At 41.2% G+C, this 242,096-nt stretch overlaps 6 protein-coding genes and 2 long non-coding RNA genes across 19 annotated transcripts; 4 read left to right on the top strand and 4 right to left on the bottom strand.

Annotated features, from left to right (window-relative positions):
- Window positions 1-66,787: 66,787 nt before the first annotated feature.
- Window positions 66,788-95,434, bottom strand: GPAT3 (glycerol-3-phosphate acyltransferase 3). The gene is made up of 13 exons (XM_073340555.1): window positions 95,332-95,434; window positions 93,634-93,938; window positions 82,745-82,817; window positions 79,912-80,182; window positions 78,360-78,434; window positions 76,850-76,939; window positions 76,052-76,145; window positions 73,484-73,599; window positions 70,932-70,987; window positions 70,306-70,391; window positions 69,624-69,752; window positions 68,759-68,838; window positions 66,788-67,930 (listed from the first exon to the last, which is right to left on the bottom strand). Exons 2-13 carry the CDS (start codon window positions 93,775-93,777, stop codon window positions 67,804-67,806), a joined length of 1,341 nt encoding a protein of 446 aa, XP_073196656.1. The 5' UTR covers window positions 93,778-93,938; window positions 95,332-95,434; the 3' UTR covers window positions 66,788-67,803.
- A 13,231-nt stretch (window positions 95,435-108,665) lies between these two features.
- Window positions 108,666-131,712, top strand: ABRAXAS1 (abraxas 1, BRCA1 A complex subunit). 2 transcript variants are annotated; one of them, XM_073340547.2, is made up of 9 exons: window positions 108,666-108,835; window positions 112,653-112,743; window positions 114,481-114,517; window positions 117,075-117,141; window positions 118,091-118,284; window positions 122,578-122,697; window positions 126,505-126,589; window positions 129,377-129,488; window positions 130,188-131,712. In XM_073340547.2, the coding sequence occupies exons 1-9, from the start codon at window positions 108,749-108,751 to the stop codon at window positions 130,616-130,618; spliced, it is 1,224 nt and encodes a 407-aa protein (XP_073196648.1). In that variant the 5' UTR covers window positions 108,666-108,748; the 3' UTR covers window positions 130,619-131,712. The 2 variants fall into 2 exon arrangements, with proteins under 2 accessions (XP_073196648.1, XP_073196649.1); XM_073340548.1 differs by having other exon boundaries at window positions 108,755-108,835; window positions 112,657-112,743.
- On the bottom strand, window positions 131,529-137,852 carry MRPS18C (mitochondrial ribosomal protein S18C). 3 transcript variants are annotated; one of them, XM_073340551.2, is made up of 6 exons: window positions 137,461-137,743; window positions 136,728-136,786; window positions 133,320-133,466; window positions 132,150-132,207; window positions 131,734-131,793; window positions 131,529-131,651 (listed from the first exon to the last, which is right to left on the bottom strand). In XM_073340551.2, the coding sequence occupies exons 1-6, from the start codon at window positions 137,549-137,551 to the stop codon at window positions 131,575-131,577; spliced, it is 492 nt and encodes a 163-aa protein (XP_073196652.1). In that variant the 5' UTR covers window positions 137,552-137,743; the 3' UTR covers window positions 131,529-131,574. The 3 variants fall into 3 exon arrangements, with proteins under 3 accessions (XP_073196652.1, XP_073196654.1, XP_073196653.1); XM_073340553.2 differs by having other exon boundaries at window positions 133,320-133,403; window positions 137,461-137,624; XM_073340552.2 differs by lacking the exon at window positions 131,734-131,793 and having other exon boundaries at window positions 137,461-137,852.
- On the top strand, window positions 137,754-172,194 carry HELQ (helicase, POLQ like). 6 transcript variants are annotated; one of them, XM_073340538.1, is made up of 19 exons: window positions 138,071-138,156; window positions 138,584-138,661; window positions 142,362-143,118; window positions 144,545-144,723; window positions 145,466-145,666; window positions 147,413-147,485; window positions 152,249-152,346; window positions 153,607-153,705; window positions 154,683-154,828; window positions 155,938-156,177; window positions 158,963-159,104; window positions 159,522-159,626; window positions 160,256-160,478; window positions 162,336-162,493; window positions 165,178-165,276; window positions 165,883-166,056; window positions 166,553-166,666; window positions 169,782-169,916; window positions 171,982-172,194. In XM_073340538.1, the coding sequence occupies exons 3-19, from the start codon at window positions 142,386-142,388 to the stop codon at window positions 172,081-172,083; spliced, it is 3,021 nt and encodes a 1,006-aa protein (XP_073196639.1). In that variant the 5' UTR covers window positions 138,071-138,156; window positions 138,584-138,661; window positions 142,362-142,385; the 3' UTR covers window positions 172,084-172,194. The 6 variants fall into 6 exon arrangements, with proteins under 6 accessions (XP_073196642.1, XP_073196638.1, XP_073196643.1 ...); XM_073340541.1 differs by lacking the exon at window positions 138,584-138,661 and having other exon boundaries at window positions 137,754-138,156; window positions 142,362-142,755; XM_073340537.1 differs by lacking the exon at window positions 138,584-138,661 and having other exon boundaries at window positions 137,754-138,156.
- LOC140910194 (uncharacterized) lies at window positions 161,106-165,864 on the bottom strand. Its single transcript, XR_012158452.1, has 3 exons — window positions 165,849-165,864; window positions 163,202-163,428; window positions 161,106-162,530 (listed from the first exon to the last, which is right to left on the bottom strand). It is a non-coding gene; the product is annotated as an uncharacterized LOC140910194 (long non-coding RNA).
- An 8,692-nt stretch (window positions 172,195-180,886) lies between the features above and the next one.
- HPSE (heparanase) lies at window positions 180,887-204,005 on the top strand. Of its 2 annotated transcripts, none has more exons than XM_073340546.1 (12): window positions 180,887-181,085; window positions 184,212-184,357; window positions 186,398-186,523; window positions 187,168-187,341; window positions 189,530-189,701; window positions 190,747-190,794; window positions 194,094-194,187; window positions 194,853-194,959; window positions 196,394-196,508; window positions 199,863-199,981; window positions 200,975-201,121; window positions 202,061-204,005. In XM_073340546.1, the coding sequence occupies exons 1-12, from the start codon at window positions 180,931-180,933 to the stop codon at window positions 202,218-202,220; spliced, it is 1,563 nt and encodes a 520-aa protein (XP_073196647.1). In that variant the 5' UTR covers window positions 180,887-180,930; the 3' UTR covers window positions 202,221-204,005. The 2 variants fall into 2 exon arrangements, with proteins under 2 accessions (XP_073196647.1, XP_073196646.1); XM_073340545.1 differs by having other exon boundaries at window positions 180,887-181,103.
- On the bottom strand, window positions 182,220-217,310 carry LOC140910192 (uncharacterized). 2 transcript variants are annotated; one of them, XR_012158450.1, is made up of 3 exons: window positions 210,989-217,310; window positions 197,883-199,184; window positions 182,220-184,536 (listed from the first exon to the last, which is right to left on the bottom strand). It is a non-coding gene; the product is annotated as an uncharacterized LOC140910192 (long non-coding RNA). The 2 variants fall into 2 exon arrangements; XR_012158449.1 differs by lacking the exon at window positions 182,220-184,536 and having other exon boundaries at window positions 195,421-199,184.
- COQ2 (coenzyme Q2, polyprenyltransferase) lies at window positions 216,191-240,848 on the top strand. Of its 2 annotated transcripts, none has more exons than XM_073340550.1 (7): window positions 216,191-216,682; window positions 219,792-219,958; window positions 222,298-222,419; window positions 223,676-223,761; window positions 226,074-226,207; window positions 226,726-226,914; window positions 240,737-240,848. In XM_073340550.1, the coding sequence occupies exons 1-7, from the start codon at window positions 216,424-216,426 to the stop codon at window positions 240,749-240,751; spliced, it is 972 nt and encodes a 323-aa protein (XP_073196651.1). In that variant the 5' UTR covers window positions 216,191-216,423; the 3' UTR covers window positions 240,752-240,848. The 2 variants fall into 2 exon arrangements, with proteins under 2 accessions (XP_073196651.1, XP_073196650.1); XM_073340549.2 differs by lacking the exon at window positions 240,737-240,848 and adding an exon at window positions 229,248-229,779 and having other exon boundaries at window positions 216,193-216,682.
- The last annotated feature ends 1,248 nt before the right edge of the window (window positions 240,849-242,096 follow it).

Here is a 242,096-nt window from a genome sequence, read left to right as displayed (position 1 = left end):
CTAATGAAAATTTAGATTTAACCCAATATGTGGTAGCTTTAGAGAATTCCCAAAGGAAATGCTATGAACCTGATTCTCTTTTAGTTTTCACCTTAGGTAGGCATTTACAGCTGTGAAATGGGAGTATAAAACACTACCCAATCAGAATGGTAGTTGTTACTCTCTCTCTGCACTAGTACAAAAAACTACACAAGATGCAAAGCAGTGGAAAAATCAGGTCCATGAGTGTATCCTAGTTTGGAACAGTCAAGGAGCTAAGATCTTGCAACCCTTCCTCATAAAATCAATGGGACTATGCACAGGAGTAAGAATTATCCATGATAGCATAGGCTGGCAAGGTTGGTCCTCCTTTTTTTGAGATTCTTGATTGTGTACAAGATTTTATAGAGTTGCTATTAAAGAGAAGCTTGTCTCCTCTTTAGAAATCTGTAAATCCTATTCCAAACTGAAATCAATGCATAAACCATTGATCATAATGATGACATTTGGATATAATACTCCATATTCCTGTACCTACTATTTAAATATTTTGGGGAGAAGATAGGGGTTGGGGGGTGGGGACAGTTTAAGTGCAACAACAACAGCAAAAAAGAAATATTTGGGGTCTGATTCTCATTTACAATAAAGCCTAGTCAGGTTTTTTTTAGCAGAATAACTGTTTTGGTTATAGAGTAACAGCCGTGTTAGTCTGTATTCGCAAAAAGAAAAGGAGGACTTGTGGCACCTTAGAGACTAACCAATTTATTAGAGCATAAGCTTTCGTGAGCTACAGCTCACTTCTTGAGCTGTAGCTCACGAAAGCTTATGCTCTAATAAATTGGTTAGTCTCTAAGGTGCCACAAGTCCTCCTTTTCTTTTTGTTTTGGTTATGGATGTGATTTTTTTCACTGAAATGGTTAAAACTGGTACAACCTCTAGTGTGGACACAGCCATGCAGGTAGAAAGGTGACTTATTCAACAAAAAAACTTCAAAAACAGACTCCAAAGAGAAACTGCAGAACTGGAATTAATTTGCAAACTGGACACCATCAAACTAGGCCTGAATAAATACTGGGAGTGGATGGGTCATTACACAAACTAAAAACTATTTCCCCATGCTAATTTTCCCCCCTACTGTTACTCACACCGTCTTGTCAACTGTTTGAAATGGGCCATCCTGATTACCACTATAAAAATGATTTTTCCTCCTGCTGATAATAGCCCACTTTAATTGATATGACTCATTAGAGTTGGTAAGGCAACCCCCATCTTTTCATGTTCTTTGTGTATATATATATATATATATCTTCCTACTGTATTTTCCACTCCATGCATCTGATGAAGTGGGTTTTAGCCCATGAAAGTTTATGCCCAAATAAATTTGTTCATCTCTAAGGTGCAACAAGTACTCCTGGTTCTTTCTGCTGATACAGACTAACACGGCCACCACTCTGAAACCTATACCCATATAAATCATCTTTGTACTGATATAACACCATCCTCCAGAGTCCACAGAAGGAGGGTTGTTCCACTTTAAATATACAATTGTAGGTAAAGTGATGCAACTTTCTAGCATAGACAAGGCCTAAAGCTTAAATTAAATTAAATTTAAGATCTGGCTTAAATTACATTGCATTCACTTTAAGGCCCCTTTAGACTGCAACAGTGGTATAAAGGGGCCTTTGTGTAAATGAGAATCAGAATAATAAAAAAGATATTCATCTTGTACCTTGTGCTGTTACTGATACCTGTACAAAGAAGGTGCCAAAGCTACCAGATTGGAATGATAGCACTTGACACCCTTTTTACACAGGTGTAAATTACTACACACAAGGTGTCAGGCAGTAGAGAATCAGACTCCACGTGTATCTGGATTTGTCTTGGGCAACTTAGCACTGAATCCTTGCTATTTAAAAAAATAAATTCTGAACACTTGGGACAGAAATTGCTGTCTTTGTTCAGCCAGAAGCAGAATTTGCCCACATGGATTTGACTTCAGGATTAGAGCTGAAATTTAAGCAGGAAAATATAGTGACTTTTAAAAAAAATATGATTAATCTAAGCATTTACTATATAATAAATTGTTTGCTAAAACTCTAAACTCTAAATAAAGCCTTTAATGATTTTACTGTTAATTCAATCATTCCAGAGTTCTTGATGTTAATTAATTGTTGTTGGAATAATTAGACAATAGCTTCCCTTTTATAATGGGTATAAAATTCTGAAATACAAGTTGAAGATATCTCATATCTTTAATAGTTATTCCTTAACCTTTAAGACTTTTTTTTCTGTGTGGTCAATGAAGCTAATGTGATCTCATTGCTTTTACATATTGGACATTATTTGAGATATTATTTATTAGGTTAATATCATTTGTGTTCTAACTTCTTCCCCACATGCTCCTCCTCTTCCAGGCCTCAACCATGCAAAGTCATGTGTACTGTGAGTAATGAATGGAATTACTCATAATGGATAAATTTAAGCATATGTGTAAGTTTTTGTAGGACCAGGGCCTACCCTTGAAAACTGAGAACTGCTCTTCTTTTTTCTAAATAAAAGTGATTTTTTCTACTTTCCTTAGTTTGTTGGTAGGCAGTGTTGCCTAATAGCTTGAGCGCTGGACATGTGTTCTAGTATCAGTGCAATCACTGACCCGATGGCTGACCTAAGTCAAGTAATTTCTCCTTCTGGACAATGGGGATAGTGATGTTTGCCTTCTTTGTAAAGTACTTTACGATCTACTGATGAATAGTGCTGTATAAGAAGTTATTATTATTACTGAATCAATAAAAATGAAATCATTTGATAATTTAAATTTCTTTTCACCATTTTTGGTTTTTGTGTATACTATACACTCACTCAGCTTATACTGTGTAACTAGACTGGTTACTTTCTAATTGTCAGGCACCAACACAACATGTTACTGTTCCTTTTCAGAATGCTGCAGGGCAACTTTAAAATTAAAAGAATATATTTTTCATTCTTTTTAAAAATAAATGATTAAAACATTTCTGCTTACATTGTTTTTCCTCCAGCCCTCCCCCCACTAAATTTTAGGCATACATTTAGTTGGTACTGTCCAATAATAGGATAATGGAAACTATTTGCAGGAAAACAGGTGCACACCTTTATTCCCCACGGCAATACAATGCTTTCTATGAACTTTATAGAGGGTCACAATGGGAGGAAAAAGGTGAGAGTTTTGCTTTAAAAAAAATCAGGACATCCCTACCCCAAGGTGGGGATATTTGACATGTACAGAAATATTCCATGATATTCGTGAACATTATTTAACGTACTTCTGAGTGCTGAGCTTCAGTCTATTGACGAAGCAGGTTCGGGCCTGATCCAGTGTCCCATAAAGTCAGTGGAAAAACTTCATTGACTTCAGTGGGCATTAGATCAATGCCACATTTAATTTTTTTCTAGGAGATCATGCACTGGACCGGGACTCAGAAAACCTGGCTTCAATTCTTGGCTCTGCCACTACTTTGTTGGGTGACCACGTGCAAGTCACTTACCAATGTGTAAAGTGGGGATAATGCTACTGACCTCCTTTGTAAAGCACTTTGGAATCTATGGATGAAAAGTGCTATATAAGAGGTAGATATTACTATTGTCCATCAAGAACAATAAAATAGACAACAACAGAAAGATCTCAAACATTTCAGAACAAACCATATATTGTCCAATGTTTTTAAACCCAGGTACTTAGGCTATGGTGTAGAATTCTACATGTGAGCACTCAACTTAGCATTTAGGTTACAAAACTGCCAACCAGAGGATCCAAATGCAGAATCTGGATATTATTATTATTTGCTTTACCATAGTGCCAAGGGTCCTTAGTCATAGACCAGTTCCCCCAAAAGATGGTTCCTTCTCCAAGCCCCCACATTTGAAACTAAATTCCCAGAGCCTGAGTTTTCAGGCCTCTCAGTACTGCCTAGAAGTGCTGAAAAACAAGATGGTTGCATCATTCCATAATTTGGCCAAATTAGAAAGTTACATGCTAGGCTTGAGCCTCCACTGCCTGGTAATTTATGGAAACATTAATACTGCAATTCATTACAAATTAATACAAGAGCGGGTATAAGATGATACTATGCTGACTTGGTAGCATTTCATACCCAGCTTTGCATTCGTTTTTCCCCAGGAGTAAACAGCTACAGAAAACAGTGAAAAATGAAGTGTGAGAGGGAGAAGTGATAGCTTAGGACAGGAAAGGGCAGGATGATGGGGGTAAAGCATTTGGCGATATCAGCCTGGAGCTAAACCTGACTGGCCCACCTCTGGCTGAGGAATGAGAGAAACTGAGCTTCTTGGACCATCTTTTTAGGACCCACAAAGTTTCCTTTCATTGGCAGAGCAGGAAAGAAACCACTTACAGTCTCTTTTAAACAAAAAAGGGACAGACTTCCTCCACATACAAATTCATCTGCCTCAGAATATTCTCTGTACTGTGATTAGTAATAATAACTGTAGACCCAAAGTATTTCCCACTCATCAATGTTCACTTCATCTCCACTTATCAATGAAAACAGAAAGTCAGGAGATTCCAGTGGCCCAAAGCTACCATACTATTGATGAGGCAATGAGAAGCACCGTCCTTTATTATAAGCTGGCTAGACTTGCTTTACTGACTACAGAAAGTGACATCCTCTGCTACTTAAGTATCATTAGATGGACAGTATCACATGGCTGAGATCAATATGGATCACAAGATGTAAATGAGGATGATATAGAGGAAGCTCTCTTTAGTAAATGAAGATGTGTGTCTGGGGTGGACAATACGCTGCAGTTTAAATGGGGAGCTTCTAAATGTTTCAATAAGTGAATTTTCACAGGCCATTGTGTCTCAGTAAAGTATTTAGCTTGTTTTGCGGCATGGCACATTAATGAAGACTAGGCAGAGTCTCAACATTTTAATGCTATGGTTTTAGATCTCAGAACACCATACGGCAACGGTCATTAAAAACTGGTGGCCAGATCCTCAGCGGATTATTGTTAGATATATTACAGTAGCACCTAGACATTCTGGTTGATATTGGGGCCCCCTTGTGGTAGGTGATATACAAACACATAGTATGAGACCGTCTCTGATTCAAAGAGAATACCATCTAAATAGGTAAGACAAAGGTGGGAGAGGAAATAGAGGTACAAAGAGGTGAAGTGACTTACCCAAGGTCACAACAGCCAATGGCAGAGGCAGGAACAAAATCCTGGTCCCTTTAATCAAGCAACTAGCTTTGGATATTTACCTCCTGCAAATATTAGATTTATTACAGTGTTTCCCATTCTAAGCATGGAGACTACAGTGTTAAATGTAAATACCACATTGTGGTAAATGTCTATCTTTAATGGCACCCCCTGTATTTCACCATGCTTTTATTTTAAAAATTGCCTTCCATACATCCTTCCACATCTGTGATGTTGTTTTAAGCACCTACAATGTCCACAAGGCAAAGATAAGATGATCTGTATATGACAGGCAGTGATCTAACCTTGTCTAGTTCTGTCACAGTGAACTTTGCACACCCATTTGCTCACATACTTCTCAGGCTATAAGATCCTTGGGGCAAAGAATGTTTCTAACTGTTGCATTTATACACCACCTAGCACACAATGGGGCCTGCCTATGATTGGGGTCTCTGGCTGATAGTGTAATATAAAGGTCAAGTAATAATTAGACCATAATGGTTTCTTCCCGAAAAGAAAAGAAAAGAAAAGAAAAGAAAAGGAATAAAAGGAAGAGAAGATACACATTAAACGCAAAGTGATGTGGCTGCCAGGAACTGTAATTTAATAGTTTATTCATTCTTCTCAGGCAGATCACTAGATGACTGTAGATGGAGAGACATCCTGACCCCTTTATGGAACTGTGGCTCTAAGAAATAGGTAAGCCAAAACTCTTCCTCCACAAAGAAAGTTTATTAAAAACAACTGGTGGGAATGGAAGGTCCCAGCTTAGGTACAAATTTCAGAAGAGAAAGAAATTTAAAAGATGCTCAGTAGCTAGAGTTGTCTATTTAACTGTTTGATACAAGGAAGTTCAGAAGCTGTTCTGAGGATACACTATGCTACGGCTATCATAGGCATCGTGATAAACGTGTTTTCCAATATAGTGACCAGACTGTTAGCACATTTTTTGCTGAACTTTATGGAGATACTTCGCCTTCTACATAATTAAGTTTCCAGTAAAGCTTAGACATGTTTCAGCTTCCAACAGGAATCTACAAACCATTTTCATAAATTCTCCAGAGTTTCTTTTATGTACATGCTGCAGAATGCTGTTGATTATCAACTTTATACAGTACCACTGGGTTCACGAACAATTTGCTTAACTTATTTTTGTGTGTGTTCCTGTAAATGAGGATGTGAGAAATGTTGCAAGTCATTGAGGCTTAATGACATATTAACAACTGCCTGTGAAACAAGCACTTAAACCACTATTCAAATGATTTAGACTGAGAATGGTAAAAATTTGAAGTAGCATATTTTTATCCCTCTGATCTATGAGTCTTCTAAACATGTTGGTTTTGTATCATATCCTAGAACCCCTCCAATCACACATAGTTGTTAAATGTGCTGAATCCTCCTGTATGGTCTACACCTATCTATTGTTTTTCTTTCAGAAAATTTCTACAGTTTGAAGAAACGCTATCCAAACTGTTACTGGAAAAAAACTGGGAAACTGTGACATGTTTATTCATTACTGAAATATATTGATTCTACCATGTTTTTGAGAAACAGAATTGGGAAAATGTAAAAATACCCATTCTAAATAGAAATAGTTGGCATGTACTGTCTGATCTGTATAATAGAATAATAGCTAGCTCTTACACATTGGTTTTCATCAATGGATCACAAAGTGAGCTTTCCAAAGGAGGTCTGTATCATTAACCCCATTTTACAGATGGAGAAACTGAGGCACAGAGGGAGAAACTGAGGCACAGGTGGGGGAAATGACTTGCCCAGAGTAAGCCAGCAGGCCAGTGACAGAGCTAGGAATAGAACTCTGGTCTCCCAAGGCCATCCCAGTGCTGTACCTCCTAGACCACACTGCATATATCCACTAGTCATGGGCTGTATGTAATGTATACTGTATACTGTACCATACACAAGCTACAAGTGCAGAAAAACATCATCATGTCTTCTATGTGATCCATGCACACAGCCAATGTCTTTGTGATTTCAACTGTGTTTTTGCACAGGACACAGGTCCATAGGTGTGCACCATTCCGCAGTTTTATTGCATCCTTATAAGAAGGCAGATGGTTGAGCCAGACAACTACCCTATGCTTTCATAGAGCAGGGTTCTATTGTATTGCAGCACCTTGCCTGCTTACCAGAACATAACAGTCATGCAAACCCTTACAATCCAAAACAGTTTGCAAACCAAATCAAAGGTGATAGGTCTCATTTTAGGCTTATAAGCTTTGACAGTAGAGACAAGGAGGGTGAAGTAATATCTTTGATTGGACCAACCTGTGTTGGTGAGAAAGATCATCTTTCAAGCTACACAGCTCTTCCTTAGGTCTGGAAAAGGAACTTAAAGTGTCACAGCTAAATACAAGATTGAACAGATAGTTTAGCATAAGTAATTATCACATATTCTAACGGACCATTCAAAGTGAAGTGGCCCATTTGGCAGTATCTTTTTATAAGATGCCTTCAGGAGCTACTTGGCCTTATTCTGCTTCCAGTTACACTCTGCTATAGTTGCTTTGGTATACATGAATCCAAAATTTCACGCAATAGCCTTTGATGGCATCTTTTGAAAGGTGCCTGTTCTTTTCTTTTAGGCAGTCAAGCTGCTGAAATAGACAGGAACCCTGCTCTGTGGCCTTGTTCACTATTGCTACTAGCAGTTTGGCACTACCATGGAGACTTAGTATACATGGGATGTTGATTACCACCAGCATTTTAAGCACTGAACATTACTCAGAGAGGAACTAAATGACAGGGCTTAAAATGCTGGCCTACTGTGGCCATCCATCTATATTAGAGGTCTGAGCACTGCTACCACAAACTTGGGAGTTCAGGATCCTTGAAGATTTCAACAACCTCGCCAGCTATAAGAATGGAACAGAAATGCAGAGATGAAGTCAACCAGCATGGACAGGTATAACTGAGCCAAATTTAGCCTATACATTTTTTGAGCAAACATACACACACTCCCCACTCCATTCCCCCATAAATCAAAATTAATTAAATTAGTGATTACAGTATTCTTCAAAAGATCAAAGTATACAGTAGAAATGAGATGGAAAAACACATAAGAGAATAAAACATCTTTTGGATTTGTGACCCTAACAAAAACAACAGTGATAACCTAGGGAAAAGGGATGAAAAATAATCCAGATGCATTTGTTTTTCTACAGGTTTCTTATAGCCTTGTTTCAAAAGAGGTTCATCATATTCCAGCAGCGATGACTTTGACTGCTTTAATTCAGAGGTATGTGTCCAGGGGCTAAGGCCTCCTTGTCATTGATACACTTGAGTGGCAGGCATGGATCTTCCCTGTCAAAATATCCAAGTGGCTAAGTAATGACTAGTGTCACTTGAGTGGAAAAAACTAGACGTACTGTCAATAGAATGGGTGTCAGGAGCACATTGTTACTCATCCTAATCACAGTAATTGTACACAGGGACAGCCGGGGAAGAAAAGGAAATGAATGCCTATCTGCTGGCAACAATGCAGCTTCATTTAACCTTAACAGAACCAGGCACTGATATCATTTCTCCCTGGCACTCTCTGCGATTCTGGTGTCAAAACAGCTTCTCATTTGCAATGTATGACAATTTTCTCACATCTAAAAAGACACTGCCACAAGTCAATAGACTATAAATTGCACTTGGAATGGGATCATCTTAACTAAAGCCAGCCTGTTTTCCCCAGGAGGCCTCTGGCTGCTCCCCCTCCTTTTAATAATTTGTATGTTTAGGTGTTTGGTCAATTTACTCTACACTTGTAATGTCTTATAGCCAAGACCATCAATCAGATTCAGTGTGACAAAAATATCCTGCTACAATATTACAGGTTATTAAAGGGATGATGGGAAAAAGCTGCATGCATTTACTGGGCCCCTTTTTTCTCATCTCAGGCAAGCTGTCACAGACCTAAGCTAGTGATTCATCTTCTCCTCACTATCAACAGGTAGCTGCTGAGAGTGGATTTTGATTATCTGCCTTCATAGATCTCTTCCCCCTGCGTTCTTTACCCCCATCCATACATTTGTTTTCCCCTTCTTGAAAACTGCATGTCTAACCTGATATTTTAAAAGCCACGTGGGCAATTAGCACACAGCTTCCAACCAGGGCCTTGAAGGTTTCTGGGAAAGTTCAGATTTTGTTAAATTAAAAAGTCAGCTTTATGAATTAGCCTACAAGAACAAATAGCCCTCTGTTTCCTGGGGAAGTTTGATTTGCACTGCCAGGCATTTTGCATAAAGCTCTGAAATAATGTAGGTAAGTGCTGATGAGATGGCACTGTTGCAGCTACCCTGAAACAGGACCACTTCAGCTGATCTGATTTTAGAGGGGATATTAAGTCAGATTGTAAAAATGAAAATTCATTAGGATTGATTTCACTTTCTTTGGGATTCAAGTTAAGGGTGGGGGGCTGATAGAATGGTTTCCCAGGTTGTTATGTGTGCTCTCCCAGGATGTCTATTTATGACATTGCACATTTTTTCATTGCATCCAGAGCAATGCGTCAAATCCAGAATTGAAAAAGAAAGAGAAAGCTCTTATTCAAAGAGAAAGATCTGAAATAAAAGTAATAAGCACAAGGAACAAAGTTGGCCCAGATCCTATGCTGGGAATCATATGGGTGACTAGCTGTGTCAATGGGGTCCTGCCTGGATGAAGCAATCTGCCTACATGGAGCATAATGCAGAATGGGGCCTCTTTGTACAAATGTTCTGTTTCCATGTTTGGGAAAGTCACTCTAAATAATAACTACATTCCACTTTTATTATTAGTGTTATTTTAAACTGATGGCCTAGTTCTAAACTCATAACAGTTCATGCTTTTTATTTTAAAATACATATGCATGTTTGAAACTGAATGGTACTGCTGCTCATCCATATGGCATCAGTGGCAAACTTGACACATGGTGAATCTTTCTAGGAAAAGCAGGTATTTATTTTTCCCACCATGTGTGTGAAGTGGTCATGAATGGGAACAGCTGTACATCCCAACCATGTTTTGAATTATGTATATGTGCCACTGCACTGTTGAAGCTGTGTAGTATAAATCTGTTAAACACATTTTGGATGACAAATATCAAAATACATTTTATATATTTGAGTGATAGATACAGAACTAGATTTTACCACCATTGTTCATGGTGTGTGTACTTTACTTCTTTAATAGTACCATCAAAATCAATAGGCCCACTTACAGAGCAAGGTACCATGGAGCATGAAGAAAAATGATAGCTATAGAATTTCTTTCCAGCAAGTCACTGAATCATAGAAATTAGAGATGGAACAGACCTTCCAGTATTAGGTCATCTAATTCCAGTGCAGGACTGATTCTTCACAGAAACTATGTAAAGGGCTCTTCATTCATGAGATACATTTTAGGTCAGTACATAGGAAGCATTTTCATTCACTTGATCTGTTCTTTTATATGGGAATGATTTCTTTTGTACTTTAGCCCTGGGTACATGAAAGTTTATTCTTTTAAATGGCTTCTTAATTTACCCTTCATTTAAGAGGTCTTCATGCACAAAAAGCATCCCTTTGCACAGATCTATCCTAGCCTTTCAAGAGAGCTTCACTGTAATAAAGTATTAGCAATAGTACAATGCAATACCGTAATAATGCCCAGGATGAAAAGAAAGCCAAAAGCTGTGTCGGAGCAATGACAGCACCTGAGATGGTAGCACATTGTGTTCATCAGTGCTGTAGGTTACAAGGGACAGGCAGACTGCTGAGCCTGTGTGGAGTCCCAGTGACTTCAATGCATCTTGAGGTGTGCACAGCAGTTCACCCATACATTGCAAATTGTAGGATTAAAGCCTAAAGTACAAAAGATATTGAAGAGCAAATCACAAGTTCAGCAGTTTCTTGGTTATGCACTGTAACCACCCATATAAAATGCTGCTTCCGGGGGTGTAGAAGTCCCATGGTAACGGGGCAGGAGAAAAGTTCATGACTGGTGGAGTTTGTCAAAAATTCTGATAGTTCATACAGGTTTTAGGTAAGCATTTATGCCCATTTGCTTATCTCAAGCTTTGAAACTTTGAATGTTCTCCACTCACTGCTTGACAGACCCAAGAAAACTTTAAGGTCTCATTGAAGACCTATGTTCCTGATAGAGTTTTTGGAGAGTTGAATCCAGGAGGAAGATGGAGGTGGAGGGATTTTTATTGAGTTTGTACTCTAAGTAGTTAGTAAGTTATCACTTTTAGATATGCATTGATAATGCTGGCCTACCACCTACCATGTGCTGCTTCTTTGATTACATTAGCAAATATTAGATTTGCAATCAAGTTAGAAAAATGTGGTGAAAGAAAAAGTCAAAAACTAGTAAAGAAGTCTGATATATTACTCAGTGGTATCCCACTCTTACCTACCATACTTACTGAAAGAATCATAGAATCAATCATAGAATATCAGGGTTGGAAGGGACCTCAGGAGGTCATCTAGTCCAACCCCCTGCTCACAGCAGGACCAATCCCCAATTAAATCATCCCAGCCAGGGCTTTGTCAAGCCTGACCTTAAAAACTTCTAAGGAAGGAGATTCTACCACCTCTCTAGGTAACACATTCCAGTGTTTCACCACCCTCCTAGTGAAAAAGTTTTTCCTAATATCCAACCTAAACCTCCCCCACTGCAACTTGAGACCATTACTCCTTGTCCTGTCCTCTTCTACCACTGCGAATAGTCTAGAACCATCCTCTGTGGAATCACCTCTCAGGTAGTTGAAAGCAGCTATCAAATCCCCCCTCATTCTTCTCTTCTGCAGACTAAACAATCCCAGTTCCCTCAGCCTCTCCTCATAAGTCATGTGTTCCAGACCCCTAATCATTTTTGTTGCCCTTCGCTGGACTCTCTCCAATTTATCCACATCCTTCTTGTAGTGTGGGGCCCAAAACTGGACACAGTACTCCAGATGAGGCCTCACCAATGTCAAATAGAGGGGAACGATCACGTCCCTCGATCTGCTCGCTATGCCCCTACTTATACATCCCAAAATGCCATTGGCCTTCTTGGCAACAAGGGCACACTGCTGACTCATATCCAGCTTCTCGTCCACTGTCACCCCTAGGTCCTTTTCCGCAGAACTTCTGCCTAGCCATTCGGTCCCTAGTCTGTGGCTGTGCATTGGGTTCTTCCGTACTAAGTGCAGAAAGTAGGTTATTTCCCTCATGCAATACCCAGAGTGCACCATCAGAAACTGGACCATAACAATCACATGACATGGAAAGAACACTGGTAAGGAAGGCGTTGGGGGTGGGGTTGTTACTGAATGGGGCTGTGACTTGGGACCTTGAGCAAAAGATCCTCTAATCCACCAAGAGAAGCACAGTGACATCATAAGGTCATAGTACCATGACATTTGTCAGACCATCATAATGCCACTGCCCAAGATAGTGACATTGCATTGGCGCAAAGCTACATCGGGAGATGGTCCATTGTCACAATCATCTTTAGTTAAACAGGAAGGTAAATCTGTTAAATTGCAGGTATCAACCATTCAGTGAGGGAAACTTGACAAAGGATTGAAGCAGATTAAAAAACATCATTTCATGGTGTCATAGTCCTTTCAATACCAGGTTGCTCTTCTATAGGTGCTTACATTACTGAAATTCCTGCGTATTCCAACAGATAGGGCACTAGACTGGAATTCAGGAGGCCTGGGTACAATTCCTGGCTCAGCTACAGACGTCCTCTGTGACCTTGAGCAAGTCACACTTAAGATACCCTTAGACTCACTTCCCCACTACCAGACCTTACAGGGGTGTTGGAAGGATTGTGAGGTTTTCAGATACTATGATGTGGGCCATCTAATTAGATAAATAGAAAGCTAAAAAAGTGTATATGCAATGAGATGGAACATTGTCATTGAGGAGGAAAGATATTAAAGAGTTAATATCTATGGGTATGCAAATTATACTAAAACCTTTCTCTGGATTCAAATGTGAAACCTCAAAGGAAAGATAGAGAAGAAAAATATCTGCAATGTGGAGACCACAGAGCTGGTTTCCTCCATTCTCCTGACCTCTTTGTAGGAAATGAGACCTGGGCACTCTTTAGTAGAATGTTTCTTTAGAGTTGTTCTGGGATTCCACTGGATCCATGTGGATTCCGTCATGTGAGTGGATCTGGGCAGGCTGGTCATTTATAATCTCATACAGCTCCATATGGTGGCAGAAATGTTGTACTGAAGTCACAAATTGGGCTAAGTCAGGCAAATCTTTATCAGTTGCTATAACTTATTTGTTCTATGCCCTTTCATGGGTGGGTGGTGTTGGTAGCATTTTATTTCCTATAAAAGGACGCTATAAAGGCTACTGCATTGATGCTACTCATTAACCACCTTTTTATTTGCTATAGAGGTGTCAGCCATGAAAACAGACACCAAAAGCACATGCAGAAAAAGAAAAAAATAGGGAAAAGTCTGAAGCCAAAAAGAGTCACCAGAGTTGGCCTGAAGAGCCATACACAGGTAGTTTAGGCCAGGGTCAGTTCAGGCTAGAGTTCCCTAACTAAGCTGGGCACTTTGAAGGGCTAATTCTTCCATGAATTGATACTATCTGGAACCTATGCAATATTACATATATGTAAAATAAAACAGAACCCCTGATTTTCCCCTGCTCTTCATGCCATCACTGAATAAAGCCAGTCTATAACCTACTGTTCTATCTCTCATAGCCATACAGTGATACAACCAAAGAGCAAAATCCTACCCTCTGTTGCAAGGACACATGAAGGTGAAAGAGAGTCCCTAAACACATCTGTGTAGAAGCATGGCATGAATCCAGCCCAGCATTTCCTTAAGCATTAATTGCCCTCATAGTCTAATATACCCACCAGCCCTCTACGACCTCAAGGTCCTCTGCATATACTGTCATCATCAGGCAGTAGAGCGAAGTGCACATTGCTCTGTCTAAAGGAGCAGTATCATGCTCAGCAGAGCTTTTTCTGGTCCAGTCTGCCCTGTATTGGCAGAATGACTTTGGAATCCACAATATCACTTCCATTCTGCTGTCCCCACCTGAGAAAGAGCAAGACTGTGCCCAAAGTGTGAAATTTGTACACAGGTCCCTGTCCTTCATATCAGGTATACAGGGTATCTCAATCTCCCTCCTCATACTACCCACCCAGACAAAAGCATCCATCAAGTAATTAATACATTAGGTCTGGAGCTGTTGGGGGCTCTTTTCCATATCTCTTTTTCTGAATTCAGGATCATCATCATTATACAAAAATGTTTGGGCTTGGCCTGGTGCCCAGGGTATGAATATTTTTTAAAGGTGTAATTTTAAGTGTGGTTAGTTTCTGTATTCTATTTATTAACAGAAAAGGTCACATTGGCTTTGCTTTGCAAGCCACTAAAGAGATTGATGCATCTGAGATCCTTAACACAAATTAATGTAGACCTTAAAGACAACCCTGAACTTTACCCTTTTCGCTTTTCCCTCGGTAAAATTGTTTTCGATAATTTAGACATCCTTAGCGAAGGGCTGCAGAACTATTAGAGATTCATAGTAATTCATGGTTAAAGACTACAAAAAGGGTAATTTGCTAAATTTCATTTTTTGGGGGGGAAGAGGAGAGGGGTAATGTCACCACCATTTATGTGCAAAAAAGAATATATAAATAAGATCTATATGGACTGGGTTCTACCTGGTCCTTACACACTCTGTACCATAGCAGAAAAGAGAGCAAAGTCCGTATAAGGACTTGGCAGAACTGTAGTCAGAGCATAGGGGAGTGCAGGAATTGATTTCTAGTCACCCTATCCCTTGGGGATCCCCTGCACCTCAAAAGTGATTGCCATGGATCTGCACCTCCATATGCCAATCAGCAGAGATGGCTGGCCACTTGCGGAGGGAGTATATGCTGTGTTGTTTAAATGGATGTCACTCTTTATGTGCTTCCCTGCACTCACTGGGGAGCACTGGGAGCTCCTCTGACACTTCCCTTGGGGCAGTATGGCTCAACACTGTCTCCAACACAGGGCTTTGCTAAAATGCCATGATTTAGACCAACGATTCTCAGCCATTCTTATTCCAGGATTCCTGTCCAATCTAGCTGAGATGCACCCTGGACCCATCTTTCATTTGGAGAATCAGAAGGACAGAGTGGTCATGACCCCAGCTTGAGAACCACTGATCTAACCTTTGATCATTAAATTATCATTACTGGTTGCTAATGGAAGAAATGTTGGGTTTTGTAATAATTATTTAAAACCATCACACAGTACCTGGCAATGCAAAATATCACAGAAGACATCAGTCTACATCTATCAAACTGCATCACCGTGATATCAGAGTGCCTGAGACAATTACTTAAATTCCAACACTCACTAAACTCTTTACCTCTAAGGTCATTTCCCTACTCTTCCCCCTCCTCTCTCTCCCGCCCCCCCCCGCCCCTCCCCCCGGCCCCGGATGGGGTTTATTACTGTTTTTATTATAATGATGGGAAAGATACTGTTAAAGGATAGGTCTTACATTTTGTTCTGAAAGCAGTGTTTGATATGTGGTGTTCTCTCATGTGTCAAGTTGGGGAGTGGTTCCACAGACATAGATCAGCTACTAAGAAGGCAGGGTCTTCTCTTCCCACCAGACATACTTCCATTCTCCTGAGATACTCAACCATCATAGTCAGGGATCTACTAAATTCGTGGCCATGAAAATTGCATCATGGACTATGAAATCTGGACTCCCCCATGAAATCTGGTCTCCGGCCCAGGTCTGAAGGCAGAGCAGAGAGCGGCGGTGGCTGCCCCAGGGCCCAGTTCCAAAGGCAGCACCACCCACTAGCAGCAGTGGAGAAGTAATGGTGGCAATACCGCAACCCCCTGATAGGCTTGTGATCCCCTTATAGGTCTGGGCCCCTAGTTTGAGAAACATTGCAGAGAAATCACACATTTTTTGTGGGTTGGTCACCACATAAACATCTGCAAAATTTACTATTTATGCCATGACCAACCCACAAAAAACACCTAATCATAGTAAGTCTTGGTCTTCAGCGAAGAGAATGTACTGTCTGGCCAAAGACACTGACAGCTTTGAAGATTAAAATCATTTAAGCCAGTATTCCCATGAATAGACTGGGGTACTGTTGAGGGTGAAGGCATGCTATTGTACAGATATAGGGCCTGATTTTTCAGAAGGCCTGACACCTAACAGCTCCTATTGTTTTGAATGGGAGCAGCTGGGTGCTGAATCCTTTAGAAAGTCTGTCCAGTAGAACCTGCTTTTCAATCCAGCCTGAACCAGGGCCTGCAGTTATTTATGTATGCGATTAATGTTTTTTAAATGTTTGACTGCACCCACCAGACAGTTAGCACAATGGTATTAATTGTGAGTGCAAAAGGGGAGGCTGGATTTTAGACAACTGGTCCACAATACCCAATATTTGAGGAGGCACATGAAATTGCAGCCCTAAAGCCACAAGCAGTTTAGTTAATTTAGTAGTATCTAATCTAGCAGAATTTTGACATTGTGTGAGTTACAACAGTGCATGTAGTAGGATGTTTTGATCTCTGCATACAAAAACCATTTTTTTATACTGAACTTTGAACACATTGTAGCCTGTGGAGAGATGGCCCAGGAAACAGATAGAATATTAAATACCCAGTTATGTGTTTCCCTAAGGAGCATACTGCTAATGTTATACATCACAACAACATTGCTTGAATGGTTTATTAATGGCAGCAAAACAGAGTGAATGCGACATATAATGATAATAACAATAAAGGTTATTTATATGATGCCTATCCACCACAGTTCTCTAGAGGCCTCACAAAAATACACTTAAAATGCTAGCACTGCAGTATTAAAATGTGTCCAAAGCTTCAGCAGATAAAAAGGATTTGACATTTAGGATATGACCTACTGATTGGCAGTGCCTTGTATAGTTCATTTAAATTTTATATTATAGAGAGAGATTCAAAAGTAACTGGTGGTTTTGGTTGCCTCAGTTTTTGGATGTCCAATTTGAGACACCTGAAAGAGGCCTAATTTTCAGAAAGTGCTGAGCACCCACCCTTAGGCCCTTATAAAAACTCTTAAGTTGGGCAACCAGCCAACCAAGGCACCCAAGAGAACTAGCTCTTCTGGAACTCCTCAAAGAGAATCTCTCTTCCCAACTCTTACGCATCTACTCCCCAATCCTCACTCTCACAAACCTGATAAAATAAAATAGATTAGCAGATGCTGACCTCAATGTAAGATGGAAACAGGCAATTCCCAGAACATGAGGCATGTCCAAAGTGGGCAGTACTCTCAAAGATTCATTTCTCAGAGTTTCTTTTCTATGATATTTTCTCCCCACCAGTTAGAGACATAGAATGAATGCTATCTCTGGTGGAAATCATTGTATGGGTGGGGGAGCTGGAAAGTAGGGGATGGGGAATTTGAGTTATTGCATTTAGAGTCAGTATTCATCTCTGGGGTAATTCTAGCATTTTAAATCTGGCCATAACTCTATCACTCATTCTTTAGAATCAAGCCACATTGCTATCAGCTACAATACCAAACCAAGATTCCAGTGTTGTACTGGTCAAATGGATACAGTTGACAATATATAAGTGCACAGTGATATCCTATTATACTTTGTGAAAAACAAAAACATACCATAACCCAGAGATTTCTGACCACACCTTTGAAAGGTTTATTAAGAAATACTAAAGAGAGTTTGAGCAATACCCCATTTGCCTGCTGAAAACACTTCAGTACGGACACTTTTAAGGCATTACAGCATGAATAAAAAAAGCATAAATTGATCTTTCAGCTTGGAACTTCTCAGGCTGAACACTCTAAATTAAGAATTAAAACATTCCATGTTACTCTTGCCTCATGGTCCCCTACCATTTCCAAAAACTATAAGATGAAAATAAATAAGCAATAACAACCTGGGAGAGCATGCACTGTGAAACCCAGAGTATTACTGTGCTCAAAAAATGGCTATTTTAAAAAACTACACACATCCATGAATAATTTTATAAAGTAACTATTTTATTAGCACAACACCACAGTTTGGGTGATGGATGGTGTCTATGTACATGGGTGTGTATAAAGAAACTGACAAGTTTGACTTAATACTGCCATGGTAAATATAAAGCTGAATGAGATAATATTTCTTTTATTGGATTAATTTCTGTTGTTGAGAGACAAATTTGAGCTTACACAGGACCTGAAGAAGAGCTCTGTGTGAGCTTGAAAGCTTGTTTCTCTCACCAACAGAAGTTGGCCAATAAAAGATATTTCCTCACCGACCTTGTCTCTCTAATATCCTGGAACCAACAGAGCTACATCACCACTTCATACAGTAAGTTTAGCCTATTAGCATACATATAGTTTAGTTAAATATATTTACATTTTATATTTTGTTATTGAAAAATTCTAGCTTAACTAAAGAAAAGGGTTTTAGAATCTATGAAAGGTGATTTGGGGGTGAGATCCCTGCCTGATGGTAAATCAGCATAGCTTCATTGAAGTCAAAACAGCTACACTATTTTGCACCTGCCAAATTTGTCTGTAACAGGCATATAAATAAATTACAGTAAAGCCTTCACTAATCCTGTCTCACTACACAATAAGCTCTCAGTATCCCTGTCCATACAATGAGCATGACATTTTTCTTTCAGTGTGCACAATGGAAGTATTTTCATTATCAAAGAATCCAGGGGGGAGGGGAGTTCTTGTCTTTGCGTGAAGCACCATTCTTTTCTGTGCATTATATAAAATAATAATGAATGTGAAAGGATCGCTAAACTCCAAATCAATCATGAGCTTTTGATGTTATTACTAACTACACACACTCCATTCTTGTGGTTTATGGTATCATCAGAACCCCTTCATTGATTTATACCCTGGTGATCTAGTTGTCTCTATTCATTATCCCATATTTAATTAATATATGCCTCAGAAGGAGTTGTCAAAAGACAAAGTTAATTATAGCTGTGAAAAAATCTAACTGAAATCAGATGGGTCATATTTTAGTTCAGTGACAGCTCCTACAAAAGAACATTTTAAATTTTTTTCCACTTTTCCTGTTTCTGAGTAAACATTGTTTAATTTTCCACAATGAAATATTATAGAACATCAGCCTGTTTTATTGACAAGACACTTTAGATTATAGACTGTTTTCTTAGAGAATTAATATTTTATTGAATGTTCACAGGCATTGAAGTACATTACAGGTCTGTTCCCAAAAGATGCTGAAACCAGTGGGAGCACATTACCTTTCTCATCTAGCAGAAACTGACATTTATTAGAAGAGGGTGAATACTATAAAAAAGTTGTGTGCGAATGTGTTTGAAATTTTAATCAAATTTACTCCAACTGCAGTCACAACCTTTTTGTGCTTCCCTTCGATGTTCAAACAAATTATTTTACTGGCAGGAATCTTGTCAGAAACAAGAAACTTTAAGTAAATGCTGAAGAATATTCACATGAAGGGAATATTTGAACTCATTATCCTATATATTTGCACTGGAAACTTGTTTAAGAGTGAAGTTTGACTCATCCAATCAGGGAACAGAAACACACCATGTGATGTATGCATGCAATCAAAGCTAACCAATACAACCTGACTTTTGAATACTGAATATTTGTAACCACCTGCTCACAATCTGCAGGCCAACAATTTGCAAAAATCATTCAATTAATCATTTTGAATTACAAATACTTTTGAGAAAATCATGAACTGCTCCCAATTTGTGAACAGAAAAAGAGGCTAAATACATCAGATGAATTATTCATTATATATTAACCACCTACCTCTATTAGTTAAGGAATATCAATATCACAGTTGTGGAATATCCAGGAAATGAATACGGGTAAATATGTATATCACGCAGTTGCATATTCTTCATATGTCAATATGTTAACATGGAAGAACTATTTTAGAAGTGGTTTTGGACGTTCTTAACCTTTTTTATTAGGAGTCTGTGCTTGTATCCCTCTGTTTGTATATCTTACGGTATGTCTACACACAAAAAACCCCACAGCAGCAAGGGATCAGCAAAGAAAGCTACCTTATTGAGGTAAGAACATGCAGGGATGAAGTGAGACACGCTAAAAGTCAAGTAGAGTTGGACCTTGCAAAGGGAATTAAAACCAATAGTAAAAGGTTCTATAGCCATATAAATAAGAAGAAAACAAAGAAAGAAGAAGTGGGACCGCTAAACACTGAGGATGGAGTGGAGGTTAAGGATAATCTAGGCATGGCCCAATATCTAAACAAATACTTTGCTTCAGTCTTTAATAAGGCTAAAGAGGATCTTAGGGATAATGGTAGTATGACAAATGGGAATGAGGATATGGAGGTAGATATTACCATAGCTGAGGTAGAAGCCAAACTCAAACAGCTTAATGGGACTAAATCGGGGGCCCAGATAATCTTCATCCAAGAATATTAAAGGAATTGGCACCCGAATTTTTAATGAATCTGTAAACTCAGGAGTTGTACCGTATGATTGGAGAATTGCTAACATAGTTCCTATTTTTAAGAAAGGGAAAAAAAGTGATCTGGGTAACTACAGGCCTGTTAGTTTGACATCTGTAGTATGCAAGGTCTTGGAAAAAATTTTGAAGGAGAAAGTAGTTAAGGACATTGAAGTCAATAGTAAATTGGACAAAATACAACATGGTTTTACATAAGATAGATCGTGCCAAACCAACCTGATCTCCTTCTTTGAGAAAGTAACAGATTTTTTAGACAAAGGAAATGCAGTGGATCTAATTTACCTAGATTTCAGTAAGGTGTTTGATACCATGCCACATGAGGAATTATTAGTTAAATTGGAAAAGATGGGGATCAATATGAAAATTGAAAGGTGGATAAGGAAGTGGTTAAAAGGGGAGACTACAACGGGTCCTACTGTCAGGCTGGAGGGAGGTCACCAGTGGAGTTCCTCAAGGATCAGTTTTGGGACCAATCTTATTTAATCTTTTTATTACTGACCTTGGTACAAAAAGTGGGAGTGTTCTAATAAAGTTTGCGGATGATACAAAGCTGGGAGGTATTGCCAATTTAGAGAAGGACCGGGATATCATACAGGACGATCTGGATGACCTTGTAAACTGGAGTAATAGTAATAGGATGAAATTTAATAGTGAGAAGTGTAAGGTTATGCATTTAGGGATTAACAACAAGAATTTTAGTTATAAGCTGGGGACGCATCAATTAGAAGTAACGGAGGAGGAAAAGGACCTTGGGGTATTGGTTGATCATAAGATGACTATGAGCCACCAATGTGATATGGCTGTGAAAAAAGCTAATGCGGTCTTGGGATGCATCAGGAGAGGTATTTCCAGTAGGGATAAGGAGGTTTTAGTACCGTTATACAAGGCACTGGTGAGACCTCACCTGGAATACAGTGTGCAGTTCTGGTCTCCCATGTTTAAGAAGGATGAATTCAAACTGGAACAGGTACAGAGAAGGGCTACTAGGATGATCCGAGGAATGGAAAACTTGTCTTATGAAAGGAGACTCAAGGAGCATGGCTTGTTTAGCCTAACTAAAAGAAGGTTGAGGGGAGATATGATTGCTCTCTATAAATATATCAGAGGGATAAATACTGGAGAGGGAGAGGAATTATTTAAGCTCAGTACCAATGTGGACATAAGAACAAATGGATATAAACTGGTCGTTGGGAACTTTAGACTTGAAATAAGACAAAGGTTTCTAACCATCAGAGGTGTGAACTTTTGGAATAGCCTTCCAAGGGAAGCAGTGGGGGCAAAAGATCTATCTGGCTTTAAGATTAAACTCGATAAGTTTATGGAGGAGATGGTATGATGGGATAACATGATTTTGGTAATTAACTGATCTTTAAATATTCATGGTAAATAGGCCTAATGGCCTGTGATGGGATGTTAGATGGGGTGGGATCTGAGTTACCAAGGAAAGAATTTTCTGTAGTATCTGGCTGGTGAATCTTGCCCATATGCTCAGGGTTTAGCTGATCGCCATATTTGGGGTCGGGAAGGAATTTTCCTCCAGGGCAGATTGGAAGAGGCCCTGGAGGTTTTTCGCCTTCCTCTGTAGCATGGGACACGGGTCACTTGCTGGAGGAGTCTCTGCTCCTTGAAGTCTTTAAACCACGATTTGAGGACTTCAATAGCTCAGACATAGGTTTTTCGCAAGAGTGGGTGCGTGAGATTCTCTGGCCTGCATTGTGCAGGAGGTCAGACTAGATGATCATAATGGTCCCTTCTGACCTTAGTATCTATGAATCTATAAGTCTCAGAGCCTAGGTCAATTAACTCAGGTTCATGTTATGGGGCTAAAAATAGCCAAGTAGACATTCAGGCTCAGGTTGGAGCCCAGGCTCTGAGAAAGGGTCTCACTGCCTGGGCTCCACCCCAAGCCCAAATGTCTACGTGCCTATTTTTAGCCCCGTAGCATGAGCCTGAATTAATTGACCAAAGCTCTGAGACTCTCTGTCATGGATTGTTTTTTTTTATATTTTGTTTTTATTTTGTTTTGTTTTTTTGCTGTGTAGACATACCCTCAGTTATCATGGGTCCCATGGTACAGGGATCAGAGGATTATGAAAATTATCACTAATAAACTTAAAATATATCTAAAATATAGCTGTCCTACACAGGAAAATGCCTTGATTTTAAAATCCATTCTATAGATACTCTTCAGTTATACAGGGTTTTATTGTATGTAATATATAGCAAGAACCCTTCATGGAAATTGCCTGGGATTTACCATTTATGGAAGACACATTATGGGGCCTAAATAAATTGGCAGCATCTCTTTAAAACACAGTTCTCAGGATAGGGTGTTCTGTGTGTTTACCTATGATACACTGGCTGTATTATAAAATATCTTGCTAACAGACATCTATGGTAAGAATGGTATTGCTGCAAAACATTCTGGATCATAAACCTAAGAAGCCAAACTCTCTTCTCAGTTATTTTCATAAAAACTCCCATCCTGCCTATTATATTCCTTGAGATCTATATTTCTTTTACATCAGAAGAACCTGAAATATAAAGTGTGATTTAAGGCAGCAGCTTTTCCTCGAGATTCCTCAAGGTCCTGATCCCAAACAGCATATACATAGACGGAGACTTACACCTGTGTGGAACCCCATTCACTCCAATGCCCTCCTGTATGCTGTTGCATGATTGGGGCCTATGACATCAGCATCCATCATATTAATGCCACAAAAGTATGTCTGACTGAAAAGCATCCATGAACCAATGGTGTTTCTGTGGCTTAATTTTTGGGGGATGAGATGACAATCAGAATTAGCCAGTGGGATGGGGAATTGCATCACTCCGCATGCCCACTACAGGAAGCTTGCATTTTTAAAACACTATAAATGCATTGATAAAACAAGTTAAGCCATGTTTTCAACCCAGAGTTAGAAATACTTTATGTCAGAGCTAGATACATTGCAAACACAACCACTGCATTCTGCCCCTGGAAAAGACTGTTAATGGTGACCTGCAAAGCAAAATGATACGCCATCAGTATGTTCTAAATATTCTCACTAAACAGGCTATTAGAAGCATTAAGCACAGAAAACCAACATTTTCTAAAATAGGTACCTAAAGTTAGGCTCTTTTGTCCATATTTAAGCATCTAAATAAAGACCTGATCTAGCAAAGCACATAAGCACATACTTAAATCAGGAAAGTCGTTCCATTGAAGTCGCTAAGGCTAATTTCCTGCTTTAAAAGTTGATCACACATTAAGTGTGTCGCTGGATTTTTTAAAAAAAAACTTAACCTTGGCAGAAATATTTTCTATGTCTTGTAAGCTCTACAGCTGGCTCCATTTTGCTACAACATTCCAGAATGCATCATTATGGGACATCTGAGTTACCAGCAAATTCCAAAGGAGGTGGTTTATAGGGATTCCGATGAATATATAATAGGGACATCAAATTTTTTTGTGGCAACTTATCCAGCAAATTTAGAGCTATCATTTTGGTTCACAAATCATTTGGGAACAGACTTTGAACAATTATAAATAGTAAATAAACTAGTAAAAATCAATGAACAGTTTACGCAAGCCAATTTCAGCCAATAGGCTGTTCACTTACTTTTCATTTTGACAACTCATGGTGTATAACTGAACATCTAAATCACATTGCATTCTTTCCACTTCCTGTTTGGATAACTTAAAATATTTCAAAACAGGAGAATCATGAATAATGAATAAGAAATACTGCATAGCAAGTAATGAAAACTCTTAGGAACTAGAGATGGCCAAAAAATTTCTAGTGAAACGTTTTTAATGGGTTTTTTTTTCCAATTAAACTGAAATTTTCATGGAAAATGTTTTCAACAAATTTTGGGGTTTCCTAACAGCCAAAGAAAGAATCACTTTCTGCCACAGGAATCAATTACACACATTTGAAGATATCAGAGTTCCTTTTTTTAAAAACATTGGATTACGAAATACCTATGGGCCCAATGGACCCTTCACATTTCCTGCCCCCATCCTTTTTCACTCCCTTCTTCTTTTCCTCCTACTTTCATATTTCCCCTCCCTGGCTTGTCTATGTTTACCCCACCCCCCCATTAGCTGTCAAATCTTGATTTATTTTATGTTATAGTATATTAAATATGTAAAAATTATTGTTGTACATGTATTTATCTATCATTGCTGTTATGTGATGGTAATTATAAGTTTAGAATGTTCGTTTTTGTTCTACTTTCTTTTTATATTGTGATGTAATGGTTAGGTTGAAAAGCAAAAAAATCAGTATAAACTTTCATTAAAATTGGGGGTGGGGGTGAGCACCAAAAATCTGAAAAGTGAAATATTTTAGGCCAAAACCATTTTAGGAATGAAAGTGTTCAGATTTTCAGCAAAACCTGGGTTACTGGGTTATATTGGTAAATTAAACACAATCTGCTTTAAATTATATCTCAGATGGGATAATACAGTAACACCCTCTTGGACACTCACTCTGAAACCTGTAAATTTAGAGTTAGTGCATAGTGTAGTCTGCAAAACTACCTCAAATGTCTAATATTGCATGTATCAAGGTACAGCATTGAGGTATCATAGTGATGGGCATGGTGTAAGGAATAGAATAGAATATATCCAAACTTCTTCTAAAACTGGTACAATATAAATAAATTTAAAAAATTTAGATTAGGCTCTCAGAATGTACCACTGCTGTAGATCACCACTGTCTTCATGAATTTACATGGGAGTCTAATAAGTAAATACTTCTTCCCTTGTATTGTAGGAATGGAAGGGGGGAAAAAAAGGTTGAGGAGTGCCTTGTTGGGAGTATATACAAACTAAATCAAAGGTATTGTTCAAAATTTACAGCAGGTCATCCCTTCTTTTTTCCTATTTCTTTTCAATATCGAATGAAGGGCTGACCAGCAAGGTCAAACTTTCCTTATTAATGAGGCATTGCTGGAGCTTTGTCTCATTAGGGCACTCAGAACTGTGCATTTACTGCAATTTGCAGCACTTAATAGAGAGAGGTCAGAGTGGGTCACGTTCAATTTCCACTTGGCAGAGGAAGGAAAAATGGAAGCAATTCATTTGCACAAATTTGAATAATTCTTCTCAGTCTCCTTTTCTTTATCTACGTATAGATAATTCCTGCATCTTCGCTCACAATCATTTCAGAACTGCCAACAGTAGGGTTTATATGAAGGCTGTAATGGAGCTGACAGATTCTATGAATCCAGGTGTCAAAATAAAGCCATTCACCCCCCTTCCCTCACAACAGGGAATAGGAGCTGCCTCTAGTGAGCTCTTAAACTTATCATAAATGTATCAAGATTGCTGTGGGCCATGAAACAGCTGTAGACAATTAATCTTTCCACAATTCTTCGGCATAAGAATTGCTTTCCCCGCAAAGTAACATCTGCCGTGCTGAGGTGATTATTCATGGGCAATGGGCGCCACCATAGTTTTATGCATAGAGCCATCAGTGGCAATGAAGCAAAATTTATAGTTTTCCCTGGTTCAGTAAAAATAACATTTCAGCTGCATTAAAACATCATCCATCAGCATTGTCCCAGAGCACAGGGCCCCATCTCATCCGGAGAAATTAAAAAGTATTCATTTTAATGCTAACTTGTGAAGCTTGCAGTGACATTGCCTTTCTTTTTTTTCTTCTTTTTTTTTGCGTGCTAGCAATATTGTGGGGGAGGATGGAAGGAAAAGGTTATGTGGTGCAGTGAAGCTGAGGATTAAATGTGCTACTAGATAGTAATGATATCCCAATTACTGGGCTGCTGGTTCTTATTTATTCATAACCCTTGCATGCTTAATCAAAAATCCTTGAATCAAATTGAACAACTAAAGAGGGAAAGTTATTTCACAGAGGCAATGTAATTCTTCAGTTTCAACAGAAAGTACAAAATGAATTTGGAGGCAAATCACCACTTTTACAAGTGGGGTGGGTTTAGTATTTTAAATATTAGCCCAAAGGAGTTGGGAAATTTAAGCCGGAAATGTAATGGTTGTAATTTACAGAAGTGTTCCTATTTTAATTTGCAGAGTAAAGCTGATTAATGTCTGCTTTGGCATCATGCTGCCTTGAGAGGAATGTTTAAAAAATGTATTGTGTGAACTGAAAGTGGTTTGTGATGCTAATACATTAAGGCATAGATTCTGATATCTTTACTCATGTTGTTCAGCACTTTATTCCATGAATTGTTCTACTGAAGGCTATGGGACTGCTTGGTGACTAAGGTGTTCCTTAAATTTTCATATTCCTATTCACATTAAGTTTTTATTTAGGGGGAAAAATTGATTATCAGGGCCTTGACTATGGTGACTCAGCACCCATGAATTTGCAAAGTGCCTTTGCTGTTAAGCCTTCAAGAATCAAAAATGGTCTCTGCATCTCATCCATTGAACTTGCTGAAATTAAAGATGGACCTGAGCTGCAAATTTTGGATCTGGAACCTAGAGTTCAGATATTCCAAGATTCAAAAGTATTAGAGATTGGAGCCAGAGTCTTGAATCAGGACAAATATCTATTAACTATTTTGGGTAGCAGGGAGAAGTATGTGAGAGTGGGACAGGATAAAAAGAGGTTTCAGAATCCAAAATCAAATCTGGATCCAAATTTCCCTGTGTCACTGTTGGGCCAAACCCTGCATTCAAACACTTTGAGCTTTGAGGTTTTAAATCTGGATATTTTGTGGCTGGGGTTTCTCCACACTTTGGGGTGCAGTAATGTGTATACCTAGTGGCCAACAGAAAAAATTCAATCTGGAGCATACTTCAGATTGCATATCCTTCCAAAAGTTAAGCAGTACCCAGATCCAGGGTCTTATTGTAATTGATGCACTGTCATAGCAGAGGTGGTGGACTGGATGGACTAGTAGGATTTTTCATTTCTACTTTCCATGATTCAGAATACTGACTGTGTATAAAAACCTCCTTCAGCCTCAAGAGATCCCAAAACCATTAGAACTGCACAATGTGTATATCAAAACATCATTATTAATTAGTATTATTACAGTAGCACCTAGAAGCTAGGGCCCCGTTGTGCTAGTCACTGTACATAACTGTACACTGTATAGAACAAAAAGATGGTCCCTACTTAAATCTAAGATTAAGACAAGATGAGACACAACAGGTGGATCGGGGAGACAGTGTTGCCTAATGGCTAGAGCAGTGGAGTAGGACTCAAGAGACCTAGGTTCTATTCTTGGCTCTGCTGATGACCATGCACAGGTCACAGCATGACAGCTATAAGCAGCAGTCTCAGCCTACCAGCTGCCTATCAAGGGTCTTGTCAGCATCGTGCCATAGGTGGATTTAAAATAAATCTTACTGCTTATTTTTTTTTGTTTGTGGTCAAAACATTTGCCGATCACCTCAGATGGATTTGCATCAAATACCTGACTTTATTAAAATGCAAAGGCCCAGGCTATCCCCTCTGCTTACAGGTAAAGAAAGGATAAGAACAGAGGAAAAGCCACCTAAATGGTTCAAAGTCTTTTAGAAGAAAGGGAACCAATGAAGCATTCCACCTGATCCTATGGAAGCTCCTCTTTGTCAGCACCTTGCATTTGGGCTCCATAGGTTTGGGGGTATGAGGCAGCTATGGCCAGCATACATAGCATCATTCCCAGAAAATCAATGGAGAAATAAGCACAGGAATTAACACTGATTCAGTCTTCATTCATGCCAGAAGGTGGGAGTTTCAACAGCACCAAGCATTGGCATAACTCAATTCTCATTGAAATCAATAGCACTGAGCGTTTTTGAAAAATCCCCCCAGAGGGTTTGCTGCTCAGTGCTGTCAAACCCTTTAGAAGAGTGGAGGGGGCTGGACAGCTTAAGTGAGGTACTGACAGTGTGTAGTCGAGAGGCAAAGAAGTTGCATTGCCAGCAGAAATGTGGGGTCTTGGTAGCAGCAGCGGGGGACCAGCCTTCTTTACCAATGCCCAGCTCTCTGCAGATGCCCTAAGATCTCTAGCATTTCCCAGTGCCTCTCAGAGGCCATGTCTCTTGCCTATCCTGTGGAGAGAGAAAGTTTGTCCGCATGATTCCTCAAAGGCAATGAGAGCAACCTCAGAGCTTGCTGAATGCCTTTTGCCCTCAGACTTTTAAAGTTGGACTATTTTTAAGCCGTACAATTACCCTTTCCAAGAAATGTTAGGATGAAACATTTAACCATGTTATTGATTTTCTAAAATAATAATATTACAATGACTAATCAGAAGTCCACTGAAGCCAGCCCATTATTGTATACAATGGCCAAATTAACTTGGCTTTTCAAATTTGGAAGGTCTTGCTCACCTTGAAGATGCATGGGTTTTACTTGTGTCTGTCCCAGGCTGAGCACTTTAAGTTAAACACAAATGGCATTTTATTATTTAAGACCTACAGGACTCAATCAAGATCATGAAAGGCCCATTATAAATAACTAGTAGGAAGCAATTCCTGCCCAGATGAGTTAACATTCAAAAATAGACAAGCCAAAGGCTAGCAAAAAGAAAGTATTATTATTGCCATTTTACAGATGGCGAATGAAGAGATTACAAAGTACTTGCCCATGGTGAAACAGGACATCTATAGCAGAGCTGGGAATTGACCATGGATCTCCTAAGTCTCTTATCCAGTCTCTTAACCACCTCACCATTCTTATTCTTCCTCTTCCTGCACAGATAGCTCCTATCACCCCAACCTGCAATTTCTTAGCAGTACAACCTGAGCTCAGTTAAACATTCTAAGGAGATGAAAGCATTGTGTGCGATTTTTCCCACTCAGCCATTTTCCTCCATCCTGCCAATAGTGTCTCAAGAAAAGGATTGTCAATGACAATGAACTACGCGTTATTGCAACCTTGAAAACTCAGCCAAGAGCACCTGCTCATTCATTTTCTAGCAGTGAGAAAATATGAAGTGCTTACATTTAAAGGAAAGGAGGATCAAGTTAAATCTTTTCTCCCATTCTAGCTATAAGACTGAACACCTTTTTATATACAGTTATTTACTGTAACTTTACTTCATTAGTGTAAAAGACATTATTTCATTTTAAATGTTAGGGGTCTTTTACAATAGGAGACTTGGAAAAAATAGATGGCTGCTTTTTCAAACGCATTAAACCCTTATCTCTATTTGACTTAAAAAAATTGTGAAGCACAAATTATCCAGAGCTTAGCACTCTGAGTCTCTTCCCACGCCTTTAGAGTCAACAGTTATGGTGCTAAAGTTTAATCAATCCCATAAAATGTTACTCAGAAAGTGACCCCGGTGTTATGGCTGAAGTACATCTCCTACATTAAAAAGCACTTTCATTGCAGCCAAACCGGTGTTATTGAAAGAGAGAGCTAATAGGTATCTAGATGAGGATGGGAAAGGGAGGTGGATGGGCAGCAGGGAAAAGAAAGAGAGAGGAGGGAGGGGGAAAAAATCCCATTTTCAAGTGGTTCCCCAAGGAGCTCAGTGTGCATAGATGAATGACCAGGTTGAATAAAAAAAGCTCTTTTGACAATTTCAAGCTGAGGACTCCATGAATTTCATAAGTAAAGCCAGATGCAATTTTCCCATTCAGCACAGGAGGATTATAGCAAACAGTACAGGCAGTAATGCCATTGTAAAGAGATTACAGTGCACTGCTGATTCACTGACACAAAACTTATATTAAGATACAGTTAAGGTTGTAAATGGATATTGATTTAATTATAACTTTCAGAACATCATCTTTGTTAGAAAAAATATTCAAGTAATTCATAATTAATATCCATAAACATCCTTAATGTTGATCACTAATCTCTGCCTTATCATTCACCTATCTCACAATGCAATATCTATGTCATATAAAGGTATTACAGACATGTGGTACATTTTAATTCATATATGCTTTGGTTTGATAATAGGGCTCTTTGACTCATATTGTAGTGATTAATCCAAGACACGCCAGTTTCTGAGCTATATAGAGAGAGGTAAAAACAAGACATTGGTACTTCTTGTTATGATTGTAGAGAATGAAGGTTTGTGTTTTAGTTGGTTGCCCTTATGTGATGAACAGGAAAGTAGCTGTAGACTCATATCTAGAATATGATAAAATCATATAACTTTTTAAAGCACAAACCCAAGCTTTCAATCATTATTTTTGTAAATACAGCTTGCACAGCAATAATGTTTGTTATTTACTTGATATCTATTTACAGCCTTAACAATATCTTCATAAAGTCTGTCTAGGAATTTCTTTAAGAATATATCTAAAAAACTCATGAAAATTTGGTGTCGATTTTTATATTTCTTGGGGATTAAGCATCTATTATGCTCTAATTTCAGATGTTTATACATGTTATTCAATTTTTTAAAGGACATAATTGTATTCAAATCAAATAGCTTATGGGCAAAATTTGTAATTATTTGTACCTAAGAGGTTCTGGTGACGGCACCTAAACACTTCTCGCTGAATCAATAAAGCTTAATTCATTGAACCAGAACTGTTCAACTCAGAGAATTTACAAACTGCACAGACTGTGCTGATAGATTTTGTAACCTTCTTGTACTGGAATATTTCACATGGCAGAGCTTAAAAACATCATGCATGCAGTCATACACAATCAAAGCTTACAAACTCCATCAGAGTTTGTTTTGATGAAGTTTATGAGCAATAGGACAAGTTGGACAAAGTTAGCCACAACTTCAGCTAAGCGGACACAGTCCACTAAGACCTGAGAGACCATTTTAGCACTTTGAAATTACTAAAATTAGCAGTTGACCTTACCAGAAATAGTCCTATTAATTTGATCGTATGCAAGATGAATTAATAAAACAAATGTGAAGAGTCCACAGCACACCATTTTTGAGATATGCCTTTACAAAAATGATTAAAAGACTCAAAAGGTGAAATACGTCATTTTTCAAAACCCTATATCTCGAAACTACCTTATTGGATTAACATCTCTCTCCTCTCCCCCATCAAACTCTCCTCAGCCTACAGATCACTCATGAGATATTTCAAAATACATTTCTAAGGAAGCAAAGGGAAAAGGGTGGGCAAAATTAGACACAGTGCAAAATTAGTTATTAACCTATATATGGAGCTGCTTTTTCAATATCATAATGTCAACAAAGTCTCATGTTTCTAACCCACAGGAATAATAATTGCTATTCTTTTATTACAGTATAACCTAGAGGCCCACACTGGAGACTGGGTCCCCACTGTATTAGGCACTGTACATTTACATAGTATTCTGCCCTGAAGAATTTATCAGCCAAATAGACAAGACAGACAATGGATGAGAGAAAAGGAATATTTTTATTCCCATTTTACAGATGGGGAGTTTAGGAGCCTGACTTTCAGAAAAGCAGATCATCTACAGCTCCAGCTAATGAAAGTGGGAGCTATGGGTGCTCAGCACCTTCAGAAAAATCAATTAGGGCTCAGGGTCAGACAGGAAATTTGTGGCAGAACTTGAAATTGAATGTAGTTCTCTAAACCCCAGTCCAGTGTCTTAACTACAAAACCACCCTTCCTCCATTTAGATAGCTGGTGATAAAACACAAATTAAGATTTGATCTTGCCTGGTAGGGAATGCTTCCCACACACTCTGTGAATGAGAACTTAAATCTAGCTTTGAAGACCCAGCTTTCTCCAGTTTGCCTGGGAAGCTCCCAGAAAGCCACTACATTAGAGTCAACTATCTGTAAATAAATAAATCAGCATTTCCAATGCTAATCTTAAAAAGAAAAGGAGTACTTGTGTGGAGACTAACAAATTTGTTTGAGCATAAGCTTTCATGAGCTACAGCTCACTTCATCGGATGTTGATAATGTTGGACAGCTCCCTGTGCCTTCTATATCCTCAGGAACAGCAGGATAGCAAGTAGTCTTTTAGTGCTATTATGTTCAAGAATCTTTTATGATATCCCAAAGGAAACATTCTCCAAACAACTTTGAGTTATTCTGTCTCAAATAAACATATATGTTTATTTCCATGTGGATAATATACAACATACTAGGTACCTACAGTGATTCAAGTAGCAGGAAACTAGTGATTCAGCGGTTTGCTAATTGGACTATGAATGTCACAAACATGATCAGAATTCCAAGAATAAATTACTGAAACCTTTCTCTCATTTCTACATGTTTGTAGTTCTACATTGAGGAGTTTCGAAGAGAACACAGCATGTCATAGTAGAGACTGAAATCAACTGAGTGACTTTGGATTTACAATGAGATCAGAATATGGTCGAGCACCAGCTAGTTGACACTGGAGTTTAAACCAAACCTCACAGTTCAAATCATAATCTGGAATTTGCCAAGTTCTGAGGGCGTTAAGATCTGGCATTTTGGTTCAGATCCATGTCTAGCTCAGTCTCCACGTCTGGAATAATATGAGATTTGTTTATGTATTATGAGTGTTTAATAAATTTAATATTTTAGTCATGAAAAATCATTATGATTTGTTCATTATCTTATTTCCATGTGTTGTTTGCAACCCAAACATTGCAATGTGGTACTGTTCCATAAATAAGACTCATGCTTACAGGGTGTGTGGACAGGGATTGGTCCTCTAACATGTATCTGCCCAGACCAACATTTTTTTTGATGGCTCCACTATGGCTGCTGAGCTAAAGCACTGAATAGGGAGAGGAGTGCGGAGAGGCAGATGCTACCGATGTGTCACTGGCTCATTTTTAGAAGTGAGCCTTTTTGGAATGATTGAACGGATAGGTTTTGTTGTTGTCACTGCAGGGTGATCTGTTTGTTTTGTGGTTTATGCCAAGTTCTAGCAGAAGCTAGGGTTGTTGAAATACCATGAGAAAGGTTGTTCTGGCAGCACTTCTTGCCAAGATCAGAAACTGGGCTGGAAATCTCATGAGAAACCCTGTCTTATTAACTCCAGGGGGTTGGATTTTTCAGAAAAACATGCCAAGAGATTTTCCTGATATTTAGCCCAAACTATCCTTTCTTGTCATTACTCACAGTTACACTCTACTGTTCCTCTTACATAATTCCTCTTTACCCTTGTTGTTTACACCCTTCAAATATTGGTAGACTGTGATGTTCCCTGGGAGTTCTGCTCAAAATGGATAGGGTCAACACTAAATAATTTGCCTCCCACTTTACCTTATATTGCTGCAATTCAATATGGCATTTGATTAAAAAAATAGATAATCTGCAAAATAATCTGTCATCATCAGGTTAATTGGGAGGATAATTACTAGTGACCATGCATATAAATTCTAATGGGATTAAGGTCTGACTACCATGCATTTAAAATGCAGTGCAGTATGAATAAATAATAAGAAATAAGTCTTTGTCATGAAATTTTGATCCAGATTTGCATCCAGATTTTCCCAAATTTGGGAGGTACAAATCTTGGTAAATAATTTGTCATCTCAGTATTTGTTTGGCTCATTTAAATTATGAGCTAAAAATCAGGTCTCTCTCTTTCCTCCCCCTCCCCCACCCAATAACTTATTAGTTAAAAGGATGTGAATTAACTTAGAATGAATGTTCAATTCATATAGTTGAATCATCATCATCATTATTACAGGAAGTACTAATCATTACACAGCCACTAATATCAAACATTCTGCTAGCTCATCTTTAATGAACATGACTCACTTTCATTTCACTTTAACATTCCCAAACCCACATCTCCTCTGTGTCTCCTGATTCTTCTCAGGGGTCGGGGGGAGGACATCTGAGATATCGACATTACTTTGTAAAGATGAAGGTCTACATTTTAAAAAGTGGTTTTCAGTGCCTGAATTTTTGGGTGCCCAGTTTGACATATGTTAAAATTCAAAAGTGCTGAACACTCCCTCCCACTGAAAATCTGGTGCATTTGAGGTGTCTCAGATCAGGCACTCAAAATCACTACACACTTTTAAGAATGTAAGCTCAATTCCCTCACGAGCATGCCCTTCATATTTCCAGTCACGACTTTGGTTTGCTAAATGATCTTATGGCTTTCCCATAGAAGTGTAAGAGGACTGCTGCCCCCTTACTAACATTCAATGGAGGTGTTTTGGTCAGCTAGCTCCCAGTACTAAAAGGAGAAGGGTCTATGGGAAATCAGGACCAATAGGGAGAGGCCAATGCTCCAGGTCAGCCTGAATGACAGGGCGGGCAATGTAATCAGAGAGTCAGGAGGCCAGGGAGGTCCCGTCCTCCATGTGAGCTGGAATTGCCTGGGTCAGACAGAGTGGGGCCGAGCTAAAGAGAAAACAGGGGTGCAAGCTGAGCTGGGGAGCAGAGCTGTGCCAGATCCAGAGAGAGCAGACCCTGCCCTGGGAGCAGAGCTGCAGCAACCAGAGCCAGAGGGGCCAGAAAAGCAGCCCACGAAGCAGGTCAGTGCTAGGAGCAGAGTCACAGAAGGAGCCTGCACAGCAGGCCTGTCCTGGGAGCAGAGCTATAGCAACCAGAGGCAGAGGGGCCAAGGAAGCAGCCCAGGGAGCTGGAGGCAGAGCAGCAGCAGCAGTGCAAAAACAGAGTGGTGGAGCTGGGGCTGGAGCAGTCCAGACCTGGGTGCGGTGAGCAGCTGGGGAGAGCGAGGGGGACCCTGGGCAGCAGGCCCAACACAGGGAGACACCTCAGCCAAGAGGCTCTGCAGTCCAGGCTTGGATCGTAACCCCGACATGGCTGGGCTGTCGCTGGGAAGAAGGGTCCTACCACTTGGAGCCTGAGAGCATGTGGCCACCACAAGAGCAAGTGTCCAACCCACAGCATCCCTGCAGCACAGCCAGGGCCTGAGAAGGCGGCCTGGGACTTACAAGGAACAGACTGAACTGCCCTCATATTCCAGAGACACTGTTTGTGATGTTCCCTGCCACAGAGCGGGTTGATGTGTTTCCTTTAACCTTTCCCATTTTCCTTATTCTTTTTAAAATTAATTGTTGATTAAACAAATTGCATTTGCTTTAAATTGTATGTAATGGTCAGTGGGTCAGAGAAGTGCCCAGTGCAGAGAGAGTATCCCGGAGTGGGGACACCCTAGCCCCTGTCGTAGCAGGGTTGGGGGTCGAGCCCCCCAGGAATCCTGGGCACAGCCTTGTTGGGGTTACGAGGACTCTGCCAGACAGGAGAGTGGAAGGGGAGTCCTCAAGGGCAGGAGGCCACTGGGTAAAGGAAGTGGGAGCGAGGACTGAGATCCTTTCGCGAGCTCACTTCACAGGGGTAGTGCAGAAGCCAGGAAAGTTCCCCACAATTGCGGGACTATTCCCCCGCTTACAAAAGTACAGGGAAGGAGGTGGGGAAGACTGTCCAATACGTATCTGCAAGGGCATTGCACTGACCAAGTGTTTGAAGACAAAAGAGAGTGGGTAACAATTCCAGAAGGCAGCACCACTGCCACGTACTATCCAACATCAAAGACTAGCCCCATTTTACAAATCGCACGTTCAGATATCACAGTTTATAGTGACTAAAAGAATCCACGTTTCACTAATGTCGAGGATCACAAAAATTTTCATTGTGTGGACTACATCTTAAGAAATCTTGGGGACACACATACCCCATCTCACCTATACACAATTACAGGCAGCTGTGTATTTGGTTCTATATGAGTTCTTATACTGCACTCATCACGATAGTACCTGAGCGCCTTCCAGTAGTAGGTTAAGCAATACTATCATGTGTTGTTTGTTCTCTCATCCCCTCCCCAGGGAGAGAAGCTTGTGCAATGCAGTGTCCTGTTTTGGAAGGGTTTTTTTTTTCCATGGGGCGGGGGGAGGGAGGTTGGTTTTCGTTTACAATATATGTGTTGCTATGTGATCATATTAGAGAAGGCAAGGTCAGGGAAAGGTGCCTTGCTTTTGTAGTGGAAGGTGGCAAGTTTGGTCATGGTCCTTAGTCCCTGGGTGAGTTCACTGCACAGTATCAGACCAGCCTGTGAGAAAGTTCTGTTTACATGGAAAAATATATGAGGAAAAGTCAAAGGGGAAGTACCATGAGCGTATTTTAGACCACAGACTGCAGGGAAGTTCATGGAAAGCAGGAAAAGCAAAGTTGATAATGTATAGAGGATGTCAGTTAAATTGTCTAAATGTTCAATTCTAAAAAAAAATAAATCTGTCATTTAAACCAAATCCTACTCACTTTACAATCCTTGGGGTTCTAAAGCCAACCCAACAGTATATACTGGTATTGCACATGGAAAGGACAAGACCTTCACTCAAGACTTTTGAGGAGCTTAGGACTTGGTTTTACGGTTTGGAGATGAAGGGTGTCACTCAATCTCCCCTCTCCAATGGCGAAAGTTCTTGTTTCTAGCCCTGGCAAGCCAGGATATTTTTTAAAAAAATGTAAACAGTTTAAAAACACACACACACAGAAATTCTAGGCACTCTGATAATTAGCCCTAAAACAATATAATTGTATCAGATTTTAAACCCATCACTGATCCAAGATGGAGTATAATACCACTCCGAGCCTCTATGGGTGCATCTACACTGTAAAAAGATTTGCAGCAGCCAGTCTCAGAGCCCAGGTCAATTGACTCTGGCTCACACTTGGGGACTAAGAATAGCAGCTTAGATGTTCCTGAGCAGACTGGAGCCCAGACTCTGAAACCTAGAGTGAGAGGGGTGGGTTTCAGAAGCCAAGCTCCAGCCCAAACAAAAACATCTGTACTGCTATTTTTAGCTCAGTAGCCTGAGGCACAAGCCTGAGTCAGTTGACCCAGGCTCTGAGATTCACGGCCACAGGGTTTGGGGCAGAGGGGGCATTGTAGACACGGCCTGTTGCTTGCCTCATACCTCCCTGTCCCTCTTCTGGCACCTCGCTGTTTGCCTGATACATCTAACTGTGGGAATGGCATGTGGGAAGGGCCAGGGCAGATGAATGAACACTCGTGCAAACTCCTGCTCCTCGGACTACTTCTAGGCAGGGTTTAAAAGGGCAGCACTGAATAAAATGCCAGCTTTCAGGGGCTCACCGACACACAGCACACGTATAGAATGTGTTAGGAGTAGCACACAGAGCACAGGGGAACCTGGTCCTGTATTGCCTAGAGCACAGTTACGCAGCTATCGAGTAATCCCTGCCTTATAACCAGAGAAAGGCTTAGGAGGGGAGCATATAGTTAAGCTAACTTCACTAGCCTATTAACGGTCACAGTTCTAAGCCACTGTGTCCTGAGACACACAGTCTCTGTCCACAGCCTATCCCTGTTTACCCTGTGCTCTTAAGGGTACAGGATAGGGGCCTACAAGAGACCTGCCACTTCCTGTGGTGAAAGTGCTGCTCCAAGGCACCCCCTCCTGACTAGATGTGGCATTGCGTCAAGCCTTTGCCTCAGTTTCCCCTTACCTTCTTACACCCTGTTCCAGCCATAGAACCACCCTGGCCCTCTAGCCAGATCTCTTTGAAGTCCAGCCACTTTCTGAGGCAAAGGCCCAAATGCGTGTCCCAACAAATATCCAAGCTAATAGTTCTTCTGCCCCTCTCGGGCTACACTGAAGTTTTCTGCTTCTTGGCCCCTACTCCCAAGCCCTGCACAGCTTATCTTAAACCACTTCTTCCCAGCAGCTTTTCCTCCACTGCCTCCTCTCCTTTCCTCAGGAATTCTAGAAGCTTCCCTCAAGAATCTCCTTGCTCTTTGTAGGCTCCACATCTGTGTTGTCCCCTCAGGAGCCTAACCTGTTCACCAGGCCTTTTCTCTGAGAGAGAGGAAAACACTCCTCCACTGGGGCCTTTTCTCTCCAACTGCAGGCACCCAGCTGGGCTTTATTTCTAATTAGTCCTGGGCCCCTCCCTCCAGGTGCACCTAGGCTGGTTAATTGGCCTCTGGGGCCCATATTAACCCTTTCACAACCTGTGTGAGGTAAACAGCCCTTCACACTTCCATTTAGTGTGTAGAGGATTCTGCCTAGTACTTAATTTACTTGGTCCACTGTGCACAGCCACTTTGTACTCCCTGATTTGCATGTTGCAAAGATTTACAGGTCATTGACTGAGATAGTCCTGCAAATGTCCAATGCATTAGGGCCAAACTTCATCTCGGTGTAACTCAGTCGAGTTTTACATCAGAGACAAATTTGATCTAGTGTGTTCAAATAGGTTAGAAATAGGAATCGGAGGACCAGTTTGGATAAAACAAGAGGTGATGCGAAATCTGTGAAGGGGTGTTTACCCCACACTTGCCCTGAAAGGGTTAATGCAGACTGAGAAGGGGGCTAATTAACCTGACAGGTCACGGCTGAGGAGAAGCGGATGGCTGAGTAATTCCCTGACTGGGTGAGGGAGCCCAGCAGAAGAGGAATGTGGGAGGCTGGGGCAAGAAGAGGGGCTCCAGGGTCAGGAGGCTGGAAACCTGAGTAAGGCATTGTTAGGTCTGTGGGCCAAGGGGACACTTTGAGAGAGTGCCCCTATGCGGGAGATAAGAAGCCTAGCCCCAAGGGAAAGAAAGCAGGAAAGCCCCAACATGTCCAACGTCCGGCAAAAACAGGAAGAAGGAACACCCTGTCATAGTGAGGTGGAGAATGTGGGCAATAACGGTTGCCCCTGTAGGAGACTGGCCCTGATACGAGCAGAGGTGTGAGAGACAGAAAGACAGTTTAAGACAGCTGCTCCTGATACAAAGAGAGGATGAAAGGCAGAGAGGTCTAGAAGGAAACAGACCTAGGCTGCTGACTAGAAGATCCCTGAGCCAGAACCCAGAGTAGAGAGCAGATCTGGGTTCCCCTGCCAGCCACTGCGGGCATGGCACCATGGGGCAGTGAATGGGAAGACAGCCTAAGATTGCTGAGGAAAGACTTTGAAGGACTTCCACAGAAGGGGGAAACACAGATAGTAAACTGGCCAGAGGGCTGAGTCACAAAGAGGCAGCAGCTCATAGAGTGAAAGAGGGGCTGCAGACCCAGGGAGAGAGGCAGAGAAATGGCATGCCACTGTGAGAAGGGGGCCTGGAGCTGGAAGGAGCTAATCCCCAGAGCAGCCAGGAAGAGGTCCCCTGGCGATGAGTGGCCTTGTGAGAGTGCCCAAAACTTTAACTGATCCCAAAGCAAACATTTGTGAGGTTAAGATGATTTTTTTTAAGTTATCATTTATTTTCATGCCTACCTGGACATCTTATTTCTGATCAGGCATGGAAGCAAATGTGCCAAAATACCATGAGAAAAGTTATTCCTTCTCTTTCTAGCCTGACTTGAAGCAGGAAGAAACAGAAGTCTCAAAAGAAAGCCCATTATTGTGAGATTTCCATCTCCATTTCCCAGAGTCCAGAAACCTGGATAATCATTCACACTTAGACACTTGGCCCAACAGAATTTCTTGACAACTGGGACCAGATTCTGACACCCTCCTTATCTCTTGCTGAGAGTAGCACTTTACTCCACAAATAGTCCCACTGCATTTAGTGTAAGGGTGTTAGATTCAGACTTGCTGTTCTCCAAAACTATATTTTTGTGTACAAAGTACATGTTTAGACTCACATCCTTTTCTCACTCAAACTAAAACTTTATCAGGAGATTTTTCTCCTTCCTGTACACATCTTTTATAATTAAGACTTCCCTTATTTTATTTCCAGCAGAGAGTGAGAGATTTCATTTGTGATTTTAGTTGGTGGGGCAGATAGATAATGAACTGTGGAGGTTTCACCAGACAAAATATCACATCCCTTGAATTTAGCTACCTGACAGAAGACATTAGAGTACAGAAGCTGAGACTGTGCTTAAGCCCAGACATGTATTGTTAAATGTGACATGCTCAATTTATCATTAGTTATGAAGTGAAAACGGATGAATACACATTCAATTTAGTTCAGCTGCTTTCTTCATTTATCACACTCTTTCATCATCCATCATTTCTCCTCCACCCTTTTGATTTGAACAAACAACACACTTTCATAAATTTAATCTAATTAATCATAATTGTAAGGTAATGTTCCCTTAATGAACCATACATTGGGCTTTATAAAGTTTGTTGCAATTTTAATAAAATCTGTTCCAGATAGAATCTACAAATGTTCTCCATGGAGTCGAAACCACCTTATATTTCCCTCCCACTCGTTATTAAGGTTGATGATGATGTATCAGTACGAAGAGTTGCTCAAGCATATTGTTCTTCTTTTATAAAACAACTGTTTCAATAAACTGGAAAGCGTTCATCATTTTATGAGACAAGATACACAGTTAAGAAAAAGTTAATTGAAGTAGAAATAAATTAGAATTTTGACCAAAAAGATTTTTCGCACATTGTTATAAAATATGCAGTAATTGCTATCTACTGAGGGCATCTCGAATGCTGAAGATGGCATAAAGGAGAAGTTGTAATTTAGTGTTGAAACCAGCAACCATTGTTCATAAGTTTTGCTGTGGGCCTTAATTGCTCAAATTCCAATTAAACCAGAAGAGACTCTCATACTTTCTGGAAATATAGTCTGAACAAGAATGGTTAATATGTTTCAAGCATAAGCCCGGGATTCAAAAGATCTTGTTTTTAGTCCTGACTCTGCCAGAGACTTCCTGTGAACACAGACCAGTCATTTGACCTCATTGCCTCAGTTTCCCCATTTTGTCTATGGGGGTCATACTACTACTTTTCGTGCCTTGTTGTGGTTTTGTTAGGCTTAATTAATGTTCATAAAGTGTTTTGGAATGCTGAGGTGGAAAATGCTACAGAAATGTACAGCATTCATGATTATTAATTATTTAAACTTTTTATTTTATTGGTTATCAAAATAAATGAATTGCCGTATTAACAAATCTTATTCATAACCTGTATTTATTATTTTTGAAAGGCCCGTTTGTGTTTGATCAGCCTCTTATGACCTGTGTATTTATTTTGTTCAAGTTTCAAAAATGGTAACAATACATCCTAAAATGTACTTGATCTATCTGTCCTTTTTTTCCACTGAAAGGATTTCCCATACTATATTTCTTGATGACAATGGTGCTGGGGGATTTGTCCTTTTTCCAAAATTGAGCTATCACACATCTGGCTGCTGATAATAAGTGTGTTATTAATGGGTCCTTCCCAAGACAGCAACCTGATTGTTTGTAGAAGTACTGGCAAGTTATACTCCATCCACCCACAATCTTGTTTTCAATTATATTATTTTAAGTGCCATTTAAATAGCTTTACTTCAGTCTGTCTGAACCAGTGGAAAGTTTCAGTCATGGGAACAATCTTTACCATGGTATTTTGCCTTCCCCTTCCTCAGTACAGATTAGAGACAAGATGCAGCAGTATCACAGTAGAACATGCCAGACCTTTGCACCTGACAGAAAGCTTCTATTCCAGAGTTCTCCATGCTGTACTTTGTTAGGTTACTGTTCCATCAGGAGGCTTTACAAAAGAAGGTGGCTCTAAACTTTGTTCCTAAATTTACATTTAGGGGTTGATTTTTTTTCTTCCTCTTTGTAGAATTAATGCCTGATACCTTTTGACACAGTACTAGACAAAATGTGGTTGTGACACTATACCATTTTGCACAAGGTTATAGCTGAACAGCTACAAGTGGCTAACCTCAGCAAGAATCAAGTTGTTTTATATATCACACTGACACTGATAGAATCTAACAATTTACTGCTCAAAAATGTGCTAATATGAGCTAATTACATCTTTAACTTCAAATTTCTCATAGAACTGCTGTTGTTTTTACCACCACTTATTTGTGTTTCAGTGGGTTAATTACAGGAAAGTACACAACTGAGCAGCCAGTGAGGTTGCCCAGAACATACATGAAGTTATGTGGGCTAATGCTATAAGCAGAAAGTAGCACGGGGATGTTAACAATCCATTGTAGTTGGGAGTCAACCTGGGATTTGGTGCAATAAATGCCTTTGTAAACAAGTAACTAGAAGAGACACAGGAGGATCAGTTTATATAGAGACCTTGGTATGGTGTTATTAGGACTTACAATATTTGGCATGGTTGTGGCATATTCCTCTGGAGAGCTGGAATCAAGGCTTGTAGTGGGGAGTGGGGGGAGGAAGAAGAAAGAAAAAAAGAAAATCTCCGACTTCCACAATGCTGTGCAAGGTTGCCTTTCTTCACAAAGTAGATGCCAGGCATTGGATTCTCCGGAACATTTCAAATGTGAGTGCTCTAATTCAGCCCATCACCCCGTATTTCTCGTTCCACTTTTCTGATCACTCTTGTTTTGCCAGTGACAAGCTGTTCCTCTTTAACCATATTGGTGACAATTGCACTACTTGTCCTATGTTTCTCCTTGTGTTGCCGGGTCAGAACAGAGTACTTTCTCTAATGCCCTAGCTGTTACTGCAGTTAGAGTGGCCAAAGCATTGCTATCCATTAACATAAATATAAAATATGACATCAATTAATCATTCATTATCTTTACAGTGCAATAGTTGAAGCTACAGGGTAGGCAGTCCAATAATCCTTACAACCCCCAAGATGCTCATCTGCTCCAAAACTGATTACTGATTTCATTCATTATCTGGAGGATATCTGTGTGTAGAGTCCTCATTTTTAGAGGATATCAGTCTAGTAGAAATGACCATTCTTTGCTACACTGTTCCATCTTAAACCATGGCATTTGGGATTCCCAGAAAATGTATGTTTAGGAAGATTTAAGGCCAGATCCTGCTTTCAATAAATTCAAAGGCAAAACTATCGCAGACTTTATAGGGATCAGAATACAGTAGACAAAAAAAGATTTGATTTTTTTAAAGTGCCCTGCCTGGTGCATGACCTCTAAATTAAGGCAGAAAGGAAAAAATATAAGAATCTCTTTAAATGAGACAATAGACCCTTCATCATTTCAGACATCAGGCAGGAAGTGACAGAGATTTCTAGTGCCCAACTAAAAAGCACACTTGCTAAAAATCTTAACCCTTGCCTCTTTATATTGAGACATCCAATGAATTAGTTTAAGGCGATCTTAAAAGGAGTGAAATTCACTCCTGTGCATAGGGCCTGCCAACAAGAAGGCTAATGCACCACTTGAATCTCAGGGCTGGTGTATATTACAAAGTTAGGTCAGCTTGATTACATTGCTCCCGGCTGTGAAAAATCTCACATCCTGAGTGATGCACTTAGGCCAACCTAAGCCTCGGTGGAGGCATTGCTAGTTCGATGGAAGAATTCTTCCATCAACCTAACTACCGCCTCTCAGAGAGGTAGATTTACTACAGCGCTGGAAAATCCCTTCTGTGTAGCTGCTACTAAGTGTAGTGTAGATGTAGCCTTATACTGTGGGGCTTTCAGCATTTCTCTTGGGATTCTCTCTTAAAGCTCTGCCTCTCTGAGTCCCTCAGTGTTGGCAGGAGTTCTCAAAGCAGCGGGTTTCATAGTTAACCCACTGAGATGAAAAAGGCAATTCACATATCTCAGGGCCATTGTTTTAGGTTCTCTGCAGATTCTGTCACTAAATCGTTTCCACTTGGGTCACTTCTTCAACCCTTCTTACAATCATGAGGACTAGAACCAATGTTTTAAAATGAAAGCTGAGATTTCAATATTATCATGTCATTCCAAGAACCAGAGCCCTAGGCGCATGCTGATATTGCCCGGGCCGTAATCCTGCCCTGACTCTGGGGTAAATTCACTCTTGTGCAGGTTTCAGCTCCAAAGTAGGGCTTAAGTGAAGTAATGTCTACACCAGAAATGCTACAATGGTCCAGTGGCAGGGCCATGGTGCAGACAGTTACTACAAAGAACTTGGGGCCAGTCCAAGGAGTTGTTATAGTAAATGTATTTTATATCCACTTGTGTATTCTTCAATGCAATCATCGAATCAAAAGGTTTCATTCAGGGAAGTCACAGGAAGTCCTTCTAATAGAGGATCATTTCACTATAAAGTGTGGTTGCTTGCATGGGGGAGGCACTTGCTCAGATGTTTCATTTGTTCACTTGCTCATTTCAATTTATGTATTGATCTCTGTTTTACTGGCAACAGCAGAGAGAGTGCATACAGTCAATTCATTAGTATATAATGTAATCGTTGTAATAAGATTCACCACCTTACCAAAACTAACAAATGTCATTACCATATTTTGCTGCAAGCAAAAAATAAGAAGGAAATTTATTGGACGCATTCACTATTACACATCTGCTGAAGCTAACTTTGCTGCATAAGGCCATCATAACCTTGCTTTCAACTCTGCTGAAACAGCTCATAAAACGTGCCTCCATCCTATGGCTTCGTCCACTATCGAGGACAGCACTAGCATTTAATTAAATGAATCACTCCTGAGAAAGCCACAGCAAGGGACAACAACTTTCAGTTACAGCAGCACCGTATCACATGGGTGCGCACACTTACATGATCTGTTGCAGCTTTGTAAAGGGTTTCTCACAGCATTTAATCAACATATTCCAGGGGTAGGCAAATTTTTTGGCCTGAGGGCCACATCTGGGTGTGGAAGTTCCATGCAGGGCCATGAATGTAGGGCTGGGGCAGGAGGTTGGGGTGCAGGAGGGAGTGTGGGGTGTGGGAGGGGGTACGGTGTTCAGGAAGGGGCTCAGGGCAAGGGGTTGGGGCGCAGGAGGAGTGCGGGGTGTACGAGGGGGCTCAGGGCAGGGGGTTGAGGTGCAGGAGGGGTGTGGGGTGCAGCAGGGGGCTCAGGGGAGGGGGTTAGGGGGCTCAGGGCAGGGGGTTGGGGTGCGGGGTGCAGGAGGGGTTTGGGGTGCGGGCTCCAGCCCAGCGCCGCTTACCTTGAGTGGCTCCAGGGTGGCAGTGGCACACAGCAGGGCTAAGGCAGGCGCCCTGCCTGCCCTGGCCCCGCACAGCTCCCAGAAGCAGCCGGCACCATGTCCCTGCGGCCCCTGGGGGAGAGGGAGCAGAGGGCTCCACACACTGCCCTCGCCTGCAGGTACCTCCCCTGAAGTTCCCATTGGCCGCGGTTCCCCGTTCCCATCCAATGGGAGCTGCGGGAGGCGGTGTCTGCAGCCGAGGGCAACACGTGGAGCCCTCTGCCCCCTCTCCCCCAGAGGCCGCAGAGACGTGGTACCAGATGCTTCTGGGAGCGGCACGGGCCCAGGGCAGGCAGGAAGCCTGCCTTAGCCCCATGGTGCCAAGGGAGTGGCAATCCCGCGGGCCGGACCCAAAGCCCTGATGGGCCGGATCTGGCCCGCGGGCCGTAGTTTACCAACCCCTGACATATTCCAATTTCCAAGCCAAATAGATATATCTATTCAACTGCTCTTGCCAAAAGAGAGAGGGAGTGTGGAAGGGATGTTGGTTGGGCTCAAATGAAAAATTAAAGAATCATAAGAATTTTGAAATTTTTAAAGCATTTTTCATTTTTTTTCCCAAAACTGACCCATTTTGGTGTTTTCATTTTTTCTTGGGAGTTTTTTCTTTTAACTGAATAATTTTTCAGTTTTGAAATCAGTTTATTTGCAACTTTGAAAAAAACTCTTACTGGGTGACTAAACTGACCAATCAAAATTGACTATGTGAATGAAAGAAAAAGAAAGCCCGTGACAAAAAAACAACAAAAGGCATCTTTTTTCCTTGAAATTTCCATCAAAACTTTTCCAAAAAAATTTCAAATGCACAATTGTTTTCAACAAAACAAATACTCTAACCCCACTTTTTTAAAAAGGTTATTTTTCAACAAGTTTCAGAGTAACAGCCGTGTTAGTCTGTATTCGCAAAAAGAAAAGGAGTACTTGTGGCACCTTAGAGACTAACCAATTTATTAGAGCATAAGCTTTCGTGAGCTACAGCTCACTTCCTCAGATGCATATCGTGGAAACTGCAGCAGGCTTTATATATACACAGAGAATATGAAACAATACCTACTCCCACCCCACTGTCCTGCTGGTAATAGCTTATCTAAAGTGATCATCAGGTGGGCCATTTCCAGCACAAATCCAGGTTTTCTCACTCTCCACCCCCCCACACAAATTAAAATAAACTCACCCAGTTCCGTCTGGCACTATGCTGAACTTCCTGATGACAGTGTGAGACAAGTTTGAAAATGACTTGCTACACATTGCATTTATAGAAATTATGGAGTAGCCATTCTTCTTCAAATCACATTCTGCAGTGTCCTTGCATAGAACATCAGTGCTGTCAATCGGCAAATCCTGACACCTGACCTCAATTTTTACTCATTCTTTACTCAGATATTATGGTGATGAGGGCAATATAAGAACCTGAATACAATAGGCCAAACACCCATTGACTCCAACTGACCACAATGGGAGTTTGTCTGAGGTAGGATTGATGAAAACCTAAGTAAAGTACTGAAAGATTTAGCCTCCCCAGGACTTGTAGGAGCCGTTTGGCACATCTACTCCCATATGCTACCAATAAATACTATAGATATATGCATAACACATCATATATTGTACATACAGAGAGAGAGAGAGAGAGATTATGGATGATCAAGACATTAGAACAAGCAGGTTCACTAAACTGCTGGCTCAGGGATTAAAGTACAAGATAACAGAGAGGGAGAGAGTGCAGTATACCGTCCTTTGGCTTGGGTAAGCAGGGTTCTCCTTGGCTGGTGCAGTGAGAGCTCCCTCTTCTGTTCCAATCTGCTTTAACCACTGGACCTGCCCCCATAGCATCCCCCTTGTTCTGTCACTTTCTGTTTAAAAGAGAAACTTCACCCTCTTCCACTATTGCCAACCTTTTGCTTTCAAAAAAACATGAGTCAGGCTCCCAAAAATCATGAAACTGTCTTAAAAATCACAAGAGTTTAAAAATTAATAAATCCTGGGTTGGTTGTTTGCCTTCTGGTGCTTGAGCCCTTCACAGTTCACATTTGCAAGTTTTTTCCTTGCAACCATAAGGCCTAGAAATGCCTTATTTTTAAATGAAGGCTGGGATGCTCACATAATCACATGACTGTAGGAGCCGGGAGTTTACAAAAAGACCCACCTTTCCCATGAGAATACCTGCCTTTCCCATCCCACAAAGCCAGTACACATGGGCACAAGGAACTGCACAGTATTTGGCAGGTGCCAGCCTCCATCCCCAATCAACAAGTGGGCAGCTCCTCTATGGCAGTTAGAACAGGTGCAGCAACTTCTTTGCATCCCCGATAAGAGAGTTTGTGGCCACTGTTTCAGCATGATTGTTGACTCAGTGGCCAGGATCAGGGGGAAATCTTCCATAGCCCTTAATCTGATGGGCAAATTTTACCCAAAAAAGGCAAGTAATAATATAGTCTCTACATGGAAACGGTGAGAAGGACTGCAGGGTGTCTGATTAAGAGTAGGTGTGTGAGAAAAATGTATTTATGAGGGGATATAGAAGAGAGTGGGTCCATGTATTTCCTGTAAAATAATGGTGTGTATGTTGCATCCACAGCTCTAAAAAACAGAGCCTCAGTCTAAAAAATAAAATTCAGCTGAACACACTGGGCCAGTAAGAAACAGGCCTGGACCCTGATGATTACTAAATAAGGACATAATTAATTATTTCTTCAACTGAATAGTCCTGAATCCTACCACAAATCAATCAGCTCTTCTAGCCTAAGAAGCTCTGACTCTATTTTAGCTCAATGAAAACAAAATCAATGAAGACCAATTATAGCCCATCTCGTTAGAGTATGCAAATCATGCACCATACAAATGAGCAGCTATTGCCTGCGGGACTGCTGTAGCCAATATCGCCAGTCAGAGATACAAACATGAGCTGGTGCTGGCCTCTAGCTGCATGTGCTGTAAAACGCCAGCTCAGTTTGGATTTATTTAAAGTGGATAAACAAGAAGCAGGTGATACTTTGTCTTTGGAATCACATCTACTCTCAGGAGCAATTGTTCTTGAATTTCATCAGGGGGTGATGCAGTGGCTTGGTCCCTCAAACACATTTCAGGATACAGATTTACCATAGGTATAAAAAATTCTATATGCTAATGTACACATCAGAGAAAACAGAGCAAGCCTGTTGGAACAGCCAAAGCCTCCCTGGCATCGTGCTAGAATCTGGAAAGAGGGCACTTTAAGATGCACAGAATGACATGGCAAGCAAGGGATTTCAGCCAATTACTGCCTAACCAATAGGTCTCAAAATGTAATTGTAAATGGGGAATCATTATTGAGCAGCTGCGTTTCTAGCGGTTCCACAGGGATCTGTTTTTGTTCCCATACTATTTAATATTTTTACTGATGACCTGAAAGAAAACATAAAATCGTCACTGATAAAGTTTGCAAATGACACAAAAATTGGGGGAGTGGTAAATAATTAAGAGGATATGTCACTAATACAGAGTGATCTGGATCGCTTGGTAAATTGGGTGCAAGCAAACTATGCAGTTTAATACAGCTAAATGTAAATGTATACATTTAGTAACAAAGAATGTAGGCCATGGGGAACTCTATCCTGGGAAGCAGTGACTCTCAAAAAGATTTGGGGATCTTGGTAGATAATCAGCTGAACATGAGCTCCCATTATGAAGCTGTGGCCAAATGGGCTAATGTGATCCTGGGATATGCAACCAGGGGAATCTTGAATAGGAATAGAGAGATTATTTGGCACTGGTACTACCACTGCTGGAATGCTGTGTTCAGCTTTGGTGTCTACAATTCGGGAAGGATGCTGAAAAATGGGAGAGAATTTAGAGAAGAGCCACAAGATTGATTAAAGCATTAGAAAACCTGCCTTACAGTGGTAGACTCCAGGAGCTCCATCTATTTATTAATTTGATAACAATCTATAAATACCTACATGAGGAACAAATATTTAATCATTGGCTCTGCAGTCTAGCAGAGAAAGATATAATGGGATTCAATGGCTAGAAGTTGAAGCTAGACTCTTCAGACTGGAAATAAGGAATACATTTGCGACAGTGAGAGTAATTAACAATTGGAACAATTTACCACAGGTCACGGTGGATTCTCCATCACTGACAATTTTTAAAGCAAGATTGGATGATTTTCTAAAAGATCTGCTCTAGGAATTACCTGGGGGCGGGGAAGTTCTCTGGCCTGTGTTATATAGGAGGTCAGACTAGGTGATCACAATGGTCCCATCTAGCCTTGGAATCTATGACACTATATGTGCACATTTTTCAGAGAGGAAGACTGGACTTGTCATTTAGACATTGGTCTGGGACTCAAGAGATCAGGATTCTTGGCTGTACCTCTGTCTTCCTGTGTCACCTTGGGTATGTTACTTAACAAATCCAGAGAAGAGCAACAAAAATGATTAAAGATCTAGAAAACATGACCTATGAGGGAAGATTGAAAAAACTGGGTTTGTTCAGTCTGCAGAAGAGAAGACTGAGAGGGGACATGACAACAATTTTAAAGTACATAAAAAGTTGTTACAAGGAGGAGAGAGAAAAATCGTTCTCCTTAACCTCTGAGGATAGAACAAGAAGCAATGGGCTTAAATTGCAGCAAAGGTGGTTTAGGATGGACATTAGGAAAAACTTCCTAACTGTCAGGGTAGTTAAGCACTGGAACAAATTGCCTGGGGAGGTTATGGAATCTCCATTACTGGAGATTTTTAAGAGCAAGTTAGACAAACACCTGTCAGGGATGGTCTAGATAATACTTACCCCTGCCATGAGCAGGGGACTGGACTAAATGACCTCTCAAGGTCCCTTCCGGTCCTACAATTAGAATCATAGAATCATAGAAGATTAAGGTTGGAAGAGACCTCAGGAGGTCATCTAGTCCAACCCCCTGCTCAAAGCAGGACCAACACCAACTGAATCATCCCAGCCAGGGCTTTGTGAAGCTGGGCCTTAAAAACCTCTAAGGATGGAGATTCCACCACCTCCCTAGGTAACCCATTCCAGTGCTTCACCACCCTCCTAGTGAAATAGTGTTTCCTAATATCCAACATAGACCTCCCCCACTGCAACTTGAGACCGTTGCTCCTTGTTCTGTCATCTGCCATCACTGAGAACAGCCAAGCTCCATCCTCTTTGGAATCCCCCTTCAGGTAGTTGAAGGCTGCTATCAAGTCCCCCCCCCCTCACTCTTCTCTTCTGCAGACTAAACAAGCCCAGTTTCCTCAGCCTCTCCTCGTAAGTCATACGCCCCAGCCCCCTGATCATTTTTGTTGCCCTCCACTGGACTCTCTCCAATTTGTACACATCCTTTCTGTAGTGTGGGGCCCAAAACTGGACGCAATACTCCAGATGTGGCCTCACCAGTGCCAAATAGAGGGAATAGTCACTTCCCTCCATCTGCTAGCAATGCTCCTACTAATACAGCCCAATATGCCGTTTGCCTTCTTGGCAATAAGAGCACACTGTTGACTCATATCCAGCTTCTCGTCCACTGTAACCCCTAGGTCCTTTTCTGCAGAACTGCCGCTTAGCCAGTCAGTCCCCAGCCTGTAGCAGAGCATGGGATTCTTCTGTCCTAAGTGCAGGACTCTGCACTTGTCCTTGTTGAACCTCATCAGATTTCTTTTGGCCCAATCCTCCAAGTTGTCTAAGTCACTCTGGACCCAATCCCTACCCTCCAGCATATCTACTCTCCCCCCCAGCTTAGTATCATCTGCAAACTTGCTGAGGGTACAATCCATCCCATCATCCAGATCATTAATAAAGATGTTGAACAAAACCAGCCCCAGGACTGACCCTTGGGGCACTCCGCTTGATTCTGGCTGCCAACTAGACATCGAGCTGTTGATCACTACCCATTGAGCCGGACAATCTAGCCAGCTTTCTATCCCCCTTATAGTCCATTCATCCAATCCATACTTTTTTAACTTGCTGGCAAGAATACTGTGGGAGACCATATCAAAAGCTTTGCTATGATTCTATATCAGGCCCTGATATGATTCTATATCTATGATTCTACATCTACATCTTTGATCCTCAAAGGTGTTTAAGCACCTAACTCCCACTGATGGTGCTTAAATATCTGTGAGGATTTAGACCTCTGTCTTAGATTTCCATCTGAAAAAGGGGGATAATAGTAATCCTGTTCTCCCACCTTTTGTCTGATTTGTCTATTTAGGCCTTGATAGTGCAATCTGTTGCTTGTGAGTGTACCACTATGTGTGCACAGAGCCCAGCTGGAGTTAGCAAATTGCACAATCGGGACCTTAGACAGCAAGCATTTGGCAGCAAAGTCTGTCTGTTACTATGTGTATGTACAGCATCTAACATAATGGGGTACCCATGTGCCAATATAATAATAACCAAAACCCTGAATCAAAACCCCCTCCAATGTTGGAGTGCTCAAAATCTGGAGTCACCCCCAATTTAATCCTTTATTAATTTTTTTTATTGTGGTTTGTTTTAGAATCTTTTTAATAGGAATTATGCTGTTCTATAATCAGTAATGGAGTGAGGAGGACAAGCTGTTACTGCTTGAAACAGTAAGAATATCTGATAAGTGTATAGTAGCGATGGGACTAAAGCAAAATCCTGGATCCAAATGCACCTAACACACCAGACCCCAGATCCCACTATGAATTTGTAAATGGCCTCTAGTCCATCTTCATAAAGAACTACACAAGCCAGGAAACTTACATTTATCTATTTATGTCTCTGTTGAGCACTTTTCTCTGTGACATCATTAAAAATGCTACACTACAAATAAAGGGCCAGAATATGATACTATTCAAGGTGAATAAGCAGCGCTTAATTTGTGCCAGGGCTGAGCCCCAGCACCTCTAGGTTTGACAGTTCATAACCCTGGCACCTCTGGGCCTGCTGCAGGAATGTAAAAAAATGAATGTAAAAAAATGGCTTGAGCCCTGGTACCTCTTTCATGACAAATTAAGCAGATTAAAGGCTACCGTACTCATGCATAGTCCTATTAAAGTCAATGGGTCTATTTGTGGAGGAAGGTATTGCTCATTGTGGGAGAGATCTTGTCTAGAGAAGTGCATCAGTTAAACTACATAGATCTGATTAGCCTAGTTAAACCAGTACAACCCCAAAATGGAGGCATTTAACTCTTGCTTATATCGATTTATTTTAAATTGATAATTTACAAATGCAAGATAACCAATTTAAGCATGGGATAATCTAGTGTAAGGTCCCAATTCAGCAAACTATTTATATTCACCAAAGCTCTCATGTACCTGCCTAACTTTAAGCACGTGATTAAGTCTCATGCTTACACGCTTTGATGAACTCGGGCCTAAGTATGTCAGTATAAGAAGTTTGCCCTGGTTTAACAACATCAAATTTTAAACAGAGTGAGCTAAACGGTGCCCTTTCCAGAAGAGGAAAGCCTAAGCGTATCACAATCTGTTCCTAAAATTAAAAGTCTGTATCATGATTGACAGGAACCCACTGCATCATTGCTGCAAATCAAGGCCCTGTTCCTGCAATGAGTTCCCACAGGAGGACCTCTTTGCCTGTGCAGAGTTCATTGCAAGATGAAGGCTAAACATATACAGAGAAGTACCAGGTATATAGTATAGACAGACAGATTTAAATAAATACATTAAAATAGTCTAATATCTAGAGCTGAGATTTTCAAAGGCCTCTAAGGAAATTTGGCACACAAATCCTACTGAAATGTAATGGGATTTGGGCACCAAACTTCTTAATACATTTTTGAAAACCCCAGCCTGTTTATTTTTTGGTTTTTGGGTTGTTGTTGTTGTTTGCTGGAATCCCATTGAATTCTTCTTATTTACTATTTATTTGTATTGTGATAGCTCCTACACACCCCCTTCACAGACCACAACCCCAGTGTGCCAGGCATTGTACAAATACAAAACTAAAAGACAGTCCTTTCCCCAAAGACCTTACCATCTAGGTATGTTTTCAGTCTATCTTTCCCTTCATGTTGATTACCAGGATATCTTTCTATACACAAAAGCCATCTCCTTTGTCCTGAGCTTTTTCTTCTCCCCTGATTCATACAATGATGCTGCAGTCTAGCATTTGTGAAATTGCGGTTTCTTACCATGGAAATTAATCTGATTACAACATTACAAATGATGAATAGTGGTACCCTCCATCTGTCAATGAATTGGGTCAAGAAAAATAAGACAAATTTTATTTACATACAGTAACTGAACTCTGGGAAATATTTTCAGGTTTCATTGCAAAAACAGGGGAGTTTGGGTTGTTGAATGTATTTGCATATAAGGAGCTTAAATTGTGAATCATATATAAATCTCATGTTTTACAAGCCCCCCGCTCAATATTGGGTTTTAAAAATATCTGTGGTTTATATTATTTTAAAGCCCAATAATCAATGGTTTAACTGCTGAGCATTTTCTTGCATAGAAAGAAGAATACTATGGCTGAAGAAACTTCTGACTTTGGCTTAAACACTGTTTCACAGAAGTACCAGCATTCTAATTTACCATTACATATGCTAACCATGTTATACATACAATAAAGCATATACAAAACAGTGTTATCTGTGAAAGAAAAACTGGTACTCTGGTTCTGTGAGCTAGATCTCAATTTTTGCACAGTATCTACTCAGAGTTTTCTCTCCCCACCACTCAGCATGATTTTTAACATGTTTCTTTGTACTGCTTTAATTACTGCCAGAGAAACATAAAATTCCTTTTAGGTTTCCATTGTCCTTTCTAACTCCTCCAGTTTTTGTCTGTTTCTGTTTCCTTGGTCATAGTGAGCTCCTTCAAGTGGGCCCATTAATATAGTGGTAATAAAATGAGAGACGTGCCTTGAAAAGATTTGAGAAGTGTAGGTTGGGGGAGGGGGTCTCACCATTATATTTAATCGAATCCTATTTCTTTGTTTTAAATACTTTGTTCGCCCCTATGTCAAAGGCCTGGAAAAACTCTCACATGAAGAGAGATTTAAAAGATTGGGACTGTTCACCTTAGAAAGAAGATGAATAAGAAGGGACATCATAAAATAATGAGTGGCCTAGAGAAGACAGATTGGAAGTGTTTGTTCTTCCTGGCCCATAACACATGAACAAAGTGACATGCAATGAAATTAACTGGTTGGAAGTTCAAAACTGATAAAAATACAGACTTTTTCAATACAATGGATAATTAAACTATGGAACTCATTGCTACAGGAAGTTGTTGAGGTGAAAAAATTAATAAGATTCAAAAGGAGATTGGTTATTTATATGGATATCAAGAATATCCATCATTATCAAAATTAATTACTTCAAATTTTGTTAAAGGAATATTAAACCTCATGTATCAAGTCTTGTACCAATCTCTAACTATTAGAGATCAGGATGAGTTCTAATGTGGGGAACAGATTATTCCACATCTGCCTGCTGCGGGGTTTCTACACCTTCCTCTGAAGCATCTAGTAGTGTCCACTATCAGAGATAGGATATTGAACTACGTGGACCTTGGATCTGATCTAGTATGGAAGTTCCCCTGTTCCTATTGTTCTTTCCTGCTTCAGTAGGCTTTGAGATGGTATAGGTGCCTTGAAGAATAAATGCAACAGTGCTAAAATCGCACATGGCACTGAAGGATCATTGTGTATGAAAGTCCCAACTTCAGGACACTCTTATTATACATTTCATTTATGATCCCTGCCTTGTGCACATGTCCTCATGAGATCCTGAACATTTATCAGTGTGGGGTTTTTTGATTGGTTGGTTCGTTGGGGATTTTTTGTTGGAAATCTGAAAGACATGGTAACCCCAGGATTCAAGTCTGAATTTTGTTTATTACAAAACAAAACAAAAGGTTTTTAGTTAAAAATAAATTCTGCTTTCATACTGTGTAACAATCAGAAGAACATCACAGTGAAACGTTGATGCTTAAAGCTTAAGTTCTATGACCTGTGTTATACAGGAGGTCAAACTAGATGATCATAATGGTTCCTTCTGGTCTTGGAATCTATGAATCTGAGTAGTAAAGGTCTTTCTTTTCTTTTCTTTTTTTTTTTAAGAAAAGAACCAGCATGCAAAGCAGGAGGAGACTTGCAATCTCTCTTCCACTGGGGCCCCATAGTGACAGTGTCATAATGTCATCACTTTTTAGCAAGAATGGCACTGTCTGTGGCTTTCATGAAAAGCCTTTGAGAATAAGAAAATGAAGGCACAACAGGAGATAAAAGTATTACTACTACTTATCAGCTAAAAAAAGAGGAAAATACAGCAAGTAGATATCAGTTACAAAATGGCCACTTAAGGCCTGTAGCTGTTCCCCTTTTCCAAATTTAAAGGGCCTGTCCTAGAAAGGCATATTGGGAAAAAGTTTATTTCAACAAGCAATCCTAGGCTGAGAAGCATTAGTAAGGATCAGGCAGTTACAATGGAAATTGGTTTTGGACGGCTGACTGTGCATCATAAAGCAATATTTTCAAATACAACACAGAGCTTTGACTTACTGTAGAATGAAATTTTTCTCCGCACTGTTTCCTGTTGTGCTCTAGAGTAGAAGTTCATTCAAATAATCCATCAGCTTTTCAAGAAGAGCTGTAAAGGTTAAAGACACATTTGTAAGATTTCAAGAGGAGGGAAAATGAACATGATTGTCCTTTACAAACGTTAGTGATGCATTATAATCACTTCAGTGAGATCCTGAGAAAACTGATCTAAAGACTTCCTGGTTTCCTTGCCAGACTAAGTGGCATCACAGTAATATTAATAACCAAAGGGCTGAAAGGAGTTTAGAACAGGATGGTCTATTAAAACCAGGAAGTCTGTAGCCACTACACAATCTAAATCCTCCAGGTCAGAGACCTACAAGAGACCTGGCTGATCCTCTAGCCAACTGGCTATTGTGGTAGAAGCTGAGTAGCCTATCAGCAACTTCATACTAAGCAGGTGTGGTATGTCAAAGGGAGAATTTTTTCATCCAAACTACTTGTAAAGCCTGTTGCTATAGGGCAGAGAGCAGCATTTGACTTTTTCTGCTGGTGTCAGTCTCAAAAGAAAGGGCAGCTCTCTCAAAATACTAACTTTCAGAAGCAAAAGGAGTGCAGTTTCATTACACAACGGGAATCCTCAGCTTTCCAACTGCTGTGTGCCAGAGGAGTGGAAAGCAGCCAGAGCAGACTCAAGAATTGGGCTGAGTAATTTTACCCCACTGTACAGGACTTTTCTGTATGTTGGCATGTTGTTTCTCCCATGAACAAGGGAGGATTTAAAGCAGTAAAAATTCTGCTTTGTACTTCCTGGTTTGAGAATCTGCCAATCGATTTGACTTGTAAACCAGCTTTTTTTGTTTGTTTGTTTTATTCATATGCACTCTAGGCTGCCTGGTGCTGCTTCTTCATATGACATGGTTTATAACATTGCAATAATGTAAAAATCAATAAATAACATTTGCAACTTTGAAAAAAAAAGGATGTAGGGAGCTCTCAACTTGCCAAGGTCCAGCTGGGAGATGAAATGTCTGATAAAGACCTTAAATGAGGGATATATGAAGTTTAAAATGATGTGGAATTAATTTAACAGAAATAATTTTTATAACGTCAGATTCAGCCTCTGGCATAAATACAGTAATTTACACTAATAAAAGGCAGTAACAGCAGGCCTTAGCTCAGCTAGTTTAGCAGGTGTTAAAGACAGTGACCCTTGTCTACACAAGACTTCTAAAAATTATATTAGGTAGCACATTAGCTAACACATACTAACATCACACCTTTAATCCTAGTCTAAACAAGGCCTTAGTGTCACAATATAGGTTCAAGTCTGTCTAACTTGAACCCATGATCTTCAGGTTTAGTTCAACTGATGTGTATCTTTTGCCAAGATGTGTATCTTTTGCCATTTTTTCAGTCCCACTGGTGCAAGCCACAAAAACTGCAGTCCCTATGATGTTCATATAGCTTCAGGACCAAGAACCAATACACCCACTGAAACCATAATAATAAATCCTAGTTCTTATAGAGCACTTTTCATCAGGAGATCTCAAAGCATTTTACAAAGGGCTCATTGCTTCACAAACTCATTCTGAATTTGGTTTTATTGGAGGATGGTACTACAGTCAGAGCTTGAGTGTGGATGAAAGATTTGATCCTGCTTCTGTTGAAGCTCATGGCAAGTCTTGTATTGACTTCAGTGGGACTAGGATTGGGGCCTGCCTGAAAGACATCAAGAAGGAGGAGAGTGAGCACAAACTAAGCCTCATAACAAAGCACTAGGGTTTTTTCTGTACTTATGGAGGTGAGGGAAAGAGGAGCAAGTAGTGACATTGCTGCATGCTCTTCTGGAAGGTGCTGAGATACCACAGTGCTGAGTGCAATATAAGAAGTTGAATTGACTAGAATACTAGGAGATCTTTCAATCAGCAATAGAATTCAGCAATGAACCCTCCACCCCACAGATCATTAATTATTTTCTGACACAAGTGTTTGGGGCAGTTTTACATGTTTAGTTTTATTCTGCATTGCTCAAGAACCTGGTGAGATTGAAGAACTGTTAATGTTGAAAGCAATTTGATCTCCAGCCAGTTTCTTTCCAAAAATGCCTAAAGATGCAGACAGGTGCCTTGTGGGATTTTCAAAAATGTCATAGCACCTAACTCACATGAGGCACCTATCTGCATCTTAGTTTTGTGCCTCGGTGCTTTTGAAAAAGCCACTAGGCACCTATCTACACATTAAAGTGTCCAAATACCTTTGAAATTCTGACCCTAACTCCAGCCTTAACTTTGACAGTAACTCAGCCAAGACAGATATAGAATAGCTTGGCCTGGATCTACTGAATTTACTGCTGGCTTCTTTGCATATGGCTAACTTGAGGGCTAATTAATACCTGTTGCTAAAGCCTTTTAAATGAGATTCTCTATTTCTCGCTCACTGACACGGTATAGTTCTGATTGTTAAGTGTAAGATGGAAGAGATTTCTGTTGCCAGTAGGAATCCATGATTCTGAATTCCTTTCCTCTCTCTTGAGCACAAACATAGCAATAAGAGCTGTGTGTACAAGTGCGAGTTTGATCATGGCTTGATCATTTGGAGAGGATTAAACCCTGCCCAGGCCGCTGACTTTACTGGGTACAGAAATCAAGTGTAACTGTTGCATGCAGTGGAGCAAAAGAAAACAAATTACAGTACATTTGTACAAGAGCAGTTCTGTGTTAAAGCGATCCCAATATTGGTTTATATGCCATCACGTTCACTTTATACTGTGGTGCTGTCAAGCATCTAGTCTAATGCATTATCTTGGGATGAAGTGAGGATGACACAGTGTTAACCTTCCTATTGTTCTGCTGCCACACAATGAAACAAACTATAGGAGACAGTGCCTGGTTGGTCTATAGGAGAAATCCAGGCAGTATTAAATAAACCACACAATAGGCATCATTATTTATCAAGGGTTGGACCTTATTTTTGAAAGATGTCAGGTTGTATACATGAATGCGTTTATTGAATTGCAAAGGCAATTGGGCATTTCTGAAAACGCTACACAAATATAAAAAGCACAATGAAACCGTATTAAATGGTCTGAGGCCCTGATTCAACCTATCAGTTATTTAAGTCCATTCCTCTTCAGCCAAACACTTACTCATGCAACCAAGTCCCACTGAAGTAGAAAATGTTTAAGCACATGCTTTAGTGTTTTGCTGAATTGGGGCCATAATCAACAGCTGACATGGCCGGTTTGATGCAAACCCAAATGCCATAGAGCCTCTCTTATCTGAAAACCCTATCATAAATTGGGTTATGTCCCCTCATGCACATAAGATATGAATTAGTCCTCTTCTAATATGAACTCCTGTTTATCTATCAAACATTCTCTGTCCCATGTTCCATTCAGATGAAGAAGGTTTTACAGTGTCGTGAAGGTGACTATTTAAAAACTTCCAGTGCAGCGTATTTCACGTTGGATGTATTTGCTAAAAAGTTACAGGTAGTGTGTTTTTTCTTTTCCTTTAATGCTATAATCAACCAAAATGTGCCACTATTTGGAAGACCAGTTAGCCTATTTTTCCACTCGGTGGTCAACAAACATATGGGGTGAAATCCTGCCCTCACTGATTTCAGTGGGAGTTTTCTCAGAGATTTCAAAGGGGTCAGAGATGTCACCCAAGATTCTGTAGAATCTTTGAAAACATCAGGTGCTTAAGACTTAAATAATAGTGCTGAGAAGTCAGGTATGTTATATTTTTCTAAAGCCATCAGTTACAAAAAAGGAACAAGGCAGTAGCCTTTGGAATGGAAATATTATGATCACAAAAAAATTCTGTCACAACCATGTCCACTATGGCCAGTTTTGTTTTGTTTTTAAAGAAAACCATCCCACACAGAATGCAAACCTCTTAAACGTGTTTAAGATATAATATCGGTACATAGCTAACAAGACAGACAGGCCCTCTGCACGGAAGGTTCATCCCTTGAAATTGAATGTTACAGTAAATGAGTGTTACGGTGATTCTCAATCTGTAACCAGGATATAGGCAAGACCTCCCTTCCCATTTAGCTGTATGGGAAGCGACCCCTGACACCTGTTTGCAACCCCAGGTTGAGAACTCCTGATCTGTTAAAAGATCTAAGAAGGCTTTATTTCATTTGAATCACAGCCTATCATTGCAAGAAATGGTATAACCCTTTAAATGTAGAACATAGGCGAGAGAGGGCCACAGGTAAAGTGAAAAACAAATAAGATCCCCGGCATGTGCAATCATCCCTTGGAACAGTAATATAATGTAAATTAAACCATATCAGTGTAATTTTAGCAATGTATTGTGCACATGTTTTAAAAAAATCAATTTTTCTTAAGAGCCAAAGGGTAAGCAGAGGTCGCGTGCACAATCATAGAGCCTAAAAGCCAGATATTATTTTTGAGAGACTGTAATAGCTTGGTGATCAGTTCAAGAAAATCACCGTCATTCAAGATGATGTCTAACATGCACTGGCTTCTCTGTAAAATGAATTTACCTTTTCATTATTATTTACTGAGTAAGCCTGTATTTCATTTGTATGGATTCTATCCAGCAAATAGAAAAAAGAAAAACACAGAAAATCTAATAAAAAGATGGAGACAGTGAACAATCATTGGAGTCTGTATCCTGCCTCTTGAGGTCACATTTTTGCCTTTTTTATTATGTTCATTTAGGGGAAAACAAAAAAAATATTCAAGATGGTATCAGATTGAATCTGATAAAGGTGCAGACGCATTGATCAGAGATGGCAGCGCCAGCCAGCACAACTGTGATAAAACCAGCATGGTAGCTTAAGTCTCTGGGGACAGTTTGCCATTTGAGTCATTCATAATCCCAGTGGCCTGGTACAACCATTTAAACTTGGGTGTAGATGAATCACCCAGGTCTTTGTAGTGTGTTGTGCCCCATATGAAAGGTTTAACCCTTCTCTGACAGGTCACAAGCCTGGATTCCTTCTGTTCTGGACATCAGCAGCGTGGAACTTTAGGCCATGATCCTGCAATGGAGTGAACTGCTGGCAAGGGGACCCTTAACTGCACACCCTATAGAGTCTGTGGGGGATGGAAGAATCGGGTTGAGAGGAGTGAGAGGACTCAAAGTGAAGAACTGGGAGAGGGATGGAGAAGAGTTCAAAAATTAGCACCCAGATCTTTGAATATTTAGCCTAGTGAAGGCTCTAAACCTCTTGAAAATTGTGCACACCCTTTCCCACCCTTGAACTGGGAGCGTGCTGTAGTGTTTGTGGTTGTGATTGGATTTGTAGATAGTCCTGTGAAGAAGTAGGCAAACAAAGCAAAGCCTATCACACCATCTGCCTGCAAAGGAGGTTAACACCACATGTGAGATATTTAAAGGAGGATGGACTTGGTCAGAGACCTCTGTGGATCTGTTGAGTACTGAGGGCAAGAGAAACTGCCTCATTCATAAGTCTAACTACACAGTGACACTTAGACCCTGTCCTAGAGGCTCCTGCAGCACTACTGGATTATTCATAACAAATTTCCAAGGAGAGACTATTGTTTCAAGGATTTCCACAGTTCTCTTTATGCTTACTGAGTAAGCCAACTAGATGGCAATGGCCCAAGTTTATCTAGCAGTTGTCTCAATTTCATATACCTAGGACAAACCACATTAAGGGTCAAACTCTTTTAAATCTGGGACAAATTAATTAAAAAACCCAAAAGACCAATACTTACAGTGCACTATGTTATATGAGAAGCTTTCACGTGACATGAAAATAATTACAGAACCCAATTTGACTGTCACTAAAATAGGAGTATAAAGGCCCTTTGTCCAAAGCAAACTCAAAGCAATCCTCCGTTAGGGTCGTGTGGGGATGGCCTTGTGGTAAAACTATTGGATGGGGATTCAGAAGATAATTAATTTCCTGGCTCTGCCATAGTCTTGTGTGACCTTGTGCAAGTCATTATTTAGTCTCTGTGACTCAGCTCCCTACTTCTAAAGTGGGGATAATAAAAGGGGTGTTGCGAGGATGAAGTCACTAGCATTTGAGAGATGTTTAGGTACAGTGGTGAAAGGGGCTATAGAAGCAGTCAGAATGGAAAAGCTGAAACTTAATGAGAGAAGAAAATACCTCAAATGTATGCGCCTTTAGACATCTAGATTCCAGCTGGGCCCAGAGACAGAAGTGTGAAATGCCGTGCCAGTAGGGAGACCGTCCGTCTCCAGAAAACAAGCATGATGTTGCCTGGGTCTTTCCCCCAATATCCTGCCATCTGTACAAAAATTAATGTTTTATCCTAGTTTCTACTGCCCCTTCTACCAACCCTGCAAAATATCTCCAGCCAGCTCCCCAGACAGTATGAAAAAGAGGAAAGGGGGTTGAGCTAAGGAGAGGAAAAGGAGAAGTTGGGACTTTCTCTCTGTCCTACTTCAAAAACCCTCCTGTTCAGACTTCCCCAATGTAAGTGGTGGGTCCATCACAAGAGATGTCTTATATTTATGCTTTGAATTGGCCATGCTACAGGACAGGCACTTCTCACACTGTTCAGCACCGACATCCCCAACTGTTAAAAATTATGAATCAGGCCCCTATAAGTCATGTGATTAGCTGAAAAATCATGTATTTTAACAAAATAAGTGTGTGGTGCTTGTTTGCCTTCTGGATTGTGAGCCCTTTGGTTTTACTCCACTTCCATGGGGGCTAAAAAAAATTGTTTTAAAATGAGCACTGATATTCAGATGGTCATATGAGTCCAGGAGCTGGGACTGAGGCTTGAAATCCAAATATTGTATAGTTTGAGAGTTGACAGGACTGTTTCAAGCCTGATCAGATGCAGAATCACCTGAGACAGACTATTATTAGTTTGAGGAATGATTATATTGAATGGAAAGTTTCCTCAGAAGACTGAGTAGTTTACTAATAATGAGTTGAGGCATTTTACATTTACTGAAATAACACCTTCCAGAGAGTGCAGAGTCCTTCCTACTAAAACTCCTGCCATTTATAATAAGACCATGCACATTTATCCTGCACAGACCTTTCTAGTAGGTGGTAGACCTGACCCTGACCATTCAACAGATTTTATCCCAATGCTACTACAGCATTAGATTTTGGGCCCATAACCACAGAATAAGGGAGTCTATGCGTTCACATACACATTCTCTCTCTCCGGCCGCCCTTGGTAGTTCTTATAAGAGAAAGAAAAGGAGTTGATGGGTGTAATATCAAGCATTCATTGCAACTCTTACCATATAAAGTGAAAGAAAGAAAGAGAAAGAAGAAATTTAGTTTTAGAAAGGGGTTCTTGTGGGTGCTTCTAGCTCTGCATTATCTGCTTCGTAGTGGTGTCCTGCAGCCTTTCATTCTTGGGTAACAATAAAGAGCTGATTGCCACCTGGTGGCAAATAAGATACACTTATATATTTTCAGTCTTTGGGGGGGCGCTAATTTATATTTTTAATAAGTGTGCTACTCTTGGCAAGTTGTCCATGATCAAGTACATTCCATGGAGGAAGAGAAAGAAAATGATTCAAACAGCAACCAGTTTACCCTAGACACTTTTCATTTTACAAATAACAAAAAGAGACTATTAAATGTACCAGGAGCCCTTGGTTTATCCCACATTCCTTCTGTACAATATTCAGTTAAATTAGACATTAATGGACAAGGTATTTTTCCTTGGGAAAAAATGTTAAGCTCCACACCCACACACAAAAGTCCTACAAAAAAATTTTCAGTAGCTTGTTTTCAGAAGCTCATAATGCAGTTCTGTCCCACTTAATTGGTGTGCTGGCCAAGATGGCAGCCATCACAGACACTTACACATAGGAGCACTGTCATTGACTTCAGCAGGACTACTCACTGACATAAAGCTAGGCAAATTTATGAGAGCAGAAAGGGGCAGGGGTGTAACTAGCCCCATAACCACAACACAAATCTCAGCCAGTTTTTCTCCAGGATTCTTAAATGTAACCTTCCTCTGCTCAGACTACATCAATGCTAAATTTGAACTCTTAGCCTACTTTAAGTTCCCTCTACTGCTACATCTATAACATTTCTTTATTAAATAGAGGTTGTTATCCCACTCCTCTTCCCCACCCACCCCCCAAAAAATTCTACAAATTAAGAATTATTTTCAAGTAGATACCAAGCCAGGAAAATTTCATACATACAAAATTTCCATACAGCAAAAATGTCAGAAAGTTAGGAGCAAGAAGACAGGGGTTCACAAGGGAAGCTTTTATACAACCTTGGAGTGGTTGCTGCTTCTGCTGTCCTTGTAATAACAAAGCTTCAAGTTTACCAAACTGAGTTTTAAGATTCAAAACTGAACATACAAAATGAACTCTGAAATTTGCTCCTTATTGCAGAGCTACTCAAAGCTTTTGTTTTTTAACAGGGATTACCATAGCCTCAGAGATTTTCCTTTCCATCCCTCATCCCCAAGCCAAATCTCATTTATTGCCCCTTTTTTCATATGCACCTAAGCTTTCCAGAATACTTTGCCTTTTGGGCTGATTTTTTTTTTTTTTTTAAATGCTTGGTCTCTGTCCAAAGGTTCTTTTTACCTCAAGAGTTTGAATCAAATTTCTCTGCTGTTTTTGAGTGGAGATACCACATTCCTCCACTCAAAAAGACAAACGCAACTTTTCCCATTGTGTTAATAAAATCTATGAGCCATGTTTATTCCATATCCTAGGATGCACTCAGCCAAGACTTAGGCCTAAATTTTCAAACTTGATTAGTGAGTTTGGGTGCCAATTTAAGACACTTAGGTTTTCAGCTCCTGGATGCTTAGCACTTTCTGAAAAGTCATATCCACTTAAGGTACATCACCTTTGGTCCCTAAAAGTTACTAATCACTTTGGAAGATGGAGGCAATAATCCAGGGGTTGGCAAACTTTGGCCTGAGGGCCACATCTGGGTACGGAAGTTTTATTGTGGGCCATGAATGCTCGCGAAATTGGAGTTAGGGTGAAGAGAGGGGGTGAGGGCTCTGGCTGGGGTGCGGGCTCTTGGGTGGGGCCATAAATTAGGAGTTCAGGGTGGGGGAGGAGGCTCCAGGCTGGGGCAGGGGGTTGGGTGCCGGGGGCTCCGGCTGGGGGTGCGGGCTCTAGGATGGAAGTGGGGATGAGGGATGGGGTGCAGGAGGGTGCTCTGGGTTGGGACTGAGGGGTTTACAGGGCAGGAGGGGGATCAGGGCTGGGTCAGGAGGGGGTTGGGGTGCAGGCTCTAGTTAGTGCTTACCTCAAGCAGCTACCAGAAGCAGCAGCATGTCCCCCGCTCTGGCTCTTATATGGAGGCATGGCCAGACAGCTCTGCATGATGCCCAATCCGCAGGCACTGCCCCTGCAGCTCCCATTGGCCATGGTTCCAGGCCAATGGGAGCTGTGGGGGTCATGCTTGGGGCAGGGGCAGCATGCAGAGCCCCCTGGCTGCCCCTATTTGTAGGAGCTGGATGGGGGACATGCTGCTGCTTCTGGGAGCCATGCAGAGCCACAAATGCCTGACCCTGCTGCCTGGCTGGAGTGGAAGTTCGAGGGGCAGATTAAAACATCTGAAGGGCTGGATGTGGCCCTCAGGCCGTAGTTTGCCCACCCCTGCTATAATCCAATATGCAATTAAGTTGATGGAAGACCTTCAGCGAGTTTCAAATCAGACCCACAAAACTGCTCAGGTCAGTAACATGGCTAACTTCAGTGGAAGGAATTCACCTGAGAGAGGTTCTCTCATGTACCTATAGGTTTAGGCCCATAATTTTCAATTAAAGAATAGCAATTTTCATATTTAGAAGTATACAGGAAATCCCCAGTTTATAATGACCTCTTCAGCATTAAATGGGTTCTCCCATGGCAGAGGGAAGAGGTTTTATTGTTTTTTTTTTCCCCTCTTTTAAATGAGTTAATAGTTTATTACAGGCTCTCATGCTGAGGCTCATTGTTATTTGCATTTAATTGTAAGTTAATTGGTCTAGTGTCTCTGGGGTTCCCTCCTGTTCTAGTTTCAAGTTCAGTGCGCATTGTGTTGAAGCAATTTATTTTCCCTGCATACAAGGGCCACTAAGTCATTTTGTTCTTTTAAATCAAAGGCAAAAAGTGGGCCTATGTTAGCAGAGGTTTGATTAAAATAGTTGGACTCCAGAATTGTAGCATGCCACTATACTCATTTGAGCCAGATCCAACTCTCATTGAGGTCAACCTTGACTTCAGTGATTTATCTCCCACTATTTTCACTGTGTTTTCTGACAGTGCGTTAAGTAGGAACATAGGTGCCTAAATCCTACTGCGGCTCTGGGCCTAAGATATAGCAGGAGCCTCAAATCAGGTATTGCCCCATCTATTGCACTGGCACAGCCCAATTCAGGAAGCATGCTCTGAGCGTACCTAACTCCACACAAAATGGCTAGAGAGAAGGGAATGAGTACCCCCCCAAAAAAAAAAATTCAGTAGACTGTAGGATATTCAGATATGGGACTCTCCTGCTGAAGCTGTTCCACTGTGTATAAATAAGATGCGTTGGGCCACAGAGAGCAATGCTTACTTACACGAGCTGTTAGGACACTCACCTGAGAGGTGGAAAATTCCCTGCTCCCCGTCAGGCGGGGAGGGACAGGGAAGAATTGAACCTGGGGAGTTCCCTAATGAGGGGACTAAAGGGAGGCTTCTTCTGCCATTACCACCCTTGCAAGAAACTGCTTAGGCTCCCGACTCCCATCTGTGGATTCTGTGCAGAGATGGATGCATAATGCCCTAAGAAGGGCAGGGCCTAGGCCACACCCCTCTCTTCAGCATCTGCCATTGACTAGCTTAGGTGCCTCCCCACCTAGCAGGCTGGCTTTTGTGGATCCCTTTTTTAGGCACCTGTTTCTCCCTAGACATTATCTAGGAATCCCGGGTGGCTAGTTCAGAGTTTATGGATCCCACTGGGTGGCTAGGTGTTGCCATGCCCATGTCCCTTTGTGGATCTGAGCCACACTGCAAACCATTGCCCAACAGAAGAGAAACAGAAACCAGAACGAACAAGTTAAAGGAAAAATACCATTACCAGAGAATCATTAGAAATATAGAATTTATTTCCCCATTACAATAAGGCTGCAGTACATGTGCATTCCCAACAGGCCATTTCTTTTACTGCAAATGACACATGAATTCTGTTTTGGTTTGTAATAGATATTGCTAGCCCAGTCAAGTATGAGCGGTGTTGTGGTAGCTGATCCCCACCGATTTTTGTTAAGCTGTTAGCATTATGCAAAAAGAAGAATTTACTGCACTTATAATAAAAATGCATCTACTATAATACAGAGGTATCCATTTTCAGTTATGGAGCTCCCAATCATCTCTTCCCTTTACTGTACCAGTCTGAAGAAGCACAGTAGTTTAGGGAATAGTTCCAGTATGCAGAGATGTTTCTAGAGGAATCTCCTAAATATCTTCTCAGGTATCAGTTTCCATTAGAGGCAATTCTAGGGTGAGAGGCCATCCAAGGTCCTGGTTGTGTTTGAAGAGGATGTTGTTCTGATTGCCCACTTCTCTCCCCACTGTTTAGTGTCTGTCATTCTAGGTTATTCACCACCTCCCTACTTCACATACATAGAAATACAAACCAATGGAGACAAACAGACCTGCATCACTCAAACCGCAAGATTAGTTAAGAACTGTACAACAAAAAAGCCAGCCTACAAGCATGATGAGAGAGAAAGCAGCTGTTCAGGAAACAAATTTGTTTCCAACTTCCGAGTGACTGTAGCAAGTAGAGTTATATGCACACACAGCATCAGACCAGATTCACTGTTTTCACTTCCCTTTCAGAGAGATTCAAGAGAGTCATGTACTGTTTTTTAAAACTGCATTTTTTCTCCCCCTCCACCCCCAGTTTTAAGTCAGGTTCTATTCCATGATACCTGGAGCTGCAATCCAGTGGAATATCATGCTTGCAATAAAAATACATAACAAAATACTGCCCCATTTGTATGTTCTGCCCCATCCACATAAAGGATATCCACACACATTAGAATAGGTTTGGTTTTTCTCAATGAAAAACCCACAGTATTCCTGTCAGAGCTAGTCCTGGGAAGCTTAGTTGGAAAAGCTGGAGTTCAGTTGGATTCTGCTCCCATTGATAGATTTCCTGTTGATCCATTTCTTACTATCATCTTGCTGTAGTTTTTCTGCTGCTGTTCCTTGAAAGTGTCTTTGACTTTGGCCCTTTTCAGACCTCCATCCCTGGAGCACAGAAGACAGAAAGGATGCAGTTAGACTTCAACATTAGGGAAAAAATGAAGTCGGAGTTGAGCCACTAAATGCTTTTGATGATCTAGGCCAAAGCCCTTAAATATATGCACCCATGTAACTTCATCTTGACTTCAGAGACAGTATCGCTTGCGTGAATAGTATCATCATCTGTCCCTTATGTTACATAAATTCCATATCCCATCCTTCTTGGCTCTGTAGAGCACTGAATCCACTTGTGCATTTTGACTGCTCTCATCAGGGCCTCGCTCTGGAGATTTTTCAGCATGATCCACTTATTTTATAGCATTACATGCTCTTGGGGTACCATAAACCCATACTGAGGCAGGATGTTCAATGGATAGGAGCTCTGCAGTCCTAGGTCCTAGTCTCAGCTCTGCTCCTGATCTGCTGCGTCTCTTCACTACAGTAATGTTACCTCTATGTGCCTTAGTTTCTATTTGTCAAATGGGGAAGACTGTATTGTGCTTTGAAACTTTTAGCTGAAACCCACTGTTCAAGAGCTCTGTATTGTCATCATATAAATTATTAAGAAAACCTTCTTTCATATGAAAGTGCCTGAATAGCCAACTTCCTCATTATCTACCATATCCTGGCTAAGACCATTTAAGTTAAAGAACACAAAGGTTGAGGCAGTCAAAGCTGTCTAGGGGATTAACACATCTTCAATTATATAGTGAAGTAGTGTCCAAGTCCCCTAGACAGTTTAGAGAGTCTGAACCACATTCTATAGCCATTAAGACTTAAAAGACACGTATGCAAAAATGTCATATTAAGTGCAAGGAAAATCACATCTCATACCAGGAAAGCTCAGTCAGTCCTCCTTGATGAGCAATGGCTGACTTCACTCTGTTGGCAAACTGGACAGCATCTTCTCCTTCCTACACGGGATGCAAATTAGAGTCAATTTACCTATGTATTTTTATTTATTTAAAAAAAAAAAAAACACACACACACACACACAGCTGTGCTACAAGTCCTACAGATTCTTTAGTTTGTGACCAGAAAACTTTTGCTTTCGGAGCATTAGGCTTTGTCCGGTTTTGTTTGGGGTTTTCGGTTGGGGTTTTTTTGGGGAGGGGGAAGGGTGTGTGTGTGGGGGGGGGTGTCAGAGAGGGAAGTGGAGCAGCTTTGACACATTAAGCTTGTTCTCCGAATGTCTAGTTTTTAGCCTTTTCCTCAAAGGATGTTAGTCCACTCCTCATCAGCAACTTGATACTAAATGGAAGATCACACACTTCCCATGCAAAATTTAAATCACACACTTGCCAGGCAAATCTAGCATACATTTTAGGTCTGTTTTTGAAGTGATGGCAAGATAGAGAAAGTTTCCCTCAGACAGATTGATGACTTAATAATAAACTAATTTTCCAAACAGCGAGTGTTATTCTTAGCAGCACAGCTCATATTAGCATGAGTAATTGTGTAGCCATTGTGCCATCAGCATTTAGTTCCAGAGCAACACTACATGGACAGGGACAGCCTCCTTTTTCAACAGCTAATATACTGCAGATACATTTCATGCTTAAATACACTGGGAAATGCAAAATTTAAAAAGAAGTTGAACAATGCTACTAAGAGCACTGAAGGAGGCTCAATTTAAGATTGATTCTCTAAGCCCTACTTATTTTACATCCTATACAAAATCAACCACATGCAAAAATACCTCTCTGACCATCGGTGGCATGTACCAGACTTTGCACACAATGGCCCAACTCGTCATTATTCGCAACAGGTAGCTCACTATGTCGTATTTGCTGCTGTTCCAGAACGCATCTCCAAACTGAGGGTCATACTACAGAAAGGCAAAAATAGTAAGTTTAAGTAATATAGATCCAAGGTGTAAACACATGTTATGGCATTTAACTCAGAAGGCTGTATAGGAGGACATTAGTAACCATTACACATTGGCCTCCACCCCCAGAGGTGCAGCATGGGGAGATAATGTATATTTTTACAGGGGTGTCAAGTCTAGCCTGGATTACAAGCTTCATTTTCCTATTCCTTCAAATATTGACTTGTTAATTCATGGGCTGGTCAGACCAGCCCCTGCCTAACTTCTCTCCAGTCTTCCACGTTGTAAGGCAAACTCCAATAGAACTCACCAATAGGTTTCCACTTATTTCAAGAGAGCAACTCTAAAGAGACTGAATTACTTTCATTCATGGGTATTCAGTTGTTTGCTTTCCAATGGCCAAGTACACCAGAGGGCCAGTTGCAGAGCATGTGCTTCTACTGGCAACTGTACTGAGACAAACTCTTGTCCATCTCCCACCCACCCACCAAGCAGCCAGACCTTTCTACAGGTAAACAGCAGTGTCTGGAGACATATTGCTATTGTATTTTACCTTGATTGCAACTGGATAGATGGTCCCTCCTATTTCAAAGCTTCCTTTCTTAAACATCATTACTGATGTGTTGTTTATACAAGTGCCTGGACAAAAGAGAAGTCAGAGTGTTTGCAGTCAGAAAACCTTTGTTATGTATTCTAATGGAGTCAGACAGCAGGATTATACCAGTTTGCAAAGCAAGCAGCCACTGGGGAACAGTAAAAAGCACCTCCAACAAGAATGAATTGGACTTTCCAATGTCTGTGCTTTGTCCAGGCCTAAAGATTGGAGGTCAGAGAATGGTGGGGCAGTGCTCCCCTCCCTGTAGTGCTAGAAGAGTAACGTTGAGGTTTGGGGGAAGAGGATGGAGAGGTAGGTAGAAGCAGGGAGGCCATGCATGATACACAACAGGCTCTCTCTGCATCAGAGAAGAAGGATTAAGCCATGTGTGGGAAAAACCCTTTCAGCCTTCTTCCCCTTCATCCCACCATTTCTGGGAGAAGCTGGAGCATCCTGATACTAGATGTTTCCTATTACAAGTTTGGAACAAGATCTGTTTGAGCAATAGGAGTCACAGCAGGACAACCAAGAGTGACATAAGCACTGAGAAGACAACTAAATCCAGTGGAATGAGAGTTTCTTACCTTCTGGAAAAATTAAGATTGGCAGTTTGTTCTTAGCTGCTACATGTTCTCTCAGTCTGTAGAAGCAGAAAGAAGGATGTTTAAGCAATACAGTTTGAAACAGGATTAATGTTTCCAGTCATGTATGTACATTCAACAGAAACCAAAAGCCAATGTTTGATGCAACATATCACTGTGCATCTGTAATTCATAACAGGAATATCATTTGAGCCTAGATTCAGCTCCAAACATCCTTTAATATTTAGTCCTACCCAGTATTTCACCAATTATTCTTACTTCAAAGGGACATCTCCAGCTCTCTTGCGCATGGATCTGAGAGAGAGCGCATGCATGTGTGAGTTCACGTTTAGCCTCTATTAACGCTTCTGATTTTTAAGTGCAATAAGTAGAGCAAGTCAAAATTTGTAGGAAAGAGCCAGCAAGATTCCCCCCCCCCCCCCCGCCATGAAATATCGTGCTTTTGTGGCAAGCTCTAGTAATAAGTAGCTAATATACTGTGATAAGAAGAGGAAAGTTTTCAATAAGGGTGTTTGTGAAGAAGCACTTCTGTTGCAAGATTCACAAGCAATAACTGAGGGGTTAAAAACCAACAACAAGTATTTGAAGGGCTGACGCACTGAGAGGAAATAGTGTTAATGCAAGAGATGAATGGCATAAAGTTCAATTTAAGTTTTAGGCAGTCTATCCGGAAAAAACTTCTTGGCAGTAAGATACTTTAGGCTGTGGCACACTCAAGTGGTGGAAGCCCCACTGATTGCAATACTTAAACAGGCTGAGCAAAATATGCAAGTTTGATAAAAGCTAAATAATCTTGGTTCTAGTTATTTAATCATAGGTCTTCTCCATTTCTGAAATATCTATAATGCCCAAAATTCTCACCCCTTGATCTTGATTGAGTAGACTTTCTGGAATGCCCCTTCAATCTACCATTTTAGAAGCCAGGAAGGTGAAAGACAAGTTTATCCCTTATAAGACTACCCTGAAAATTCTACACAAAAAATTTAGGATGGGATACAGACACCTGGCATTGGAATCCAGCTCCAACCAGCAGGTGCTCCTTTGAATCAACCGGGGCAGAAACTTAGTTTGAAAGTTTTTTTTTGTTTGGAAGGTTATTATGATCAGGATGATTGGATAAAGATTTCATCTTCTGTCTTCTCCTCCCCCCCCCCCCAACCAAAAACAAAAAAACCCTTCCATTATCTTCTGTTAATGAAGTAGTTAGTGAAGGTATGCAAGAAGAGAAAGAAGGATGAGAGAATGATTCTCCCCAGTTAATGAGAGCTTCCCTCCCATGATGGGAGGTCAGCTATACCAGACTCAGATCTCTAAGGAGGAACAACTCCATTCCGGAGTCAGGAGAGCGATGCCCTTTACAACAAACCTGACGCTAGACTACAAACTTCATAGATACTTGAAATATAGCACTACTATTTCTATTGTACTGCGCTAAGGGAAAGTTCTTCTTTGCTACATGACTATACTGTTCTTTGAGGAAATCTTGCCCTTTCCAGGAGGAACTCAGTACTGTAGGTAACTTCATCTAAAACCGGCAAGTCTGTGGTTTTTAGAAGGCTCTAATTTAGAAGACATTTCAGCAAAAGCCACAGGTAATTCTATTTCATGATAAAATTAATATTTTGTGAGAAAAGTTCGGTTCCTACCTCCCAACAGTCCCAGTTTGGGATTTCATATGGCTTTTCCTTGACATTCGTGTGGGAAAACAATTTAGATTATAATTGTGGAAAGAAACAGCAAGACACTTGGGTACCTGCACACCAAGTGACCCTGGCAGCAGAGCTATCAGATTAACTCCACGTCAGAAGTCCTGTGCAGTCGCAACTGGAACATCTTTGTCACTAGAACCTTTTGTCCAAACTATTTTACTATAGGAAGAGATCCCAAGAGTGCTTAATGACTTTTTAAAATTTTTCCCCATTTCTGCAGTATCTCATTCGTTTGCAAGCACACACTTGCATATTCCGTCCCCATCTGTGGGTAACATCCAAGTTCCATTTCTGTTGCTAATTAGATGCAAAGTAATATTCCCAAAGAAAAATAGTGTAGGATTGCTCCCACAACTGTAATTTTTCCATTCACTGCATGCATGTTGCAAACAACTGCAATCCACATCACTCCAGACTATGGTAATACACAATCATAGAAGGAGGTTGAGTCCTGGTATTCCCAGTGTTTCTACAAGGTGTTTAGCATTTAGAACAAGATGGCCAGATATATTCACTGCAGATAAAGTGCTTCTACAGTCTAGCCTTTCACCCTCCAGAAGGGGCAAGATTGTTAGGCCACTGCCTATCATGCTGACCAATGACTTACCGTTTCCTTATTGCCCCCACCCTGCCTGTATGTCTGTCTCTTGTGTAATACTTGGGTTGTAAGCTCTATGGAGTAAGGGCCATCTTTTTGTTCTGTGTTCGTACAATGCGGTTCTGGCCCATGACTAGGGATCCCAGATGCTAGGATTGTTATAGTTAGAATAATGCCATTTTTCACAACTACAGCAGCACTCAGCTGAGTTATTGCCCATTCCTTACCTTTTTGTCACTAGGTGGCGGTCTTTCATTTCTGAGCGTTCAAACCAGACATGGGGACAGGCTTTGACCGTGGATCTCTGAATAAGTCCCATTAGACCCCCGTGAGCCTGGCCAACCTGCAAGCCCAAATGAGAGACTACTATACAAAACTCATGGCAAAATGAAAGTCCATCTGCTTAATGCCTATTTAAAATACAGCTATGTATCTCCCAAACTAGAGCTTTGCAATGTACAGAAAAAGAAATCCAGTAAAAGCATTCATTTCCTAGACACCTAGAAAATACAGTATTGGATAGTTGGTCTTTTAGCACTATTTAAATATTATACAACCACCGTTCAAACCCTGAATATATAGACAGTAAAAAGTAAAGAGGTAACTATTTTGTAAGCATTTACTTTTGTGCATCTTCAGGAAAAAATCACAAAAGACCCTTGAGTCTGCATTTTTCTGACGTGTCAGGTTTCCACTCACCCTCATGAACAGTCTCTGCACACAGCTAGAAATCCCTTTAAGCACGTTCAAACCAATATGGTGGCTACTAAAGGCACTTGAAGTTCTGCTTTTACAAAATAGTTTAGAGTTCGTACTGTCTTGGTCTCTTCATTATTTTGCACTAGGTCATCTCATACATATTAGGGTGAGCATATATCTGAGTACTAACGCATCTAAATTTGGAAAGTTTTACATGCTTTTGCATGCACACCAAGAACTCTGCAAAAACTGCATGAACAGAAAGATGTTACTCATAATGCAATTAGCATCAATACTTAAGAGAAGTCTTCCTCTTTCCATCCCAAACCTTGTCCTCTGCCTTTACTTTTATAACCTCTTGGGCAAAATATTTAGGGTACGTAAGTCTACCAGTGACTTACACAGATTTTAGGTACTGTCACTGAAGTGTTACCATAGGAAAGTTAACATTTACTAAAGATGAAAGTTAGCATTTCATACCATCTTTGTGCCATTACCACATCACAAGCTACATGGAGATGCCCCCATCTTAACCTGTTACTTCTGGGCATTTCACAATCCCAATAATTCAGCTACAAAAGTAGATTTCTATTCTGCATCTCATCCCTAGAGCACTACCTGTAGCCAGGCTCGAATGTCAGTCTTAAGCTGCAGGATGGACAGGCCACCACAAAAGATAGTCCGCTCCTGCCATTATTCGTGGGTGCCTTTTTACAGGCTGGACACACTGGATATATTTACACTGCAATAGAACATCTGCGACTGACTTGGGTTCGCTGGGCTCAGGTTGTGGGTTGTAAAAATTGCAGTATGGACTTGTCGGGCTTGGGCTCCAGGACCCTGAGAGGGTCTTCCCTCAGAACAAGTCTATCGCAGCAGAATGTTACTGGATTTGTTCTTTTGAATGACTAACACCCAGTTTAGTTAGGTCTTGACCCTCACAGCGGGCAGCTTTAGTAACACACACAAGAGCCAACATCCCTCTCCCACAGCCTTCTTCACAGATTCCACGACAACAGCAATAAGATGATCTGCTAGACAGATCAGATGGAAGCAGGAGTTTTACTTGACAAGCCATTCCTTCAGCACTACACCCAAAATACACCTCCAGCACTTGATCACAGGGGCTGAAGGAGGCCTGCTGCTAGGCCCCTTCATGAAAGTCAGAAGTAGTCTTAGTCACTATCAGGAATTAACTCCATTTTATCACTATCTGCTCTATTGTAATGCAGAGTGTCTCAGTCTGCATTTGAAGAGCAAGCCATTGCTGGTCAGGCACCTGTGCTGTCGAGTTATTCCCAGGTGCACTTTATGAACAGTGCATTCACAGCAATTCTACTGGCCACCAACTTTTAACCTTGACACCCGAGACAACCTTGCTCAAGGACCAAACACCCCCTTCCTTACTTACACTGAAAAAAGGATTGAGAGCAGAGGCTCAATTCTAGAGCATTGAGCAATAACTTAGGGTACGTCTACACCACAAATTTTGGCGTCATTGTAGGATGGATAGGCTTTAATCTAGCTAGCACGAGTAACATAGATGCAAAGATGCAGTGGGCATAGGCTCTAGCAGACTAGCAATCTGAGTGTGTAGCCCATTGGGTTTGTACTGGGGCTGCCAGCTTGTACTACCATATCTTCACCACTACGGTTACCTAAATTCATGAGGTTAAAGCTAGTGTAGATATGCCCAATCACACCTTCATCTGCCATGTAGACATACCTGAATCTTAACAATGCAGTGTAAAGAAATGCATTTTTAATAAGTGATCCAACAGATTCCATTTCTGTGACTTCTGCAGTGGTTCAAGATTCTCAGTTACACTTTGGTCTAAAGGGGCCAAGTGCTCATACATGACCTGGCAGAAGCCATGGAGTTTATCTGGGATCTCAGGATGCACGTTTATTCTGGGGAAAATCCTGCGAGAAGTCAGAGATCCTTCCCATATCAGAGGCTGGTGATCCACTGGGTTAGTACATAGCATTTATTCCAGACATCTGAAGTGAGACCCTAGTTTAGGTCACAAACTTTAGCGGCCTCCTCCTGATCGCTACTGTCTAAAACAACATTTAGAGGTTTTCACTTCTCATACCATTGCATAGCATCCATCGTTAGTCAGGATTAAAACATCTATTGGAGATGTGTGGTTGGCAACACATATACCTCCTTTCTGTGGTCTGTTTTCCCTGCAATGACAGGAAGCATCATTCACTTCACTGTACAAAACATAACTATGTTCCCTTTGTTGATTATATCAAGTGTCTCACTAGTTCCTGGGAGACTGCATTTCAGTGGAATAGTAACAGCAGCAGTTACAATAATTTTGTAGGCACCTGCAAGCTACAATATTGTTGTGATTATTTTCTAACCTACAGAAAATTGTTGGTGAACAAATTCTGTCCATTTACAGACTAGACCTGCTGTTAATGTAAACAGTGTTAAATAGCATTTGAACCATGCTTTGAGAATAATTTCTGGTAAGAGATTTAGTTGTCACACTATAAGCAAATAAGCAAACACTGAGCAAACACCTTCATCATTCAGCCACTCTATCTGTGTAGCAGAGTCATGCTAATTCCATACAGACTAATTAAAGTTCATTAAAAGAGGTCCTCGCTTTGAGACATACCACCACCGACATCACCAAAAAACAAATTACCCCCTTTGTCCTATTTGTCTAGAGTTATGTATCCTCTTTACCAGGGCCATCCCTACAGGGGCGTGGGGCCTGGGGCGGAAGTGACAGATTCGTCTTTTCCTGGACTGTCCAATCGCACCAGCCCGTGGGGCCCCACCAAAGCATGGGTGCCAGAGCCATCACCCCGAATCGTCCTACCCAAGGGATGGCTCTGCCCTTTACAGTAGTGGAGTGCAACACAGACTTACTCACTTGTTATGGTATGTGATGGTACCAGACAGAGCTCTGACGAGGATCCGGGAGCACGTCAGGTGAACCAGTTCGCTTAGCCAATCTTTAGCGCTGAAAGACACGTACACTTACACCTCCAAACAGTCTTGCAAGGGAATTATAATAGATGCCGTTTTCCTCAGCCCTTGCAAAGTGTTCCAGTTACAAGGACTAGGCCAAGACTTTACTGCAATAGTATAGTGTGTTTAGGGCAGTGGACTGGGATTCTGGGAACTTCGGTCCTATTCCCAGCTCTGCCACCAACCTGCCGCAACACCCTGGGCAAATCACTTCACCTCCCACTCGGTCTTGTCTATTGAGATAATTCTACTCCAACAAGCCTGCCATCTCAGAGCGTTTATTTTATATACACACACCCCAGCACAAAGGCAGCCCAACCAAGACTGACTCCCCAGAGGTGCTTCCATACTATAAAAAGTGGTGATGCCACTGGTAGAGACAACATACACAGCAGAGACCTCCCAGGCTCCTCTGGATAGCTTGGGGAGAAACCAGAGAGAGGGAGACCAGGGGAACAAGTGAAGGAAGGAGTGTTTAGCTGCTGTTCAGAGTAGCACTGCAGTTTAGAGTGACATTGGGGTTTCATTCTCAGTTATTTCCATACTGAGCATGCTCACTTCAAAGGTAAGGAGAGGGGGTTTTGTTGTTGTTTGCCTCCCTGCAAAGTCAACCTGGACCCTGACAAATCAAGCTGGACTCTGACAAGCATCAGTAATGAGAGGCCCTCCAGGCCAAGATAGATTCTCAGTTACACAGGTGCTATCCCCTTAAAATGGTGGGTTAGCACAAGTGTCACAACTGGAACTTAATTAACAGTTCTGTTGGTGCTGCAAAGGAGTACTAGAATCCAGCTCAAGGCCCAGAGCCAGGCTGGCCCTGCACATCCAAGGGAAATAAGACCACTTTTTCAAGACCGCCTTGATCACTAAAGAGAGAACGGAGAATATGCACAAGAAATATTTCCTTTCCCAGTCACTCTTTGGACTGGAATCACACTTCAGAGTTTCTCCATTGCAGCAAGTATTGTTTCCTTGTTTGTTGCCTCTGCACCTCTCCTTGCCCCACCTGACTTTCCCCATTTTGCCTGTCACGCTTGTCTTTTGCTTTCCCCTTCATCCTCCTCTGCTCCCAGGAACTCTGTTAGTCTCTCCTCTTACCAGCGCAGTACCACGTTTTCACCACCATATCCTTCACTGTTGACATTCTCCGCATACACCAGGAGTGGGCAAACTTTTTGGCCTGAAGTCCACATCAGCGTTCCACAAGCATATGGAGGGCCGGGTAGGGAAGGCTGTACCCCCCCACCCAATTCCCCCTTCAACTTCCTGCCCCCTGACTACCCTCCTCAGAACCCCCGACCTATCCAACCCGCCCACCCAACTCCTTGTCCCCTGACCACCCCCTCCTGGGACCCCAGGACCCCACCCAACCCAAACAGGTTAATTAAGGGGGAAAAAACCCACACACTTACCTGCTATTTGGCAACTGCCCTACAAGGGTGGTTCCCACAATCATTGAAACAATCCCAATGGCAGCCAAGGTAACACTAAAAACGAAAAGGAAGAGACCAGACTGTTTGTCTGCAGCAAGAAGATCCCTATTGGAGGGGAATTACAGTAATTCATGTCACAAAAACATCTAACTAGATGTACTAGAGAACATTAGAATGCTGAAGAGTATCTGATGAATATCTGAGCCCCTACAATAGTTTCAATTTTAAGATGGGGGACGGGAGTAAAAGGAGCAGTGCAAGACTCCACAGCAACGGTTGCAGCGTGATAACTTAAAAAGCCCTGTTTGTCATCGTTTCTTGCAGGACTCAGTTACCTCAAACTGCAGAGTGATCATTTCACATTCGTGCATATGTGACAGAGGCCCAGTGGTGGGTTACTGCTGCGTTTCAGTAACCCACCACTGGGTTACTGGTCAGACCCGACATGCTCACTGCACCTAACACATTGTTGCCATAATCTGTATCGTAAAGGGGTCATGTAATATCATTGGAAAACTCCTCCCTGATCATTAATATTCTTGCACGATATACCTATGTCCGGTAAATCTACAAGTTATACAGATGTGCTGAAAATGTGACTAAAACATGTTTAAACCAGACACCTCAGGGGAAGTCGATAAACAGGGTTTTTCCAGACAAAGGGGCCAACACTTCAAGCCAGGTATGGCCAAGGACAGTGGCCAAGGACAGTGGGCTATTCATTCGTATCTGCGATTGCAAGAAGATCATTTGCATTGTGAAAGTCACAAGCAGGAAAGTGCCAGTGTGGCATCTCCGTGGATGTAACACCCAGCGGGGGAAGGAACTCTATCTGGGGATACCTTTCAGAAGCCGACGACATTTCAAAAGTGTACTGGACTATAAAGAGCAGGGGAGAAAACCCAAAAGTTATCCATGATTATCCAAGATGGCTAAAAGTCTCTGGAAATTGACTATAGGTGAGAAACCTGCTTAGACCAAGAATGTAGCCTTCTGAAATTAAATTTAATTTTAGAAGCGTATTTTTATTTGTGTGTTTGTCACCATTTCTAGCTTTATTTCTTACACTTGGTATGACTTAAGTCTATGCCCTTTTGTTAAGAAACTGGTCTGCCTTTTACCGTAAACGAACTCAGTGCTTTGACTGAAATGGAAGGATTGTCAGCTACAGCTAAGTTAATAAGCTGCTCTCTGTACTATTGCTTTGAAGGAGCAGCAAACTAGATCAGGTTTTGTGGATGCTACAATAAGAGGGGCTGCAGAAAGATGTTCTTGGGGGGAGAATTTGGGGCTGGAAAGGTTGGTGAGTTCCCCTTACAAAGAGTAAGTGGGTGGTGGGAGCCTGGGTGAGACCTCCATGCTTGTAGGCTGGCTGTTGGTGTCAGGGCTGAGAGCTACAGCAGCAGAGCATTCTAGGTGCTTAGAGTTGCAAGAAGTGTTGGCTGAACCCCTTACCGGCCTGGGTGAACCCCAGCGTGTCACCACATACATACATACACATGAAAACCTAGCTTCCCAGCACTTGGCTCACCGAAGAGGCAGCAGAAGACAGTAGCGGATGAGGACCCCGAGGACCCATACTATAGTCAGACGCAGGCTGATGTACTGGAAGTTGACATTAGTCCTTGTAAGGAGGTTCCAAGAGACTAGTTCCTCTGAAGAAAACCTTTGGGTGACTTCATCTTCCACAATAGCTTCAATCCCCTTCTTGGAGAAATAGAACACATCGGAGAGTTCAAAGTCTACTCTGTGCAGGCCCGCGATCTCCTTCTCCATAGTGGTTTCATCTCTCTGTATGATGCCTTAATAACAGAAATGTGAGGAAATCACTAGATAATTGAACAGAGAATGGATTTAAACAGTTGTCCTGTTGTCACAAAGGATTACTTGCTGCTCTGTGCCGCTCAGATAATGACCTAACAATATCAGAGCCACGTATGTTTGACTGCCAGAATAGTGTGTCATAGATTTGCAAATACTATGCAGCAGGTCAGTTCTTCATCACGCCACCCCCAAAACGCAGACACTTATGCAACAAGGCAGACTCTTTCCTTCCTGTCTGCTCTCTCCCTGTGGGTTTCCTAAACCATGGATAGGATGAACATTAGAAACTAATCCACGTGTCCTCACCACAGCTCCAGAGTCACCCCACAGAGAAGATACAGGTGGGTACTCTCATCCTTGCTTCAGTTATTCTGGAAGATACATATGCTTTGTCCCTTAGGACAATAGCAGCTTAGGACTAGATGCAAGCAGTGCTCCACTTGGAAAAGTATAGAACAGAGACCCAATCTCATTTACATTAAGGTCCCTTTACACCACTCTGGCAATACAATAGAGCCTTCCAGTGTAAATTACACTTACTCCAAGACCACTTTGCACTGCCAGAGAAATGTAACTGTGACTTGGGCACAGATTTCTCCTCCCCCAATGCTGCAAACCATATTTAAAGTGTTCATTCTCCACTCCCCAGCATCTTTCCTACCCCTGGCATCTGTTTGCGTTGGACAATTTTGTTCACCACCACCCCAAGATGGTGGTGGCTAAAACCTGAAGAGCTGCTGAAAACAACTCATCTTTGGCCAGACTTGCAGCTAGCCTGCATTTGGCACCAGTTCAGCCCCACCCCTGGTCAGCAGTAGCTCACAAGCCACAATTGTATTCACTTAACTGAGAAAAATCCTGCAGGCAGTTGTACCAACAGTTCCTGTAAGAAAGCAGAGCCCTACCCCCTACTATTTTATTTCATAAGATGATAAAAATTGAACTGCAACATTTGAACTTTGTCCATGTAGTGCAAAGGGAGCCAAGAACAACATAAGGAGTTGTTCAGAGTTGCATTAGAAGTGGCAATATTCATTGCCCAACGTTTTTATTATGGTATAATAATAATCAAACAGACCTGTGCCATTGCTGGGTACCTCTTGGAGATCAGGGACAAAGTGTAAGTGCTGACTAGAGCTGAAGTCCTGCTTACGCAAGATGTTTTGAGGAAATCAGTAGCAGGCGTAGCCACACATGAGCTGTCTACTGATGTGATCTAGTGTTTAACTGAGAGGCAGAATGACCTTGTGGTTGGGACACTGAACCGGGATCAATACCAGAGTTCAGTTCCCAGTTTGGCCAGACTACATGGCCTGGGGCAAGTCACTTGACTTCTGAGCTTCAGGCTCTGTCTACACTACCACTTTTGTCAGTCGGGGTGTGGAAACAAAACAAAAAAACAAAAACAAAACACCATACACCTCCCTGACTGACATCAGTTTCACCAACAAAAGTGCTGGTGTGGACAGCGCTATGTGGGCAGGATTGAGTCTCCTGCCAATGCAGCTAGCGCCACTTGTTGGGGGTGGTTTAATTATGCCTGCAGGTTCCTGCCATCAAAGAGCGGCTACGTGGGAGACCTTATAGCAGCACAGCTGCACCACGAAACCTGTGCTGCTGTAAAGGGCCGTAGCGTAGACATCGCCGCAGATCCCATCTGCGAAGTGCACATAATGCTCACTCCCGCCCTTAGCCTCCCTCTATTAACTAGGTTTTGCCACCCTTCGCACTGAGCAATACCTTACATAAGCAGGCCTACTGAAATAAATGGTGCTATTCTTGGAGTACAGTACTATTCCATGTAAATAATGTTATATTTAGACCCTGCCCTGCAACCGAGTGCAGAGTGACTAAACCATTTAAAGACAGTCACAAGTAAGAGTGGCAGAATCAAACCCTTAGCTCAGGAGTAGCCAGCCTGAGAAGGAGCCAGAATTTACCAGTGTACATTGCCAAAGAGCCACAGCAATATGTCAGCAGCCCCCCAATCAGCTCTCCCCTGCCCCGCAGCACCTCTCGCCCACCAGAAGCCCCGCCCCATCAGCACCTCCCCTTCCCTCCTTGCACCTCCCAATCAGCTGTTTCGTGGCATGCAGGAGGCTGAGGTGGGGAGGGGGGAGAGGCACGGCAGGCTCAGGGGAGGGGATGGAAAGGGGTGGAGTGGGGGCAGGGCCTGTGGCAGAGACAGGGGTTGAGCGGTGAGCACTCCCTGGCCCACTGGAAAGTTGGCGCCTGTAGCTCCAGCCCCGAGTTGGTGCCTACACAAGGAGCTGCATAGTAACTTCTGAAGAGCTGCATGTGGCTCCGGAGCCCCAGGTTGGCCGTCCCTGCCTTAGGCTGCAAGATCCCTGGGGGCAGAGCCTGTATTTTACTAGGTGCCTGACAGTGTCAGCTACAGTGGGTCCCCGATCTTAGGCCTCTGGGCGCTACAATAGTAATTTAAGAAGATTAGTAGCTCCTTATTCCCCCCCATTTTAAAATCTGTTCCTCATTTTCCTCAGGTTAATATTACTGAGACATTCTTCATTCAAAATTCTTACCACCGAAAGCAGAGTTCTTAAGTGCCTTTGCCTGCTCCTGTTTGACTCCTTTCTGGATTCGTATTGTGGCCCACTGTTCAAGAGAAAAAAAGTGTGCATTTAAGAGATAGCATTTGATGTTGTAACATTTGCTCACCATTAAAAGAACTTCCTATAGGGTAAGCGGTACTTCCCTTGAAAGCCATCTGCATTAAGTTCTCTTCACTAGACAGACAAACCATCACACACACCACCTCTGATTTTGTTCCTGTTCTTAAGTGTCTTGGTACAGATAAAATCCTGCCAGCAAGAGTCAGTGGAAAACAGTCGTCCTAGACTCACTCTGCCAACTTTAATAGAACAGAATGCCAGTTCAAAGTCAAGAGTACACATCACCACAGGATTTTTTTAAAAAGGTTTCATTAGTGGTCCTCAGCATCCAAGCAGATCAGAGACCAAGCAGCTATAAGCCATGCCCCAGCTGCCAGAGTCATATTAGGTCAGTAGAACCTCAGCTTAGAGTGGGGGATGTGTGTAGAGGGAATACTCTATTGCTCATGGCTACAGAGATAAGCTAGAGATAAGGGAGTTTGATTTTGTGCGAGTAGACAGTTGGTAACCCTAGTCCCAAGGTTAATGGGAGCTACCACCCCCTTCCTCCCAGTCTTCTTTTCTCAAAACGAAACATGCCCCTTTTTTTAACCTTTCCTCATAGGTCAGGTTTTCTAAGCCTTTTATCATTTGTTGCTCTCCTCTTGACCTTCTCCAGATTGTCCGCATCCTTCTTAAGGTATGGTACCCTACACTGAACACACTTCTCCAGCTGAGGTCTGACCTGTGCTGAATAGAGCGAGATATTCTCTCCCATATCTTACATGGGACACTACTGTTAATACACCCCGGAATGATATTAGCTTTTATTGCAGCTGCACCACACTGTTGACTCATATTCCATTTCTGATCCACTATCATCCCCAAATCCTTTCCAGCAGCATTGCCAGCTAGACAGTTATTCCCTATTTTGTAGTCGTGCATTTGAGGGGGGGTTCCCCTTAAATGTAGTACTTTGCACTTACCTTTATTGAATTTCATCTGGTTGATTCCAGACCAATTCTCCAATTGGTCAAGATCATTTTGAGTTCTAATCTGTCCTGAGTTCTTGCAACCCCACCCATCTTGATGTCATCTGCAAATTTTATAAGCATACTCTCCACTCCAAGTCATTAATTAAGATGTTGACTAGTACCAGTTCCAAGACAGACCCTGTGGGACCCCTTTATATACATACTCCTAGTTTGACAGCAGATAGCTACTCAGAGTATGATCTTTCAATCTGTTGTGCACCTAGTTTATAGGAATTTGATCTGGACCACATTTCTCTAATTGCTTATGACAATATCATGTTGGACTGTGTCAAAAGCTTTACTAAAAATCAAGATACATGACATCTACAGCTTCCCCCCCTTCCACTAGGCCAGTAAACCTGTCAAAGAAAGACCTTAGGTTGGTTTAGCATGATTTGTTCTTGATAAATCCATGGTGGCTATTCCTTATAACCCTATTGTCCTCATGGTTATTAAAAAGTGATGGTTAACAATTTGTTCCAGTATCTTTTCAGGTATCAAAGTTAGGCTGATTGGTCTAATTCCTGAGGTCCTCTCGGTTCCACTTTTTAAAGACAATACTAGATTTGCCCTTCTCCAATCCTCTGTGAGCTCACCTGTCCTCCAAAGATAATTGCTAATGGTTCTGAGATTACTTCAAGAACGAGCTGAAGTACTCTTAGGGTGAATTTTGTCAGGACCTGCCAACTTGTATATATTGAACCTATTTTTTCCCCCTCTATTCTGCAATGTGTTCCTTCCCCCAGTTGTATTAACTGTGACCTGGTCCCAATCAGCCTTTTTATTCAAGTTTGATACAAAAGAGACATTGAACACCTCAGTCTTCTTGATGTCATCAGTTATTAGCTCTTTTTCCCTATTAAGTAGAGAGCCTATACTTTCCTTTGTTTTTCTCTTGCTCCCAATGGAGTTATAGAGCTACATGTTGCTTTAATCCCTTCTCTCAAATAGTTTTAATAGACAGCATTTGTACCTCTGCTGGGATTCCCTCTCCCAGGAAACCGCATGAAGGTATCCAAGATGCTCATGCCATCACATGCAGCTTCTCTTCCCTCACCCCTTCCATCCTATGCCAAGACAAAACTTTTGGGGGCAGGCAGGGCCAGATTAAGTCAGGGACTTTAAGGGCTGCAGCCCAGGGCCACGGCTCAAGCAGGGCCCCACAAAAATAAATCAGGCAGCGATCTCCAACTCTGGGCCGCTAAAAGTCTCACAGTGCAGCGAGGTGCTCAGGCTGCCTGCCTGCCAGCAGGCCATAGCCCCACGTTGCTCCCAGAAGCCGCTGGCTGCTAGCACATCTCTGTAGCCCCTGGCAAGGGGAAGGAGGCGGCGGCAGCTCCACACACTGCCCCCACCCCCAGCACCATCCCTGCAGCTACAGGGGTGTCGCTTGCAGGCATGGGCAGTGCACGGAGTGCATGCTGTCCCCCTCCTCCCAGGGGCCACAGAGATGTGCTAGCAGCTGACCACTTATGGGAGCAGCATGGGGCTACGGCAGGCAAGCAGCCCGCCTGAGCCCTGCTGCGCTGCCAGCCAGAGGCTGCCTATTGTAAGCACCTCCCGGCCAAAGCCTGCACCTCACACCCCCTCCTTCACCCCGACCCCCTGCCCCAGATCAGAATCCCCCTCCCTCTCCCTGTATACTGAGTTGTATACAAACTCCCTCCCAGACCCTGCACCCCAATCCCCTGCCCCCTCCTGCACCGAACTCCCTCCCAGGAAAAAGACTTTTATACAGAGGCCCCACAAAATCTAATAACCCCAGGCCCACAGGAGAGTTAATCCAGCCCTGGGGGCAGGAAATGTCTATTATATCTGTACAGTGCAGAGCAATAGGTCAGACCGGGACCCACTTTTGGCCTCTAGGTATTACCTTTTTCAAATAAATGGCAAAAATATGAATTACAGTAAGTGGCATCCATGATGTAAAGTTCTATCTTTCACTTCTGGTCCAGGCTAGACACACTTTGGTACGTATATTGGGTTTTTTCCCCAGCCAGTTGTCTTAGAGTAGTGATCAGAGATAAGTTTTGATCCCTACCTGTTTTGCATGAGAAAAGATAGGAATCAATAAAGTCACCAATTTAGAGTTTAGATGGAGCAGATGGTGTCTCATTTGGAAGCATTCCTGATAAAGTTTTAATGTTATTGCTGCACTACTTTAGACACAGCTAAATCCATATTAAAGGCAGAATCAAATAGGTCTCAACACAGCAGAAATCAGTAGCAATCCCGAAAACACAGGATATTGAGACATGCATCTGTAGTGTTTGCAACATCACAATGTACAGCAATGCTTTGCAAGAGAGGCAGCGATCTTCAAGGCAAATAAAAATTGAAGTGTAAAGTAAAGTAAAAAAGGTAACATCTACAGCTAAGACATGCTTGTCTGTCCTTCTCAAAGGGTACATTTCATTTGTCATTTTATGCTATTTTAGAGCATAAAATTGCTATAAAATAGCCTGATCTGGGAGCTCCATAGCCACTTTTCCTACACAAAATCTGCTATACCATAGCAGAGTCTGGATTAAAATCAGATTGCAATGTGCTTGGTGGGACACACAAAAAGAAAGGAAATTTCATCATTTTCTTGAATTCATGCCTTGGTAGGAGGAGTATTTACGAGGGGGAGAAACTGCTACCATGTAACACTACCTAGTCACAAACATCAGAACCATGGTTAAAACACTCATTGCAGTCTTTCAGTATAAACTAGACCAAGCCACTTACAGCACATGAACAACGGAGCAAGGTTCTTTACAACAAAAAGCTACCATGTTGTAGCTTGACCTGAGGCACAAGGGGAAATACTCTACCTAGTCACTAGTTTCCAGGAAATGTTTTGTGCAATAGTATTTCTTGAAACATGAGCAATATTGCAAGATTTTGCAAGTTTGATATGGTTTCTGGCATTCTTCCCCCCTCCTCCCCTCTTTCTTGTGCTTGTTTCAAGAAGCTGAGCAAAAAAAAAAAAAAAAGAAAAGAAAAAAAGGCGGGGGAGGGGGGACGGCAGCTAAGCAGGTTTTTTCAGAAATCAGATCTGCTGTCTGCTCTATCCACACAAGCATTGAAACTCTACAAGGCAGCACTTCCCAGCCCCTGACCTGGAAATGTGTAGCCTCAGGTAGCTAATATTTTGGAAGTCATCAACTGTGACACCTAAGGAAGGAAATGTGACAGATACGGCAATTTCCTGCATTAGCCTGGATATACCTTACTGAATCAAGTTAATCCAATTTAGGACTTCATTGTATTAAAAATTAAAATTTATGTACAATCCCACAAGGATACAAAATGTCTCTAGGGAGGAGACCTGACAATGTAATCCCTGGCAAATGCTGCACTTCAAAGAACTACTGTATTTGAAATAATGTGAACTTTTAAACATAAATACAGCCATATGAAGTAAGACCAACGGCCCACATAGCCCCATGTCCAGTCTTAAATAGGTGCTGAAACTAGGGATGCTGCTGCAACCCCCGTCTTAAAGTAGTAAGAAACCCAAAGACATGGTTTCCGCTTTGAGCTCCTCCTGCCTATAAAAATTGTTCCAGCACCACTGCTGTCCTCCACCAGTGGCCAGTGCCAGATACTTCAGAGGGAGTAATCAGGGCAATTTATCAAATTATCCACCCCCTCTCATCCAGTCCCAGCTTCTGGCAGTCAGAGGTTTAGGGACACCCAGAACATGGGGTTGCATCCCTGACCATCTTGGCTAATAGCCATTGATGGAGTTATCCTCCATGAACTTCTCTATCACTGGGTTCAAAAAAAGACCTTTTGGCCTTCATAACATCTCATGTCAATGAGTTCCACGGGTTGACTGTGCATAGTGTGAAAAAGTATTTCCTTATGGATGTTTTAAATTTGCTACCTATTAATTTCATTGGGTGACCAGGGTTCTTGTGGTTTGTGAAGGGATAAATAACTCTTCCTCATTCACTTTCTCTGCACCAGTCATGATTTTATAGACCTCTATCATACCCCACCCCCCCTTAGTTGTCTCTTTTCCAAGTGACCAGTCCTAGCCTTTTTAACCTCTCTTCATATGGAAGTTTTTCCATATCCCTCATCATTTATGCCCTTTTCTGGACTTTTTCCAATTCTAATATAACTTTTTTGAGACGGGGTGACCAGAACCCCATGCAGTATTCAAGGTGTGGGTGTACCACAGATTTACAGTGGCATAATGATATTGTCTGTCTTATTATCGATCCCTTTCCTAATGGTTCCTAACCTTGTTAGCTCTTTTTTTTAATTATTATTATTATTGCTGCTGCACATGGAGGGCATGTTTTCAGAGAACTATTCAAAGAGATGTCAAGATGTCTTTCTTGGTGGTAAAAGCTAATTTAGACCCATTCATTTTGTATGGATAGTTGGGATTTTTTTCCCCAGTGTGCATTACTTGGCATTTATCAAGATTGAATTTCATATGCCATTTTGTTGCCCAGTCACGTAGTTTTGTGAGATCCCTTTGTAAGTCTCCACAGTCTGCTTTGGACTTAGCTAGCCAGAGTAATTTTGTATCAGTTGCAAACTTTGCCACCTCAATGTCCCAGTACAGATTCCACTTGAACAACACTGGTCCCTGTACAGATCCTTTGAGATCCTGCTACTTACCGCTTATCTGTGAAAACTGCCCATTTAGTTCTACCCTTCTATAGCTAGGCTGCTATATACTTTTAGAGCTGTGCCTAAAGCATTAGCCAAACCAGAGCATTCTATTTCAGAAAGGTATTTTTTATTCAGTGCATACCAAACTATCCTTCATACTAATGAAAGTCACATATGCACATTCCTGAGAGAATATATTGTACATCACAAGACAAAGTCAATCTTAGTTGAGAAAGACTTGACAATGCCTTTTGTGAACAAAGGTTCTTCCTGACTTTTGTTACCATTGCCTAAGATCACAGACACTTTAAAAAAAAAATTTAAAAAAAAACCTTTTTAAGCTCAGTTTGACTTTGGCTTTCCTAAGCACTGAGAGATGCTACAAAGCTAGACCACAAATTATTAGAAACAGTTTAGAGGCTTTCCACACAGTGCTATTTGAAACTCTAGCAGAGCAAGCATAGGAAAAGCAGGTCTTGTTGCTTGGTTAAAACTGAGCAAAGAAGCATCTGCAGTTAAAGGACAAGAGCAGTAATTAGAAGCAAAGACCAGTCAAGTTCTCAGAAGTACAGCATTAGAAACATCGGTCCTTGCTTCAGCTATCTGTTCCGCGGTGCCATCCTAGAGGGATGCAGGCAGGTTGTATTTAGACCAGATGTTTCTATGCTACTTTTGTATGCTGGGGGGGAGGGAGGGGGAAGAAAGAGGAAAAGAAGAGGGCAGAAGATGATCTCAAGAACAAAAGAAATGGCTCTTAAAAAGAGAGAGTTTCCCCTGCACTGCAAACAAGGCAGTGTTGTTTAATGCAACAGAATCGGAAAGTGAAGTCAATTAGGGTTTTTTGCATTGGTCGGGGAGGAGGAACAGAAATCCGCTATTAGCCCATGTACCTTTAGTTATACAGTAAGAACAGGCACATTAGGACTTAATAATAATAATAATTTTTTAAAAAAGCAGCTCTATTAGAAGCCCTCACGAGTGAGAGTTATAGGAGATCAAGGGTATTTTCTACATTTAATAAGTTAAAAGGTTTTGAAATTTCAAACAAAGAAAATCCAAATGGAAGACACTTAACTCTGTTTAACAAATTGTTCTATCCTACATAGCTCTGAATTCCTACCTCTCTCTGCTAGAGAGCCGTGCAATGATAAAAAACAAGGAGTTAAAGGCATTTGCGGATGCTGTCCAGCAGAGCTGTGTGAATAATGAATTTTTGGTTTGCTAGCAATTCTCTCTCACACACACACACTTCTGGTCAAATGATACATTTTTGTTTTGACAAAATGGAATGTTTTGTTTTGATATTGACTATTTAAATATTTTCAATAACATGACATTTTAAAATAAAAAGTTGTTTTAAACCAAACATTCAAAATGTTGGGTTTTGAACATACCAAAATATTCCATTTTGTTTTCTTCCTCTTGAGGGGCAGCAATTGTTTCCACTGAAACAGTTTGTCAAAACTGACAGGAGTTCACAAAATGTTTTAGTGCTGAGGAAATAGCAGTTTTGTTTTGTTTTTTAAAAAACAGACGTTTTGGCCAATATTATTCACTAAAACCATGACTAGGGAAGCAAAATGTATTCATTCACCAGTTTTGTTAGCCACATGAAGATTTATATGTTTAAACCAGTTAGATTATACAACCTCCACTCCCTCTTACGCAAATACATAACACATTTTTGTTGTTTGTACCTTACTGGGTTTCCGAGAAAGGAAAGGGTGCAATTTACCTAGAATTTAAGGCCAGAAGGGACCATTGTGACCTAGTCCTGCATGGCACAGGCCACAGAATTTCATGAAGTGCTTCCTGCATCAAACCCATAGCATCTGGTTGAGATTTTTAGAAACAAACCAAAAAAACAACACCTAATCTTTAAAATATTACATGACAAAGAAACAAAAATGACCACATCCCTAGGTAAGTTGTTCTAATGATTATTACAATTAGTCAGTGGAGGATTAATGATTTTGCTGTCCCCCCCACCCCACCTCTGCTCCGCCTCCTCCCCTGAGCGCGCCACCGGGTCCTGCTTCTCCCCGCTCCCTGCCAGTGCTTGTGCACGAAACAGCTTCGCGAAGGAGGGGGAACACAGTGCGCTCAGGAGAGGAGGATTTGGGGAAGGGGACCAATAGGGGCAAGGAGGGGGCAGGGATGGGTGGAGTTGGGGTGGGACCGGGGGCAGAGGCTGAAGGCATAAACCTGCACCGGGGAAGCAGACTCTGGCTGCCTGTGCAAATTTGTTAGCCTAGGCATTAATACGCCGCTGGACTCAGTGTTAAAGGTTTGAGAGTTATTTCTAGTCTGAGTTCCTTTAACTTCAGCTTCTAGCTACTGGTTAGAGTCATGCCTTTGTCTGCTAGACTAGAAGCAGACTCTACTCTAACTCTGTTAGAAGTTGTCCATGATTAAGTCACCTCCAAACTATCTCTTGGATAAATAAATAGATTGAGCTGCTTAGTCTCTCGCTCCAAATCAGGTTTTCCAAATGCAAGATAATTTTTATAGCTCTTTGCTGAACCCCATCTAATTTGTCAACATCCTTTTTAGGATGACACCAGAAATGGACACAGTATTCCAGTAATAATTTCACTAGTGCCATATGCAGAGGTAATGTCTCCCTAGTTTTATTCTATCTTCCCCAGTTTATACATATGAAGATAGCCTTTGCTCATCCCTGGCACAGCATCGCCAGCCCACATTCACCTGCTTATCCCTCATGCACTCCTTAGCACCTCAATGACTTTTCGGTCACTGATTTCCAAGCAGCCATCCCTCATTCCATCAGCACAATGAACATTCTTAGCTCCTAAAAAGGTGTCACCTTACAGCTTTAAACAGATAAAATGTGTATTACTCAAGTAAGGCCAGTTTACCAAGATATTCAGATTGCTCCATACAACTAGTGGGGCATTAAATGGCAGATCAACCTGGGTCATCTCAACAAAAACATTGAATAGCATCGGGCCAAGAACAGATCCCTGTGGGGATGTCCCCTCCACTAGAAATAACTCTTTTGGATCACTCATTTAAAGTATCAGAGGGGTAGCAGTGTTAGTCTGGATCTGTAAAAGCAGCAAAGAGTCCTGTTGCACCTGATAGACTAACAGACGTATTGGAGCATAAGCTTTTGTGGGTGAATACCCACTTTGTCGGATGCATGCATGTCATAAGCAAAGCTTATGCTCCAATACATGTGATAGTCTATAAAGGTGCCACAGGACTCTTTGCCATTTATTTAAAGTTACTCTAAGATCTATCAGACAGTTTTTAAAAAGCCATTTAATAAGTGCTACTTTTTGGCATAGCACTTTAAAAAAAAAAAAAAAGAAGAAAGAAAGAAAAAAGATCAGAACGTTGTGGGATACCAAGTCCTGCTTCCGTAAGGCATCTGAATAGATTATCTCAACCAAACTGGTAACCTCACAGACCACCACCAAGTTTAACAAGATCAATTTTCTATTAAACCCCATGTTGACTGGCATAAACAGAGGCAGCATGATTTCCTGGTTGCTTCCCAGTATGTCCTTCCACGATTTCACCCAGGACCAGTGTCAAGCTAAACAGCTGACTGTTTAACCAGGTAAATCCTGGTTAATTTCTTTTTAAAAAAGGCAGGTACCGCATTAGCGCCTCCTTTCCCTTTGCTCCTCTAGAACGTCACACACATTCCACCTTCAACCTACCCCTAACCAGCACTCTCCTGGAGAAGTAGATTTCCGTAGAGGAGGAAGATGGCAGGGGGAAAGAAGGAGATCAGCTCACATGCCTACCCCACTCAGAAGATGACGGGAAGCTGAATTGTTGCACAAGTTCAGCACTCAAGAAAGCTGTGCATGTGGCCATCATTGCCAGTACGATGAGTATTTATGTGCCAAGTGACTGAAGTATAGCATGGCAGGGACTGCCAGGAATTAACATCACGTGGAATCTGAACAGTGACATCGTACTCAGGTCAAGGGGCCACATCAAATGCAAGGCATTACAAATTAAGCACCTAACCCCACCGAGATTCTCGCCTGACCTGGAGAAAGTGAGGCAAGAGTGTTTTGTTAAGAATAGCCTTGAGAAAGTGCTCCATAGAGCATCAAAACTGGATTTTTCCCTGAGCATCTCCTTGGGTAGCTATCCATTGCATAGGATTGGTTAGACAACCTACTTGTGATGTAGTGCACACATGGACAACGTTCCTGCTTAGCCTGTGCTATCATGGCTTATACTCCACTGTATGTGATATTTGGTCAAAAACTGTGGCAATATGTTAACTTCAATGCTATTCAACAGGAGAAGGTTATTTAGAAAATGCGGGCATTCAACAAGCATAAAGATCAACAAGACTGAGGTAGATACAAGATTCATAGCTGGTCCCCTAAACTATAGCTTATAAGCAGCTTGGTACAGATGACTGTGGTCAGAGGCGTTAAAAAGGAGAGGAAGGCAGAACGCTACTGCACTGTGCAGTGCAAGGTACATTATGTTCTTACCCTTCTCCATCCAAAGACTGGATTTCAGCCTAGAATGTTATTGCATGACGGGGGTTCCAAGGTGTTAACACGTGGGATTTTAGAATAATCACTGGCTGTTCAGGTTTTCACATTCACAGTTTAGTATTATGCTATCACAAGTGTGGATGAGAACACAACAGAACATTTTAGCAAGGAAACGGATTTTTGGTTCAGAAACTGGCATGAAATTATTCTGAATTTGTGCAGTTTCATGATAGTTTCTTTTAAAGCAGGCATTTACCCCTCCACTGTCTATACTTCATGTGGAAGGATCTCCTGTATGCACAGCTTGACTATCAGCTCATTCATTGGACCAATAGAAAGTGAGACAGATTAAATAGCACCAGGGAGCAAAGTTAGTCCTTATTTAGGACTGTAAAGTATGTAGCATTCCCAGGAACTCAGTGTTTTCCAGTCTTGACTAGCCAGCCATTGGCAGATGGCTCATCCAGAGAGAGAACACACCCTCTTGAGTTAGAGAAACTGATTCATGCAAGGAGAAGTGGTTATGCAGAAGTCAGCAGAATTACTGCTGCAGACTAGGAGCTTTTACTGGAAACACCCTTACCACCACCAAAAAACAAAAACCATGTCCAGGTCGCCCCCCCCCCTTGTATTAACTAGTGTATTAACTATACCGTTTTAAAGGTCACCAACTTACCTCCAGGGTTTTTACTAAAATTCTCATGTAGACTTCAGAAATCCCCAGCGACACTCCGAACACCGATGGCAACACGATCAGTGTAATCACCACAGTGAGCCAGACGGACAAGACCTTGGCTGCAGCAGAGATGAGGTCCTCCATGATCGCTAGAACCCCTGCTCCAGAGGGGACCCTCTCCCGCCGCTTCCTGGATCGCTGCTGGCCGCTGAGAGCCAAGCGAGAGATTTGTGTCGTCCGCCCTCTCCTGCTCCGCCCCGTTAACTAATTCCGCTCAAGATCCGGTCAGCAGCTGCAAACCCTCTCTGCAGGGAAAGAACACATGCGAGGGGGGAGAGGGCAGATATGGGACCCGCTGGTGCAAGAAGCCAGAGATGAATAGCATGCAGCTACAGCCTGCGAGGGGAAAATCCAGGTGCAGACCAAGATGAGAGATGGTGGGCTCGGAGATGTGCTCCCCTTGAGTCCCATAAACTTGGAAGGGTTAAAATGGCTAACTGAAAAGGGAACCCAGTTTGCCTGTCGCTCGCTTCCTCTCCCAGGTGTAACGGAGTAGGCTTATGCAGAGCCAAGGTGGATGGGATCATAGCCGTTTCAATTGCGTACGGCTAGAGCACAATGCTTGGGGCACACGTATGCGCCTCTGGTACTGGGGACACATCAAAAAGGAAAGCCCAGAAAAGAGACACCTTGGTGGATCTTCCCCAGAAGGTTTCATTTCCTTTGGCCAGGGTCACGTATTTTGCTTTCAACAGCAGCAGTGAAGAGGGCAAGAGTAAGAGGACACTTTAAAAATAAAATAAAATTAAAAAAAACAACCCACATCATCTTAAAAAAAAAAAAATCTAGCCAGTTTCAAAGAAATCCCCAGCACTTTGAAAGTCATCTCAGATACGACACCTCCCCGTATCTTCCAGTTTTAGTCATATTCTTATTTAACACGAGTTTTTCCTCCCTTCCCCCAGTCCACATAAGTCAACAAAGGAAGTAATTAGACGACATACAATTTTATCAACCGCACGCGTTTTTTAAAAAGGACTTCCCTTATCTCATCTCATATATGACCATTGCAGACAGCATAAAAGGGTTACGTTTCAGTTAAAATGGTTTCTCTGGGATCCCGTCTCTCAGCAGGTATTGGATGCAGGCAAGAAAAGTTTAAACAGCCACAGGAGAGCTACAGGTTTCAGAGTAGCAGCCGGTTTTTGTATCCGCAAAAAGAACAGGAGGACTTGTGGCACCTTAGAGACTAACCAATTTATTTGACCATAAGCTTTCGTGAGCTCTAATAAATTTTGTTAGTCTCTACGGTGCCACAAGTCCTCCTTTTCTTTTTAGTAGAGCTACAGTTTGCTAAGACCAGCAAAAAAGAAGACCAGGTTTATAATGGAGAACATGAGTTGTAAATTCCCTAAAGTCTAGAAGGGGCTCTTGAAAAATAACTGCCCACAATTCAGCCTTCAGCGCGAACAGTAACTTTGTTTAATTTTTCCGTTTAAGAACAAGCCTTTAGGCTACTTTGCCATTGTTCAAGATAGAAGCAAACGTATCGCCCTGAGCAAAACAGGATAGATTTCCTTCGTACAGGTTACTTTAGCTAGGCAATTCACTCAACTCTTAAGTAAACACGGTTTAAACCCTGCTAGTAATTTGTAATCGTCATTACCCAGAGTAGTACAATAACCACTCCCTTCTTACCTGACCCAGGGCTTCCTAAGCAAAGAGCACAAAGAGAAAACATGCTGGGCGAGGGCTGGCACACATATATTTCCTGCTGCAATCAAGAGACAGGAAAAGCTACCAACGTTTGCATACCATAATTCACTTAGCAGAGAGACAGTTTTACCATAAACTTTGTATTACTCCAACCCCCACCCAGCCTGACTTTTCTGTGCAATAGCGTTCTCCCTGGTAGAAAAGAGAAATGCAGTAGGAGGGAGAACAGAGGAAAGGAATAGATTAAGGATAACTGCCTCTATTGGGATAATAATAAAAATAATGATTCACCATAATAATGAATGAATGAATAAATCATAAACACTTTGTGTCTATACAGAGAGCTTTTCATTCCTACAGATCAAAGCACATTATGAAGGTAAGTAAGATAGCATTATTTCCAATTTACAGCTGGGGAAACTGAAACCCAGAAACATTATTAAGTGACATGTTCAAGGATACACAGTGAATCTATGTCTGAGCCCATAACAGAGCCCAGGTATCCTGACTCCAGCCCTGTAGCTGAGGTGGAGCCTGACAAGGCGATTTATTTACCTTGTTGATTGTACACACACCCTGGCAATGCTGATGGAATGGGAGCTACTATGGTTTTTTTTACCAAATCTGGATTTTGCAATTGGAAAAATGCACTTTCTCAAGGCAAAGGCTTAATCAAACATGAAAACTTCTTAGTCCACTTGAATGCAATGGCTGACTAGACTGCAACAAGGAAAAGAGAAGCTGCAGGATTTTGGAGTGGGGGGATTGTTTTTGGTTTTTTTCCTATTTCTACACTTCTGAGACAATCAGGGTCCAAACGCCCCAAAGAGAGAACAGTGGATGTAAACGCAAAAGAATATGCTATTCAATCAACCTGTTGTATACAATATTACTGTGTATAAATATATGTCAAGTTAGATTCATTATGAAAGCGTGTAATATTCTGAACCTGATTATTGTTATGAGATATGTACACAAACTGTGGTTAGGAATTTATGCATTTGTGTATATAAAATTGTGCTCATAATTTGTGCAGCAACATTCAGCTCCACCTCACTACAGAAAGGTGAAAAAATCACCAGAGGAGGCCATCTCACTAACCAGAGGAGATTAGTTCCAAGTACCTAACATTGTACAAGCCAGAAACTATAATGGTGGACCATTAAAGTTAATGAGAAAACACAAACAACTTGAAACTGAAAAGAAACCTCTCCTCCCGGAAAACTAAGAAAGGAGAGGGGGGAAAAGAGAGAGAGAAGGTGGGGGAGACCTTTTAAAAACAGGCTCTTCAGCACCTACGCAAATATCCCTTATCTTGAAGAAAGCTCCTAAACTTGATGTGGTAGATCCACCATACAAAATATTTACTAATTTTGTTATTTCAGTTTATTCATGTGCTCAGTAACATTCCTGACTTATGAATTTGATTATGATATTTATTTTATCGTAACTTCCTTTTTCAGGTGTCATAATTGTTGCTTTAGTGTCATCCTCACAAATTGAAAGAAAGAGGTATTATTTAAAAACCTTTGCAAAAACTTATCCACTTTGCTGTGATAAATGAGTTGTTTCTGAGAGGAGATCAAGATATCATAAACTTCAAGGACTTAGATCTACTCTGAACGATTCATCAAGAACCTTTTTATCAACCTACTTTAATTTACTGCAGGACAAGATCCAAAATTCAAGGATGCTCTGAACGATTCTGAAAAATGAAAAGTACACGTCTGCTGAAATTCAGAATGAAGTAACTGATATTATGAAGAAGATAGTTTTGAAAGATATGTTGAAGATACTGAGAAAAATAGTGAGGTGGTGTCACATTTCAGGCAGAAGAACTTGACAATGGATGCTGTGAATATTGAAAATGTGTCCATTGTTTTACGCTATTCTGTTGATATCAAAGCCAAGGAGAGACTTACTTGAGTAGTCCAACTGCATGGCCTCACTGCTGAAGATCTCACACAACATATTTTGAAAGATTTGGGTCTTGACCTTCAAAATTCTTTATGGGCTTTCTTTGATGGTGCCAAAGTTATGTCAGAGTGCAAAGGAGGTGTACAAATGCTTTTGCAGCAGAAATTAAACAAACAAATACCTTACACACACTGCTTGAGTCACCTATTACATCTGGTGGTTACACACATGTGTGGAAAGAGCTCAGCAGTGGCAGATATGTTCTCAAATTGTAAGTCTATACAATTTTTTTTACAGGCATGAAGTGAGTGTGTTGTACAAAGACAAGCACCTGCAAAGACTCATAGAAACAAGATGGACTGGTCACCTGAAAACCTTGGAAATAATCCTCAATACTTTGGAAGTGATTCAGAGTATTCTGTCAAACATTGTGAATGGATATGGAGACTTGTCCACTATTGGAAGTTAATCATCGAAACAATTCTTGTTCTTAGATGAGGTTATGAGAATGATTTTGAAAGATTTCAGAGTAACAGCCGTGTTAGTCTGTATTCGCAAAAAGAAAAGGAGTAACTTGTGGCACCTTAGAGACTAACCAATTTATTTGAGCATGAGCTTTCGTGAGCTACAGCTCACTTGATCGGATGCATACCGTGGATGAAGTGAGCTGTAGCTCACGAAAGCTCATGCTCAAATAAATTGGTTAGTCTCTAAGGTGCCACAAGTACTCCTTTTCTTTTTGATTTTGAAAGAGTTTGCTTCTCTGAACAATTACCTTCAAAAGGAACTAATGCACCTTGCCAGCAGTGTTGAATTGATTACTGTTGGCTGTGAAGAAAATGGAGGGTGGGGGGAGAAATATGCTTGAAGATTTTTTTCTTGAAGATTTCATCCAAGCACTCTGGTTTGAAACATGCGTCAACAGCATCAACATTAAGATGTGCCACCAAAAGAGCAAAGGTATTGCCCCTAAAATTTCAAGATTACATAGTTACTGAGCACTTACCAGGGTTCCAAAGTGTAAATGAGCACCAGAGGTCCCAAATTTATCATTAATTGTTTGATGAAACCAGTAGTGAATTGCAAAGGAGATTTTCTGAGAACTCCAAGTTATACAAAAGCTTGTCAGCAATCTATTCCACCAGATCGCCAGACTTCTTGAAATTGGAATTACTGTGAGCTTCAGTTGATTTGCTTGGATTAGATATGGAGACAGAGAAAGCTGAAATGGCTGTATTTAAACCACTGATAGATAAGAGAAATTGCAAAGAATTTGAAGAAGTTCTAGGTGCTGCTAGGGAAATAAAGTATGCTTTCCCATATATTTTTGAAATAATGGTCTCTGTTGTTTGGGGCATCAGCTGCAGCTTGTGAGAATTCGTTTTCGTGTTTGAAAAAAAAATTATCACACCGAAGGATGAACATGACCCATGAAAGAAAGAGAAACCTAATTCTCTTGACATATGAAAGTGATTTGACTTCAAAACTGAACCTGGATGTCTCTGTGGAGGAATTCAGATACTGTTATCCAAGAAGACTTCAACTTTAGTTTCATGAATAGTGTTTACATTACATTGCACTTTCATGTTAAGATCTATACTTTTATATTTCTGAATCTTTTAATTTTTTGAATGCTTGAATATTTGAACAAGTATAGAAATATCTATCTTATCTTTTCTTATTTCATGAAAATAAATTGTAAAAGGCTTCTGACTGAGACTGTGTTTTTCACTAAGTACCTGAACTTCTGAAGGCAAGCACAAGTGCGCCTCTTGTCGTGCAGTCTGCTTCCCCATGCCTATGTCCTAGCTATGGGGCTGCCTGATTCCTATCCCTTTGGTCAAACCCAGGAATTGTTAGTTACATACCTAGAACTGGCTCTGCTCAGAGAGCTATCAGGAAATAACCTATCAGGAAATAATCAGGAGAAGAAGGTGAGCTGCTACCTAAGAAATGCAAAGCTTCTGGCAGCACAGCTCTTGGGCTGAGCTTTAGGAACATTTGGGCATTTGGAGAGCTGGAGGGACAAAAAAGGACTGAGGAGTATTAACAATTCTCCCTCTAGTGATATAGTTCCACCAGTGCTAGCAACGTTGGAGTACTTGTGTTAGCAAGAGAGCAGGGACAGCTTTAGCTGAGGTGCACAGGGCCCCCATCTCAGGTCTGACCATCATGACAGAGGAATGGCTGGACCAAACCTGAGATGGGGGCCCGGGGCAAGTTCACCCAGTGCATATTGGTTTATCCAGGCCCGATTTCTGTGGTGCAGTTGCACCCAAGGACTGGCCATGCTGTGTGAAGTCATTCAATAAATCAGAAGATCACTTTAACATGAAGTCTTAGATCATTAATCCAAGTGGTTCCTAGCATCCTAGGATTCAACAAAGACCTGATACGATGAAAAAGACAGAGGCCCAAAGGTATTTAGGCTTCTAACTTTCACTGAACTCAATAAATCAATGGAAGTGAGGAGTCTAAATATCTTCAAGGATCTGAGCAAGAGTATCTGCTCACTTTTTACCAGGCTTTCTGTGTTGTGTCTCACACCCTCTTTTCCTCCCACCCACCACCCTGCTCCTTCACACTTCACCAAAGTTTGTTGGAAACTTTGGTATTTGAAGTACATGCTTCCTTCAAGACTTAAACAGCTCACATTGCTAATTGCTGCCATGAAGTGGGGCTAGCCCAAGTGTACCATGCCCAAAGTCACACCTGATGTCCATGTTAGAACTGGGAATAGAATCCAGATCTCTGATTCTAACGCCTTCACCACAAGATCACATTTCTGTATTAGAAATTCCACATTGCCTTGTGGATATTGGAGTCCAACAATTCAGCTACAGGAAAGTTTATCTGATTTTTATATTTGAATGGTTGCTAATTGTCAAAGGTAGCTTTTGGCAGAGAACTTTCTGTGAGTGTTAGATGGGGAAAAAAGAAATTGTGTGTGGGAAGATTTATTTAATACTAGAAATTCTTTGAGAAAAAATTACACCTGGATTCATTATCATTTTTAAAGTAAAAATTTAAAATACATATCTATAATTAACAAATCCAGGGACACCGAGGACTTCACAGTGGTCTCTATACACACCACAGTGGGTTTGGTGATGTGGAGACTTGTCCGCTACACTCGACAAGACCACCAACTTATTTCTGATGGACTGCCAGGCACCCTTCAAATTGTGATGTGTTCTCCAAATCTGGATTGGTTTCAAACCAGAGGTGTATATGTGGAAGGCTCTGTGCCCCATTTCCAAACCTCTGAATCATACAGGGGCTGAAGTCTACTAATACCTTTGAGATAGAAGAAAAATTCTGATGATCTGTAGATTTCTTTTTAAAAAATTCAGCAGAAAAGAACAACAATTAGTTGCAATAATGCATCACACAGAAATAACATGTTCCTTTTCTATTGTAATGACCTGACTAATGTGTGTACCACTGCCCTTGACATGATGGAATCAGAACTGCTCAAGTGCAAGTCATAACCCCTATAGTGCTAGCAGCTAATGGAGATTCTCCTTTAGCTCAAGTGTCATACACCTTTGTTTTTCAGAATACAAGAAGTACTGCTGCTGTCCCACTTGCAATGTAGTTCCAGTCAACCAAAGCATGATGACAGCCATGAAATTTTTAGATGGCCAAAGATTTTTGTTTTTTCTCCTGGACGTCACATGCTCAAGCATGACAAGCCACTCTGTGTACTTTTAACAGGATAAGTGCATTGTAAGTAAGGTGGTGAAAATACAAACACAAGCTGCTATTTTAGTACCTGGAGGGGTGTCCCTGCCCCTCACCCCCCCCCTCCACTCCTTGATATTTCTTTTAAATGAGCAGATCATAAATATTGAAGTGAAGAGAAATCAATTCTGCTTTTGAATTCCTCTTGGAATCTTCTCTTTCTCCAGGTACAGCAGGGGAAAATATGCCTAGTCATTTGAAAGTGTCCTCATAATTACAGAGCTGCTGGCAAAGCTCTACAATAAATTATGCTAAAGTTCACTCTTAGTGAATAGTTTGCATTCTAATCAAAGAATAACTGGCTGTTAACTACAAAAAAAATTGCTGACTTATAAAGAAACTGCTTTCCTTGCACTATGGCCTTTGTCTTAAAAAAACCCAGCTGTTTTCAACCTGAACACGTGGCAATAAGTCATTTTCAAGCTAGTTCCACCATTTTGCTTTATCCGTCCCCACTGTAGTCTGTGAGGGAATAAGGCACATTTATGTAACCTGTTCTGGATTAATTGCCATTTAGGCTAAGCCTAGCTCGAGTCAGCAAACGTATTTTGCAAACAAGAGGGACTTTCTACTCTGAAACCCTATGGCTAGATCCTCGGCTTGAGTAAATCTACATAGCTCCATTGAAGTTAATCAGGCTATGCTAATTTTCACAAACTGAAGATCTGGCCTCTAAATTAAACAGAGCTGGAATTCTCCACAAAACTTGTGACACTAGCAGCCCAGGTGCCACCTCAAGCCAAGGACCGCATGTCTCAACTGAACACTGACAAATACATAGCTGGAATCAGTCTGGATCCCGTGTGTCAATATTGTTACAATAGCTATTAGGATTAGAAGAATATTTAATGTTTAGACTTTACAGAACGCTTGTGAGCTGATGTATGCATTAATCTGTATCCTATATTGTAAGGTAATATGTGAGTGGTTGTATTGTGAGCCTCTGTGACTGTGTAAATCACCAGACAGGAGAGAAACATTAACTAGTGTGAAGTGCTGATCTCCAACAGAAGGTGCCATGTCCTGGCCAACAAGGAAGGCCCATCAACACCAGACAGATTATTGTGGGATATTAAAGAGAAAAAAAGGCATTGGTTGTTCTACCCTCCCCTGTGAAGATGAGTCACGCAAGTTGATTTCTCTTGTTGGCTGAATTTGCTGCTCAGAGCACAAAGGAAGAGGGCAATATAAACCCCTAACAAGAAGGAAATGGATCTCTATGCTGCTGGGACTCGGGGAGGGCAAGGTTTACTAGGCATAAGCAAGAGATCCCTCGTCCACATGTTCCCTTCCCAACTGCCAAACTATCTCACATGCTCTGTGCCCCGGGGCAACAAGATCCCTGACACTGTCCCCTTCTGCTGCCCCACGAGCTGCTTCTGCTGTAGCCAAGTAATTACATCAAAATAATTGGGGGAGAGAACTCCTGCCTTCTATTCCTACCTCTGTCATTGATTTGTTGTATGATCTTGAGTAAATCCCAAGAATGTTTCTCTGCCTCAATTTCTCCACATGTAACTGGGGATAACCATACTTACCTATCTTACATAGATTTTGTAAGGCTTACATTTATTAATGTTTGCTGACTCAGTCACAAAAGTGGACTAATTAGCGTCTATTTTGTTTATAAATTCACAATAGAGAGTTCAAATCACGTGTAAGAGACTGTTTTTGTGTGTAAAAATGTTCTTTAATTCATTATCTCAATACAAAGTAACACAAGACATGCAACGTATTGTGACAGTGCTATCGGGCCAAATACTAAGGTGCTGAGTACATAAAACTCCCATTGACTTCACCTCTCATGTTTTGGTTTTAATAAATCGATATAAATTATTTTGGCTGTAGTTTTTTCAAGTGTCAGAATAATTCTAGAGATGATGCATGGGGGGGGGGGAATTGCAATTTTTATTGCCAGAGTTAAGGAAATCTTGAACTGACTCAGAAAAAAGATTCATGCAACGGCCCCACTCTTTTATTTTATGGTAAGTTTTTTATATGTTATTGGTTTCTAGTAGGTCAGATCTAATAAAAAGTAGCATTTCATTTGTCTCCAGTCAGTTGGGCCACACAGGTCCAGAATATCAAGCAGTTTAATTCCATGTCAATATCACCTTTTTATTGCAAATAAATGTGGTCTGAAATATTATACTTATCACAATATTTTTTTATCTGCTGCCATTGAAGAATGGCAAGTGGCCAGTAAACCACTCAGTGGAATGCTCCATTCATTCATCTTTTGATTACCTGTAGGCCATACTTTTCCTCTGCTATTGTATTGATTATAATTCACTGTAAAAATTGATATGCTTTATAGAGAGAGTCGTCTGTTTTCAGCTTCACTTTGTATCTTTGAGCTGTACCTGGAATTTTACAGTCTACTGCTCTGCCATCTTTGACCTCTAAACAATATTAAAATTCATGAGTATTAACATTAGCCTTAGTTTTAAAATTCCTTTTTATCTACTATTATTTATTCTTTATATTACAATATTGTCGGCAGGGCCCAACCAAGATCAGGGCCCTATTGTACGAGGCACTGTACAAACACATAGTGAGTTAGTCCCTGCCTCCAAAAACTTACTGTTTCAACAGATAAAGGGTGGGAGGGGCAGAGAGATAAAATGACTTGCCCAAGGTCGCACACAATGGCAGAGACAGGAGCCAGGTGTCTTGGTTCCCAGTCCAGTGTCCTATACAGAGAACCATGTTGCTTCTCTGATCTATCCACAAGGTACAGATGTGGCCCTTATCACCCTAGTATCTGAGTATCTCACAAACATTAATGAACAAAAATATTTCAAAATGAAAAATTTATTGAGAAAAAAACAAAATGTTTCAATATTTTCACATTTTTGTCTTTGTTTCAGAATTTTAGGAAAACACCCACCTGATCTAGTTATTTGTTTGCCGCCCTCAAAAATATGGGGTAAAGTTTTTTTTAAAGGTATTAAAAGAGTAAAAGTAACATTTTCTTTTTTTAAAGGTGTTATTTGACACTTCCTATAGTAACACTTTCACTCTACAGCAATTTTCTGCTCTCCCTCTCTCTCTCTCTCTCTCTCTCTCTCTCTCTCTCACACACACACACACACACACACACTCCGCTCGTCTATGCTTCAAAACTAATCAGCAATGGGGGTGTGTGTGCGAATTTAAAGTGGATTAACTATTCCTGATTAACTTCATGAAAAAGACACCCCCCTGTCCACACGGCACTATGTCGACGGGAGATGCTCTCCCACTGACATAGCGTCTGCCTCTTGTGGAGGTGGAGTAATTATGTCGATGGGTGAGCACTCTCCTGTTGGCACAGCAGATGCCCTAAAACGGCGCAGCTGTGCCGATGTAGCGCAGTAGTGTAGACTTCACTTGCCCTCAGTTCCTATCCTGGGTTGGATGAATCACACTGCATGTGAGGATTGGACCCACCCTCTGACCCATACTGTGGCTTCCATCTGTATAGTTTGCATCAGTGCAAGGGTTAATTTTCAAGCACTACTGCCAGTTACCCAAGATAAAAGGTACTGTGTGTTGTATATCAGAGGACAAAATCAAGACCTTACTGTTAGCTAAAAGATGTAGATCCTTCACTTAGGGGCAACAGAAAAGTAAATGAAACCCAAAGGGCAGGTTTTCAAGAGAGTTCAGACAGTTCCTATTTAAATACCTAATCTTGGGCTTTTTTGAAAATCTGGCCTGATATCTGTAGCATGCTGCAGAGATAGTGCCTTTCTTTATATACCCACCCCACCCCACCCCACTTGGGATCTGACCATTTTGGCTCTTTACTGCACACCAGAACTGGAGGAGAAAATATGCTTCTATGATTTCTTGATCCCAGTCATTAATACAGCCTTTTCTGTGGCATAATCTGTTACTTAACAATGCACATTTCTGTTTGCACTACATATCCTACAGGAAAAGGAAAACATACTGTTGTTCAACAAATGGAGTCACTTTCTCATGGCTTTTACTTAGAAAAAGTAAAAGCTTCTCATATGGATACTAATAAGGTTACAAGCATCTCTCGTATTAATTGTGTAAGTAGAACATGATCACAGTGCTGCCACCTTTTGGTTATATAATAATTTAAAACAACAGATACTGGTTTAATATCTATAGTACAGTACAATAAAAATTAAAGTATGCCGAATGCACCCTCATCTGTATCACTGATAAATGTGGGGTGACTGGTAAGCATAGCCTTAAGCAGCTGTTTGCTGGTATGCCTGTAAAACTAACAAATTAGAAAAGGAGGGGTTAAAACACATCCAAAAAAAGAAGAAAGATCTCTGTGTGTATATAAATATACATACACTTAGACACACACACACACATATATATATAGCCATATGATCTAAAAATCTCTTTACTAAATATTGTACATATGAATATATGTACCTGTGTACAATATTATTTAGTAAAGAGATATTTAGATCATATGGCTAATTTTTATATATTATGTACAATAAATGTAGTATATTATGAGCAGTTTGTTATGTGTTAAGTATCTTTTTATTAAATAATATAAATAATACATACTCTATGGAGTAATTAATAGTAGTTATTATTATTATTAGTTATTTGTTTTGTGGCCACGCCTGGGAGAGCCAGCAATGTCCTAGGACCCCACTGTGTCAAGTGCTCTACAAACAGAACAAAAAATATGTTCTTTGCCCTAAAAAAGCTTACAGTTTAAATAAATAATAATACATAAAGTTTTATACATAAATAACTCAATATGCTATGCTTTCTATAATACATTATTATTTTATTTAATACCAGCTAATAGGGCTAACGTTTCAACTCATAAGTATCTTCCTTATAGCCAAACAAATACATAACTGGGGGTTACTCATTGATGTCAATAATCCATTATCACACATAATAATGACTACCCATTAGTGAAGCAATTATCATATTGCACGGGATCCAACATAGTGTAAGATTAGAAACCAGCCAATACCATGACCTTCATATAGAACACGATTGATTGGCTGTACCAAATGCTGTTCCTGACAACAATTGATCACAATGATCTTCACTCACAAAGGAGGAGTGTACACTAATTGAAGAGCCATAATTAAATAGAATAATAAATCAGGGGGTCGCACCCATGCCACACTTTTTAGTGCACTAGCTGGAGCAGAGCTAGCTCCTGTCTGTCTACCTGTGGTGGGAAGCACCCTCCCAGCTGTTGTGTAGACATAATCTAAACCTCAAGTAAGTGCATGTCAGGCATTGGTCTGAAGCTGCCACCCTCTTCTTCACTTTCCCTGCTACACAGCATTATGCTTGTGATCTGGGATGGTGAGGAGCTCTCCTACCTCTCCACACCCAGTGAAACTTCTTTATGGTCTAAGGTTTTCAAATGAGGGTGCCTAAAGTTAGGCATCTAAACCTATATTCAGCTACATAAATAAACATGGCCTGATTTTCACTTCACTTGGCTTCAGTGGGAACTGTTGGTGTTCAGCACCTCAGAAAATAAAGTCATTTATTTTTAATCAAATAAACACAGAATTAGGAGCCTAATTTTAGGTGCCCTGGCTTGAGAATTTTGACCAAAGTTCCATATGTCCAGGTCATGAATGCAGAAAATGTTGGCCAGATTTTTAAAAAATAATAGTTGCATCAGACAGTGTTTAACTGTATTTTGAAATTTTCGGTAAGAAGATGGATGGTCAGTACTAGCTGACAAATAAGCTGTTTTGAAAATTCCTGTCAGAAATCCATCTGATATATATTGAAATGAAACAAACGTTCCTGTTAAATATACATATGGGGGAGAATCACTCCGTTCAGCTAAACAAAGGGCAGCTCTGTCTGCATCACTATGGATGTCACACCTTGTGCCAGAAACAGCTGATAGCACTTTCCCACCATATAAAATCCCACTTCTTAATGGAGTCTACAGCAATTACATTCACCCTCCTCAGAAGTCTTTCCCTAGGACAGAGTTCTGACTCCTGGAAATAATATTAGCTGAGGAAATAAACTAGCTCAGGGTTAGACAATAACCATTTTGGTTTTATCCTATAATTCCCTCCCCCAATGTTCTTTCAGAAAGAAGAGTTCAGTTTCTTTACTAGTGAGGGTTCTGCATGATCTTTATGACTCTTCAGGGCCCTGATCCTGCAAGCTGATCAATGCAGGACGAACATGACACCCACAGGGATTGCCAGAGGTCAGCAGAGCTCCATTTGAGCACAGGAGGCTGCCTGAGCAGAAGAGCTTGAAGGATTAGAGCTCAAGTGTGCAAGGAATGCAAGGTCTTATTTCCTAATAGTAATAAAATAAGGAAATAGGGGCTGAGGTTGTAATGTTCAGATCTAGCTCTGGCTTAAGTTTAGGCTGGGATTAAGAGCGTAGCCACACTAAGGTGTAACAGTTCTAGTTCAGGACCAGAACCAAATGCTGATGTCCCCCTGAGTTAGGTGCTGTATACATATAAAGTATTATTTATCTGAGAATTTGTTCTAGAAAGTTCATTATTCTCCTGTTAAAAAAAATGTCAGTTGTCCACTCAGAGAGCAGAAACAATGCCTTGTGACTCAGGTAACCAATTACACACCACACATCATTGGTCCAAAATGCCTTTTAAGAGATTTCAACCCAGCATGGTGCAGGTTTCTGAGTGCGCTTGGGGGTGTGCCCCCAGCAGAGGGCTTGTGTGTTGGGTGTGGAGGGGTGCCCCCAGAAGGGGGCTGTGCGCAGAAGTGCTAGAACTAGCGGTGCTGTGGGTGCTTGAAGTGGTTTCCATTATACACAGTGAGTGATTAGTTTGGCTCAATGGCTCTCAGCACCCACACTATACGCATTATTCCAGCACCCCTGGCTGTGTGTGTGGGGATGCCCAAGATCTGCGCCTCTGTGTGTGTGTGTACATGTGCCCCCAGCAGAATGCAGTGTGGGTGTGTACGTGTGCCCCGGGCAGAGTGCTGTGTGTGTACATGTGCCCCTGGCAGAATGCAGTGTGGGTGTGTGTGACCCTGGCAGAGCACTCTGGGTGTGTGTGTACATGTGCCCCCAGCAGAGCACTCTGTGTGTGTGTGTGTGTGTGTGTGTATGCCCCCGGTACAACGCGGTGTGGGTTGCCTGTGTGCCCCCAACAGAGCACTCTTTGTGTGTGTACGTGTGCCCCCAGTAGAACGTGCTGTGGGTGTGCACATGTGCCCCCAGCAAAGCACTCTGTGTGTGTGTGTGTGTGTGTGTACATGTGCCCCTGGCAGAATGCAGTGTGTGTGTGTACGTGTGCCCCGGGCAGAGTGCTGTGTGTGTACATGTGCCCCTGGCAGAATGCAGTGTGTGTATGTGTGACCCTGGCAGAGCACTCTGGGTGTGTGTGTGTACGTGTGCCCCCCGCAGAGCATTGTGTGTGTGTACGTGTGCCCCCCGCAGAGCATTGTGTGGGTGTGTGTGGGTGTACGTGTGCCCCCCGCAGAGCATTGTGTGTGTGTACGTGTGCCCCCCGCAGAGCATTGTGTGGGTGTGTGTGGGTGTACGTGTGCCCCCCGCAGAGCATTGTGTGTGTGTACGTGTGCCCCCCGCAGAGCATTGTGTGGGTGTACGTGTGCCCCCGCAGAGCCCGCTGTGTGTGTGTGTGTGTGTCCCCGCGCGCCAGCCGGCGGGTGCCATTTCCCCTCTGGGCACTAGGGGTCTCTCACGCGCCGGCCCAGCGCTGCCATTGTTGCTCCGGCCCGCGGCCACTCAGGCCCAGGCCGCCGCGGGGAGCATGGAGGGGGAGAGCACCTCGGCCCTGCTCTCCGGCTTCGTCTTTGGCGCCCTCGCCTTCCAGCACCTCAACACCGACTCGGACACTGTGAGCCGCCAGCACCGCCTCGCCCGGGCCCGGGCCCGGGCCCGGCGGGGACAATGGCACCGGGGGGGGGCCCGCGGGCGGGGGCAGGTTTCGCCCCGTGGGGAGCGCCTGGGGCCCGGAGGAGAGGGGAGGCGGGGCCTGGGGGTCGGCCTGGGGGAGGGGGGCGGTTGTTTGAGGTTAAGAAGTAGATTTACATCCACACCCCCCCCCGCTGCCCCTGAGTCTCCCCTGGGCGGGGGAGCCGCCGCTGGGTGTCAGTGGCTTCCCCTGGTTTCACTTTCACTACATGCCTCCCGGCTCCCTCCAGCCCCTCTCCTGCTGGCTACCGTGGAAGCGCCACGGCCCCCTCCCTCTGCGTGTAAATAACGGTGTGTAAAGTGTGCCCCGACCTACTGCCGCCCAGGGCCAGGGCCGTGCCAGAGGGGCAGCAGATCCTTTGGGGATTGATTTCAAGGCACTGTTTTGATTACAAATAAATCACCTCTTGCTGTGTGAAGGGGAAGGGTTTTGCTCCCTGTGTTTCAATGAGGTATCTTGCAACATCACTCTCCTTCTTTTAAAATCTCCCTCACTTCAGATGTCACCACAATTTGAAAGCAGCCCCCCGCTTACGTAGGTGGTGGTAGCAATGATGTGGTTATAATGATAAAAGAGAGGTAGGCTCCGGTCCTGTAAATTGATCAATATGGGCAGACTCTTGTGCCCGTGCACAAGGCTGAAGATCTAACTACATGGATGTGATTGCAGGATCAGGGTTATTTCCAGAAGTGCACCATTTCCCGCCCCCGCCCCCCCGCCCCCCAAAATTACACATTTGTGCTGAAATGTATTTTATTTCTGGGGAGGAAGACACCTGAAATGCTTTTCTGCCCAGGTCTTAGGGAATGTTCTGGGCTCTTGTTTTCGTGCTTGGATAAACTTGATTTGTTTTTAATATCAGAGGTTTTGATTATCTTGGTCCTAAGTGAAGATAAGTGTATTTTGCCTTGTTTAACAAAAAGTTTGGTCCTTGATCCTGCAAGCTCCTTCATGCTGGCAGACCCCTCTCCCCATGTAGATTTCCACTGATCTCAGTGGGGCTCTGCTCAAATCTGGCCATGCAGATCTACAGTAGTTTCAGATCAGGGCATTAGTTTGGAAATGAAGTTATAGCTACTGGAAAATTGCTTACAGGCCTGATGCAATTTATGATTTTAACTACATTTTAAAACTAGAGTCCTAGATGTCAGGATCCACACACACTTTTATCTTGGCAACATACATTTGATCTAGTTTTTAACTTTTTTTAGAAACGAATCTTTTGTATTAAAACCTCTTTTATTGCAACATTAGTGTTTAGAATTTAAGGACACTAATGTCAGGAAGTTGATGTCTTTCAGAACTGTAACTCAGCGACACTGTGTTGTGTGGTGTAAAAGTGGCATTTTCTACTTCTGCATAAAGAAAAGGAGTACTTGTGGCACCTTAGAGACTAACCAATTTATTTGAGCATAAGCTTTCGTGAGCTAAAGCTCACTTCAGTATGTTATAGAATAGTTGTTAAGAGCTGGCCAAAATTTTAGGTCCAAGTCTGACAGGTGGTCATTAAAACTAAGTCCGCATCCCATTCCAACTATTTAAAAAAGGAAGCATAACAGAAGTAAAAAGCAAGCAAGAAAGAATACATAGATCCCCAGATTTTTTTCTGCACTCATATTTGTGCATTTAAAAACAAAATGCCATCCATCCCACACCTTTATAGTTTTTTATTCTTGTGAAATGTTTCCTTTTTTGCTATTTTATCTTTTATTCCTGCTGTCTCTCCTTCCTATATGCTTTTGCTGAACTTAGGGAGAAGTAGCGTAAGCATTTGGGGAGAGTCATTTTGCTCCACCACTTGTGGGCTTTTCTGTTGTGCTTTGACTGCACTATTGTTTGTGGCAGTAGATCATATGGGGAAATGATTGCAGGCCACACAAAATAAAGGACAGTGCTAAAAGTTCAAGATGTTTGCTTTGATAGATTATTTTTGTAAATTTTAGAACTCCTGTCTCCCACAGCTCGTTGTCCAGATGATGGAGTGTAGATTTTTTTTAACATTGTCAATAAAAGCATTATTTCTAGAGCAGTCAAGCGATTAAAAATTAATTGTGATTAATCGCACGATTAAAAAAATTAATTGTGATTAATTGCACGATTAAACAATAATAGAACACCATTTATTTAAATATTTTTGGATGTTTTCTACATTTTCATATATATTGATTTCAGTTACAACACAGAATGCAAAGTGTACAGAGCACACTTTATGTTTATTTTTGCTTAAAAGTATTTGCACTGTAAAATACTATTTCTTTTTTTTCCAATTCACCTAATACAAGTACTGTAGTGCAATATCTTTAACATTAAAGTTGAATTTACAAATCTAGAATTATGTAAAAGAAAAATTGCATTCAAAAATAAAACTTTCCAAAAAATGGAAAACTTTAGAGTCTGCAAGTCCACTCAGTCCTACTTCTTGTTCAGCCAATCGCTCAGACAAACATATGCAGGAGATAATGCTGCCCGCTTCTTGTTTACAATGTCACTTGCAAGTGAGAACAGGCGTTCTCGTGGCACTGTTATAGCAGATGTCGCAAGATATTTACGTACCAGATGCGCTAAAGATTCATATGTCCCTTAATGCTTCAACCACCATTCCAGGGCACATGCATCCATGCTGACGACGGGTTCTGCTCAATAACAGTCCACAGCAATGCAGACCGACGCATGTTCGTTTTCATTATCTGAGTCAGATGCCACCAGCAGAAGGTTGATTTTCTTGTTTGGTGGTTCGAGTTCTGTAGTTTCCGCAGTGGAGTGTTGCTCTTTTAAGACTTCTGAAAGCATGGTCCACACCTCAACCCTCTCAGATTTTGGAAGGCACTTCAGATTCTTAAACCTTGGATCCAGTGCTGTGGCTATCTTTAGAAGTCTCACATTGGTACCTTCTTTGCGTTTTCTTGTGAATCTGCAGTGAAAGTGTTCTTAAAATGAATAACGTGTACTGGGTCATCATCCAAGGCTGCTATAACATGAAATGTATGGCCGAATGTGGGTAAAATAGAGCAGGGGATGTACAATTCTACCCCAAGGAGTTCAGTCACAAATTTAATTAATGCACTGTTTTTTTAACGAATGTCATCAGCATGGTAGCATATCCTCTGGAATGGTGGCCGAAGCATGGACATGCAAATGTTTAGCGTATCTGGCACGTAAATACCTTACAATGCCAGCTACAAAAGTGCCGTGCAAATTCCTGTTCTCACTTTCTGGTGATATTGTAAATAAGAAGAGGGCAGCATTATCTCCTGTAAATGTAAACAAAATTTTGTCTTAGCGATTGGCTGAACAAGAAGTAGGACTGAGTGGGCTTGTAGGCTCTGAAGTTTTACATTGTTTTGTTTTTGAGTCACAGAAAAAAATCTACAGTTGTGAGTTGCACTTTCATGACAAAGAAATTGCACTACAGTACTTGTATGAGGTAAATTGAAAAAAACTATTTCTTTTGTTTATCATTTTTACAGTGCAAATATTTGTAATAAAAATAATATACACTGATTTCATTTACAACACAGAATACAATATATATATGAAAATGTAGAAAAACATCCAAAATATTTAATAAATTTCAATTGGTATTCTGTTGTTTAACAGTGCAATTAAAACTGCGATTAATCACGATTAATTATTTTAATTGTGATTAATTTTTTTAGTTAATCACGTGCATTAACTGTGATTAATCGAGAGCCCTAATTATTTCTAATATGTTTTTCCTCTGTTTGCTCCCCTTACAAAGGAAGGCTTCCTCCTTGGAGAAGTGAAAGGTGAAGCCAAGAACAGCATTACTGACTCTCAGATGGATGATGTTGAAGTTGTTTATACAATTGGTGAGTCTACTCTTGATTTCAGTGGGACAGTGCATATGATTAAGTACCTTACTGAATCTGGGCCTCAGACTGGCAACAAAGACTACTGAATGTTGTCACAATGCTGTATTTAAATGTGGTATTTATCATTTTGTAAGATAATCTTTCATATTTCATCTTCTTTAACGTTTTGAAATTTTTACGAAAATATGAATGTAACAAAATATTTTATCTAATAGTTCTAGATATATGGAAACAAAAGTATGAGTTTATATTTTCTTGAATACATCTTCTGTACCAAGAAGTCACATTAAAAACAGATTCTGCCTCTGACTCCTTCTGTTGCCTTGAGTAAGTCACCTAACCTCTTTTGGACCAAATTCAATCCTGATGAAATCTGGAACGGTTTTGAATTCCATGAAGTTCAGCTCATTTAGACCAGGTTGACTTTGGGTCCTTTTTTCCATTCGTAAAATAGGTATGCTATTTGCTTTTCTCAGAAGGTGCTGTGAGGATTAATTCATTAATACTTAAGTGCCTCGAAGATGAAGCGTGCTTACGTGTCAAAGACTGTTTTATTATCAGAGAGACCAGGTGTGTGAGGTAATCTTTTATTGGAGCAACTTCTGTTGGTGAGAGAGACAAGCTTTTGAGCTTACACAGAGCTCTTCTTCAGGTTTTATTATCAAGCAGGCTTTCAGATATTTCCAACTTGAAGTTTATTTAAAAACAAATTTCTGTGGAGGTATTAAGTGCTGGGAAGTCATCTTATATTTTATATGAACCTTTGAGAAGAAAAAATGAACATAAGAGAAGCTGACCCTGTGAAAAAAATCACTTGAACATAATGTTATAAAAGTGAGTGCTGTTGTAAGACCTAGTACTCCCCTCTGCAATGAGTACTACTGTGGGAGGATTTGGGCAAAGAAGAGGGTTTTGCATTTAGCTCTGAATGTTAAGAGGTTAGTTGTCCTTATTTCTTCTCGTAGTGAGTTCCATATTCTTGATCCAGCTCCTGTGAAGGTTCTGCATCCTATAGTAATGAACCTACCCCAGTGGCCAACAGCTCTAGTGCTTCACTGGAACACAGCTGTAGTCCAAGAGAGACTCTCTCTTACGTAACCAGGATCAATTCCATGCAGGATGTTGAAAACCAGGAGAGTCACTTTGGACTGAATTATGTATTTGAAAACATCTAGATTATTGTGAGCACTATAGAAATAACTTTCATTTATGAAACAACTATATTCTTGCATAAAAGTTTAACTGTAAGAATAATTCTGATGCTGAGTGCAAAACTAGAAAGAACATTACAATTAATTGGTATTAGATATATATTCTTATGCTCAATGGATCTGGGCCTTAACTGAAAAATACAAGGCAGTTTGATTAAGTGTATGTTTTATTTTTACTCTTGTTCTCAAAAAATGAAGAGAACAAAATGGGAAAAACTGGCCATGATTCTTGCTTGGCAAAGCACAAGGGGAAAAAATAGTTTATTGAAAAACACACCTAAACATGTAGATGGTTTCCCTGTAGTCTTGAAAAACCACAGGATTATTTTTAAAGACTTACTATTGTGAGTCTACTATTGTGACCCAGTGTGAGTCAATACTGGAGTTTAGTGTTTGTTTTAAGTTTTAAAGGTCCCTTGATAAAATTTTTACTTCTCAGGAGGGTATGGCTATAAATATAATCTGCAGAAGAATGAGAGTGCTGAGTACGTGGAGCCAGAGTAATATATTGTTTTTCTTTCAGATATACAAAAACATATTCCATGCTATCAGCTTTTCAGGTTAGTATCATTGACTAAACATGTACAAAATTAAATGACGGGTTTCTACATCAGTTAAGCTCACGTCCTATGAATGAAGAAATAACATAGCTAGTGGTGAATGACGTATCAGCTTCTCCAAATGACACAGATACGAAATGCCTATGTATCCATTTGGTACAATATTGTATTAGTTTTAAGTACTTTTTATTAGATGTATACTGTATGCTTATATCTGTGTGCATGTATGAATGTATATACTGTATACCACGCGTGTTATGAACTGTAGAACCACAATCTGCACTGTGCGCACTATGTAATCTTCCTGAGACTCACTCTAACATTAAAAATAGCTTCATTTAAAAACAAAAAGCAACTTCTTCCCACAGGTGTATAATTTCCGCCCAGAATTACACTGGCTCGAGGTAGTAACACTTTAAGGTTGGATATCTTATGACCCATCAGGGATAGAAGTGAAAGCATTAAAGCTTTATACCATAGGAAAGGATGTCAACTTATCAGTGAGCTACACTTCACTTGCTTCTAGTTGTAGAAGATCCTTAGATAACTGGCATTAAATGTGATATATATAAAATCTATTTTAGGTCATTTTTAGCCGTTTTAAAAAGTGTCATTTTTTTTGTTTCTCTATGGCATGTACAGTTGAACTCACAGTAGCAAGGTTCACAGGCAAAGGGATACGAAAAATAGTCCCAATAAAAAAATGTTATAACCCTCAAACACTTAAAATGTTTTATAATAAAAATGATGTGGCCAATACAGAATACATCACAGTGGTAGTATAAAGGTTTTATTGGCATTCATTTGGGATTATTACAGGTATTCATATACCATGATGAATGCTGTAGAAAAATGTAGATGAGCCCACATCACTCAATACACCCAGTCCAAACTCATGTTGCTAAAACCTTCAAGCCATGCCACACCACACCATTACTGACTTTCTGTGGCCATGGTTCAAGAAAGCCCTTAAGCATGTAATAAATCCATCCTTATTCCATTTAAATATTTAAACCTGTGTGTCACATTTTGGGTGCAGTCCCTGTAACCCTGGGTGCCTCACAATGCTTTGCTGTTGTAGCTCCCAACCTGGAATGCTTACGAACAGCCTAATAGCACGCAGGTCACACGCTGAGTGTCTGCATATAGTGATAGCTCTGACCCCAGCAGCCTGTCAGCAACACTCAAGTCACACTCTGGCTTCCACCAGCTATTGTGACCTCAACACACTCCCAGTCACAAATTTTCCCCAAAACATGTGTTCTGCACTATCCAGCCCTCTCCTGGGCGGTTCAGATATTAGAGGTCCATTGGCACTGTAAGGAGTCAATATGCAACAGTTTGTTATTTTAATTGGAGTTACCAAAACAGTTCAGTTTAAACACAACACTAGGTTAGTATTGATTAAAACAGGGATCCGCAACCTTTGGCACGCAGCCCATCAGGGAAATCCACTGGCGGGCTGGAATGATTTGTTTACCTGCAGTGTCCGCAGGTTCGGCCGATTGCAGCTCCCACTGGCTGTGGTTTGAAGTTCCAGGCCAGTGGGGGCTGTGGCAAGTGGCATGGGCTTAGGGATGTGTTGCATCGAGTTTAAGTGAGTACAAGTAAAGTCAGAAATGGTCACAAGAGAAATAAAGATAAAATACTTTCTAGTAGCTAAAACTTAACCAGCTAGCCTTGGTTCAAGGTAAAATCCTTAATTGCTGACCAAATTCTCAGGTCAGGAACTACCCCAAAGTCAAAGGACTGGTTTCTTTGTCGTCTTAGGTGAAAGAGAGAAAGGGAGAGAACCCTTGCTGTGTTTTTGCATCTCACTTTTATAGTCCACTCACCCTTTGAAATGCATTTCCCTGAGGGTTACCCCGAGATAAAGTTGATTCTAGCTGTAAGGATGGAGATATGGTGTCTCATTGTGAAAGAGATTCTATGCTGCTGTTTGCTAAAATGCAGATCCATCTGTTCCTGCCCCCATTCTTTGCCACTTGACAGGTGATTGCCAATCAACTTTGATGATACCTGGCTAGAGGCATCAGCTTGTCCTTTGTTTTTGAGAAACCAGTTTACCCACTCCCCAGAGTTGTCTGGTAAACACATTATAGTAATAATTTCATCTTGTGTTCATAATTGTTAATACGCATTTCATATAAACATTACACAAGAGTATTGATTATCAGTGTGGTGTTAGTTTTTAAATGATACCTCAAAAGGCATATTTTGCACAAAAATTATTACACTAGTGTGTGGGGTCTGAATGTGGGGTGCTTTTGGTCACACTGTTCTTAAATGCTTTGCTAAATTGGGGCCTATATCTGTATTTAGAATGTGAATAACGGATGCCATTATTTCAATATCACTTTCAGACAGGCCTAATTTTTTTTATTATTGTTAGGTGTAAACAAGAAAATCAGGATGTACTGGGAAGGTGTTTCCCACTAGACTTTGTTTTAATAACATTGGATCAGATTGAAATGAGGTGGCTGCTAGATTATTTTAAGAAATATTTACTTTGGAATGTAACCTTTTATTCTCTGATCCTTCTTATGATCTCTTCTAGCTTTTATAACTCTGCAGGTGAACTGAATGAGCCTGAACTGAAGAAAATATTATCAGGTTGCAAAAAGGTATTTTATTTTTAAAAATAATCCATACTCTGGGGTTTTATGCAGGGTATTGTGCTGACTCTGTAATTGCTATGTTGATTCATATTTTAGTTATGTTTCATTCCATAATTTCACTTTAGGTACTTATTCCCTTTTGTTGTCTTTTCAGCCCATGACAAAAGTCTAAACTGTACTGAAATCTCGTCCTCACAAAGCAATCCTTTTTTTTTCTTTTTTATTTAGGGGAATACTTATTCCCTCTTCTGTGCTGCTGTTGGATTTTTTTTCCTCATCTCCCAAGTGAACCATTTAAATGTTGCAATGAGATCATATGGCCTCTTCTGTATTTGGATCAAAGAAGTATTCTTCAGTTCAAACAGTTCACTTGAAACACAGATAGCTGGATTTCAGTTTATTGGAATTTTAGTACATGCATTGGAAGAGTTTGCCCTTTCATTTACTGAATCAGATTGACATCCTCTTGTCTGACTTAAAATACAAATAGTTTATTTTTCATCAAACGCCCTTGCTTCAGAACAGAATACATAAACAGGATGACACTGCAGTCGGATGGGGAGGTGTACTGGTACAGGGCCAAATTTGGAGCAAGCTTAATGGTTTGGGCATAAGCTTTGAAAGCGAACCAGTTTTGATAGATTTATATTCTCAGGACGTGAGGGGTATGAAATGTTTTCAGTAAGGCCTCAACTCAGTAGAACGTATAAGCAGGGGTAGTTCTAATGGAACTACTTGTGTTTAAGTGATTTGCTGAATAGGGATGGTACTACTTGTGTGTTTAAAGTCAAGCCTGTTTGCTGAATCAGGGTCTACGATCTTAAAGAATTCCAATTCAGTTCAGGGCTGACCACTCTTCTGACTTTTTCACATGTGTGTGTGTTTTGTTATATGGTTGTGTAATTCTAGGGAATGGTAACACTGATTAGATAAATCTTTTTTTTTTCCTACCCAGAATGTGATAGGCTGGTACAAATTCAGACGTAATACAGACCAGACAATGACATTTCGAGAGAGACTTCTTCACAGGAATTTACAGTCATACTTATCAAATCAGGGTCTTGTCTTTCTGTTACTAACTTCCAGTGTAACTACAGAAAGTTGTTCCACTTACAGATTGGAACATGCTTTGCACAGACCACAAGAGGGGTAAGTACCACTCGGTTGTTGTTCTCTCTAATTCTAGTAGGACACAGGGATGTATGATAGATATGCTGTGACTTTCCTTATGCTATTCATTTTTCTAGTACTTCTCACCAAAATTACTATTTTTAATGCCAACATTGACTGATTCACTTAGGAAACCTGTTGATTTTCTTCATGAAAACAATCTTCAAGTAAACTAGACAAAGTTAGCAAAACAGATTTAGAAATGATTCTTTATACTGGTAGATCCTCCCCTCTCCCTTGTAATTTGGATGGACGTCTTTCTGTACATTTTTCTCTCTCTAGTTTCTTTCATTTGAACACTCCGACCCCAACCCTTGGTTTTCTCAGCTCCAAGTTTTCCGAGCAGTATTTGCAGCCCAAGATATAATTAAGTGATCTTGTAAGTCTTTATGTTCTGTCATCAGATGTTTTGTTTGTTTTTTTGAGGAGTCTTATAGCAGATGTAGAGAAATCTTTAGCAATGACTGTTCTTAGCCTCTGACAAAGTTCACCTGGCATAGGCAAAGAACAACATATGCCAGTTCCTGTATTGATTTTATCACTCTTAGTTTGTATCAAATTAACCACAAGGCTCTTTAAAGTATTAGCAATTCTTTTTAGACAATCTGGGAACTCAAGTCCTTACCAGAAGCAACCATCTACATTAGAGTGGGTCATAAGTTTTCTGACAGAACATTTTTCCATTGGAAAATGCCAATTAGTTGTTCTGTGGGAATGTGTATATTTTGACAAAATTCTGATGGAAACCAGGCAGGTTTCCGCTGCAACAGAATCCTGCCTGGTCCTGCCATTTTGTCCATCTGACTTGGCAGCCCTGGTTCTCAGGCTCCTGGCTCCTCAGAAGCACCATCTCCTTTGCAGCTTGCCTGGGAGGCTGGCTGGGAGCCCTGGTTCCCAAGCTCATCTGCATCCCTAGTTTCCAGGCTCCCAGGGTTCCCCTGCTCCACGTCAGCTCTCCAGGTGGCCTGCCTCACCTGGAGAACTTGACAGCCAGGAATCCCAGACCAGGCTGCCTGGATCTTGGGGTGCCTTCCTGTCATCAGTCTGGGGGTTTTCCTCCTACCGGCAGCAGGGCTGGTTGACAGGAAAGACAGGCAGCAGTGGCACTGGTATGTTCCCATATTGGGATATTCCCTTCCACAGGAAAGGACATTTTATTCTGATTCAGACCAAAATCTCAAACTCAGTTTCCTGCCGGACAGATACTCTGTTTTCTACCCAGCTCAAATCTGGGGGTTTTGTATCTAGCTTATTCAAGCTGTCATGTCAATGCCTACCAAATTTTTCCTATTACATATTATGTTGAATTTTCCTGTTATCTTTCATTACATTTTGACATCTTATTTCTTGGCACTTTTTATAAATGTTGCAATTTGATACAACAGCAGTACAACAATCTCTCTAAATTGGTCTTATGGCTTCATTCATCAACAACATAAACAGCAGTTTAAGTAAATTCAAAAAGCTGGCTTAATACAGTAGTTCACAAAACTATTTAATTAGTAAATTAACTCAATTTTTTTAAGAAAGCTTGTGTTGGTTTTGTTTATCTATTTGAATTACAAATTGGCCTGTCTCCCCTTTTTTAAAGGTAATTGGCACAGGGTGGAAATTATTTTGGGACTTTTTTGATCTTTTATAATCTATAAAGAGGCTGATTTTTCTTTTTTATCTTTAAAAATATCAGGAACATCAGGTCTTGTCTTTCATATTTTGAGATTTCATTGGAGGCCCCCCAAGGAATGGATTTGGGAGACTTCTTCATCATTAATTAAGAGGCTGGATGTTCAGTCTTTGATGAAGATCTTTTTCCAAATATTAATTTTGGCATTTATTTTAAAACACAAATTCAGAATGCTTAAAATTGAATTAAATAAGAATCACTTCCCCTTTCAGTGAGGTTTCCTTTCTTGATACCTGTGATGTCAGAATCCTACTCACGGCCTTTCAGGAAAAAACAGAGTAGGCAACTTAATTTCCAATGTAAAAAAATATTAAAAATAACAAATAACTTTCAGGCCCCCTTTCTGCATGATAAGAATAGAAAAGAGGAGGAGGCAATTTTCCCCACTTTTATGGGTCATCTTTAACAAACAAAGCTTTGCTACTGTCAATTGTGTTGACCAAACCTTCATTGCAATAAGTGGATGATGTTAAAAGGTGAAGGTAAAAGAAGCATGATCCAGCCAGTTGACAGTAGATCAACCATTTGAACATCACATGAAGTATATGGATCTGAAGGAGAATGGAAGTCACTTATCCCAGAATGAATAAGAAACAAACCATGCTCACACTGGAAATGGTTTACATTTGATTCCTTTGCATCTTTTCCCTGCTAGCGCTTAGAAACAGATTGTCATAACCAATCATCATTCAATTTTTAAGACTCTCTTGCTTGTGTTTAAAGAGTTCCCTTGATTTCTTTGCAAACCAATTGATGCCATACTGTCCTAACCAAAATCCAATTTAAAAAGGTATAAATTAACCTTGAGAGACATTGCCAGGTAGCTTTGTCCTGAAACTTAAGTTTTACAAAACCTAAAATTAAAGGGAGTGCCTCAGTTCTGAATGACAGCTTTTTTTTCTTGCATTGCAAATGACACCTTAAAATATTATACCTGAAAGAAACAAATATTTTGGTTTTTGCTGTTTACGTAGTATGATTTTACATTTCAGCTTGGACAATGAAAGTAGATTAATCAGTTTCTAATCTGTTTCACTTGCAAGGTACGGTATCATAAACTATCTCAGTGCTGCATGTGTGAGTTGCAAATGTTGTAGGTCATGTGTTTAAAAATGATGTCTCCATTTAAATAAATTTAAATAAAAACATCAGTCTTCTAATTACCTAGATTTTGTCTGTGTTCCTGCCTGAGACTAAATGTGGAAGCCTGGTTTTACAAAACCTAGCTTTTGAACCAAATCTAATCTTACACTATATCTCTAATACAAATGTCTTCATGGCTTTTTAACATTTCAGTTGAATACAGTGTGGCTTTTATACAATGAAGGGGAATGTTTAGGTGTAAACAAACACTACAGTTAACACATCAGAACCTAAAAGTAAAAAATGCCTCAAAACTAACTGAAATATTTTGATTCATTGTCCAAAAAATAAGTGTAAATTTAAATAGTACAAATAAGTAAACTAATCTTTAAAAATACCTTTTTCAATAACCAGATTCAAGTAAAAAAACCAGTAAATTACCTAAGGAAACATATGAATTCTCTTTTTGGTAATTTACATACACAAAAACATTTAAAAATAATAACGTAACCTTAAACATGAGAAAACTTGTGGAAATGTGACTTTAACTGGACTTTTGACCCATGTGTTAAATTTGAGATGTCATGACAAAGAGCCAGATCCTGTAAGCTATGTATGCCGTCAGCCGTGGAGAGCCCAACTTCAGTAGGGCTTTACAAAGAATTTCCCCTTGCGGAACAACTTGCAGGGTCAGAGCCAAAATACAGAAACCAATGTCATTTCCAGTATTTAAAACATTGAATAATAGTTCATGATAAACTTATTGTGATGGGGGTAGGGCCATGCTCTCCAATTATAGGCTACGTAATTTTAGCATTTGGGGCCTGCTTCAAAGCCCATTGAAGTCAATGGCAGTCTTTTCGTTGACTACAGTGAGCTTTAGAGAAAACTGAAAGTGAACATCTTCATCAAGTAGGCTTTTTACTCAGAGCAGCTGGTGTCTCCCCCAAGGGGGAAAAATCTATACGAGAGTCACCTAAGAGAGTCTCAGATCTTCTGGGCATGCTTCATTTGTGGCTCAACAAAGTTAGTTTCACTACCTGGTCCACTAAGAAAACTGACCATTTATTCCCACCCTTTGTTTCCTCTTTTAACCAGTTACTGATCCATGAGAGGATCATCCCTCTTATCCCATGACTGCTTATTTTGCTTAAGAGCCTTTGTTGAGGGATCTTGTCAAAGGCTTTCTGAAAGTCTAAGTACACTATATCCATTGGATCACCCTTGTCCACGTTTGTTGACCATCTCAAAGAATTCTAATAGATGGCTTTTGTAAAGAGAGACCATGCCTCACCCATGTTGACTCTTCCTCAACATATTGTGTTTCTCTGTGTCTAATAATTCTCTTCTTTACTATAGTTCCAACCAATTTGTCTGGGACTGAAGTTTATTCCTCTATGAGAATTAATAAAATGGAATTCTGCACCTGTATCATAGTTTTATAATAAAGATTATCTTTCACAGATACACTGATAAATTTTTATGTTCTTGCTTTTTTTAAAAAGTCTTTTTCAGAAAGTTCCTCTAGTAGTTGCCAACTTGGGTATGGCAGAACAGCAAGGTTACAGAACTGTGTCTGGCTCCTGTATTTCTGATGGCTTTGGCAGAGCAGTAATAAAACACAGGTAGGAATGATGTACTTTTTTCATATTTAACTTGTTTCTTCTAATGATATTTTGTATATTTCAAAAACTGACATACTGGGAAGGAACCAGCAGTTTGACACTTTCAGAATCATAAAGAGTGAGAAACAATATTTGTATTAAATTTTACCTACAGTATCTCATCTGATACACCCCAACAGGTAACCTTCATAACTGAAAGGTTTCGTATTAAGTAATATGTGCCAAAGACGATTTGTAGGGTAATTGAACTCTTCTTCTCTAAATGGAAATCAATGACCAGTTCACAATTTTGGGTCTGTGCTTCTTTGTATCCAGATATAGAATGCTTCATAGGTAAAATTCTAACCCATTTAAACCTCTTCAGCAAGTGATGCAACCCTAATTTGCTAGCCAGGTATAACTGTTAGGGACTTATTCCTTCACCCGCTCACTGCCCTGGTCCTTCTCGCATGAACAGAGAGCAACAATACCTGAAGTCCGAAGGTGCAAACAATTCAATGTTTATTGGGGTGAACTTCCAGCAAGCATGATTCAAGTTTCCTTCCTCAGTGTCTCGCAAGAATGATTCCAGTTTCCTTCCCCAGTGTCCCCCTTCCCAGCTCTGACACCACAGAGCCTTGCCTGTGTCCCTGTTCCATTTCCCCGCCTTAGCAAAACATGATTCCAATTCCCCCACCCCCATTCCCTGTTCCCATTCCGCCCCCTTATTTCCTGATTGACAGCAGACTATATAGTAAAACTTGTTCTGCTTAGCCATACCTTAACAAATCGTTTTACTGAAATTTAACTAACCAATTCTAACATATTGTAATATGATTATCTAACCAATTATATCCCACCACCTTAATTAGCTTACACCCAACAAAATTAATTATACAGCAGACAGAAACAATCACAGAACCAGACAGAGATTATATAGACGAACAATAAGGAAATGGGGACTAAAGTGATAGAACAACAAAGAAATGAGGAATTCACACCTCAGGTATTGATAAGTGAGTTCTTGCCAGACAGGTGTCAGAGTAGCAGCCCTGTTAGTCTGTATCCGCAAAAAGAAAAGGAGCACTTGTGGCACCTTAGAGACTAACAAATTTATTTGAGCATAAGCTTTCGTGAGCTACAGCTCATGTTAGTCTCTAAGGTGCCACAAGTACTCCTTTTCTTCTTGCCAGACAGGATGCAATCAAACTAAGTTTCCTTTATATCTTCTAGGCTCTTCCCTTTCTCTGGAGGTGATGGGCATTATCAGGACAGGATTGTATTCCTAACAGCCAAATAGCACCTTATTTCAATGTGACTAGTTTGGAATGTAAGGATTTGACCATACACTTCCCAGCTTTTGGCTGCCTCTGCTGCTTAGCCAAAGGCCTTAGCCTAAGAACAGGGTCTCAGACTGTCACAGTAAGAGAGGGCCCTTACACGGGCAGACAGTGATTTTGATTCTTTCTTTTATACCTATATAACTAGCTAAGTGATGATAATACACCTAAATTCTTAAAGTATAGACCTTTGCAGACAGACCTGAATATCTATATCCTAATAACAATAACAATCACTGAGTAAACTTTTGTTTTGTAATTCATTGCTTTTCCATAACTTTTGGCCAAGCTCAGTTGTCATAACAAATTGAATTGATACTGTCAACTTCAAAATAATGTTGTATACAAAATGTCTTTACCTACATTAATGATAATACCTTAAATTATTTAAATTACCGGTAAATCCAGTTTACTTTGCTGTAATGCTCTTTGTTCTTTGCAGTTCTATAGATTGGCCAATGAAGTTGAAGTCATTTTCATTTAGTTGATTTTTCATATTCTTGGTGCTGCTGGATTTTTGTTTTGAGAACAGTTTATTTAAAAAATAAATCTAAGCAACTGAACCATTTCTAATGGAATTTAAAAAGTCCACGGAAATAATTCTGTTCGGTTTGTAACATCTTGCTTTTACAAAAGCTAAATGTGGGGCCAGATAAGAGTTTTTCCTTTATGATAATATTACTTTGCCCTCTCTCACCTTCTGAGGATCTGACAATGATTATACTTACTAACAAATTAAACATCTTGACACACCTGGAAAGATAACTAGAGACTATTCCAATATCACAGTTGGGGAACAAAGACACAGAAGTTAAATGACTTGCCCAAAGTCACTCACGAGTCTGTAGAAGAGATGGGAATACAACCCATATGTCATGAGCCTGTTTTAATCACTTGCTAGACTGTTCTTACTATGAAATATTCTGTAGCATGGAGACTACATCCTTCACATAGAAGGACACTCTCAAATCTTTCTCTCTAATGTTTGGTTTTGCAACTGGCTGGTGAGATGTTTCATGTAGCAACTTGGCATTGTGCTCCTGTATACCCTAATAGGTCCATCAATGGCTGTTAGCCAGGATGGACAGAGATGGTTTCCCTAACCTCTGTTTGCCAGAAGCTGGGAATGGGTGATGGGATGGATCACTTGGTGATTACCTGTTACGTTCATTCCCTCTTGGGCACCTGGCATTGGCCACTGTCAGAAAACAGGATACTGGGCTAGATGGACCTTTGGTCTGACCCAGTGTGGCCATTTTTATGTTCTACCGTACCCCTACACAAGGGACTCTCAGCAGCTTTCCTCTGGGCACTGCCCCCTGCACTGCTTTATCCCTGCATCTGTTACTCTGCACAGCTTCGTCCTGTGGGCTTTAAAATATAAAAATATATGGAGATATACTTATCTCATAGAGCTGGAAGGGACCTTGAAAGGTCATAGAGCCCAGTCCCTTGCCTTTACAGCAGGACCAAGTACTGTCCCTTATTTTTGCCCCAGATCCTAAATGGCCGCCTCAAGGATTGAACTCACAACCCTGGGTTCAGCAGGCCAATGCTCAAACCACTGAGCTGTTCCTTCCCCTACTTGGCCTATTCCTGAAATAGGTTCAATTCTGACTATTCTCTCCTTCCCCAGTATGTTGTCCCTGACTTCTCCCAGCTCCCTCTCCAGAAGACTGTTCTTGTCTGGCTGCCTGAGACCTTGACCCCATATAAGCAGGGGAGAGAGTGCAGTTGGCTGGAGAAAAGGGGCACACATTCTCCTGGCTTGCAGCCTCTTGCCCCCACACTTAGCTCACTACTGCATGAGAATGAAATGAACAGATCCCTGTTGCTATCAAGCTGCCTCCAGTCCCCCATGCTTCACCTGTCCACATAGAGTGCAGCATTCCTGCTCTGCACATGAAGGGAGCAGCCTCTGTGCGGGAGTCAGTAGGCCCTGCAGCTGCTTCTGTTGGGGACACCCAGAACTGCAGTCCAATCCTAACAGCTAAGGCTACTGTCAGTGGCACAAGCAGCAGCAACTAGAAGCCCTGCGCTACCTGGAAAAAAAAAAAAGGTGTAGAACCACTGGTATGTTCCATGCTGCATGCCTGTGTTTCCCTTAGTCTGAGAACCTCTGCTATAGACCACTGTACAGAGATGTATTTCGGTTATTGACTTGTATATGTTAGCTAATCCTTTTACCACAGATTCTGGATCTGAGGAGAGGATAAAAAAATCACAAAATATCCTTATTTAATAAAAGTGTTAAGAAACAAGTATCTCCCCGTGAAAGGTGTACTGGAGTCCAGAGACCTACAGTTCATAATCAAACACAAAAGTAAAAGCCAAAAGTCCACTACTGCTCCTCATTGAAAATCCATTATGCTTAAGGAATTACAGCTGATGTAGACATCTACGTTAGACTTTAGTGGACAAAAGCATCACTCAGTTCACATGCACAGTTAAATTTAATTCTATAATGGGCTTCTTTTTGTGTCCAAAGGTCAGAATTTTTTTATGAAGATGGATCACTAAAAGAGGTTCACAAGATTAATGAACTGTATGCCACCTTGCAGGAGGAATTGAAGGTAGGTCATTAACTTTCAGAAAAGCACATGTCAGATCGTAGATGTTAAGGTAGCACTGCAAACAAGTCAAATATTCACACTGGAGGTCCTGATTCTCATTTACATTAAGGCAACCTAACATAGCACAAAGAAGCCTTAAAGTGACTGTAAATATAATTTGTTCCCCCTTCAAGGTCCTTTTGTACTGCCAACATAATGTAAAGTGGCATTATTGTACCTGAGAATTAGATCCAAGGTGTCTTGTGCAGAAATATGCAAATATAAGGGAGGTGGAAGAAAGACTTGGTATAAAACAGTTGACATAAGTCATACAAAATCTAGCATTTCCGTTAACTGCTTGGATGATTACAAACAATGACCCAAAACAGTGGAGAACTTGAGTTATTTGCTGGGATCTCAATGCAGGGCTTGAAAAATGTACCTGATACAAAAGATGGACTGTTGCAGAAGAGACAACCAGCTAAATCCTAGGGTAGTACCAAAGAAGTCAAGTCCCTTCCTTCCATCTGCTGAAAAGGGGCAAGGTGCTGTTATTCCAAGTAGGATGCTCTGCCTGAGTCTGCCATGTCAGTCAGTCATACCTGAGGATACTGGCCTTCCTCCTCAGGCAGCTAGAAATTTAGATATCTACAACACCCTCTTTTTTTGTGCGGGGGAGGGGTTCATTGGCTACTGTAAGGGATTGGAATGAGAAGGGTGCCCTCTGCTACTCTGCTCCCAATCTTTTTTAGTTTCTCCTCCCCATAAATATCTATGCCTTCCACACCTGTCTTTCCAAAGGGAATTCTGGATTAAGCAGTAAAACTGGTGGAAACATTAATCTGCCAGGTTACGTAAGTGTTAACATCTCAGAGGAAACAGAGCAGTGAATGAACTGCTTGGAGTGAGACTGAAGGTGACACACCCTTGAAAAGTTCACAAATTAGCATATGGGTCTGCTCCTAAATGCTGGAAATTCTATTTAGGAAACTTTCTGGGCATAATCTATGAATTTCAGTACAACATAGTTTTTTTTTTTAAAGTTTCCAATCCCTGTGGTTGTGAAGATTACATCAAATCCATATTTGAAAAGTTAACTGATAAATTAATTTATTGAGTGGCAGCTCTAGTGTCTTTGATGCAGTTTATATCTTTTCCAATGAGCAAAAGAGCGATAGGTAAGATACTTATGATTTCACGTTACTATTCAATGGAAGCTTACAGCAAGGTTTTCAGACTTTTCCCTAATTCCAGATAAATTTATATCTTGCTTGCTCAAAGATGATCTTTCAGGCACTTAGTCCTAAGGGAAACGGGAGATATCTTAACAGTGCTTTGAAGCCTAATGAAGAAGCACAGTAGTTTTCCATTCCCCACAAGAAAAGTGTGTTCCCAAACAGGGATCACTGGACTGCACTGCAGACTATGAGTCACTCCTACTAGACTATATGGAAGACTTGGGTTTTGGCTACTGTGTTAGAGAAATTATTAAGTTTTTTGTAGCACAACTAGCTTTAGTTAAACTTTGTGTTCAATCTTCTAAGAGGAGTTCCTCAATATGATTATGGTACAAGAAACAAATGTCAGAATTTTTGTATTAAGCACAGACTCATATCAAAGCTTCTATCTGGGCAATACCAAACACAAAATCATGGAAGTCTGGGATTTGTCCAATAACTTTTGCAAATATAAGGAAAGAAAGTTGGCTCCTTATCTGGTAATGAGCCTGCAATCACAGTTTTTAAAATTAATGAGCTCTTGCATTACTTTTTGGAAATTGGTCTTGAGAAAAATAAGTAGATAGTATGGCTATTTGGAAGTAATAAGGATTATAAATACTGTTTTTAAAAACAGGAGAAACTAAATGTGAATCATCTAGAGGTGCTAATTAGTATGCACCTCAGAGTCAGATGGGAACAAGGTAGTTTACTAAGCTGCTGGAAATTTAAAAGTAGTATCATGATTTTAGACATCAGAATGGAAGGGGCTAGGGGAAGAATTTTCTTTTAAATATTGAGAAAGACAACTTTACCATAACTAAAGTCGCATCCAGGGGATAAGTTCCAAGCACAAAAGAAACAACTGAATCTTAAGCACTATATACACAGGATTAGAGAGAAACTTGGCTGTCCTTTTAAATTGAGATGAAAAATGGTTAAAGAAGGAACACCATTCATGTAACTTTTACGGACTTCAGTAAAGCACATGATACAATACCTCACTTTCTTGAAATAGTCATTTGAAGTTACTTGGACAGAAGTACTACCTGTAGGCCTGCGGAGTGCCACAAATCAATGTTAGGTTCATGTTTTTAAAACCAAGTGAATTCAGTTGTTAAAAGTGATGGAACTAGGAGTAGTAACATGAAATTAAACAAAGGAAAACATGGGAAATTTCAAGTGGTATTTTGAGTAACCCTGATGGGAGAAAGTAAACTTGCCTCCAAAGGAAAACAGATGAAGTCCCATTTCTTGAGTTTAAAAGTAGACTGCATAAAATACTAGAATATACTGTAGCAAACCTTCTAGGATTATAGGTGGAATGGACTACAAGATTTTTTAAGTGTTTTCCAGGTAGTTGCTGATTCAGTAATTTTACCGTTCACTATACCCACAATGTTGCTTTGTATGTTTTGTTTAGTAGTATTGGACCTTTTCTTTTTTTAAAAAAAGACATTGTACAATGTGTTAACTTTTTTTTTTTAAGGATGCCTTGAAATTTATCTGGAACACTTAAATAAATAAATCCAATATAAGACTGACTTAATGACTACAATTGAATGTTCAGTAGAATTGACTTCTCTTGCAGAAGATATGTTCTAAAGTAGAGGGCAGCGAACGATCAGTAGAGAAACTCCTAGCAGAAGTGGACCAACTAAAACAAGAAATAAAAAGAAAAAAGGAGCCAACACAAACTTCAGGTAATGCAGAAAGATAATCAAGCCTCTCCATGGAAATATGAGTTATGTGACAAAACTGAACATGTAAAAATACTTAATATAACTAGGAGGAATCCATAAGACATGAAATTTCAGCTCTGCTTATCCCACTAAATTCAGTCTGGTCTAAAAACCCTAAAATATGGAATTAATTCTAGAGTCTACATTAGTGAGTAATCTCTACAGTTGCAATTTTGGAAGTTTGCCACTAGATATTAAACTACATATGAAATGCCACTCATTACTAGCACTTATTATTCTCAGTGTATCAAAAAATAACATTTGCTAGCCACTGAATTTTTTGCAAATGGAGTCTGAAAACAGTTTGGATATTTGTGTTTAGCCACCATCACTTTCTAACTACCAGTCAAAAGAGAAACTTAATACCTTTTCTTGAAAGGAGAAAGTTTGCTAATCATAGTAAGTTAATTTATGTATATGAACATAATTCCAATTTTAATTTCTATAATAGTCCAATTTTAATTTCTATACATTACCAGCATAGACCTCTCTATACAATGTATTGTATAGAGAGGTCTATGCTGGTAATGTATAGAAATTAAAAGGACTATTCTGCACATTAAGCCACTCCAAAACTTTCAAACAAAAAGGCGACTGAACACTAATGATGGGAATACTAGAAAAGGCTAGTTTGAAATTCTTATTTTTTCTATTATTTAGGAGAGAACAAGTGTGTTTCAGATGAACCAAAGGAGAATGTTTTCCTTTGTCAAGCTTTACAAACATTTTTCCCAAATTCTGGACTTCAGACCTGCATTGTTTCCTTAAAAGGCAGGCAGATTTCTAAACACTGCTGTAACACAGACCACAAAATAAATGTCATGGACAAACTGACTCTAATGCAAGAAGACAGTGACTTTCCTGAAGCTGGAACAAGGCACATAACCAAGCGTAAAGCTAGCGTGACCACAGCTGGACGAAAACCATTCAAGAAATCACGCTCATTGCAACTTCACCATAAGTTACTTAAAGGGGACCAAGACAACAGAGACCAAGAAGGAAAGCTTACAATGAGTGGTACTGAAACAGAGGAGGAAACTTTGGAGAAACTTAAAGACACTAATGAATATCCACAATCGCCAACTTTTTAATCCTTTTGGGCCAGGTGTAGGATTTTCCTCAGGGTGACTACTGCTGCACCAAAAAACTGCTGCCAACACATTTACTATGTTCCATCAATTGACAGTAGGGCTAAACTAATGTATTTAAGTATCCTTTTGTAAAAATTTTTACATGTACAACAGTTTTTTAAAATGCAGGTATCTTATTTGGAAAAATATAGAGCAGAGTCCAGATTACATTCCCTCACTCTGCATTCCCTTTCTCTCAGGGCTCACAGTAGGAAGAATAGTAGTAGAGTACAGACATTGAAAACTGAAGAGCTGCTGCAACTGTCAGGGTTGAGATGTGCTGTACCTTGCCTTTTTAAGTGATGATATGTACTTATTGCTAAGCTATTGCTGAAGGAGGCTACCACCACATTTAAGATTTGCTCAGCAGCAGCTGAAATAGACAGTGCCAAAGCAGCTTGGTATCTGGGTCTGCTACAATGTTATGTTAACAGCAAAGGTTGCTCTGTCTTACTCTAATCACTTGCTCTCTTGCATTCTGACCATTTATATCTTGGGTTTTACTTGCAAATTGCTCCTATGATGAGCAAGTTTAACTCCATGTTTTCCCTTACTTCAAACTCAGAAAGGTATGGAGTAGGGTCCTGCTGCATTTTAAAATGAGATTATAATGCAGGAAAACAGCACACAAGTGTTTTGAGACGTTTCCTACAGGTTTTAAGTTCTCTATTGCAAACATGGAGAACTTTCTCTCTTAATGAGTGCTCAGTTCTGTTATTTGTTATAGTGTGTAATATGTCACAACTTCTTTCTGGCAGTTATGTAGAGGAATGCCAAGCATTTTGGGTAAGAGTATAACTGACCGGAGCATCCGTTCTAAAATTGTTAGTATTTTGTTACAGATGTAAAGGTTCTGATAGTAATGAGTATATAAACATTATAAATAACTTTATTGTTTTATGCACAATTTACATAACTTACTCCGGATGCCTGATATCACAAATTTTTGGGTCATTAAGAAATGTTGGATCCTTGTACACAACTGGCATAAATCCTGCAAGAAATTAATACTGGTGTTAAGTGTTTAAATAAAAAAATAATTTTGTCTACAAAAACTAGTTTACAGCTATGCTTACCAATTACATGAGCTCTTTTAATGGCTTTTGAAATCTCTTTCTGTTTCTTCCCACACAAGCCTGTAAAGACAGGTTTTTAGCATCTTATTTCAGGTATCCAAATAATAGATGGAGGTTGGTTATTAGGGATTCCCTTGGGACTTTTTTTTTAAAAAAAACCTTACTAGAAAATAGATAAATCAGATTACAGAAACTATTAGTATGTAGAAAGCGTACAATTCAAATGTTTGAATTCCTAATCATGAAAATACCCAGTTATATCACATTACTCAGTGGTTTCACAGTGGACAGTAATTCTTACCACTATGATGGTTAAATTCAAAATGCTAAATTTTAATATTAGCCTTAAGTCAACACTTGTAATAAGATAAACAAAGATTACTTGTTAAATTGACATTAGACTACAGCTTACATACCTGTTATATGTCTGCCATAAATGCGACCAGTATATGGAGAAACAAACTGGGATAGAAGCTATTGAAGAAGCAAAAAGCTTAATAAATAGTCTTGCAAACCAGTAACTTTAAACACTAATTTTTTTAAAAAAGTGGTATTTCACACTATTGTATGCACCCTATGTTATGGCATAGGACGTTATTTGCCTTAAAGAACTTATCACAAGAATAACTTGCTGGCTTTTAAACCAGAATTTAAAAACCATGTATATTAATGTTCTAAATATGATCACCTTTTCTGTGGAGCTCATCTTACTTCTTTACAAATATTAAGAAATTAATTAGCCCCTCACCTCCTATGGTTACTATCATCTGCACTTTACACATCAGGAACTGAGTCACGCATTAAGGCCAAAAGTATCTACTAGCTTTGGAGGTCCAGTTTGAGAATCCTATGGCATGATTTTTCAGAGTACTCCCATTAATCTCCGTTCCAGTCGTGAGTGCTCAGCACTTCTGAAAGTCAGAGCCCTAAGTGTCTCAAAGAGGCAACAATTTTTCAGCTGTGCCCTTTTGCAAAACTGAAATTTTCCTCAAGAAAGTAAGTTTTTTACATACTAATATTAGCAGCCAAATGAATACTAACTTCCCCTACAAGCTAGTACATTAAGCTCTTCACTCTTCTGAATGTCATGCTTCACCCACACAACCCTGTTGTGAGTGTCTCCTCTAGTAAGGATAGGAGGCCCAAACTATTCTGTACATCAGATTTCATTCTTCTAGTCACTCATAAAGCAAATGATAGTTCAGCTGATCACTGTCCTAACCAACTGCCCCTTGTGGAGAGCCCTACAGCATCAGTCTAGTTTTGCATACCATAAAATCATACCTGTGCCCCAAATACTCCCCCCAGCAGTGCCACTGGAAGCAAGGAAGTGAAATTGACTGTCAATTTAGCTCTGCTTCTGCAGGCGCAGCATTTCCTCCAGCTAGTACAAAGAGAACAAGCTAGTGGGGAGCAGTGCTCACATTCTCCCCCAACTTCATACCCTTCATTTCTAGAATTGAATCCTTCTAGTCCCATTTTCCCCTGGTTCCTCCTGCCTAAATAGCAGCTTCCCCACAAATAAAATTGACCAAACAATTGCCTGAGACAATCACTGCACAAATTCATATGGTAAAGAATCTCACCTGTACATTCTTGTAGTCTACATTTATTCCACACAAGACACATCTTTTAGGAGGATCCTTATAGGGGTTTTCCATTTGAATTGGCTGAAATAAGTAGTAGTTTATTATTCTACTTCTTGATTTCTTTGGAACACAAATAAAAACGTTCTGGAAAATTGAAATGAAGCCTGATTTTAAGACTTAGCAATAGCACATGTCATTAGAAGTGGTTTCATATTGCAAACCCAGACCTTGGCTTCCCAAGCTGCCGTAGGTTAAAAGTAGGGCGTTGATTAATCAAAGTTAACTCATGCCATTAACTCAAAAAAATTAATCGCAATTTAAAAAATTAGTCATGATTAATCGCAGCTTTATTTGCATTGTTAAACAATAGACTACCAATTGAAATTTATTAAATTGGATGTTTTTCTAACCTTTCAAATATATTGATTTCAATTAAACAGAACACAAAGTGTACAGTGCTCACTTTATATTATTTTTAATACAAATATTTGCACTGTAAAAATTAGTTTTTCAGTTCGCCTCATACAAGTGCTGTAGTGCAATCTCTTTATCGTGAAAGTGCAACTTACAAATGTAGATTTTTTTTTGTTACATAACTGCACTCAAAATAAAACAAGGTAAAACTTTAGCGCCTACAAGCCCACTCAGTCCTACTTCTCGTTCAGCCAATTGCTAAGACAAACAAGTTTGTTTATATTTACAGGAGATAACGCTGCCCACTTCTTATTTACAATGTCACCAGAAAGTGAGAACAGGCATTCACATAGGACTTTTGTAGTCAGCATTGCAAGGTATTTACGTGCCAGATATGCTAAACAGCCATGCTTCGGCCACCATTCCAGAGAACATGCTTCCATGCAGATGACGCTTGTTAAAAAAATAATGCATTAATTAAATTTGTGACTGAACTCTCTGGGGGAGGAGAATTGCATGTCTCCAGCTCTATTTTACCCGCATTCTGCCATATATTTCATATTACAGTAGTCTTGGATGATGACTCAGCACATGTTGAAAAGGAGGACTTGTGGCACATTAGAGACTAACAAATTTATTTGAGCATAAGCTTTCATGAGCTACAGCTCACTTCATTGGATGCATTCAGTGGAAAATACAGTGGGGAGATTTATATACACAGAGAATATGAAACAGTGGGTGTAACAAGAGTGATCAGGTAAGGTGACCTATTACCAGTGGGGGGGGAGACGGGGACCTTTTGGAGTTATAATCAAGGTGGGCCATTTTCAGCAGTTAACAGGAACGTCTGAGGAACAGCGGGAGGGGGAGGAATGAACATGGGGAAATAGTTTTACTTTGTGTAATGACCCATCCACTCCCAGTCTCTATTCAAGCCTAAGTTAATTGTATCCAGTTTGCAAATTAATTCCAATTCAGCAGTCTTTCGTTGGAGTCTTTGAAGTTTTTTTGTTGAAGAATTGCCAAACAGACTCTCAGTACGATGTGTATGGTAACACCCATTGTTTCATGTTCTCTGTGTATATAAATCTCCCCACTGTATTTTCCACTGAATGCATCCGATGAAGTGAGCTGTAGCTCATGAAAGCTTATGCTCAAATAAATTGGTTAGTCTCTAAGGTGCCACAAGTCCTCTTTTTCTTTTTGCAGATACAGACTAACATGGCTGCTACTCAAACTCAGCACATGTTGTTCATTTTAAGAACACTTTCACTGCAGATCTGACAAAATGTAAAGAAGGTACTAACGTGACATTTCTAAAGATAGCTACAGCACTCAACCCAAGACTTAAGAATCTGAATCCCCTTCCAGAATCTGAGAGGGACGAGATGTGGAGCATGCTTTCAGAAGTCTTAAAAGAGCAACACTCTGCTGCGGAATCTACAGAACCCGAACCACCAAAAAAGAAAGTGAACCTTCTGCTGGTGGCATCTGACTCAGATGATGAAAATGAACATGCACTGGTCTGCACTGCTTTGGATTGTGATCATGCAGAACCTGTCATCAGCATGGACACATGTCCCCTGGAATGGTGGTTGAAGCATGAAGGGACATGAATCTTTACTACATGTCTTATTTACAAGGTCTTTCTGGTGACATTATAAATAAGAAGTGGGCAGCGTTATCACCCGTAAACGTACACAAACTTGTTTGTCTTAGCAATTGGCTGAACAAGAACTAGGACTGAGTGGACTTATAGGCTCTAAAGTTTTACACTGTTTTATTTTTAAATGCAGTAATTTTTTTGTACATATTTCTATATTTGTAAGATCTTTCATGATAAAGAGATTGTACTACAGTAATGGCATTGGGTTAATTGAAAAATACTTTTTGTTATTTACAATGCAAATATTTGTAATAAAAATAAATATGAAGCGAGCACTGTACACTTTGTATTCTGCGTTTATTGAAATCAATATATTTGAAAATGTAGAAAACATCCAAAATATTTAAATAAATGGTATTCTATTATTGCTTAACAGCACAATAATTCGTGATTAATTTTTTAATCGCTTAATAGCCCCAGTTAAATGTAGAGATACTGATCTTGTCTCGGCACTTTTTTACTTGTATGTATGGACCTCATCATCTTCGTATTGAGCATCTCCCAGATATTAAAAAGATAGAAAATTGTAACTCTTCCCTCCTCCCCACTTTATAAAAGAAATGGCTTTTAGTTGGTTCTATGTAGCACCACCATGACAACTGCTAGAATTCAGTAGGTGGAAGCAGTATGTTTCCTGGTTCCCTTCCTTGCTTGAAGGATGCTCCTCTAGGATTTACATAATGGAGGGATGAATGTGACTATATTAAGGCAAGGGGAGGAGGAGGGGTGGCTGAGTGAGGGGGTGCAGGGACACATGGGGACCAGGGAGATGTGGGGTCTGCATGGGGGAGATGCTAGGGTCTGCATGGGGGAGACTCCCTAACAATCCCCCCACCCCAAAAGCAGACTGTTCCATACTTCTCACACCCACACCCAACAACCCTCCAGGTTCACCTCCAGGCTTCTTCCCAGCAATTACTTCCCTCTTCCTCAGCTCCTCCATTACCCCTGATTCCCCCAAGCCTTTCCACTCCTTCTGAGGGGTGCAGGAAATAATTCATTTAAACTACAATGCAGAAACTTATTACTCGAATTTATATATTAATATGCCTACTAAGGAATCTATTTGTCAAAAAGCATTTCCTGAATCTTTGTTGTTGTCTGTATTGTTACAGACATACTTGTAGACAGGTATTTTGAAATAAATTACTAAAATTGAAACTGGCATGATTATATTATGTTATTTTGACAAATAAAAATATGCAGAACTTTTTATTTTTTGGCACAGAATTCCTCCATGATTAAACTCATACTTTCAAGAGCTATTTTTCTCAGCACTGCAAGCTTAGTCAACTACAAAATATGTCAAGTTAAAGCCTTCTTACCAGATCCTCATTGTGGGACACCTGTTCCTGCTGTGAACTATATCCCCTTCTCCACAACACTGTTGCCAGAACAAAATAAAAGTTACTGTTAAATCACTTTACAAATACTGGCTCAAAACAAAACAAAAAAACAATGTCCTGCCTAAATTGAAAGTTGTGCATCTTCCAAGGGGGAAAGTGGGTCGATTGTAGAAGTTTTTCCACTAAGAGATTAGGCACAGGGTCGGGAGGACCCTTCACTGAACTCTCAACGTCTTCCCCTGCTCTTTGTTTCCCTATTTTAAAATAGTCTTGCAGGTGCGTTCACAGTAACATTTCTGAAGTAGGCAGGAGACCTACTGGCAGCAGGGATCCTGCAAACACCAACCTCTAGCTCCATCAGTGGGCAGGCGAACCCTCCCTCCCCCCCCCCCCCTTGACCAGGGCAGGGGCGGTGACACCCCGAGGCCACCCTCGCACGCCTGCTCCGGGGGACACTCCCCGAGGCTTCAAAGGAGAGACACCCCAGAGCCCACCGGGGCGCGCCCCCCGTCCGCGGCGTTGCCATCCCAGAGGGGTCGGCGCTCTGCGGCCGCGTCACGTGGAGGGTGGAAACTGGGGGCGGGAGAATTGCGCCCGCCCTGCCGAGGCTGCGGCCCGGCCGGCGGAGCCGGGGCTCCCAAGCCGCAGAGAGAGCGCGGACAGCAGCCCAGGTGCTGCACGTACAGGCCCTCCCGCCCCCGAGGCCTCTCACCAGAGCAGGAGGCGCTGGCTCCTTGACCAGCTGCCAGGATCTGCTGGAGCCTCCCCCAACCCCGGGATGAAACCACTAGGGTGGCCGCCATCTCCCTCCCGCCTGGCCCTTCACGGCACCCGTCCTCCTGTCACTACACTGTGGCGCGACCAACAGCGCTTAACGTCCTTTGCCCAACTAGTAAATATGCTACCCAATCAGAGCGCAGCTAGCCACAAGGCAGCCAATGGGAACACGAGCGCCGCGGGATCACTTCGCTCTTCTGTATCTTTTCTTTTTAGTGGTTGGTTAAAGGACGGAAATGACGTTTGGGACTGGGGGGGCAGGTTTCCGGTTGGCTGGCGGTTGGGAAGCAGGAGGCTGTTCCCTTCAGGAGGCCTCGCTCGCGGGCGGCAGAGAGGAGCCTGCCCTCCCCCCACCTGTCTAGCGATGGTGCCGCCGTTGCCCCCCGCGCCCCTGGAGGCGTTTCCCCGCTCCAGAGGCCTGGCGTCGCCGGCCCGGACCTGACCGCTCTGGCCCGGCGCCCGAGGGATGGAGGGGGGCGGCCCCGCGGTGCGCAGGAGGAGCCGGTCTGCCTGTGCCCGCGAAAGGAGCCGGGACCGAAGTCGGTCCCGCGGCGCCTGCTTCCCTCCAGCCCGGAAGAGGCCGAGCTCTGGGGCCGGGGAGGAGCCTCAGCCCGCCCCCGCCAGCCCCGAGGTACGGGGGGAGCAGGCAGGACGCCTGGGTTCCCTCCCTGGCGATAACTCCCCATCTCCCCGTAATGGGAGTGAATGAGACTAAGCGGGTGGGGCCGCTCTGCTCGGGGGAGGGGCACTGCGGCTGTCTCAAGCCCATCGCTCCCCACAGGCCACAGTGTGGGGCAGCTGGCAGGGAGGGGTCAGAGCAACGGTCCCTCTTGCCCAGTGGCCTGTCAGTGGCCCATGCTAGATATTTCAGAGGGAGTTAACTGAACAGGGCAGCTATCAAGAGGCCTCCTCTCATCCAGTCCCATCTTTCGACAGACAGAGGTTTAGGGACAACCAGAGCATTGGGTTGTGTCCCTGACCATCTTGGCTAATAGCCAGCAATAGAGCTGCTCTCCCTGAATTTACCTAATTCTTTTTTTTTTTTTGTTTGAACCCAGTGATTCTTCTGGCCTTTGCAACATCCCCTGGCAACAAGTTCCACAGGTTGACTGTGTGTTTTGTGAAGAAGTACTTAGGTTTGTTTTAAATCAGGGGTTCTCAAACTGGGGTTTGGGACCCCTGAGGGGGTTGTGAGGTTATTACATGGGGGGTTGCGAGCTGTCAACCTCTACCCCAAACCCCACTTTCCCTCCAGCATTTGTAATGGTGTTAAATATGTAAAAAAGTGTTTTTAATTTGTAAGGGGGGGGGTCGTACTCAGAGGCTTACTATGTGAAAAGGATCACCAGTACAAAAGTTTGAGAACCACCGTTTTAAATCATTATTAATTTTATTGGGTGATCCTGGTTCTTATGTTAAGTGAGGGGATTAATAACACTTCGCTATTGATTTCCTTCACACTATTAATGATTTTATAGATCTCTATCATATCCTCTTAATTGCTTCTTTTCTAAGATGACAAGTCCCAGTCTTTTTAATTTCTCCTCCATTGGAAGCTGTTCTACACGACTAATTGTTTTAGTTGCCCTTCTCTGCGTCTTTGATAATGCTACTATATCTTTTTTGAGATGGGGCTACCAGCGTTGCAAATATAATTCAAGGTGTGGGCATACCATAGATTTATATACTGGCATTATGGTATTTTTTGTTTTATTATCTATCTCATTTGTGTCCAGAGAACTGGCCACAATAAGGCCAGTATCCCTTTCTTAAGTGGTAACAACTAGTTTAGACCCCATCATTTTGTACATGGGATTATTTTTTTCAGTGCATGTTACTGTACATCAGTATTAACTATCAGCATTACCTTTTATCTACCATTTTGTCATCCAGTCACCGAATTTAGTGAGATCTCTTTGTAGACTCTTTGCAGTCAGCTTTGGACTTAACTGTCTTGAGTAATTTTGTATCATCTTCAAATTTTGCTACCTTCTTGTTCACCCCCTTATCCAGATCATTTATGAATATGTTGAATAGCCTTGTTCCAAGTACAGATTATTGGGGGACCACACTATTTACCTCTCTCCATTGCTAAAGCTGACCATTTATTCCTACCCTTTGTTTCCTGTCTTTTAACCAGTACATGAGAGGACTATCCCTCTTATCCTGTGTCTGCTTACTTTGCTTAAGAGCCTTTAGTTAGAGACTTTGTCAAAGGTTTTCTGAAAGTCTGAGTATACCATATCCTCTGGATCACCCTTGCCACATGTTTGTGAACAGCCTCAAAGAATTCTAATAGATTGGTGAGGCATGATTTCCCTTTACAAAAGCTGTGTTGACTCTTCCCCCAACATAATATGTTTATCTGTGTGTTTGATAATTCTGTTCTTTACTATGGTTTCAACCAATTTTCCTGATACTGAAGTTAGACTTACTGGCCTGTAATTGCTAGGATTGCCTCTAGAGCCTTTTTTTTTTTTTTTTTTTTTTTTTTTAAATTAGCACTACATTAGCTACCTTCCAGTATTTGGTACAGAGGCTGATTTACATGCCATGGTTAGTAGATTGGCAATTTTACGTTTGTGTTCTTTCAGAACTCTTGGGTGAATACCATCTAGTCCTGGTGATTTAATTTATCAATTTTTTCCAAAACCTCCTGTATTGACATCTCAATCTGGGACAGTTCTTTAGATCTGTCACCTAAAAAGAATGGCTCAGGTTTGGGGATCTCCCTCACGTCCTCTGCAGTGAAGACTGATGCAAAGAATTCATTTAGGTTCTCCACAATGTGGAGACAAAGCCTTTTCTTCCTTGAGTGCTCCTTTAGCATCTTGATCATCCAGTGGACCTACTGACTGTTTGGCAGGCTTCCTGCTTCTGATGTACTGAAAAAAAATGCTGTTAGTTTGTGTCTTTAGCTACTTGTTCTTCAAATTCTTTCTTGGTCTGCCTTATTCTACTTTTACACTTGACTTTCCAGAGCTGTTGACTTCCAATTTTTAAAGGATGCCTGTGATAAATGAAGTGGGGTGCAGCTCATTTTGATGGACACCCAGCCAGCCAGTTAGCTGTAAAATCCCTCTTGGTAGCTGTTCTCTGCTTCCTTCACCTGTAAAGGGTTAACAAGCCCACAGGTAAAAGAAAAGGAGTGGGCACCTGACCAAAAGGGCCAATAGGAAGGCTAGAACTTTTTAAAATGGGAAATAAACTTTCCCATTGTTGTTCTCTGGGCTGCAGGGACAGAGCAGTAATGCTATAAGCAGGAATGATGTGTAATTTTTCATACCTGGTTCAAAACTTATCTTCCATATGTAGAAGGAATCATTTGGGTAAGGAACGTTTAGTTAAATGTGATCAGGTTTATTCTTTATTTTGGCTTGTGGATCTCCTCTGAGCTAACTCCTGATGCTTTTGTTTGCTTATAACTTTTAAGCTGAACCCCCAAGAAAGCTATTTTGGATGCTTAATCTTTGGAGTTTCTTTTAAAATCTAGCAAAAGCCTAAGTTCCAGATGTATTTTCTTTCTTTTTGTTTTTCATAAAAATGTAACTTTTTTAAGAACAGGATTGGATTTTGGTGTCCTAAGAGGTTTGTGCATATGTTGTTTAATTAGCTGGTGGCCACAGCTAATTTTCTTTTTCTTTCTCAGCTCTTCCCCTGAGGGGGGTGAAAGGGTTTGAAGGTACCCCACAGGGAGGAATTCCCAAGTGCTTCTTCCTGGGTACATGTGTGGGTTTTTTGCATTTGGTTGGTGACAGCTTTACCACGCCAAGGTCAGAGAAAAGCTGTAACCTTGGGAGTTTAATACAAGCTTGGAGTGCAAGCATTAATCTTTAGAATCCTTGAGGGCCCCCACTTTCTGCACTCGGAGAGACCGAGTGGGGATTCAGCCTTGACAATGCCTTTTGCCTCTAACCACCTCTTGCACTCTGTTGTTTAGCTATGGTGGCATTTTTTTGGAATTCTGTTTTGGTTTGTTTTTTATTTGGGGTATACATTTCATTTGAGCCTTATTAAGGTGCAGCACTTTTCCAAACCTCTTACCTTTGTAGTCCAGGTTTATGTGCACTTTCTCCTGTCCCCAAACATATGACAGCTCTCTAATAGAGGGCATTAGTGATCCTGTGTTAACTCAAGTTAATTGGCTGATTTATTCAAGGTAACATGCATTTTTGTATGTGCTAATCTAGTTACTTTGTCAGGTATGCAGGTTTATGCTTCACCTTGGTCTGACCCTTACTCACTTCCCCTCCCAGCTTTGTTACTTACCCTTCATTCTGTACCTCATTGCACCTATCTGTAAAACATCTGTCTTTGTAAAGCACTTAAAGATCTTTTATATTGTTTTGGAAAAAATGCTACCAAATGTGACTGAGGACTTGTCTAAATACAAGAGTTGGCTCACTTCAACAATATTAGTACAGATAAAGCACTCCTTGAGTATGAACAGTTGCACTGGTGAACAGGTGGCTGATATCAGTGTTGTTCATTTCTGAATGAGAAGGGGTGGGATAAGCTATGCCAATATAAGGCACCTTCATGCAACTTGTTGATGCTGTGTCATACCAGTATAACTCGCACTGAAATAGTTGTACCAGTATGAAATCTGAGTGTCGACCAAGCCTCAGTGATTTAGGACCACAAGTCACTTTAGTGCTTTTGAAAATCCCAACCATTATCTTTCACAAATAGAATGAAATGCACACTTAAATTACTCATGAAATTGACATTTTGGTTTTGAGTCAGATGTTTCAGATATAAATCTGTCAGCATGTGAGTCAGCCTCCCATTTGGTGTTGAATATTCATAAATATACTCTTTTTTTTTTTTTTGCAGTATAATAATGACAGTGAAGAGGACATGTTTGGTGATTATGACAGCTTTTCTGGAAATGATTCTTTGTTAGCTCAGTTTGATAATATGGAGCAGGAATGTATTCAATCTATTGACTTGACTTCATGTACTAAAAACATGGAAGAAAAAGCTACTGTAGAGCCTGCATTTGGGTATCTTCAATTACAAAATGCCAGAAGCAAGGAACTAATTTTTTCTGCTGCAGGAAACATTATTGGTTTCAAAACTGAAGAAGAGAGTCATTTGAGGACCACAAGTGAACAAGATAACAGGACTCTAGAACCTGGAGACTGTTTTTTAGATGACTTGCCATCTTCACAGCTTCTATATTTTGAGGAAATGAATAATACCTCAGTTGATTCTAGAAAATCATCAGGTACAAAAGAGAGTGCTAATGACATGAATTCTTGCCTTGATAAAATGTTGAATCAGTCGTCTTGTCACCATAATGCAGAGCACACCAAAATAAATAATGAATTGTCCCCAAGCACCACGTCCAACATGAGTAAAAGAAAGAGTCTCAAAGATCACCTCAAAAATACTATGACTGGAAATGCCAAGGCTCAGACTCCACAGGTTTCTAGAACTAAACAGCTCAAAGAAGCTGTTCTGTCTGAAGAAATTTGTGTTGCCAAGAAAACTATTGAAACTTCTTCTGTTGACATTGGCCCTTTTTATGGGTTACCCAGTAAAGTTAGAGATCTCTTAATACAGTTCCGAGGGATTGAAAAACTTTATGGTAATATCCATTAAATTTTTGTTTAAAAAAATCACAGTTGTTTGCTCTTGGGTTACAGTGGATATAATATTTCCAGCAGATTGATGCAACCTTTTCATCATGTACTCGTGGAAACAAAATTTCTGTTTTAAGTTGCTAGACAGTAAGTTTGTTGAGTTGGAATTAGTTAAAATTAACCCATAAATTCTAAGGAAAAATCTTTCAAAGAATGTTGTAGCTGAAAAAGTGGAAAGCAAGGAAACTTAAGGTTACTCTTAATTTTTTTTTAAACATTAAAATATGGAAACTGTAACTCTGTCCCCCATCCACCCTAAGCTTTCGTTGTGTAACCAAACTTTTTTTTGAGGACTTAAAAGCATGAGAAGGTCATCTTAAAACTGTAGTTGAGGCAGGATGTAGGGGAAGAGATGGTTGATATTTACCACTCTTGCTAAGAAATTCTGAATTTATTTTTTTTCATGGTATTTGCATGTGCTTTGTAAAAAGGCTGGAGTTACATTGTTGTAGCTACTTAAAGCTGTATGTTCCTGTGTTTAAGTTTTATGATAAGATTGAATTACCTGATCAACAGAAAATATAGGGGCTAAGAAGTTCTTATCCAAAGGCACCTCAACTTCTGTGGCCCCTAAAGGATAGAAACATTCTTAATTTCTCAGTTTATGGTAGAACTGTCTTCTTTTGGAAATCTGAGATAGGCTTTGCCAACTACTTTGGGGTTGTATTTGTGTCTAGATAATGTCACATTGAGTATTTCTGTTGAGACATGCTGTTGGTTTTGTGACTCTTATTTTCGAAGATGTACAACCTTGCAATGCAAGGTTGTCTACTGGGTTTTAGTGGTGTGCAGGTGATAATACGTGGATGGAATTAAGGTTGTTCGGGTGACCTAATCTGGTAAAATTTTGGTAATGTCAAAATGAAATGGTTCTTTAAGACATCACCAAAATATTACTTTTCAGTGAACCAAAAAATTGTATTTTGCAGACTGGACACTAAATCACAAATAGTTTAAGTTCAACCAAAATTCTATATTTTGGCAAATAAAACTATTCACCAAAAATATTTTGCCCAGCTGCAGCTGGTGGTCATTCCATGAAGCTGTTTTTAATTTCTACCTTCTGAAAGCTGTTTAACCATCTGGGCAATCTGAATGGCAGGCTGTTGCTGTAGATGCTTTAATACCTATATGTAGGATGGAGCCATCTGTATGTGGTATATTAAAATATTTTGTTCTGTGGACACTTTTATAAGAAGGAGGATGGGCAGGCTGGATCATCAGAAATGTTCAGTACTTTATCAGTGAAAGCTGCCTGAGACAATAATCTGCCCATACCCTTTAGTTTTACAGAAAACGTGTATTTTGATCCTGAATCAGCATGCATGTGAGAAGAGAGGTGGCAAAATAATTTTTCTTTCAATTTTACAGAGTGGCAGCACACTTGCTTAACGTTAGAATCTCTGCAACAAAGAAAGAACTTAATATATTCATTGCCAACCAGTGGTGGAAAAACACTTGTAGCTGAAATTTTAATTCTTCAGGAATTACTCTGCAGGCAGAAAGATGTTTTAATGGTTCTACCATATGTGGCTATTGTCCAAGAAAAGGTGTGAAAACAGTATTTTGGTTTTTTGTTTTGTTCTGAAATGAATATTACTTTTTATACATGCACTTTTTTTACCAGTGTTGGAAAATTGACTGTAAATATTTTAAATCCTCTGTTAATCCATAGGAGATTTCTAGTGAATATATTCTTGTGTATCTTGAATAAATATCAGCCTGGAAATGAAAAGTATGTTTCTATTTTCTAGTTCAGTTAAGAGGCTCTCAAACTACTCTTTGTGATGAAATGTACATAGTCTATAGTTAAGGATATCCACTTCAACTGAGTTATGAAAAATTGGATTTGCACCAAGCTGTTGGAATGTTAGTGCCTTGCTTGCAGTGCCGTCTAATCCAAGTCTACTCTAAAATCCATGTTGACATTTAAATAATCTTGCAAAAAAAAACCATAGCTGTCTAATGGAACTAATAAGTGATTTATGGAGGACAGATGAAGTATTTTGTCACTGGTTTGACAAATCTCAACACCTGAAAGGCTTATGTACTAAAATATTTTTGTCGTTAATATGCTTTGATTTCACTTTTTGCAGTAGTCATTTGTTCAAGTAATAGTTCTTATTGTCAGCTGTATTGTTGCATAATGTATACATGAAATAATGTCTTATTTTCTGGCCTTAATCCTGAAATTCCATTAGCATGAGTTAATTGCAAGATCAAAGTCATTAAGTGTGAAAATTAATTTACTCTTCATGTAATTTGTTCTTTTTGCATTTTATTATATTGTAGGTTTGGGCCTTGTCAAGTTTTGGAATAGAGCTAGGCTTCTTGGTTGAAGAATATGCGGGAAGTAAAGGAAGATTTCCTCCAATCAAAAGGAGAATGAAGAAATCACTGTACATTGCTACTATAGAGAAAGGACACAGCCTAGTGAACTCCTTGATTGAAACAGGAAGAGTTGGTGACCTGGGTCTAGTTGTAGTAGATGAGGTTTGTTATAAAACTTGCAACAGGTTACTAATACATATGTTACTATTTTATTTACAAAACAGTTACAAGAAAAATACACCATTTAAAACTGTATATATACTGTACAAATGGGCATATTGTACAGGTACTATATTAGAAAACCATTGCTTAGCAAGCTGGAGAGTATCCAAGATTTGTCTTGAGGGTTATTGCTCATTTGGGATTTGCTCCTTTCTGGTATCTTAATAGAGCAGTGGGCTCTTAATTTGTCTGAGAAATCTTCTTAAAGATGGTTGGCAAATGTTAACTACCTAAAACACAGCCATTTGCAGAATAGGATACAAGGGGCATTCATCCCATACTAGTATAAAACAAACTTTAAATTAATCTTGAACTGGTTACATTGAATGTGTTTTACTGATCCCTTAATTATACACAAAAACATGTTCAGTCTAGCATAAACCATTTTTGATCACATGGTTTTCTGAGAGTCCATTTGTAGCATGAACTAATCTAAGAAGATAAAGGAACAGCACTATTCAGATTTGACAGAGGATATGTCTACTGCACTACAGTGGTACAGCTAAGGCGCTGCAGCTTCTTATGTCGATGAAAGGGTTTTTTCTGTAGATATAATTAATCCACTTCTCCAAAAGTTGGTAGCTAGGTTGATGGAACTATTCTTTCATCGATCTAGCTACGTCTATCGTGAGGGTTAGGATGACCTAATTACAGTGCTCAGGGCACAGCATTTTTCACAACCCTGAGTGATATTGCTAGGACAGTCTAATTTTTAAGTGTAGGCCAGAGTCACAACTCCGTCCCTACTCTGCTCCTGGTATAGTGTAGCTATGTGCTTCCCCTTACTTAAACTAGATTACAAGGTGTCAATCCAGCCCCATGTAACTACCAACAATATTACTCAAGTTGAAGGTGTCCCTTTTTAATAAAATGTTCTGTGACGAAAACATTGAGAATTAACTGCTGCTTTGCCAGTGATTGCTGTACTGTCATTAACTGTTAGCAAAAGGCCTTCACTGCCTTCTAAAGCAGGGGTTCCTAACTTTTTTCTTTCTGAGCGCCCCCCCCCCACACACACGTGGCCCAGCTGTGCCACAGCAGTTGTTTTTCTGCATATAAAAGCAAAAGCCATCGTTAGGGGGGAGCAAGGAGGGCAATTGCCTGGGCCCCATGCCGCAGACGGCATCATGAAGGTAAGTTGCTCATGCTTCGTCTTCCGCCCTGGGTGGTGGTACTTGAGCCTGGCTAGAGTCGTACATGGCAGGGCTTCAGCTTTCAGTCCTGGGTCTAACGCCAGCCATGCTTGTCAAACTCCCTGAAACTTGCTTCTGGCCCCCGCAGCGGCCCCAGACCTCTCGTTGCACAGTTTGATCAAGATAAGAGATGTACAAAATAAATTCTAACTGGGTAGTAATAAAAGATCACTGCACTGAGTGTTTTCTGCCAGGAAGTGCCATCCCTGTGACCGTTGTCATTTAATTTAATGGAAAGCAAACCTTGTTAAACACATACTTTTTTCCGCATTCTCCTAAAAAAATAAATATATATATAATATTTTATAGTGAGATGACATTATTGGAGGAGGCTTTAGAGTCAAAATACACCAAACTTAAAGAGAAATCGGACAAAAGGTTTACCATATTAAAAATATTTGGGATTTGATTTGTATGTTGGTTTGTATTTAGAAATATTGCTAAGTCAGTAACTAATTTACCATGCCTCACTTCTCTTTATTATTCCCCGAAGTTGCACATGCTTGGTGAGGGGAGTCGTGGAGCTACACTGGAAATGATTCTTGCAAAAATTCTCTACACCAGCAGTAAGTAACTCCTGCACCATGACTAGTTAACTTTAAAAATACCATGTAAAGTAACAACTTGTATAACTTGAGAGAGATAATCCAACTTTTAATTTATTTTTTGTTTCACGGTTTCTAAAATATCAGAAACTCCACTGAGTAATAGTGTATTTCACCATGGATCACTGCGGTTATTTTTTACCCCTTTGTAGTGCCTTGCAGGAGTTCATGAAGTGGCCCTGTAGTAGTCCCCTTCCTTCATCTCTGAGAAATTCCAGTTTGGGGTGAACTCTTCCCTCAAGAGTGAAATCTGACCCTTCCTGTTAAATGTTTATATAAAGACCTTAGGGAACACTGTGAAACAGTATCCATTGCATAGGGCGAGTCTTCACGGCACAGTTGGCTTGAGTTATAACTAGTGTTACCCTTAACTTGATTTCCAGCCACATACAAAAATCTGTAGCTTGAGTTAGGTGGTACTATAAGCTCAAGACAGCTGGCCTTTCAGGGTATGTCTACAGTACACCTGGGAACATGCTTCCCAACATGGGTGGACACACACACACACTAGGTCTGCTGGATCTAGTATGCTAAATATAGTAGTGTGGCATGGGTGGCAGCTCAGGCTAACCACCCAAGTACACACCTGGGCAGTCAGGTGGACTTGAACTCGGGTGGCTTGCGCAAGCCACTGCCTATGCTGCTGCAGCTACGCTGCTATTTTTAGCATGCTAGCTGGAGCAGAGCTAGTACATGTCTGTCGATGCTGGGAAACATTGTCCCAGCTACAGCATAGACCAGGGGTCTCAAACATGCGGCTTGTGGGGTTATTCCCTGGGGGCCGCCAAGCTCCCTGCACTCTCTCCCGCACCCCCCGGACTTATTTCCTGTGGCCATCAAGCTCTCCCTCTCCCCCCAGCACGCCGCATCCCTGCTCGTCTGCCTACCTCCAGGCACTTCCCACCTCCAAACAGCTGTTTGGCTGCACTTAACGCTTTCCGGTGGGAGGAACGGGGAGGAGGCGGGGCAGGGACAGGGATTTGGGGAAGGGGTTGGAATAGGGGCAAGGAGGGGGCGGAGTTGGGGTGGGGACTTTGGGGAAAGGGTTGGAATGGGGGTGGGGAAGGGGTGGGGCAGGGGCAGGGCCTCATGGAAGGGGTGGAGTGGGGACCGGGGTAGGGAGGGGGGTGTCAGTGATGTAGCCCTCGGGCTAATGTACTAATCCTCTTGTGGCCCTTGTGGTGATTCGAGTTTGAGATCCCTGGCGTAGACATTCCCTTGCAGGGGGAGGTCGAAGCCTGAATGCTGCTGAAGTTTGAGCTAGTACTTCAGTGGGGATACATCAGCTTGAGTTACAACTCAGCAGCAGCTAATCTAGTCACTTTGCAACTCACTCAGTAACTCGTTGTTTTGAACAATAGTTGCTCAAGTGCAGTTAACTGGTGTGCTAACTCAAGATGACCATACTGTGAAGACACACCCATAGTCACCAGTATGTGGACAACATTAAATTCTTTATTCCTTTTTCATCTAAGATGGTTTTCTAATGTTTGTGATTTCTCAGCTTGTTTTGACTTAAATGGAAGTGATATGTCTGCAACTAATCTGGGAAGGATGGATGCTGCTGTGTCAGGGGATTAATCTAGAACAGTGTTTCATAACTGGTAGGTCATAAGGCCCAAGAGATTCACAAAAGGCAATCGGGGGAATTTGCAAGGTGTTGGTTTATGTTGAGATCAAACTGCCGAATAAAATCTCTCCCGCCACTCCTTTCACACCCTTACCCTTCAATGCCAGCCTCTTGAAACACACAAACAAATAAATTACATGGACTCATAGACTTTAAGGTCAGACGGTACCATCGTAATAATCTAGTCTGACCTCCTGCACATTGCAGGCCACAGAACCTCACACCCCCACTATGTAATAGACCCCCTAACCCTGGCTGAGTTACTGAAATTCTCAAATCATGATTTAAAGATTTCCAAGTTACAGAGAATCCACCATTTACACTAGTTTAAACCTGCAAGTGACCAGTGCCTCATGGTGCAGAGCAAGGTGAAAACTCCCAAGATCTTTGCCCAATCTGATCTGTGGGAAAATTCCTTGCCAGCCCCAAATATTGTGATAAGTTAGACCCTGAGCATGTGGGCAAGACCCAGCAGCCAGACTTCTGGGAAAGAATTCTCTTTAGTAACTCAGAGCCCTCCCCATCTAGTGTCCCCTCACTGGCCATTGGAGATGTAGCAGTTGTCGATCAGCTACATGTCATTGTAGGCAGTCTCATCATACCATCCCCTACATAAACTTACCCAGCTCGGTCTTGAAGCAGATAGGCTTATCATTGTTACATGTTTTATTCTTTTTATATAAATGGAAGAGGGTCACTGATCTAAAAGAATGGAGGTGGGGAGCACCGCCCTTTCACTGTGTGGTTTGTGGCCAGGGGTTGTGGAAGATCTTTTTTTCCCTGAGTACACGGAAAAGGGCATTGTGAGATATTTCTGTTATCTGTCTGTGACTAGCCCAGAGACTCTTCTTGGATGCAAACCTTGCCACAGTATTACCATGTCTTTTGTAATTGTTCCCCTAATGCAATTGTACGCCGGTGGACCTCTGCAGTCTTCATCTGATACAGAATACAGCCACCTGCCTTGTCAGTGAGAAAGGTGGAGAACATTCAGCATGTGCTCTTCAAGTGTGGCACTAAAGGCTACTTGGGTGTTCTGAGTAAAATTCAAGAAATCTAAATATGCATTGTCTGGGACCCAGTTATTTAGAAGACACCACCTTCTCTGCTGTCGTCTAATGATAGTTAAGGCCTTTTGTATCATGACCATCTGCCTAGAAGGTGGCTTTCTAAGGTCAGCAGCAGAACACTCCTAGCTCCAGGGCACCTGCCTTTAAAACTTGCTTCTTGTTACACTGAAGGACTCTTGTTCAGTCCAGGCTTCAATTTGATTGTTGCTTTTTCTTTTTTAATCTGTTTGGTTGTGTGACGGGGTCACCACTCATCACCGCTGGCACCCCCTGTTGGTCACTCCGGGAATTAGCTCTTGACCGCTGTGGGGCGTCCTAAACACATGGTAGTCTGCCCATTGGCTCCGCTCCGCTGTCCTGGGACCTGCGTTGCTCCCTGCTCGGCGGTGTCCTCTGCAGGACACTCTGCATGCACTTCAGGACACTGCCCTCCGGCAGTGCCCACCACTCTGGTCTCACCCCCTTCCGGGGTGGCGTTGTTAACAGCCGTTCTTCCGTTTGTCCCTGCCTCCATGGCCAACCACAGCCCTAGAGTCTAACCCCTTGTCTCAGGGGCAGGTCATGGTCTGTCTCGGCCTCTCTCCTCAATGGCAAGGGACAGTGCAAAGGGGGAAGGCGGGGGGGGACCCAGGACCCCCCACTACCCTGGGTCCTTTCCCAGGGACTTTCTAGGGGCAGCCTCCTTCTGCCTTCCATCTCTCCCCTCTTGCCTCCCTATTTTCCTGGGCCACACCCTTTGGCCCGATGCACCTTCTCAACCCCTCTTAGCAAGGGCCACAGCCTGGCAGGTATCTGGGCCAGAGTTCTGCTCTGCTTCCCCAAGCCTGCCCAGCACTGCTTTGTCTAAGATGTTGCTCTTTAGCTCAGGAGCCAGTCCTTCTCCCTTGCTAGTCAGAGAGCAACTGACTGCCTTCTCTGCTAGGCAGCCTTTATATAGGATGTAGCCCTGTCCTGATTGGCTGCCTCTTTCCCTGCTCTGATTGGCTCTCCCCCAGCCCTTTCTGATTGGCTGCTGGTCTGGGCAGCCTCTTAGGCCTGGTTCAGCCCTTGAGTCTGGAGCCCTGTATGTTATAAAACCATTGCTAGGGCTGTTTTGTCATGTGGCTCTCCAATTCTATTACCTTCATCGTTTTCAAAAATACATCCTTCTCTTGACGTGTGAGAGGTGAGTGCTAGTGGACTGTTGTGATGGTGAACAGTTAAACTGTTTCACTGAGAACCTTGAGAGCTGCCAAATTAAAGCTTTAAATAAAAGTCTAACCCAGGGGTTCTCAAACTTCATGTCGCTGTGACCCCCTTCTGACAACAAAAATTACTACACGACCCCAGGATGGGGGACTGAAGCCTGAGCCTGCCTGAGCCCCACTGGGTGGGAGGGCCAAAGTCTAAGCCACGCCGCCCTGGGTGGGGAGGGTAGGGCCAAAGCTGAAGCTCAAGAGCTTCAGCCGCATGCAGGGGACCTTTAATCTGAGCCCTGCTGCCCAGGGCTGAAGCCCTTGGGCTTCAAATTCAGCCCTGGGCTGTGGGCCTCAGGTTTTGGCTTTGGCCCCAGGCTGCAGCAAGTCTAAGCCAGCCCTGGCGACCCCGGTAAAATGGGGTTGCGTCCCACTTTGGGTCCCGACCCACAGTTTGAGAACCTCTGGTCTAACCCAATGACCACTGTGAGAGCTTTAATTCCTCCACAGGTAGTAAAGTTTCTTGTTCCCTTAAGTTTTCTTTATTAACGGAGTTAGGTTGGGTTTACAGCAGTTGGCTCTGATATGGCAACTGCTGTGTTAAAATATGTTCACTGTTAACTAGAACTTTGCTTGTGCTGTGATAACTTGCACTGAAATAGGTACAAAAGTCTGTGGGCCCCTTTGGTTGGCCTTTTTAAAAAAAATAATGGCATGATTTAAACAGCTGCCTAGATACTGAATTCAGTGCTTTTTATATGTGCTATATAAGGCTATAAATACATCTTGTGACATTTTTAACATTTTGTGTCTTCTAATTTACTCAACATTTAATTTTCTATTTTATAGAAACTACTCAAATCATTGGAATGAGTGCAACTTTAAACAATGTTGGGGACCTGCAGCAGTTCCTGCAAGCGGAGTATTACGCTAATAATTTTAGACCAGTACGTGTTCAAGACTAGGGAAAACTATTGCTTAACATTTTTATTTTTAGAGTTAAAAGTGATTGCTAGTTTCATACTTTGAGCTTTCAACACACAGTTTTTGTACCACTTACACTGATTGAGTGCTTGTCTACGCTTACATTTTATAGCGCTCTAACTCGATGGCTCAGGGGTATGAAAAATCAGACTCCGAGCCGTGCTCCCAGTGCTCAGAGCTAATCCCCTCGTGGAGGTGGACTACCAGGAGTGCTGAGAGAGCTCTCTCCCGGCGCTCACATGTGACCACACTTGCACTTCAAAGCACTGCTGCAGGAGCATTCCCACGACAGTGCTTTGAAGTTTCCAGTGTAGCCGTGCCCTTAGAAACTTAGTTCAAAGCAGTACAACCTCCCCGTGCAGACATAGTTATACTGGTATAAAGGTGCTTGTATCTGCACAGCTTATTTCCATAAATATAAGCACCTTTATACCAGTATAACTATGTCTGCAGGTGGAGGTTGTACTGCTTTAACTGTATTGGTTTCTAAATCAGTTCAGTTAAGGTGGTACAAAATCTATAGGTAGACCAGCCCTTCTTTGTGATTGAGAAGGCACTTGTATTCTGAGTTCCTTCAATCAGATGCTTCAGTTACCTTTTAAAAACAAACAAACAAAAAACCTTTGGGCTAAAATTTCTCATTTGTTTTCTCTACCCGGGCAGAGAAAAGAGGGTATACAGTTAGATGTTTAAAAAAGTGTTCCTTTGCTTTGAGAATTAAAAACATACGTCTTTCATTGTTCGGCTTGCCTAGATTTCCGGGGACAAATCACATTTATTTTCTAAAAGATATGTGGCAGTAGTGGAAGTGACACACAATACAAACTGTATTTAACTTATACTGTTGCAATTCAGAAAGATACTTACCTTGAAGGGAATCAGTAAAGCTAACTAACATTAGATGAAATAGCATGCAAAACTGAAAGTAAATTGCTTGTGCACTAGCCCTGAAGCTCACAGCATCAGCCAAGCTGTACTTTACCAGTTGGTAGGAAAGGTGTGTATTGTCTTGAGGTAATGAATTCTTGGAGGTAAAGAACAGGCAAATAAATGCCATATGCCAGCTCTTGGGTGTAGAGATAAGAATGGTCCTTTATTTTTTGAAGTTTGGAAATGTATTTCCAAGAGATCTCATAGTTTTAAAGTTGTAGTGATGCAGACAGTAATTTGACCAAAGTTAATGTATCATTTCTTTTTCTTTCCTTTTTTTTAAACCAACCTAGGTAGAATTAAAGGAGTATGTTAAAATACAAGATAGTATCTATGAAGTTGACGACAAAGCAGAGAATGGCCTTACTTTTTCACGTCTTCTTAATTTCAAGGTAATACAGATAAATGTATGAAACTTTTCATTTCTTTAGGTATACAGTATTCAAAACTTAAGGTAAATTAAGGTATTATTAGGACTCATTGGTTCATAAATATACAGTATGATAAAGGGGTAGAATATCAATGGAAAAGTGGTCTTTAGAAGGCCAAATACTAAAATGAGGGGTGTTTTTTAGATTTTAATTTTATTCCCAGCTGTACAGGAGAGAAGAAGGGAGAGAACTTATTTTCCCTTCTGACTGGGGGAGTGAGGTGCTTGAAAATTTCAGACAACTAGCCAGAAGCTGCTACAAAAAGGATAGAGCCTATGAGCAAGGGCCAGGAAAACCACCTAGGTAGGTATCCCAGCACCCTCTCTCTTCTCGACAGCTGGGAATGGGTGATAGGCTTTCACACTAGGGCATTGCCCCTGCATTGTGGTAGGAGGAGATACCCTTCTCTTTCATATTGGCTTATGACTACTGGATTTCTGGAAATTTTGTTTCGTCTGGTATAACTATTCTTAATGTAGATCAAATTTGGGGCCTAATATACTTGAGTGCCCAGATGTGAAGTGTGGGGGAAGGAAGGTAATGGGTCTCTGTTCTTGATTCTAGGTTGCTATGCCCACAACCATAATGTAACAATCCGAACTCGTTGTTGTCTTTACCTACTTTTTACTGTGCCTCCACCCCCAAAAAAACTTCTGATCTCTAGACCAGTACTCTTCTTCATTGATAGAGTGACTACCAGTACGATAGAACAGGTAGCACCAGTGTTACCAATGAGTTCCAATGGTAGTAAAGAGGCAAAATATTCCATTCACACCTTTCTGTTCTCTCCAGTCAAATACTGAGCATCCCTTAAAGTTCTGCATTTTTAAAGCGAAAGGAGATTCAGAATTGATTTGCGGGTCAGGACCTTCGGTTTAATTCATGTAGTAATCACAAGTAGAGTGTGTGATAACTCTTTTTTTTCACTTTTATTTCAGTATTCTAGTAATCTGCAGAAGATGGACCCAGACCACCTTATTGCCTTGGTGACAGAAGTCATTCCAAATTATTCCTGCCTAGTCTTTTGTTCCACTAAAAAGAACTGTGAAAATGTAGCTGAAATGATATGCAAATACCTGAACAAGTATGTTTCTCTCATTACTATTTTAGAGTACACCTGAAATGCCAAATCGGCCTTGACTGTTGACTTCTTTTAGCACAAAAACTAGTCACCTGCCTTTTCCAATGATGATGAAAAAAATACTTGCCTGACGAAAAACAAAAAAAATTAACTTGCCCTGGGCGAATGGAGTTATAGGGTAGTTTGAAGGGAATGCTCCTGTTCCAGAGTCCATTTTTGGTTTAAAACAAAAACAGGCACTAAAATACAATTTTTCAAGAATCAGTTTAAAAAATATAAACAAGAAAAAAGAGCAAAAATAGCAAAGTTCCTTTAGAGACCATCAATGGAATTCACATCTTGTTCATGCTGTTCTGTGTAAATTACAGCACTCACTGTTTACCATTCATGCTCTCAGTGGTTCTCTTCTTTGTCATGCCTAACAGTAGCCTGTTAAGCAGCTCTTTGTGTTTGGTTACATATGCTGGGAATGTAAGATGCAAACAAAAAGTTGGATTTTTTTTTAAGTTGAATATCTTAACGTTTTATTTCATTATCAATGAAACAACCAATATCTGCTCAGATTCATGCAATAATTCATCTAATAATAATCCAAAAAAATCTATAGAAATGATGTTTCTAGGAAGTTACATGGCACTTAGACTCATTTTCAGTGTGTATATCTGATTACCTTAACAAAATAAATACTGAAAATTGAAATCGCTAACTACTTGGTATTCCCATCATTGTGATTGCTGCCTATGAGGAAAAGAATCTGTGCTATTACTAGACTTGTAGGCAGGTTGTATCATTCTCTCGTTACTCATCTCAGTGCATTTGAAATAGAACATTTACCATTTTCTTGATCCTTTCTGTTTTCTTGACTGAAAGTATAGGTTGATTTTTTTTTTTTGCTGCTGACTAACGGTGATTCTCATTTTGGTAATAATAGTATTAGAAACACTAGAAAATGTTTTCCGGACTTCAGTGGTTGAGGTGAACATATTCTTGCTGTAGGAATGGAGAATGTGCAGGAGCAAATTAGAAGTATGCTTTTCTTTTAACGTAGTTACTGAATTGTCAAAATGTAAATGTTAAGGGTGTTTATGTTGTTTGCCCCCAACCCCCTCAAGGGAATATAGAAATCACAGGGAAAAAGAGAAACAAGATCTTATTAAGGACTTGAAGAATATTGGTAAGGGAAGTCTCTGTCCTGTTCTAAAGCGAACCATTGCATTTGGTATTGCCTACCATCACAGCGGCCTTACCAGTGACGAAAGGAAACGTATAGAAGAGGCTTATTCTGCAGGTGTCCTGTGCCTTCTTACTTGCACATCTACTCTAGCTGCTGGAGTCAACCTGCCAGCTCGAAGGTTAGTCATGCAAAAGTATTTGTGAGGATTCATTTAAACCCTATATTGTCAAAACTCCTGCTTTGTCTAAAATTGGAGATGTCAACATTATATTAATGAGGTTCCACTCTGAGTAGTGATTAAACGTGGCACAATCTACTCAGTAGGTTTCAGAGTAACAGCCGTGTTAGTCTGTATTTCCAAAAAGAAAAGGAGTACTTGTGGCACCTTAGAGACTAACCAATTTATTATTATAAATAATATTTATTATATTATTATAATAAATTGGTTAGTCTCTAAGGTGCCACAAGTACTCCTTTTCTTTTTGCAATCTACTCAGTAGTTCTCCTTGTGTGTTTGTTAGTCATATCTGCTGATTTCAAGGATGAGTTTTTCTGCTTTTTGCTCTTGGAAACCCTGCTGAGCAAGAATCCTTCTGAACAATCAAGATGCATTCTATTTTGACTCAAGTATAAGTTAGAGAATTGTAACTAAATTCCAATTGCAGGACCAAATCAGATGATTGCACAGGCATAACTGAGGGCAGAATTTGGGTTGCAGAATCTGTTACTTACGATGGTGCATGAGACAGTAAGAACACGTCTTGGCTTTCAGGTAGAATCTATAGAGCTGGCAATTAAGAAAACCATCACTTTACTTATAAACTGAGAATTTTTTATTAAATCACTGAGATAGTAAATAAGGAAACAAACAATGTTATTTTTAGACAGTTTTCAAAGTGGAATTACACTGAAAATAGTCCTTTTTATTTGGAGAGATTATTGAAAAGTGTAGACAACACAAAAATGTACTAGCATAGAGCACATCTGTTCAATCTGTATGTTTGAGGTCCTGGTGGTGGTTACAGAAGTGTGTCCAAATGACCTGTTGCTGTGTAAATGCTAATGCATTTATTGAAAACAAAGATTGAATTAATGTAATGACATTCTTGAATTTAGGATGCTATGATTTATTACTCATTGTGGTCTTGTCTTACTATTCGAAAATGGTACACTTTGGCAGGATATTGACATATTGTTTCTCAGTGTGATCAGTTACCTTATGTATTCTGATTGGCTTGGAGAATGTCCTCTTGCCTGCTTCAGACAAAGGGGCTTATCCAAAAGTAGCTTTTAAAATAAATTACACTTTCATGGATAAATTGGTTATTGATAGCCTGCAGTCTTAACTCATCAATGTACAATAGTAAATAACCTATAACTGAAAGAGATTAGAGAATAAAAATGTAATTCCAATTTGTTGTCTTTGTGCATTTGTCAGCATTTTGTAGGAAATCTTTTCCCTACTTGTGTGGGTTTTTCATGCAGCAACCAGGGAAAAGAGAAACAATTTAAAAAAAAAGGAAAATGTCATTATAAAACCAGAAAAATTTGGCAGGGGGCTCAAGGCATCTGATACCTGAACAACTTTTGTAAGTTATTACATTCAGGTTGACTCAGCCTTTAAATTGCATGATTTAAAGCGCAATGTTTGTGTTTCAGTAAATCTGATGGGGCACAATTTTTTGTAGGCTTGTTACTGAATAATCTGGCAGTATAAAACAGATTTGGCTCCTTTTTAGTATTTTATATTAGAGTTTTGTGATCTAAAGACAAAGTTTGTGTTTAATCTTGTTTGTTAAATTTAGATTTTTGTTATTCAATATAACTGGAACGTGACTAAATGCAATTTTGGCTTTATTTCAGTGTAGAATTCTTTAGAAATAGCCTTTCTAAATAGAGTTATTACTTAAGGAGATTTGAGGGCTTGGAAATAAGCTCATTTTTGTCATTTATTTGACAGTTCATGGAATATGCATGTCGATAATTTAAATAATTCTCCTGTTGCTCTATATTCTCAATTTAAATAAAACTTAAACTCTGTAGAGTGTAGACAGAAGTCCAAATTGTTTGTTGAGGTTAATGTCATATTGCATCAAATCAATATTTAAAAAATATAGACAGTTGTAGGAGATGCTACAGTATAAAGATGCAGGGGAGGCAACTTGTGGGTTGTCTGTAGAAGTCCTTGATGACATTGTGGTGCTGTTTATAATTTGTATTACTGTAGCACCTGGTCATGCACCAGAACCCCATTGTGCTAGATGCTGTACAAACACATAACAAAAAGACTTCTGCCCCAAGGCACTTACAGTCCAAGTATAGGATGAGACAACAGATGGATACAGACAGACAAATGGGAGGATACAAGGAAACAATGAGACAGTATTGGTCAGTGTGCAAGGCTGTGGTCTCAGCACACCAGCAGCCCTACCCGTCGTCAAGTTTTTTTGTTGACATCTTGGAGAAAGTGTGTTTTGGATGAGTGAGTTTTGCGAATGTTTATGGGGAGCTCCTCCAGAGTGAATGGCAGCCTGGGAGAAAGCATGAAGGTTTTTGTTGGAAAATTTAACGACTGAGCAATGCAGGCTGGCATAGTTGCTTATTTGGTTTTTTGTTTGTTTGTTTGTTTTTTTTAATACTAATAAGGTGCTTAGATACTACTATAGTGATTGGAGCTGATACAGTCCATAAGATAGATACAAAATTCAGTTTGGCACTTGTTCATATTTTATCAAAGATTCTTTCCATGTGCTCAGTATTGCTCTTGATTTTCAAATAGACCTGTTGGGGTATGTTTTGTATTTGACAGGCATGCACAATTCTCATTAACAATGAGACTTGCATCATGAGGCAAATAAAAACTTTTCTCTTGGGGAGGGCTTTGTGTTTAATATAATTTTACTGATGTTTTTGTACTCTTACTACAAAACGTAGCTTTTTCAAAGTCTCTTCTTTTTTCTTAGGGTTATTTTAAGAGCTCCCTATGTTGCTACAGAGTTCCTGAAGAAAAACCAGTATAAGCAGATGATTGGCAGAGCTGGTCGAGCTGGCATTGACAGTGCTGGTGAAAGTATTCTTATAGTGCAAGAAAAAGACAAACATCTGGTAACTTACTCAAAAAATGTGGTGGCTTGAGTCATCAGAAGAAGTTGATGGGGGGAGAAGAGGATTTGAATTGTTTGCCCCCAACTCTTCATTTGAAAGCAGCAGTCTTTTTCTTGTGTAACTATTTGACTCTCCTTGTAATAATTATTTTTGTGGGACCCTTTTCTGCAATCATGAGGGCAGCCAGAGCCCTTTTCCAATCTCTTTGGAGACCAGTTGTTTCTCTGCAGCATATGTCGTGTCTCACATAAGAGTTTATCTCCAGAGGTCAATCCTAAAACTTGGACATCTCCAGCAATTTTCTTATTAGTTTGATTTTTTAAAAAAACCTTCAAGATATTTGTTGAAAATGGAATATTTTCACCTGTGGAGAGTTTATGAATGCAAAGTGTAAATAACCATTGTTTTGTTTTTTAGATTCAGAATTTAGTAAACAGTCCTTTGGAGAACTGTTACAGCAACCTCTTTCTTGAATTCACTAAGGGAATCCAAAGCCTGCTCCTGTCTTTGGTTGGATTAAAGGTAACAATTTAATTCTTTTGTGAGCAACTAGAGATGCATTTTGATATTAGGAGTGTGGATACAGAATAACTGTACATTTCACTAAGATGGAGATCAGTTACATTAGTATTCACTAAGGCCTTGAGTTTAACCATGACTAGCTTGCACAGCGCTGAGCATAGCTTGCCCTTGTCTACACAAATGATGATGATGAGGTCATCATTGTGTTAGCTAATTCAGTTGTTAAATCATGTTGAAACATGATGATAAAATTTCCTAATTTAGACAAGTCCCAAGTGGTTTCTGCTCTATTTCTGCATTGGTTTTAAACATGTTCTAGTATTACTCACTCCTTAAAGAGCCCCCCCACCCGCCCCAAAAAGTGATACACTAAAAGCTGGAATGTTAGAGCAGAGTGGCATGTAGTGTTATATCAGATCTCTTACAGCCAGAATGTCTGTAGTATAACTTGGAGGTATCACACAGTTCTGTAGCAACATAAAATTAAGTGTTGCCCTATGTCTTCAGTAGTAAGCATAATGTTTTCACTTAGACAAAGATTGTTGGTTGGCACTTATCTCTCATGCTATGCGTAGCAATATTCAGATTGCAACATTATGTTTAAATAATCACATACTAAAATGTTATAGATTGCAAGAAACCCTGAAGAGATCTACCACTTTATGTGTGGCACACTGTTTGGTGTTCAGCAACAGTTTCTGTCTAAAGAAAAGAGCCTCTCAGATATAACTAGAGAAGCACTGGGATGTCTGATAGAAAAAGGACTACTAAAAGGAAAAATGACCTGTGAAAAGGAACAAAAATCCCAAAGTAATCTAGAGATCACACAGTTGGGTCAAGCTACCTACAAAGGTGAGAGAGTTTTCTTCATTTTCATGGTACTTTTTTTCACAATAACATTTAAAATCTGGCCTTTTTTTCTTCACACTCACTTAAAACTTTCATCCAACCTCTTACCTCCTTTCTGAAACAATAATTTAAAATCAAAATAACACCTGGAAGATCATGATATAATAGAGTGTAACCAGCACTGTTGGTTAAAGGAAAATCATGTCTCACAATTCTTTGAACCTGTCAGTAAAGTAGTAGACAAAGAAAAAGTGGTGAGCATAAACTATTTAGACTTCAAAAAGGTCCTGCACAAAAGGCTGCTAAAGAAGCTATGTAGTCATGAGACGAGAGGCAAAGAATTATCATGGCTCAAAAAGTGGGTAGGAGGACAGGAAAGCAAAGAGTAGGATTACATGGTCAATTTTCACCTTGGCAAAAAGTTAACAGCAAGGTGTCTTGGGTTCTGAAGTAGGTGCCATGTTTGTTTAATATATTAAGCATATGGTAAGGGGGGTGAGTAGTGAAGTAGCAAGTTTTACAAATGACACAAAGTGGTTTAGATTAATCAGGACCAGAGAGGTTTTGAGAAACTTCAAAGAACCCTAAATAAGCTAGGTGATTGGGAAATAGTATGACAAACATAGGGTGTATAAATGCAAAGTAGTGCCCATTGTCAGGGGAAGTGTAAATTACTTGTGCACCTTTTCAGATTTCTAAATTAATTCTATCAACTCAGGAAAGGGACTTGGCATCATTGTAGACAGCTCAGTGAAGATTAAGATATCTGCTTGGTGTGTAGCTACTGATCAAAAAAGTGAATGATGTTAGGATTAATGAGGAATGTGATGGACAATATTATAATGCCTTCGTATAAATCAGTGTGTGGCTTCCATCAGGAATACTGTGTGCAATGCACGTTTCCCCATCTCAAGAAGTATACTGCTAAATGAGAGAGAGTTCAGAGTGGTAATAAGAATAATCAAGGGAAAGGAGAAACTCCTATTAAGAGAGAGTGAAAAGATTGGGATTGTTTACCGTAGAAAATAAATGAAAAAGAGGGGACATAATGTAAGCGTATGCAATTTTTGAGACTTTAGATCAGGGATTTCTCTCAGAACGCAAGAGCACAGGGGCATTAAATGAAATTAAAAATGGGAAGCTGAAAACTGATAGATATTTTTTCACACAACATGTAATTAGACTGTAGAACTTGTTGCTACAGGAAATTGTTGAGGCCAAAAATTTAGCAAGATTCAAAAAGGGATTGGACATTTATATGGATATCAAGAATTTCAAGACTTGCTATAGTCAATAATAAAAAGTGTGGAAGTTATGTTAAATCTCATGCTTCGGGATTTAAGCCAATCTCTAATTGTTGATGTCAGGATGTCATATAATAAGGGAGACTGATTAGCCCACATTTGTCTACCTTCTTGCACCTTTTTCTGAAGCATCTGGTACTGAACTAGAAGGACCACTGATCGAATCCAGTATGGCAGTTCCTATGTTCCTGTCTTGCCTACTGAGTTCTAATATTCAAATATCCCCCCATTAAAAATAGAGACCAAGTGTCTTCCTTCATTTTAACTGCTTTTTCTGTTATACAAATGAGTTCTAAGTATATTTGGCCTTTGTTGTAGTAACACTCTCCAGGGTGTCATCCACATGCAGTATTGCAATTTTGGGGTAGTAAAATACATTTCTTTTTGACTTAACAAATTAGACTTGGGAGTCCTTGGCACCCTGCTGGTTACTGAAATAGGGGCTTTATTAAAGGTCCCTAAAGAAAGAACAGAGGGAGAATTACATATGATACAATATATTATACTTAACTCTCACTGTTATATAAACTGGTATCTTTATACTAATTCATTTTAGGCTCTATAGACTTGGCCTATTGTGATGCTCTCTACAGAGACTTGAAGAAAGGTCTTGAGGGGTTGGTTCTTGAGAGCTGCCTTCACCTTCTCTATCTGACAACTCCATATGACATGACTGATCACTGCAGACCAGACTGGATGATCTATTTTAGACAGGTAAGACACGGCTTCCACCCATACAGCAAGTGCTGTCCTGCACAGAAAAATATAGGTTGGGTTATATAGCTGTTTCCTCTGTTATCAGTTCACTTGGGATTGTAACCCTTTACTCCTGGGGGAATTCTGCGCCAAAAAAATTAATTTTGTGCACAATACTTTAAAATTTTGCAAATTGTATTTGTCAAAATAACACTCTCTAATTACACCAGTTTCAATTATTTTGGTAATATATTTCAAATTACCTGTCAGCAAGCATGTTTGTAACAATACAGACACACACAAAAATTCTCCCAGGAGTAGAGAATTAAAGAAACACCTACAACAACCCAGTTCCTACTTCTCTGCCCCCCTCTCCCTCCAGAGCCCAGCAAGGGGGGGTCAGAAACTCACACTTCTTTCCCTCCCAGAGCCCAGCTGAGGCCCCTGGCCCAGACTCTCTCACTTTCTACCCCCCCACCCCAAAGCCTAGCAGTGCCCCCCCTCTCATCCCAGATACTCACACCCTCTACTCCCTCTCTTCCTCCCCCTCCCCTGACACTCTCCTCTTCTCCCACCCAGGGTCCAGCTGTGGGTACACCTTGGGGCAGACACTCACACCTTCTACCCCCCCCAGAGGCAAGCTGTGGGCCCTCCTCCCCCCCCACCATCCCAGACACTCACACCCTCTACCCCCCCAGAGCCCAGCTATTCTCAGACCCTACCCACCTAGAGCACAGGGATCCAGAGGGAAAAACAACCTGGCGCTCGGTCCCAGGCTTGCACAGAGTTCCCAGTGCGCTGCCGCCTCCTTCCTTCAGGGCGTGCTGGGAACTACAACTGCTGGGAACTCTCCAGTTCCCTCCCCCTCCCCTTGAGCTTATCTTCTATTTGTGATCTGGGCTCTGCTGGGTCCTGCGGCCTGTGGTGGTGGCCAACATCTCTGCCACCCATTTCTGTAGGGGGAAAAAGGAAATTCTGCATGCCCAACATTAATTTTTGCAAAATTCTGCATTGCGCAGTGGCACAGAATTCCCCCAGGAGTAAACCTTTTGAACTACTAGCCACCTAGCAGCTAAAATTAATAAGTTAAAGAAAAGGGACAAGCTAATATACCATGAACATTTATTATAGAGAAACTAAGGGAAACAATCATATTGATTCAAAATGTAACTGTAACCAGTACTGTAGCATTAAAACTCAAATGTAATTATATGCTAAATCAGTTTATTATTTCACTCATTAGAACTGTGTAATCCAACGAGCTCTTCGCCAGGAGAATTGAGATATATAACAGAGCTGCTTCTTAACACAGCACAAAACAGTAGTTTTGTTTTAAGTAGTTTTAAGATGTAGTTTGGCATCTTACGATTTCTAGCTGTACCTGGGTCTGGCTTGATCTCTGAACTGTAAAGCCTCTCTGTGTATGTCTGCACTGCAGCTGGGGTGTGCTTCCGAGCACGACTAGATGGGTGAGCTACATCCACTCACCCTAGCACGCTAAAAATAGCACTGTGGCCAAGGTGGCACAGGCAGTGGCTCAGGCTAGCCATCGGAGTAGGTAGGTGGGGGGTCCAGAGGTAATTGTACACAGGCAACTAGCCTGAGATCCTGCCTGTGCTACCCCAGCAACGCTGCTATTTTTAGTGCTCTAGATCAAGCAGAGCTAGTATGTGTGTGTCTGCCTGCCTGTGCTGGGAAGTATACTCCCAGCTGCAGTGTAGACATACCCTTAGACAGTGATCGTAAAGTGTAATATGCCCATGATAACATTAAAATCCCTAAAGCTTATGGTTTGCTTTGTATAAATCCCATTCTGATGTGAAAGCCAAGATACAACTGGAAAGTCTGAAGTCAGAGGCAGTTCAAAGTGTAGCCAAGGAAACTACTGAGTTCTGGGTAAAACCAAATAAATTGGTTGATGCTGAAGTGGTTAATAAAAGACTAAGAGATCATTTTGTACTCTGTTCATATTATAAAAAATACATTTTATTTCTTGAGCATCCTTCATAAAAAGTACTAAACATAGGGGAAAAGTAAAATAAAGCATTCCAAAGACCTCTGCGTGGCAACTCTTATCCTGGCAAAAAGGGAAAATAGTCGCTGACTTCCAGTAACACAAAAATTTTCCATAGCTTGCTTCTGTGAATGATTACAGAGCCAGACATCTGATAAGCACTTAATTTAAATTGGCTTTTTTGGTGTTCTACTTAGTATTGCTCATATATTTTATCAAAACTATACGCAAAGATACTAAAATTCAAGGAAAACTTTTTTTATATGCTTAAAAAGTTTTAGAATTTGATAGTGGTCAGCTTGAACATGAGTTCTCTCAAATTTTCACTGCCTTCTTGCATATCTCCAGTGATAAACAAAATTACAGATATTGCAGCTCAAAAACTATCATGTAACGATGCTTGTGCCCACTTAAATAGCTATACTACAGATAAGGGGGAAGTGATTCCATGTCTGTGTGTTTTGTACACATGCAGGTGTGTTGCAGAAGGGGAAATGGGGTTCATCTGTATTAATGTATATATTTATGACATTTTTAAAGGGATAAAATGTTATGTATTTGAAGTTCTCTTTTAACTGTTGTATCTTTATTGGAGTTACAAGATATAATATTTTAAAGGTATTTTGCATTTGATTAATATAGAAAGTGTGTTGAGCTGCAGTGTTGGTTTTTTAATTTTACTTTTTAGTTCAGCCAGCTAAATTCAGTAGAACAGAAAGTAGCAGCTATTGTGGGAGTCCCTGAAAGTTTTATTACGAAAAAGGCTTCTGGACAAGCCATCAAAAAGGTAGGCTGAAAATTATTTTTATTTAAGGACAAAACAGTAGAATTGTAATCTTGTCAATTGAATTGTTTTTCATAGTGCAGCTAATAATTGGGGGTTCTCTAATGTCACAGTTAAGGTAATTTTAGGGGTGACTTGTAGCTAGGAAATGCATAGTTTTCAGACAGAAATATGATTTTTCAAGTTAATGATGCCCTGTTAATTTATTTTTTCTCGTATGAAGTTATTAAAGTGCATTCTATTGTATAGCCATGGAAACGGTAGGATCCAGGACTCTCATGCTAGCCATGGCAAACATACAGCTTAATTATTGTAGTTTTCAGAAACAGAAATCAGATTGAGGTGTACAGAGTCAGAGCAGGCTGAACTAATCTTTGTTTTCACCAAAATGCTTCCCATTATTTCTTCCCTTACTTCACAAATTCTTGAATGCAACACTACTACATCTGACTGTTTCATAGGATTAGAGAGGTTTAGAGATGGAAAAGCCCTATTCTGGTGATAGTCTGTTCCCCTAGTAATGTAGAGTTCTTCTCTGATATTCTTTCAGTTTTATCTATTGGACCTTCGCTCACAGTTCTAACTGAACATGTGCATCTGTCTTCCCAGGATGTGGACAACGGTGTCGTAAATAGGCTGTACCTGTCCTTTGTTCTTTATGCCCTCCTGAAAGAGACCAACATATGGAACGTTTCAGAAAAATTTAACATGTCTCGAGGATATGTGCAAAATCTCCTGAACTCTGCTGCCTCATTCTCCTCCTGTGTGCTGCACTTCTCTGAGGTAATATATTTTAAATGGACATTTTTGCTTTTACATGATGTAAAGTATAAAAATGTATTCATCAGGGTCTGAGGAAAAGGGTGACTTTTTGCTGTAGAGTTTTAGAACTTACTACTGTACATTAAAATGGTGTCACCTTTTAGAGGTCATCTAATCGCATGGTGACTTCTTGGAAACATGGCTGCATTGGCAGCTTCAACTGCTACTTCAGCTTTCCAAATTCAGAAAATCCAAAATGACTTCCAAAGAACATCTAATCCCTAAAGTATTGCCTCATCCTTCAAAAGGGCCCAACTTTGGGGTGGCTAGCTGAGGAATGCTGGACTCAACTCTTGGAACTGGCCAGAAGGATTACTACAAATGGTATAATCCCTCTTCCAAGGCGACACATATGCTGCCTTGGCAATGCTCCAACCAGAATACTAGCCCAGAGTACAGGAATTTAACTAGACTTGTAACGTTACTTTACAGACTTTAATATCCTTTGTTTCTGCAGGAGTTGGAGGAATTTTGGGTTTATAAAGCCCTGCTGACAGAACTCACGAAGCGACTGACTTATTGTGTTAAGGCAGAACTCATCCCTCTTATGGAGGTGGCAGGGGTTTTAGAGGTTAGTGTACCCACTTTGGGAGTCCGGATAATGGTAAATCCAAGCTTTTATACTAACCTCAACCATGATGTCCCCAAGTGCCTGTGGAAGAAGCCAAAAAAACATTTTTATAAAGAATCTAGCATTTTGCTAAGATCTTGTTAAATCTTTCTGGGGTGCAAGTTCTACGATGAAAAGAAAATTATTCTGTTAAATGTGGAGGGCCATCTTTGTGTTTCAGTGGTTTTCATAATTCATCTGTTCAGTTTATAAGTAAAAAGTGTTGACCAATATATGCCAGCTACATATATATCCCATATTAATAATATATATTGTCTGTGCCAGATACATATTTTCATACATTAAGCACAAACATAATTGCAATTATATAGCCTAAAATGGACTATACCTTTACTATAATACTTTTCACTCTGCTAAGTATCCCATAACATCTTGCATTTGCTGAAGTAAGCTTTGGCTTAAGTAGGTAGAGAAACTGTCAGGATCGAGGCATGTGAACGTGGTACCCTAGTACAAACTTAGAAGGTGTCTTCATGCCCTGGGTACCTGGAATCCATGTGTGCAGAATAAAGAGATAAGGGGTATGCCATGGTACCAGAAAAACAAAGTAGAAAGCTGATGGGTTAAGTCTAGTTTCAGTTGATCTACACAATCCCTTTTTATAATGCTGCTCAAGATGGCTTCCCATAGACTGGTACTGTATTGAACCTTTTCCCTGTACTATATTATTTGCTTATAGCAGTAAATCTGACTGATACTGGTTATATGGTCTCTTGAATATGTTTCATAATAAACCAAAGTGTGGTCAAGCAATTGACTGTACAAATTATCAACAAACTGTTTCCCTGTAAGAACTGCAAGCTCAAACTCAAATTTTGCATTCAGGTTGCTTTTTCCTTCTGGCTCCTACAACAGCAACAATAAAAATGTCACAATAGTACACTGGTTACCAATTCTGCTGATGCTCAAGCTGAAATAGAATCTTATGTGCTCTTTTGTTCTACTGGTGGCTCTGCGGAATTAATAGGAGTAAAAAATGGTATAGTAATTTAATTCATCACTCTAGTCAAGAGAGAGTCTACTTTGTGCACCTATCTTGAGTTGGAAGCTACCACTTTTTTTACAGTGACTTTTCTGATGAAGCCCACATTTTGAGGAGGGAATTATGTTGGTCTCTAATCTGAAGGAGGCTGTTCAAATATCAAATGAATCTGTTTGGTAAATACTGCCCTCAGTGCTATTTCATGTGCATTCTCTGACCTCATTTCAAAGTTAAATGACTCCACACTTAGACCATATTGTGGACAAATGCTGCTACCGTTATCAGGTTCAGTAGTAGTAGTGCTTTTCGCCAGGAAGGGAAACTAGCTAGTAGCCTAATCAGTTTCCCTCTGCTGGCCAACCCTTTCTCTGTAAAGGTTTCTGAACTTGATGCAAAGGGGAAACAGGGTCTGTTTACCTCTTCAGTTGCTCTTTTAAATGGAGTCATCTGCAGAGGGAAGTAGAGTAGAACTGTACAGTTCTTTCAAAGTTTTGTTTTACAGCTGTCAGCGTAAAATATGACTGCTGCCTTCTAGTGGCTGCTGCCCAAGATGTGTCCTTACTGGTATCAAAACTGATTTCAAAGGTGTTGAATGTGGTGTGTGGCCAACAATGCTATGCAGGCCGGACTCCTGCGGAATTTTGTGAATGAAACACTACTAAAACCAATGTTACACATAAGCGCTTGATAGACAAACATTGCAGTCTGTACCCATTCTCTCAAATATTTTCAAATGAATGAAATAAAACCGCTCCTGTAGGACTGAACTCACTATCCTGGAGGTACTCTGGACCACCCAAATAAACTATCATTATCAAGCGCATAAAACAACTGTACAATGCAGTCTTTTCTACATGGAAGGTAGTTACAGGTAGCTACCAAGCTACTCTTCTATGAAGTCAGCAAACCACTGCCCTGTTATCCTATGGCTAAACGTTTCTAGTCCATGGCTGCTCTAGAGGACATTGTAAAGTCTCTAGATCTTTTAAGGCTGGTTTCTTTATCGAGAGGAAAATTTTAAGCAACTAGAACCAAATAAATAGAAGAAAATTCATGGAACTAAGCAAGAGAAGGGAAAAAAAGCTGGAAGGCAGTTCAGTGAAGCCTGAGGATAGCATTTGTGCATTAAGGTTCAGCTGTTTGTATATCTTAAGTTATAGAACAATCTTTGTTAACCTTGTTTTGTATGAAAAACATAACATCCATGGTCAGATTGGAGATGGTTTTCATTTAAACTGTGTAAGACCTAGCACAACTAATTTTGCAACAAAGATCTTTCTCATAAGTGTCTCTTTTTGGCTGCTTTTGTTTCTTTTCATCATAACATTATGAGCTCTAATAAAATGCCTGAGAAAAGGAAACCAAACAAATAATAATAAAAATAATAATCCTATTCCTTAAGTACTATACCTCTCCATTCATTATATGAGAGTCCATAGTCACAGCTTTGCACCCAATACAAAAATAAACAAGGGTGGTATTACTCAGATGTTGGAAGAAAAATAAAACATTTTGTGTGCTATAAAATTAAAATACCTTTTCTGTTCTGAGCTTATTGTCTGAGGCTGTGTGGCTATTAATCATCTGATTTCATGGCAGTGACAGTCCTCAGAGGTTCAAAAATTAAGGGCCAGATTTTCAAAAGAACTCCGCACTCAGCTGCTTCCATTCAGGCACCTAAACGAAGTGACCAGATTTTTCAAATGTGCTCAGCTCAAATAGAGGACGAGTGCTGAGAGAGAGATGACAATAAGAGGAAAGACAGGTCTATACCGATCCATTTCTTGAGAGGAAATAATGTGGAAGAGGCAGAAAGGTTACTAATAGCTGAACAAGAATGTAGAGAGGAAATAATGGCTTTTCAGGAACAAATTTAATTATTAAGTAAACTTTTGTAACAGTGACTGGACTTCATATGCATACAGTATCACTCTGCCATTTGAAGTAATCAGAAATTAGCTGATATATGAATGAACTATGAGGTCAGAACAGAGATTTGGACTTACTGACAAGTTCCTTGCACTTCTTATTTACTAATCTAATTTCTAACATTGCTTTATTTTTGGCCTGCAGTCTCGAGCAAAACAGCTGTATGATTCAGGATACAAAACTCTAGCACACCTAGCTAATGCAGATCCAGAAACACTGGTGAAGATGATAGAGCATTTGTCACGACGTCAAGCCAGACAAATAGTTTCATCCGCAAAGGTGAGCAAAACTTGACTATTTGAGCTGTCAAAGGGATATTGGCAAACATGGAACTCTGGGTGAAAACTTTGAGTTTACTAAATATTTTTCCATTTAGTAATCTTTCCCCAATAGATTGATTTAGGTAATTTGTGACTAGCTAGGATCAACGTGCAAAATTTACTAGTGGGAGTTTCCCACTTAAATCTCCCATGTATTAAGCAGGGGGGGTGTGTGTGTGTGTAATATATAAAACCTCTTTGCCTGTAATTTTCATTCAAGATGAAGCTTTTCTGTAATAGATCCCTAATCATACCACTGTGGGGAGGCTAAGAGTATTTCCTTCATATTGCTATAAAAGGAATGAGGGAGACCCTTGCTGACCATTTTGCCTCAACAGCAGCTAAGTGCTATGCAGGTGCAAAGTATTATTTCCATCCAGTGATCTAAAAGGATTTTACAAGCTGGCGAAGGAGGAGTATTATTCTCATTTTACCAGTGGAAAAACTGAGGCAAAGAAGTTGCATGACTTGCCAGAGTCATGCAGGGAATCAGTGACCTGACTTCTAGTCCCATGCAGTAATCACAATTGCACATGCACCGCTCTGGTGAGGCAGTTTAGTGCCTCAGAAATTGTAGCGGTGCTCATGGCTGGGGAGAATAGATTTCTTCGGTCTATAAATTATAGCCTGCCCGCTCACCCCAACCTCCTAAAAAATTGCCAACTTACTATAGAAGATGTGCATGAAAAATCTATTCACAAATTGTGGAACTAACAAGATCTGTGCTTAACTTCACACTGGTGGTCGTCACATTTCTTTTAGTCCTACTACCTCCCTATTCCTCTCTTTACTTTGTCATCTGTTTAGAACACATGCTCCTTCGGGCAAAGACCTTGGCTTTGTATCAGTCTGTAAAGCATGGTGGATGTTATACAGATAAATATACAGAGAACAGAAATCATAATAAATATGGCTAATCTCAGAGCAAAAATTACAAGCAGCATTTGCTTTTTCTTCCTAGTCAACAGAATTTTTTCCTCACAGTTAGTTTGTGTCCTTGTTTGTGTTGAAGCATCAACAATGTCAGAATGACTGGAAGTAGTTCTACTTTTACAACCAAGTCAGCAGAGGGAAGTCATTTATTGAGCCTTGTGAAACAGCAGCAGTTTATAATATGAGGGAAGACCTTAGAATCAGTATAAATTAGGGCTGGTTTACACAGTTTTAGCACCAATTTAACAAAGTTCTACTGAGGACACTCATGCTGATTTAAAACTGCTTATATCAGTTTAGCTTGCATCGGGCATTTCTCTCCAAGATATGTTTATGCCAGGGACTCCAAGTACAGCCCCAAGAAATAAGAACAATACATCACACTGGATAATGTTATATTATTACCACTAGATTCTTAGACACTTGTGAAATCTGAAGAACAAACTAACTGCGATGCCACAAAACATTCATGAGTTACTGTGATTCTCCATAATATGTTTATGGTTTTAATATTAGACATACAACTGTTGCTTAATGCAAGGAAATCATCATCTGCTGTTTTTACTTTTGTGGTCAACATATTAATGTTAACTTCCTTTCAGAGTTTGTTTTTACAATTTAAAAAGTGTGGCTATTGTTGGAAATGGTCTTAACAAAAACACTTTAAAACCTTGTGAAACTGTAATGTTTAAATGGCCTAAATTTGGCTGTTTATATAACTGTATTAATAGAACAAGAAGAAATTATGCTCATTTCTTAGAACTGCAGAATAAAAATTGTGATCTGTACATTCTGTGACATTTTTGTTCTAGTCTTCTAGATTTGACATATCAAGCTTAAACTGAAGTAGGATGGATAGGCTTATATAAAGAAGATTTCTGCGAGCAGTAAAGCCATATTGATATATTAAATGTGAAAATCCTCCTAGTGACTTGCAATTCTTGAGTCAATATTATAGTAATTTTGTTCCTAATAACCTAATTTCTTCTTCTTAGTTTGTGTTTGAATGACGAGGTGTGTTTCATCTTACTGCTAATTGCACTGGCATCTGTTTGTGAACTGTCTCCTAATCATTTAATTTGTGGCTGCAGATGCTGCTGAGGGAAAAAGCTGAGGCTCTACAAGAAGAGGTTGAAGAACTGTTGAAGGTGCCTACAGATACATCTGAGGGCCTCCTAACAACTTTGCCATAAAAAACCATGATGCAGTGGAATGAATTTTCAGCTCTTAAAATTATTTTAATTCTTTTTAATGTACATATGTGTAACTTAAGCTTCTGTTCTCATAATAAATATTCAAAACACCCTTTTTGTATACCTCAGTTTTTGTAAATTTTGAAATCAGAATGCTCTTGTAACTCTGGATGTCATTTGAATGGTCTGATTGTTGGATCTCTTGAATAACTGAGGAGGAAGAATCAAAAAGTGGCACTAGATACACAGTTCTATAAATGCAGGTAGCCTTGTTCCAATTGCATGGAATTGTGGGTAGAATGTTAGTTGACTGTTCGGTGAATAGCCTTCCATCATTAGAGACCAAGGGTAAACGTTTAATTTAGACACACGTGAAAATTAGTTTATTCCCATTATTAGTCCCTTTGTAGATATTTATCTGTATGACTAAACTACCTCACAATTGTGGTATGTATTCAGTCTGTTTTCAAGTAGGAGTTACATGATTCAGAAGCTGTGTACCTGTACAAACACTGCCTAATTTAAGCACTACTTCTACCTAACTGTCATGAGGTCAGCATCAAATTCACACTGTCTGTGCTGACGTATACTTTGCCTGGGAAGGTTTAGAAACCTTTCTGATTGTTTCTATAATATCTCCCTCAGAGTCTGTTGTTGCTAAATGCAGATCCCATTCTCTGCAGATACAGTGTTCATGCATAGTCTAACATAAAGGTTCTCCAGAACTTACCTATCAATATCTTTAAGGTGATTTTGAAATTGGAAGGTGAAAGGTTTTAGGCAAGGGTCTAACTTTCCAGTAACTGCATCAACATCCCACAACTCCATAGACAAACTCATTAGGATGCTAATAAAAAGGTATCTGTACCAAGACGGCTCTGGCAAAGAGGTAGCTGTCAGTTAAGATGGCTGTTTCTGTTCAGCTGTTATAGGTTAGACTTCTCTGTATTGGAAAGGTAGATAATAGCTTTTACTGGACAACACAAATTATACACAAGGCTCAGAACAATTCCGAAGCCATGGACAAAATCACAAAGCATTGTGGGTGGTATTCAGCACGGAGTGAAGCTTAAGCATAACTTTAAAAACGAAAAAGTTTCTCTGTAAAATCCGCTGGCACTTCCTGTTCCATACAGACTTCCCAACATACATTCTTCTTCTACGTTACTGCTACTGTTAACCCCTTCCACCCACAGCATTAATCATGTCTGTGGTCTGTAGATGGTCTTGGATGGACATACTATCCTTTAGTCCATAGAACACGATTTTATGTTGCATCAGGGGGGTGTTTAATGCACACTGTAATAGATTTAGTAATGTCTTGATTTGTTTGAACATGTTCCCAACCCGGAAGGTGGGGAGAGGCTGATCAGTTCTGGTCAAAGCTGTTTATCAACTGAGTTTTATTTACTATTGGACTGCTGAATGGAGGAAATCCAAATCAGCCATGGAATAAAGTATCTGTGGCAGGGCTTCATTTAAACCAGCCAAGTTGCTAGTGCTACAACTCTGGTAAGTATTTTTGCCGCTATTGTATAAGGTACTTAAGTCAGCGCTGCTTCAGTTTTATACACTCCCTATTAAAGCTTGATCATGAACTCAAGCTTCACACTTCAGAAATACCACAGACAGCTCAGCTCCTGGAAGCTCCATTTACACAAAGGAGGCATTGCTAGACATTTCACTACCTAGCAGAATGCCTTTTTTTGGATGCATCAGGACACATTGCCAAGTTAAATTTAAAAATAATAAATATGTAGTCCTAGCCATTGCCAAAGTGCTGAAGTAATATTTACAATAGCTTAAGTATTCAGAGCTGTTTCTTGTGCCCAGTGTAGAAATCCCTAGTGCTTTCTATTGGTAAAGAGATTGCTGAAAATGGTTCTTGCTCACAGGTCTCTCCAAAGTAGGGCTAATATGAAAAAAAAATCTAGTTGCAAATAGAGAATTAATTTGTTTGTTTGGAGTTTTCATTTATGATGATTGATATTTCAAACAATCCCTAGAATGTGAAGAGCGGGGGGTGGGGGAATCACAGGGCTAAGTACATCAGGAGAAAGCTCCAACAGAGAACAATAGACATAACCTTCATAGAGGATTTTTTTAGTCATGTCTTCAGCCTTTGTCAGGACTGGTGGATCTAAATGTTGGTAGGTTTGTTTGGCTCTTCCTGGTTTTGCTCAAATCTTGAGGGGCAAAAGGCTGGATGGGAGTGTTTGGATTCTCATAACACTCACAAGGACAGTGAGAAAGCTCATAGACCACTGTTAGGGGTTCAGCATTGGTGCCTCACTACTCCACTACTGTAATTAATGTTCTAGGAAAACCTATATAAGTAACTAAGCTATGTGAAGTATTAATTTATTATGGTAATCTAATGATCTGTTAAGGGCTATTTTTATTGATTTGTAAACTCTTACTGTAAACATTTGATATGATCTTTCCTACATGATGAAACTAAACAGCAGAGAAATGGGTCTTTAACAGCAGGTGGTATTTGGGTCGCTTACTCCCCTGTGTGCACACTGCTTTGTCGGTTTTCTGGTGTACAAAATGGTGTGATAATGCTGCTACCAGAGAAGATGGGGTTTAGTCATGATGGTAGGTGTAGAGATTATGTGAAGGGTCCCCAAAAGGCCACAAAACCTAGGTCTCCTCAAAAGACCTAACAAAGGGTTATATGTGTTAGAAACAAGCAAATGCATTTAATTCCTCAAATCCCAGTCTGGGGGAAATTTAGGTTGGCATTTGTCATTTTTGCTGCTGTTTCTGCAGGCTGGGCAGTGCCAGATGGATGATCCTGTTTCCCACAGGCATTCTCTGATGTGACCTTTTGCTTTGCTGTCTTTAGAACTGAAGTGATTGAGACGTCAGCAGTTGAAATGAACACTACATTACAGCTAGCTTGTACTTTATTGTCTTTGATTAAAACAAGCCAGTCAATTCAAGGTGTAAAACGGGGTGTTCATTACCCACTGATGATAAATGGCCTATTATGGTATATCTTGCTGTCAAAAAGTTCACCCCAGAATGGCTTCGTAAACTTTGGAGGAGAGTAAAAGGATTTTTTCCTTCATTTAAAGGATCTGGCAGGTCTGTCTTCCATGTGAACATGACAAAAGGGATTCAGCATGTTCCTATGGCTAAAGCAGGGGTCTGGAGTCAGGATTCCCAGCTCTGCCACTGGGATTTTCAGGGAAGCCTTTTAGTTCAGTTTATCCATCTGTAAAACTGGTCTAATACAAAAGCTTCTTCTAAAGGGGAGTCCAGGCTTCAATTGCTGTTTTGATCACACCCACTATAAGTGAGATGTATTTTTTATGGCCTTGTAAGCCAGTTCCATGTGAGTTAGTTCTGAGAAGGCATTTCTAGTGCATGCCCATTCTCTCATATTGTAAACCTTAATTTTACCTTTTTTAAGTGTTGTGTCAGCTATGGATTCTACCTAGACTATAAGCCACCTACTTCAAGTTAAATGTGTTGCCTTTTGTGACTCGATTTGTAAGAAGGTGACCATTTAGTTTTTATTCTGCTTCTGATGTTTCAATGTCTCGAGCTGCGTAATGGTCCCAGATTATCTACAGTTGCCAGTTGTTGTGTATTCCTTGGAGAATATTTACATTCCACTGAATGGCAACAAAGTCATACCCTTTGGCAGCATGACAAACCTAACTTTCCTATACAGCAATGAAATGTTTCCTGTTTGATCTGACTTTTTTACTCTTACATTTCCCTGTATTGCAAACGCCACTCATTCGTCACAATGAATAGCTAAATTATTTTTAAAATCACAAGTTGCCTTTATTTTTAATTGGAAGCTTTTAAAAGTAACTATTCTTCAAGCCTGTGGCTTCTGATGACTTTTCTGCAGCTTCTCTTTACGAAGCCATGTGAAACACGGGGAATCAAAGAATAGTGTCAGTAAATGTTCCTCTCTTGTCCATAATTGTGAATCAAATAAACACTGAAGAAAGTTTAAAAATCAGAGAAGGAGGAGAGAAATTGGGTTTAAGCAAACGCAGCATGTTAAGTGAAGGATTGTCTTACTCAATCCGCTAGTTTCAGGGGGCTATGTGGTAAGTCTAGCCAGGAATTGTCTGTGTGTACATGACCAGAACAGCTTGCTGGTTTAGAATCAGGCTTGGAAAGATTTGCCTTTCTTTGGAATTTCAGCTGTTTCTGAGCTTAATTGTGTTGAATTTTTCTGTAACAAAGGAAATTACCCAAACCACTCATTTAATCAAAATATGGCTGTGAAAATCAAGACTCAGAATCATACATTTTGTCATTGTTCAGCTTTCCAAGATGCTTAAGTCTTTGCTAGAGCCACTAACATGCTTAATGGCCTTTCCAGCAGCATTTTAATTAAAAATGTTTAACTTGGTCTCCAACGTAGTGAGGAAGCTTTTTTGGATGGAAGGGAGAATGGATCACCACCATTTGTCTATTTAATACAGACGTTTTGAGCTGTATTACGTGCAGAGTGGTTCAGCTAAATAGGTTAGATTAGGTGGTTTAAAAGTTTCCTATAAGCAGAGAGCACCTCATGGTGCTGGAGGTTGAGGAGAGTAGGTTTTTTGTCTACCCATAATTATTATGAGTAGATCTGGGTCAGTCAGTACAGTTAAAATAAGAGTTCCTTCCTTGAATTTTTGAAAAATGGGGGAGTTTCCTCCCTTTTGACCCCCTAACTGCTTCTGGTATTCATAGAGGTAGACATTCTAAACTGCACCAGTTAGGTGTGTGGTCCAGAAGTCCTCTCTATCATGGACAGGCAAGAATAGATTAATGGATTTTAAGGCCAGAAGGGACTGTTATGATCTAGTCTGACCTCCTGCATAACACAGCTCACCCACTAACTTCTGCATCAGGCGCATAACCTCTGTTTCAGCTACAGCATATCTTTTAGAGAGACCTCTCGTTTTTACTTGGAGAATGGAGAATTCACCATGTCCCTAAGAAAGTGCATAGCTGCAAAATTTCAGTGGGTGGGGATGGGAAAGGAGAAGGTTACACCAGGACCTTCCCTGGCCACTCAAGTTTGCAGCCTGAGCATAGAAAACAAACCACCAAGTCTGTTTCACTTCTCCATTTTATTCTTACTCTATCATACAGAATCCTGTGGGCTGAATCTGCAGTAACTCCCATTTGATGCTCAGCTACAAATTGTGGGACAAAAAAGGTTCAAAAAGAAACATCAGCCTTGCAAAATTGTCATGAAAGATGGCTAACCTAGGCCCAAGCCCTCCCCCCGACACTGCTGTTACACGTGATTGTTGACTCACCCTGAGTGAGTGGGTAAGTAGAATTTTGCAGGGCTGGCTGAGGGAGCTGCGGGGTAGAAGATAGCTATGCAAACTGCAACCGTAGGGATGTTTTGGTTGTGGGCTTCCATGGTCACAGCTGGTGTGTGTTTTGTGCAAGCCAGAAGGTCAGTTGGTACTTTCTGCTGGAGGAGAACTGTGTTTTAAAAATAAAAAAATAGAATGTTGTGCTGGTGGTTAGAGGATCTTATCCATCTCGGAGTCTGAAGCATCAGCGATGACGCAAACTCCAATGCTTTAACCAGAATGATGTAGTGACCATGCTGCTTTTACTTTGCATTATACCAGCACCTACATATTTCCTACCAAGTCTGGGACCCATTGTGCTAAGCATTAAAAGATATGCCGGACCCCAATTGCTTACAGTCTAGACAGACAATGAGTGGTAAGGGAAACCAAAGCACAGAGAAATGAAATAACCTGCCCAAGCTCACATGGCAGGGTAGTGGCAGCACTGGGAATAGAACGTAGGTCTCCCAGTCCTGATTCAGTGCTCTTTCCGCTACACTTGTTTCCCAAAAGGTGGGTTGCGGGAAGGGTCTAGGTGTGGGTCACCTCACTCCTTACCCTGCACTCCCACTTCCACTGGGCTTGGGCATCAGGCAGAGAGAGCAGTGTGTCCAATACTGTAATGTTTTTATGAAGTTAATACAAAATCAGTATTGCCATTGCACAGTTACTGGATTTAAAACATAGCAAATAGTAGTTAAATACACACACTACATATGTAATAGTGGTCCCCATAAAAGATTAAATGCAGCTGGTAGGTCACATGAGTAAAAAGTTTGGGAACCCCTGCAGTCGATCACGCTGTCCTTCTGCCTCTTGATCAGACAAATAACAGTGTGATTAGTCATTCCCTGCTCTTCGTTAAGGGCCCAGTCCTATGAGGTATTGAAGGATCTTCAGATCTTCTGATTACATATGCCAGCCAATTATCTGTCATTCAAATGTATAGACCCCCGAATGCTCAAATTGTGAAGTTGGAACATTCATATGCAACTTGTAAAGGTTATTTGGTATTGACAATGTGTGAATTAAATTAGTTAAAAAACCAGTGTTTTGTTGTGCACATGTTCAATACCCTGTAGATGAAGGGAGGATGGCCAGCTGGCATCTGGGGCAGTCTTAAGATAATTTGGGGGGCTCTTTTGAAAAGTGCAACCTTGACTGTTTTCTGGGTTTCTAATTCTTGTTGGGGGGGGGGGGGGACCTAATAAATCCGAGCTATGCCTACAGTCTGAGTTTCACCTTGCCAAAGCTTTCTGTGCAGGAATACAGTACAATACACAGCCAGCCACTAAACTGTAAAATAGGGCAGTATGTTGTAATACAGTTCAATGTGACTCAGTTAATGCTGTGTGGGAAATGTCACTGGAATTTCCCGACTTTCATGGGTTGAAAATCTTCACTCTTTTAAGTTCCTTAATATACAGGCGTTTTTCTGGCTTTGCATGATACTTTTTCAGTTTACAAGAAACAGAACTAGCTGTGGTCAGAATTGTCCACTTCGTTTCCCTGGATAAGTCTGCACTTCCTCTTGGTGCTATTTAATTTCCTAGACTGTTTTATCTTTACCTCACACTAGTTTTAAGAAATAGAGTTGCTTGTAATGGCCACACAACCACTAGCGTGAAATGCTTAGAATATGCAATATCATGATTACCCCTTCCAAGAAACTAAATACCTCTGATACAGTTGTGGGTTCCTCTGGGGCAGGGGTGGCTCCTTGTATAGTCACAGACTCTGGGGTTGGAGCTACAGGCGCCAACTTTCCAATGTGCCAAGGGGTGCTCACTGCTCAACCCCTGGCTCTGCCCTAGGCCTGCCCCCACTCCACCCCCTCCCCTGAGCCTGCAGTGCCCTCACTTCCCGTCTCCCTCCCTTCCTCCCCCCCCCCCCCAGCCTCCTGCATGCCACAGAACACAGATGATCAGTGGGGCTGCTGCTGGGCAGGAGGCACTGGGAGCAGGGGGAGGAGCTGATGTGCGGGCTGCTGACATATTACTGTGGCTCTTTGGCAATGTACATTGGTAAATTCTGGCTCCTTCGCAGGCTCAGGTTGGCCACCCTTGCTCTGGGGAAATGAGAAGAGGAGAACAGAGAATGGGATTGGGATGAAGGCACACAGGAGGTCTAATCCTGGTTGACATTGATGCCTGTAACCTTGGGCAAATCACATACTCTCTGCCTTCCTTTTTTTCATCTAGAAAAAAGGGCTAGTGCCCTAAGACCCATCTCCCAGTTTTGAACATTAAGAAGTTTGCAAAGCGAGTTGAAAATGACAAGTACAGTAAATTGTTATAATGAGCCCTAGTGCTCCGGTCGGGCAGCCTTTTCGCTTATCTTCAGCATCAAGGTTTTGTGGGCTACTAAAGATACAATAGAGTCTAGGACTTGCATAGCCAAAGTCCACCACGTTTGGATTCAGTGTGCAATCCGACAATCACTCAGCTCAAAAGCTGGAAGGTAAATAGTGTGACTAGGTGAGATAGGGAAATATAGAGAACAATGCTAGCAAAAGTACAAAGAATCTCTGCTTAGAGTTGTGTGAGCACTTCCACAGCAAGGCAAAGGGTAGATCTGGAAACAAACACTGACAGGCCATAACTAAACTCAAATACAGTAGTTGCCTCTTCTGTGCCTGTACTAATGACTTTACTTTTGTGTTTGCTGTAATAATTGTCCTGTACTTCACTGAATCCTTACGCAGTTGATTCATTCATAAGGTTGGGTAACCCGTACCACATTCCAATCAACTACTAGAATGTGAATTACTCTGGCAGCTATTCAACACAGGGTGTCTCCCTGCTGCCCTGCCCAGTGTATCCATACACCATTAATCGGCTCCCTGCCCTTGGAACCATAGTATTAACCCAAGGACCAGCGAAGCCTGGAGAGCCATTAACAATCTTCTTATGCTGGGAGAGCAATGAATTTGACCCAGGCTGTCAACACACGTGGGTTAGTTTGCTCTGGTGGGTCTTGCTCTGTAGCTGAACTGCAGCGGGGAGGTGGCTGACTAGGAACATCTGAAGGCTTGTGCCAGCCCGAGGCCTGCGGTTTCCCTGCCTTTGCTCCCAGAAGCGTTGAATTCCTGCAGTGCAGGGGCGGGTGCGAACTCAGGCTTATTTCAAAAGGCCTCTGGCTCAAGAACTTCGTTTTCAGATGGGAAGCGGCCTGGATTCCCAAGGGCAGCGCATCTTCCTAGCCCTCCTCTGCATCCCGCACCATGGTCCCGGGCATGTTCAGAACAGCCTGCGGGGAACCATGAGCCCGGATCAATCCCTTGTGCAAGCCCCATCGGCGGGGCGAGGGGCAGAGAGCCGCTTATGCCACGAGAGCGCCGCTCCCGGGGGCCAGGCCCAGGCTGGAGAGCGCAGAGCGCCACGTGGGGCTGCCTCGGCTCCGCCCGGCCGCCGCGCACGTGCGCCAGGGGGCGGGCTGGGGGCCGCCCCGCGGGCCGGGAGCGGCGAGCTGCGGCGGGCGGGCGGCAGCGGCGGGCGGGACCGGCGGGGCGAGGATGCTGCGGCGGCTGCTCTGGCTGTTGCTGGCCGGGGCGGCGGCGGCGGCCGGCCCGGCGGTGCTGAGCGCCGAGCTGCGCGGCGAGCCGGCGCGGGAGGTGAGCCCGGCTTTCCTCTCCCTCACCATCGATGCCAACCTGGCCGCGGACCCCAGGTTCGTCCCCGTCCTGGGGTAAGTGACCGCCCCCCTCCCCGCTGCCTCCCGGAGAGGAGCAGCGATTTCCTCCCCCCGGGTGGAAAGACGGGGCCAGCTAGGGGCGGGAGCGGCTGTGACCCCCCCCCCCCCCCGTCTGCAGCCGCCAGCCCGGCGAGGTCAGAGGGGAGCCAGAGTCTGTCCTCTCCCCTGCCCGGGTCCAAACGGTCCTGCCAGTCCCAGGGTGGGTGCGTCCATTACATATACACACACACCCCAGCCAGGTGCCCAGGGGACCCTGCCCGGCTCTCTGCGGCCCAGCCCTCTGCCTTACCCTGTGGTAGCCCCCGTCTGCGCTTTGCGTTCTCTCCCCGGGCGCGGGACGGCCTGGGGCCAGCTACCGCCCAGCTCCGTCTAAGCAAGCACCTTTATTCGTAAGGGAATAGCATTCCAGAGGAAACGTGTGAAAACCAGCCGCGGTTCCTACCCACCTGCTAGAAGCTTAGCCGAGGTCACCTAGCCAACCTGTGGGGCCCTACTAGCCCAGTGTTTTTCCAGCCCTTCTGCAAGGCTTGGAGGTATCCTGGGGCAGAAAATCCTGTCTATTTGCTGAATGAAAAAGGAGGACGAAGGCCCTGTGTCAGTTCAGGCTCCACTCTTTATACTAAACTCTTTAGTAGACCCTAATGGGGTCTTCTGAGCAAGGACATCTAAACTGCAGTTTTATAGCCTCACAGTCTGAGCCCCGTGAGCCTGAGTCAGCTGTCCTGGGCCAGTCATGGGTGTGTTGTTGCAGTGTAGACGTACCCATTGGCAGGAACACAGGGTGGAGGGCGTTCACAGGACAGCTGCCCATGCTGTACTTGTTCTGAGGATAAACAAGGTGCTTTGTCCTGCAGGGCTGTAACTCCAACAGCTTTTGGAGTTACAGCACGTTTTCATCAGCACAAAATCCCACAGGATTTTTTTTAAACTGAATTAAAGAGAGCAGGAGAACTGAGCAGAGAAAAAGGTAGGGCTGAGGTACACTGACAGGAGAACAGTACAGCTACCAAGGGTCGGATGAGGGCCAAACACCACAACACAAAGGAAGCAGAGTCCAATGATCGAGAGGCTCCTGAACTCACAGCCTTCTAGCTCCTCCACCGAGCAGGGTCATGAAGTGAGCTGACCTCCCACTCCTGGTGCAGCTTTGGACTCTCCTCCCACTTATGTCTTTTGCTTCAAGTGGAGTGAAACAAGTGGAGGAGGCTCTGTCACTGCCTGAGGCTGAATCTGCACCTGCTGGAAAATGCAGTCCTCCAGCTCAGCAACCCAGCCCTTCTAAGGAAATACACCAAATAAACCAACCCATGTTTAATCTTCACCAGAGTTTTTCCTCTCTCCTGTTTTCCTTCTGCTCTCATTCTCCATGTTGCTCCTGCCCCCCTCTCCCACTTTCACTCCTCCTGCATCCACAAATCTTTTCTTTTTTACCACCTGTCTGTTTTCTGTCTCTTTTATCTCTCGCCTTGTCTTTTGACTTCCTCTTTCCTGCAGCTGCTTTCATCCTCCTTGTCTCATTTCTGTTCTCTACATCCCCTTACTCTTAGTCCCCATTCCTTTGTTTCTCTTTTTCTCCCCCTCACGCTGCCTCACTCATCTTTTTTTTTTTTCCTGGCCCCTCTGTTGCATTTTCCTTTGCTCGGTCTCAGTTTTACCTTCATCTCACAGGGGTGTTGAGGATTAATGTGTTAATATTTGACTTGCTAAGCACTTTCTTCTCTCAGGGCTTGGGTCTTGCCATCTTTTGGGATCCCTCCTGTTGCTTGGCCACTGGAGATGGTCTCCCATGATGTGGGAGTCTTCCTTCTAGTTAGCTGCAAAGAAAGTCTGCCCTTCTCTTCCACTGCCTGAGCTCTGGTAATAAGAGCCTGGAGCCACTTGCTCAGGCAGTCATCCTTTTTCTACTGACAGTGCACCCAGCAGCAAGGGGGTGGGGGAGGGAAGGGCAGGTATCTTCAACCTGCCTCAGAGATGGGGAAATAATTCCCCAGCCCATGGCCTAGTACACTTCTAACCTCTCTGACATTCAACAGCAAAGTGAAAGTGGAATGAACGACAAACGTCTAATCAGAGAGTTCATGATTCAGGCTCTGCCACAAAGAGGAAGTAATTGGTGTCTGATAATCTCCTGCACAGTTGTTCCATAACAGATAACATTGGTGAAGCACAACATTGTTGTCTCTGCCGCAAGGTCAGACTGAAGAGGGGCAGTCTTGTTTCCTCCTTTGCAGTAGCTGGGCTCAAGGAGCATGTTCCCTGCACGTTACTCCAGCTGAGAACCTGCGCAATCTGTGTGTAATTGTGTAGACCAGTTTAATTTAAATAGGTTTTTTCATCTGTTGAGTTAAATTGATGCTAGCCCCTGTGTGGACTCTGTTTTTGGTTTAAGAGTGACTGGCTTCAGTGTTGCTTAGGTCAACTAGGAATCAAAATTTTAAAGTAATTTTAAGTTAAACCAGTGCCCAACTTTCTTATGTAGGTAAGGCCCTGGTGTACTCCAAACTGCTGGTTACAATGCTTCCTCATTTCAGAAAAAGAGAAGCAGGGGCAGAACAAATGAAATCCCCCCAGCATTCAAACATGACATTAAAGTGCTGTCATCCTTTCCAATTGTTGGAATTTTTGGAGAGGGAAGGTGGGGAAAACTACAACAAAACATAGAAAAAATCCTTCATTTGCAAAGGATACTCCCAGTCATATCATTGACCATTTTCATCAAAAGTGAGGACTTTCCGTGGAGAGCAGCTGCCTGACCTACAAAATCATTGATGACTTAGTCAGAAATCTGCTAACCCTATGATCTAGTGGCAGCCCTGCTATATGATGCAGGGGGTTGATGTATGGATTGGGGTGTGCTGGAGGTAACACACTCAACCCATGGGTGTAAAAGGAGGCAAAGAGTGACATATGGTTAAGGGGAGGTATAAAGAGAGGAAAGGGAGGGGAATTCCTGCAATCCCCACACCGCCTGAGGCCACAGGCTGCAAAATTTACATCTGGATCTGAATGTTTCTGATGATCAGACCCATCTCTACAACTAATTATGGTCAGCTTGACTGTGATGAAGATGTTTGTTCCATTTCTCAATACTCCCTTCTCCAGCTCTCCCAAACTGCGCACTTTAGCAAGAGGTTTGTCTCCAGGCTTCTTGAGATTTGGTGGCACCAGAACCGACTTCCTGATCTTCAATCCAGAGAAGGATTCAACTTTAGAAGAGAGAGACTTTTGGGAACCACAGGTGAATCAAGGTAAAACTGATGGCAACATGTTAACCATGAAAATGTCTTTGATTTAAATTAATTAAAATGTGCTTTAAAGCATGCTACAGATACAGTAAATACAGGGAGAAGCATTCCAGTCCATGCTTACTTGTCAGTAGACTCGCCTGAAGTTGACAGGCATGTCCCGTGTCCTGCAGGACTCCTAGCTGCTGGGAAAGGAAAGCACAGGTGAGTGGAGCCTGCCCTAGAGCTACAACTAAGTGAAGCCTCCAACTTAGTGGGTCAGGGCTGTTTAGAAGATTCTTCTCTGCATAGGTCTTTAGAAGCATCTTCCCTCCTACCCCTTCCATTCTGTTCTGTCTCTTCTCTTACCACCGCCCCAGTACTTAACAGTCTGCAGTCTCCCTTTCCCCATCAGCTGTTTCCTTGGGTTTCTTTACATTATGAGCTCTTGCAGGGCCTATTTGTGTGAATAAAGCCTAGCGCATTCTGACTGGTACCAGAGTACAAAAAACAAGCGATAACAATTGAGATGCAGGGTGGAAAACCGGTTACTTTACAGACAGAATCCCCACCTAACAGTTGGCAAATCTACCTTTCTACTGGGTTGCTGTTCCATACGATGTATCAGAACAGTGTTCCCAGCCTCTGCTTTCACCTATAGGAGCTAGAAAATTGCAGCTATATCTTAAAAATAAAGCACTAACTGAAAAAAATAATTAGGTGGAAGAGAGGAGATTATTCTGCTTTATTTTCTTGTGGTAATTTGCAAAAACACTCCTCTTTGGCCTATTTCTGATCCCATTGAAGACAATGGTTTTCTTCTTTCTTAGGGCAACTTGAAAAGCAACATTTAAAGATCAATGTCCAGGTTTGTCATCCACTCTGTCAGCTTCCAGTGATATGGAATGAACTAAGGCTGTCCCTCTGGAGAAGGCTCTTAGGGGAGAGCAACTCACTAGATGTTCCAAGGTTTACTCCCAATTAAGGGGAGCAGAGTTAGGACAACATTGATTGCTCTAGAAAATCCCACCCTTATATTTAAATAGCCTGTATACATTTTTTTTTAAATAAAATATCCCACACTTTGCTTCTGGACAGATGGCTTGCGTATGCCAAGTTTTAGCATCTGATGAATTTCACTGAGAATTTATAAAGTTGGGTTCGCTAATGAAAAGCCTTGAAAAAGCAATCTGTACAGTGTTACTAGTGGGTGTTGTTAAATTGAAATATTCCCTGTACTTTGTCCTGCTCTCTTGCAGTGTTTATGAATGTACATCCTCCTCAGTTTACTGTCTGACGGTGTCGGTGTGTGGTTTATGGGTTCAGTCATTTTAAAAAAAATATTGCCTGAAGAACAAACTTAACATTTTCAGAACTTCTGCCAAAGCCTTTTCCTCTTATAATGAGATCAGCAGTTCTCACTGCATCAACCAGGAAATGGGTTTTTCCTGTTTTGTACAATGAGAGCTGCTGACCGTGCCATCTTCCTGCACTCTGGTTCTTTATTCAAATGGCACATTGTCTGTCTAGTTGCTTTGCATACAAGATTTAAAGACATTAGCATGATAACTCAGAGAACTGCCTCCAGCAATAACCAAAGAATGTACCAAATTATAGCCACCCATAATCCAAATTCATCATATTCCAACATGGTCAGTCAGTCTCCACTCTAAATGTTTTAAAGATAAGATGTGCTTTGCACATATTAAAGTGCTTTCCTGTAATGGGAATACTTTTGTTAGAACTGGCAAAGATGTTAAAACCAGTAGAAACACAGTGAGTGCTGTCACTGTAAATGCTAAGTATTTTTAGCTGTTGATAAGACACCTGGCTTTATTTGATTGTAGAGGGCGGAAATATCAACCCAATCATTCTTCTTTATAACATTTAATGTACTGAACTCGGCAGGAGGATTCAGCCTACAGAAATGCATGAATGAGCGGCTCTGTACAAACTTAACTATGTTTCTTTATGTGGAATACAATCCTCCATTTATTGTAACCTAAGCACAATCCTATGAAAAGTTTATTATTGTGACATGTTGTGGGTTTATTTGGCCTGCAGGTATTTGTGGAGTAAGATCCATTCCTACTGCTGTGGAGGAGCTACTGCTATCTCAGTGGCCCATCCAGGAGAAGATACTCCTTAAGGAACAGTACAGGAAAAAATACAAAAACACCACCATTACAAGTAAGATATTTGTGACAATACCTGTTAATTGGAAGGTCACTCTTGTGCTGTGACTTGCAACTGTGATGTTGCAAACCTATTTGAGTTCTAGGGCAAAATTTTCAAAAGATAAGTCCCATATTCAAAAGAGATTTTGACCATTGGGCTCCTAAACGTCTTTGAAAGTTTACATAGACAAGGTGGGTGAGGTAATACCTTTTATTGGACCAACTTCTGTTGGTGAGAGAGACAAGCTTTCGAGCCACTCGGAGCTCTCCTTCAGGTCTGGAGCTCTGTGTGGAGCTTGCAAGCTTCTCTCTTTCACCAATAGAGGTGGTCCAATAAAAGGTATTACCTCACCCACTTTGTCTCTAGTATCCTGGGACCAATGTGGCTACAACAACTTTGAAAGTTTTGCCACTGGGGTCTGTTTTCTGATTTAGTATTTTGTCAGTTGCAATGGGAGTTGAGAGGATGCTCAGCATCTTACAGGATAAGGTCTTGAGACTGTAAGATTGTTGGGGCTGTAAGTGCTACGTACATCTTCAGCACTAATAGAACAAATATGCAGCCTACTCATTGTGTTGATTATTTGTTTTAAGTCAATTGGTACTTCAGAACTTTGAAGAGAATAATTCATTTTCCCCCCTCCTTTCTTCTTACAGAAAGTACAGTGGACATTCTGTATAGCTTTGCAAAGTGTTCAAAGCTGGATCTGATCTTTGGCCTAAATGCCTTACTTCGAAAAGGTGGCTTGCAGTGGGATAGTTCAAATGCTCAGTTGCTCTTGGATTATTGTGCTTCCCAACATTACAACATGTCTTGGGAACTTGGGAATGGTAAGTGCAGAGCATGAGAGGGGTGTGTGTTAGATTTAGGGTAGTCATAGTAGGTATTATGCTGAGAGGTACTGGTGACCACATCGATCACAAATCTCTGAGATTGGATGTAAGCTCGCCCAGCATTTAACACAAGGAAGAGTTAATCAGAAGCCCCCTTCACCCGAGACACAGAGAGGTTGTGAACCTTCCTGGGAGTCTGGACTGAGGCCATATCTACACTACAAAATTAAGCCAACCTAGCTTACATCAGCATACAGCCGCTGCAGTAATTACATTGCGTGTGTGTGTCTGTGCTTTGCTCCTTGTGTCGGAGGTGCACGTCCTCACCAGGAACATTTGTATCGATTTTACTGTCAGGGTAGGGCATCGTGCAATGACTCCTGAAAGTCACTAACAGTCGACATGAGCAATGCAGTGTCTATCCTGACACTGCGTCGACCTAACTACTTTGACCCTGCCTGTATGTCGCTCGTGCAGGTAGAGTTAAGATGGCGTAGCGGGGCAGTTACGTCGGCAGGAGCAAAATTTAAGTGTAGGTGCTTCCATAGTTAGGTCAACATAAGATGTCTTGGGTCGACCTAACTCTGTAGTGTAAACCGGACCCGAGTGGGCAGAATGCTTTTGCTGAGTATTTGGATAGGGGTGTGTGTTTGAGGGAAGGGGGAATACACAGAAACTGAGGACAGAACAGAGAGGGAGGCAGAGGCAAAAAGCAAGAAAACCAAGCTATATCCCGTGAGCATAGTGTGACCCTAGAGAAAGCTAGAGAGAGGGCTTTTGAGTCTGTTGGGTAAAGAGGCCTGGGGCTGTAAGCTAAGACATTGCTCCTTTTGTTCTTGGTTTCTCCTGCATTCGGTGAAGCAGGACTTTGTATGTTCCTTGTAAATAAACCAGATTGCATCAAAGAAAATACCCCACTCTCACCAATTTCTGCTCACAACTGGACCATCCTCAGGACCCCAAACCTCGAGTAGCTGCTTGGATCGAAAAGGGGCCACAGTATTTTGTACATTCCACTGCTGCAAAATTGCAGAAAACTCTTGCCTGCAGAAACCCTGTCAAACAAAGGCAGATTTTTGTGCCTGCATCTCACAGTTTTGCAAACTGATCCATAAAGCTGGAATTTTAATAGTTGTCAGATTGTTCCACAACTAGAGATGGGATGAATCACAATTTTGGGATATCCAGGTAACACTTTGTGGCAGTTGGAGTCCTAGAGATCCATAATGGCACTGGCCACTGTTGGAGACAGGATACTGGGCTAGATAGACCATTGGTCTGACCCAGGATGGCAGCTCTCGTGCTCTTATCCTGAACATCAATAATTGCAATCCATTAGGGAGCCACAGTGGGAGAAAGCAAATTACAGGGAGCAGGTCTGGGGTTAGGAAAAGCAGGGTGTCAGCAACAGTGACCAAGGGGCACTGGCTAAGTGGGAGGGGATTTCTGGTAATGCAGTAGAGGGAAAGAGCATTTGTATACCAATTTTTGGGAATGGGTTGGCTAGCAGTAGGCTGTACTAGGCAAGGGGCAGGAGAAGGGACTCTGGATTCAGGTGACAAGAGGGAGACGAGTAGTGGAACACAGCAAAACAAGTCTCTAATAACAGGATAGGGGGAGGTTCTCTGGGGCTGAGAAGAGAGGCGTAGCAGGCCAGGAAATGGGAGAGAGCAAGGTGAGACTGGAAATATTTCCTACCACATAGCAATGGCCATTAATTTCTACAATGAAAAATGTTCAGGAACAGCTCTGTTTGATACAAATCCAAATAAGGGCATATTTTATGGGGAAAATGGGTGAGATCTTAATCATGACTAAGAGAAGCAGTGGAAGACCTACTGCTTGAATTGTTTTAAATCAATTCTCTGTTTGTAAAGTGCTTTGGCATCCTCAGATGAAAGGTGCTACAGAGGTGCAAAATATCATCATCGTTACTTATCCAAACTAATTTAGACAGAGGTCTGGAAAACGTACTATATGGAACAATCCTTCCCTGGGAGGGCCTCCTGTAGATGTAATAGTCTCTCCCGTCTCTTTTTTCATAGCTTATCGACTGCCCAATTGTGTAGCTAACTTTCTGTAAGTTGGTTGGTTGTTACCGCTGTGCACATTTTGAATGAGTCATATGTTTGTTCTGGTGCGCTACTGACCAACAGTCTGTGTGTATATGTTTGTTTTTTTTCAGAGCCAAACAGTTTCAGGAAGAAGTCTGGCATCTATATTGATGGTTCCCAACTAGGGCAAGACTTTATTCATCTGTATCACCTTCTGAGAAACTACAGCAGTTACAAGAATTCAAAACTTTATGGCCCTGATGTTGGTCAACCACGGAAAAATACTCAGAAGTTGTTGAAGAGGTAGCAAAGCAGAAACCTGCCATCACAGGCTTGATAGGAGAAGACAATATGCTGAGCGTAGAATGCAGATGTGTATGGGAGGGAGGACTGAGAATTTAAGGGGTCTGATGATTCCATAGTTAGACCATGCCTAAGGTGTTAGGATACCGAAAAATTAGATTTGATTGAGAATGAATTCTGTTTTAGTTTTATGGAAAACTAGAGCCAACAACTGTCTGCCTGTCAGAGTCAGATTGAAATCATAACTGCATTGCCAGAGAGTAAGGGCTAAATCCCAGCTGGTGTAAATTGGGTCAGTTCTGCTGATGTAAATGGAGCTACTCTGATTTATGGCAGAAGCTCTGGCCTTAAAGGGGTGGCAGAAACTCACTAACCCACACACCTTTCAGTCAGCACCAGAAAAGTGAGTCCCCACCTTTCAGCAATGATTTAATAAGAAATGCTGTGGCAGTCTCTTACCGCTTTATTATTCATTATTTTTGCAAAATATTTTTCAGTACATCTAGTATACTGTGAAATATTACCAGAAATAAGTGACATAAATTGAGTATAATACATACAACAAATTTTAGAAACAAACTCAAGGGAAGGAGGAAGGTAGAGCAGGGTATTATGAATATTTTTTTAAATTTACATTAGGGTGTCTAAAACACATGAAGCATCAGTGAGATTGCAGCATTTGATATAATGGAAAGCTGGTGCTTTAGGTTTTTATACATCTGATATACATTTTATACATTTGATACCAGTCAAAAAGCCCCAAGTCCACTTCTGCTGTTGTCGCTAAATCATGTTTAAATAAAAGTTTTAACTAGTGTCTTGCATGTGAGAATCTCAAAGTACTGCACAAACATTAAATAACCCTCAACAGTCCACTGGTGTAGGTAAATGCTACTAACCCCATTTTATAGATGAGGTAAACTGAGGCCCAGAAAGGCTCAAGCTCACTCAGCTAGTCATTCTCAGAGGCAGGATTAGTTTTCTGCAACTCTGTTTTGTGCTCATAGCCCCACAAAATAATGGAGTTCTTTTTGTTTATTGACAGCTTCCTGAAATCAGGAGGTAAAGTAATTGATTCCGTTACCTGGCATCAGTAAGTATTAAGTATCTATTCAGTTGCTATAGTATTAATAGATACAGATTTTTGTGAAACCTTATTGATTTTGAATACCATGATGGCGAAAGTAGAAAAACGTCAGTTGAAACAGCAGTTCAACACACACCTGCTCACTGTGGAACTCTGTCCCCGTCGAGTGGTGGGTAGGACACAGAGAGAAGTTGATGAATTTGCATACAAAGTGGGGTCTTAGCTCATGCAGTAGAGCCACAAGCTCCTAGAAACAAAAGTCCCAGGTTCAGTCCCCACTGCCAGTTACTCATCTGGCAGCGTGATGTTACACCAACCCTATGTGGTGTTACACCTATCTTGCTTTTAATAAAAAGAACAACAAAAGAAATCTTGTAGGGCCCTAGCTTGCAACCCAACTGAACATGGGAGGGGGGTGTTTCATGGTAGTAAGCAGGTTTTGCAGGATCAGACCTTAAAGACTGACTGGGGTCCTCTTATTTCAAAATGATTCAGCAATACAGCATATTGCAACAATGTTATTCTGCAAGTCTCTTGGCTTTGCATGTGAGAAGGGAGGGTGGAATGTAGTTGGAGGTGAAATATTAGTGCTAAAATGCCAGTGAAGGGTTTAATTGGCAGCATTTGTAAACACAGATTGTGACTTTTTTTCTTAATTTTTATAAGGTTTGCTTGGTAGGTGTTGATGAGGATTCTCTATGGTACCAGACTTTTGACAATTCCTGAATGGAAATGTTGTGTCTCTTTCCAAAATGCCAGTCTATTTCTTCTCCTTCCCACCATGCTGATATATCCCATGACTCCTCCAATGCTGTGCATGGAGTTTCCCCCATGATTTTACCTCTCCTTTCCCTGTTCTGAATAAACAGTATATATCAAGAGAAGAGATTTTTAAAATGTTAGGATTGTCAAACAGGCCTCTTGGCCACACCAGTTTTACTATCCAGTCCCCATATCACTGACAATCAATGGCTGTGCAGCTCCAATAGAGGTGGAAAGATGTAGTGGCATTCCTGAGCATTTTATAATGGAAGGATAGCCAAGAGTCTACTCACTGTGGCTGTGCACAGGGCTCCATGTGATTAGTAAGCCTACGTGTGCAATGATCACAAGAGAGATCCTTCCATCCTGTTAACAGGGAGCCAAGAAGTCATAGCAGGTACATTTTTCAAAGCAATGCAGGGAGTTAAGCAGGTTTTCTGACCAGGAAAGGGTGGTGTTCCAACAGACAAGGTCTTGTGGGCTTTTGCGTATGTAGCATTTTGACAGGCACAGCCGATGGCATATGCAGACTGAGCAGCAGCCCAGGTTGTCTCAAAGCTCCACAAATGCTACAGAACTTGTAACAGAATAGACTTTCTGACTTGGAGGTGAACGGGGCTTTGCTGGCATAAAGGAGGAGGAAGAGAGAGTCTTACTCACCTTTGATTAGTAATTTGCACTTTCTAGCTAATAGTTCACTCTAAACAGCACAAGGAACTGTCCCAGATGAAACAGCCATATCAGAAACGAGAGTAATGCCACAGGGTAACTAATTATGCAAATCGCTTAACAACTAAAAGAGGAGCATTAGGGATGGATGCTGTTCATTGCAAAAACACCATTTGCAATTCAAGGAAGTTTGTCTGTTGCCCCAGTGGAAGCATGATCCAGCTGCCCCTTGGCTGCCACACAGGCTTTGGCTAGTAGAGATAATAAGTCTGAGGGAGAGGAAAGGGGAGAGCCATATCCCTGAGGATAAGACCCAGCTGGTCTACCTGAGTTTGAGTGCCCTGGGGTGCCAAAGGATGCTCCTGTCCAGCTGTTGCTGAGGCTCTGGAGAGCAGGGCCGCACCAGCGTTCCAAGCAGGTGCTTGGGGCGGCAGCTAGAAAGGGGCGGCAGTCCATGTCCCGCGGCAGCGGTAATTCGGCGGCAGCTCCTCTCTCCCGCCGGCCATGGGGAGGTCTGTCATTAGAGACAGTGAGACCTAGGGACCAAGTCAAATTGGCCTGCCCTACCTTGCCACAAAAGGAGCATATATTAGCTTATCGCTTCACTGCCCTCATGGTCATCAACCATTTTAAACATCCCGGTAGGTAGGAGATCTGTGCTGGAACTGAGCCATATTCTCTGTTGCACCAGCTTGCCTCGTTAAAGTCAGTTGTGCTGTGTGAGTGCGACTGAGAATTCAGGTTTCAGAGTAGCAGCCATGTTGGTCTGTATCCACAAAAAGAACAGGAGGACTTGTGGCACCTTAGAGACTAACAAATTTATTTGAGCATAAGCTTTCGTGAGCTACAGCTCACTCCATCGGATGCAGTACATGGTGCCACAAGAACTCCTTTCCATTTTACTGAGAATTCAGCCCACTCAGAGAGAAACTAGTCTAGAGAAAATTCCGGAAACCATCACCAAGAGCACAAACTAATGCCACCAATGTAGTGTGTAAATAGGGATAGTAACAGGAGCCTTAGGCAACATGGGTTGGTGCTTTACATTCTGCATTTTTCTTCATTCCTTGTGCCTGTTCAAGTTTAGTGTAAACAAAACCCCTTCAGGCTGAAGACTAACTTTTTCCACTCTGAGAATTACCCACGCAATTACCATTAATACAACTTCAGCTGCATGGTTAAATTCCCATTCACGTTTGACAATGTGCCTCTGATAGTCTTAACTCTCCTTGGGACCCAACCCAATGTGCAAATCATAGAAATATTATCTGAATTGCCAGTTCCCATGTATGTGTTCTAGTGATGTTGTTTTTAAGTGTTGACATATGGGCAAAGCTTTATAAAATAGGACCCTAATTTAGGAACGCACTTAAGAATGTGCATAACTTTAAGCATGTTCCTAGGTCTCCTTGTCACCAATAGGACTTAAACACATGCTTAAGTGCTTTCCTGAATAGAGATGCTTTCCTGACTCTGGGTCTATATTGTTCAAGATCCCAGGTCATTATCACATAATATTATAGAGCTGTAATGTATTTTTAAAATGTAATACACTTCAAAAAAACCTTTTTGATTAAGGTTTGTAAAATAAAGAAACTAATTAATACAACTCTACATAAATGAACCCCCTAAGTTAATTAGATAGACAAATAATATTTCACTCTATGCAAAAAGTCTGCCTTAATAATAGAGCCAGCAACTAACATAGAAAAGTGATTTTGATACAGAACTCATCTACAGTTGGGAGTGTTGCTGGAATATTTTAGGACATTCAGGTTCTGTGTGAATGGGGAGAAGTAATTTGTAAGAGAGGCAGTGTAACCTTGGCTGCGTCATTTATTTTTGCTTGCTTGGGGTGTCTCTTAACTTTTCAGTTACTACGTAAATGGACGTAGCGCTACCAGAGAGGATTTCTTGAGCCCTGAAGTGCTGGAAACCTTTATTACAGCAGTAAAAGATGTTCTTCAGGTACAACGTTATGTTAAATTGTCTGTGCACTCCGCAACCATGGTGATGGGCATATAAGAACCAGAATAGAAATTGTTGGCTAGCGATACAGCTAAAGACTCTCAATGTTTAGATGCCGTATTCATTGTAAATAATATAACAAATATCAAAAATGCCAACAACGTTTGATCTCAAGGCCTTGGTATCTACTAAGCATAAGATTGAACATATTATAAACCATGAAAATGAATTTATAGTTATTTGTTCATGCCATCATAGCCCCAGAAATGAAATTTATGGCCAGATTCCGCCACCTTACTTGCACTAAGTAGTACCTTATTCCCAGAGTACTCCTGCTGATTTCAACAGGACTACTTACATAGTAAGATACTGCGTGTGAGTAAGGGTTGCAGAGTCTGGTCCTGATTTAATTTAGATTTGGGAATCTATTATTTAATATATGTGAGTTTAAAAAAAACAACACGTTATTTCTTTCCCCTACTCCTGTTAATCAGAAATCTTATGGAGCCTTGCCTCATTAAATATGGTCATATTAGGAGGCCCTGAAAGTCATATGATCTCTCTAGAGATCAGTTCTAAAGCGCATAATTGTGACTGTTTATTTAGGCACAGCCATGTATGCACTTACTTTCCTCTCTTTATCCTAATGACACAACATTCTCTAGATTGTTGATGGAACTGTACCTGGTAAAAAGGTGTGGTTAGGAGAAACAAGTTCAGCCTATGGCGGTGGAGCTCCCAGACTGTCTAATACATACGTTGCCGGCTTTATGTAAGTAGAACAACATGTATTCAAAGTTACTGGTACTCGGTTTTTTTTCTGTAGGGCTCTGGGTTTTTCTGGAACTCCTTCAGTTAAATGACCACCATTAAATGTCCAGCTTGTCAGCAACATTTCCCTGTCTGAGTAGGACTGGCTTTCTTTGGAGCCCCATAATACTTCTGCATGCAGACCTGAAGTGGTCACTCTCATGCAAGTTAGTCCCCAGGAACAGAGAAAATTGATCCCAGAACATTCCCTGTGTGAGGGATCTAGCCAAAGACATGTTTTTATGTTAAGTGCTGGCCAGGAAAATGTTTGCTTGACTTTTAACACTGTATAGAAAGGGTGGCTAAAATAAGTGTGGCCTATAGACCATAGTGCAGGGGTTCTCAAACTGGGGGTCACGAGGTTATTACATGGGGGCTTGCGAGCTGTCAGCCTCCACTCCAAACCCCACTTTGCCTCCAGCATTTATAATGGTGTTAAATATATTAAAAAATGTTTTTTATTTATAAGGGGGGGGGTCACACTCAGAGGTTTGCTATGTGGAAGGGGTCACCAGTGCAAAAGTTTGAGAACCACTGCCGTGGTGCAACCATCGTAGCATTCTTTCAGGTCACTGCTTCATGGGTAAGTTTGGAGGTGTGGCCCAGCGAAACTACAGGTCTCCGCATACTAACACAGATCATACTGGGAAAAAAGTTCTGGTATTGTCCCTAGCTTCATCCATAGCTGGCGCTCCCTCCACTTGTGATGCCAAAATGAGATGCAACTGAAAGAGCAGATCTTCACCATATGTTTGTCTGTGTTTCTTTTTTTGGCCGACAGTGAAATAACTCACCACACGGATGTTTAAATTGTTGCCGCTGGATTTCAATGTTAACGGTTCATTGAAATGAAAGGACAGTGTTTATGCTTTTCTCAGAAGTTTAATTTCAGTCAGTCTGCAGACTCAGGCAGACATAACTGCATTGGTTCACGTATGTTCACGTTTTAGCAACCAAAAAATCTGGAGAATTTTTTTACGGAGGAAAGTCAAAGGCTAGAGCACAAGATGACCTCTTCATTTGAGGCTCCATCTGAACCTTATTGCTTCTGCTCAGGACAAAATCACATGCTGAGCCTTTTAATCTCCTAGGCGGCCGCCTCTCTTTACCCAAGACAAAGATGGTGACGAGAGTTTAAGGAAACAGCACAGTAGAATCAGACAGCTCGTCAAATGGAATGTGAAATGGATTTTCAGAGAGGCTCCTGTCATTTCTGTACTTTGACTTAGTTTTATGTTTTTTTTGTGCTTAGCATTATCATTTTATTTTAATTCTCGTTTCATGTACAAGGCAGCAGAGATGGCATTAACAGTTTAGATCAGCAGTTTTTTCCCCTGTTTATGTTGGGGATGTTTGTATTACCATTTTTCTTTTTTTGTCTCCTGTTCTCTGGCAGGTGGTTGGACAAATTAGGACTGTCAGCCAGAATGGGTATTGATGTGGTGATGAGACAAGTGTTCTATGGAGCAGGAACCTATCACCTGGTGGATGCAAATTTTGAACCTTTGCCTGTGCGTATACAAGAGCATTGCCTTAATAATAATCATACATACCGTATATATTTGTATTCTGGTTAAACGTGAGGTGGAAAGAGATGCCAGCTATTTTTACCTCCTTAAAGAGACTCACATGTAGGTTCCTGTCACGTACCAGGGTACAATCCAGACTAATGAGCAGGTGTGTCATCCCTGCCTTGCAGCCTTGGGTGCCTTACAATGCCTTGCTGAAGTAGCTCCCACCTGGGCCACTCACAACCAGCCTTCTAGCATGCAAGCCACACCCTGAGTGTATGTATGTAACTGTAGCTTGCCAGCCACACTTGGGTTACACTCTGGCTCTCACTAGCCTTGGTTATGCTGTAAGGTGACCCCAGCATAACCCCATCCCAGATTTCCCCCCCAGAAATGTATGTCCTGCACTGCCCAGCCCTCTCCTCGACAGTACAAATTATATTAAGTTGGCGGTTCATTTAAGAGAATAATATGCACGCAACTTGTCACCCCAAGTGGAGTTACCCAGCCACTTCAATTTAAACACACTGGATTAGATAAACCAATAAAACAAGTTTATTAACTACAAAGAGAGAAATTTTAAGTGAGTACAAGTAATAAGGTATAAAAGTCAGAAATGGTTACAAGAAAAATAAAGATAAGACTAACACCTAATTTAACTACCTATATAAGATTAAAGCAACGTTTGAAGAAACGTTGCTTACTGCAGTCTTACTGACCAAATTGTGGGATGGGAACCCTCCCCCCAGAGTCCAACGATTGCTTTCTTTGTCCCTTCAGGTACAGTGAATATGATGAGCAGGGAAAGAGAGTGGTGCCTTGGGGTCTTTGTCCCTCCTTTTTATAGTTTCAGTCCGTCTCTTGAAAAACATTTCCAGCTGAGCACTAGGAGACAGAATCTATGTGGAGGGATGTTCCCTGCTGGCTTTTTCTCACCTGATTGAGCTTCCTTTGTTTCCCTTCCTGCTTGATGACTCTGTTTTATACTTAAATGCAAATTAAGCAGAGCACACATTCCTTTGTTTAGGACAGACCTGTTTGCCAAGCTCTGTTTGGGTAGGGCTGTGGAACATGTGTTAATAACATCATAGAGGGAACTCCCACACATATTTTATCAGGACTATACTGACCAGCAAATTGTGAGTTTTCAAATGATACCTTACAAGGCATGCCTTGTACAAAATTGATCACAGTGGCGTGATCACAGGGTTACATTCTCTCACAGTATCCATGTATCTAAAATCAATTAAGTTCTGAATATGGATCACATGCAGTCTAAGAACACAATAGCTAAAGAAAAATAAGGGAAAAATTATGTGCTTGAGCAGCAGAGATGGACCTAAGCCACAATGTTCTATCTAGATACAAACTTACCCAAGTCTTCTGAGGAGTCCTTGCTTTAGTTTGGGGTTTTCTCTAAAGAGTGGTAAATGATTTTCAGGTGTTAATGATTTGAGATGTTTCAACTTAGTTATTTATGTTATGAGCTAATAGCATAAGAATATTATTTTTAAGAACAAAGCTGTTAGTCCTAATTGTTGAGATAAAAAAGCAACAGAAATGAATACACTTTTTCATTTCCTTATAACATAAGGAGCCAGATTTATTTGGAGTAACTATAAAGGTTCTACTCTTTCTATGAGTGTAGAACTCTCATTAGTGCTAATGGCAATTATACAGGGATGTGGGGAGGAGTAACCGTTCCCATCCTTCTTTCCTACCTTCCCCACACTTAATCTGCTTCCAAGTTGTGGCTGCTACAAATTTGTGAAAAGAGGGCTTATAATGGAAACTGGTGTATATAAGTATGATGCTGTTCTATGCATCCTGCTCATTGTAAGATGTCCCCATGGGACAGGGCTGTGGGGGGATTTGAGAGTTGGTATTCTTTCTGGTTTTCTTTAATCTAGAGTAGATAGTGGGAAATGTATACGACTATAAATAAAGCCAGTTCTCTGGGTTTGCTGGTGAATCACTCATCTGAAAATTTAGATTTTTTTCTATATAGCAGCCTTTGTTATGTAGGGGAAATACCTTTCAGGATCCAGAGGAAATTTAAAAATAAAGAGAGCTTCTATAACAGGCTCATTTTGGAACCAGTTAGCCTTCACATGGTCCTCATAAATATGGTTATGGGGAAAGAAACGAGTCTGCTAAAATTGAACTTGTCTTTTCCCCATGTGTTTCCCAAGCCATATTTACCAAGCTTATCTGAAGTCCATGTTTCTCCTGATGTTAGAACTACAGAGCTATTCTAGCAGAAAGAGAGTTGCAATGTATTCTATCTCCTCTTAAAAAAACAAACCAAGTTAGAAAAAGGGACAGTGCAGCAATATAAAGACATGGGACCCTGATCCTGCTCTCTCAGCATTTTTGCATTAGGATAATTACAGTGACTTCAGTGGAGTTACTCCTGACTCTCTCAGTTGAATGAGTTCAGAATCAATCCCTTGATGTTTATAAAACCGCTTTATTGGAAAAGAGTTAGCGGTTCAAAGGGTCAAGTTAAACAGGGCACAGTTAGAGCTAATTGAGGGTCCATACCAGTGAAGTACTGAGAGCAGCTCAACTCCTGTTGATTTCAGTTGAAGGTTAGGGCACTCGGCACTCTGCAGGTGTTTATCATCGTGCAGGATCGAGACCTGCATCTCCCACTTGAAGGACTCCTGTATCCACCTATGAAGAGAGGAGAGCAAAATAGCTCTAACTATACCTTCTACACTCAGCAAAGCGGAGACAGGATTTTTCTTTGTCACATTATTTGTTGTGAACTTGAACAAATTTGATATGAAAGACATTGCAAAAGAGAGCAGAAAAGCTCTCTTAATTAAACAGAAAAGTCCCTCACCATATACTGCGTTCGCTCTAAGCTGCACGAGCAGGTGCAGTTACCGGATTTTTAGTCATTCTATGTCACCAGCATGTTAGAGTATTCACACTCCCAACAACCTGAGGGTGGCAGCAGAGTGAATGTACAATGAGAACATACAGTGTAAGTGATGAACGTGACTTGCCAAGTTCTTCAATTTAATGGAGGGCGGGTGGTACGGCCACTGCAGACTGTGAGCCCAGCGTGGCTCCATATCCAGCACTGGATGGTGGATCTAGTGGTTTTAGGAGTCTGCACTTAGGTATTAAAAATGAGAGGCTGCAGCCTGCCCTGGTACATGCATACTGGATGTAGCCCTCAAGCTCCTGGCTCGTTATCATTTGGACCTTGTTAGAGTCACATTTTGGACACCCTTAATACAGAGCATGGTGATATTGTATTCTAGTGTCTGAGTGTAATTTGCCTCTTATCTAGAATACCTTGTTTGCCATATGGAAAAATGTTTTGTTTTATATGCAACACAGGATTATTGGCTTTCTCTGCTGTACAAAAAACTGGTCGGTACCAAGGTACTGAAAGTTGGCCTGAAAGGAGCAGATCCGAAGAGGCTTCGAGTGTACCTTCATTGCACGAATAACCACAAGTAAGCATTTTAACACAACATCCAGGAACAAATGAATACAGTAAAAACAGAGGCCCTAATGCACAATGAGCCCATTGTAACCAATGAAAACATTCTGACAGGCTAAACGGCGCTTTGGATCAGGCCCTGCAATTGATCGGCCATTACACAGTGTAACACGTAGAATGGGGAGGGGAGTTCTAGAAAAACATTCAGGAGTCTCTTATGAAACTGTCAACAACTAGGTCCATAAGAATTGCTGTAGTGAATTATATGAGAAGGTATAGGTGATGGTGTGGTTAAAGCCCTGGGCTGGAACTCAGGAAATCTGAGTTTTATTCTTTGCTCTGCTCCAGACATTCTGTGTGACTTTGGGAAGTCACCAAATCTCACTGTGCCTCAGTTTCCCATCTGTAAAATAGGAATTTTTCTTCCCCCCCCTCCTTTTGGTCTATCTTGCCTGTTCAATCTGTAAACTCTCTGGGGCAGGGACTGCTTCTGTGTGTGTGTGTACAGTGCCTAGCACAATGGGGCCCTTATTTCAGCTGGTGCTTTTAGGTGCTACCGTACTACAAAAATATCACCACCATTGGGTCCATCCACTGCAATATCCTGCCTCTGGCAGGAGTTACCCTCCATAGAACTAATTCTAAGGAAATGAGAACAGTATACTTGCAGGTGCAACCTTTTATGTCATCTCCTTGTCCTCCATATTGCTCCCTTCATGGCTAAGGCACTGGGGCTATTGGTGTAGACATAGCTGCAGATTCAGCAGCCCATCCCCAGTGTCTCCCTGTATTCTGGGACACGGTGAGCAGTTCATCTCTCTTGGTGCACGGAGGGCACAGACACACACATGGAGTTTGGCCATTTATCCTCTCCCTGGGCAGAGGAACCACAATTGTTCTGGTGAAGAGGGAATGTGATCTACCCAATTGTGAATACAACTCCTTTCAAGTACTATAATTTTTTAATATGTGACTGTTAATGTGCTTTTCTCTTCTTCCCTTTCAGCCCAATGTACAAAGAAGGGGATGTTACTCTGTTTCTTTTAAACCTCTATAATGTCACCAAACATGTGCAGTTGCCCCATAACTTATCTAATAAGCATATAGATGAATACCTTTTATTACCTCATGGGGAACAGGACATACTTTCCAGGTGAGAATACATTTTCTTTTATTGTAAATTGTACCCTCACTATCATGTAGATGAGCTATAAAAACAGGTCTCTATTTTCAATTTTTTAGGATTAAAAACTAGTTACTTTTATGTTTGGGTTTTTTTTGTAAGTGCTTACTTATAAAATTTGGTCTCCTAACAGCAGGCACTGTTGATAAATGTTATTGATATGATAGCTCAGCAGACATGTAATGACTATTATTGATGATCTGTTTCTGCATTTAATATGGAACATGGGAGTGATGGAACATCACAAAAATGTATGAATCAAAAGGCTGCCTGTATCCAAGTTCAATATTTTAGGTTTGATTCTAATCTCAGAACGGTTTTGAACACAGGTTTATCTGTGATGATTTCAGAGTAGTTACTCTTAATTTACACTGGTTTTAGTAAGATTAGAATCAGGCCCTCTGTATTTAACAGCGATAATTAATATTGCTTACACATAAAAATGGTAAGGATCTACCTCCTTAGATTCTAAGGTCACTGTGATCATCTGGTCTGAGTGCACCTCTTTGGGTGTCAGTGGTGTATTAACAGTTTCAAGAGAAACAGAAGCTTATCTGTGCTTTTCAAAGTACATTCTCCACCCAACTTGTGATTGTGAACAGTTCAACAACAAAAAACTTTTACTTTTCAGTTTTCATTAAAGTTACCCCACATAAATGTGTGTGTATATATCATGTACATAAATACATGTAGCTTGCAGGCAGCTTAATACATCTAGTAGACATGCTGCCAGTATCCTGTACACTTGTCAGTCTGTAAGGATGGGGGTATAAGTGGTTTAACTACCTTAAAGCAACATAAATCTGCCTTAATGTCAGCACTTTCCTTCTTTCTTCCAGTCACACCAAGTGAGCTTTGTGTTAGGTGGTCCACAAAACATAACTAACCCAACAACCTCTCTCCATGCAGGTCTGTTCAGTTGAATGGTCATGTCTTAAGGATGGTGGACAACAAAACATTGCCAGCACTTACTAAGAAACCCCTCCATCCTGGGAGTGCTCTTGGCCTTCCAGCCTTTTCATATGGATTTTATGTAATAAAAAATGCAAAAGCTATTGCTTGCATTTAAATGTTGAACACATCCTCACAGGACGGTTGCAGGTGCATAGTGGCTAAAACTCAAGTTTGATACTAGAGGGTCACGTTTTTGTAGTAAGCATTAACTCTGGCAAACTTGCTGCAAATCTGCTGGGGTGGCAGCAACAGCAAAAGCTGGGGGAAGAGAGGGCATAAATGCGTATTGTGTACTGTGTATATGAAGCATATTGATGTAAACCTGCAAGAACATTTTTCCCTACGTTTTGGGAAGGTTGTTTCCTTCCTTTCTTGGGCCCCCAGTGGTCCATTTAGCAGCAAGTCCTTCTCTACTCAGCACACTTCTGTCACAGGAGCTGATTACATTGTGTCTGCAGATCTGCCAGCCAAAGACTTAGATATTCCCTCATCTTCTAGGTTATATAAATTTAAGCACAATTGTTATAGCGGCCTCTTTTACTGAGAGCAGATGAGGTTCATGAGGGCTCTTTTAAAATGTATCCCCCCCCAGTGTTTTTACTCGCACTGTTCCTTTAATGCCCACAGATGATGGGAGAGCAGGAGACAATCATGGGAAAGCTGCCAATAGTTACTGCAGGTAATGAGCGTCTGACTTTTTTGTGCATTAAGGGATGTCCAAAGCCCAGCTGCACTATTCAACTGTTCGTTATCTTGGGAGTAAGGGATGGAGAAAACAAGCAAAAGGAAGACTAAGAAAGGAAGGATTATCTAAATGGAAGGAGGGAAACAGAGAGAGGGGAAAAAGCTTAAGGCTTGTCTACGCTTACAAGTGCAGCGGTGCCACTGTAGTGCTTAATGAAGACAATACCTCCTATGTCAACAAGAGAGCTTCTCCCATTGACATAGGTACTCCACCTCCCTAAGAAACACTCCTGTAGACACAGTGCTGTCTCCAGGGGGAGTTAGGTCAGTATAACTGCATCACTCAGGGGTGTGGATTTTCACTCTGATAAAAATTTTTCTCTCTGCTTTACTGATTTTTCAGGATAACTATGATCTCCTTTTAACCTGCTTCCCTGGCTCATGAATGTTATCAGTTTGGGAAGAAGTTACCTCTAAACAACTTCACTGAGCATATTGACACTTCCTCGTGAAGTCCCCTGATATCACTACCAAGGGCCTGAATTATGATCAGGCAGGATAGTTTCACTAACTGTATACATATGAGGAAGGGAGGGCACAGAGGGTCTGACTCAAAGCCCATTGAAGTCCAAGATAAAACTTCACTGGGCTTTGGATCATGCTCAGAATAACTAACGTGGCTGTAGGAGACAGCTGATTTCTCCCAGTCAGAAATGTGAGCCCTCTCCAAATCTATAAAGCTCAGGAGATCTCTTAAGATTCTTTGGGCCAGCAGAGGTAAATGACAGCTGGAGTCCTCTTCTCTTGGCAACCTTTCAAAGCCATTTTCCTTCTCTTAAACTTACTGCATTCTTCCTATACCTTTACTCAGGAACTATTTATTCTTATATAAATAAATCTCAAAACACAAATAGCAATATATCTTAAAGCACAGATATTGTCTTTGATATTTGTTTGTACATAATTTTCTTAAAACATACAACCTGCTACAATGCAAACTGTGAATGCTTATTTTGAGATATATCAGGAAGAAAGTTTCACATTACTGTATTTTCCGTTTGCGATTTAAATGATACAATCAGGTAAATAAGGAACCAAATTTCGATTTTGTTTTTTAAAAAACCATCAAAAACATACAAATCACTGAAATATAGTTATGACATTTTGTTTAAAAATTGCAATGAAACCAGATAATTTGTGTTCAATTTAAAATATTCATTCTCCAAATTCAGATGGAAGTAAACAGACAGCATAAATTATGAAACATAAATTAGATTTGTAAAGTTCTTAGTTGTAACAGTCTAAAGTTTTGAAAAACAAGTAATAAAATTTCTTTTTTTAGCCTGACGACATGCTTTTCAGGACCGTTCTTAAAAACCAGCAACACAGCCAACCCTGTTTATAGTGACTTTTTAATATTGCATATTTTAAATAAAATTTATATCAGTTTAGTAATTGTGGTTTTCTTTAGAAAAGCAATTTAAAAACTGGAAACACAGCCCTCATTGTTTTCTTTAATGTTGTGATATTTTTATATGTGCACATTTTTAATAAAGTAATTTATATCACGTTTTAGTAATTGTGGTTTTCTTTAGAAGGTTCATTTTTAGCTTATTCACATCTGTGAATTGTACATCCTATATTATAGTCAGATTTCTTTTTCATCAAACCTCCTCCAGCTGCTTTTCTATGATTTCCCATGAGAGTGCAAGAGATAAAAAATAAAAGAATCTCATCTGAAGCACACAACCTTTTATTGTGATTTATATTTTTTGTGGAACATCATAAGAGACACCACCAGACAAACACTGGTTTTACAATTTCAACCAGATGAATGTGAAACAAGGGATAGTACAAATGCAAGGGAGCATGGAGATAAGGCTTGTAATGTCAACATGTAAATCAGTGTGAGATGTTTAAAAATGAAACGTATATTTTTAAACATTCTTTATTAAATAATTATCATTATGGAGGTAACAATTAGTGATATTTAGAACTTGGATAGTGCTTTTCAACCTCAAAACACTTTACCAATGTCATTAATCTTTATAACACCCTCTAAAGAGTACTATATAATGAATAGGAAAGCACTATTAGCCCCATTGTACAGGTGAGGACATGGAGGCAAAGAAGTTAAATGATGTGTCCAGGGCTACAAAGGGTTCAATGTCAGAGCCTGGATTAGAATCCCAGGTTCTCAGCACTGTGCTCCTGTAACTAGATTATGCCCATGTCCCTTCCACTACCGTTGTTGTTGCCTCAGCATCTTACTTTATGGTTTTTTTCCCATGGCATTATAATAAACCATAGGAACTTAATCCAGACTAAGGAATTGGTACGTACATGAGATCATAGCTCATGAATTTTTCCTGTCTCCATTTTAATTATTTTCAAAGAAATTACTTTTTTGTTTTAATACTCGTGGCATTTTTCAGACGTATATGAGAGAGAACAGCAGGAAAGATAAACAGCTTTGGCATGTCACGCTTCTCTCCTCATCCCCAGAATTGGGAGGAAGGGGAATTCAGGTTCACACACCTGACATGGTTCGGTTAAGCAAATGTTAACATAATCATCAAAGTTCTGTGTTTTAAAGTAGTATTTTCCGGACGATGGGCATCTCCCATGAGCTCCCAGGAACTTGCCTAGTCCAGCTACTTAAAGTATGTCCTTAAGCATGAAGCAGGGACAGAGACTGGCTCTCCTTACATTGTATGAAAAAAATGAAGGCAAAGTGTATCTAAGAAGTTTCCAATTTTAAGACACTGAAATTTGGGGTCCTGCTTTGTTAATCACAATGCAGCAGGTTGGGTATATGTCCATGTTAGAGGTACTTGTGAAGGAAAATGACTGGGGGACTTAAAAAACCAGGAAAGAATTAATGGAGCTAGAGACTCCGACTGCAGGGTAACCAGTTAGCAACTAACTGCCTTACGTGATCACCCTCCTCTCTGTTTAGGGATGGTGCTTACAACATTCCTGCTCTTGAAAAGATAGCAAAATTCTGAGTTGGGCTCATTGGAACCAGAGATTTTAAAATGACAGCTCCCTTTTCTATGGTATTGTCATAAATATAAAGGGAAGGGTAACCACCTTTCTGTATACAGTGCTATAAAATCCCTCCTGGCCAGAGGCAAAACCCTTTCACCTGTAAAGGGTTAAGAAGCTAAGATAACCTTGCTGGCACCTGCCCCAAAATGACCAGTGAGGGGACAAGATACTTTCAAATCTGGAGGGGGGGACAAAGGGTTTGTCTGTCTGTGTGATGCTTTTGCTGGGAACAGATCAGGAATGCAGCCTTACAACTCCTGTTAAGTTAGTAAGTAATCTAGCTAGAAATGCGTTAGATTTCCTTTTGTTTAATGGCTGGTAAAATAAGCTGTGTTGGATGGAATGTATATTCCTGGTTTTGTGTCTTTTTGTAACTTAAGGTTTTGCCTAGAGGGATTCTCTGTTTTGAATCTGATTACCCTGTAAGGTATTTACTATCCTGATTTTACAGAGGTAATTCTTTTACCTTTTCTTTAATTAAAATGCTTCTTTTAAGAACCAGATTGATTTTTCATTGTTCTTAAGATCCAAGGGTTTGGGTCTGTGTTCACCTGTACAGATTGGTGAGGATTTTTATCAAGCTTTCTGCAGGAAAGGGGGTGTAGGGGTTGGGGGGATATTTTGGGGGAAGTGGTCTCTTTCCCTGTTCTCTGTTTAAAACGCTTGATGGTGGCACATACAGTTCAAGGACAAGGCAAAGTTTGTACTTTGGAGAAGTTTTTAACCTGAGCTGGTAAGAATAAGCTTAGGGGGTCTTTCATGTGGTCCCCACATCTGTACCCAAGAGTTCAGAGTGGGAAAGGAACCTTGACAGGTATATTCATGTGAAATGGAGAAATGATATATAGAGATGGATGTGAATCCAAACTGTAGAATCAAATGGCTGGGAACTTTGAGAAAGCATGACTCTGAAACTGGAAGCAGTGGACCATGTGATGAAAGCATCCAGAAGACTTCCCTATGTCTTTGGGTGGAGACAGGTAAAACAGAACAGCAAAAGTTCTTATTGTACCTTATAAAATGATAGTCAAATTGAATATCATATTTGCATCTACAATTTTTGTACTTATTGTTACAAATTCTAAGATTACTATAACATTCTTTCCTCTTTTTGCTAATTTTACTTTTTGCTGATGGTGCATGCTTTTTCTGTAAGACCTTAAAGAGAGCATTTACCAGTCACAGCAGAGGAGCTTAAAATGAACAAATAGCAAGCAGTATGCAGCTGTATGTGTTACAGTTCAGAGCAACTGCACCTGTATTCCCCTTCTGTGATCCAGCAAAGGCATCCACTCTAGGCTTCCGGCTCGCCTGGCCGTCACCTCTCTCGAACTGAGATGGTCTTGTTTCCTCCTGACTGGGCCTGCACAGCCCCCTGACTGTACTCTGGTATCTCCTACAAAAGTCAGACTACCTAACCAGGACTGCTTACTTTCTCTTCAAAGGCTAACAACAAAGTAATTGCCCACACTTATAAGGTACCATTCAGCTCTTCCTCTGCAAACCTATTTTACTCTTAAGGTGAAAACATATTCAGAATTACAAAGGAACCTACATGCATGCCAAAAAGCTTACCACAGATCACAGGTGCTGACTTTCCAACATGTGGGGGGGGGGGGGGGGCGCTCAACTCCCAGCTCTGCCCCAGGCCCCACCTCACTCTGCCTCTTCCCGCGCCTTCCCGATTACAGTGTGTCCTTACTCCTCCCCAGGGCCTCCTGCATGCCGCGAAACAGCTGATCACAGCAGTTGGGAGGCACAGGGAGGGGAAGGCACTGCGGGAGGAGGGGAGGCTGATAGGGGGGCTGCTGGTGGATGCTCAGCACCCCCCGTTTTTTCCCTGTGGGTGCTCCAGCCCCAGAGCACCCCAGAATCGGCACCTGTGCCAGAGATCACTCCAACCCTATTGTGGGCTTCGGCAGCAGCAGTCCTTCAAAACACCACCCAAGGAGTTTCACTGTAGTTTCAAGTTTGTCAGTTTCAGCTCAGAACAAAGCATCCAGTCTTATGGGGCCTCAGTAGGCCAACTCCTTCTAACCCCTCCCTAAGGATTGGGACTCTATGAAACAGGGGTCCAGTTTGTTTGCCACAGCAGGAAGAAGGTCCTGAACCTGTTTAAAACCAGGTTATTTATCCAGAAATCCTTTCTTTTTCTGTTGGTCCTAGAGAATCCTCATCTCTCTAGAAGGTGGCGTCAAAGGGCTGATAACTGCAGAAATGTGATTAGCGTCCCCCACCTCCTAGAGGAGTTATATACAATTCTAATAACACATACACAACTGATACTTAACACAACAGACCACAAAGGTATTAAACCTAATTCAATAAGTTCTAACTTAATTCAGTAAATTTATCTTACTTCTATAAAGTTTGGCCAGGCTATTATCAGTCTGTCATAGTATGAGCAGAGAGAAAAAAAGTGAACTAGAGTATTTTTGGTTTTGCTCTCTGGACTGCCCGAAAGGCCCATCTAAACATTAAAAGGGAAGCAGGAAAAAACGCTTAACTGTTAAAGGAATTTTCTAACATGCATGCTATTTAAATGGTGCTCTATCTGAAATAATGCTTTAAGTAATTGTTAATCTAAAAAAAATTAATTGGACAGTTAATTTAACGTGTGTGCTAATTTAGGTTCCAATCCCACAAACATTTTAGTGTGTGTGTGCAGGATTAGGACCATACGATGAACAAAGGGCTAATCTTTTGGCTTTTTTTAAAATCATTGCCACAGTTTCAAATAATAAATCTTCAGACCTCAGGCATATCCCCAAACCCAACAATACAGACAAATCAAAATATACAGCATAAACAAAAATGCACTACAAGAACAATCAGTGATTATTGCTGGAAATATGACTAGGAATTAGGAAAGGAGAAAGGATGATAAACAGAAAATCTAAAGCACTTGTATGCAAACTCATTGTGAAATGATTTATGGAGACTAATTATAGTGATTGTGAGTGTCTGCTTCCACCCTATCATTGCATTGATGTGTAATCCATTTGAGGGTGTAGAGCTCTAAGTGTACTTGTGACTAATATCCAACCTTGAGGAAATTATCATTTTTATGAAATCTTTGTGATAAATTGCATTCTGTGACAAAGTAGAACTTTGATTACTGAGCCCAGATTTACTGCAACTCTGTTTCTGAAGATTAGCTATCTTGGATCATAAAAATGTATGCACTGCAATATTTTATGCATGTAAACACACACGGTCTACTACTGCTATCACTAAAATCAATGGGAGTTTGACCATTGATTTAAATTGGAGCAAAGCAGGCTTTTCTCATATAAATGCTGCTTCTCTGGTTATGTAAAGGATTCAGCAGGCCCTTAACATCTAATGTACATTGTTGACTGGATGCAGTAATAGTAACTCCACATGATTAATAGTGGATGACTAGAGATATCAATCCTTTAAAAAAATATCCATTACATCTACATACTGGATAACAATGGAACTCATCGTACCATCTTTTTTACCATAGAATTACACTGTAACTAGGCTTGTGATTGAAGACTTTCATTTCATTTTGCTGTAAATGGACATTCACTCCACCAGTGGATCACTGTGTTCTTTATAAGATGTTTTAATTTCAATGGATTTAAAGTTAAGTTTGTAGAGCAGGGATAGCTCAGTGGTTTGAGCATTGGCCTGCTAAACTCAGGGTTGTGAGTTCAATCCTTGAGGGGGCCATTTAGGGATCTGGGGCAAAAATTGGGGATTGGTCCTGCTTTGAGCAGGGGGTTGGACTAGATGATCTCCTGAGGTCCCTTCCAACCCTGATATTCTATGATTCTTTGCAACAAGTAGCAGGGGCAGCCAACCTGAGCCTGAGAAGGATCCAGAATTTACCAATGTACATTGCCAGAGAGCCACACTAATATGTCAGCAGCCCCCTACCCCCATCAGCTCCCCCCACTCCAACCTGCAGTGCCTCCTGCCTGCAGCAGCCCCACCAATCAGTGCCTCCTGCTCCCTCCCCATACCTCCCGCCCACCACAATCAGCTGTTATGCAGTGCACAGGAGGCTCTGGTGGGGGAGCGAGGGCATGGCAGGCTCGGGGGAAGGGGTGGAGTTGGGGCAGGGCCTGGAGCAGAGCAGGGGGTTGAGCAGTGAGCACCCCACAGCACATTGGAAAGTTAACATCTATAGCTCCAGCCCCGGAGTCAGTGCCTAGGTAAGGAGCCACATGCGGCTCCAGAGCCACAGGTTGGCCACCCCTGTTGTAGAACTTGTCAGGTCTGTCAAACTCAAAGGGAGGGACGCTGTGGCATGAGGGACCACTTAGCCTTCTGCAGAAGTACAAAGGTCACAGAGTCATGATGATTTGATTCTCGATACTACATAGTCACCTGAAGCTTGTTTTGTAAGAGGCCTCCTGTCATAAATGACTCTCGCTAAATCAACATGTAAACCTCTTGCATAGAAAGAGACTGAACTCAACACATTTGTTTGGGGGTAAGAAGAGAATGTCCACAAAAACTGGTGTCCAGAATAGCTGCAGAGGCAATGGGTAGTAATGGCAAGATAGCAATTGTCTAGTGGCTTTGTCACCACAATGGCCATCGAGACCTGAGTTCTATTCTTGCTTCTGCCACTCACTGTGTAGCCTTGAACAATTTACTTAACCTTCCTGTGGCTCAGTCTCTCTGTTTGCATAATGGAATAAATATTTCCCTACTTTTGTAAAAACAATGAGAAGTACTTGGGTGAAAGGAGCTATCCATGTGTAATATATTCATAGTACAGCTATTGCAGTAAAAATGCACCCATGACAAAAATGTTAACTGTAAAGTGCTTTCTTATCCAAATCAGGCAGGCACCTTGCTCAATGAGCTACACCGAGATTTTGGTTAAAAATGAAATCTATAAATGTATAGTGTGAAATTAGCCACAAGAGGGAGCAATTACTTAAACTATGCTACAAAGTTAATTTCCTCAATTCATAACAAGTGCTCTCTGTATTTCTAGTGCAACACTGTCAACCCCAAGCATTCAAAAATCAGGAGTCAGGCCCCAAAAATCATGAGATTTTTTTTTAAAGTTTGTTTCTTATTTTGCCTTCCAGTTACTGAGCCTTTAGAGTGCACACAGGTGATTTATTCAGGCTTTTCTCCTCCCACAGGGAGGTTGAAACTTACTTTTTTAAAGGAAACTGAGATCTTCACGTAATTAGTTGCCTCCAGGAGCTGGGACTTTAAAATACGTGAAATATCACAAGATCTGGTAATGCTGATGATGTTCTTTGTAATCTGAATGCAGATTGTAATGGGAGATTGTAAAGGGAGATTAGTAAAATACCAAAATAGGGCTGTGACAGCCCACATCCAAAAATGTTTATCACATATAATCTGAAACAAGTCATCTGTAAAATAAGATTTAAATCTATTAGGCATCAAAACCAGAATATATAAAAATTCCATAAACAATATCACATAGTATTAATACTACTAAATTAAGTAATAAGTAGCAGTAAGAAGAGGCCTTGATAAATAACTGAAGTGAAGTACTGTAATTAAAGAACTTAAAGTTCTTCACATTTTAATTTATAAATCCCATTATTTTTAATTTATGTTGCCAAATGCACTTAGCAGAAAAGTTGAAATGAGATTTTATCTTTGGTGGCAGTTGGTAGATAAACAGCAAAGGCACAAAGATCCACACACAAAAAAGCATGGATTTTTGTCAGAGAAAATGTTTTCGGACTAGATGTAAACTCTGTAGGTATTAGTTCATAGAAATTAGAGATGGAAAAGACCTATTAGGTTATTTAGTCCATCCTCCTTTCAATACATGATTGTTCTCTACATTGTATACTCTGTTGTTTTGTTCAATCTTTGAGGGACAATTCCACAGTCCAACAGAACTCAGAGTCAGGAAGTTTTTCTTAATACTATATTCAGCTAAATTTTCATTTTCTTAAGTTCCTTTAACTACCTTTGCAGTATATTCCTTGCGCTCAAACATTTCCTCTTACTGACTTTTTACTCATATCAATTATAGATAACTATCATATCCACCCTCTTAGTCAACATTTATAACTCTAACTTTTCCTTGTAGTCAATCTTTCCAGTTCCCTAATTAATTACTCTTTACTGAACTCACTGCAATTTGTTTAAGTGTCTCTGGTACTGAGTAGCCCAGAACTGAACACAATATACTAGGTGTGGTCTTAAAAGTTTTTTCTGAAACATAATGTAAAAATAGCACTACCTTGTACAACAAAATGCAGCTTTCTGTGTAGACAGTCATATCTGCTGACTTCAGTAACCAAGGTACATTTGTATTGCTTTTTACTCCCTCTCAAACTGCAGGGCCAACAGCTCTGAGATAATATGCCAATCAGTTACATCTGTGCAAATTCCATAACAACACCAGGGTTGAAGAGTTGTCAGAAGACATAATTTGGCCTGCAGAAACTTCCATGGTAGAGGTGAGCGAGAAGGAAAGAACCAGCTTGACTATTTTCAGGGCTTGCATTTAGTTAGAAAGAAATATCCTTTGTTTTTGTAGACTGAGTCTATCTGATGTGGAAATTGAAACAAACACCCTCCCTCCCCATGCCATTTTTAGAATTACTTTTTAAAAAAAATGCAATATAGAGATTTGGAATATGTGAAAATATTACAGTGGATATAGAAACTGACTACAGGCCAGGCCTACAGAGGAAAATATTATGAACTAAAGTTAAAATCAAAATATTAAAATGTCAAGTCATTAATTTAAAGAAACACCCTCAGGCTAGTTTAGGACTCAAAACATATTCCTGATCTTTTCTTTTTAGCTAGAAGAAATTTTAAAACACATGGAGACTAAATTTTGTTGTTAAAATATCTGTCACTGTTTGATGTCCCTAGCTCTGCAGTGGGGAATGTATATGACATTCTGGGGTGCAATCCAGACCAGTAAGGAGTTGTGTCACCCCTGCAATACAACCTTGGGTGCTTCACAATGCTTCACTGTTATAGCTTACAACTTGGGTTGCTCACAATCAGCCTGCCAGCATACTCCCTGAGTGCTGTGTAAAGCCACAGCCCTGGCCTAGCAGCTCTGACCCCAGCAGCTTGTTAGCAGACATCAGCCACACTCTGTCTTCCAGCAACATTGGTTACTATTTGCAATGTGACCCCAATGCACTCCCCATCTTGAATTTCCCCCGCCGCCGTGTGTATTTTGCGGTGTCCAGACCTCTCCTGGACAATCCAGATATACTAGCTCCGTTGCCCCTCTAAAGGGTCAGTACCCAACAGTGCTACCCTAAATGAAGTTACCCAAACAATTCACAACACTGGATTAGTTTTAATTAAAGAATAAAACAAATTTATTTAACTATGAAGAGATGGATTTCGAGTACAAGTAATGAGGCATTAAAGTCAGAAATAGTTACAAGAAAAATAAAACTAAAGCGCTATAGTGCTTCAGGGTAGACACTACCTATGCCGACAGGAGGGGTCTCCATCAGCACAGGTAATCCATCTCCTTGAGAGGTGTTAGCTAGATCAACAGAATAATTTGCCCACTCACCTAGCGCTGTTTCCACTGGGACTTGGGTCAGTTTACTATGCTGCTCAGGGGTATGGATTTTTCACACCCCTATGTGATGACGCAGTTATGCTGACCTAATTTTCTAGTGTAGACTAGGCCTAAATTTGTTTTTCCACGGATTTAGTCCTTATACCAATGTAACTGTTTGTACTCTAGGTTAGAGACGTCACTCCTGGGATCTCTGTATTTTCTCCTAATTAGAGAATAGGCTAGCCTACAACTGCTCGAGGGAGATGTGAGGAAGGCAATACTTAGTGAAACTGCTACTGCTTAGGGGTGGGAAGAGAAAGAGCCTCATCTTTCAATATATACCTTGGGTGAGAGGAATTATTTAAGGATGGGGCAGGGGTGTTGGTGAAGGGCTTTAGGCAAAAACGGTAAAGGGCAAGCAGCTTTCTGGGGCTGTAGAATAGTACAAAATACCCTGCCCTCTTTTTTTTTTTTTAATTGCTGTGTTTCAAACTTCAAGAGAAGTTTCTGAAAGAGATTAAATGACCTAAACTCCCCGGTAGGTGCCCTACCCACTGGGCTGCAGAGTCATTCATTTCCCTTCCTCTTGGGCCACATGACTTAAGTATTTACAACAGTGGAATAGTCAGAGACCAGAGAGGGGGAATGACTCCATGGGTAGGGCACCCACCTGGAAGATGGGAGACCCTGAATCCAGTCCACCTGCTCCAATCACTCTTTCATTATTTAATCCACACTGGAGCAGCTTCAGCAGGAGAGATTGAGGGAGCCCCACATCATAATATCCCAGAGCTCAGTGGTTAGAGCACTCCCACAAGGTGGGAGACCCCTATTCAAATCCTTTCTCCCCCAGTGGCAGAGAGGGGGAACTTGAAACTGGGTTTCCCACATCCCACATGAGTGCTCCAACCACTGGGCTAAAAGTTATAAGGTGAGCACTATGACCTCCTCTTCTGGCTGTTTTATGAGAAGTCAGACAGATCCCACAAGAGGTGCCTAACCTGCCTGACTCCAGACAGCTGTTTCCTGTTTGTGGATTGCTAAATAGAGGGAGATGCCTCTTTACAGCCAGGATTTAGCCATCTATCTCCAACACCACTCAGGTTAGCACCTCCCATTGGCCAGTTTAGCAGCTCCCCACCTAGCAAGCTGGCTTTTGTGAATTGCATCCTTAGGCACCTACCTATCCCTATTCATTGTATAGGGAGCTTCGGCCCTTAAGTCTTCATGGTGGACTGCAGTGTTGTTCCTGGGACTTCCTAGACACCATAACCTTCAGTGTTGCCACACCTAAGTACCTTTGTAAATCCCAGCCTTAATCTCTGGGCTTCTATTTCCCCATCTATAAATTAGGATAATTATGTATAATTACTCCACAGGGTTGGTGTGAGCCTTACTCACTGTTTGTGTACTTCAAGTTCTTCAGGTAGAAGGTTCTTTCGAAGTGTTGGCAATTGTTATTCCATAAATAATGATGTGTTATATTAGTAACAGGCTTGCTATCTAGCCAGTTTCCAACTGGCTTGGATGGTTTTTCTACTGCCTTGCTGGTTGCAGTTGTTTTTTTTTTGTCCTCACCTATAAGCTACTCACACATGCAGCAGCACAACTGGCTGTGCTGCAAACTTCTAACTACCACACGTCACATGGCTGGGAGTGCTGCCAGTGCCGCACCCAGGTCCTGCTCTGCGGGCTGGACCCTCTGCCTGCCCAAACCATGGCGGCTGAGGCTCCTGCTCCTCTTGGCAGTGGGAAAGATGGGATTGGGAAGCAGGACAGATGGACCCAAGGCTTGCTATTACAGAGCAGTAAACAGTGGGAACCAGGGTGGGGGAGACAGGGGCTCCTGGGAAGGTATGGATGTAAGGGTTTATGGGCCAGGGGGTCAGTCTGATGGTGGTGGTGGTCACCTAAGAAGGGAAAAGGCGGATTGGGCTGGTGTACGTGCAAGAATGCCAGAGAGGGGAAAGGAGGTCCGGTTGGTGGTAGTCAGGGGTAGTGGCCAGTTTTTCTGCATCTCAGAGGTGGTGAAGAGTAAGAGAAAAGGAGATGGTTAAGAAATGACCATTGGTTTGAAAAGATTAATGGTAGCCAGGAGACTTTTGGGAATCAAACTTGTAACGGAAGGAAGGGGTGGCTTAAGAATGGAGAGATGCTCGTTGTCCTGCCCTAGAGAAATGGAAATGAGCGGTGGGCACAGTCATAGGCTTTGCCAGCGACAGAAGGTTTCACTCCTGGAAGTTCGTAGGATGAGACACCAAGAATTCAGGGCAATGGCAAGGGAAAATCCAGCTCAGAGATGAAGGAAGCCAACAGCAGTAGGGTGCATAGCAGGGAGATACAGGTTCAGCTTCCCCACAGGGAGCAGGAATTCAGTGCTGCCCACTGGTGACCTTACCGCAACGTTACTGATTGCTGGGCTTCTCCGTACAGGGCCAGCTCTTGCAATACCAGGCCACGCACAGGCACCCGGCTCCCAGGGCAAACGCCAGGTCCCGGCTTGGAGGGGTGCGGGGAGAAAATGGCCAAGGGCCCGTGGGGCCCAGAGGGCTGCGCCATGGGAAGGCGCCAAGTCCCCGTGCGTTGTTGAAGGCAGGTATTGGCTGTAGGCTCTAAGGCCGCCCCCGAGCACGGGGGGGGGGGAGACACAGAGAACAGCGGGCAGCCAGGGCAGGCCTGGGGGGCGGTTAGGCGGCAGCGCGTGGCCAGGGCTTTGCGCCTACCGCCCGCGCGAGCCACCCACGACATGCGGGGGGGCCAGGCCCATGGCCACGGGGAGAAGCATCGCCGTTGCCGTCGGGGGGGGGGAGGGAGGGAGCTCCCACACCGCGAGCCCCGCGGGGGTGGCGGAGAAGCCGCCCAAGCGGGGCTCAGGAGCTTGAGGCGAGGCGACTGAGCGTCTCCGCGCCCTTCGGGAGGTGGAGGCGGGGGCAGCAGAGGGGGAAACGGCTGCGCACGCGCAGTACTTCACGGCGGGACGGACGCCGAGACGGAGCGCCCCGACACCTGACGTCATCAGGCTGCGCGCGCGCGCGCGCCGCCGCCGCCGGGAGTGGGCAATATGGTGACCCTGGTAACACGGCTCTGCCGGGTCCCCGGAACTGCCGCCGGGCCCCTCCGCCTCCTCCGAGCCGGCTCCGCCCGCCCCGCCGCCGCGCTCGCTGTCCCGCCCCACGGCGCCCCCGGACCGCCGCTGGGCCTGGGCTGGGAGGCGGGGAGCGGGAGGCGGCCGCTGAGCTTCTCCGCGGCGGGGCTGGTGAGCTCGGCCCCCGGCCCGCTGCAGCCCTACCTGCGGCTCATGAGGCTGGACAAGCCCATCGGTGAGTCGGGGCGGGGCGGAGCAGACAGCCGCCTTCCGCTCCCGCGTGTGGGCTGGGCAGAGCCGGGGCGGGGCCCCGGGTTCAGCTCCTCGCCCCGCCTGAGCCCGCGGGCCCGGCTGCCCAAGGTGCCGAGCAGCCAGGCGCAAGCGCTGTCCGCAGCGGTGGCTGAGGAAAGCCCCGCATTGCCAGGAGCTAGCCGTGGTCAACGGGTGGCTCAGTGGACGATTGCTCTTCGTTCCTTCCCTCTGAAGCACCTGGCATCGGCCGTTATCGGGCGACAGGATGTTGGGCTAGGTGGAGAATTGGTCTGACCCAGTCTGGCCATTCTTATGTTCTACAGCAGGCCTTGGTCCCCCTCTCCTTGGGGAGTGATGTGCCTCTGTCTCACAGGGATGCTGTGAACTCAATGAAGGCTGCTGCAATTACTGGGGCCTTCAGGGGGAAGGAGTTATAGAAATGCAAAGTGCTGCTATAAAAATGGATTTCAGTAGCATTCACCTGCCAAGAGACTGCTGGATTGGCTGTCTGTGGCAAAGCTAAACTATCGACTGTAATACGTGTATCTAGTCTGTACAGTCCCTGATAATTTTTTTCAGTGGACAACTTTCAAAACCACCATTCATCCTGCCGCAATCTAAAACTTCTTGTTGTTTGAGTCTCAAAAAAGACATTAAGTAGACTGCCTTTTGAGTTTGAGAGCACTTTTCTTTACAAAAGAAATTCCAGTGTTTGTTTTACAAAAATCATGTTATAATAATACTTCATGCAACAGAAGTCTAGTAATATAAAACACTTAATCAATCCTTTTGTCCTGAATGTGGTTTACAGGTGATCTAGTACAACACCACTCAAAGGATCAGTTGCTGACAGTTTGGTGCCCAGCAACACTGTACAATTATGGGAGGGGAAAATGTTTATCAAGGACAGTAGGACAAATCTCTAAACTGTATAGAGTGCCCTGGGATCTTTTATGTCTATGATTGCCATGTGGAAGCCTCTGCCGTCAGGGTAGCTAATTCACCTCCCCAAGAGATGGTAGCTATGTTGATGGGAGAAGCTCTTTTGTTGACATAGTGCTTTTTATATGGGTGATTAGGTAGGTATAACTAGCTCACTAGGGATTGTGGATTTTTCACACACCTGAGCAATATAGTTATACCAATATAGGTCTGTAATGTAGACCTGGCCTTGTTATACCAATAAAATAAAAACCAGCAGGATCTTATTAAAGGGAAAAAGGCAAAATACCACATTTATTGTGAATACAGAAAGAATCCTAGTAAGCAGTTAGTTATAGCTATAACATTCCATTCAATCTCATATGTATTCACACATTCATTCATACAGACACACACACACACAGGTTCTGCAAGGTTGTTATCATAGTTACCAGCCTTAGAGTTGCTCATGCCAAGCCACTGGCCAGGTGGTCTGGACTTGAGGAGGGAGCAGGGCCTTGTCAGATGCTCATCTGATGCTCCTGGAAGTTAGTTTGCAGAATCAGACCCCAAAGTTCTCACTTTTTAGATTCTATTTTTATAGGAATTTCTTCCTATGCCAGTCTGTGATTCAGCAACAGCATGATGAAGCAATTCCCAATCAGCAGATAGCACATTCTTGACGGCTCCGTGCTCCAAGATGTTATCTTGTTCTTTGGTTCTCCCATTCTTGAGGCTGTTGGGTGGATTCCAGTCTGCCCTCCGGGGGGGGTGTCCTCTGGTTATTTCCACTTGACGCCTTCTTCAACTGATGAACACTGGATTCTTAGGCTGGCACCTCCCTGATCATTCAGTTATTATCCACACCAAGCATCCATCCACATACATCCTCTATCTCTATTTTAATCACAATTGTTAATACAACAAAAGGGCGGGGAGTCTCTGGGTGCTGTTTCTGTTGTTAGAGTATTGCTTTGAGTCTCTCTCTCTGTGAATTGCTTTGAGAACAGACTCTGTCTTAGAATGTACTAACACAATTAGCAGCTTGCAAGTTTCACACATAGAGGGAGAGAAACAGTACCAAAAACCAAGAGACCTCTTAATTAGTAGTACCCTGGAATTTAAACTCTGGGGAATCAAACTCATTTGTGATTTTAATACAGAACTTCTTTAATATGATCCAACAGCCTTACACAGAGCTCTTCTTCAGGTCTGGGAAACTTGCTCACAAGTTTAGACAAAGGCTATGTCTACACTAGCACTTGTGTCAGTCAGGGGTGTGCAAAAAAGGTTCATCAACAAAAGTGCCAGCGTGAACAAAGCTATGTCAGCGGGAGATGATCTCCTGCCGACATAGCTACTGCAGCTTGTTAAGGGTGACTTAATTATGCTGTCAGGAGAGTGGCTACACGGGACACCTTACAGCCTCGCAACTGCAATTGTACAACTGTACCGCTGTAAGGTCCATAGTGGAGACATAGCCTAACATGTTAACACACATTTCAACAGACCTTTTAAGGTGAAGTGGCCCGTTAACACACCCCAGTGATAGGGGGAAAGAAGGGTTGTTTTATAGATTGTTGTAATAAGCCAAAAATCCAGTATCCTCTATTCTTGATAGAAGGATTGCAATTTATTTGTTCAGGTTAAACTGTCAATTAGTCAGCGGGTCATGTGACATTTGGAACATAAAATATTTTACAGATTGGCTAGACAATTCATATAAACTCAGGAGACAAATCCATTTTGGAATATGTCCTTGTGAACAATTGTAAAGGTCGTTAAATATTTGGTTTCAATAGAGATGTGGAACAAGGTATGCATCACATCTTATGTTCTCTGTAATGGCTGATTTTATCGCTACTGTTCAAACACTGCATTCCCTCCATGGTTGAGTTTTCTGTTTTTATTGGGAAAATAGATAAAGCGTCTTTATATTCAACATTTCAATCAAAAAGAAGAAGAAAAAGAAAAGTAAAGGAGCACAATCAAATTGTGGAACTGCAGCACCTTGCACAGATAACCGTCTTAGCCGTCTCTTAGCTTTGGTGTTGCAGTTTTAGAAGTTTTTAATTAGTAATTCAACACTTATTTACCTTTTGTGGCATGCTAAAGAGTAATTCCATTTAAAATTTCTCTTTTTCTAATCTCTTTCAAATTCATTTTTCTAGGAACGTGGCTGTTGTATTTGCCGTGCACATGGAGTATAGGCTTGGCAGCAGAGCCAGGCTGTTTTCCAGACTGGTATATGCTGTCACTGTTTGGTACTGGAGCGGTCCTGATGCGTGGAGCAGGCTGCACAATTAATGACATGTGGGATCGGGACTATGACAAAAAGGTAGAGAAAGCCCCAGGGACTTGAAAAGAACAGACAGGCTCCTCTTAATGTTTGATGAGTAAGTAAATTGCTGGCCTTTTATTGAAGTAAGCCCTCTTTTGTCTTTCACCAAGAGAAACTGGTTGTTTGTCTGGTAGAAATACAGGCTTGTCTGATTAAGACTACTTCCAAGTAATCTTTTTTTTTTTTTCCTCCTGGTTCAGAAGTCATATACTAAGTAATCTGATGTTTACCATTCATCTTTGAAGGGTAAAGGTGACTTTCTTTTTTGTATAGCAAAGAGCCACAAGTAGTAAAGCAAGTGGTTTTGTTTTCTAGATAATTTGTATGTAGGATAAGGTACATCAGATAGTTACAGTGTAATCAGAGCTTAATCAAAATAAATCCACTTCTAGTAATATTTTCCTAAAAACTGAGCAAAACCAATTGACATGCTTCTTTTAACCTCACTAGCCATTCTCTATCCAAGAATTATTAGGTGATTTTATACTCCCTTAATTAAACTGGTGGCTATAATAATGTACCCTAGATAAAAATGAGCTTTTTGTAATGTCAACTTGCAATTTCCTCAATAATTTTACACTAAGGGCATGTCTTCACTGGCAACATTAAAGCGCTGCCGTGACAGCGCTTTAACGTGGCTTGTGTAGTCGCGGCAGAGCGCTCTAAAAAAACGACCTCCGCGAGGGGAGTAGCTACCAGCACTGTTGCACTGTCTACACTGGCACTTTATAGCACTGAAACCTGCAGCGCTCAGTGGGGTGTTTTTTCACACCCCTGAGGGAGAAAGTTGCAGCACTGTAAAGTGCCCTAAGAGAAGACTGGATAATTTGACACTGTTGTGTTCCTGGTGTGTGGTAATAAAAGCTGCTTCCGTTATGGAGTCACTTGTACAATTGGGGCCTAAATACAACAAAATAATGAACCTGCTTGAAATTGACAAGAATGTGATTTGATTAACAGTAAGGAGTTTAAAATTCATATAGAACATTATTTTACAAGTACAACCTCAGACAGCTGTCTTCCAGAGCGGGTTGGGGGTGTTTCAGTGGTGGTATGTCTAGTTAGTGGTCATTTTGTTGATTTCCTGACTAAAACATCCCTTGCTTTGTCTTACCGATGGCTGAATTTTTCTTGAATGTTAGAGTTAAATTAGTGCAGCCATTTTTGAGTTGCATGAAGGCGAAGATAGTTTCTATGGCCCCCAAAATATTTTTTTATTGTGTCTCACTTAAACTGCAGATCTATAAATTTCTAACTTGGCATAATTGTAGTCTTAACTGAGAGAGGAAAATCAAGCCAAACTTAAAGGAAAATACTTAGTATTTTTAAAGTGTGCACAAAGAACACTTGATAAATGTTTAGAGCTCTGTAAGCAGGTGGCATTCTTACCTGGCTCTCAGAGTACATTTGTTCTGTATAAAGTGTAAAACTTAATAAAACCAAACCCCAGGTGGGGTTTGGTGTTATTAATTTAAATAATGTAAATTTAGCCTCAACTTTCCCAAACTTGGTTGCTCCTAGAGTTTTCCCTGCTGACCTCTCTGCCCCTGAAAGAGGTTCCTTTGCCTTCTAATTAAATCTATCTGCTAGTATGACCAGGGATGACTATACAACATCCTTATGTAGGGTTCAAGCATTTAAATTCAAGATGAGTTAACAGAAGGAGCCCTGTAACTATTTATAATCCTAGAATCATCCACCCTATTACAAAAAGAAAAAGAGTACTTGTGGCACCTTAGAGACTAACCAATTTATTTGAGCATGAGCTTTCGTGACCTACAGCTCACTTCATCGGATGCAGTGAGCTGTAGCTCATGAAAGCTTATGCTCAAATAAATTGGTTAGTCTCTAAGGTGCAACAAGTACTCTTTTTCTTTTTGCAAATACAGACTAACACGGCTGCTACTGTGCACCCTATTACAGACATCTTTGTACAGAAACACTTAAAATGTTTGAACAAAATTGCTCTTAAAATAGGGATATTCAGTGCAAAAAGTTAATATCTCAATATTGCACTGAGCACACAAAGAATAAAATTCAAATCTATACTTTCTACAGTAGCTCTAATTCAGCCTCATTACACATAATCCTGCTTTCATTTTTAAAATGCTCCATATTTTAGCAGAAGATTTTAATGTTTATTCGTAAATATGTACCATATACAGGATGTGAAATGTGGTAGAGGTAATATTGGTGTCGGAACCTTAACTTTTGAATTCCCTGACTCGTGGGCTTAATTTTTCCACCTTACTTTGCATTAAGAACTTTGCATTAAGATATAATGTGTATTTTAACTCACTCTATTGGATTTAGTATTGAAACTATTATTTTTTTAGGTTTTAAGAACAGCAAATCGACCAATAGCTGTTGGAGATATCTCAACTTTTCAGTCCTTCGTTTTTCTTGGGGGACAGCTTAGCTTGGCTTTGTGTGTCCTTCTGTGTCTAAATTACTATAGGTAATGTATATGTGATCTTTTATTCTTACACTATTTCGCTACCAGGCTAAAGCTAAGTGTGATGAATTTCAACAGACAAGGCAGTTTTTTGAGAAAGCAACCAAATCCATGGTTTTAGAATGAAATAATACTTTCAGTCTTAACTACAGCGTCACTCCTCTGATACTACAGTTGTTACACTAATAAAAATGATAGCAACAGGATCTTGTAAGAGGGACATGGCAAATTGCCACGTTTATTGTAAATACAACAACATATTCCTATATGCAATGTCTATATAGATCCATTCACACACACAGACATTCACACACAGGTTCTACAAAAAGGTTGTTAGAGTTACCAGCCTAGACGTTGCTCGTGCCAAGTCACTGGCCAGGTGGCCTGGACACGAGAGTGGAGCCGAGTCATTGTCAGATGCGCATCCGATGCTCTTGGAGCATGGTCATAGAACCAAAGAGCACACTCCATGGACCCAATTTTTATAGGTCTCTGGTTCAGTACAAGTCTATGGAAGTTGCTTTATCATGCTGAATTTACAATTGAGATGACCATCAATCAACAGGTGGTACATTCATGACGGCTCCATGATGGCTCGGTGTTATCTTCTTGTTCTTCCTTGATGCGTTTTGGGTCTCCGTGGGTCATCCGGTTATCTCCACTTTGCATATTCTTCGGCCAGTCGATACCAAGGTTGAAATTCTTAGGATTAGGCTGGCACCATTTACTAACCAATTATTTCCCTGCTTCAGGCTCTCAATTCCATGCACTCATCATTCATTCTTTTACTTAACAACACAATCTATGACTCTTGATTCATTTAACAAGTTTTGTCCCACTATCTATTTTTCCCTCTTTGGATACCAAGATTTACATAGGCATGACAAGGAGCCCCTGCGGGGGAAGAGCATTAGGGTGTTGCTTCAAAGAACAGCATTGTTTTCTCAAAGTTCTTATCACTTTCCAGCACAGACTCTTCGTCCTGTACCGGCCTGAAATAATTAGCACTTTGGCCTTGCATTTGTTACAGAGTGAAATTCAACAGCATGGAACTGATGTTCATACCTTTTGACAATACCTATGAACTCTTTTGTCTATCTTTATTTTTGCTACTACATAATTATAATTCTATCATACTTATATAACTTTGAGGGCGACCCAACACAGTATTGTTTCTTAGACCAGGGAATAAAGAGAGTACAATAGAATTATTTAAAGTAAACCATATAAAGTATCTTAATGAACTTCTTTCATTACAGTATTGCCCTAGGAGCAGCCTCTCTGTCTCTTGTGATCACTTATCCCCTGATGAAGAGAATCACATATTGGCCACAGTTGGTTTTGGGTGAGCTTCAAAATTGCTAGTTTCTCTTCTTTCAGATGTAATTTTTTTTTTAGTGTTCTGGCAAAATCGTAATAGTTGAACTTAAATATCAATGAAGTTGCCTGAAACTACAAATAAGGTCATTGGTATGTTCCACATTTCTTAAACGTTTAGTAAAATACTTGGAGTTTCTTTCCCTCATGTAGTTCCTCCTTTCCCCATACTCTGGTGCTGAGAAATAATCCATTTGTCAACTGAGTACCAAGTGGGAGATGTGGGACATTTTTCTCCCAGCCTCCGGAAATTTTTCTTAAATATGTATTTCACCCTGTATTACAATCTTAAACATTTAAATTAACTCGGGTAAACAGATGCATTGCACTGTATTCCAGCTTGACCCAGTGTGGTGTCCTACCTTAAAATTTTTGTTTCATATATTTTTTCCACTTTTAGCAATCATTTTTAATATCTACCACCTTTAGTAACCACCACTGTTGTCTGCTCTGTTCTCCTTCCATTTTTCTTCTTTAACAGTTCTCTAGAAAGAACAAATATTAAGCTTAAGGCCTGACATTTAAGAACATGTTTAACTTGAGATATATGGGTAGTCCTGCTGACTTCATTGGGACTAGTCACATCTACAACTGTTTGCAAGATGGGTGTGTGTGTCTGTTAGCTAAATCAAATTTAATTTAGAGAAAGACTGTGTTGCTATTTATACTGTGTGATATGTGGTACTTAGATTTATTGTTACTCCGTTGAAAATTTGTATGTAAATGTTATAAACCCAATGTGATAAACATTTAAGATTTTATAACCATTCATGTGGCTTATCTTTGTTTTTTTCTTGGTTGAACACTCACTGCACTCTTCTGAAATTTTAAAAAAGAAGAAAAAAAGTAAAAAGAGAAAACATTGCACGCTGCAATGTACTGATAACAGCTCAGCTGTCTGCCCTTCAGATACCATATGGTTTCTGTGTTACTGTCCCTAATAGAAGCAGTTAGCCAGCGTCCTTGTCAGTGTTCTCACCAAATATTTCAGAGACTGGAGTGTTAGTCACTTTCCTTCTGCTGCAGATGCAAGACGAGCATGGAAACCCAAGGATTGGTAGAAGGGAGATGAGTGGTGTTTCCTACTTTGATCAGCACTCCTGTTTTCCCATATAACTCCTTTCTTTTCCCATGAGAAAATAATAGAATAATACTCCCTTTCCCCCCATCCTCCTGTAAGAGTTCAGTGTTTCTGGGTTCATAGATTCCAAGACCAGAATGGACCATTGTGATAATCTAGTCTGACCTTGTATATAACATAGGACATAAAACTTCCCCAAAATAATTTGTAGGGCATGTTTTCTGGAAAAATATCCAATCTTGATTTAAAAATCCTCAGTGAGGGAGAATCCACCATGACCCTTGATAAATGATTCCATTGGTTAATTACCCTCACTGTTAAAAATGTACGTTGTGATTTCCAGTCTGAATTTGTCTAGCGTCAGCTTCCAGCCATTGGATCGTTATACCTGTCTCTGGCAGATTGAAGAGTCTATTATCAAATACTTGTTCCCCATGTGGGTACTTGTCATCAATGTTGTTATAGCTATGTCGGTCCCAGGATATTAAAGAGACAAGGTGGGTGAGGTGATGGCTTTTACTGGAGCAGCTTTTGTTGGTGGGAGAGACAATGTGTGTTGTTTAGCTGTGATGCTCTGAGTAAGTTTCCCAGACCTGAAGAAGAGCTCTCTCTCACCAACAGAAGTTGGTCCAATAAAAGATATTACCTCGCCCACCTTAAGTCTCTTGACTTTAAGCAAGTCACCCCTTAATCTTCTTTTTGTTAAGCTCAAGGAGCTCAATCTATTTAGCTTGTCACTGTAAGGCATGTTTCCTAATCCTTTAATCATTCTTGTGGCTCTTCTTTGAACCCCTTCTCCAATTTATCAACATCCTTTATGAATTGTGGGCACCACAACTGGACACAGTACTGTAGCAGCGGTCTCACCAGAGCCAAATACAAAACTAAAATAACCTCCCCAGTCCTGTTCAAATTTCCTCTGCTTATGCATCTAGGGATTGCACTAGACCTTGGGCTGCAGTGTTGCACTGGGAGCTCACGTTCAGCTGACTATCCCCACAACTCCCAAATCTTTTTCAGAGTCACTGCTTCCCAGGAGAGAGTCCCCCATCCTGTAAGTGTGTAGGGATTAAAAATCAAAAACCACACAGATGCTTGAGTGTCAAATGTTGATGAAAAATATAATTTAGATTGTTCCTGACTCTTACATTTTAGAACCCTATAATTCAGTATATTTTTCTTATTTCTGTTACTTACAGGACTTACGTTTAATTGGGGAGCCTTACTTGGGTGGTCTGCCATCAAAGGTTCATGTGATTGGTCCGTGTGTTTGCCTCTGTACTTCTCTGGAGTTATGTGGACGTTGATATATGACACCATCTATGCACATCAGGTGAAGTAATGACATTGACTGTTAACTTTCTCACTGTGTGTGTATTTATATATATAAAACTCACTACTTTGGACTTGCATGGCACTACTAATCTTCCCACTGCAATCAGAAGATTTAAAACCTAGAAATGCTTTTAAGAGATTTTTCTCTTATCCACTAGTTTTCACCCCGCTAATTACCCTGTCATCCCATGTTTTTCTGCTCACTGTACTATCTGTGTAAATTAGTTTATGCATGTCCCTGAGTAGAGCCCTTACTGTTAAAGTGCCGTGTATATCTAGGTATGGCACAGTCAATAACAGCAGTCAAATGCTAGGCAGCTTTGAGAACCAGGCTGTTTATTTAGGTGCCTAAAATGGATTTAGGAGCCTAACATTAGACACCTGTTCTTGAAAACCTTGGCCTTAAGGCACAGCATTTTCTATGACATCCCTAAGACTACTTTCCCCACCCATGACTTCTCAACTTGTGAATTGCTAGGGGTATTATGTTTTTTCTAATAACCTTCTTTATTCTAGGATAAAAAAGATGACATGGTCATTGGTGTGAAATCAACAGCACTACGGTTCAATGAAAACACAAAGCAGTGGCTCAGTGGCTTCAGTGTTGCAATGCTCGTGGGTCTGAGTGTGGCAGGAATAAACTGTGATCAGACTTTCCTCTATTACACAGCTGTGGCTACCATCAGTGCTCACTTAGCTCACCAGGTTTGATCTTATTTTTGTACTTCTTTTCTAAGTGGAAGCTCTAGTTTACAAATCCTGTATCAGTTTACCTAAAATATTCAGCCATCTTGTCTCAGACTGCTGCAGCAAAAAGAAGGCTTTTCAATAACAGCTGCAGGCAAGTCTGTCTTTATATACCTAAGCATATAGCAGTCCTCTCCTAATGTGTTTAATGTAGCCATCACCATGGCATTTGGATGCGTACCTTAGAGTACATAATAGGGTAGAACCTCAGAGTTTCAAACACCTCGGGAATGGAAGTTGTTTGTTACTGAAATGTTTGTAACTCTGAACAGAACATTATGGCGGTTCTTTCAAAAGTTCACAACTGAATAGTGACTTAATACAACTTTGAAACTTTACTATGCAGAAGCAAAATGTGGCCTCCCCTTTCTTTTTTTTAGTAGTTTACGTTTAATACTGTACTATTTTTGCTTTTTTCTTTTCCTCTGCTCCTGCTGCTGCCTAATTGTGTACTTCTGGTTCCAAATGAGGTGTGTGGTTGACTGGTCAGTTTGTAACTCTGGTGTTCGTTACTCTGAGGTTCTACTATACATTAGGATCATTCGCTTAAATTAAAAGGTGTATAAAGGTTTAATGAGGGGAAACTAAATGGCCCAATGGCTTGGCAATGGATGCAGAATCTTTAAGTGGGGTTATGCTCTGAAAAACAGCCATGGAAAAATGGCATTGTTGTTTTTGTCTCCCAGGAACTCAATGAAATTGGCACCGCTTACAAATGAATACATGTTTTCTAACTGCAAGCCCTGCAAACTCAGTCTGGGATCTGAAAGGCAGTCTGGGTTCCTTTTGTCTCACACTTTATCAACAACTGCAAATATCCTACAATTATAATTTAGTTAACAATTCTGTGTAAGTGCCCGCCAGGAAGCAGTCCAGTTCTCTGTCTCGTACCTATATTGGTTTTAGTGATCTGATGAGTAAAATGTAGTAAAAATCCAACTTGCTTAAATCAATGGAATGAGCCGGTAGGACTCAGAATAAACAAAATGAGTAGGTGTCATTTTTATATACTCACATTTCTTATTTTTAAGTTGAATCATCAGTTCATATCCAGACCTGGCTTGTAGTGATTGTAAGTGGTCTGTAGAAAATAAGCTGGTGGTCTCAGTAGTAAACTGGTGGTAATAGAAGTGTAGAGGTAGTTCTTGGTAATAGAGAAGTGTCCATATCCCAGCTGGCAGCCTTGTTAGTAGTCAAGAAGCTAAGAATATAATTGGCGTGGAGCCTGATCTATGATCTCCCCCACATCAGGGTTGTGAGGTACATTGGGGTGATGTGAAGAAGCTTGCACATCTGATACTGGAGCTGTATTCTATGGATAGATTTCATTCTCTCTGACTGCTGGCCTGGCATCTTTCATGAGCACTAAATTCCCTCTTTCTAATTGTGCAAATATTGAATGGCCAGAATTCCCTTACATGGCAGTCGGCACAGCATGAGAACTTCTGTTCTCCAGACCAGGTAGGCTTGGATATTTGAGAATGAAAACATAAGACTCTGTGGGGAGGGCAGTATAGAACAGTTATCAAGAACAACGTAACCGATCATTTGTCCCTGTGCCCAGTACAGCAAATGTATACGCAGAAGTGATATTAGGAAGGTATTTAGGTATTCAACTGTCTTTAGTTTGGTAGCTGTTATGATCTTTTTCAAAAAGCTAATTGCAGTCGTCTTTTGCTATTCATTCAGTCCTCTTTCATCTCTTTTCCCACGTGCCCTCCTCTTGCACTTGCTTCTCTGTTGCTTGGTCATCATCCTGTTTTGTACCCTGAACATCCCACTGGCAGCTCATGTTTTCTCTCATCATTTTAAGTAGCAGTGGCCCACAGTGGAGGCAACTAGGCTGGCTAAACCTTATTTCCAGCTGCTGTTGCAGGTCTCCTGGGAGTTTTCTTTGGATGACAATTTGAGAACCCCTTTCCTGTGAACTCGTGTATTCTTATGTGTGTGTTTGTATTGAATCTTTGAGCCAGATTTTTAAAGGTACAGATAATACACTGTGCACCTACTGTCTGTATCTTCTGGTGCTTAAATACCGTGAAAAATCTGGTCCTTAGTATCCATACATGTTACTCATTCTCTGTACCTTTCTGATATATCTTCATCCATTTGTCAAGCGCATTTAGGCAGACCTCTGTGTCTGTATCTAATCCAGTGCAGGCACCGAAGTTAGCCTGTGTGGAGCTCGTTGTGAGTCCCTTGAGGTAGGGACGTGTGTCTTTTCTGAAGTGTCTGGCATGTTTGTGGTACTATAGATAATAACAAAAGAACATTATATTGTACTTTCACAGATTTACACTTTGGACATACACAAACCTGAAGACTGTTGGAAGAAGTTTACCTCTAACCGCACAGTTGGACTTCTACTTTTCATAGGGATTGTAACTGGAAATTTAAGGAAAAGAAAAAATCCCAAAGAAATTAATGCAATCAACCCTGATATTTAGTCTTCATTTTAAAAAGATACTGTATTCAAAAGTGAAAGCACCTTATCCACAACTGCTACTAGTTTTGTTTAATTAAAGTATTTGGCCAAAGAGTCTGTTTTTAAGAAGGTACTTTAGCAAACAGGATTATTGTTAGTGTGTGCCTTGTGAATACACTTTAAAGACTGAACTAGCAGTGGTCTTGACAACTAAGCTTCTCAGCTGCTTGTGATGATCTTTTATTGTAAAATCCCTGTCCTTCCTCTTACAAGGAATCTTTTGTAAAATATTGGCTACTGCCCTGGCAGTCTGTAACGCTCACAGTAGGTTTCTCAGAGGTCATGTGAAAATGTAGTAATTTTGTAATGTAAAATAAAACCCTGCTGTGTGAAGCTTTCATGGTTTGATTTTTGCAGCAGTTTTTTGCATGAAATATATAGCTCCAGTAAAGCATTTTTTATCCTGACAAGTTTAGAAGCATTTATATTTTGGTTCGGGGTAATAAGTGGAAGAATGACTTGGAAAATTCTCCTGTAGTTCCCTGTGTGATTGGCCAGCTATCATTCGAAGCCATGTGGAAATGCTTTCCTGGAATCTATTCATGGGCCTCAATTTTTTCCTTTTTTTAAATCCCTTTTGAAAACAAACTTCTGCAGCGTTGCTTAGACAAAGTGAGCTGATCTGGCAAGAACTAGTGATTGGAATATGGGCTGTATATAAAAACAAACCCAAAATAGCCCAGAACTATTAAAAAACATACATTGCCATTCAAGTTGTTTGATGTTACAAATCTAATTGTGTCTTACTTTCACACCTTTGTGTTTATTACTCTTGAAGATTGTAAGATTTCCGGAGGAAGGACTTGTCTTTCCCTGTGTTCTGTAAAGCCTCTAACATGCTTTTGGGCACAGTAAAAGTAATAATGGGATGACAAATATGTAGGTGAGAACTACTTAGTATTTTTATTTGTTTCTACTATGAATTACATCATTTAGTGGGTGGTCTAACAGTTCTTTTATTGGCTCTTAATTCAGGGCTGTATCCTGCAAGGTTCTGGGTGCATTCATATTCTGTTGAAGTCAAAGGGTTGAGGGCGGTCAGCCTCTCACAGGAGTAAGTTCATTGATTGTGACTTTCAGTAGTCCGTGATTTACAAGTGAAGTTGCTCAGCCAGCCTGTCATTCCCTCAGTAATTAAACTATCTAAAGAGAATGTACTGTGTAACTTCTGGAGTTAGTTTGTATATAAGGAACAGCAGACACACCTATTACAGGAAAATGGCTGAGTCACTTCCCTGGCATTTCTTTTAGATGAGGCAGGTGTAGTTTCCAGAAGTAATGAGCTCTGACAGTTCTTGTAAGTAAGGCACCACATGCTCAACCAAGTTCTTGTGGGCAAACCACTGCCCCCACATAGAGTCCCATTGAAACCACTAGCCCATTGGTCCACGGATCTGTTTGCACTGAGTTCATTGCAGGCTTAGGCCTGACTGTTGTTTTTTATAAGTTTTCCATCTTACTTTTATCAATCTTTTGTTAATTATTTTTTCCTCAAAACAAAGTAATTTTCTCTTACTCTTTGAACAAACAAAATATTTTAAGCAAAAGGTAAACAAATTAAGAATCTTATTCACTAAGGATGCGTTTTTCAATCAAGTCATACATAACATGTCTCCAAGTATTTCAGTATATTTTAGCAACTCATGACAGTTTTGTTTTTCCTGGTGGCTTTTAGTTGTTTGGGCAAAGTTTTTTCTAAAGCTAGGTAAATTCTATCTTGTCCTCTGTTTGTTCTGTGTTTTTTAAAATATTAAGTGGTGTGTGCTCTAGATATCAGGGACTTTGAGACTTTAGATCTGCCTTTAAATTAACTGTTGCTAATTAAGGTATTGTGCGCATCTATAAAAGGGTAGCTGCGGTTTTAGGTTTTTAAGCTATCTACTCAGAGCTGTGGTGTTGTCATTGGTGATCCTGGGTCACCAATAAGGAGAGAGAGAAAGCTATGTTAACTTTTAGCTTCCTTAGAACTATTGGTTCCCTCTTGCTCCCATGTTGTCAAAAAAAAAAGGGGGGGGGTGGAGGAAAAGACAAAACTATTGAAAGAATATCGTTAAGGTAATAGCACAGTTCGAGTGGCTCAGTTGGTTTGTTCTTTCCTTAAAATACAAACAAAACCCCCCTGGTATTCTGGAGGCGGGTGGAGAATTTCATTTGTCATCCTCATCTTGGGGAAAAGGACAAAACAAAATACATAACCCCTGTTTATTTATCAGTACCAGTTTAAACTTTTGGCTTACTAGCCAAATCTAGACCAGTGCTTTCTGGTAGCCTCTATTTTATTGAGGATTCTGGCCTTTTAAAAATAGTTTCCCCAAGTTCCAGATTCTCCGTTATTAACGTGTTGCATCTCCAAATCATTAGTAATTATCAGTATAACTTGTCCGTCGGTGCATGTCCTATTCGACTTGTGTTGGCTCTGTGAGAAGAAAAGGACATGTTGCTGCCGCAGCTAATAGAAGGAAGAAACAAAAGAAGCCTCTACCTGTTGCACCTCATTCCAATCCATTTCACTCACACCAATGCCACGCTGAACAAGGAAACTCCGAACAGGAGAGTGACCTAAATCCGTAAGGAAAACAAAATCAAATCTGACTAGCGCCTTAAGAAGACAGACCACACCCTGTCACATATGAAGAATGGTAGGCAAACCCAAAATGAAGTCTTTGACAATGTCCATGTACTCTCAGGATTGTTTTAAATACAGCAGTCTACTCTGGATGGGTGGCTTGAAGGTGTTCATGTCAAGATCCTTGAAATTGCAGCTTCAAACCAGCTGGGTGGGGTTTTTTAAGTGGATAGACCCATCCAAAATGTTCCCTCTTTTCCTAAAATTGGATTTTTGTGTATTAACTTCTCCCGGTGGTACGTATAATCCCCACCCCCAGATTGGAGTGCTGAAGGAGTATCTTCAGCTATACTTGGTATGAGAACTTGACGTTACTGCATGATTTTAAACCTGTACCTTTTGACAGTAATGAGAGATGCAGCTTAGGTAGTTAAGGTACCATGGTGTGAGTGGCCTTACAAACCTGAAAGGCCAGTACTGGCATGGATAACCAGTGATCTCTAGGGAAAATGTGAGAGCTCTCAGCCCTGCTGATTGATTTAAAATTTTAAGTAGACTTACATTTTCAAAGCAGTCTTCAAAGGGAGAAGGTTTGGGGGTCGGGGGAAGTTAATGAAAAGTATGTAAGAGAACATATGTATACATTTTTGCAAACCAGATCCCAGTTACCCTAAATGTCAGCTTCAACTATTCTGTCCCCATCTATTCTCTATGTAATGGTGGGTGTGGGTGTGGCGGGGGGAGGGAGCAAGATCTCAAGCTCCTTGAAGTTCATGGTTTTACTTCTACAAATCTCCTTGATCTCCCAGATGATGACCCTGCAGGTATATATGTAGATACCCTGGTATAAAGAGTGCCAGTGTGCTGAACTGTCTGAAATTCATCCTTGGTATGGAGGCTTGAAGGCCCCCCTAGACCACGTAAACCTTGTACAGCCAGAGATTGTAGATGTCTTAGGTCAGAGTAGGCTAATATATAAGGTATTCAAGGATTAGGAATACTGGATCTGTGATTGTGTATGTAGCGGTGCAGAAATCTTCCCAAGGGGCTGAATTAATGCCCCACAGCCTCTTTCTGAGATGGAAGATGAATTCCATCTCCTTTGTAAACGCCCCCATGGAGTTCTGCAGGTACAATCAGGTTACTTGGGTTGGGATTTTCAAAACTATCTAGAGGATTTAGGAGCACAAGTTCCATTGACTTGACTTTCAGTTGGACTGGTGCTCGTGAAAGTCATGTAGGAGCATTGGAAAATCCAAATCTTGGTCTTCCACAGCAGAATTTCAACTTACACAGTGTAGCAGCTCTGGAGCTAGACGTGTTAAAACGGTAAACAAACATTTTGAAATGCACCGGTCTTTATTTTTTGGACTGTAACAATTATTCCAGAAATTTTAATTTTTGTTTTAATCACAAATGTGCGCTTAATGTAAGTGTTATGGCCCCAGTTCTCAATTGACTTACACTAGTGTAAATTGGGAGTAATACTGCAGGCTGTAGAGTCAAACCAGTGTAAAACTGATGGTATAAAGAATCAGTCCACTTGTGTCAAAATTTTTACCGATTATCATTTTATGTTTACGCACTCATTTCTTCTGTTCTCCCTTTCTTTCTCCCATTCATTTTCTTTCGTTCTTTCGCTGTTGGAACTTTTTTTTTAACCCCTTGCTTCCTTTTTTTTAATTAAAAAGCCAATTTTCACAGTGGTTTTAATCACACCAAACTCAGGACATTTTAAGTTTCGTTTTCTATAATAACTGTAACTCAACCACATTTCTTGTGTATATATGCAAAATTGACAATCTGTATTCAAAATGACAGGTTTCAGAGTAGCAGCCGTGTTAGTTTGTATTCACAAAAAGAAAAGGAGTACTTGTGGCACCTTGGAGACGAACCTGTAGCTCACGAAAGCTTATGCTCAAATAAATTGGTTAGTCTCTAAGGTGCCACAAGTACTCCTTGTATTCAAAATGTAACAAGGGACTTGAGTTACTGAGTTTTGCAAGATTAAAGCTTACCCTTGGTATTGCATAATTTCTTTTGTATTTAACAAACATCATTTTGTGATGAAAAACAGGTGACTGTTCTTACAAAATCTCTTTTCAGGTCAATTTGTGATATCCTATAATTAAATTCCTTGATGACAAGTAGCCAATAGCAATTTTGGAAAGCCGCCTGGTTAATTTACATGTTGCAATTTGTGTAGGATATGGAATATATATATATATATATAAGGGACTTGGTTGAAGTTGGACCAAGAAAAGCGATCTCTTGATCTCTCTCTCCAAGACTGCTCTGCAAGTGGTATGTGCATATGTCTTTGTTTAGTTTGAGAGAGAATTTGGCAAAGTTCAATGTATTAAAACTTGCAAAAGCTGTTAGCTGCTGAGTTGATTATTTCTGGGAAGGGAAGTTATTAAAAAGTGTAAATGTTTAGTTTTCTGCTCAGCAAACCAAGTAAGGTAAAATGAAATATGCTGTAAATCCTGTTAGTGGGTATTTGACAAAATTATGCACCTAAGCTGAAAAGCAGAAAGTCTTTTTTGTTTGGTTCTTTTTGCCTGGCACTGTTCAGATTGTAAAAATATATTAAAATTGATATTTCCCAGAAAGTTTGAGGCTGATTTTACTGAAAAATGAACTTCGCTACAGTTTAAATTTGGCTGCCTATATTTCAAAATGATCAGTGGAGACCAAGTACATCTTACTATTGGTATTGTGGTTGTGAAACAGATTTCAGAAGAATTCAAGGAAACTTCTATCCTATGTGTGTTGGAATTATCCATGTTTTAAGAGAAGGCATATGTTGCTTGCAGTTTTCAGGATGCTCTATCCTCCTTTCACCTATTTTCTGCCCTCTTGAAAGATGCAGTGATCTCTTCACCCGCAATCTTGTTCGGTCACAAAGATGTATGTCGTATTAGTGATGGCAGAGTGCCAGAGGCTCAGGTGCTACAAAAAGCTAGAGCTGAGCATACAGGCTGCTTCCCCGCCCCCTTGGTTTCTGCTGTAGGTGCACCGAGTCCCTAGTGTAACTGAAAAGCTTCTTCAGTAAACTCAAGGTGTGTGACAGAACTGCGTATCTGTACTTAAACTCAAAGAAAGACCACCCAAATACACATTTGCCTAGGGCGCCATTTTCCCTAAGTCTGGGCCTGGAGGAAGTAGCTCCGTTGCTGGCAAGCTTCCAGAGGACTCTGGAGAGCACTTCTTGTCTCTCGTCTCTGCGGGATGCCTCACGTCTCAATCCTCTCTGTAGGCTTGTTTAGACCTGGCCGATTCTGCAGCCGGGGCCATGACGATGGCAGTGACGATGCACTGCCCCAGGAATCCCAGAGGACTGCACCCAGGATGATCTGTGCAACAACTGAGGACCTCCCTTTTGAGGCATGTGCTCTAGTTGCATTTAAAACAGAGGAGGCGTTACACACGCTAAAAGATTCAAGAGTGGTGTCGAAGTCTCTAAGCCTTTATACGCCAGCAATGAAGAGGACAAAACATCATCTTCCATATTAGTCCAGGTAGCAATGCTACCCCTTCTGCCAGCCTGACCTGTCCAAGAGGTGGTAAAGGCCGATCAGGAGGAAGCCACTTCCTCACTTCCTTCTACTTCCTCCTCATCTTCATTCCAGAAGCTACAGACCTCAAAGCAGTCATTTTGACTCTGATGTTGAGGACAGCGCACTGTCCGACCCAGATCTCAACTGGCCCTTTCCACCTTTCCGGGACAGATTGTCCCATTTCCTACATTGGACAAGTGGGTGCTAGTCATGGTAGAATTGGGATACACTCTCCAGACTGCTCTCTAGCCCACCTCCATGCTCCTACCCAATCCCTCTTCAGGGCAGACATGCCAAACCTGTGAAGAAAATGCAGAAATTGGGCTTCTTTTTGGCTTAATTGGCTTGGAGTTGCTTGTTGGCTAGTTTTTGGCTTGTAGCTTGTTGCTTCTTTTTTTTAATCGGTTCCTGGCAAGTAGGGGTAAGGGGGGGCAAGCAGAGGCAAGTGGGGAGAGAGTCAGAGATGCACAGCGGGCCCACCACAGTCCCAGACTGCACACTGTGGGGATCTGGTCACATATGGCGTTGGGGTTCTTAGGGATTGGTTTGTTTTGGCCTTGTTTTGAAATGGGATTAACTTGATTTTTGGCTTATTGTGAAAGTCAGGGTGCTTATTTACCACGTGAAAGTTGGCAACTGTGCTTCAGAGACCCCTCGCCAAGGCAAGAATTGCAGGCTCTACGTTCTTTGGAAGTGATAGAAGAGGTGCCCCTTTGTCATCAGTGTTGGGGAGTTTATTCCTGATATTTCTTAATACTCAAAGCCAGAGGAGCGCTCAGGCCCATACTGGATGTTTGGAACCTGAACAAATACACCAAGAAGATAAAGTTCCATGTGATATCCCTGACTATGATGATCCCTTCCCTGGATCTGGGAGACTGGTATGCTGCCCTTGACTTACAGGATACCTATATCGATGTAGTGATCCATCCTGGCCACAGGAGGTTTCTGAGGTACATCATAGGAGACAACCATTCACCGTTCTGCCCTTCAGTCTGTCATCAGCACCTACAGTTTTTACCAAGTGCATGGCAATAGCGGCAGCCTACCTTCACAAAGGATATATCCACATGTATCCTCACCTGGACGACTGGTTGGTTCGTAGTCACTACGTACACCAGGTATGGGCCACTGTACACCAAACCCTGTCTGTTCAACTTCCGGGACCTGAAACAGAACAAAGAAAAATCGACCTTAATGGCTCTGCAGGGGATGGAATTAATTGGGGACAATCCTGGATTCAACCTTGGCCAGGGCTTCCCTGCATCTTTCCAGATTTCACACACTAGGAGATTTCTGTGCATCCCCGCTCATGAGCCATTCCCAGACCACTATGAGGAGTCTCTCAGACTTGGGTCATATGACAGCATGTACATGTGTCAATCCTCACGCCAGGCTGAACTTCAGAGCTTTGCAGCTATGGCTCAAGTCAGTTTATCACCCTCATATTTATCACCTAGACAAGCTGGTGCATATCCGGGACAGGGTACTATCATCTCTGACGTGGTGGGTAAGACAAGAACACCTGTGCAGGGGAGTCCCACTTTCTCCCCCTCTTCCTACCATGACTGGTAAATGGATGCCTCAGCTATCGGGTGGGGAGTACATCTGGCAATCTTCAGGCTCAAGGACAGTGGACAACCCATGAGGCCACATCGCACATAAATGTCCTTGAATTATTGAAATATTTTCTTGCCTCATGTTCAGGGCAAGGCTATCCAGGTGCTCACCGCCAGTCCCACAGCCCTGGTTTATGTGAACAAACAGTGGGGTCCCAGGTTGGACAGGAGAATGTCAAGCTGTGCAATGGGTGCATTTGGAGCTCAGTCACTCTCAAGCCATCACACCTGCTGGGACTTCAAAATGGCCTGGCAGATCGTCAGAGCAAGTCTTTCAGTTTGGTCTATAAGTGGTCTCTCAACATGAATGATCTAGCGTGGCTGTTCAATATGGGGGGGATGGTTCCCATCTGTAGATCTGTTTGACATGACAGAACAAGAAGGGTCCCTGTTTCTGTTCCAAGGAAAGTCACAGCCCACGATCAATATCAGATGCTGTCCTGTTTCAATGGAACAAAGAGCTTCTATCTACACACCCACCAGTGTCCCTGATTCCTAGGGTCCTTTTCAAGCTCAAGCAAGCTCAGGATAGAATTCAGAGTAACAGCCGTGTTAGTCTGTATTCGCAAAAAGAAAAGGAGTACTTGTGGCACCTTAGAGACTAACCAATTTATTTGAGCATGAGCTTTCGTGAGTGAGCTGTAGCTCACGAAAGCTCATGCTCAAATAAATTGATTAGTCTCTAAGGTGCCACAAGTACTCCTTTTCTTTTTTCAGGATAGAATGTTCCTTATAGCTCCAGCCTGGCCAAGACAGACATGCTATTCAGCTTGGGTCACATTCGGACCTTTGCAAACTGTCCATTCACGAGTCTTTACGATTACCAGTAACCAGAGCCCTACTGATACAGAATCATGGCCAGGTGCTGCACCTGAATCTGCATGCACTGCACCTTATGGCATGGTTCATGAGTGGTTGAATATAGAGGAGGCACATTGCTCTGCAGCAGTCCAGAATGTGCTCCTTAATGTCAGGAAGCCATCCGCGTGAGGTACTTAGCTTAGTAAAACTGGAAATGTTTTTCCATGTGGGCAGCTTCCCACAATGCATCCCCAACTCGGACAAAGATTCGATCAATTCTCGACTGTCCTTAAGGAGTCCGGTCTAGCCCGCAGTTCTGTTTGGTACATCTGGCAGCCATCTTGGCATTTCACCTTTGTGTAGATGGTAAGACTGTTTTCAATCACTCAGTCATGACCAGGTTTCTGATCGGCAGAAATCATCTATCAGAGACCAATGCCTTCCCGGGATTTGAATCTACTGTTGTCTGTGCTAATGGGCCCTCCTTTCAAACTCTTAACATTGTGCTAATTTCTATACCTGTCAGCAAAGATAAACTTCCTAGTGGCCATCACCACCACCTTGAGGGTGGGAGAAGTGAACACATTGATGTGTTCTACAAAGACAAGGCTTAAGTGAGACAACACGGCAGGGGGTCCTCTTGATAGTGGTGTCTGATTTCCACTTGAATCAGTCTATCTACTTGCCAATTTTCTTTCTGAAGCTGTGTATGCACAAGGACAAACAGAGGCTCCACACCTTGGACGTTTAGCAAGCTTGGACATTTTACCTAGATAGAACAAAGTCTTTTCAGGTTACTTCTGAGCTCTTGTTTCTCATGCAGAACATATGAGAGACCACCGGGTTACCATTCAGAGGCTCTAGAAATGGATCACCAGCTGCATTACAATCTTCTGTGATGCCAAAGGAGTAGCACTGCCTGCAAAACTCAGAGTACACTCGATCAGTGCTCATTTGACCTCAGCAGCATTACTGGCACATGTCTCAGTTATGGACCTCTGTAAAGCAGCAATGGGGTCTTCCATTCATACTTTCACCAGCCGTCATGCACTGTCTGCTGCATCAAGAGAGGACACAAACACACAAAGGCGGTCCTGCAGTTCCTCTTTTGTTGAGACTCCGTGCCCCACGTCCTGGGGTAATACTTGGGGAGTCACCTGGTATAACGGACACATGCAAGCACTCAAAGAAAAAATGGTTACTCGCCTTCTCATATTTCAAAGAACAAGAGTTGTGTTGCATGTGTCCATTACACGACCCATCCTCCTTCCCTGGCACCGGAGTCTACCACTGGCTTCTGGTGCAAAGGAACTGGGGGAAGAGGAGGAGGCGGAATGGCTCTGCCCTTTATACCCTGACTTTGAAGTACCGGGAGGGAGCTTGGCTGTGGGTGGGACCTCCTCTATGGGTACGAGCAGGGAAAACTCTCCATCACCAGTGCACACACCTATGGTGTAATGGACATATGCAACACCTCTTGAAGAACAGCAGTTATGAGAAGGAGAGTGACCATTTTTTCCTTTGTGAAAACCCAGTAATAAATGCTATTCAAACATACTAAGAAAATATGTATTTTGATATGGTGTCAAATAAAATCCAGATGTACTAAAGGGACACTAACTATAAAACTAATTGATTTACAAAATTAATTGAACGTAGTTTCTGAACCAGTGCTTGTTTCGGAGCCCTCGCTACTTTCTGTTGTTTTACAATCAATCGCTTTTTCTTATTGCTTAAATGTGCACTCCTCCCCTATATTACTGAGTGAAAGACACACAGAAAAACCAAGGGGAAATGAGTGTCTGACTGTACAGGGGAACAGTTAAACCAACTACAATTAAATGTACAAAGTAAGCACACTAAAATATGAGAAAAATGTTTTGTTTACTCTTTCATTGATAGTAATCTTAGGTGTTATGTGTAACAATAGTAGCTGAGTAACTGTCATCATGCAACATTTTCAGACTTAGGTGATTTGTTAAGTTGGTGTGCCTTTCCTCTGTACATTTATAATGGGTACAATATATTCTACATATGTACAATACTATACGCTGTTGTCTAAAAATGTATGAAAAACTGTTTATGGTTGCCAGAATGATTGCTGATTTAGGGCAAACCACCATGGAAGGCAAAGGGAATTTGCCAGAGTAAAGGACTGCGTGAAATCTGAGTGTTTGGCTAAGTGTCAGCAGCAGCAAGAAAACCCTGATTTGAGGGCTAATCCCTGTCTTTGAGAACAGCAGCAGGAGAGATTCCTGTTTCTGCCCCGGTGTCCGTAGTATTTAGCCTTGTGATGGTCTCGGATCACGCATGCCAAGTAGGGTCAGTGTAGGCCTGAAGTCACCTGGAGATGGCCAAGCAACTGTGAGATGCTGCTGGAAAATACGTTGGCCATTTAGATAGGGGCACCCTTTCCTTTGAATCAGGAATTAACTACTCCCCAATGTGATGTTAGGGGAAAATATGCTTTTAGATTGAAACTTTACCCATTCATAACCTGGTCTGAAGAAACTGGGCTGTCCCTGGGCTAACCCCATTGGCTACAATTTGGTCTAAGATGTCCACCAAAACTATCCAGGCTTTATAGCATTGCTTCTAATGAAGTGAGAAACATGGTGCCATTTCACAAAGCAATGTGAGTAACATTCCCCTCATTGCACCCCCACAATGAATGAGATACCCTGACTGTGCAGCTCTGCTATCATTAACAGAGCTTTTTAACATGTTCCTTTTATTTTTTTTCTTCCAGGCTGTAAACTTCTAAACTGATTTAGTGAAACTAAAAATGGCCTCATCCCATGTTGTTACGAGTCAGCCCCAGTTTGGTATTGCTTCTGTTGCACGTAATTCCTGGCAGACTGATACATTCGACTGCTGCAGTGACTGTAAAGTCTGTAAGTGAATATCTGATTTTTGTTTTGGCTTGTGGTGTCTTGTTTTTTGGATTAATGTTCTATCTCTGTTCCTGAATGGGAGTGGCTTTTAAATAGTTGGTGGGGGAATAGTTGTCTATTATTTAAATTAAAAAAAAAAAAAAACCAGGCTTGTAGTGAATGGTCCCACATGCATACTGCAAGCCGCCCACTAGATGGCGAGACACTCGCCCATTCATTCGCGCACACAGAGCAAATACTGGTACTTCTGCCCCAGTCAGAAAACCGGGGGCCACAGGTCTAATGGGCTGGTACCAGTGGGTTATGAATCTATAGTGCGCCGATAACGGACACAACTGCTCCATATAAAACACACAGGCGGAGCTAAAGCTTTGGTCTTTCAGTTCCAAACTACAGATCTCTACTACTTATGTTAAAGGAGAACTCCACACCAGGTATTCTTGTTTTAAAGAGAAACCTTCACACTACACCTTCAGCCCTCAGACGACATGACATCTATATTTTTTTTATTTATGGTTAAATTTACTTGCTACCACTATTCTGCAATTATTCTTTTGTTCTTCTGAGGAACAGTCCTACACACAGATCGTGGTTTATTGTAGAATCAAAATATTTACCAAAGATCTACATGAACGAAACACAAACCCAGTCTTCTCTATATACTAATGAAACCAGCCAGTGTTCCAATCAAACATAAGGGTGTGAAACTCAAATATCGGCTATTTGTTTCCCTCTCTAAAGTTCACTATGAGATATCAGATTATTAGACCCCCTCTTTCTATTCTTTGGGGGCCCTGAGTCGTGATGTCATGTACGGCTGCCACCTGCTACTTAATTTGTTGTGGGGGAGAGAACTGCAGCTGAGGTAACAGCTTTATGTGACATCATTGCTGAGGTCTTTCAAAGACCCCACCTTCCTTTCCGCAGGCTCTGGCCCACTGGCGCGTGCCTAGCTTTCTCCTTCTCTTTGTCTAGGCACTTCTGTGTCTCTCCTCCAAGTGGTGGTGAAAGTTACCTGACTGCGTGAGCGGTGGGGAAAATATCCATTTGTTTTGTCTTTATGCAGGCGCATGCGGAACATTCGGTTTCTGTTGTCTGGGATGTAAAGTTGCAAAAGATATGGGTGAATGCTGCTGCTGTGGCACAAGCGTTGCCATGAGGACTCTCTACCGGACAAGATACAGAATCCCTGTTAGTTCCTATCTAATCCTTTGT

The sequence above is a fragment of the Lepidochelys kempii genome, chromosome 4 (genome assembly GCF_965140285.1).
Source record: "Lepidochelys kempii isolate rLepKem1 chromosome 4, rLepKem1.hap1, whole genome shotgun sequence".
Classification (NCBI taxonomy): Eukaryota; Metazoa; Chordata; order Testudines; family Cheloniidae; genus Lepidochelys; species Lepidochelys kempii.
The sequence above is the reverse complement of the archived record's forward strand: the minus strand, read 5'-3'. Positions and strand labels throughout refer to the sequence as shown.

Excerpts from the sequence above, each read along its gene's own strand:
- GPAT3 (XM_073340555.1), bottom strand. The coding sequence starts at position 93,777 with ATGGAGGACCTCATCTCTGCTGCAGCCAAGGTCTTGTCCGTCTGGCTC. Across the intron at positions 78,435-79,911 it reads TGTCTTCTGCTGCCTCTTCG|TGTTACCTTGGCTGCCATTG; the intron begins GTGAGCCAAGTG and ends TTTCGTTTTTAG. Across the intron at positions 67,931-68,758 it reads GGACTGACTGAGCTTTCCTG|GGATGGAGGTCTGAAAAGGG; the intron begins GTATGAGATGTG and ends TCTGTGCTCCAG.
- ABRAXAS1 (XM_073340547.2), top strand. The coding sequence starts at position 108,749 with ATGGAGGGGGAGAGCACCTCGGCCCTGCTCTCCGGCTTCGTCTTTGGC. Across the intron at positions 114,518-117,074 it reads CCATGCTATCAGCTTTTCAG|CTTTTATAACTCTGCAGGTG; the intron begins GTTAGTATCATT and ends GATCTCTTCTAG. Across the intron at positions 118,285-122,577 it reads TTGCACAGACCACAAGAGGG|TCTTTTTCAGAAAGTTCCTC; the intron begins GTAAGTACCACT and ends TTTTTTAAAAAG.
- MRPS18C (XM_073340551.2), bottom strand. The coding sequence starts at position 137,551 with ATGGCGGCCACCCTAGTGGTTTCATCCCGGGGTTGGGGGAGGCTCCAG. Across the intron at positions 136,787-137,460 it reads AGCCAGCGCCTCCTGCTCTG|TGTTGTGGAGAAGGGGATAT; the intron begins GTGAGAGGCCTC and ends TTCTGGCAACAG. Across the intron at positions 131,652-131,733 it reads TAAAAGAGCTCATGTAATTG|GATTTATGCCAGTTGTGTAC; the intron begins GTAAGCATAGCT and ends AATTTCTTGCAG.
- COQ2 (XM_073340549.2), top strand. The coding sequence starts at position 216,424 with ATGGTGACCCTGGTAACACGGCTCTGCCGGGTCCCCGGAACTGCCGCC. Across the intron at positions 216,683-219,791 it reads GAGGCTGGACAAGCCCATCG|GAACGTGGCTGTTGTATTTG; the intron begins GTGAGTCGGGGC and ends TCATTTTTCTAG. Across the intron at positions 226,915-229,247 it reads GTGCTCACTTAGCTCACCAG|ATTTACACTTTGGACATACA; the intron begins GTTTGATCTTAT and ends GTACTTTCACAG.
- HELQ (XM_073340537.1), top strand. The coding sequence starts at position 137,992 with ATGGAGGGGGGCGGCCCCGCGGTGCGCAGGAGGAGCCGGTCTGCCTGT. Across the intron at positions 160,479-162,335 it reads GGGTCAAGCTACCTACAAAG|GCTCTATAGACTTGGCCTAT; the intron begins GTGAGAGAGTTT and ends AATTCATTTTAG. Across the intron at positions 162,494-165,177 it reads GGATGATCTATTTTAGACAG|TTCAGCCAGCTAAATTCAGT; the intron begins GTAAGACACGGC and ends TTTACTTTTTAG.
- HPSE (XM_073340545.1), top strand. The coding sequence starts at position 180,931 with ATGCTGCGGCGGCTGCTCTGGCTGTTGCTGGCCGGGGCGGCGGCGGCG. Across the intron at positions 181,104-184,211 it reads AGGTTCGTCCCCGTCCTGGG|CTCTCCCAAACTGCGCACTT; the intron begins GTAAGTGACCGC and ends TCCCTTCTCCAG. Across the intron at positions 196,509-199,862 it reads CAAATTTTGAACCTTTGCCT|GATTATTGGCTTTCTCTGCT; the intron begins GTGCGTATACAA and ends TATGCAACACAG.